General features: G+C 47.3%; 2 protein-coding genes across 6 annotated transcripts; one reads left to right on the top strand and one right to left on the bottom strand.

Moving 5' to 3' along the window:
• Positions 1 to 23,388: 23,388 nt before the first annotated feature.
• On the bottom strand, positions 23,389 to 55,686 carry LOC138252457 (zinc finger protein 420-like). 2 transcript variants are annotated; one of them, XM_069205740.1, is made up of 2 exons: positions 55,280 to 55,686; positions 23,389 to 29,579 (listed from the first exon to the last, which is right to left on the bottom strand). In XM_069205740.1, the coding sequence occupies exon 2, from the start codon at positions 29,521 to 29,523 to the stop codon at positions 27,211 to 27,213; it is 2,313 nt and encodes a 770-aa protein (XP_069061841.1). In that variant the 5' UTR covers positions 29,524 to 29,579; positions 55,280 to 55,686; the 3' UTR covers positions 23,389 to 27,210. The 2 variants fall into 2 exon arrangements, with proteins under 2 accessions (XP_069061841.1, XP_069061840.1); XM_069205739.1 differs by having other exon boundaries at positions 53,940 to 55,686.
• An 85-nt stretch (positions 55,687 to 55,771) lies between these two features.
• Positions 55,772 to 178,158, top strand: LOC138252483 (zinc finger protein 189-like). 4 transcript variants are annotated; one of them, XM_069205741.1, is made up of 6 exons: positions 55,772 to 55,996; positions 77,184 to 77,293; positions 106,196 to 106,327; positions 122,150 to 122,356; positions 155,868 to 155,966; positions 164,669 to 178,158. In XM_069205741.1, the coding sequence occupies exons 2-6, from the start codon at positions 77,272 to 77,274 to the stop codon at positions 166,576 to 166,578; spliced, it is 2,370 nt and encodes a 789-aa protein (XP_069061842.1). In that variant the 5' UTR covers positions 55,772 to 55,996; positions 77,184 to 77,271; the 3' UTR covers positions 166,579 to 178,158. The 4 variants fall into 4 exon arrangements, with proteins under 4 accessions (XP_069061842.1, XP_069061845.1, XP_069061844.1 ...); XM_069205742.1 differs by lacking the exon at positions 55,772 to 55,996 and adding an exon at positions 63,107 to 63,205; XM_069205744.1 differs by lacking the exon at positions 155,868 to 155,966 and having other exon boundaries at positions 55,774 to 55,996.
• The last annotated feature ends 110,200 nt before the right edge of the window (positions 178,159 to 288,358 follow it).

Genomic DNA, 288,358 nt, shown 5'->3' on the forward strand with positions numbered 1-288,358 from the left:
TCGTGGCCAGTGATTCTCCGCCTTTTCAACTTCAAAGACAGGGATGCAATACTTCAGGCGGCGCGCTCGAAAGGAGACTTATACTGTGAGGGAACAAAAGTCATGTTGTTCCCAGACTACACAAAGGACGTACAGGTACAGAGCTGCTTGTTTATAGAGGTAAAACAAAAACTGAGAGCGATGAATGTGTCCTACCGCCTTCTCTTCCCTGCTAAACTAAGGGTGGTCCATAAAAACAAGACTTATTTCTTCGAGACCCCTGGTGCGGCCTGGTCATGGTTAACAGAGGAGGTTCCATTGGGTTCTGCCGGAGGAGAGCAGCGGCAGGCCTTCATTGGGCAGCAGACAGTCAGTCAAATGCAGCAACAGCGGGGGCCCCCCCCCCGGAAGACGCGCTTCAGGAAGCGCAAAGAAAGAAGAGACTCACACTCAGGCTCCCCTGAAGGATCTACAAAGGGGACGCCCCTGGGGCCAACGGCGGCGGATGAGCCGGGGGGCGCAGAAGGTGGCTCACAAGCGGAAGACTCTGGGGAGCTGCACCCTGCAACGATGGACGACACTGATCTATCCTGGAGCCCGGTGCTGTGATTCCCCTCCGGAGAGGGGAGATGAGGCCAATATGGCTCTGAAACAAGATGTGGTTACAGTGTGTTTGTTTATAATGTAACACTTCTTAATCCGCAGAAATGGAGGGGTCCACCACAGCTCAGACAATAGGTGTTTCAGCTCACTATGTTCGGGAGTGAGCTGTTTCAAAAGGGCAACAGATGCTTCTTGGGGGAAGTATGGGGTGGGCGTTGGGGGGTATGGGAGTTATCGCTCAGCAACAGGGCTGTTGTTAATGTTATTTGAAGTTATTGTTGGCTTGTTGCCTCACTTGCCGACAGGGGGTAGCAGAATAAAGACGCCATGGCAGAGAACACATACAGCACAGGAGAAATTGTACCAGTCCCGGGCTACACAAGGGAAGCCGAGGGAGAGAGGAAAGATGAATGTCCATAAACAAACAAAATGAATGGGGTCGACTCATATTATATCTTGGAATGTTAACGGACTCCTGGATAAGATTAAACGGTCAGCAGTGCTCACACATGTCCACTGATACAAACCCAATATGCTCCTGATGCAGGAGACGCACCTCATTGGAAATCACTGCCCCTTTCTAGCCCGTAAAGTATTCGACAGGGTATTTCACGCGGGGTTCGCGAGGGGCTCATGGGGTGTGGCAATAGTGCTTCACCGCTCGCTGCCAATGGTGGTGGTACAGGTGTGGAGAGACTCACAGGGGAGGTATGTGGCGATTTCGGGGACAATAAAGGGTCGAACACTGAACCTCGTTAGTGTATATGCCCCTCCGACCATGGTGCGCGGGACCCTAGGAGATCTGATACGACTACTGATGGAGTTACCCCCCAGGGTCTCAGTACTGGGGGGCGATTTTAATGCAGTTCCGAACCCTGGGCTGGACACGAGCGGGGGGTCATCGGCCCATAGGTAGGCCATGGCCACTAGCCTATCCGGTTGGATGTCGCCGGCGGGGCTCTGCGATGCTTGGAGAACATAGCATCCACGGCGCAGACAATTCACACACATCTCCGCACCTCACAATACACAATCTAGGATAGATCTCATGTTCATGCCGGCCACTGATTGTGGCTTTCACACATTGAGAATCTACTGCGAGGGATCTCCGACCATGCGCCAGTTCGGCTCAGTGTGGGACATGCAAACTCGTTGGTCCGCCCCATGTGGCGGCTGAATGCATGGTACCTGCAGGATGAGGATTATGTCAATAGCCTAAAGTAGTCACTGCGCAAGTACTTCAGTATTAACAAAGGCTCGGTGGGGTCGTCCGGGACCCTGTGGGCGGCAAGCAAGGCGGTGCTGAGGGAGACGGCCAGAAGCCGGGTCCGTGCCCGGAAGCACTCCCTGACTTCTCGAGTTGCCCAGCTTGAGGCCCGTACCATCCACTTGGAGGCGGAGCAGGAGGCACATCCCAACAAAAGGATAACCAGGCAACTCCTGCTAATACAAGAGGAGATTCGTAGTCAGTCTTTAGAAGCGGCTAAACACATGTGGCGTGCTTCCACGGCCCGGGTCTACGGATGGGGAATAAGACTGGGAAATTGCTATATTGGTTGATATCCCAACAGCAGACTTCTCGAATCGTCCCTGAAATCTGTAACGAGCATGGGGAACATGTGTACAGGCTCCAAGAAGTGGCTGAGGCATTCGCTGCATACTACAGGGTCCTGTATCGGGAGACTGGTCCCGGGAGGTCGGACATCTCCGATCAATTTTTGGCGGACATTCCGCTACCGGCGCTGCCCGGAGTGGAGGTCCGGGCACTGGAGGAACCGCTCACTGAAACGGAAATTGGAGAGGCCATTACAGCGATGGGGGTGGAAAAGACTCCTGGGCCGGATGGGTTTCCACCAGAATATTACAAGGTGTTTAGGGATGACCTGGTGCCGCGTCTTGCGAATCTTTATGCAGAGGTGGACCAGCTGGGCTCCTTTCCGGAAGGGTTGGATGTAGCCACCGTTGTCGTTTTGCCCAAGACCCAACCCCCATCCCTTCACTGTGCGGACTACAGACCTATATCCCTGATTAACAGTGAAGTAAAAATGTATGCAGCCATCCTAGCCTCCTGCCTCAGGAGGGTGATGCCTCTGCTGATACACCCAGATCAATGTGGATTCATGGCCGGCCGCAGCACTGTATACGACGTCTCCACATGGCCCTCACGGGACGCCACCGACTGCCCCAGAATCTGGCCCTTCTATTTATAGATTTCAAGAAGGCTTTTGACTCCGTTGACTGGGGGTTCCTCTTCTCGGTGCTCCAGCGGGCTGGCTTTGGACCCAGGTTTTGCCAAATGGTCCGGGCCCTGAATACTAACCCTACGGTGTGTATACAGATGAACGGATACATAATAAGTACACTGTTCCACATATACTCAAAAGCGCCTAGGGCACCAAAGGTGTCAGGAGCGAAACCCTCAAGCATCACAATGGATGACCAGCATCATCATCGGGAGAGGCTCCTCGCCAGGCCGGCGCTGCAACGCCCGGCGGGCTCCCCTAAAAAGGAGAGCACTCAGCCGTACTGTTCTGCTAGTGATCAGTCAGACAGTTATGCCTACATTTAGGCACCAGCAAACGCTCGGAGAGAAAGAGAATGTGAAACTAAAGTTGATTATTCATCCTAGAGTTAGAATCAAACCTTTAATCAATATAGTGGGATGAAGATCAAGATTAAAATCAAAAGAAAGTAAAAACTGAGTGTTGATGCTCACTTACTTTCAAAGAGCAACAAGATAAAGGGGTCTGCAATTTTAACAGCACCCACAAATTAGGGTCGACATGTTTCGCGTCGTATGGTCCAAAAGGATCCAGTGACGCTTCATCAGGACCAAAAGAAAAAATTAATTTATATAATTTCTTCTCCAATTGAAACAAAAACGGAAAAAGTGACGAAAAAATAAGTATATATACCGGTCACTTACACTACAAGTAAACTGGCTACGTCACTGTCAGGTCGCCCATCCCCCAATTGGGAAAAGGCTCCTTAAGAGGCACGTTTCGGGGACTTGGAAACACTACATTTGTTTGCCAGGTCCGTTGCTAAGGACCTACCCTCCGACACGGCGTCTCGCACATGTGCGATTGGGGGATGGGCGACCTGACAGTGACGTAGCCAGTTTACTTGTAGTGTAAGTGACCGGTATATATACTTATTTTTTCGTCACTTTTTCCGTTTATGTTTCAATTGGAGAAGAAATGATATAAATTAATTTTTTCTTTTGGTCCTGATGAAGCGTCACTGGATCCTTTTGGACCATACGACGCGAAACATGTCGACCCTAATTTGTGGGTGCTGTTAAAATTGCAGACCCCTTTATCTTGTTGCTCTTTGAAAGTAAGTGAGCATCAACACTCAGTTTTTACTTTCTTTTGATTTTAATCTTGATCTTCATCCCACTATATTGATTAAAGGTTTGATTCTAACTCTAGGATGAATAATCAACTTTAGTTTCACATTCTCTTTCTCTCCGAGCGTTTGCTGGTGCCTAAATGTAGGCATAACTGTCTGACTGATCACTAGCAGAACAGTACGGCTGAGTGCTCTCCTTTTTAGGGGAGCCCGCCGGGCGTTGCAGCGCCGGCCTGGCGAGGAGCCTCTCCCGATGATGATGCTGGTCATCCATTGTGATGCTTGAGGGTTTCGCTCCTGACACCTTTGGTGCCCTAGGCGCTTTTGAGTATATGTGGAACAGTGTACTTATTATGTATTAATTGATTGGGAGACTGTACACTGGACCAAAAAAATCTCCCGGTCCCTCTTTTCTCTTTTTTTCTCTGATTTACAGATGAATGGAGTCTTATCTTTGGCCTTCCCTATCCACCAGGGAACGCGACAGGGCTGCCCCCTCTCTCCTCTCCTCTTTGCTCTGGCCATTGAGTCCTTGGCACGAATGATAAGGGAGGACCCAATATATCGAGGATGGAAGTGGGGCCACTCGCGTGAAGACTGAGTGGCCCTATACACGGATGATGTCCTGCTATACATGGAGAGCCTGGGAGTGACTGGTCCCCAAAGTTTTGATCTCCTTCGGTGTTTTGGGGAGGCCTCGGGCTGAAGATGAACCCTGCCAAATCGATGTTGGTCCCCCTAGCACGGTCACGGGAATGCTTTGACTGGCAGGAGGTGGTGCCCCTGCACAGGTTGAGTTTTAAGTACCTCAGAATATGGGTCGCACTGCTCCCAGAGCTATCCTGGGCTCTGAACCGGACACCACTTGTGTCTTGCGCACGGGAGGATCTCCAGCAGTGGCAAACATTGCCGTTAAACGTCTTGGGCCGTGTAGCTCTATATAAGATGATGGTCCTGCAGCGTCTTTTATATGTGCTCCAAAAGTTGCTGTTTACGATTCCCCGCTCGTGGTTTAGAAAGCTGGAGGGAATCACTACCTCCTTTCTGTGGGGAGGTGCGCGGCACCGGGTACCATCCCAAAGCTGTCGTAAAGGGGTATATGATGGGGGACTAGGCATGGCCGATCCATACTTGTACTATTTGGCAACGCAGCTCCTAGTCGCTCACGACTGGTTCAATGGGGGATGGTCAGACTCATCCTATCAGGTGGAACTGGATGCACTGGGGTTTTCCCGTATTCTAGATGTCCTCTATGGTGCGCCGATCCCCAGAGAATTAGAGCCAATCACCAAGGCGTTTTTTCTTGCATGGTGCGCGGCACTAAGGCACACCGGGTGGAATAACGTTGTCACCCTGCAAACTCTATTGTGGCACGGCAAATGGCTGAAAGAAACAGCCACACTGGGGGGCTTCATGAAGTGGGACACCCTGGGCATTTCCCTGGTGGGAGACATATGGCAAGGGAACACAATGAAGTCCTTCCAGGAGTTACAACACGAGTTCCAATTGTCCCCAAACCAATTCTTTAGGTACCTTCAACTCCGGCATGCCATAGGTATGCACCTGACCGAAGCGGACCCACTACCGGAATTTAATCCACTCGAGGCTAAGCTACTCATGGGAAGTTTGGGGAGGAAAGGCGTCTCCCAAATCTACAGAATGTTAGTAAACAACGCACCCGGGATCTAAGCCACCTCAGGAGTGGATGGGAGAAGTGGGAGGGACCGCTTGACAATGCTAAGTGGGCGGAGGCATTGATGGCTCCTCGATTGTTGGCGGTGTCTGCAAGGTTGAGGGCGATACAATTCTACTTCTTACACAAAGCATATCTATCTCCCGACAGATTGCACAAGATGGGTATCCGGAACTCTGCCCAATGCCCACGGTACGATAGGGGCTCAGCCGATTTCTTCCACATGGTATGGTCTTGCCCTTTGATCCAAGTGTATTGGGGGGGGGGAATAAATCATGAGCTGAACAAGGTTACAGGGAAAAAGCAACTGCTGACCCCAAAAATTGTGCTATTGGGTGCTATGGAGGACATGGAGGTGCCTAGAGCGGATCAAGCTTTGGTCGGAGCGGCCACACTGGTGGCAAAGAGAGACATTGCAGCTGCATGGAACACTGCCAGGGGCCCCTCCCTTTCAAAATGGAGACAGGGTGTAGACTGGTGTGCAGCCCAAGAAAAAGTGGTGTATGAGTCAAGGGTGTGACCCCTTAAGCATGAGAAAATCTGGGAGAAATGGACGGGCTTACTTGTTTAAAACTACACCTTTGATTGTATGCACCTGCACTTTCCTTCTCTCTGTATTATTCTGATATATAGCTTCAGCGAACTGTAGTGTGTTCAATGTATAGAAGAGACAGAAAAGAGTTGATAACCCTGTTGGCACAAGTACAGGCCGTGACAAGTATGTTCCTTGTGTATTTTACATGTTTTTCATTAAAAGCAATACAAATTTGTTTATAAAAAAAAAACAAATCTGCCCAGAAGGACTTTAGGAGGGCTCCCCTTTTATGAGGTTCTATTTGGGACACCTACGTATGTCCCAGATCTTGATGGACCTGGCATGTTGGAGGCAGACGCACAGTTTGACATTAATGAATGTGTCGCTGTTTTACAGGAGCTACAGCAGTTTTGTGATGAGCTCATCCGCCTATGCTGCCACCTTTGGAATGAGGGATTTGCGAACAACACCTACAGGATGGATTCCTAAATTGGGGGATCTAGTTTGAGAAAAGATTGCTGTGAAAAAGAAGCTAGGCCCATCTTCCAGAGCACCAGTTCTAGCCCTGGGAATTCACGGTATTCCTCCACATTAGCAGCTATCAAAGAACCCCTTGGTCTTCTTTCAGAGGAAGTCAAGTTGAAAGATTTCTTGCTAGGACTGAGAAAGCCTTGCTCCAAACGCGTTGTGTGTGCCATATATAACCAGATCTGGGAGCTTTCCCAAATGGAGACTGCTGCACTTTTAAGGCAAATTGATAAGGAAAACATGGAAAAGGCTTTAGCCATTGTCAATAATGGTATAAACACATTCTTCAACAGAATTTACACCTTAAATAACATAGTCGTCTGCAATAAACATTATTCAGAATAACATGTCTTCCTTATATCATGGACAAAGACAACTGCGATCTATCATAGTTAGGTTGAACATCACAATTTCTTAAAAGCGGCCGCGTGCCTTGGCAGCATGTTAGCTGTAATGAGTTATTTGCTGCATTTAATGTAACCAGACAACAACAGATAACAGCTAAAAAAGAAGTTAGTTACATCATGCTTAACATCAAGAAGCTGGAAAAGTTGCCTTTTACTGTGGCAGAAATTCCCTTAGCCGTACGGCTAATACACAGAGTGATGAATTTGCCCATTTCCACTTTTCAGTTCGGAGAACGTTTAAAACATTCGACAGTAGGCAGATTTGAGCTGTTAGGGGACAGTTCTATCCACGAGCTGTGGGAGTTGCCTCCAGTTACAAGTGTATGAACGGCAAAACTGAGGTCTTTCTTAGCAGAAGCAAATATGAGACTTCTGTTAGACATTCTATGATTTGTAAGCATGTGTCCTTGCACAGCCTTTGCAATGCAGTCGTTGCATGCTATCTGAAGGGTACTCCCCTCTTTTTTTCGTCCAATGCTTCAGATACTTTCTAATGGAACTTATGTCATGCTGAACGATCAAAGCTGCTCTGGAATGAAACCTGGCATTGCCAATGCAATTGTGGTTTTCTCAAATGGTAACTTGTTCCGGCTCTGTGTTATTTACCCCCTCACAGGATAAAAGTAGAAGACTTGTGGCTGCACATTGCTACTTATAATGTAAATTTTGACAAGATGAGCAGACTAAATGCGCTGTTGTTTCAAAATCATGTAGCTCTGACATCAGCCGGTAAGTCCTATGCCCTCCAAATGGCAAGGTCATGAGCAGCGACACAGTCCCTATTAAATGCCAACTTCCTCAATCATTTTAGAGAACTGGTGAGCAGGATCTTAAACGCATCTAATACTGCAGGTATTGCGCATTTCTTTAAGGCTGTAGGCTCTGAATTTGTCAGCACCTTCTAGACAGAGTTTGGAGTCATTCCTTCAGCCATACATTTACTCTTCGAGTGTCTTTGGCAGATTCCCTATAACTTTAATACTGATAGGTGGTATAGTGCTGCTGCTATGTTTTGTACGCAGTGGCTATCCTATCAGCGAAGCAGAGTAATGGAGCTACCACCAGCCCAGCTGTGTTGTGATCCCATAATGCAGTACTCCGGAGCTTCCTTGTTGGAGGAACTGGAGCTGAATTGGTCTTTGTCATTCCGATCAGTTCTAACGTGTGCAACCGATTTGCTATTGCATGTGATGCTTCTTCAAATGTTCACCCAACGTGTGTCTTGCTGTGGACAAGGATCTGTTAATGTTCTCGATGAGGGTTCATTAATGGACATTCCCATTGAGACCGGGGTTGATACGCAAGGCATTGTGTGCCACCAACTGTGGATTTGCTGGCACCGACGATACCCAGCACAATGGAGAGTGCCACCCTCACAGTTCATACTGAGATTGGGGCTTCTGCATACTTTTGCTCCGTGGATCCTCCTGCTAATGGGTTGGTCAACTTATCACTTGCTGAGTCCTTCTCTGTCTCAATCTTCATTGATGAAATAGATTTTCTGCAAGATCATAATTGTTGTTGAATTTGACCATTGACATTTTTTTCAAATTCTAAAATGTGTTATCAAACTGCCTTTTAATTTGGTCTGTCTATTGGCCTGCTTTGCTTGTAGACTTAAACATTTTTTCTCTTCTTTGTAGGCTTTTAGATAGGTTTTAACTTTGAGCATTTTCAGACTTTAGGTTTGGACTTGGCATGTTTAGTTTACCTTAGCTGAGGCCTGTGCCCTTTTATCTAGATACACTGTTCTGTTTTAATTTGTGTGTTTTATGTTGTTTTAGAATGGCCAGATTTTCAGCAGTGATGTTTTGTCATCGTTTGTGAGAAAGTAGCCTCTTTCTAGCCTTGTTACCCCCACTTTTGGCCTGTTTGTGAGTGTATGTCAGGGTGTCACTGTCTCACTGGGATCCTGCCAGCCAGGGCCCAGTGCTCATAGTGAAAACCCTATGTTTTCAGTATGTTTGTTATGTGTCCAGGACCCCAGTGCTCATAAGTTTGTGACCTATATGTATGTGTTCCCTCTGTGATGCCTAACTGTCTCACTGAGGATCTGCTAACCAGAACCTCAGTGGTTATGCTCTCTCTGTACAAATTGTCACTAACAGGCTAGTGACCAATTTCACAAATTCACATTGGCATACTGGAACACCCTTATAATTCCCTAGTATATGGTACTGAGGTACCCAGGGTATTGGGGTTCCAGGAGATCCCTATGGGCTGCAGCATTTCTTTTGACACCCATAGGGAGCTCTGACAATTCTTACACAGGCCTGCCATTGCAGCCTGAGTGAAATAACGTCCACGTTATTTCACAGCCATTTACCACTGCACTTAAGTAACTTATAAGTCACCTATATGTCTAACCTTCACCTGGTGAAGGTTGGGTGCAAAGTTACTTAGTGTGTGGGCACCCTGGCACTAGCCAAGGTGCCCCCACATTGTTCAGGGCAAATTCCCCGGACTTTGTGAGTGCGGGGACACCATTACACGCGTGCACTATACATATGTCACGACATATGTATAGCGTCACAATGGTAACTCCGAACATGGCCATGTAACATGTCTAAGATCATGGAATTGTCACCCCAATGCCATTCTGGCATTGGGGAGACAGTTCCATGATCCCCAGAGTCTCTAGCACAGACCCGGGTACTGCCAAACTACCTTTCCCGGGGTTTCACTGCAGCTGCTGCTGCTGCCAACCCCTCAGACAGGTTTCTGCCCTCCTGGGGTCCAACCAGGCTTGGCCCAGGAAGACAGAACAAAGGACTTCCTCAGAGAGAGGGTGTTACACCCTCTCCCTTTGGAAAAAGGTGTCAGGGCTGGGGAGGAGTAGCCTCCCCCAGCCTCTGGAAATGCTTTGATGGGCACAGATGGTGCCCATCTCTGCATAAGCCATTCTACACCGGTTCAGGGATCCCCAGCCCTGCTCTGGCGCGAAACTGGACAAAGAAAAGGGGAGTGACCACTTCCCTGACCTGAACCTCCCCTGTGAGGTGCCCAGAGCTCCTCCAGTGTGCTCCAGACCTCTGCCATCTGGACACAGAGGTGCTGCTGGCACACTGGACTGCTCTGAGTGGCCAGGGCCAGAAGGTGACGTCAGAGACTCCTTCTGATAGGCTCTTACCTGTGTTGCTAGCCTATCCTCCTTCCTAAGTAGCCAAACCTTTTCTGGCTATTTAGGGTCTCTGCTTTGGGCAATTCTTTAGATAACGAATGCAAGAGCTCATCAGAGTTCCTCTGCATCTCTCTCTTCACCTTCTGCCAAGGAATCGACCGCTGACTGCTCTGGAAGCCTGCAAAACTGCAACAAAGTAGCAAAGACGACTACTGCGACCTTGTAACGCTGATCCGGCCGCCTTCTCTACTGTTTTCCTGGTGGTGCATGCTGTGGGGGTAGTCTGCCTCCTCTCTGCACTAGAAGAAATCTCCAGTGGGTCGACGGAATCTTCCCCCTGCAACCGCAGGCACCAAAAGACTGCATCACCGGTCCTCTGGGTCCCCTCTCAGCACGACGAGCGTGGTCCCTGGAACTCAGCAACTCTGTCCAAGTGACTCCCACAGTCCAGTGACTCTTCAGTCCAAGTTTGGTGGAGGTAAGTTCTTGCCTCCCCACGCTAGACTGCATTGCTGGGTACCGCGTTATTTGAATCTGCTCCGGCTCCTGTGCACTCTTCCAGGATTTCCTTTGTGCACAGCCAAGCCTGGGTCCCCGACACTCTAACCTGCAGTGCACGACCTCCTGAGTTGTCCTCCGGCATCGTGGGACCTTCCTTTGTGACTTCGGGTGAGCTCCGGTTCACTCTTCTTCGTAGTGCCTGTTCCGGCACTTCTGCGGGTGCTGCTTGCTTCTGAGTGGGCTCCTCGTCTTGCTGGGCGCCCCCTCTATCTCCTCACGCAATTGGCGACATCCTGGTCCCTCCTGGACCACAGCAGCATCCAAAAACCCTAACGCGACCCTTGCAGGTAGCAAGGCTTGTTTGCGGTCTTTCTGCACGGAAACACCTCTGCAAGCTTCTTCACGACGTGGGACATCCATCCTCCAAAGGGGAAGTTCATAGTCCTCTTCGTTCTTGCAGAATCCACAACTTCTACCATCCGGTGGCAGCTTCTTTGCACCCACAGCTGGCATTTCCTGGGCATCTGCCCACTCCCGATTTGATCGTGACTTTTGGACTTGGTCCCATTGTTCCACAGGTACTCTCGTCAGGAAATCCATTGTTGTTGCATTGCTGGTGTTGGTCTTCCTTGCAGAATTCCCCTATCAGGACTTCTGTGCTCTTTGGGGAAGTTAGGTGCACTTTGCACCCACTTTTCAGGGTCTTGGGGTGGGCTATTTTTGTAACCCTCACTGTTTTCTTACAGTCCCAGCGACCCTCTACAAGGTCACACAGGTTTGGGTTCCATTCGTGGTTCGCATTCCACTTCTAGAGTATATGGTTTGTGTTGCCCCTATGCCTATGTGCTCCTATTGCAATCTACTGTAACTTTACATTGCTTGCATTACTTCCTTTTGCTATTACTGCATATTTTTGGTATTGTGTACATATATCTTGTGTATATTTCCTATCCTCATACTGAGGGTACACTCTAAGATACTTTGGCATATTGTCATAAAAATAAAGTACCTTTATTTTTAGTATATCTGTGTATTGTGTTTTCTTATGATATTGTGCAAGTGACACTAGTGGTACTGTAGGAGCTTCACTCGTCTCCTAGTTCAGCCTAAGCTGCTCTGCTAAGCTACCTTTTCTATCAACCTAAGCTGCTAGACACCCCTCTACACTAATAAGGGATACCTGGGCCTGGTGCAAAGTGTAAGTACCCCTTGGTACCACTACAAGCCAGGCCAGCCTCCTACAGTCGTTACCACTTGTCATTTAGCAAATGCGTGTTTGTTATGTATGACATTTTCCATTATGTTCCTGACCAGAACAGAATGCGAACAGCACAAGATAATGTTTGGCGTTGTCACCACAAGACTGCATAAACAATCTACTACTAAGGCACATGCTCACATCAAGCCTACTTTTCAGAACAAAAGATCTTTAGCTATATAAACCATGTGGGCCAAGGGTCATCAGAGGGATCCTTCCGGCCAGAAATTTCCATTTATGCTGAATGATATTTTGCAGATGACCTCAGCCTTGTCTCAACCGCCAGATCAGGAGACGGAGGGCAGACCCTTGTGCCAAGGTAACAAGGGTGGGTGTACCCCTCATGAACTCTGAACGGACTGACTGGGCTAATGCTGCCAAGCTCTCGCTATAAGCTAAAGACTAGGTTTTGGGTAGGGATCATTTATCCATGTCTATTGCAATATGTTAGGTGTGTATATTTTCACATCAATGATATTCACAATCCTAATTCAGTTATGTCTCATTATCCTTATTATTGTAGCTCATGTATTTTATTGTAGATTGCAGCCTTTTCAATAAATCTACTGAAAACCACCCTGCATCTCCTTTTCTGCTTGTGTGTGTGCACAATACTTATTACCAGTGAGAGAAAAGGGTATGGTCCGTTCACTGCAACTACCCTGAGAATTCCCAAGTGTCATGAGCTAGACTGCCACAAATCACCCTCCCCCTTTGTGTCTGGATGAGGTACGACTAGCAAGCCAGTAGTAGGGTTGGGCCGACAGTTGCCAAACTGATGTGGAAGAGACTCAGCCACCTGCAGGCGGTGGTGCTGCCGTCCCCAGTCGAGTCACTCAGTACATACACATAAGACTGCCAGAGATGTAGGCAAACAACATGCAGCTCGTACCAGATTGTATCAGTATGCATGCAAATATAATGCAGCTCGTACCAGAGATGTAAGGGAACATAACATTTGTGCAGCTTGGCTTGCAAAAAGAAAACACGGCTGCCAGGAGAGAAAAAGAGAAGATGGAGAAAAAATGTGTTTGCTTCCAATATAAGTGAATATGCGCACAGACACCAAGGATCACGAGTCTTTCCACACGTGCATGGTAGGAGAGTGGCAAGCAGAGAGAGTGGAGAAGGGAGAGGGAATAGCATATGCACTCTGCCTCATAATTCAAGGAACACCTTTGTAGTTACCATATGGAATTGCACCTCCTAACCTGTAGGCAGTGCATTAATGCATTGGCTCCTGGCTCAAGGCATACAGCTGTAAGGCTTTGTTCTTGCCACGGCTATTGTGAAGTGAACGTGCTTTCCCTGCCCCTGCCTTTGCATGTGCTCTGTATCAGGAGGAGTGTGAGACCTAAGGCAGCTGCTGTCCTCTCACTAACACACCGTGGAAATAGGAAATCAGTGTGGATGTTAGTGCATAGCCCAAGATTTCTGAAATAAAAAACAACATTTAGCAAAGAAAGGAAAAAAACACTACGCTCTATGTGTAACTTGTGCTTTACCTCTGCAACAAAAAGGTTCCATAGAATCCCCCTTTCTACCTGGGTCCTAGATTTATCAGCTCCATATAGCACAAAAGGGCTTTTCCTCACCCTGTATTCCATGTGTTTCTCATGCATCTTACTTACTCTCCTTCTCTGAATTTGTGCCCATACTAGGGATCTGTTCGCCCCCTGCCCGCTGCATACATAGTGAGGCCCTTGGTGGGAGGGGAGCAGGAGGCTTCGGTCAGGGAGGAGTGCTGAGCTCCCTCTAAGCTCATAGAAGCGCTGCAGACAGTCCCAGCAGCTTTGCGGACTCACACAGGCATGAGCACTAGCGATGGGCTCACGCACACTCTCTCTGGCTCTCACTCGTTCACTCTATAATCCTATCGAACAAGTGGGCATAGATTACATTGGCATCACACCACAGTTTGATCCAGATTGGCAAGCCTCACCTAGGCATCCTCAGACAAATCTGCAATGCTCCCTTCCTTCCATCACACTTATTGCGTCAAGGCGCTGGAGAGCGGATTGCAGACCCACGCAGTGTACTCTGTGATGATCCACACAGTGCTGCAGCAACGTATAGTGCTCTAGGCCTTGACCCAGCTTTATACCTGTAGGTGCCTACGTTGCACTTGATCAAACAGAACTACTATAAAGCCCTACAGCCAGCACTCTGCTTCAGGGGAGCCCAAGAGGCCCGGGCAATGCTTAAAGGTCTCTTTCCAGCTGCTGCTCTAACAACATAGGTCACATAGCCCAGTCACTTAAGCACGGTGACATCACAACTAGTCATAAGATGGTACGGGTCAGGCTTCGCCGTGGGTCACAGCCAGGTCACATGACTACACAGGGTCACCTGACCCACCACAATCTTGTAACATGGAAGTGACATCACTAAAGGGGAGGGGTCTAGGACGTCCTAGATAAAGAATTTGTGTTACTTCCAGTGAAGGATAACCGTCACTTTTTAGTTCGATGGAAGGTATCACTTTTTACTACTCATGCTACACGGTGAAGAGAGGGCCTTATGGCCTAATGACAGATTTCTTCCCAAGACTCCTGGTCCTTCAGCTATCCTAGCAGACGCTAGGTATACTAAACATACACTTGGAAGTATAACCACGTACACTGTGGGTAAGCTGTGCCAACATTGGTAGCACATTACAGCTGTGAAGCAGCATCTCTCCACAATTAGTGAAAACATTGGACTTCATTGATTTCATTCTGGGTCCACAACCCGTGAAAGGTAAACATTCCAAATTAGGCTTCATGATTTATATTGAAATTCAAATGTACTCCAAAAGAGAATATAAGAAAAAACGATAGAGAAATTATGAACATTTTTTTAAAGTTATTGACAGTGGCATGCAAACTGAATGTAAACTGTAAGCACAATAATGGCATCAGCCCATAACCTTGTTAAAGATGGCCTGGGTAGTTTACAAAATAGATAGGCTCAGTTGTGGGCCATTAGCTGAAATGGGAACCACAAACATTAAACTCTGGTACACTGTCTGACAGCTCAAAAATGAGAGGGCCATATTTATCGACGTGAAACAACGGCTTCAACCACAGAAGATGCACCAAACCTGTTGTAAGGCACTGCAATGTCCAATAATGAAATATGTTCAGTAATGCTGCCTTACCGGTGTTAGATCAATCAACAAAGCCAACAATACAACCAGCTGTTTTGACCATAATCGAGCTTCCATCTCCGGAATCTCTGGACCTACATGACCTGTTTCAATGAAGATGCCCATCTCCTCCATCAGTGGTCACTAAGCCAACAATGACAGGCCACCGCATTGCTCACTCCCATGTCACTTCAAGTGCTCTACCTCTTATGAAAAATAAAAACAGGGAAATCATGGAAAATGTATGCCAGTGCAACGGATTGGGAAAATTATTTTAATTGTTTATTTTAGGCATAGAAAGGGAAAACACTTCCTGCGTTTCAGAAAAAAAAGAAGAGAGTGCAGCCCTGCCACCACATTAGTAAGAAGCAAAATGATTTGCCTGGTTTACATTTTCTAGTTTATTAATGCACTGACAGTATGCAATTCTTTTGTATGTAGTATTTTTTGTATATTATGCTGTTTATATGATATTAAAATGTTTTCAATGGATATTTCTCAATTACCATTCTGTGGATGCTGTGAACGCTGTGACAGTTTCCATTCAAGCTTTTCTATCATATGGATCCATTCTGCGCCTCTCCTCATAATCCTTCATAAAAAAGTATGAAGTTGGGGCGTGGCTTGGCACGGATCGAAGATGGCCGCCTATTTCCGTGCTCCGTGACGGCGGTGGGAGTCGAGGGAGCAGGCTCGTTTTTGAGGGTATTTTTCATTGATGTCGTAGAGAGGAAACGTTAGGGGAATATGCCTGGACTGCATTATTCCCTTTAAAATTATATGAAAGATATTTTTTATGCTCTGAGTTGGATGACGGTCATTTGAGGAATCGATTGCGACCGACATTTTTTTTTCTTTCCACCTCACATTTCCTTTTTATACTTACTACATCGTTGCTGGAGACTATTTTTGCGCTTTCTGCCTGAAAAGGGTTTTTAATTTTCCTATTTTCTTCTTTTTAGATTCTACTTATTTAAAGTACCTGTCTTTTGTGGTAGCAACCTGTGTGGCCTGGTCTCTCTTCCCTCCAGTGTCTGCAGTAGTGGAGTAAAGGAAAGGTTGCGTCGTCTTCCCTTTGTGGTTTCACCACCCTCACGTTGTTTTTTGTCTTATAGGTATGTTTTGAATAACTGTTCTGTTTGGTTTTTTTTTCTCTGTTTTTAATGTTTCTTTCTATATTGTATTCTGTTCATTCTTTCTTTCTCCTTTTCCTCCTCTTTTCCTATTTTTCTCTCTTCTCCTATTTCTAATTATACTTTCTCCTGTTCATAGTAATATTCCTATTTTTCTATACATCAAAATATTTCTTTTGGTTCAATTTTTCCTCAGCAGTAGTTGGTTTACTTGCAATATTTCATGGTTATTTTATATACTCTTTCCATTAAATGACAATTAGATTTATTTCATGGAATGTTAAAGGTTTGGGATCCCCAATTAAGGTGTCAAAGAGTTTTAACACATATATTAAAATTGAGGGCTGACATTGCCCTATTTCAAGACACTCATATATCGGATAATGAGGTAACCAAACTTAACAGGCAATGGGTAGGTCATGTTTTTTCAGCTCCGGGCACTGGTAAGAAAAATGGAGTCATTATACTGTGCCATAAAGCTTTGAATATTTCTGATATTTCAAAAGAATTTGATGTGATGGGTAGATGGGTTATAGTTTCAATGTATATTAATAATAATGTAACTTTAACTATCTTTAATGTTTATGCTCCTACCCAACCTGGTAAATCTTTCTGTAATTAAATATTTGTTAGGTTGATGACTCTTTCAGATGAATATGTAATTTTTGGGGGAGACTGTAATATGGTTATGGACCCGTATATTGATTGTAAATCCAACTCTAGATTTATACCATCCACCAATTTCTCACAGTTTACCTCTATGATTAAACAAAGAGCTTTAACAGATGTTTGGAGATTGTGTAATCCTACACTACTGGAATATTCAACTTTCCCCCCCTGAACTGTCTTCCCAGTCAAGGATTGATTATTTGTCTCACAGTGTCTCGTACAACATGGTTTGGGTTCAGAAATTGGCTCTATATTAATCTTGGATCATGCTCCAGTGAGTATGGATCTTGACCTTACTGCACATAATCAGCCAAGTAATAGAAGGAGATTTAATAATTCCTTACTTCTTGATTCTAATTTTACTCAACTTTTTGAGAAGTTTGTGTAGGAGGCTGGCTTGGCTTGTAGTGGGTACTTACACCTTGTGCCAGGTCCAGTTATCCCTTGTTAGTGTAGAAGAGGTGTTTCTAGCAGCTTAGGCTGATAGAAGGTAGCTATGGCAAAGCAACTTAGGCTGAACTAGGAGACATGTAAAGCTCCTACTATACCACTGGTGTCATATGCACAATATCATAAGAATACACAGATATAGTAAAAATAAAGGTACTTTATTTTTATGACAATATACCAAAAGTATCTCAGTGAGTACCCTCAGTATGAGGATGAGAAATATACACAAGATATATGTACACAAACCAAAAATATGCAGTAATAGCAAAAGGAAGTAATACAAGCAGTGTAAAGTTACAATAGATTGCAATAGGAGCACATAAGTATAGGGGCAACACAATCCATATACTCCAAAAGTGGAATGCGAACCACAAATGGACCCCAAACCTATGTGAGCTTGCAGAGGGTCGCTGGGACTGTAAGAAAACAGTGAGGGTTAGAAAAATAGCCCACCCCAAGACCCTGAAAGGTAGGTGTAAAGTGCACCTACTACCCCCAGAGAGCACAGAAGTCGTGATAGGGGGATTCTGCAGGAAGAACAAACACCAGCAATGCAACAACAGTGGATTTCCGGACCTGAGTACCTGTAAGACAAGGGGTCCAAGTCCAAGAGTCGCGACAGTGTTGAGAGTGGGCAGGAGCCCAGGAAATGCCATCTGAGGGTGCAAGGAAGCTGCCACCGCATGGAAGAAGCTTGGTGTTTTGCAAAAACGAAGAGGACTACGAACTTCCCCTTTGGAGGATGGATGTGCCACGTCGTGAAGAAGCTTGCAGAGGTGTTCCCAAGACCGCAAACAACCTTGCTAGCTGCAAGGGTCGCGGTTAGGGTTTTTGGATGCTGCTGTGGGGAGGGACCAGGATGTCGCCACTTGGATGAGGAGACAGAGGGGGCGCCCACCAAGTCAGGGAGCCCTCACAGAAGCAGGCAGCACCCGCAGAAGTACCGGAACAGGCACTTCGAAGAGGAGTGAACCGGAGTCCACCCGAAGTCACAAAAGGGAGTCCCATGACGCCGGAGGACAACTCAGAAGGTTGTGCACTGCAAGTTAGAGTGTCAGGGACACAGGCTTGGCTGTGCACGAAGGAAATCCTGGAAGAGTGCATAGGAGCCAGAGCAGCTGCAAATCACGCGGTACCCAGCAATGCAGTCTAGCGTGGGGAGGCAAGGACTTACCTCCACCAAACTTGGACTGAAGAGTCACTGGACTGTGGGAGTCACTTGGACAGAGTTGCTGAGTTCCAGGGACCACGCTCGTCGTGCTGAGAGGGGACCCAGAGGACCGGTGATGCAGTCTTTTGTTGCCTGCGGTGGCAGGGAGAAGATTCCGTCGACCCACAAGAGATTTCTTCAGAGATCCTGGTGCAGGAAGGAGGCAGGCTACCCCTAGAGCATGCACCACCAGGAAACAGTCGAGAAAGCCCGCAGGATGAAGCGATACAAGGTTGCAGTAGTCGTCTTTGCTACTTTGTTGCGGTTTTGCAGGCGTCCTGAGCAGTCAGCGGTCAATCTTTTGGCAGAAGGTGAAGAGGGAGATGCGGAGGAACTCTGGTGAGCTCTTTCATTCGGTATCTGAAGAATTCCCTAAAGCAGAGACCCTAAATAGCCAGAAAAGGAGGTTTGGCTACCTAGGAAGGAGGTTTGGCTACTAAGAGCGGTAAGAGACTATCAGAAGGAGTCTCTGACGTCACCTGCTGGCACTGGTCACTCAGAGCAGTCCAGTGTGCCCCCAACACCTCTGTGTCAAAGATGGTAGAGGTCTGTGGCACACTGGAGGAGCTCTGGGCACCTCCCCTGGGAGGTGCAGGTCAGGGGAGTGGTCACTCCCCTTTCCTTTGTCCAGTTTCGCGCCAGAGCAGGGCTGGGGGTCCCTAAACCGGTGTAGACTGGCTTATGCAGAGATGGGCACCATCTGTGCCCATCAAAGCATTTCTAGAGGCTGGGGGAGGCAACACATCCCCAGCCTTCACACCTATTTCCAAAGGGAGAGGGTGTTACACCCTCTCTCAGAGAAAATCCTTTGTTCTGCCTTCCTGGGCCAGGGGTGCCTGGACCCCATGGGGGCAAAAACCTGTCTGAGGGGTTGGCAGCAGCTGCAGTGCAAACCCTGAAAAGGCAGTTTGGCAGTACCCAGGTTCTGTGCTAGAGACCCGGGGGATCATGGAATTGTCTCCCCAATGCCAGAATGGCATTGAGGTGACAATTCCATGATCTTAGACATGTTACACGGCCATGTTCGGAGTTACCATTGTGACGCTATACATAGGTAGTGACCTATGTATAGTGCATGCGTGTAATGGTGTCCCCGCACTCACAAAGTCCGGGGAATGTGCGCTGAGCGATGTGGGGGCACCTTGGCTAGTGCCAGGGTGCCCACACACTAATTAACTTCGCACCCAACCTTCACCAGGTGAAGGTTAGACATATAAGTTACTTAAGTGCAGTGGTAAATGGGTGTGAAATAACGTGGATGTTATTTCACTCAGGCTGCACTGGCAGGCCTGTGTAAGAATTGTCAGATCGCCCTATGGGCGGCAAAAGAAATGCTGCAGCCCATAGGGATCTCCTGGAACCCCAATACCCTGGGTACCTCAGTACCATATACTAGGGAATTATATGGGTGTACCAGTATGCCAATGTGAATTGGTGAAATTGGTCACTAGCCTGTTAGTGACAATTTGGAAAGCAGAGAGAGCATAACCACTGAGGTTCTGGTTAGCAGAGCCTCAGTGAGACAGTTAGGCATCACACAGGGAACACATACAGGGCACACTTATGAGCACTGGGGTCCTGGCTAGCAGGATCCCAGTGAGACAGTGAAAACACCCTGACATATACTCACAAACAGGCCAAAAGTGGGGGTAACAAGGCTAGAAAGAGGCTACTTTCTCACAATTTGCATCACAATTCTTTGTGGAAAATGATACCCCCTCAGTTATCTGTTCAAACCATTTGGGATGCTTTCAAAGCAGCATCTAGGGATTATATTATTGTCTATGTTGCCAATAAGAGGAAAACAGCCACTAAAAAAATCAGTTAATTTGCTGAAATGTATCAAACATGTAGAAAATCTATATTACTCTACCAAGTCTGCAAGTTGTCTTAATGTTTTACTTCAAGCTAAATTTACTTTCAATAAAAACTCGATGGATATTGCTAATTCTTATGTTCTTAAATCTAGTGCTAAGTACTATGGCGGCCAAATGAAATCAGGAAAACGTCTAGCAAATTATCTTAAAATTAAGAAAGATAGAACAGAGATAGATCCTATTTTTAATTCGTCAAATTGTTTATTACATAAAAATGATGAGCTTTTGGATGAATTTGTTCATTTCTTATACTCCTGAATCTTACCCCATGCAGGATCTTATTGGTCAATATTTGTCTTCCATTAATCCACCTGTACTCCCCCCCCCCCAATGCATTTTCTGCTCTTGAGAATTATATTTCCATTAAAGACATCCCAAATGCATTAAATCTTATCAAGAAGAGTAAAGCTCCAGGCCCAGATGGCTTTATTAGTAAATTTTATTTTCATTTTTCTAAACTCTTGGTTCCACAATTATTTAAACTTTGTATCAATTTTGTCAAGGCAAAATCCTCTGGAGGTTCTTTTCAAGAGGCTTTAATAGTTCTTATACCAAAAGATAACAAAGATCCAAAGTTTTGTAAGAATTATAGACCTATTTCTTTAGTTAATTTAGATAATACAATTTTCGCTAAAATTATTGCAATGCGTTTGGAATTGATTCTTTCTAAATTAATTGGTAGGGAGCAGTCTGGTTTTTATTAAAGGTTGTCTATTATCTGACAACACAAGATTATTTTTTAATATCTTAAGTAAGTCTGTGGCGTATAAAGACTATCTGCAATTGCTCTAGATGCTGAAAAAGCTTTTGTGTTAATTGGCTCTTTACTTTTCCAACGCTTTCATGGTTTGGCTTTGACACTAAATACATAAATCTAATCTTATTATATTCCTCTCCTAAAGCTGCTGTTTGTCTATGTGGTCTCATCTCTCCCTCGTTCTCGCTTTATAGAGGAGTTCTTCAGGGATGTCTGTTGTCACCACTTTTATCTGTTCTTGCTTTTGAACCCTTTTTTATTGAAACTTAGAGATAATCCAAGCTTGCATGGTTTCCAATATGGAGAAAGGCAGATAATATTTTCAGCTTATGTTGATATCTTACTTTTTAAATAAAACCCTAAATCTTCACTTCCTACCTTTCTATTTGAAGTAGAAAATGTTGCTTCTACCTCGGGTGTAAGTTAAATAAAGATAAGTGTGAAATACTTCCTTTAAATAAATTCTGTCTTCCTGAAGATTTTAAATCTTCACATTTTCACTGGAACAATGATAAAATTAAATATTTAGGTCTTTGGTTTAAACCTTCTTTTAAAGATACCATTTCCTGTAAAAAAAATGTAATTGTTTTCTACTCTTGATTCTCTTATTTCTAAATGGAATCCTTTATTTTTATCCTGGTGGGGTAGACTAGACTCTTAAAATGATGTTGCTTCCTATAATTCTCTATCAAATATTCCCATGTCTTTATTTTAAGAGGCTAAATTCTATTCTAACCAAATTCTTAAGGAAAAGCAAAAGACCCAGAACGTCCCTCCAAAAATTAATGAAGCCTAAAAGCTGTGGAGGGATTAACTTTCCTAATCTTCGCTCTTGCTATACGGCCCTTTCCCTTAAACAAGCTTCCTATTTATTTAATGAAGACAATTCTATTATTTTACCATTATGGGTTGAAGTTGAAAAGTCATTTGCTTTCCCCTTTACATTTCCAGAGGTATTAACTTTGTCAAATAAACCAACTTCTATTTCCCTTCCTATTTTGAAAAATTCATGCTGAATTCTACAGCCTAGTTTTGCTCCATACAATGGAGACAGAGTACAGCTCCTAAATTCCTCAATTTGGTATAATAAATACATCAAGTTGAATAATAGAACTATCTACTGGAAAGTGTGGCATTTAAAGGGGTTAAGATGGGTGCACCAACTATTTGAAAATTAATTCCCCCTTTCTTTTGTACAGGCACAATTTTTTTCGCTTCCGCCCTCTTTTGATAGAAAATATAAAGCTTTAATACATGTCGTAAATAGTTCATATTAATCCTTTCCAGAACAACAAGAGCCTCTTCTTCGACCTTCTCCAATCAAGAATCTACTTTTACAGTCTCTACCGGCTTCTCTTCATTTATCAAACAATTACAGCCCTTCCTGAGTAAACCCGCAATAGAAATACAGTGGGAAAAAGATTTAGAGATTTCATTTTCACCTTCTTTATGGAATAAGGAGTGGATTAAAATACGGAAATCCTCAAGAGCAGCTAATGCAATTTAACTTTATTTTTTATATATAATAGGTTATTAATTACACCATCATCTTTACATATAATGAATTCTAATCTTCCATCCTCTTGTTGATCTTGTAACAAGCCGGTCTCAGATCTTAAACATATGCTTTTTGATTGTCCATATACATTTCAATTTTCGGTTAAGGTATGGAATCAAATTAATACTATTTTTTAACACTCAAGTTACCTTAAGCTTTCCAAATATATTTTTAGTCAGCCTTGCAAAGGAATGGTCCCATTATCCAAGAAATAATATCTTAAATCTTAGATTTATTATTGGCTGTTGCTTTTCAACAAAATACAAAAAAAGGGAAGGATTCTTCTAAATTATCCTTTCAAGCTTGGTGGTATGGTATATGTTATAATCACAGATTGGATAAAGCTTATGTTTCTCCTTTATCCCTTGCTATTAAAAGAGATATGTTGTGGATCCCTGTTACGAATTACCTTAACTCTTTGGCTTACTCTTCGTGTAATCATTTTCCTAGAAAGGAAGAGGTTTCTAAACCACCATGAACTGTTTTCCTTTATAATTTATTGTATTTAATTATATTGTTCATAACTTCCTACAGCTATATATTTAAATATATGCATCTAACATATATATTTCCAATTCAAAGCATTAATATATCTTTTGGGTTTTGCAAATAAGTGTGTTTCATGAAATTGAAATGTTACTGTATTATTTATTCATGTCATCAAATGTATTTACATATTTTGAATAATTGTATTAATTGTCAAGAAACTTTCTTTAAACTAAAAAAAAAAGTACAAAGTTATTGAGAACTGCAAAAAAAAATGTTCGTGTTATGACCACTTACTGTTGGAGACGACACATTTTTGATATTTATAATGCTGGGTAACTATAATCTATATGATAATCGAGGTAACACATTTGTTGCCATGATTCTTTAGTCTTGTTGATGCCTTAATGTTTGCATGAACTCATTCCGATTTCAAAATATACGTCAATTGTCTATTAGATACCATAAAAACGTAAGTATCAAATCATAGTCAAAGAGGGACTTGGCACCATCACAAAAGAGGTCACACCAGTCTCCAGTGCTTCAGTCACAGATGAAATCAGGGACAGGAATTAGTAGCCTTCAGCAGCAATAGAGAATAGCTGGCTTGCATTTAATAAAAAACAAATGTACGCTGTGTGATCCATCTCAGAAATTCTAACTTGCTATTTACTGCTTAGAAATGGCCTGAGGGTGTTAGGATGATAAAAACTCAGTAACATTGTCAGAAATATTCATGCTGTTTTCTATGACCTTGACATGTTTCACTGCATTCATTTATGCATTCTGTATGGTTACCATTCATATTTTATGTACAAGATTAAGATTTTAAAATGAACATTTAAAATACGTTTCTTAGTGGTATGCTGAGTGTGTTATTCATAAACAAATGAGTTCCATTGTGTGCCTGAATTCATTTTGTTGAACTGACCATTTCAGTAAACACTTCCTGCGTAGTATTGTTCAGTTAGCTGTTTATGGGTTGCATGCCAACTTGATTTCTAATTTATATAAGTGTACTGAGTAATTTCTTGCGCCAGGGAGTTATAAATACAAACTGTGCACTGGAGTGGAGGGGATGGGTGAGATAGGATCAAATGGGCTCGGATTCCTTCAAGACATTAAATGAGCAGACACAGGGAAGGATTACCTCAACTGTGAAAATAACATGAATGAAAGAAGACTAAGATGATTTATTGTTTCAGCATCAACCGCCTGGTGTCTCTTCTCTAAACCTGTATTCTTTGTAATGCTTATGCATTATTCACAATTGTAGTGCCTTTACCAGGTTTTGGAAGTACTGCACTTTAAAGCTATGCCTGAAAACATGAATAGGGTGAGGTGTGGCACTGGGTTGGTCTAAACGTTCCTTAAACTGGGGGCAGGCAGGGTAACTTCACCCATGATTATGTATCCATGCTTGATTGCTATGAATGAAAGACTAAAATTACAAACAAGCACAGACAATACTGTTAATTTCAGGGTCTTATGGGTGCAGTACATATTGATGGCCTTGGTTTTGTTCCTTCGCATCTGTAGGGATGGGCATCTTGTCTGTTCAAAGAGTCATGTTTGCCTCTGCACCATTTTCACAAATGAGTGAAACAGGGACAAGATGTGACTGATTTTGGTAAGCCAGAGTGGAATCAAATGACTAAGTATTCACTTCTGGACTTAGAACCATCAATGAGGGGTCCAATCCTTTAAATAACAAAAAAAGCCTTTTTCAGAAGTGCCCAGGGGTGGGTCCCTTGCTCGCCGCGCCCCTGGATTCAGCCTGACAGATGAAGGGTGATACCCTGAAACCGGTCCAAGGATGCCTGAATCCTGTCCAGGGAGCTCCTGGCTTGGCAGTTCGGGCTGGACTGCTCCCATAGTTTCCAAACTGGTGTGACGTGGCAAGCAAAATAACGATTAATTAAACCCAGATCTGTGACTGGCTGTGAGTTGTAAAAGGTTTCAACACTCTGCCCGTCATTTTATTTTGTGATGTTGCTTTTCAGTTGAATAGGTTTTGCTAATTCAGTTTATAAAAAGAGATTACATGTCATCTTAAAAGCTTCTACATCATTACAAAGCATCACAAGAGTTAAGAAAGATTGTAACATCATATTTAACACATTTTGTATAAGGTAGAGGCTTATGCATCTACAAGATCAGGAATGATTTCTGAATTCATTTAAAATGTTTTACTAAAAGAAAATTACAGCAAAGCATGTTGCATTTAAGAAACCTTAAAGACATTTTAGTGCCTTGACAAGCGTTGGTAATATCCACAAAGTGCATATTAAAGGAGTTCCATAGGTGCAGAAAGAAGCAACACAAATGTTAATCAACAAACATCATTCCGCAAGTCTCCTGGATTGTGTGCATAAAAACACACAGCTAGTGCTGCACCAACAGACAATGAAGTAATAACGGAGTAGATAAAGTGCACTAATTATCGAAAGCTCCAAGGTGGTGTCAGAACAGGGCAGTGATGTACAATACTAATACAAGCTCTACTCTAGATGTTAAATACAGATTGCGGTGGACAGTAACACGTTGCCACAACCATATACAACTTGAAGTGTTTACCCACCATAGCAGATGGACCCTCAGACTTATATTTGCAAAAGCTTTGTTATCCCAATGTTGCCACTAAGTTAAAGAGGTTTTGAATTTCAGGCCAAAAGAGGTTTAGCAAGATAATTGCTCATGGTTTCCTCTACGTAGACAACTGACACATTTAGATGACCCAGGTTCGGGTGTCAATAAATTGTCTTCATCAAGGGCCTTAGGGTGATCAGCAGTGCACATATGAAAGAGGAAAGGCACTCTTTAGTCTAAAGAAAGAACATGCTGTAAAACCACCACCTTTGGCCCCACACTTCCACTCAGCTGTACTGATGTATTTCACAGGAGCATCACTACCCAATGCAGCTATTTGCCCTGGCACACCGCTCTCTCGTCTATGCAACGTAGGCCCCACAGGCGCATTATCGAAGTGTTCATAGCTTCCCAGAATATGCTATCCCAGGCTATCAACTTATCGCTCTGCGCTTTAGTCTCCTAATTTGAAAAACATTGGGAGTGTCATACACTGTACTACAAAAGAATCAATTTGCACCACACGGTTTCATTACCGCTCACAAGCACCATGGCATTACCACAATCGCAGTGTGATCGCTACCTGGCTACATTATAATGGGCTCACATTATACAGTCACTAGAGCTAGACGCACTTTCAAGAGAAGTAGCAAACCAACAGCACGGTACAAACATGCCACAGGAACATTTAAATGGGCATATGCACCAAGTCACGACTAGAAGCCCAGGCAGCTGTTTGCCCCTTAAAGACAATGCCCACTGTGCCCTTGATTTCTTGGATTTATGGATCCATAGCTATTTGCGTAGCACCAACTCAGTAAGAAAGCTACCGAAGTCCTTCCCTACTGAAGCCTGCGCAAAGAAATTTCTAAGACTGAAGTAAACGATAGGTGGTACTGGAAGCAAGCAGCAGCATCCAGAATACGGGAGACACCGTAAAGAAGAAAGCCAAACATTACTCAACCCAAACACAAGCTATAATACAAAGGGCAGCACAAACACCCAAACCAGAAATGACAGCAAATTCGAAGAACCATTTTTTGTTCCCCTGTTTAGTGGATAATTTTATCAGAGGTTACAGCAAATCAAATACACCAGCCACCTCTCCAGATTCACTCTCAGTTGCTGGTGTTTCCTGAATTTCAAACCCTATCGTTAAGGAACAATTCCAAAATAGTGATACTTATGAAGACCTCTGTGGACTCCACCCATCTAACTTCATTAAATAATACACTAATATGCTGGTTCCATCCAAAATGTAATTCCTCACCCACAAATGATGAAATCCCCAACCACTAAGCAATCGCCACCCAACTACTAAACCTTTTGTAGTTAAGATAGATTTTGGTTTATCATTATTTCACTGTTGGATCAATTAGGATTTTGTAACTTTAGAGTGGGTGGGCTGGTGTCTGTTTAGAGATCGTGTGTCAACAAAGCCTTTCCCACATTCACTGCACACGTAGGGCTTCTCTCCTGTGTGTATCCTCTGATGCTTGACTAGGGATCCAGAGTCTGCAAACGCCTTCCCACACTCGCTGCATGCGAATGGCTTCTCCCCAGTGTGTATTCGCTGGTGTTTAATCAGTGATCCACGATCAGCAAATCTCTTCTCACATGTATTGCATACATAGGGTTTCTCTCCAGTATGCGTTCGGCGATGGATAGTCAACTGATGTGAATGTCTGAAGCTCTTGCTACATTTAATACACGAATATGGTTTCTCTCCTGTATGCAATGTTTGATGAGCTCTCAGAGCGCTTGATGTTGTGAACCCCTTGCCACATTCACAACATGGATAAGGTCTCTCGCCAGTGTGAAGCCTGTTGTGAATGACCAGGGTTCCTGAGTCAGTAAAACTCTTCCCACATCTGTTACATGTGTAGGGTTTAATGCCAGCATGGAGTCGCTGGTGTCTCGTTAAGTGCTGTGAATGTGTAAAATTCTGACCACACGTAGGACAAGTATATGGTTTCTCTTGTGTGTGTATTCGCTGGTGCGATTTTAAATCACCGAGACACCGGAAACTATTACCACATTCACTACATGAATGTGGTTTTTCTCCTAAGTGTATCATCTGATGCTTAACTAAATTCCCTGACTGGCTGAATCTTTTTCCACATTCATTACAGGCATATGGTTTTTCACCTGTATGCAATAGCTTATGAGTTCTCAGGGTAAATTTGTTAGCAAAAAGTTTCCCGCATTCAGTACATGCACATGGTTTTACTCCAATGTGAATCTTCTGGTGTGCTTTCAAATTTGAGGGTTGGCTAAATGTTTTGTGACACTCACCACATGGGTAGGGTTTTTCACCTGTGTGTGTAAACTTGTGCAGTTCCAGGTGTGATGCTCTTTTGAAGCTCTTTGGACATTCACTGCAACTATATGGCCTCTGTTTCTCTCCAGTATGTATTCTCTGGTGCTTCCAGAGTCCTGATGAGTTGATGAAGCTCTTTCCACATTCACTGCATTTATAGGACTTTACGCCTGCATGGATCCTCTTGTGATTTGCCAAAACACCAGACAGGCTGAAACTCTTTCCACAATCCGTGCACGTGTATGGTTTTTCCCCTGTATGTGTTCGTTCGTGAACAGTCAAACCGTCAAGCCGTGCAAAACTCTTTCCACACTCGCTACATGTGTAAGGTTTCTCCCCTGTGTGTGTTCTCTTATGGGTGGTCAGATCACTAGGGTGGCTGAAACACTTCTCACAGTCACTGCATTGATAGGGTCTCTCCCCTGTGTGAACTCGCATGTGAAGTTTCAAGCATGATGTATCACGAAAGTCCTTCCCACATTCTTCACATTTGTGGCGCTTCTCTCCTGTGTGAATGACACTATGCATCTTTAAATGTGAGGCACCTATAAACTTCTTCCCACATATATCACAAACATATGGCTTCTCCCCAGTATGTGTTCGTCTGTGTATTGACAGATGTGATGACTGGCTGAACCGTTTTCCACATATATCACACGAAAAAGGTTTCTCTCCTGTGTGAATCCTCTGGTGTATCAGAAGATGTGATAAAGGATAGAAACTCTTCCCACATTCACTACATTTGTACGGTTTCTCTCTTTTCTCTCCTGTATGGGTTTTTTGGTGACTTCTCAGGCCGTCTCTCCTATTGAAGCGTCTCCCACACTCATCACATTCATAAGGTTTCTCTCCCGTGTGTGTCCTCTGGTGTATGAGAAAGTGTGAAGGCGAAGAGAAAGTCTTTTCACATTCACTGCACTCATACACTTTAATTACTTTAGAGTTGCTCTCCTGTTGATTTTCACGTATAGCATCTTTAACTTTGGAAGTTGACGACGTCATGGCTGAATGCAACTTGTTATGCCTCCTGAAGACCGACGTGTTTCGAAATGTTTTCCCACATTCCCTACATTCAAACAATTTCTGATTTACCGTTTTTTGGGAGTTTGGTTTCTGCCGATGAGACAAAAGATCATTGTTCTGCCCTGGAGGTTTTTCACATGACCAACCCTCATCATGCTCTTGTTCTGTGCGGGCTGTCCCTTTATGGCAGGGGTTTAATTTGCTTTTACTTCGCTCATATTCAGAGGACTGATCCTGTATTTCTTTTGTTGCTGTTGTACGCCCTTTTTTTGAATGGTTCGTTGCTTTCCGGGTTTCTTTCTGCAAAGCCAATGCTTTCTTTTCTTTTGATGCTGATGATTCCATGTTGTCGGAAAGTGTTTTCCTACACAGCCTCTCATGTGCATTTAAAGGTCCAGCATCTGCGAAGTAAACAAAAAACAAGAAATGGATTTAAAACACAGCCTTGTGGATCGATTCTGTTTACTAGTTCTTTATTGTTGTTTCCCTACACAAACCTAGAGCACAGAAAACAAAACAACTCCCCACACACCAAGGTCGCACCCCACCCACACACCAAGGTCGCACCCCACTCACTCAGCCATCAATAGCGGGATGCTACTACAAGATATATACTGTTCAGCATATTACAGGGGTGTCAGGCTGTATGCAATAAAGTTGATGAACCGCAGATATTATACAGATATCTAATACAAGTGGCTACTCAGTTCTCCTTCTAAAGCGGTTTGATGTTAGATTGGAGGTTTACAGCCTTGGGATCAGTTTCCAGTAAAGAGAGTTTCTTTAGACTGTGCACATTTTCCATCAGGTGTGAAGTCACATCCAGTTCAGGTAATGAAAATTCATAAAGGACTATTGTCCATCTCCCAAAATCAGGGGAGCCGGCGATCTTCAGTTTATGGCTGTTTGCCATTTTCGAAGAGCCAAGGCCAAATGTATAAATTTGATGGTGGATCTGTTGCCCGTTTCTGGTCATGAATCCCAGCGAGCAGGTTTGGGGGGACACTGAGGGCCCCATTCCTGTCCACTCAGTTAGGCAGCTAGTGGCTTCTTCCAACCATCGACTTAGGGCGCCCACATGACCAAACCATATGGCCAAACACAGCCAACTCGTGGAGGCATATGGGACACACAAGGGGTCTCTCAGCACGCATGACCTGCAGATCAGCTGGCTCAGAGTATAAGCTTGAGGTGGGTTGTACAAATGTGGTGCACCTGTTGCAGGTCTAAGTTCCACTCTGAACCAGTAAGTCCTTCAGCTCATTTAGCCTGCGAGGAAGTCAAGGTTATGGATCTAGTGGTTCTTATAGCTCTGTGAGCCAGTGTAATGAAGTGCTGGACAGCTTATTTCCCACACCATTTGCATTAATGCATCTGTTGAGGCTCTGTCTTGATATCACCCTACATGAGTGACGACCCTGGGTAACACTGCATGAGTCGGGAATCACCATGCAGCCATGCCGCACACTTGGGTCATCTCATCAAAGGGCATGAGTTGAACAGATTCGTACAGATCTCCTAGTGACATTATCCCAGCTCGACAGCAGAGAGACTTGTGCACCCTTCTAGCCGGCTGAGTGGGAAAGTCCATAGGGAGTCTTCGGAAGCATTTCCAGAGCCAATTATATGGTGCTTCTTGCAACAGGGTGGAGGTAACTTGGACTTTGCACTTCTTGTCGAGAATATATTCACAAACATCTATAAGGTCAATTCACCCTACAGGTATGCAAACACAAATAACACCACCAGACTAAACCATCCCACCATACAGATGGTGAGCAGTCCGACACAGGATTCAAAGCCAGAGACCCTCAGCTCCCTCAATCCAAGGGAAGGTAAAAGTTTCCAGAGCTACACTCTCCGGTCACACCGCCCTCCCCCCCAAACCAACTGTCATTATAAAGTAGAGTTCTTGAAAAGAAAAAAAATAACTGTGCAGTTTCAGCTGCAGGGGAATGTTTCCGAAAAAATAAAGTGGCCTAGGCAACTGCACCACATGACCCTCTGTGGTGGTACACACCAGACCCTACTGAGGCTTTCGCCGTCGCCTGTTCAATATTACGCAGAAGTACATTTTGTTGGTCTCTGTACACTCTGACCCCCCCCTAGTTACATGTGGTACGTTCCACAGGAATCCCATTAATCGAAGTGGAGGTCTTCAACCCAGCACTCCTCTGTAGCAATAGAAATACAAAAAAGATTTGCCCGCAATCAAGTGGATACCATGGTGCGCTAATATCTGTGGCGTTCCTCAAGTAACTGCGGAAAACTGTGTGTGATCATACACAAGCGGTTATCCGAATATATTGAGATGACGGTGACCATGGATAGAAACCCAACATCACCCCTCGACACATATGGTAGGCTATTAGATTATGGCTGTAATCTGATAAAAGCAGAGACCATCAACAAAAAAGACCAAAGAGCTAAAACATGCGACCCTTCCATTCATTTTCAAAGAGAGGATTGTGAAGCAATAAATTACCGTGCAGGTCTAGAACATACGAGAGACATTCTGTGACAACCTAGGCCTGAACAAAGAAGTTTATGGCAATATTCCACCACATAAAACACAGTAGATTTTCTTTTTTAGAGTCAGTAACTTGAAACCTGCCAAGCATGTACCCCCGCCTTAACCAAGAGACAGCATGAGGCCAGCCTTAGCTAAATTATGACTTCTAATAGAAATCTAAAAAACGCAATACCATAACAAAAATCCAATTAAACTGAAGGGCTTAGCTGTAGAGGAGGCTGCTAGCCTTTGACGACTGTACAGCTCTAGTAACTGTCAATGATACTGTTGGTTCTTGGGAGGGGAACATGGCAGCTGAGATTGGGGTATGGCAGAGCAAACCAGCTTCCACACTTCCTAGCAGCAGCTGGCACTATGAACTCCTTTTTCATGGACACTAGTTTTCCTGTGTGCAACCCTATGGTGCCCTCCACTTACCTTCAGCCTCATGAAGAGAGGCCCGAGCCGCTGTGGCTCGTATCAGCCTCCGAGGATTTGGTGGCAGAGCATTCCTGCAGCTCCTCCTGCAAAGGAGGAGAGGGACGCCGGGGGTCGAGTCTGGACCTCAGTGTGTGGCTGGGAACCCCAAGAGATCTTTCTTCAGAGATGTCAGCAGCACACACCAGCACTACTGGGCCAAATGTTGATGTGGATATGAGGGGTTATTTGGTCAAAGGGATAAAGCAGTGGCGCCCGGGTACAGAAGGTGATAAGGGTCTTGAGCAAGTGGGAAAGCATCAAGCTTGTCCAACACCTTAATTAACCCCCCAACAGGAACAGACATCAACTGCGTTCATCAGGCGGAGAAGTGACATTGGAGGGGAGATGACACACACCACAACCTAGTGGAGGAGCGACCATTGTAAGCGCAAACCACTAAAAGTATGGATTAATATTTGAGTTATATTACTAATGCAGTGACAGTCATCTGGAACTTGTGAAAGTTCTGGGGATTTGAATAAGGGATCAGCTGTGACCAGTTCGCTGCCTGAGGTTGCTGATCCATGCTTGTAACTCTAAATAAACATTTCAAGACAACATTTGGTGTGGATTGACCCATATGCAACACTGGAGATGAGAGAAAACAGATTAATCATCACCAAATTCCATGAATAATTAGAAACCACGTAAACCCACAGAAAGTAAAACACTTCCCTTACCTGCTATTGCAGCTGACTGACTAAGTGAAGGTTTGCTGCCAAAGCGGGGTGAGACTGACGCCTTTAATATATGATTGTGTGTGACAACGAGCAGGGCAAACTTGACTGGTGTGCGGGACATCATATAGCTGAAAGAGGCAATGAATCGGAGAGAGGCGTGTGGCCACCAGTCCGCAGGCAAATGAGGACGTCAGTAGAACCTGTCCGTGCATCTTAATCTGTTATTGTAGAAGGCTGGCTCTCTATGTAGCGTTCAAAACCAGGCACACTGTGCAGGGGTGCAGGCAACCACACATTGGTTTATAGGAGGGAAAAACCAGACCACCTAATGCTCTAATTTTATCATAGCTTGGCGAGCAGTGAGGCTAATCTTGGAGAAGTGCAAAGCATTTGTTCTACACACAATATCAATAAATGAGACCACATACTCAAAAGAATAACTTGAGACCAATTTATAAACATACTTCAGATTTTTATAAAACTTAAGGCCAGCATTGGGTAAGTACTTTTTTAAGTTATGAATTTTTGAAGTTTTATTGAAAATGGTCTTTATGTGTGTAATTATGCACCACAGAAATCAAGAGAAATACTTTGAAAATTCACAGTAAATCAAGCAATGCATTTAACAGGGTCTCCTTTTGCAGGTACGTTGAGGTCATCAATGAGTACCATGGATCAGCTGGAGAGGTTCAGGCGAGACGCTGTTCCTGCAGAACCAGCTGCAGAAAGTTGATGAGTTGGTGTCAGGCCACTGGCGGGGACCACTCGGAAAAGTACTGCACTGGCAGACTAAGAGGTTAGGTCCCCTTGGAGTGTTGAGGTCGCAAAGGGTCGGGGACCGTTAGGGCACAGCTGTTTCTTCAGTGCAGGGCACCGGGCTGCCAGGTGCAGAGCGAATCAGTGAACCAAACAATCCAGGGTTTGGAGTAGCTATCATGAGGCTGTGAAACATTTACAGACCAGTGCCCACCACATGTACTAAAATGGCTGCTCTGTTCACTTACTATGGCCCAGGTTCGGCAAAGACACAGAAGGGGCACATTGCTCATGCAGGTATGCCCTCACATACCATATAGTGCACCATGCCTTAGGACTGGAAGGCCTGCCAGAGGGGTATCTTATCCATAGGGTATGCAGTGTATAGTGGACAGGGTGTAGAGGCTTTGTGCCATATCGAGTTTGTCTTTTAGGATTGCACCAGAACGCTCAACCTGCAGAGGCAGTGCTGGGTGCTTCTGGATGCATGGCCCTCGAGGGAGACACAATCTGTGCTGCCACCCTCAGCGACCTATCCTTTGTACCCCATGCCCTGGGTACTCAAGTACAGCTTACTAGGGACTTATAGTAGCAGCTAAAGGGGTTGCTAATTATGCTAATGCATCACAGCAGTTTTAGAGAAAGAGATCTGGCCCAGGGAACCTGGTTATCAGAGGCCCTGGGCAGTAACAACTTTGATGCTATGTCACAGACCAGGAAAAAAGTGGGGGGATAACCATTACAAAAGAGGCCTTTTCTCACAGAGTATAGTATAGGCCTGAAAGACGTTCAGATGCAGGGGGAGAACATGTGTGCAACTAGACTCTGAATGAATCCACATCGCGTTACTGTGGGTTTACGGACACCACAGGTTCTTTCGTAACACATAGCAGTGATGTGCTCACCTTCTTAATCAGAGAACCTGGCACTGTGCACATCTCGTGTATATCGGTGATCTGCACATCTACTTTGTCACAAGCAGATTGTGTGTCAGTGTGGACATAAGCATTATTGGGCGGAACCGCAGTATCATCTTAGCCTACACAACAACGTGATGTGCACACCAGTATTTTTCACAGTGCACATTTAATTTATTAAAAACAGCAACGATGATGTGCACATCTTCAAGCTACAATACATATTGTTTTCACTGGATAATATTAGCGATGATGTCCCCACCAATTCTTACAGCACACTTCAGATCCATTGTGTTATTCTAGCAGTTATGTTCACACCTCATACTGTGGTTCGGAAATCCTAAAATTAAAATTACAGTGATCCATAACCCAGGAGACTTGATTTAAGAAATTGAGAAAATAATTCAGATATTATGGCAGGTGCTAAAATGTCTGAACCTCCTCATTTTGTTTCAAATAAAAGTGACCCTATCTTGCCATGGAAAAGATGGAAACAAAAATTTGTTTCATATTTACTTGCTTTAGGGGGTGACATTTTTTCAGCTATTCACAAACAAGCCATATTATTGCATAATTTGTAAATAGTAGGAAGGCGCGTGTCTGCGGGTCTGGATGAGATTACTATTGGGCATGGGGAAGGTGAACCCGATACTGTCTACGACCCGTCTAATGATGTCGGAGAAACAGTTTGGCCCACAAATTACCATGGTACTGGAGAGGCACAAATTTCTCACGAGTGCAGGGAAAACAGGAGAGAATTGGCACATATGTTGCAACTTTGAAAACATTAGCTCGTATATGTGATTCAGACAGGCTGACAGATTCTCTTGTTAGAGATCAGATTGTGAGATGCACAAGTAACAAAAATGCAAGAAAAATTACTTGCAAAAAATCCAAGTTTGAAAGATGCAATAGCAATAGTTGAGAGTACGGAAATCACTAGCATGTGGGTGCATGAAATGCGTGATGAAAAAGAAAAGGCCAGCATGGGTTTCGATGAGACCGTGAATTAAGTAAAATAAGTTAGTAAATATACGGAGAAAGAAGTTGACAAAAATGATAGAACTGAATGCAGGGATGGAGATAAAAAGAAATCTACTCAGAATGATACTTTGATGTCAGCCAAAAATGGTAGATTGAAGTGCTTTAGATGTGGGAGTGAAGGACATCTTTCCAATAGCCCTGGGTGGTTTGCATCCTGCAGGAAATGTAGTTAGAAAGGGCATTATGCCACAGTGTGTAGAGGAAATAAACAAGAGGGGTGAGCTGTGTAGAAAATGAAGAGAATTTTGTTTTCAGTGCAAGAGATGGTGGATTGGTAGATGAAGATCCAGGAGAAATGCCAGGGTGGGAAATCGTGGTTGGAGGGAAAAAAAAGTGTCTGTACCTGCTGATTCTGAATCACCATAAACAATGATTGGTGGCAAGAATTGGGACTCAATATTTGGTAAAAAAGAAACAATTACTGGTGATAACCTTTTAGGTTTGGGGCCTCAAAGGGACATGGGGATAACAATAAGTCCTAATTCCTAACAGAAGGTGTTGTTAATGGCGAATGAGGAATTCTCTGCTGAAATGTTTTCAAGATTTCCTAAAGTATTTGGTACAGGGTTAGGGCTACTAAAATAAAATAATATCGAGAATGGTGCAAAACCATGTGTCTAATGTAAGCAAGTTCCTCGTATGATGTTGGATCCACTGGAACAAGAGTTAAAGAAACTGAAAGAAAGAGTTGTAATAGAAAAAAACAACATTTTGGCCAAGATCAACTAGAACATGATGAAATATTGTGGAGAGTATCGGAGCGGCTGCAGAATGCAGGGTTAGTGATAAAGAAAAGTGCAAATTTAGAGTATCAACTGTAACTTATTTGACACACCATTTTTAGTAAGGAAATGAGTCTAAAGATTGATTTGGCAAACAGTATTGTGAAAGCTCCTAAACTGGAAAATAAAGACCAAGTGTGATCATTTCTTCATCTGGCAGAATTGTGTTCAAAATTCATTCAGAATTTTGACAGCGTTTCTCAACTGTTGAGGGTGCTACTAAAAAAGGGTGCTGTTAGACCAGACAGCCTTAGGGTGGTCACCCCTATCCTTCTGCCTGCCTCCCTCCACTTTTTGGACACTGTTTTTGCTGGTTTTTAGACTCTGCGCACTTTACCACTGCTGAGCAGTGCTAAAGTGCATATGCTCTCTCCCTTTAAACATGGTAACATTGGATCATACCCAATTGGACTATTTAATTTACTTATAAGTCCCCAGTAGAGCGCACTATATGTGCCCAGGGCCTGCAGATTAAATGCTACTAGTGGGCCTGCAGCACTGACTGTGCCACCCACTTAAGTAGCCCCTTAACCTTGTCTCAGGCCTGCCATTGCAAGGCCTGTGTGTGCAGTTTCACTGCCAATTCGACTTGGCATTTAAAAAGTATCTGCCAAGCCTAAAACTCCCCTTTTTCTACATATAAAACACCCCCAAGGTATGCCCTAGGTAACCCATAGGGCAGGGTGCTGTGTAAGCAAAAGGCAGGACATGTACCTATGTAGTTTACATGTCCTGGTAGTGTAAAACCCCTAAATACGTTTTTACACTGCTGTGAGACCTGCTCCCCTTATAGGCTAACATCGGGGCTGCCCTCATAGATTGTTTGAGTGGCAGCTGCTGATCTGAAAGGAGTAGGAAGGTCATATTTAGTATGGCCAGAATGGTGATATAAAATCCTGCTGACTGGTGAAGTTGGATTTAATATTACTATTTTAGAAATGCCACTTTTAGAAAGTGAGCATTTCTCTGCACTTAAATCTTCCTGTGCCTTACAATCCACGTCCGGCTGGGTTTAGTTGACAGCCCCTTGTGCATTCACTAAGGCACATCCCAAACACAGGATACTCAGCCTCACTTGCATACATCAGCATTTTGAATGGGTCTTCCTGGGCTGGGAGGGTGGAGGGCCTGACACTTGCATGTCAAAGGACTGTAGCCTGCCCTCACACAAAGGACTGCCACACCCCTACTTGGACCCTGGCAGGCAGGATTGAACTGAAAGGTGACCTTGTGCACTTCTAAGCCACTTTTTGAAGTCTCCCCCACTTCAAAGGCACATTTGGGTATATAAACAGGGCCTCTGCCCCTACCAACTCAGACACTTCCTGGCGATGAAACTTGAACCAGAACCTGCATCCTGTCAAGAAGAACTGCCTGGCTGCCCAAAGGACTCACCTGTCTGCTTTCTGTGAAGGACTGCTGCCTTGCTGTTGCCCTGCTGCTTTGCTGCTCTCTGGCTGTGGTGAAGCTCTTCAAGGGCTTGGATAGGGCTTGCCTCCTGTTCCCTGAAGTCTCAGGGCCAAAAAGACTTATTCTCCACAAGAAAGACTCCTCGTTCTGTGAAATTCGAAAAACAGCCTGCAGCACGGTGAAAATTTCACTGCATGCCGAACCGGAACGACGCAGCCAGACTTTGCACCGAGAAGATCGACGCAGCACCAGCGTAGCAACCGGACATTTGACGCACTGCCCACCGAATCGACGCACAGCTGAGCCGGAACAACGCAGCCTGACTTCCAGAGAGGAATGGATGCAGCGCCTGCCGTCAGGTAGAAAATTTGACACAACGCCCACCGGATTGACACAGTTCTTGTGACTTCGTCCTACTAGTGCAGGAAATCCACAATTCGTCCCCCGGTGCCTGAAAACCCCGCAGCCCGAAGAGGATCAATGACCGAGCGCCGGAAATCGACGCACAGCCGTCCCTGCGTGAAAACTAAATGACTCATCACTGTTTGCGGCCTGCGAAATCGACGCACACCCCTTTGTTACCACGCTGTCCCGCCTCTGCGGTTCTTTGCAGAGATGTTGCACGCGAACCAGGTACTTTGTGCTTGAAAGAGACTATTTGCTTTTAAAAGACTTAAGACACTTTATATCACTTCACAGTGATCTCGCAACATTTACTTATTACATCTTTAATGGTTTTGACCTGCATTTATCCAGATAAATATTATATATTTTTCTGAACACTGTGTGGTGTATTTTTGTGAGGCTATATGGTGTTATTGTATGACTTATTGCACAAATACTTCACACATTGTCTTGTAAATTAAGCCTGACTGCTCAGTGCCAAGCTACCAGAGGGTGGACCCAGGATAATTTGGATTGTGTTTGACTTACCCTGACTAGAGTGAGGGTCCTTGCTTATACAGGGGGTAACCTGACTGCCAACCAAAGACCCCATTTATAACAGGTGCCTAGTTCATTTGGACTTAAATGTGACCAAGCCTTCAAGATTGTCAAGTGTAGCACTGGGAAATTACATATTCTGCGACATTTCGATGCCATCTGGAATACAATTGTATCGACGGATGTCAGTCTTAAGGGATTGGGTGTAGTTTTGGCCCAAGTTGATGATAGCGAAATGAAAAAAGAAGGTTTTGCTTCTCGCTCATTAAAGGGTGCTGAAGAGCAATATCCAGTTATTGATCAAGAGGCATTAGCTGTATATTGGGCAATTCTTTGCTTAAAATGTTTGTATTATGGGGAATACCCTTTGTGGTTAGATGTGTTTGTGTAGAGAGATGGAGAATGTATCTCTTAGGATTAGGAGGTGGTCAGATGGATGTCTAGTTATAACTTCACAGTTGAGTATGTACCTGGATCAAATGGAAATGGAATGGCAGATAGCCTTTCTAGGTTGCTGATTAACCATGGTGGAGACATACATGCAACAGTAGCTGTGGATTGAGTGTATGAACCAGCTTTGGAGAATAGAGAGTTAGAAAACATCAACTCAAGCGATTGAGAGTTGATGGCATTAAAGGAACTCATTGTAAATGGTTGGCCAAACAAGAATGATGTAGCAACTATCTTGGCAGGATTCCTTTGTGTTAAAGATGAATTGTGCATTGATGATGGGAAACTTATGGGGGAAACATGTGGTACCTCCTAAAGTTTTGAGACAACAATTAATTCATTTGGTTCATGAAGGACATTTAGGGAGAAACATGCCCAAGGCTTGATTGTGTGAATGTTACTGGTGGCCAAAGATAGATCAAGAAGTAGAAATTGTTGTAAAGGGTTGTCAGCATTGTGCAAATAATGATAAAACTAGAAAACTCACACAGTTTCTCTGTCATCTGTTGAAGTCCCAGTGGAACCCTGGACAAAACTAGGTCTGGATATAGCAGGTCCATTCGATCTTTTGGACAATGATGAAAGATTTGTTATGTTACTGGTAGATTATACATCTGAGTGGGTGGCCACAACATGCGCGGCTGCTGTAAATACTAAAATGATGAATTAATCTTTAAAAGAAGAGATCTCAACGGAAGGTGTTCCAAAACCTCTTGTGAATGATAATGGGGTACAATGTGTCTCAAGAAATTAGATAAAGTATAAATAAAATAGTAAACATTGTGCACAGTGTGCACTCTTGAATAAAAAATCTCTGAAAGAAGTATTGAGAAACCTGGTAGGCACACAGTGTCACTCCTAAAAGCGCGACATCTAAATCTCCATTTGTTTCCCACAGAGGAAGGAAACCTCACTGTGAGCTCAAGTGAAACTTCGAATGATGAGCTGGTTTTCCATAGGATGGATCACAACAAGCACGTAACTCACTTTGATACAAAGAACTGTGTACGAGAATCTAAGTTGAAAATGGGTTTTAGTTTAGTTTTAGTGAAAAGACCAGGTTTAAGAAAAAAAGGGTTGTTCAAGATTGATGGGTCCTTTTGTAATAACTTCCCTCAGAAGCAGTGTTACACTTTTAGATCCAGGAGATGTGTGGAGCAAGTCCAAATTAACAAAAGTAAACAATTCTAATTCTAAAACTGAGCTGGATAAAAGTCATGTTCTAGGGGATTTGAACTCTAATAATGAACTTATGATGAAAAGAAATAAATTCATACCTAGCTGGCACAAGGACTATGTGATGGGGGAATTTATAAACAACAAGCATAGATGTAGTCATAAAATTGATGAGAATTTACTCACTCAAACAACTTTTGTAGGAATCAAAAAATATTAACTGTATTGCTAAAAAAAAATGTATAAATTATACAACATTGTTACTTTCTTATTCTGTACATAAAGCAGGTTCAGGGTATTGGCAGACAGGGGAACATGGAGAGGCAGGTCTTGGCCCAGATGTGCACACAACAGGTATTTAGAGTCAAGTAGATGGGGAGGCAGGGGAAGACAAGATCGCTGAACTGGGCATAACAAACATCAGAGGGCAGTATTTTGTGCTTTAAGTCCAAAATAGCAAGGAAATTGGAAACTTCAGAAAAGAATCAAAAACAGATACAAGGGTTGTGCTGTGCACGAGAGTCCAAGCTGGATAATCAGGTTGAGTGCACAAGGGTCTTGGAAGAGTATGGACAGAGTCGTTTTAGACCTACAGCAAACCAGTGTGGAGCTATGGGAGCTAATGCATCAAAACAGATCTTTAAAAGCTGATGCTGAGAGGCTGGAAATTCACGCCAGGTGGAACAGCCTAGGGCTGCTAAATATCCTGGAAGGCATAGCAGGATTACTGACTGGAGACAATGAGAACTGGGCAGCAGGACGGGGGAGCTGCAAACGTTAGGCGCAGGAGTCCAGATGAAATTTCCCACTATCCTGAGAATAATGTGGAACGAGAGAGACAGAGGATGATGATTTAATCAAATAAATTAGAGAAAGTTCTTAAATTTCAGAGTGTGAATTTGGTGTGGGGGTGTAGGAAATGTAATGGGGGATTGATTTTGTTTTTTTCTTTTGTTGAGGTTTTTTTTTTTTTTATTTTTTTTATTTTTTTTAAGGTCATCCTCCACTTGAGGTTCCCAAATTGGCGAGGATAGTGCCAGTTAAATAAGGGTAGGTTCCTCAGGCAGGGCACATAAGGGTGAGGAACACATGGAGAGAAAATAAAAAACAAAAATAAACATCACAATCCTCAGAACACATGCAGGGCTAGCTTGCAAATCTTCATCAGAACAAAGCATTTCCCCTGAGAGCAGGGTGTTACACCCTCTCCCTTTGAAAATAGGTGTTACGGGCTGGGAGGGGTAGCCTTCCCCAGCCTCTGGGAATGCTTTGAAGGGCACAGATGGTGTGTCCCAGACTTCAGCCATCTTGCTTTCCAAGGTGTGGGGGCACTCTGGAGGGCTCTGCGTGGCCAGTGCCAGCAGGTGACATCAGAGACCCCTCCTGATAGGTCCATACCCGATAAGGTAGCCAATCCCCCTCTCAGAGCTATTTAGGATCTCTCCTGTGGGTTCTCTTCAGATTCTGCTCGCAAGTTTCCTTCAGGAATTCTCTGCAATTACTTCAGAATCCTCTGACCTCGGATCAACCACAGCCAACTCCAAGAAACGCTGTAACTGCAACAAAGTGTCTACAAGAGACACTTTTCTTCAGCAACCTCAGCTCCAAGTCAGCAACTGCAACAGTTTCCACGGTGTGCATGCTCTGGGGACTCCCTGTCTTCATCCTGCACCAGAAGGACCGAAGAAATCTCCAGTGGAGTGACAGTCATTCCCCTGCTCCAAGCAGGCACCTTCCAAGGCGATGACCGGTACCCTGGGACTCCTCTCATGTCAATGAGCGTGCTCCTAAGGACACAGAGGGTGGACATCATTGACATAGACTGTCCTGGGGTCCTGCTGATGCAATTTGGAGGAGGTAAAACCTTGCCTTCCACGAGAACAATGGTACCCCTGTGTACTGTGTCTTCTTGCCCTCCTGAGTCCCCTCTGTGCACTCTTTGCAAAATTAATTTGTGCACAGCCTGGCCCAGGTCCCCAGCACCCCACCCTGCGATGCTCAACTCGCTGAGTTGTTCTCCGGCGGTGGGGGACCTTCCTTTGTTATGCTGCATCAACCGTGTTTTGCGCCTCCTTTCAACCCGGATCCCGCGGCTTCTGGGGGAGCTGGCTGGCATTCCGAGGGCTCTCTAAAGTACTGAGAGCTCCCTCTTTCTCCGGTCCCTCCTGGGTCCACTACACTTGTCTAGGGGGGAATTTGTGATTCACATACCACTTTTTTAGTATATGGTTTGTGTTGCCCCTAGACCTATTTTCTCCCATTGCATTCTATAGGGTTTCCTACTATTTGCATTGTTCTAGGACTATTTACTTGTCAAATTTTGGAGTCTAGTGTATATATTGTGTATAATACTTACTTCCAGAAGGAGTATTGTCTCTAAGATATTTTTGGTACTGTGTCACCCAAATAAATACCTTTATTTTTGGTAACACTGAGCATTGTCTTTACTTGTGTATAAGTACTGTGTAACTATAAGTGGTATTGCAAGAGATTTGCATGTCTCCTAGTCCAGCCTAAGCTGCTCTGCTATAGCTACCTCTATCAGCCTAAGACGCTAGAACACTACTACTTCACTAATAAAGGATAACTTGACATTGTGTAAAGTGTAAGTACCCAAGGTACCCACTACAAACCAGGCCAGCCTCCTACAGTCTCCCATGGGCTGCAGCTTGTATTATACTGTAGGAGGCTGGACTGGCTTGTAGTGAGTACCAAGGGGTACTTGCACCTTGCACCAGGCCCAGTTATCCCTTATTAGTGTATAGGGTGTCTAGCAGCTTAGGCTGATAGATAATGGTAGCTTAGCAGCTTAGGCTGAACTAGGAGACGTGTGAAGCTACTACAGTACCACTTAGTGTCATATGCACAATATCATAAGAAAACACAATACACAGTTATACTAAAAATAAAGGTACTTTATTTTTATGACAATATGCCAAAGTATCTTAGAGTGTACCCTCAGTGAGAGGATAGGAAATATACACAAGTTATATGTACACAATACCAAAAATATGCAGTATAGTCTTAGAAAACAGTGCAAACAATGTATAGTTACAATAGGATGCAATGGGGAAACATAGGGATAGGGGCAACACAAACCATATACTCCAAAAGTGGAATGCGAACCACGAATGGACCCCAAACCTATGTGACCTTGTAGAGGGTCGCTGGGACTATTAGAAAATAGTGAGAGTTAGAAAAATAACCCTCCCCAAGACCCTGAAAAGTGAGTGCAAAGTGCACTAAAGTTCCCCAAAAGACAAAGAAGTCGTGATAGAGGAATAATGCAGGAAAGACACCAACCAACAATGCAACAACTGTGGATTTCCAATCTAGGGTACCTGTGGAACAAGGGGACCAAGTCCAAAAGTCACAAGCAAGTCGGAGATGGGCAGATGCCCAGGAAATGCCAGCTGCGGGTGCAAAGAAGCTTCTACTGGACAGAAGAAGCTGCGGTTTCTGCAGGAACGAAAAGGGCTAGAGACTTCCCCTTTGGTGGACGGATCCCTCTCGCCGTGGAGAGTCGTGCAGAAGTGTTTTCCCGCCGAAAGAACGCCAACAAGCCTTGCTAGCTGCAAATCGTGCGGTTAGCGTTTTTGGACGCTGCTGAGGCCCAGGAGGGACCAGGAGGTCGCAAATTGTACCAGGAGAGAGAGGGGACCTCGAGCAAGACAAGGAGCCCTCTCTGAAGCAGGTAGCACCCGGAGAAGTGCCAGAAACAGGCACTACGAGGATGCGTGAAACGGTGCTCGCCGAAGTTGCACAAAGGAGTCCCACGTCGCCGGAGACCAACTTAGAAAGTCGTGCAATGCAGGTTAGAGTGCCGTGGACCCAGGCTTGGCTGTGCACAAAGGATTTCCGCCGGAAGTGCACAGGGGCCGGAGTAGCTGCAAAAGTCACGGTTCCCAGCAATGCAGCCCAGCGAGGTGAGGCAAGGACTTACCTCCACCAAACTTGGACTGAAGAGTCACTGGACTGTGGGGGTCACTTGGACAGAGTCGCTGGATTCGAGGGACCTCGCTCGTCGTGCTGAGAGGAGACCCAAGGGACCGGTAATGCAGCTTTTTGGTGCCTGCGGTTGCAGGGGGAAGATTCCGTCGACCCACGGGAGATTTCTTCAGAGCTTCTGGCGCAGAGAGGAGGCAGACTACCCCCACAGCATGCACAAGCAGGAAAACAGTCGAGAAGGCGGCAGGATCAGCGTTACAGAGTTGCAGTAGTCGTCTTTGCTACTATGTTGCAGGTTTGCAGGCTTCCAGCGCGGTCAGCAGTCGATTCCTTGGCAGAAGGTGAAGAGAGAGATGCAGAGGAACTCGGATGAGCTCTTGCATTCGTTATCTAAAGTTTCCCCAGAGACAGAGACCCTAAATAGCCAGAAAAGAGGGTTTGGCTACCTAGGAGAGAGGATAGGCTAGCAACACCTGAAGGAGCCTATCACAAGGAGTCTCTGACGTCACCTGGTGGCACTGGCCACTCAGAGCAGTCCAGTTTGCCAGCAGCACCTCTGTTTCCAAGATGGCAGAGGTCTGGAGCACACTGGAGGAGCTCTGGACACCTCCCAGGGGAGGTGCAGGTCAGGGGAGTGGTCACTCCCCTTTCCTTTGTCCAGTTTCGCGCCAGAGCAGGGCTAAGGGGTCCCCTGAACCGGTGTAGACTGGCTTATGCAGAATTGGGCACCTCTGTGCCCAACAAAGCATTTCCAAAGGCTGGGGGAGGCTACTCCTCCCCTGCCTTCACACCATTTTCCAAAGGGAGAGGGTGTCACACCCTCTCTCAGAGGAAGTTCTTTGTTCTGCCATCCTGGGCCAGGCCTGGCTGGACCCCAGGAGGGCAGATGCCTGTCTGAGGGGTTGGCAGCAGCAGCAGTTGCAGTGAAACCCCAGGAAGGGCAGTTTGGCAGTACCAGGGTCTGTGCTACAGACCACTGGGATCATGGGATTGTGCCAACTATGCCAGGATGGCATAGAGGGGACAATTCCATGATCATAGACATGTTACATGGCCATATTCGGAGTTACCATTGTGAAGCTACATATAGGTAGTGACCTATATGTAGTGCACGTGTGTAATGGTGTCCCCGCACTCACAAAGTTCAGGGAATTGGCTCTGAACAATGTGGGGGCACCTTGGCTAGTGCCAGGGTGCCCTCACACTAAGTAACTTTGCACCTAACCTTTACCAGGTAAAGGTTAGACATATAGGTGACTTATAAGTTACTTAAGTGCAGTGTAAAATGGCTGTGAAATAACGTGGACGTTATTTCACTCAGGCTGCAGTGGCAGGCCTGTGTAAGAATTGTCAGAGCTCCCTATGGGTGGCAAAAGAAATGCTGCAGCCCATAGGGATCTCCTGGAACCCCAATACCCTGGGTACATCAGTACCATATACTAGGGAATTATAAGGGTGTTCCAGTAAGCCAATGTAAATTGGTAAAAATGGTCACTAGCCTGTTAGTGACAATTTTTAAAGAATTGAGAGAGCATAACCACTGAGGTTCTGATTAGCAGAGCCTCAGTGAGACAGTTAGTCACTACACAGGTAACACATTCAGGCACACTTATGAGCACTGGGGCCCTGGGTTACCAGGGTCCCAGTGACACATACAACTAAAACAACATATATACAGTGAAAAATGGGGGTAACATGCCAGGCAAGATGGTACTTTCCTACATACACCACCCATGGGAGCCCATGCAAACTATGTCTGTAGGCCTGCCACAGCAGCCTGCGTTAAAAGGTGAAACTTAATCTTGTTAACAAAAGGAAAACCACATTTGTCTGCAAACCCCAAATCCCAATGTCACATCTAATAATAATTAAAGGCCAACTTACAGGCTCAAAAACTAATGAATTATAAAAATGAATCCTTACATCCAGTAAATAAACCGTGTAACACCTAAAGTCACTACATGAACTCTATGTAGTAGCATGTAAAACCACATTTGACCGGTAATTAAACGACGCACCAGATCGTCAACATATGAAAGAATAATGTGCGTCTTAGGGAGCAAACTTTATTCTTTCTGCAAACTTGTGCGTTCAAATTATTTGAGAAATCCGAACAAAACAATAAATTTGTGCAAAAAAAAAAATTAAGTGAACCTAGTAGGTTATCCATACACCCCAGTTTAAAGGGTCTTAAAAATAAAATAAAAAAAGTCGTAACACTAGGAACATATAACCATTTCACCTAGTGTTGTACTCCCACCTGTACCTGTGTACACAAACTCCAACATGCATTTAATGAAACCAAGATTAATGTGTCGTTACCACAACTCTGATTTAATTTTTTTTTAAACAGCACGTGTTAAAACGAGTTGACAAAGAACAGGTGTTCTGTTCAGTCAGAAAGTGAAGGAGGCCTTTACATCCTTGTCTTGTCACATTTGCTCTGTGTTCAGAGACAGAGGTCAAAAGTCAGTTAGTCTTACAATTAATTTTCCTTCAGACTGCAGAGTTCCAGGATTTTGCCAGTTTTTTCCTAACACCATTTAAATAGCTAAGTCAACTGTACAAACATTTCAAAATATATTTCAGTAGTTGTTAAAGCCCTTTGTTTGTACTTCTATATGTTGAAAAAAAAAATTTTATTTGGAAAACAAATTAGAACCCTTTGCTTGGTGATGTGCAAACAATAAATGTTTGCCGAAAGCCTATTTTCAAAGATTTAATACATTATATAGTTTTATCAATAAAGCTGCAAGTTAATGGAAGGTTCTTGGACATTTCATGAAATATTTCTCTCTGTAAATGACAGTGTATGACCACATCATGCTTCAGTGATATATTTATTAAAAATTTGTGTTTAAACATAAACCTAGAAACACTCCTGCCCTGGTAGCAATGCTATTAGTAAACTAAGAGGCAAGTATGGATCATGTGTCTCCATATGTGGGCCAGATTCTTTTTATACATGGAGGAAACGTTTAGGCTATTTAATCAAAACAAACAAGTTTTCTTGTACTGTAGAAATGCTGAGCTCACATATTTGAAGGTACACATGAGAGAATACAGAAAAAGGTGACTGTAAATAAAATATTTGCCTAGGATCACACAATTGAGACCCATTTACAGGTCAAGTAATTTACAGTTATGGTTAAGTAGGTTATTCAAGCTACTCGACCTGCAGCTCTTAGGATTGTTCGGGGCCTGAACACACTCCCACAAGAACAGTAGGCGACTTCAACAAAACATCTCAGCAATGTGTCTAAATTAGCTTATGTCAAGAGCACCTTACATCTTATATTAGAAACCTAATATTTAAAAAAAAAAATCAGATAACCAGATCACTGTATAATCCACTATTCATGATCCAAGTGTATTAAAAACAAAAACAAAAATATATATATATATATTTTTTTATAATACAGAGCAGTACATCAAACAACATGATGGGTCCTAAACATCTAAATTGACTTCACCTACAAAGACATAAATCTCAAATAGGAAGCATCATAATCAAGCAGTTAAATAAATATGTCACTGTCTCAAATAACACCCCAATCGGGGACAGCGCGCACATAAGTTCAAAACCGATCACATTAACTCACCAAGATAGGACAAACAAAGTACTCCAACAAAATACGTGCGTGAGAACAGTGTGTAACCAAAGCGCCATATTGAACTAGTCTTATAAACTTACTGCACAGAAATAAAAGATTGGGAATTACACAAATATGAAACAAATAAAGGACTAGGTAGAGACCTCCCACGGGTCACATGTATATATGTGGAGGCCATTATCATACATCATCATACTACGTATCGCACATTCTATGTCTAAATATGAATGGTTATGCATACAAATTAGTGTGTATTCATCCACAGTAAAAATAAACTGACAAAAAATTGTAAATCCCTAGCAGCGTGTACAAATAGCACTATATTAGCCCCAAATTTCATATCTGCTGCAAAATTAAAGAGAGGCCACTGATGATTAAAAAAAAAGTGTGTAAAACAGACAAAGGAAAATTGAACAGACACTTAAGGTTCACACGTGTAAGCCTGGTTGCCAAAATTATCGTACGCCGCAATGCACCATGTGTGCGTGATGTGTATACTATATTTTAAACAAAGACAATCAGTGTGTGATAAATTCTCTGAACAAAAACATAAATAAGAACTATTAGAAACACAGTAAAAGGTAAAAAAAAAAAAAAAAAAAAAAAAAAGTTCATTATAGCAGCGCCCGGAACTACCATCTTAACTAATACATGCTGAAACTTACATATACAACATCAATATTTCCAGACTTATTTCTTCACTGAAGTATAGATTATCTGCACAACTGTCCCCATAAACTTGTTCCGGCCACCAAAATTAAAAGGAAAACTCCTAACAATATCAGTAATTACTGTGTGCTCAACAAAAAGGCGTCAGAAAGAACCAAATTTCATAACTATCAAATAAGGTGGCCATTGCTAACTTCATGATCATTGTATCTAAGAAAACAAGCATCCTATATTAGTAGATCCTAAAAACAGCCAGTAACGTATTCCAAAAAGATTAGTCAATATATTGTCGCAGCACTAGCTAGTTCACACCCTATATTAAGTAAAGTAATTTCTAAGATACAGTACTCACATTTACACAAGTCAAAACCAGCAATAAATACCATCAAACACAAAAAATTTAGCTCTAGTAATCATTGCGCCTACATCTCACAGGACAGTCCTGTATAATACACCACCATAGAAGGTACCCACCAGTTACTGCTACTCGAGATCCAATCATGTGTAGTAAATTGATACACGGTGGATGAAACACATAGTTCGCCTTCGAGCCCCCAGTACACAGTTGTTGTGTATAATTATCTTCATGTAAACGCTATAAGGTGGACAACTAATTTATCCACTGTTTCTCGAATCATAGCCTCAAAACTGGCGATCCCACACCACTCTGCAGAGACCGCATCCATCAACATAGCAGTTTATTCCCACTCCTATCACTACCAGTCAGTGGCATCGAACTCTCCATCCTTTCCTTTGTCCAGTTTCGCGCCAGAGCAGGGCTGGGGGATCCCTGAACCGGTGTAGACTGGCTTATGCAGAGATGGGCACCATCTGTGCCCATCAAAGCATTTCCAGAGGCTGGGGGAGGCTACTCCTCCCCAGCCCTGACACCTTTTTCCAAAGGGAGAGGGTGTAACACCCTCTTTCTGAGGAAGTCCTTTGTTCTGCCTTCCAGGGCCAAGCCTGGCTGGACCCCAGGAGGGCAGAAACCTGTCTGAGGGGTTGGCAGCAGCAGCAGCTGCAGTGAAACCCCAGGAAAGGTAGTTTGGCAGTACCCGGGTCTGAGCTAGAGACTCAGGGGATCATGGAATTGTCTCCCGAATGCCAGAATGGCATTGGGGTGACAATTCCATGATCTTAAGACATGTCACATGGACATGTTCAGAGTTACCATTGTGACACTATACATAGGTAGTGACCTATGTATAGTGCACGTGTGTAATGGTGTCCCCGCATTCACAAAGTCCGGGGAATTTGCCCTGAACGATGTGGGGGCACCTTGGCTAGTGCCAGGGTGCCCACACACTAAGTAACTTTGCACCTAACCTTTACCAGGTGAAGGTCAGACATATAGGTGACTTATAAGTTACTTAAGTGCAGTGGTAAATGGCTGTGGAATAACGTGGACTTTATTTCACTCAGGCTGCAGTGGCAGGCCTGTGTAAGAATTGTCAGAGCTCCCTATGGGTGGCAAAAGAAATCCTCAGCCCATAGGGATCTCCTGGAACCCCAATACCCTGGGTACCTAGGTACCATATACAAGGGAGTGCCAATGAGAATTGGTAAATTTGGTCACTAGCCTGCAGTGACCAATTTGGAAAGCAGAGAGAGCATAAACACTGAGGTTCTGCTTAGCAGAGCCTCAGTGATACAGTTAGGCACCACACAGGGAACACATATAGGCCACAAACTTATGAGCACTGGGGCCCTGACTAGCAGGATCCCAGTGACACATAACAAACATACTGACAACATAGGGTTTTCACTATGAGGACTGGGTCCTGGCTAGCAGGAGCCCAGAGAGACAGTGAAAATACCCTGACATACACTCACAAACAGGCCAAAAGTGGGAGTAACAAGGCTAGAAAGAGGCTACCTTCCTACAGCGTGTGCCCTCTAAAGAAATGTTGTAAGCTCAGACTGCACTACTGAGAGTAGTTCCATCCTAAAAATGAGTACAGATGCTTGCAAACTTTAACAATAAGAAACCATATATAATGCTCCCAGAATGCTCTCTGAGCAGATGCAAATATTTGAAGAAGCCTAAAAGCAAGTTTGATTCTTTACTCTCAAAATAAAATGTTCACAAAAAAATGCAACTAGGAAAAATAAAGTTTAGCTAATTTACTGGGAAAGTTTAGGGACCATTTCTTTGAAGCATCATTAGTAAAATGTGTTGATACATGCTAAAAAAAAAAAATCATACTGTAAAAATCAATGTAATATTTAACAAGATTATGAGAAGCATGAATATAAAGAAGCATTGGCAAAGCCAATAGGTCAGACATTGGTGGTCAGCTTTTTGGCTTTGTGAATGCATGTTTTGTTTTGACATGGTTTTGGTAAAACTTTATTGTTGTGGGAGCTGCCGGGCCCTCATTTTAACACCAAACACAGCAATAAGGAAAATTAGTTTTGGTCTCACATTGCTCAGAAGTCCCTGGTATGGAATTAAACTACTTTGTGTGCAGACATGCTACATGTGAAAGAGCAGAATGCTGCCCCAGCTGGCTCTCTTTGCCTGGGGGGTGTTCTTTTTGAAAGGGGCTATGGTGTTGGCGCAGTCGGTTATCCAGTTGTGGAAGGTGTGTGCTGTGGTTTTTGGGTCATCGTTGCGTGCGATGGTAGGTGCGGCGAGGGTGGCGGTGAGCCGATCATCGTTTATTCTTGTCCAGTTTGTATGCGATGGCTGGAGTTGGGGGTCTGGTGATGGTGGGCGAGTTGAAGGTGAAGTGGATGCATCGGTGATCTGCCCATGGGAGCTCTGTGGTGTGGCTGAAGGTGGCAGAGGTTCCTGTAGTGAAGATAGGATAGAGGGTGTGTCCTTCCGAGTGTGTTGGCTCTGTTAAAGTCCTATGTTGTGCAGGTTGTCTAGGAGGGATGCGGTGTTGGGGCTGTGTGGTTTCTCGAGGTGGAAGTTGAGGTCTCCCAGCAGGGTGTAGTTGGTCGCTGCAATGGCCTGTGCGGAGATAAAGTCCATGATTGAGTCGGAGAAATGTTTGCGGGGTCCGGGAGGGCGGTAGATGATGGTTCCCCTAATGGTGGATGTCAGGCTGGTGGGTAGCTTGAAGTGTAGGCGTTCCATCAGGTTAGTGGTTTCGTTGGAGTCTTCGGAGTGTGTGTTCAGGCGGAGGTTGGACCTGTGGAGGATAGCGATTTCCCCCCTCCAGGGTGGCTGGGACGATCTTTCCGGGCGATCTTGTACACCTGGGGGATGGTGATGGCGATGTCCGGGTCTGGGGTGTTGTTGGTCCAGGTCTCAGTGAGGGACGCGACATCCGGGCTGATGTTGTCGAGGAGGTCCCAGATTTCTGTGGTGTGTTTATGGAGGGAGCGGACATTGAGGAGGATGCACTTCAGGGGTTTCGGGTTCGGTGAGTTGTTGCGAGTGGGTTGTGCTGGGTCTTGGTGGTGGTGCAGGTTTGATGGCAGCGAAGGCAGCTGAAGGGACCGTGTGTGTTGCCTGTAGCTGCTTGCAGTTGTTGCGTCCTGGGTTGAGTGCGATGAGTTTATCTGCTGTGTAGAGGGGGTCCTGGCGCTGGCTGCATTCGGGCTCGCCTTATGCGCACCAGCGGCTGTCATTAAGTAGGGAGAGGGGGAGGAGAGGACAGCTGGGAGGCAGGAGAGGAAAACGGTGCAAAAAAAGGAGGTGGGGCAGCAGGAGTGAGACGCGGAAAGCTAAAGACACAAAAGGAAGAAAAAGCACACAAAGAGTGAACAGAGGAAAAAAAGGCAGTAAAGAAAAAAGAGGCAGAGGGAAGCCCAGGAGAAGAGCAGAGCTCTCCCACTAGGCACCAGGGATGAGGCGCAGACAGAAGCCTGTGGGTGGAGGAGGGCCTCGAACTCTCGACAGAGGTCAGAGTTCAGAGGAACAGAAGGGCTTACTTGCCGGTGGAACTACTAAGTGGCAGAGCAATTCACTGACTAGGTCAGTGTGGTTCCTCGTCCTACCACGCAGCGGCCACCATTAAGTAGGGAGCGGGGGAAGGGGGAGGAGAGGACAGCTGGGAGGCGGAAGCGGAAAACGGCATGTAAAAAGGGGGCGAGGCTGAAGGGGCAGCCGCTAGCAGGGATAGGGCGCGCAAGAGAGGAGGTGGGCAGGGCTGTGAGGAGGGGAGAGTGACAGTGAGGGAGAAAAACAAAGAGAGTGAGACGCAGAAAGCAAAAGACACAAAAGGAACACAACACGGAAGGAAAAGCCTACAGAGTGAACAGAGGCAAAAGAGGGGGAAAAAAAAGAAAAGAACAAAAGAGAAAAGCGTCAGAGGGCAGCCCAGTAGAAGAGAACAGCTCTCCCACTAGACACCATGGATGAGGCGCAGGCAGAAGCCTGCAGGTGGAGGAAGGCCTCGAACTCTTGACAGAGGTCAGAGTTCAGAGGAACAGAAGGGCTTACTTACCAGTGGAGCTAGAAGGTGGCAGAGCAATTCAATTACTAGGTCAGTGTGGTTGCTCTGTTAGCGACTTTCCATTCATGTTTTTTGTAGCAGTTTCAAGATATTTGTTTAGATCTTCTCATTGCTCAAGAGTGTAATTTTTTATATTTATCTCCTTCCATAAACTTAGCTTTGTGATAAAATATCACTCTTTCACACTTCTGACAGTCAAATGTCACTCATAAGTACACGGAAACCATGGAAATGTCAGACATGAAAACCTGACAGCGATGAACTGCAATGTTTGAGCCTTCTCAGCTGCTGTGAGAATAAACTGCACAGTCTGAGTGGGAGAGTGAAAATGTTTAATTTACATAATTATCAATAAGCAAAATATTATTTACCTTATTTAGCAATGTGTGCATATTAATTATATAATTTATAGCGGGTGACTATGTTGTCATCATGAGCAGCATGTTAAAGAGTTAAGTTTAGCTAATGGCTTGAATGACTACTTTTACACTTGAAAGGTCTGCACATTTCATACTGGTTTGATTTGCACATTATGTGTTTTTCCTTTTCAGATGCTGTGCTTTTCCAGATGCCTTACCAATAGCTGGTAAATAGTTATTTTTTTTATGTATGAGACAAATGAGTTCTCATTTGAGAAGATGCCAGTGTGGGAGAGCTGTGGGAAGAGCTGACTGTAGTCGACAGTCAATCTGGCTTCACAATTCAGGGACATAGCCATGTGTGGATCGCTGTTTAGACATGAGACAGTGCGGAGTATACCTTCTCCCAGAGTCTGGAGAGAACCGACTGGTCTCCAAGAGTGGGAAGAAGCTTAAATGTTGAATTAATGTTTTGTTGTATTGCAACAGTGTGTTCTCCTGAGACTAGCTGGGAAAGCCGGTCGATGCAGACACCACACTGAGATACACTTGTCTGATGCCTCATATGTGGTACTTAGCAGGGCTCCCCGGAGCACAGATCTCAGTTTCTCACCTGCTCCAGAGGGGTCCATGGCCTGCACATACAGCTGTGCATGGTCCCGACGCCCCAGTGGTCTCCTGCTCCTCTCAGGGCCTTCATCACGTGGGTGCGGGCTCCCATAGTCAAATGCGCGAGTCTGACGCCTGATGCGTGGTACTAGGCAGGGCTCTGTTCCTGTCAGGCCCTGCAGCCAGATCGCATCAGTTTCTCACCTGCTCCTAGGGCTCCATGGCCTGTGCTGGGTGCCCGTGCTTTGCACAGTTCCGAGGCCCTAGTGTTTTGTAGCTTCCCTCAGAGCTCTCCGCCTGTCGGTGCAGGCCCCCACACTGAGATGCACTGGTCTGACGCCTGATGCGCGGTACTTGCAGGGTGTGTTCCTTTCAGGCCTAGCAGCACAGTCTGCATATTTTATCTCCCCTGCTCCAGAGGCCCTCCATGGCCTGCGCTCAGTATGCTCCTGAGAGCCCCGTGCCGTCCTCCCTCCCTCTTGGGTATTGCAGGGAGTTGGACTTGTGCCGGTGGTCTCACCTCAGGGCACTCTTCATGTCGTTGCGGACACCACACTGAGATGCGCGAGTCTGACGCCTGATGCACAGTACTTGGCAGGGTGCGTTCCTGTCAGCCCTGCAGCACAGACTGCATTTGTTTCTCACCTGCTTCCATGGCCTCCATGGTCTGTGCTCGGTACAGCTTGAGGTCCTGAGAGCCCAGTGCCGCCCTCCCTCCCTCTTGGGCACCGCAGGAAGTTGGACTTGTGCGCCGTTGGTCTACTCCTCCCCTCTGGGCTGTCCACCTGTCGGTGCAGGCCCCCACACTGAGATGCACGCGACACCAGATGCGTGGTACTTGGCAGGGCTCTGATCCTGTCATGCACCGCAGCACAGACTGCATTACTATCTCACCTGCTCCTGATGTCTCTGTGGCCTGCACATGGTGCTGTGCGTGGTTCCCAGGTCCCGGTGGTCTCCTCCTCCCCTCAGTGCCCGCCTCCCGTTGGTGCGGACACCACACAGAGATGCGCGAGTCTGACGCCTGATGCGTGGTACTTGGCAGGGTGTGTTCCTGTCAGCCCCGCAGCACAGACTGCATTAGTTTCTCACCTGCTCCGAGGCCTCCATGGCCTGTGCTCGGTGCTGCTTGGGGTCCTGAGAGCCCAGTGCCATCCTTCCTTTCTCTTGGGTATCGCAGGGCGTTGGACTTGTGGGCCTGTGGTCTCCCCCCCCCCACCTTCTGGCTGTCCGCCTGTCTGTGCGGGCCACCACACTGAGATGCGTGAGTCTAACGCCAGATGCGTGGTACTTGGCAGGGCTCCGATCCTGCCAGCCCCGCAGCAGACTGCATTCGTTTCTCACCTGCTCCCGGGGGCTCCGTGGCCTGTGCTGGGTGTTCGGTACTGTGCGCGGTCCCGAGGCCCCGGGGGTGTCTCCGTCGCCTCAGCCCGGCTGACAGGTCCCGCGCGGACACGCCCACTCCGCAGGCGCCGCCGGGACACCCATGGTACAGGGTTCAATGCGGCGACCGCGGCCCACAGAGCCGCGCTCATGAGCAGATCTCCGACTCTCCCCTGCGTACTAGAGCGCTCCCGCAGCCATGTCTGCGAGGCACCGGAAGTCAGGCACCTAACCGGAACACGGTGGCGGCCATATTAGTGCTGGAAGGCTCGGTCTGAACCGAAGAAGCTAGGAGTAATAGGTGAGCAGCGGCCATCTTGGTGAACGCCGGAAATGAAGTCATAGTGCGTAGCGGCCATAACACAACTATGGTCGCCATCTTTGTGAAGGGCAAGAACCCTGCAACAGAGTTGATGACTTCACATCCGGTGTCAGAGCAGTAGTGCCTGACTTCCGGTGACGCGTCTTCCGCCCTTCACAGACATGGCCGTCCCCTTCCTTCCTGTAACGGTTCCCGCGCCGCCCCGGCTGCTGCTCCCGGAGGCCGCTCGGTTGTAGCCGCCGGTGCGCGGTAGGAGCTGCCCCGGGAGAGCCGCAGGGAGTCCCGCCCGCGCCCCACGGCTTCCGGTGCCGTCATGTAACCGGAAGAGCAGAGGCCACGCCCCGCGCGGAGAGCAGGTAGACACGTGGGGGCTTCGGGGCGCTGGTGGGGGAGGGGGAGAGGGCGGGGTCTCCAACGTGCACCCCGAAGGCACGAGACCCCGGCCCTCGGTGAGGGGGGTGCAAGGAAGGGTTATCCCCAGAGCACGTGTGAAGCGTCTGCACAACACACACCCCCCAGGGACACAATAAATACACCCCAGGGACTGCAGGGGGCGGCATCAGTGCTGCACTGTCCATTGCACCGCAGACACCCGTGGTATACACGGTCTGCAATCACAGGGGGAAGGCACCGCGCCGTGTGCAGCAGGAACACAACGCGCCGTGTGCAGCAGGAACACAACGCACCGTGTGCAGCAGGAGGAACACAACGCACCGTGTGCAGCAGGAGGAACACAACGCGCCGTGTGCAGCAGGAACACAACGCGCCGTGTGCAGCAGGAGGAACACAACGCACCGTGTGCAGCAGCAGGAACACAACGCGCCGTGTGCAGCAGGAGGAACACAACGCGCCGTGTGCAGCAGGAGGAACACAACGCGCCGTGTGCAGCAGGAACACAACGCGCCGTGTGCAGCAGGAGTAACACAACGCGCCGTGTGCAGCAGGAACACAACGCACCGTGTGCAGCAGGAGGAACACAACGCACCGTGTGCAGCAGGAACACAACGCACCGTGTGCAGCAGGAGGAACACAACGCACCGTGTGCAGCAGGAGCACACCGCACCGTGTGCAGCAGGAACACAACGCGCCGTGTGCAGCAGGAACACAACGCGCCGTGTGCAGCAGGAGGAACACAACGCGCCGTGTGCAGCAGGAGGAACACAACGCGCCGTGTGCAGCAGGAGGAACACAACGCGCCGTGTGCAGCAGGAACACAACGCGCCGTGTGCAGCAGGAGGAACACAACGCGCCGTGTGCAGCAGGAGGAACACAACGCGCCGTGTGCAGCAGGAGGAACACAACGCGCCGTGTGCAGCAGGAACACAACGCGCCGTGTGCAGCAGGAGGAACACAACGCGCCGTGTGCAGCAGGAGGAACACAACGCGCCGTGTGCAGCAGGAGGAACACAACGCGCCGTGTGCAGCAGGAGGAACACAACGCGCTGTGTGCAGCAGGAGGAACACAACGCGCCGTGTGCAGCAGGAGGAACACAACGCGCCGTGTGCAGCAGGAGGAACACAACGCGCCGTGTGCAGCAGGAGCACACCGCGCCGTGTGCAGCAGGAACACACCGCACCGTGTGCAGCAGGAACACAACGCACCGTGTGCAGCAGGAGGAACACAACGCACCGTGTGCAGCAGGAACACAACGCACCGTGTGCAGCAGGAGGAACACAACGCACCGTGTGCAGCAGGAGCACAACGCGCCGTGTGCAGCAGGAACACAACGCGCCGTGTGCAGCAGGAGGAAGACAACGCGGCGTGTGCAGCAGGAGGAAGACAACGCGCCGTGTGCAGCAGGAGGAAGACAACGCGCTGTGTGCAGCAGGAGGAACACACCGCGCCGTGTGCAGCAGGAGGAACACACCGCGCCGTGTGCAGCAGGAGGAACACACCGCGCCGTGTGCAGCAGGAGGAACACACCGCGCCGTGTGCAGCAGGAGGAACACACCGCGCCGTGTGCAGCAGGAGGAACACAACGCACCGTGTGCAGCAGGAGGAACACAACGCACCGTGTGCAGCAGGAGGAACACACCGCGCCGTGTGCAGCAGGAGCACACCGCGCCGTGTGCAGCAGGAACACACCGCGCCGTGTGCAGCAGGAACACAACGCGCCGTGTGCAGCAGGAGGAACACAACGCGCCGTGTGCAGCAGGAGGAACACAACGCGCCGTGTGCAGCAGGAGGAACACAACGCACCGTGTGCAGCAGGAGGAACACAACGCGCCGTGTGCAGCAGGAGGAGCACAACGCACCGTGTGCAGCAGGAGGAGCACAACGCACCGTGTGCAGCAGGAACACCGCACCGTGTGCAGCAGGAACACCGCACCGTGTGCAGCAGGAACACCACACCGTGTGCAGCAGGAGCACAACGCACCGCGTGCAGCAGGAGCACAACGCACCGTGTGCAGCAGGAGCACAACGTACCGTGTGCAGCAGGAGCACAACGCACCGCGTGCAGCAGGAGCACAACGCACCGCGTGCAGCAGGAGCACAACGCACCGCGTTCAGCAGGAACACACTGCACCGTGTGCAGCAGGAGCACAACGCACCGTGTGCAGCAGGAACACACCGCACCGTGTGCAGCAGGAGGAACACACCGCACCGTGTGCAGCAGGAGGAACACAACGCGCCGTGTGCAGCAGGAGGAACACAACGCGCCGTGTGCAGCAGGAGGAACACAACGCGCCGTGTGCAGCAGGAGGAACACAACGCGCCGTGTGCAGCAGGAGGAACACAACGCGCCGTGTGCAGCAGGAGGAACACAACGCGCCGTGTGCAGCAGGAGGAACACACCGCGCCGTGTGCAGCAGGAACACACCGCACCGTGTGCAGCAGGAGCACAACGCACTGTGTGCAGGAGGAGCACAACGCACCGTGTACAGCAGGAGGAGCACAACGCACCGTGTGCAGCAGGAGGAGCACAACGCACCGTGTGCAGCAGGAGGAGCACAACGCACCGTGTGCAGCAGGAGGAGCACAACGCACCGTGTGCAGCAGGAGGAGCACAACGCACCGTGTGCTGCAGCAGGAGCACAACGCACCGTGTGCTGCAGCAGGAGCACAACGCACCGTGTGCTGCAGCAGGAGCACAACGCACCGCGTGCAGCAGGAGCACAACGCACCGCGTGCAGCAGGAGCACAACGCACCGCGTGCAGCAGGAGCACAACGCACCGCGTGCAGCAGGAGGAGCACAACGCACCGCGTGCAGCAGGAGGAGCACAACGCACCGCGTGCAGCAGGAGGAGCACAACGCACCGTGTGCAGCAGGAGGAGCACACCGCACCGTGTGCAGCAGGAGGAGCACACCGCACCGCGTGCAGCAGGAACACACCGCACCGCGTGCAGCAGGAACACACCGCACCGCGTGCAGCAGGAACACACCGCACCGCGTGCAGCAGGAACACACCGCACCGCGTGCAGCAGGAACACACCGCACCGCGTGCAGCAGGAACACACCGCACCGCGTGCAGCAGGAACACACCGCACCGCGTGCAGCAGCAGGAACACACCGCACCGCGTGCAGCAGCAGGAACACACCGCACCGCGTGCAGCAGCAGGAACACACCGCACCGCGTGCAGCAGCAGGAACACACCGCACCGCGTGCAGCAGCAGGAACACACCGCACCGCGTGCAGCAGCAGGAACACACCGCACCGCGTGCAGCAGCAGGAACACACCGCACCGCGTGCAGCAGCAGGAACACACCGCACCGCGTGCAGCAGCAGGAACACACCGCACCGCGTGCAGCAGCAGGAACACACCGCACCGCGTGCAGCAGCAGGAACACACCGCACCGCGTGCAGCAGCAGGAACACACCGCACCGCGTGCAGCAGCAGGAACACACCGCACCGCGTGCAGCAGCAGGAACACACCGCACCGTGTGCAGCAGCAGGAACACACCGCACCGTGTGCAGCAGGAACACACCGCACCGTGTGCAGCAGGAGGAACACAACGCGCCGTGTGCAGCAGGAGGAGCACAACGCGCCGTGTGCAGCAGGAGGAGCACAACGCACCGCGTGCAGCAGGAGGAGCACAACGCACCGCGTGCAGCAGGAGGAGCACAACGCACCGCGTGCAGCAGGAGGAGCACAACGCACCGCGTGCAGCAGGAGGAGCACAACGCACCGCGTGCAGCAGCAGGAGCACAACGCACCGCGTGCAGCAGCAGGAGTACAACGCACCGCGTGCAGCAGCAGGAGTACAACGCACCGCGTGCAGCAGCAGGAGTACAACGCACCGCGTGCAGCAGCAGGAGTACAACGCACCGCGTGCAGCAGCAGGAGTACAACGCACCGCGTGCAGCAGCAGGAGTACAACGCACCGCGTGCAGCAGCAGGAGTACAACGCACCGCGTGCAGCAGCAGGAGTACAACGCACCGCGTGCAGCAGCAGGAGTACAACGCACCGTGTGCAGCAGCAGGAGTACAACGCACCGTGTGCAGCAGCGGAAACACAATGCGCCGTGTGCAGCAGGAGGAACACTACGCACTGTGTGCAGCAGTAGGAACGTAACTCAGCAGGAGCACAAGGCACCGTGTGCAGCAGCGGGAGCACCACGCACTGTGTGCAGCAGCGGGAGCACCACGCACTGTGTGCAGCAGCGGGAGCACCACGCACTGTGTGCAGCAGCGGGAGCACCACGCACTGTGTGCAGCAGCGGGAGCACCACGCACTGTGTGCAGCAGCGGGAGCACAACGCACAGTGTGCAACAGCTGGAGCACAACGTACCGTGTGCAGGAGTAGAAACATAACTCAGCGGGAGCACAACGCACCGTGCACAGCAGCGGGAGCACAACGCACCGTGCACAGCAGCTGGAGCACAACGCACTGTGTGCAGCAGGAGCACAACGCACCGTGTGCAGCAGGAGGAGCACACCGCACCGTGTGCAGCAGGAGCACACCGCACCGTGTGCAGCAGGAGCACACCGCACCGCGTGCAGCAGGAGCGCACCGCGTGCAGCAGGAGCACACCGCACCGCGTGCAGCAGGAGCGCACCGCGTGCAGCAGGAGGAGCACAACGCACCGCGTGCAGCAGGAGGAGCACAACGCACCGCGTGCAGCAGGAGGAGCACAACGCACCGCGTGCAGCAGGAGGAGCACAACGCACCGCGTGCAGCAGGAGGAGCACAACGCACCGCGTGCAGCAGGAGGAGCACAACGCACCGCGTGCAGCAGGAGGAGCACAACGCACCGCGTGCAGCAGGAGGAGCACAACGCACCGTGTGCAGCAGGAGGAGCACAACGCACCGTGTGCAGCAGGAGGAGCACACCGCACCGCGTGCAGCAGCAGGAGCACACCGCACCGCGTGCAGCAGCAGGAACACACCGCACCGCGTGCAGCAGCAGGAACACACCGCACCGCGTGCAGCAGCAGGAACACACCGCACCGTGTGCAGCAGCAGGAGCACAACGCACCGTGTGCAGCAGCAGGAGCACAACGCACTGTGTGCAGCAGGAGCACAACGCACCGTGTGCAGCAGCGGAAACACAATGCGCCGTGTGCAGCAGGAGGAACACTACGCACTGTGTGCAGCAGTAGGAACGTAACTCAGCAGGAGCACAAGGCACCGTGTGCAGCAGCGGGAGCACAAGGCACTGTGTGCAGCAGCGGGAGCACAAGGCACTGTGTGCAGCAGCGGGAACACCACGCACTGTGTGCAGCAGCGGGAGCACCACGCACTGTGTGCAGCAGCGGGAGCACCACGCACTGTGTGCAGCAGCGGGAGCACCACGCACTGTGTGCAGCAGCGGGAGCACCACGCACTGTGTGCAGCAGCGGGAGCACCACGCACTGTGTGCAGCAGCGGGAGCACCACGCACTGTGTGCAGCAGCGGGAGCACCACGCACTGTGTGCAGCAGCGGGAGCACAACGTACTGTGTGCAGGAGTAGAAACATAACTCAGCGGGAGCACAACGCACCGTGCGCAGCAGCGGGAGCACAACGCACCGTGCGCAGCAGCGGGAGCACAACGCACCGTGCGCAGCAGCGGGAGCACAACGCACCGTGCGCAGCAGCGGGAGCACAACGCACCGTGCGCAGCAGCGGGAGCACAACGCACCGTGCGCAGCAGCGGGAGCACAACGCACCGTGCGCAGCAGCGGGAGCACAGCGCACCGTGCGCAGCAGCGGGAGCACAACGCACCGTGTGCAACAGCGGGAGTACAACGCATTGTGTGCAGCAGCGGGAGTACAATGCATTGTGTGCAGCAGCGGGAACACAATGTGCCGTGCGCAGCAGCGGGAACACAACGCACCATGTGAAGCAGCGGGAACACAACGCACCTTGTGTAGCAGCGGCAACACAACGCACCGTGTGCAGCAGCGGCAACACAACGCACCGTGTGCAGCAGCGGCAACACAACGCACCGTGTGCAGCAGCGGCAACACAACGCACCGTGTGCAGCAGCGGCAACACAACGCACCGTGTGCAGCAGCGGCAACACAACGCACCGTGTGCAGCAGCGGCAACACAACGCACTGTGTGCAGCAGCGGCAACACAACGCACCGTGTGCAGCAGCGGCAACACAACGCACCATGGGCTGCAGCAGGAGGAACACAACACACCGTGAGCAGCAGCTGGGACACAATGCACCATGTGGGGGAGAAGGAAAGCAACACACAGCGGGCAGCAGGAGGAAAACAACGCTCTGTGTGCAGCAAGAGGTCCACAGCACGCCATGTGCTACAGCAGGAACACAGCACACAGGGTTTGTGCAGTAGCAGGAACACAACACACCCCGTTTGTGCAGTAGCAGGAACACAACACATCCCGTTTGTGCAGTAGCAGGAACACAACACACCCCGTGCAGGAGGAACACAACACACCACGGGCAGCAGGAGGAAAACAATGCTCTGTGTGTAGCAAGAGGACCACAGCACACCGTGTGCAGCAGCAGGAACACAACACACCCCGTTTGTGCAGTAGCAGGAACACCACATCCCATGCAGGAGGAACACAACGCACTGTGTGCAGCAGTGGGAACACAACGCACCATGTGCAGTAGGAGGAACGCAATGCACTGTGTGCAGCAGGAGGAACACAACACACTGTGTGCAGCCGGAGGAACACAATGCGCTGTGTGCAGCAGGAGGAACACAATGCGCTGTGTGCAGCAGGAGGAACACAACGCGCTGTGTGCAGCAGGAGGAACACAACGCGCTGTGTGCAGCAGGAGGAACACAACGCGCTGTGTGCAGCAGGAGGAACACAACGCGCTGTGTGCAGCAGGAGGAACACAACGCGCTGTGTGCAGCAGGAGGAACACAACGCGCTGTGTGCAGCAGGAGGAACACAACGCGCTGTGTGCAGCAGGAGGAACACAACGCGCTGTGTGCAGCAGGAGGAACACAACGCGCTGTGTGCAGCAGTAACACACTCCGTATTGGGAAGCGACTGGAACGGTGCTCTTGATAACCCAGTGGGATTTTCAACTGACCTCGGGTACTGGAAGTGCAATATTTTGCTACATTTTTGTAAACCCCAGACCAATAAATCCGATCCAGGGAATATTTCAGGGTGTGTTTTTTCCATGATATCCTCCCCTCCCCATCTGGTAAGTCCTGGTCCCGAAAAGTTACAGTAACTAATATCAGTTTGATACAGTGTTCCCCAGCTTTTGTCACCCTATACACTAGGCCTTTCTTTATACGAAAGTAGGGCCTACCTGATCTTGGTCTTCCTCTTTGGCTTGTTCCTATGCGTGCATCAACGTGCCGTCCTCCCTCTGTGCCACTCGACAGCTAGGTTAAGGGTTCTATATTATCTCTAAGGACGAAGGGATAGAAGGATTCAGTCACGGACATCTTAAGGATTTTTATGGTCCCGGGCCAAAAGTAATTCAGGGACCCCTGTTCTGAATTTATGATCTAATTTCAGCACTTTCATGACCTCTTGTAAGGAACTTGTTAATCGTCTGTGTTTTTAAGACTGTAAATTGGGTACCATTCTTTTAGGTCGTAATACAGTACCTTTATTGTCAAAACAATTCATTCTGTGTGGTATGTAGGTATCAGTGGTTTGTGTAATCACACACAAGCCTGCATACCTTACCTACCTACAGGGCAGATGCAGAACAATGTACATGCAGTGCATTAGAAATTAAGCACAGTCATGTGTCGGTTCTTATTGAAATTATGCATTGAAATGTCTGGTTTCCATTGAAGGTCTGCCATGGTGTCCAGCTGTACTGTCCTATAGTTCCAGCAGCTGCTGCCTGCAAAACAGAGTGAAGACAGATGAAAGTAATCCGTGTGGAGTGATGTGTTTGGAGGTTGGTGCAGTGGTGATGGCAGGATGTGTGCTGCTTGTATGCTGCTGCTTAGCTTTCTCTGCACATGATGGTTTCCACAGCACTAGTCCGGATGAGTGAAAGGGAAGCGGTAGCCTCCCTGGATGGGTGCACACAGTGAGCCTCTCTGCAGCCTGCACTGTAGAAGATGAGTGGAAGAGAAGCGGTAGCCTCCCTGGAGGGGTGCGCACTCAGCCGCTCTCTGCAGCCTGCACTGTAGAAAATGAGTGGAAGAGAGGCCCTGCTCTCTCCCTAGGGTAGTGAGCTACAAACAGTATGTGGCAGTCAGGTGCTGGCTTTTGTACGCTCCTTCATGCTTGTTCTCGAAATGAAATTATACTCATGGTATTTTTACATTTGTGCGCATTTGTCAAGTTGGGGTGTAGTTAAAGGGTGGCACTCAAAAAAGTGTTTATTTTTGTTGGAAATGGCCCTTCCTGCAGGGTCATCCCCAGGCTTTTTGCCTTCCTCCTAGTTTTTCTGACCTATTTTTGCTAGCCTTCAGGGATCTGCGCGCTTTACCACTGCTGACCCGTGCTAAAGTGCAAATGCTTTGTCCTCTGAAACATGGTAACATTGTCTTCTCCACAATTGACATATTTAATTTACTTGTAAGTCCCTAGTAAAGCTCACTATCTGTGCACAGGGCTTGAAAATTAAATGCTACTAGTGGGCCTGCAGCACTGATTGTGTCACCCACTACAGTAGCCCCTTTATCACGTCTAGGACCTACCAGTGCAGAGCCTGTGTGTGCAGTCTTAACCTGCCACTTCGACCTGGCAAGTGCACCCACTTGCCAGGCCCAAAACTTCCCTTTTATTACTTGTAAGTCCCCCCTAAGGTAGGCCCTTTTTACCACCAAGAGCAGGGTGCTGTGTACATAAATGGTAGTGATCATGCTCAGATAGAGAAAAACTGGTAAACCCATTTCTGACTATCGCAAGGCCTGTCCCTTCCATAGAAAAGCCATGTCTTAGGTAGGTGACAGCTGGGCTCTGTGCATTCCCACTAGACATTCCTACTAGACAGACACACAACGGGAGCTTGGGTGTGGTGTTAGCATATAAATGGCCCATCACCAGGCTGATGTGTCTTCCTGGACTAGGTGAAAGGGAGGAGCTGATGCGTGTGATTAGGGCTCTGCCTCTCCTCACACAAAAGGGTGTTCTACCCCCTGCATATTGTCTGGAGCCAAGGAGGGCAAAGAAGGGAATTCAAATAAGGCCCAGAAGTTTCTCCAGCCTTCTAGATTCTGGGCACTCGGGTATAAATGTTGGAGCCCAAACTCCACAGTTTTAGAACTCCACTGGGAAAAGGACACCCTGTTAGGAACAAGGGACTGACACTTTGCCCTGCATTGCTGTGTTGGCCTACTGCTGCTGTGTGCAGGACTGTAGGAGGAAGTGCCATCTTGCTGCTTCTCTGTGCTAGCCTGCTGCTTCTAAGGGAAGGACTAGAGAAGTCTTGTTCCCCCAAGAGTCTCCAAGGGTTTGTCAGCTTGCCTCCGGTTCAGCCACGGTCTCCTGTACATCAAAGACTGTATCTGGTGTTCACTGCCTCTTGTGACCTGCATCATCTAGTCAGCCGGTGCTTTCGTGGCGTTGAAGTGAGGAACAGGAATCTAGCAAGGGGTCGCCAACTCGCAGCGCTTTGCCCCTGTGAACTCACCTCAGTGCTCTCAACCCTTGGTGCCCTTTGCTGTAGCACTGTAAGGCCAATTGCCCCCCTCGCCTTTCCCGCTTTGCGATGTCCTAGAGAGCCCCATACCTAATAGCATTGACTATCCGCCTCCGAGTGCCAGGATGAAGCACCCTCAAGGACACCACTGTTTAAGGCACCATGCTCCCCGCCGACCACTGTGACTCCGGCATCCGTCTGCAATGACTGTCGACCGCAGATCAGGACGCTTAGAACCGTCTCCCAGGACCAGCCTGTGAACCCCTCTTGTATTCACGCACAGATGCCTCTTGCAGGAGTAGGGCAGGATAAACCAAGGACTCTCTGGGCCCGGGGAAAGCCTCTGCCTCCACAGAAGTGGTCCAGCGCGGCCAGCCTTCCCCCATTCCTTGCCCCCTGCATTTCTGCACCACGGCGGCCACAGCCCAACCCATAGTGATTCTTGGGCCCCACTGTGCATGGCTGACCCGAGGGCACCCTTAATACTAGAAGCTCCTTTTGGATTCTTCAGCAACTTGCCTCACTTAGGGAACACACTCTTCAGTTCCATACAAATCTGTCAGGATAGCAAACACTTTAAGGAGGGCCGTCAAAAATGCAGTGTTTACAGCATTAAATTCCATAGGAATCTTTGCACTTCTGTGTAGAAAAAACACTTAAACAAAATGTGATGTGAAAGTAGAACTTTACTCAGAGCCTTTGGTTGGTTTAGTATAAAGCCATTCAGTAGTTTTCAAAAAATTAATGTACAAAAATGTGTTTGTGGACTTGAAAGGGTTAAAGGTTGCATAAATCTGAATTGTTAGCCCATGAACCCCAGGTTCAGACTGGGGTCAAGGACATCCTCGGATTGAATTGAACAAGGGAGATTTTGGGCCCCTGTTAACCTTTTTGCATCTGTGCGCCCAAAGTTGGGTCTCTGAATTTGAAGGACTGAGATTGGCCAGCTGCAACCAAAAATGTTCTGCTACAGCAGCCATTACAGGACAAAGTTGTTGATCCCCGCATCCTGTAAATTAAAAAAAAAAAAAAAAAAATGGCAACGTCATGCAATGATAACACATACCTCAAGCATGTCATAGCTACCATTGTACTCAAACCAGTGGATTAATACTATGTACATAGTTCTCTCATTGATTCTGTAATAATATGATAATGTGTTATCTAACCTTTCAGATTGTTTATGACATTAGTCATTGCATTTATTACGTCAAACGTTATGCCATGACCATTGCATTTTGAGTGCATGTTATGAATTGCATGGCTAACCATAACTGAATTTCAGTGCTTTGCCCGATTTGTAACCATAACTACTTTATATTATGTAAGTATGTGTGTGTGTGTGTATATTATATTTTCTTACAAAGAGGTGGTTGCCACTGTGTAGTTTGTTAGGACCTAGTAACCACAGGAAGAGTGTTTTTCGGTTTGCTAATAATGTTTGTCCCGTTAGGCGAATTGCCACAAAACATTTTAAAAAACCTCATCCCCCTTCGCTCCTCCTGGAAAGTTTTTGGATGATCTGTCAAGTGGCGTTAGTGAAAAACACAGGGGTGGGTTGAGGGGGGTCCCAAAACACAGTTTCCCCATGCTATGTTTCATAGCAAAAATATTAATTTATAAAAAATATGCCTTTTATGTGGTGACCAATTCTGCTTGTTTTAGGGATCTCCACTTGACTCAGCAGACAAGTATGTATGCATTTATGTAGTATTGATCACGTTTAGCTACTCTTAATATTTTGACTTCCACACAAATCTGTCAAAATGGCAAACACTTTGAGGGCCATCAAACATAAATGCAGTGTTCCCGTAGAAATCTCTGCTCTTCTGTGCAGAAAACACTGAACACAGTTAAACCAAGTTTACTCAGTGCATAAGCAATTCCCAACATGTGTAAATGTCTGCCAGTATGTTGATAACACTTACTTTTCTGTATCATGTTGCTCAATGTTAGACCTCAGATTACACCCTTATACCATCCAAACTGAAGCAGATACCTCATAGTTAGGAATAAACCCATTAAGGGCAATGCACACATAATTCTGGAATGTTATATCCTGCAAATAATGATGATCAAATTGTCCAGCCCTGTGGTGGAACCTCTGAACTAAAACTATTTGCTTTAACAACCAAAGACAAAGGATTATGATCCAATATTGTTGAACACGTGCCCTTTCTGCTGGGCCACACTAGATTTTTATTCTTTCTTTTTAGTGAACCCTGTTTTTGCTGACTAAAGAACTCTGTGCACTTTACCTCGACTAACCAGCAGTAAAGTACTTGTGCTCCTCCTTTCACCATGATGTAAATGGCATACCCCTAATTACTATAGTTAACTTATGTATTAGTCCCTGGGATATGATGTCCAAAGTGTACCCAAGAAGGGCAAGTTAAAAGTGGCCAGTGGGCCGCAGCACTCATTGTACCACCCACTGCAGTGACAATGCAAACATGACTGCAGGTCTGCCACCAGTAAACTTGCTGTGCAGGTTTTAACTCCAAATTTGACCTGTCATAACCCCTTCTGAAAAACCCAACCCCCCTTTTTAATTTTTAATAAGTCCCCCTTAAGTAAGCCTTACTGCCCATTAAGGCAGGGTGCATGATACTAAAAAGTAGGACATGTAAAAGGTTAATGTTAAACTTTTCTTTACACTGAAAAGACCCTAAAAGCAAAATTCACTACAGGCCTCAAATTCTACCTGCCCACTTGCTATGGTGAATCATATGTTATCAGGTCAAGCTATTTTTAGGACCTACTCGACCATTCTGGCGAGTTGACAAAGAACAGGTGTTCTGTTCAGTCAGAAAGTGAAGGATGCCTTTAAAACTTTGTCTTGTCACATTTGCTCTGTGTTCAGAGACAGGTCAAAAGTCAGTTTGTTTTACAATAAATGTTTCTTCTGACAGCAGAGTTCCAGGATTTTGTCAGTTTTTTCTAACACACAACATTTAAATAGCTAAGTCAGCTGTACACACATTTCAAAATATATTTCAGTAGCTGTGAAAGCCCTTTGTACCTCTGTGTGATAAACAAAATATTTTATTAGTAAACCACATCAGAACACTTGGTAATGTGCAGAGAATAAATGTTTTCTGAAACCTGATTTTCACAGATTCAATACATTATATAGTTTTATCAATAAAGCTGCAAGTTAATGGGACGATTTGTGGAAATTTCATGGAAATTTTCTCTCTCTAAATGGCAGTGTACGACCACATCATGCTTTAGTAATATATTTATTTAACATTAGCATTTAAACATAAACCTAGAAACATTCCTGCTATTAGTAAACTAAGAGGCAAGTAATGAATCATGTGCTCCCTACATGTGGGCCAGATTATTTTTATACATCGAGGAAACATTTAGTCTATTTAATCAAACAAAGAAGTTTTTTTGTACAGTAGAAATGCTGAGCTCACATATTTGAAGGTACACTCATGTGAGAATGAAGAAAAAGGTGACTGTACAGTAAAATATTTGCCTAGCATCACACAATTGAGTCCCGTTTACGGGTCGACTACATTACAGCTATGGTCGAATAGATTATTCAAGCTACTCGACCTCGAGGTCTAGTAAAATATTTTTTATTTTTTGAGGCCTGCACCATACCAAAGTTAGCTCTTCCATAGGAAAGCACTGGGATACAATATTATGCTTCATAAATATTTTCTTTGTCATGGAAACAACAACAGGTTACGTTTTTGGACTTTTTAAAATATTTACTGGTGAAGTTGAATTTGTACTTAATCTTTTGGAAAGATGACATTTAGAAAGTCTCCCTTACCTTGTCTGAAGTTTCTAAAAGTTAAATCTGAATTTTGCTATCTCCCTTCTGCAAGCCAGTAATTAGCATTTCAGTGAGTATGAATGGCGGTGAACTTGCTTACAGGACAGGGACAAAAGGCCTTGGTTGGGGAGAGATGGTGATGTGCCCTTGACAGGGTAGTCTGTGGGCTTTACCCAGGTATTTAATTCAACTTCAAATATGCCTACCCTGTCAGAAACAGATGTAGGTAACACCCAGCCTGCACCCGTATACTTTTCCCCCAGGCAGACCAGCCTCCACCACAGTGGGCCTCTTGTTTACATCACAGTAGGGTTTTTCATATCACATTTGGGGTGCGCTCCTGAAAGCTCTGCTTTATCTTACTAGACATCTGTCCCTGTGTGTGTTGGGTACAAGGACTGCTTCTGCTTAAACATGGATTTAGTGTTAGATGTGGGAGGACAGTATTATTATCATACTGTAGTACGTTCCCCCCCCCCAAATCAGATGTGTCCAAAGTGAGTAGAGTTATGCCCGGGAACCATTACCCCATTTGTTAGGGCATCCCAGGGATCATTATAACCCTTTGACTCGTGCTAGGCATAAGTGTGGTATCTCCAGTCACAAGTGTCGGAACACCCCTGGACCAGTGGAAGGTCAGAAGAGGATTGGGCTTATTGTCTGAGACCTGAGAACCTAGAAGACTGGTCCCTTCTATCGAGGACAAGAAGTGAAATCCATGGGCCGTAAGGCTGACCTGTTAAAGCTACAGGGACACAAGAAACTAAGAGAGGCCTTTTCCTGCAACTGCCCAGCTGATCAGTGCCAACTGGACTCTACTGTGGCCTCTCCCTGAAACCGTGTCCCTGAGTGCCTCCCTATGGGTCCTGGGGTGCTTTACTGGGATTCCTGTGGTGGATTGGGACTCAGAGGGCTGAAGTCAGAATGTAAAATCTTTGACCAAGGCGAACATGGTTAATTTATCCAGTCCATGCTTTATCCTAGTCAAAATCAAATTTGTTCTATACTGAACTTTTGCTGTCATTGGCACTTTATGCTTTTTCGCGCCATTTCAAAATGTATAATGGGTTCCCTTATTAGATTTTTGTCATTTTGGTGTCACTTTGTTAAATTTTTTTTACTCGATTCTAATTCATTTTTGGATTTTTAGTGTTTTGTATTTCAACTTTACTACGGTTTTAGTATTGCAAAAATATGTTACCCATTGCCTCTAAGACAAGCCTCTCTACTTTGTGCAATAGCTACCAGGGGGATTGAGCTCAGGTTTAATTAGTGACTTTGAGGGTTTACCCTGACAGAGATTGTGATTCTTATTGGAAGTGGGTACTTGCGCTCCTCATATAACTACTTAACTTCTTACAGCTCTGATTCTTGCATTTAATTTTATGGAAGTGAGTGGTTGTAAACTATATTCTGAAGATGCATATCGATCCATGAAAGAGTATGATGCAGGAAAGTAAAATAGGTAAAGCACGGTCCCCCTGAGCGAAAAAATCTGCAAATGTCAACACCAATGTGCCCATATCCATAAGTTGTTTTAGTGCCGCTCATGATTTCAGCATTCTAGCAGCTAATCATGTTGAATAAAGAGGCTAATTAAAATCCCCGCAGAGTAAAGTGGAGCCCCAATTAAAAAGTAGTTGTGTTGAATCATTTTCATTACCATCATATACAGAGCAAATTCCCAAATGTCTTCCACCTTTCTCAACCCTAGCAAAAAACCACCACCCCAAGTCAGCTCTTGAAACTCTACTGCTTCTCCAACCCTATCTCGAGCCAATAGCGCAACCCCACGCTGTGGTTTTTCTTATTCGGAGGCATCTAATATTCATTAACTGCAAATTATTTAATCAAAATCTTTATTTTTTTTAAGCAAATGCATCTCTTGCAGACAAACCAAATGAGTGCTACGGTTATGCCATTCTTCAGATATGTTTCTCATTTCAGCAGAATCTCTGATTCTTTTATTGTTCCAGGACATGAGACCACTATCCTGGGTGCTGTATTTTATTTTGTTAGGAGTATGCTCCATCATTTTACCTTAGATGTTGCTGATTATCAACCGTTATCTTGCCAGTTTTCCAAAATTTTCCAAGTTTCCCTTTTTAGTCCGTACTATCTTCCCAGTGAACCACCATTCCCACCTGTTGTCTCTCCCTTTCCGACCTGCCATTTGCAGGAACCCAACCTTTGTCCAACAATCCCATAAAGATTCATCGGACTCATCCAAACACTTCCGGTTTGAAACCTTAATGTGTTCACGCTAACAACTTGTGATAGAAGTGCCGGGAAAGAATCCAAAAAGTCATTGGCCAGCAACAAAAGGGGGGATGTAAGAGAAAAAAAAGAAGAGTACAAATCAGAACAGAATGAAGAATAGCAGTAAATAGTTTTCAAAACTGCCTATTAACACATCAGAGACAACCTAGTTATCATATCTATAAATAATAAGAAACAAATTCTGTACCCAAAATCACAAGCCATAAACAGAGCATTAGTGTATAAATGTATCTGAAACAAATGAAAGAGGAAAAAAAACCACTCCTAAATAGCACCAACCATAATCATCCGTCATTTTTGGTACTATCACTCATGCCATTGCTGCATAATATCTTTAACTTTAGTAGCCTCCTGGCATAGAAAATGTGTCCCCTATGAAGAAGCTTCAAATTAATAGGTTCTATGGGGAAAAGATGTGGCCCCCTCCTTTCTGAATGCCTGGTATGAGTTGACAAAGTTGCCATCTACGTTCAGGTGCTGCATGGCAAAAATCAGACCTAACACCACAAGGCTAATAGGTTTCTGTCGTCAGACTTCCTGCTTTAGGAGCTGTTGTAGGATATCATTTCCTGTGTATATTACTATGGCCTGTCGTTGTCTTTTCTGGATCCTGCTATCCATACAGATTGGGAATCAGTGCGCTCTATGAATCTGGCTGTCAACATCCCAATCACTTAACTGAGGGAATGCTGCTTTAAAAAAAAATCACCGTAGGATCATAACCTTCATTGCTCTATGGTGTGCCAAGTAGTTGCATGTTCATGTGTCACGTACGGTTCTCAGTATCTTCAATCTTAAATTGTTAACACATTATTTCAATCTCATGTTGGGTAACTTGCACTAGGGTAGTGTGTACTGTCTCTGACTAGCTAGATATGTCTCTCTGTTTCGCTAAGATGGATGGCCATGTTCTTAGACATTTCTACAAAACCACCTGCATTTTCATATGAAGTCCTGAAGGCAGTGCAGTAGTTTTTATACTCTCCCTGTGAAGCTGGGAAAGACTATATATGGAGGAGAGAGAGGGTTCTGTAGTAGACACACCAGTCCCTCCTGAGCTTATAGTTCTGTCCCCAGCAGCCTGAGAATTGTTAGAAAAAAATTAGAGCATGCTCCTTCTATGACTAGTCTCGACTAGGTCAGAAATTAAGTTAGTTGGTGTGAGGTCAAAGATCCCACAGTAGTTCCTCTCCCTCACCATTCTGAGCCCCCTAATTTCCAGTGTTTTCTTGAGAGAGCCTCTCTCCAACTTTCTTCATCCTTGCCCTTATTTTGTGAATCCGTTGTGGTTCTTTTTAGGTTTCACCTGTACAGAACTTGTGGTGTGCTTGTGAAATCTCTTGTATTGGAATAAAGAAAAATTTTAAACAGGCATTGGAGCCCATCTATTACTTACCTTTGCGTACCATTGGCTGGCTCCCACGTGGCTTCCACATCACTTTACTTACTATTAGCTGGCTCCTACATCACTCTTGTTTCCTTCCTCTTGGTCTGCGAGTCTTCATCCTGCCGTGGAGCCTGGACCAAGTACTGCTTCTGGTTGCCAGTGTCCTCCTTCTCTTCTGCAGGCTCCTGAAGGGACACTTTTTGCTCTTTTCGCACCATTGCTAAACACACTTTGTATGACATAGGTGAATGGATTTGTCCCTGACTGTAAATAAAAAACAAATGTGGATGACAACCCTGCTTCTTGATTGTGGGCGCTTCCTTAGTTTTCAAAATCTTTCACAGCTGTAATGCCAAAGCAAGATGGCTGCTACAGTTTAAACTGGCAGCCCAAACTCCCAAAATAATCCCTTTAACATGTGAAAAAGCTTCCTTTGAAAATTTAACAAGTCCAAAAGCAGGAGTCCCATGCCATCTTGGATTCCTCCTCGAATAGTGCATTCTGGTGGATTTGCAATACAACAAACAAGACATACTGCAAAAGTGTGCAGGGTTGCCACAAGAAACTTTTTCCCCATTGGTTACATCCAGTAGTTAGGGATACCTACAAAGCTGGCACCCCCCACACACACAACTTATCTGAACACTTTCTGGAGTTGTGGAAGAACAGAAAAGGGACTTCAACTGCTGTTTTAGGCCTGTGCAGTGACCTGAAGAGCTGGACCTGCTCCCACTTTTATCCAGGACGAAGAAGTGGACTCCAAGGGTCAGTTGGCTGACCTGTATAGCTGCAAGTACATCAACAGCTGTTAGAGGCAATTTTCCGGGAGTATCCCATTGCAACTGAAAGAGTACTGACCCTGATGGTGGGATCCTGACACGCAAGTGCTGTCCTTGCGGTCTAAGAGCCTTAGTGGTGTTAATAAAGACGCATTCTGACATCTCTGAAAAATGTAGACTCAAAATATGTTGGGCTTCCGAACCTCCGGACCAGGACCAACAAGTCAGTCTGCCAAAAGCTAAACTTCGCTGGGTGAGTTTTGCTGCAGAACAATCCAGTTCAGCAGACCCTTGTGACAAACCTATCCAACTTTGTTGCGACCGTCTCAGGTACAACTGAAAGCCTTGCCCTGCAGGAAGATTCTACATTCCAAAAAAGACATTAAGGGCCTGATTACAACCATGGCGGAGGGGATTACTCTGCCCCAAATGTGACATATATCCCACGCCCATATTACAAGTTCCATCATATCCTATGGAACTTGTAACACGGAGGACGGGATAACTGTCACATTTGGGACGAAGTAATCTCCTCCGCCAAGGTTGTAATCAGGCCCGAAGTCAGAAGGTCAAAATGTTGAATGAGCAAAAGTGCCACAAGAATTTGCTTGACAAGAGGTCTTCTCTGGGTGTGAAATTTGACTTTTCCTGGTCTGAGCTTTTCCCATCAAAACCAGCTTCTTCAGTGGGACCCTGCTCAACACCTACCAGACTTTGAAGGGACTTTACCAGATAGTCTGCGTCCTTGCCCTACATATGTTTACTTTACTAGTGTATTCAATATGTGGGCTTCAGCCCACCCATAGGCTTCCCATTTGCTGGCTCCATAGTTGCTCTTGTATTCTTTCTCCCCTCCCTTGAGAGCAAGGACAAATTACTACTATCCATCCACTGCTCCCATTTTAGGAACTACTTTTTTCTTTGTTAAAGAGCACTTCACATTAGTGCTTGTGTTTTTACTTGCTCCGTTTCTGTAAACAGGCCTGTAAATCTTGTTCTTATCTCGTCACTTTGAGTTGTATTCAAAGACGAGGTCAAATGTCAAACATTGTTTTCTGAGGGCGCCTGTTTGGCTATTTTACACACGTGTGGTGTACCTCAACACTCTGGTCCGGCGTCGGTTTGTGATAGGGCTACAAGCTTTAGCTAGCCCTCGCTTTTAACTACTTTGGAGCACTGTAAGCAAAGAGCCATAGTGCCGCCTTTGTTAAAACTGCTTTGTGGGTAAATTAAGCTGTCTCATCTGTAACACATAACACATTTCTTATTTTATAAAGCTCTCTTCCTTTAACCTTGTGTTCTTTTCAGCTTCTTTAAACCTGTTGCCCACACCTGTCGCCTGTGCCCCTCTCCTTCATACTGCTTTTGTGCGTCTGTGGTCTTCAGAGCTACTGCTGATGTCCTGCTTGTTGCGCTCTCACACACGCGGTCTCGCTCGCTTCATGCTTCTCTTGCTGATCAAATCTCCTCATTTTAAATTTACAATTTACGGTTGCAGTAAATGTATATTGTTACTTTTAATTTTTACTATGTATCCATAAGTAAGATGCACCGGCTGCTTTCAGAGCTGCGGAGCACTATTTAAGAAACTGTAAATATAGAAATAAAATGTGTTTCTCAGGTGCTAGGTAATTCTGCAGGAAAAACACAGCCCAATTTCAGCACCTGGGAGGGGGGGTCAAACACCACAATTCTATATTCACTAATAGTAGCAACATCTACCTCCATATATACATCCCACTCAATACTACATGCCACACAATGCAACTCCACCCCACACCACTGCACTTAACAAACCCAATAAATCTCACATAGACCTTCACATAATTCCACTCCATTGAATACAACTTAATTACTAGCCACATAATTCCAATGCACACCATGCCACATAATTGCACTACACATAACCCCACTCAACAACACACTATTCCACAACAAACAATTCCAGTCCATCTCATATGATTCCACTCCACAACACATTGTTAAAAGACATTAACGTTGAGAACGTCTATAGCTCTCAGATTGCCGAGACCTATTGGCTTTGCCAGTGTTTGTCTCCAAGCTGCTGCTGAGGGATGCTGAAAGGGGGAACTACTTCCATGTATGTAAGCAGGACTTCCTTCGAGCATATGGACAAGCACAGAAGACTTGAAAGCATTCTGAGTGACATTATGTACCCAGTGGGTACTATAGTTAAGGCTACCCTTCTTGGGCCACAGAGCCACAGAAAAAAGGCAGATCACACCAGTGGCAACTCTGCACTAAAAACCGTAGCTTCTTGAAATACGTTTTCAGAATCTGCACAGCATGAGTTTGAGCTTCTACCGCCTAGCACTTTAGAATGATATCATCCGCTTATACTCCCCATTCTGTTATGCTTATCGCGATGTGGCACATTAATCGCTAGTGTGATCACAGGTGGAAATAGAGGAACACTTTGCCTGGGTCATATTGCAAATGTGAGTGGAGAAGCAAAGTAGCTGTACTGAGATGCAGTAATTGTGCATAACATAGATATGTCGCTCAGTCAGTGCACACCCACACTCAGTGAGAGGCACCCAGTAAGCACTCCCCCTCCAGACTGGTGTAGTAATCCACTACACCTGCATGCTGGGATGGGGCTCTGTCCCCTTTAAAACTGAGGCCTGGTCTCCTACTGTAGATGAAAGGCAGACAGGGAACTTCAAAATCAATCCTGTCTGCTCCTCACTATTGTGCTGTTCAGATTCTGAACTGGGGGTGATGCAGGGTTAATGCAAGGCAGTGAACTATCCTGTTGTATGCCTTGCACACCTATCTAGCGGTGCACCACAGTGTAGACTGGGGCAGTGTGTCCTGTGTGTGTAATATGGCACAAGTTATCACTGAAATAAATATTTTGGTAGCGGATGCTACCCATCATGAACTTTTAACTCACAAGTTCCTTGCATTGGATCAGTCTAGGCTCCTCTTAGGCCTCTGGATTGAGGCATTGCATGCAGTTCTTCACCCACGTTGATCGGGGTTCTCTGGTCCTGGGCAGTCACATGGACCTTCTGACCTTCACTGATCACTGTTCTCTGGCTCCTGGATTGTGGAGCCACTGTCCCCTACTGACCTACAGTGGCTTCTGCTCTTGAGTTTTGGATGGGGCATGACAAGCCCTGGCTAACCTGCACTGATTGCTCGTCTCTCAGTTGAGGCTTCATATGCCCCTGCCTAACCTGCGCTGCTCTAGGGTCACCTCCTTTTGTTCCCTTGCCGCTCTACGTACTCTTCATTTACTTCTAAGACCCAATTTTTCATATAATCTTCCATTAATGTAGGTTCATGTTTCTTTTTAATTAGGGATTTGTTCTAACCGGATTGGTGCAGTAGTTTTACTTCACGGAGAGCCCGAATTATCGAAAAGAACGTCCTGACTCCAGCAAGTAAGATGATGGAAAAACCTACCACAGGTGAGGTTGCCAGATCTTATTAAAATAAGATTGCATGCTATATTTTGAATATCCAGTGTCCACAAAAAGCTCATTGCTTTAAAGTAGACGATGCTCCCTATTATGTTATGTGGCTTTGTATAGGCGCTGTTGGTGCTTAGCGTGTGTGTGCCTGGCCCTGAGTGTGTGTGTGCCTGGCCCTGAGTGTGTGTGTGCCTGGCCCTGAGTGTGTGTGTGCCTGGCCCTGAGTGTGTGTGTGCCTGGCCCTGAGTGTGTGTGTGCCTGGCCCTGAGTGTGTGTGTGCCTGGCCCTGAGTGTGTGTGTGCCCGGCCCTGAGTGTGTGTGTGCCAGGCCCTGAGTGTGTGTGTGCCCGGCCCTGAGTGTGTGTGTGCCCGGCCTTGCCTATGGTAGGTTGGTTATATGAATAGCCAGGTCTGCAGCTTCTTGCAGAATTCAAGATGAGAGGAGGAGGCTCTGATGTGGAGTGGAAGGTCATTCCATGCTTTAGGAGCGATGTAAGAGAATGCCCGTCCTCCTGGAAGGGTTCTGTATGTGCGTTGGATGTGCGCCAGTAAGAGCCCCCACAAGGTTTGTGTGGAGGTGTCTTCGTGGAGATGCACCTGTGCAGGAAGGTCTGGCCTGAATTGTGGAGTGCCTTGAATGTGTGTGTGGGGAGTTTGTATTGAGCGTGTTTGTGTATTTGCTGAGGTGTGGGGTGATGCGAGTTCTGTGTGGAAGGTTGGGAATGAGTCTGGCTGCTGAGTTCTGGATGGTCTCTATCTGGCAGAGCACTTACTGCTAACATTGAGGAGGTGCAGCCAGGGCAAAGCTGACTGCTAACAGGTAGGTGGCACTGCTTGCAAACAGTTCACAGCTGATAGCTAGGAGGGATTGACAATATATCCCTCATTGCTAACAGTGAGGTGCGCTGCTAACGCAAAGTAGACTGCTGCTAGCTAGGAGGGATTGTAAGCACGCTGCTCATTGCCAACAGCAAGGTGGTGCTGCTAATGCAGAGCAGACTTCTGCTAGCTAGGAGGGATTGTCAGCAGACCCCTCATTGCTAACAGTAAGGTGGTGTTGCTATGCAGAAACTCACAGCTAGGAGGGATTGACGGTGCACCCCTTATTGCTGGCAGTAGGGTGCCGTTGCTGCTGATAGCTAGGAGGGGTTGGTGGCACAGCCCTGGTTGCTAACAGTAAGATGGCGCTGCTAGCACAGAGTGGTCTGCTGACAATTGGCCGGTGTTGCAAGCACATGGCTCACACGTGCCAGCTAGACAGTGCTGATAATGTGGCCCTCAGTGCTGACAAGTAGGTGGCACTGCTACCTCAGAGCTCAGAACTACGTTTTGTTATGTGAAGGAGTTTGTAAAGCACATTGCTAGCCTTAGGCATCCTGGTGCTAAATAATCAAGTCTAAAGGATCTAATGGCGCAGAGGAAATCAACTTAATGGGTCAGGTGTCGAGTCACCCCTCAAAGATAAGGTGGTTTGCCTGTTCTTCATCTTGTAGGTAGCGTTTTGTAGGCAGCGTGTTGTATGCAGCAATGACGCTGAAAGAGCAGTTGCAGCCCTGCACTTTACAAGATGAGGGACTAAGACCAAGTGCTCATTTGAGTGACGGGGGCTTTGCGATAGGCTGTACTGCCACAAATTACCTTGTAGGTATTGGTCTCTGTCGGATGCTGGCTCAGTTTAAGGTATACAGCTGTGGTGCGGCACCCTAAACTGTGTCTAGGCAACCCTTAGTGATAGCGAGTAGGTTTCCCGACAGCAGATGCTCTCTAGAGGAAGCTGAGGCGAGCAGGTGAAGGTTATCCAGGAGGTGTGTAAAGCACTTGCAATACCACAGTAGTCAGACAGTAACTCACTCACAAGAAAGAACCAAAGTTTTTAGGGGAACGAGGAGTTCAGTTAGCTTTTTGGCTTGCACGCCTGTGCCCCCATCACCCAGTGACTTTTAACCTACTTAGCTTGCTCTGTTTTAGCACATTTATTTAATTATTTCTTCCAAGACGGCTGCTATGTTTATAGTTAGGAAGAAGTTTTGATTTCACGTTAACAGTGCCACTCTTTGAAGGCGTCACTGTCAGCGTCAAAGACAAGTGACACGTAGGTATTCACATCATGTTCCTTTCCCACTTGCGTGTGACAGTAACATAATGTACTTTTGGAGGGAATTGTTTATATAATTGCCGCCCCAAGCATGCCCTCTTATCTAATGTTTGGGAACACACCTGCATCAGGGTTCCTACTAGATCTGTATAGCTACATCTCACACAGACATGATTATTAGATGGATTCCTACCAGATGCCATCAACGCTATCTATGCTGCACTTCGCCTTGATGCGGACCTAACCTTCGTGTCGACACGGAGTCAGATGTAAGGCGTGATTGAACTGTTATAGAGGGGTGCATACGTTTTCTTTTTCTTTATTAGGTTTCTTTATTTCATTATTTCTATATTATTGTCATTTAAAAAAAGGAATATCTATGTATTATGATTATTTTGTTATCAATCAATATATAATAAAGGGAAGTAGTCAAGTTTATGTATAGGCTCTATGTATATTGTATACAAGTATTGCAATGTTACATATGTCATAGTAGGGTGCCCCTATGGTCTACTGACATTCGTACCAAGCAACCAGCCTTCCAGAGCCTTAATGGAACAATCTACCCCGTCTTGGGAAGACTCCTTCTGAGTTTCTCTGAACTTAATCCTATTCTCATCAGTTGTGAGCCCAAACCCATCAATCAGAGCCTCTTTTAAGACCTGGTAGTTATCTGCATCTTCCTCCCTCACATTCAGAAGCCTGTGCTGCCCACTGCCTCTGAGGGACCTTCTGGACTTTACAGGCCCTCTCTAAAGCAGTGTTCCACTTATGGATGTCATCCGCACACTTGTAAGGAGAGACTATACTGCTGAGATTCCTGGACTCAAAGGTGTCTTCCCTGACCCTGGACTCTCTTATGCTGCCACTATGGGGTTCTAACCCCAAATTATTTATTTCCCTCTCCATCTCAAAGGCCTCTCTCTCTAGAGGCAGCTGCTGCTTTTTCAACTTGAGTTTGGCCTTCTTAAGTTTCAGCAAACTGACCCCCTATCTAGGGATCCCTCATCTGAGCTAGAGTGGATGGTGCCAACAGCAGATGCTGAGGAAAGGGAAACTGAGGATGAGGAGGATACACTTATCCTGGATACCCTTTTTATCAACCCAGGAGGAGAACAAGAAGACCTACTACTACGACCCCTGTAGGAAGGTAGCCTCTTTCTAGCCTTGTTAGTGATAGTGAATAGGTGTCCAGATAGCAGAAACTCTCTAGAGCAGAGGTCTTCAAACTGGGGGGCGCCAAACTGGCCAAAAGAAATATTATACAGATAACATCCCTTTGTTTTAAGCAGAATCATGTTATTGCAGTTTTAAAAAGGTAACAGTACTTAACTGCAATGTTTAAATAGGTTTAGACATATTTAAACATTGCCATCTTCCTAAAATAATTGTGAAAAATTCTGAGGGGGGCCCAAAGATTTTTATTTTTCAACTGGGGGGGCTCGGCATTAAAAAGTTTGAAGACCACTGCTCTAGAGGTAGCCGAGGCGAGCAGCTGAAGCTTATCCAGGAGGAATGTAAAGCACTTGCAATACCACAGTATTAAGACAATAACTCTCACACAAGAAAGAACCACACAAGTGTTGCATATAAATGATTCTTTATTACAACACTAACTACTAGACTAGCAACTGTATATCTCCCTTTGGAGATATATATGTAGGAAGCTGGCCTGGTGTGTGACCTATGGTGTTATCACCTTATACCAGGTCCAAGTATCCCCTCTTAGTGAGGTGTAGTCAGTGTCTAGTGGTAGCTGTAGATGAGCAAGACTTATCTAGGAGACATGGAAAGCTCATGCAATATCACTGTAGTCACACAGCACTTACACACATGCAAGAATACACTCAGTGTTACAAAAATAAAGGTGCTTTATTATCGTAACACAAATACTAGAATTCTGTATAGGCAATACTTCACTAGCAGATGAGTAAACACACTATGATATGCACATTAGAAGTCAGGAATTAGCATAAAATGCAATAGAAAACAGTGAAAGCAATAATAAGTAGTGAAAGCCCTAGGGGCAGACCAAACCATATACTAAGAAAGTGGAATGTGAAAGTCTGGCCCCCACCCAAGGAAGTGGAATTGGAACGAGGGGGGCTGGACGAACTAGGAACCCCAAGAGGTAAGTACTAGGGTGACCCCAGCAACCACGAGAAGAGAGGTAAGTACCTGGTTCTCCCCACACCCACCAAAAGGACTACAGAAGAGGATTTTGCAAGACCCAGACAAGACTGCAAGAAACCAAAGGTTAATCTTGGTAGAGGAAGGCCTGTAAAGGATGGGGACCAAGTCCAGTTCACGTTTGAGTGTCCGGTTGTGAGCGGAGCCACAACCTACCAGTCTGTGGATGCTGGACCAGGTCGACGGTGAATGAAGACAGTCAGCAGTGCAGCACTGGAGCAGCTGAAGAGTTCCTGAAGTGATGCAGTCGACATCCCACGCCGGAAGGAAGAATCACAGGAGTCACGGTCAAGCCCATGCAGCACACCTAGAAAGTCCCACGTCATTAGAGAAGCACGCACAGGGCTGTTGGACGCAGGCAAGAGTGCTGGGGGCTGGGGCTACACGGAGCCTGAAGCTCCCTCAGATGAGATGCCAACAAGCCTTGGTAGCCGCAAGAGACGCAACACACAGGGGTACTGTCCTGCGTGGTGAGGCAAGGCTTACCGTCTCCCAAGTTGGACAGCTGTTAGAGAGCACCAAGTGGACCACTCCAAACCACCAACTGTGATGCAGGATCCACGCAACTCTGGAGGAGAGGAGATCCACGCAGCTGGTCGTCGTTGCAGATAGTGTCTGCGGATGCAGGGGAGTGACTCCTTCACTCCAAGAGAGATTCCTTCTTGCTTCTCGTGCAGACTGAAGACTTGTTGCCCTCAGAGGATGCACAGCTGGGGAAATGTTGCAAGCAGGGTCGTTGCTGTAGATGCAGATTGTCAGTTCCTGGAGTGTTCAGTTGTAGTTCCAGTGGCCAGTAGACGAAGTAAACGATGCAGAGGAGTCCTGCTGGAATCTTGCATGTGGACTTTGAGGACCCATGCAAGAGAGAGACCCTAAATAGCCCAGAAAGGGGGATTGGTCACCTAGCAGGGTGACCACCTATCAGCAGGGGGCTATGACGTCACCTGCCTGACCTGGCCACTCAGATGCTCCCAGAGGCCTCTGCCTACCTTGGATTCAAGATGGCAGAATCAAGTGGCCAACCTGGAGGAATTCTGGGCACCACCCCTGTGGTGGTGATGGACAGGGGAGTAGTTACTCCCCTTTTGATTGTCCAGTTTTGTGCCAGAAGAGCCATAGGGGTGACTTACAGTGACCTGGTGCAGTTATCTCTAGTGAAAAGGTGCAAGCACCTTTCTAGGCAGGCTGCAATGGCAGGCCTGCAGACATCTTTTGCATGGGCTCCCATAGGTGGCATAATACATGCTGCAGCCCATGGGGAACCCCTGGCACTCCAATGGCCTGGGTACCTAAGTACCATATACTCCGGGGGTGACCACAAAATGAAGGAAACGGGTAGGTCTCAAGACAGGTAAGTGTCAAGACAAAGGTGGGGACAAAGATAAACACAAAGAGTCTTCTTCAAGCCCACAAAACTCCTCTTTCGGTGGGAACAAAACCTCTTCCTCCTCTTCCAACTACAAAAAGCCTTGGTGCTATGTTTGCAAAAACAAAGGCCATACGGCAAGGGACAGCTCCTGTCCTAAGAAAGGCACCACGCCTTCCACCACTAACAACCCCACTTCTACTCCTAGTGCCCCTAGCAATAGCAGTAGCGGTGGGAATACTAACAGTAGTCAGTTCTAGAGTGTAGCTGGGCTCACCTTAGGGATGGTAGTGGGGTCTGGGCTCATTAGAGAGACCACTGAGGCTGTCTTGGTCTCGGATGGTAGCATTGTCTTTTCCACCCTTGCTGCCTGTCCCCTCAATATGGGTAAGTACAGGCCGCATCCGCTAACTAATGGTGTTTAGGCTGAGGCCTGCAGGGACACAGGTGCCAGTGTTAATACGGTGACTGAGAAACTGGTTTCTCCTGAGCAACACCTACTTGGTCACATGTACCAAGCGACTGATGCTCATAATAACACCTTGTACCACCCAATTGCAGTTATGATTTCAGATGGGGGGGTGAGGGCTCTAAAAAAGTTGTGGTTTCATGAGACCTACCTGTACAATGCTTATTAGGGATTGACTTGGAGACCTCAGCTTGGGCTGAGGTAGAGTTGGAGGCCCATGCAGCAAGGCTGGGCATCCCAGGGCATATATTTGCTCAAACAAGAGCACATGCCAAAAAGTAAAAAGAGCAAGGAATCTTGGAGCCGGGAACAATGTCCTAAAAGCTTCCTTACCCAAGAGCAGGAAGGGTAAAAAAGTACCCCCTGCTTCAGCCTCTAGTGACACACAATGCCACAGCTGAGCTCTTTGATACACGGGTGACAGCAGGGAAGAGCTCAGTAAGGAGCAACAGGTTTTTCCTACACTGGCAAGTCTAAGGCAGCTCGCTGCAGCACACAGGTAGGGGATGTCAGTGGCACCCGTTGGTGATCCCTCTCAAGTTTAGGGAGTTCCTGTTGACCTTGGCACATGACATTCCCCTGGCAGGTCACTTGGGGCAAAGCAAGATATGGGACAGGATTGTCTCTCATTTTCACTGGCTCCACATGTCAATCCATCAATCAAAAACATTATAGAGCGTGCTACTCACCCGTGAGGGTCTCAAGGTGCTGGGGTGGGGTCAAGGAGGGGGGGGCAGGGAGGGTCACTGTTCGAACAACCATGGGACATATGTACGAAAGCTTTTTCCCGTAGACACAGAATGGGTAAAATCCTTTGGTACATCTGGCCCCATGACTTGAGGTTCTTTCTGAAGAGCAGGAGGTCGTCACATAGGGGTTGTGTGTGTGAGGGGTCTGTGCTGCTGGCTTTGGCTAGTTCATTAATGATGGTGAAGAGTTCTTTGCTGTTTTGAGAGTTGTTGTCAAGGCGTGTCTTGTAGTGATCTCTTTTGGCGGTGCGTATGAGTTGGTGATGGGTGCGAATGGTGGCTTTGAGGATGGAGAAGTTGGTTGTAGAGGGTTCTTGTCGCCATTTTTTCTCAGCTTGGCGGCATTTGCGCTTGGAGTCTTGGAGTTCGTGGTGAACCATGGGGCATTCTTGATGTTGCGGGTGGCGATGTGTTTTCTGGGGGGGGCTAGTGAGTCTGCGCAGGTAGAAGACACAAAGGAGTATTGTCGCTCCAGACAGGTGGTGTAGGAGGCTGGACTGGCTTGTAGTGAGTACCAATGGGTACTTACACCTTGCACCAGGCCCAGGTATCCCTTATTAGTGTATAGGGTGTCTAGCAGCTTAGGCTGATAGATAATGGTAGCTTAGCAGAGCAGCTTAGGCTGAACTAGGAGACGAGTGAAGCTCCTACAGTACCACAAGTGTCATATGCACAATATCATAAGAAAACACAATACACAGATATACTAAAAATAAAGGTACTTTATTTTTATGACAATGTGCCAAAAGTATCTCAGTGAGTACCCTCAGTATGAGGATAGCAAATATACACAAGATATATGTACACAATACCAAAAATATGCAGTATAGTCTTAGAAAACAGTGCAAACAATGTATAGTTACAATAGGATGCAATGGGGACACATAGGGATAGGGGGCAACACAAACCATATACTCCAAAAGTGGAATGCGAACCACGAATGGACCCCAAACCTATGTGACCTTGTAGAGGGTCGCTGGGACTGTAAGAAAACAGTGAGGGTTAGAAAAATAGCCCACCCCAAGACCCTGAAAAGTGAGTGCAAAGTGCACTAAAGTTCCCCAAAGGACATAGAAGTCGTGATAGGGGAATTCTGCAGGAAAGACACAAACCAGCAATGCAACAACGATGGATTTCCAGTCGAGGGTACCTGTGGAACAAGGGGACCAAGTCCAGAAGTCACAAGCAAGTCGGAGATGGGCAGATGCCCAGAAAATGCCAGCTGTGGGTGCAAAGAAGCTGCTACTGGACAGTAGAGGCTGAGGATTCTGCAGGAACGACAAGGGCTAGAGACTTCCTGTGAGAAGGTAGCCTCTTTCTAGCCTTGTTACCTCCACTTTTGGCCTGTTTGTGAGTGTATGTCAGGGTGTTTGTCACTGTTTTCACTGTCTCACTGGGATCCTGATAGCCAGGCCTCAGTGCTCATAGTGAAAACACTATGGTTTCAGTATGTTTGTTATGTGTCACTGGGATCCTGCTGGTCAGGACCCCAGTGCTCATAGGTTTGTGGCCTATATGTATGTGTCACTGGGACCCTGTCACACAGGGCCCCAGTGCTCATAGGTGTGCATGTATATGTTCCCTGTGTGGTGCCTAACTGTCTCACTGAGGCTCTGCTAACCAGAGCCTCAGTGGTTATGCTCTCTCATTACTTTCAAATTGTCACTAACAGGCTAGTGACCATTTTTTCCAATTTACATTGGCTTACTGGAACACCCTTATAATTCCCTAGTATATGGTACTGAGGTACCCAGGGTATTGGGGTTCCAGGAGATCCCTATGGGCTGCAGCATTTCTTTTGCCACCCATAGGGAGCTCTGACAATTCTTACACAGGCCTGCCACTGCAGCCTGAGTGAAATAACGTCCACGTTATTTCACAGCCATTTTACACTGCACTTAAGTAACTTCTAAGTCACCTATATGTCTAACCTTTACCTGGTAAAGGTTAGGTGCAAAGTTACTTAGTGTGAGGACACCCTGGCACTAGCCAAGGTGCCCCCACATTGTTCAGAGCCAATTCACTGAACTTTGTGAGTGCGGGGACACCATTACACGCGTGCACTACATATAGGTCACTACCTATATGTAGCTTCACCATGGTAACTCCGAATATGGCCATGTAACATGTCTATGATCATGGAATTGCCCCCTCTATGCCATCCTGGCATTGTTGGTACAATTCCATGATCCCAGTGGTCTGTAGCACAGACCCTGGTACTGCCAGACTGCCCTTCCTGGGGTTTCACTGCAGCTGCTGCTGCTGCCAACCCCTCAGACAGGCAGCTGCCCTCCTGGGGTCCAGCCAGGCCTGGCCCAGGATGGCAGAACAAAGAACTTCCTCTGAGAGAGGGTGTGACACCCTCTCCCTTTGGAAAATGGTGTGAAGGCAGGGGAGGAGTAGCCTCCCCCAGCCTCTGGAAATGCTTTGTTGGGCACAGATGTGCCCAATTCTGCATAAGCCAGTCTACACCAGTTCAGGGACCCCTTAGCCCCTGCTCTGGCGCGAAACTGGACAAAGGAAAGGGGAGTGACCACTCCCCTGACCTGCACCTCCCCTGGGAGGTGTCCAGAGCTCCTCCAGTGTGCTCCAGACCTCTGCCATCTTGGAAACAGAGGTGCTGCTGGCACACTGGACTGCTCTGAGTGGCCAGTGCCACCAGGTGACGTCAGAGACTCCTGCTGATAGGCTCCTTCAGGTGTTAGTAGCCTTTCCTCTCTCCTGGGTAGCCAAACCCTCTTTTCTGGCTATTTAGGGTCTCTGTCTCTGGGGAAACTTTAGATAACGAATGCAAGAGCTCATCCGAGTTCCTCTGCATCTCCCTCTTCACCTTCTGATAAGGAAACGACCGCTGACCGCGCTGGAAGCCTGCAAACCTGCAACATAGTAGCAAAGACGACTACTGCAACTCTGTAACGCTGATCCTGCCGCCTTCTCGACTGTTTTCCTGCTTGTGCATGCTGTGGGGGTAGCCTGCCTCCTCTCTGCACCAGAAGCTCCGAAGAAATCTCCCGTGGGTCGACGGAATCTTCCCCCTGCAACCGCAGGCACCAAAAAGCTGCATTACCGGTCCCTTGGGTCTCCTCTCAGCACGACGAGCGAGGTCCCTCGAATCCAGCGACGCTGTCCAAGTGACCCCCACAGTCCAGTGACTCTTCAGCCCAAGTTTGGTGGAGGTAAGTCCTTGCCTCACCTCGCTGGCTGCATTGCTGGGAACCGCGACTTTGCAGCTACTCCGGCCCCTGTGCACTTCCGGCGGAAATCCTTTGTGCACAGCCAAGCCTGGGTCCACGGCACTCTAACCTGCATTGCACGACTTTCTAAGTTGGTCTCCGGCGACGTGGGACCCCTTTGTGCAACTTCGGCGAGCACCGTTTCACGCATCCTCGTAGTGCCTGTTTCTGGCACTTCTCCGGGTGCTACCTGCTTCAGCGAGGGCTCTTTGTCTTGCTCGACGTCCCCTCTCTCTTCAGGTCCAATTTGCGACCTCCTGGTCCCTCCTGGGCCCCAGCAGCGTCCAAAAACGCCAAACGCACGATTTGCGTGTAGCAAGGCTTGTTGGCGTCCTTCCGGCGGGAAAACACTTCTGCACGACTCTCCACGGCGAGAGGGATCCGTCCACCAAAGGGGAAGTCTCTAGCCCTTTTCGTTCCTGCAGAAACCTCAGCTTCTTCTGTCCAGTCGAAGCTTCTTTGCACCCGCAGCTGGCATTTCCTGGGCATCTGCCCATCTCCGACTTGCTTGTGACTTTTGGACTTGGTCACCTTGTTCCACAGGTACCCTAGATTGGAAATCCACAGTTGTTGCATTGCTGGTTTGTGTCTTTCCTGCATTATTCCTCTAACACGACTCTTTTGTCCTTAGGGGAACTTTAGTGCACTTTGCACTCACTTTTCAGGGTCTTGGGGAGGGTTATTTTTCTAACTCTCACTATTTTCTAATAGTCCCAGCGACCCTCTACAAGGTCACATAGGTTTGGGGTCCATTCGTGGTTCGCATTCTGTAAGGAAATGCCTCCTTGGCATGGTTGCCCCCTGACTTTTTGCCTTTGCTGATGCTATGTTTACAATTGAAAGTGTGCTGAGGCCTGCTAACCAGGCCCCAGCACCAGTGTTCTTTCCCTAACCTGTACTTTTGTATCCACAATTGGCAGACCCTGGCATCCAGATAAGTCCCTTGTAACTGGTACTTCTAGTACCAAGGGCCCTGATGCCAAGGAAGGTCTCTAAGGGCTGCAGCATGTCTTATGCCACCCTGGAGACCTCTCACTCAGCACAGACACACTGCTTGCCAGCTTGTGTGTGCTAGTGAGGACAAAACGAGTAAGTCGACATGGCACTCCCCTCAGGGTGCCATGCCAGCCTCTCACTGCCTATGCAGTATAGGTAAGACACCCCTCTAGCAGGCCTTACAGCCCTAAGGCAGGGTGCACTATACCATAGGTGAGGGTACCAGTGCATGAGCATGGTACCCCTACAGTGTCTAAACAAAACCTTAGACATTGTAAGTGCAGGGTAGCCATAAGAGTATATGGTCTGGGAGTTTGTCAAACACGAACTCCACAGCACCATAATGGCTACACTGAAAACTGGGAAGTTTGGTATCAAACTTCTCAGCACAATAAATGCACACTGATGCCAGTGTACATTTTATTGTAAAATACACCACAGAGGGCACCTTAGAGGTACCCCCTGAAACTTAACCGACTGTCTGTGTAGGCTGACTAGTTCCAGCAGCCTGCCACACCAGAGACATGTTGCTGGCCCCATGGGGAGAGTGCCTTTGTCACTCTGAGGCCAGTAACAAAGCCTGCACTGGGTGGAGATGCTAACACCTCCCCCAGGCAAGAGCTGTGACACCTGGCGGTGAGCCTCAAAGGCTCACCCCTTTGTCACAGCCCAGCAGGGCACTCCAGCTTAGTGGAGTTGCCCGCCCCCTCCGGCCACGGCCCCCACTTTTGGCGGCAAGGCTGGAGGGAACAAAGAAAGCAACAAGGAGGAGTCACTGGCCAGTCAGGACAGCCCCTAAGGTGTCCTGAGCTGAAGTGACTCTAACTTTTAGAAATCCTCCATCTTGCAGATGGAGGATTCCCCCAATAGGGTTAGGATTGTGACCCCCTCCCCTTGGGAGGAGGCACAAAGAGGGTGTACCCACCCTCAGGGCTAGTAGCCATTGGCTACTAACCCCCCAGACCTAAACACGCCCTTAAATTTAGTATTTAAGGGCTACCCTGAACCCTAGAAAATTAGATTCCTGCAACTACAAGAAGAAGGACTGCCTAGCTGAAAACCCCTGCAGAGGAAGACCAGAAGACGACAACTGCCTTGGCTCCAGAAACTCACCGGCCTGTCTCCTGCCTTCCAAAGATCCTGCTCCAGCGACGCCTTCCAAAGGGACCAGCGACCTCGACATCCTCTGAGGACTGCCCCTGCTTCGAAAAGACAAGAAACTCCCGAGGACAGCGGACCTGCTCCAAGAAAAGCTGCAACTTTGTTTCCAGCAGCTTTAAAGAACCCTGCAAGCTCCCCGCAAGAAGCGTGAGACTTGCAACACTGCACCCGGCGACCCCGACTCGGCTGGTGGCGATCCAACACCTCAGGAGGGACCCCAGGACTACTCTAAGACTGTGAGTACAAAAACCTGTCCCCCCTGAGCCCCCACAGCGCCGCCTGCAGAGGGAATCCCGAGGCTTCCCCTGACCGCGACTCTTTGAATCCTAAGTCCCGACACCTGGGAGAGACCCTGCACCCGCAGCCCCCAGGACCTGAAGGACCGGACTTTCACTGGAGGAGTGACCCCCAGGAGTCCCTCTCCCTTGACCAAGTGGAGGTTTCCCCGAGGAACCCCCCCCTTGCCTGCCTGCAGCGCTGAAGAGATCCCTAGATCTCCCATTGACTTCCATTACAGACCCGACGCTGGTTTCTACACTGCACCCGGCCGCCCCCGCGCTGCTGAGGGTGAAATTTCTGTGTGGGCTTGTGTCCCCCCCGGTGCCCTACAAAACCCCCCTGGTCTGCCCTCCGAAGACGCGGGTACTTACCTGCAAGCAGACCGGAACCGGGGCACCCCCTTCTCTCCATTCTAGCCTATGTGTTTTGGGCACCACTTTGAACTCTGCACCTGACCGGCCCTGAGCTGCTGGTGTGGTGACTTTGGGGTTGCTCTGAACCCCCAACGGTGGGCTACCTTGGACCAAGAACTGAACCCTGTAAGTGTCTTACTTACCTGGTAAAACTAACAAAAACTTACCTCCCCCAGGAACTGTGAAAATTGCACTGTGTCCACTTTTAAAGTAGCTATTTGTCAATAACTTGAAAAGTATACATGCAATTGAAATGATTCAAAGTTCCTAATGTACTTACCTGCAATACCTTTCAAACAAGATATTACATGTTAAATTTGAACCTGTGGTTCTTAAAATAAACTAAGAAAATATATTTTTCTATAACAAAACCTATTGGCTGGATTTGACTCTGAGTGTGTGTACCTCATTTATTGTCTATGTGTATGTACAACAAATGCTTAACACTACTCCTTGGATAAGCCTATTGCTCGACCACACTACCACGAAATAGAGCATTAGTATTATCTCTTTTTGCCACTATCTTACCTCTAAGGGGAACCCTTGGACTCTGTGCATGCTATTCCTTACTTTGAAATAGCACATACAGAGCCAACTTCCTACATTGGTGGATCAGCGGTGGGGTACAAGACTTTGCATTTGCTGGACTACTCAGCCAATACCTGATCACACGACAAATTCCAAAATTGTCATTAGAAATTCATTTTTGCAATTTGAAATTTTTCTAAATTCTTAAAAGTCCTGCTAGGGCCTTGTGTGTTAAGTCCCTGTTTAGCATTGTCTTTTAGAGTTTAAAAGTTTGTTAAAAGTTTGAAATTAGATTCTAGAAACAGTTTTAGATTCTTTAAAAAGTCTTCCAACTCTTAGCAAAATAATGTCTGATACAGAGATGCAGGTGGTGGAACTCGACACCACACCTTACCTCCATCTTAAGATGAGGGAGCTAAGGTCTCTCTGTAATATCAAAAAAATAACCATTGGCTCCAGACCTACCAAAATTCAGCTCCAGGAGCTGTTGGCAGAGTTTGAAAAAGCCAACCCCTCTGATGATGACATCACAGAGGAAGAAATTAGTGACTTGGAGGCCAATGTCCCTCCTCCAGTCCTAAATAGGGAGAACAGGACCCCTCAAGTCCTGTCTCCAACTGTGTTAGTCAGAAATAGTGAGTCCCTCACAGGAGGGTCCCACATTTCTGAAATCACTGAGGATGCTCTCAGTGAAGATGACCTCCTGTTAGCCAGGATGGCCAAAAGATTGGCTTTAGAGAGACAGCTCCTAGCCATAGAAAGGGAAAGACAAGAGATGGGCCTAGGACCCATCAATGGTGGCAGCAATATAAATAGGGTCAGAGATTCTCCTGACATGTTAAAAATCCCCAAAGGGATTGTGACAAAATATGAAGATGGTGATGACATCACCAAATGGTTCACAGCTTTTGAGAGGGCTTGTGTAACCAGAAAAGTGAACAGATCTCACTGGGGTGCTCTCCTTTGGGAAATGTTCACTGGAAAGTGTAGGGATAGACTCCTCACACTCTCTGGAAAAGATGCAGAATCTTATGACCTCATGAAGGGAACCCTGATTGAGGGCTTTGGATTCTCCACTGAGGAGTACAGGATTAGGTTCAGGGGGGCTCAAAAATCCTCGAGCCAGACCTGGGTTGACTTTGTAGACTACTCAGTAAAAACACTAGATGGTTGGATTCAAGGCAGTGGTGTAAGTAATTATGATGATGATTATGATTGTAATTATGATTACAATTTATTTGTGAAAGAACACCTGTTAAGTAATTGTTTCAATGATAAACTGCATCAGCATCTGGTAGACCTAGGACCAATTTCTCCCCAAGAAGTGGGAAAGAAGGCGGACCATTGGGTCAAGACAAGGGTGTCCAAGACTTCAACAGGGGGTGACCAAAAGAAAGGGGTCACAAAGACTCCTCAGGGGAAGGGTGATGAGACAACCAAAACTAAAAATAGTAAAGAGTCTTCTACAGGCCCCCAAAAACCTGCACAGGAGGGTGGGCCCAGAGCCTCTTCACAAAACAATGGGTACAAGGGTAAAAACTTTGATCCCAAAAAGGCCTGGTGTCATAGCTGTAAACAGCATGGACACCAAACTGGAGACAAGGCCTGTCCCAAGAAAGGTTCCACTCCAAACTCCCATCCAGGTAACACTGGTATGGCTAGTCTCCAAGTGGGATCAACAGTGTGCCCAGAGCAAATCAGGGTCCACACTGAAGCTACTCTAGTTTCTGAGGGTGGGGTGGATTTAGCCACACTAGCTGTCTGGCCGCCTAACATGCAAAAATACAGACAGCAACTCTTAATTAATGGGACTAGAATAGAAGGCCTGAGGGATACAGGTGCCAGTGTCACCATGGTGACAGAGAAACTGGTTTCCCCTGGCCAATACCTGACTGGAAACACTTACACAGTCACCAACGCTGACAATCAGAAAAAAGTACATCCCATGGCAATGGTTACTTTAGAATGGGGAGGGGTCAATGGCCTGAAACAGGTGGTGGTCTCCTCAAATATCCCAGTGGACTGTCTGCTTGGAAATGACCTGGAGTCCTCAGCATGGGCTGAGGTAGAACTAAAAACCCATGCAGCAATGCTGGGTATCCCTGAACTGGTGTGTGTGAAAACCAGAGCACAATGCAAGGCACAGGGTGAAAAAGTAGAGCTGGAGTCTGGAAAAATGGCCCAGCCTACCAAGAGGAAAGGAAAGTCAGTTGGGAAACCAACTGCAACACAGCAAAAGAAAGGGAACCTCTCTTCTCAGGAAGAAGTTCTGCCCTCTGAGGGAACTGAGCCTTTGGAGCTTGAACCTTATCAGGTTGAGCTCTTAGGCCCAGGGGGACCCTCAAGGGAGGAGCTGTGTAAGGGACAAGAAACCTGTCCCTCTCTTGAAGGCCTTAGGCAGCAAGCTGCTGAAGAGTCCAAAGGCAAGAAAAATGGAACGCATAGGGTCTATTGGGAAGATGGACTCCTGTACACTGAGGCCAGAGACCCCAAACCTGGTGCCACTAGGAGAGTGGTAGTGCCTCAGCTGTTCAGAGAGTTCATCCTAACATTGGCCCATGACATTCCCCTTGCTGGACATTTGGGACAAACCAAGACGTGGGAGAGGTTAGTCAACCACTTCTACTGGCCCAATATGTCCAACATGGTTAAGGAGTTTTGCCTCTCCTGCCCCACCTGTCAAGCCAGTGGTAAGACAGGTGGGCATCCAAAGGCCCCCCTCATTCCACTTCCAGTGGTGGGGGTTCCCTTTGAAAGAGTGGGTGTGGACATAGTTGGTCCACTAGAACCTCCCACAGCCTCAGGAAATATGTATATCCTGGTAGTAGTGGATCATGCTACCAGGTATCCTGAAGCTATTCCCCTTAGGTCGACTACTGCCCCTGCAGTAGCCAAGGCCCTCATTGGTATCTTTACCAGAGTGGGTTTCCCTAAGGAGGTGGTGTCTGACAGAGGTGCCAACTTCATGTCAGCATACCTAAAGCACATGTGGAATGAGTGTGGAGTGACTTATAAATTCACTACACCATACCATCCACAAACTAATGGCTTGGTTGAGAGATTCAACAAGACATTAAAAGGCATGATCATGGGGCTCCCAGAAAAACTCAAAAGGAGATGGGATGTCCTCTTGCCATGTCTGCTTTTCGCTTACAGAGAGGTGCCACAGAAGGGAGTAGGATTCTCACCCTTTGAACTTCTGTTTGGTCATCCTGTAAGGGGACCACTTGCCCTTGTTAAAGAAGGCTGGGAGAGACCTCTCCATGAGCCTAAACAGGACATAGTGGACTATGTACTTGGCCTTCGCTCTAGAATGGCAGAGTACATGGAAAAGGCAACCAAAAACCTTGAGGCCAGCCAACAGCTCCAGAAGTTTTGGTATGACCAAAAGGCTGCACTGGTTGAGTTCCAACCAGGGCAGAAAGTCTGGGTTCTGGAGCCTGTGGCTCCCAGGGCACTCCAGGACAAATGGAGTGGCCCTTACCCAGTACTAGAAAGGAAGAGTCAGGTCACCTACTTGGTGGACCTGGGCACAAGCAGGAGCCCCAAGAGGGTGATCCATGTGAACCGCCTTAAGCTCTTCCATGACAGGGCTGATGTGAATCTGTTAATGGTAACAGATGAGGATCAGGAGGCAGAGAGTGAACCTCTCCCTGATCTTCTGTCATCAGACCCAAAAGATGGCACAGTAGATGGAGTGATCTACTCAGACACCCTCTCTGGCCAACAGCAAGCTGATTGTAGGAGAGTCCTACAACAGTTCCCTGAACTCTTCTCCTTAACCCCTGGTCAGACACACCTGTGTACCCATGATGTGGACACAGGAGACAGCATGCCTGTCAAGAACAAAATCTTTAGACAATCTGACCATGTTAAGGAAAGCATCAAGGTGGAAGTCCACAAGATGCTGGAACTGGGAGTAATTGAGCGCTCTGACAGCCCCTGGGCTAGCCCAGTGGTCTTAGTCCCCAAACCTCACACCAAAGATGGAAAGAAAGAGATGAGGTTTTGTGTGGACTACAGAGGGCTCAATTCTGTCACCAAGACAGATGCTCATCCAATTCCAAGAGCTGATGAGCTCATAGACAAATTAGGTGCTGCCAAATTCTTAAGTACCTTTGACTTGACAGCAGGGTACTGGCAAATAAAAATGGCACCTGGAGCAAAAGAGAAAACAGCATTCTCCACACCTGATGGGCATTATCAGTTTACTGTTATGCCCTTTGGTTTAAAGAATGCCCCTGCCACCTTCCAAAGGTTGGTGAATCAAGTCCTTGCTGGCTTGGAGTCCTTTAGCACAGCTTATCTTGATGATATTGCTGTCTTTAGCTCCACCTGGCAGGATCACCTGGTCCACCTGAAGAAGGTTTTGAAGGCTCTGCAATCTGCAGGCCTCTCTATCAAGGCATCCAAATGCCAGATAGGGCAGGGAACTGTGGTTTACTTGGGCCACCTTGTAGGTGGAGGCCAAGTTCAGCCACTCCAACCCAAGATCCAGACTATTCTGGACTGGGTAGCTCCAAAAACCCAGACTCAAGTCAGGGCATTCCTTGGCTTGACTGGGTATTACAGGAGGTTTGTGAAGGGATATGGATCCATTGTGACAGCCCTCACTGAACTCACCTCCAAGAAAATGCCCAAGAAAGTGAACTGGACTGTGGAATGCCAACAGGCCTTTGACACCCTGAAACAGGCAATGTGCTCAGCACCAGTTCTAAAAGCTCCAGATTATTCTAAGCAGTTCATTGTGCAGACTGATGCCTCTGAACATGGGATAGGGGCAGTTTTGTCCCAAACAAATGATGATGGCCTTGACCAGCCTGTTGCTTTCATTAGCAGGAGGTTACTCCCCAGGGAGCAGCGTTGGAGTGCCATTGAGAGGGAGGCCTTTGCTGTGGTTTGGTCCCTGAAGAAGCTGAGACCATACCTCTTTGGGACTCACTTCCTAGTTCAAACTGACCACAGACCTCTCAAATGGCTGATGCAAATGAAAGGTGAAAATCCTAAACTGTTGAGGTGGTCCATCTCCCTACAGGGAATGGACTTTATAGTGGAACACAGACCTGGGACTGCCCATGCCAATGCAGATGGCCTTTCCAGGTTCTTCCACTTAGAAAATGAAGACTCTCTTGGGAAAGGTTGTGTAAGGAAATGCCTCCTTGGCATGGTTGCCCCCTGACTTTTTGCCTTTGCTGATGCTATGTTTACAATTGAAAGTGTGCTGAGGCCTGCTAACCAGGCCCCAGCACCAGTGTTCTTTCCCTAACCTGTACTTTTGTATCCACAATTGGCAGACCCTGGCATCCAGATAAGTCCCTTGTAACTGGTACTTCTAGTATCAAGGGCCCTGATGCCAAGGAAGGTCTCTAAGGGCTGCAGCATGTCTTATGCCACCCTGGAGACCTCTCACTCAGCACAGACACACTGCTTGCCAGCTTGTGTGTGCTAGTGAGGACAAAACGAGTAAGTCGACATGGCACTCCCCTCAGGGTGCCATGCCAGCCTCTCACTGCCTATGCAGTATAGGTAAGACACCCCTCTAGCAGGCCTTACAGCCCTAAGGCAGGGTGCACTATACCATAGGTGAGGGTACCAGTGCATGAGCATGGTACCCCTACAGTGTCTAAACAAAACCTTAGACATTGTAAGTGCAGGGTAGCCATAAGAGTATATGGTCTGGGAGTTTGTCAAACACGAACTCCACAGCACCATAATGGCTACACTGAAAACTGGGAAGTTTGGTATCAAACTTCTCAGCACAATAAATGCACACTGATGCCAGTGTACATTTTATTGTAAAATACACCACAGAGGGCACCTTAGAGGTACCCCCTGAAACTTAACCGACTGTCTGTGTAGGCTGACTAGTTCCAGCAGCCTGCCACACCAGAGACATGTTGCTGGCCCCATGGGGAGAGTGCCTTTGTCACTCTGAGGCCAGTAACAAAGCCTGCACTGGGTGGAGATGCTAACACCTCCCCCAGGCAAGAGCTGTGACACCTGGCGGTGAGCCTCAAAGGCTCACCCCTTTGTCACAGCCCAGCAGGGCACTCCAGCTTAGTGGAGTTGCCCGCCCCCTCCGGCCACGGCCCCCACTTTTGGCGGCAAGGCTGGAGGGAACAAAGAAAGCAACAAGGAGGAGTCACTGGCCAGTCAGGACAGCCCCTAAGGTGTCCTGAGCTGAAGTGACTCTAACTTTTAGAAATCCTCCATCTTGCAGATGGAGGATTCCCCCAATAGGGTTAGGATTGTGACCCCCTCCCCTTGGGAGGAGGCACAAAGAGGGTGTACCCACCCTCAGGGCTAGTAGCCATTGGCTACTAACCCCCCAGACCTAAACACGCCCTTAAATTTAGTATTTAAGGGCTACCCTGAACCCTAGAAAATTAGATTCCTGCAACTACAAGAAGAAGGACTGCCTAGCTGAAAACCCCTGCAGAGGAAGACCAGAAGACGACAACTGCCTTGGCTCCAGAAACTCACCGGCCTGTCTTCTGCCTTCCAAAGATCCTGCTCCAGCGACGCCTTCCAAAGGGACCAGCGACCTCGACATCCTCTGAGGACTGCCCCTGCTTCGAAAAGACAAGAAACTCCCGAGGACAGCGGACCTGCTCCAAGAAAAGCTGCAACTTTGTTTCCAGCAGCTTTAAAGAACCCTGCAAGCTCCCCGCAAGAAGCGTGAGACTTGCAACACTGCACCCGGCGACCCCGACTCGGCTGGTGGCGATCCAACACCTCAGGAGGGACCCCAGGACTACTCTAAGACTGTGAGTACAAAAACCTGTCCCCCCTGAGCCCCCACAGCGCCGCCTGCAGAGGGAATCCCGAGGCTTCCCCTGACCGCGACTCTTTGAATCCTAAGTCCCGACACCTGGGAGAGACCCTGCACCCGCAGCCCCCAGGACCTGAAGGACCGGACTTTCACTGGAGGAGTGACCCCCAGGAGTCCCTCTCCCTTGACCAAGTGGAGGTTTCCCCGAGGAACCCCCCCCTTGCCTGCCTGCAGCGCTGAAGAGATCCCTAGATCTCCCATTGACTTCCATTACAGACCCGACGCTGGTTTCTACACTGCACCCGGCCGCCCCCGCGCTGCTGAGGGTGAAATTTCTGTGTGGGCTTGTGTCCCCCCCGGTGCCCTACAAAACCCCCCTGGTCTGCCCTCCGAAGACGCGGGTACTTACCTGCAAGCAGACCGGAACCGGGGCACCCCCTTCTCTCCATTCTAGCCTATGTGTTTTGGGCACCACTTTGAACTCTGCACCTGACCGGCCCTGAGCTGCTGGTGTGGTGACTTTGGGGTTGCTCTGAACCCCCAACGGTGGGCTACCTTGGACCAAGAACTGAACCCTGTAAGTGTCTTACTTACCTGGTAAAACTAACAAAAACTTACCTCCCCCAGGAACTGTGAAAATTGCACTAAGTGTCCACTTTTAAAGTAGCTATTTGTCAATAACTTGAAAAGTATACATGCAATTGAAATGATTCAAAGTTCCTAATGTACTTACCTGCAATACCTTTCAAACAAGATATTACATGTTAAATTTGAACCTGTGGTTCTTAAAATAAACTAAGAAAAGATATTTTTCTATAACAAAACCTATTGGCTGGATTTGTCTCTGAGTGTGTGTACCTCATTTATTGTCTATGTGTATGTACAACAAATGCTTAACACTACTCCTTGGATAAGCCTATTGCTCGACCACACTACCACGAAATAGAGCATTAGTATTATCTCTTTTTGCCACTATCTTACCTCTAAGGGGAACCCTTGGACTCTGTGCATGCTATTCCTTACTTTGAAATAGCACATACAGAGCCAACTTCCTACACATTCCACTTGTGGAGTATATGGTTTGTGTTGCCCCTATCCCTATGTTTCCCCATTGCATCCTATTGTAACTATACATTGTTTGCACTGTTTTCTAAGACTATACTGCATATTTTTGCTATTGTGTATATATATCTTGTGTATATTTCCTATCCTCTCACTGAGGGTACACTCTAAGATACTTTGGCATATTGTCATAAAAATAAAGTACCTTTATTTTTAGTATAACTGTGTATTGTGTTTTCTTATGATATTGTGCATATGACACTAAGTGGTACTGTAGTAGCTTCACACGTCTCCTAGTTCAGCCTAAGCTGCTCTGCTAAGCTACCATTATCTATCAGCCTAAGCTGCTAGACACCCTATACACTAATAAGGGATAACTGGGCCTGGTGCAAGGTGCAAGTACCCCTTGGTACTCACTACAAGCCAGTCCAGCCTCCTACACTTCCCTTTTGGAGGATGGATCCCCCACGCCGTGGAGAGTCGTGCAGAAGTGTTTTCCTGAAGAAAGACCGCCAACAAGCCTTGCTAGCTGCAAGTCGTGCGGTTAGCGTTTTTGGATGCTGCTGTGGCCCAGGAGGGACCAGGATGTCACCAATTGCGTCAGGGGACAGAGGGGGCGCCCAGCAAGACAAGGAGCCCTCTCAGAAGCAGGCAGCACCCGCAGAAGTGCCGGAACAGGCACTACGAAGAGGAGTGAAACGGTGCTCACCCGAAGTTGCACAAAGGAGTCCCACGCCGCCGGAGGACAACTTAGAAAGTCGTGCAATGCAGGTTAGAGTGCCGTTGACCCAGGCTTGGTTGTGCACAAAGGATTTCCGCCGGAAGTGCACAGAGGCCGGAGTAGCTGCAAAAGTCGCGGTTCCCAGCAATGCAGTCTAGCGTGGGGAGGCAGGGACTTACCTCCACCAAACTTGGACTGAAGAGTCACTGGACTGTGTGAGTCACTTGGACAGAGTTGCTGGATTCAAGGGACCTCGCTCGTCGTGCTGAGAGGAGACCCAGGGGACTGGTGATGCAGTTCTTTGGTGCCTGCGGTAGCAGGGGGAAGATTCCGTCGACCCACGGGAGATTTCTTCGGAGCTTCTAGTGCAGAGAGGAGGCAGACTACCCCCACAGCATGCACCACCAGGAAAACAGTCGAGAAGGCGGCAGGATCAGCGTTACAGAGTTGCAGTAGTCGTCTTCGCTACTTTGTTGCAGTTTTGCAGGTTTCCAGCGTGGTCAGCAGTCGATTCCTTGGCAGAAGGTGAAGAGAGAGATGCAGAGGAACTCTGACGAGCTCTTGCATTCGTTATCTAAGGAAATCTCCAAAGCAGAGTCCCTAAATAGCCAAAAAGAGGGTTTGGCTACTTAGGAGAGAAGATAGGCTAGCAACACCTGAAGGATCCTATCAGAAGGAGTCTCTGACGTCACCTGCTGGCCCTGGCCACCCAGAGCAGTCCAGTGTGCCAGCAGCACCTCTGTTTCCAAGATAGCAGAGGTCTGGAGCACACTGGAGGAGCTCTGGGCACCTCCCAGGGGAGGTGCAGGTCAGGGGAGTGGTCACTCCCCTTTCCTTTGTCCAGTTTCGCGTCAGAGCAGGGCTGAGGGGTCCCTGAACCAGTGTAGACTGGCTTAGGCAGAAATGGGCACCATCTGTGCCCATGAAAGCATTTCCAGAGGCTGGGGGAGGCTACTCCTCCCCAGCCCTGACACCTTTTTCCAAAGGGAGAGGGTGTAACGCCCTCTCTCTGAGGAAGTCCTTTGTTCTGCCATCCTGGGCCAAGCCTGGCTGGACCCCAGGAGGGCAGAAACCTGTCTGAGGGGTTGGCAGCAGCAGCAGCTGCAGTGAAACCCCGGGAAAGGTAGTTTGGCAGTACCCAGGTCTGAGCTACAGACCTGTGGGATCATGGGATTGTGCCAACAATGCCAGGATGGCATAGAGGGGGCAATTCCATGATCATAGACATGTTACATGGCCATATTCGGAGTTACCATTGTGAAGCTACATATAGGTATTGACCTATGTGTAGTGCACGCGTGTAATGGTGTCCCCGCACTCACAAAGTCCGGGGAATTTGCCCTGAACAATGTGGGGGCACCTTGGCTAGTGCCAGGGTGCCCACACACTAAGTAACTTTGCACCTAACCTTTACCAGGTAAAGGTTAGACATATAGGTGACTTATAAGTTACTTAAGTGCAATGGTAAATGGCTGTGAAATAACGTGGACGTTATTTCACTCAGGCTGCAGTGGCAGGCCTGTGTAAGAATTGTCAGAGCTCCCTATGGGTGGCAAAAGAAATGCTGCAGCCCATAGGGATCTCCTTGAACCCCAATACCCTGGGTACCTCAGTACCATGTACTAGGGAATTATAAGGGTGTTCCAGTATGCCAATGTAAATTGGTGAAATTGGTCACTAGCCTGTTAGTGACAATTTGAAAGAAATGAGAGAGCATAACCACTGAGGTTCTGGATAGCAGAGCCTAAGTGAGACAGTTAGTCATAACACAGGTAACACTTTCAGGCACACTTCTGAGCACTGGGGCCCTGGCTGGCAGGGTCCCAGTGACACATACAACTAAAACAACATATATATAGTGAAAAATGGGGGTAACATGCCAGGCAAGATGGTACTTTCCTACAGGTGGCACCCCCAAAGGCCCCCTTAATTTCACTTCCTGTGGTTGGGGTTCCCTTTGAGAGGGTTGGGGTAGACATTGTTGGCCCCCTGGACCCTCCAACAGCCTCTAGGAACAGGCTTATACTCGTAGTAGTGGACCAAGCCACAAGGTACCCAGAGGCCTTCCTCTAAGGACCACTATAGCTCCTGCAGTGGCAAAATCCATTCTTGGCATCTTTCAAGAGTGGGCTTTCCTAAAGAGGTGGTATCAGTCAAAGGTGCATACTTCGTGTCTGCTTTTCTAAAAGCCATGTGGAAGGAGTGTGGTGGAACTTACAAGTTCACCACTCCTTACCAGCCACATACCAATGGCTTAGTGGAGAGGTTTAATAAAACTCTCAAGGGTATGATAATGGGACGCTCTGAAAAGCTCAGAAGGAGATGGGATGCCCTGCTACCATGCCTCCTCTTCGCCTTTAGGGAGGTCCCTCGGAAGGGTGTGGGCTACAGCCCATTTGAACTTCTGTTTTGGCACCCTGTTAGGGGTCTCCTTGCTCTTTTTAGAAAAGGCTGGGTCAACCTCTCAAGCTTCCCAAACAAGACATAGCGGATTATGTGCTTCGCCTTATTTCAAGGATGGCTGAGTACATGAAAAGGGCTAGTAAAACCCTTCAGGCCAGCCAGGAGTTACAGAAACAATGGCATGACCAGAAGGCTTTTCTGTCTACCAGCCACGGTGGAAAGTGTGGGTCCTGGAGCCTGTGACTCCCAGGGCAAGTGGAGTGGTCCCCACACCATTGTGGAGAAAAAGGGCGAGGTTAACTACGTGATAGGCCTTGGCATTCCCAAAAAGCCCCCAAAGGGTGCTTCATGTGAACCGCCTCAACCCCTATTATGACAGGTAAGAAATCACTCTGCTCGTGGCTACTGATGAGGGACAGGAAGAAGAGAGTGACCCTCTCCCTGACCTCTTCTCCCACAATCCAACTGATGGCTCAGTTGATGGGGTAGTCCAAGCTGACTGCCTCTCTGAGTCCCAAAAGGAGGATTGCAGAAACCTCCAAGGGCAGTTTTCAGAACTGTTCTTCCGAACACCTGGTCAGACCACTTAGTATGAACACACCATTGTCACAGAGAACAGTTTGCCTACTAAAAGCAAGATTTGCAGACAACCTGTCCATGTAAGGTCATGCATCTAATCTGAAGTTCAGAAGATGCTTGACCTAGGAGTCATTGAACCCTCAGATAGCCCTTGGGCTAGCCCTGTAGTGCTTGTCCTAAAACCCCACTCCCAAGGTGGCAAGAGAGAAATGAGGTTTTGTGTAGACTACAGAGGTCTTAACACTGTTACTAAGACAGATGTTCATCCTATCCCTAGGGCATATGAGCTTATAGATACACTGGCATCTACCAGGTATCTTGGCACCTGACTGCTGGCTACTGGCAGATCAGATTATCAAAGGATGCCAAGTCAAAAACAGCATTTTCCACCCTTAGTGGCCACTATCACTTTACTGTGATGCCATTTGGTTTGGAAAATACACCTGCCACATTCCAGAGGCTAGAGAATAAAGTCTTCCAAGGGATGGAAAGCTTCAGTGCAGCTTATCTGGACGACATAGCTGTCTTTAGCTCCACCTGGGGGTATTACCTGGTCCACCTAGGGAATGTTTTAAAGGCTCTGCAAAGGGCGGGTCTTACTATCAAGGCCTCTAAGTGCCAGATAGAGCAGAGGAAGGTGGTATCTGGGGCACCTGGTAGGTGGAGGCCAGATTCAGCTACTACAGGACTGATCCGGATTGAACGTCCCCTATTACCTGGGTACTACAGGAGGTTCATTAAGAACCGTGGCTCCATTGTAGCCCCTCTTAATGACCTCACTTCCAAGAGAATGTCTAAGAAAGTTTTGTGGACAGCTAGCTGCCAGAAATCTTTTGATGACCTTAAACAGGCCATGCACTCTGCTCCTATTTTAATAAGCCCTGACTACTCCAAGCAGTTCATAGTACAGACTGGCGCTTCTGAGGTAGGGATTCGGGCAGTACTCGCACAACTTAATACAGAGGGCCAGGATCAACCTGTAACTTTATAAGCAGAAGGTTGACCCCCAGGGAAAAGCGTTGGTCAGCCATAGAAAGGCAGTCCTTTGCTCTGATGTGGGCTTTGAAGAAGCTGAGGGCATACTTGTTTGGAAATTGCAATTCTAAATTTAAGAAACTCCATTGAGTTTCTTTTGATATACCCGGTGGGTCGCAAATAGACCTACCTCATTAATATTAATGAGGTAGGTCGCAATTTGCGACCCACTGGGAATCACAAAAATGACACGGATGGTGGCCTGCTGGGGTCAGCACACCACCATGCCTGTGATAGTTTTTAAATAAACCAATCTTATTTTTTTTCTTAAATGCAGCCCGTTTTCTTTACCATGTCTGTGATTGGCTTTAAATAAACCAATCTTTTTTTTCTTAAATGCAGCCCCGTAAAGTAAAAAAAGATGCGTTTAAAAAGAAAAATGAAACGTTTATTTCATTTTTGGGTAGAGCTTATACAGAGCACATGTGCTGTCTGCAAGACCTGTTGGATGGAGTATAGGACTTTGCTCCCGCCTGCCGCTTCCCATAGGTTGAAGGCAGTATCACTGTTGTTTTGCTGCTTTCTAACTGGTTTGGCAGCAGATAGGTCACTTCCTGTACTTTGCTGAGGAGCATCGGCCAAGTACAGTTTAATGACGCCTGGAATGTTTTTCTGTTGCTTGGACGCACTATTTTTCTTTGTTTCCTGCCTCTCTCGTTTGTCAGTAAGCTCTTGTGTTCACGCGCGCAGTTAGTTTTCCGCGTTTGCCCTTCACTTGGTCTTTACTTTGCATAATCAGTAATTACAAGTGGTTGTGTCGGGAGTGTGTTTTGTTCATATTTTGTGTGGCTTTATATAGCATGAAATTGACCCAGGAATGAATCCTCATCAGCGGGAAAGCCGATATTACAATATTCACAGCACTCTGGGAAACTCACCCCATAATGCTTTGCAAGCATTACTTTTAGAACACATTTTGCCCATATTTCAGTCTATGGTGTCCTAGGGCAATGGGACCACCACCAAAACATTCAGAAAGATGTGCTCTTTATGTCCAGGGCATCGTATGGGTCACACTAGGTTAGAGTGGGCATAAAAATCAATGCATATTTAAGCTCTCTTATAACTGGAATGTTTGTTTTTACAACTGAGAGGAGTTTGTGTTCTAAGGGCCTTTTTTGTAACAATATTCTGACAGCCTTGCTTGGCCTGCAAATGTGTAATGCACTATGCTCTCCAAGGGCTGAAGGATGATAATTGCCCATAAGACACTACTAACTCCACAGGGACATCTAGCCAAGAACAGTGGTATTACATCTTCTGCTAATGCACAAAGCCAGTTTACTTCTGATAAAGATTTAATGTGGGGCATAGCTATATATTTCAGGCATTTTCAATGAGGACCTGGTAGTTTTCCAGCCGTTTCTGGGTTTGGGGGATTTTCTGAGCTTCTAACGTCGGAAGAAGTTCTGGCAGCGTTCTGTGTCACTGTACTCTGAGTGCTTTTGGCTCCACAGGGACATCTAGCCACAGCCAGTGGTACTGCACCTTCTGCTGTTGACTCTACAGGGACATCTAACCACGTCCACTGTTACTGCACTTTCTGCTGTTGACTCTACAGGGACATCTAGGCCTGAAAATATGTAATACACTATGCCCTTAAGGGGCTGATTATATGGTTACACTACAATGTTCTTTATTATTTTTTATGTGATTATGCCCTCTAGGGGCTGAATATATGGTTACATGACCATGTTTCTTCCAAATGCAATTTTTACTGTGGTGCTCTGTAGGGGCTGTTCAGACCATTACAGTCTAATGTCATGTGTATGAAGAATGCAGAAACAGTTTATTTCTGATAAAGGTTTAATGTGCTGCATGGCTAAATATTTATAAGGCCCCAAATGTGAGGTTGTTATTATCATTTACAACGCCAACAGCTCTAACTCTGGCTAATGCGCGGCCTGTTGTACTGCAAATGCTTGTTTAAGAGTAGGCAGTGGCCCGTGGGTCCACTGCCTGCTCTTAAAAAAATGTTTTCACATGCATTTGCAAAGGGAAGGGTTCCCTTACAGACCTCTTCCCCTTTGCGAATGGGTTAACACCAGTTGGAAAGTGGTGCTAGCTACAGTTGTTTTGCGACCACATTCACAGACACAAAACAATAATAGATACCCTTCAGATTCAGTATTAGGAAGTGGCGTGTTCAGGGCATCTCAAAACCCAAATTGCGATTTGGTAAAAAGTTACTGAATCCCAATTTGAGCTTTGTACTTTCCAAAAAGCATTTTTCTTGTCACAGATGGGCCGATTCGCAGACTAGAAAAATGCTTTGTACGTGTGGCCTTTTGTTCTTTCTAATACAACAGCAAAGTTTACAACTGGTTCTGGGTTGTATTTCTTTAAATCCATAGTTAGAAGAGTTTAAAGGGGGTGCCCTATTCAAGGTAATGGTGCTTGCAGAAGAAATGGTTGCAATAATTGCTGAATTTGCTCCTTGAATTCAGGGTCCAGGGATCCTCCATGGTGTTATCCCAGTGTCTTGGTCATGGTAGAGTCTCAAGCCAGGGGGTTCAGTGCAGGCAGAAGAGAGCCCATAAATGTGCACACAGTTAAAGGAGATGGTACTTCATCAGTGCAGAACAAGACGCGCCACACTTTTGAAGGCCTAAGTGTGTATGGGGAAATATAGTTGCTATTAACAGTGCTGGTTTCTAATCTCAGACAAATCTGGTACTAGGTGGCCCCTGACGTTTTTCTCCTCTGTTTGTTGATCTGTGTGTGAAGCTTTGGAAGATTTAAAAGTCAGGCTGTCACCTGTTATATTTAGTTATAGTACAATAAATGCATTTCTACTCCAGTGTCAAACCATACATTTACTTCAATAATAACCTTCTTGTCCCACACAGATAAGGAAGACTCGGCTGCACAGGACGACAAGATGCCTGACCCCATCCAGTGCATACAGCTAAGACACCCCAGTCGGGTGCTTCCCCGAGTACCTCGGAGCGTGCTCGCTCGACTGGTAATGGTGCGCCCTGGTACGTATAGTGTCCATGACTGCATTAAGTGAAGGTTGTCTTTACTAACTTTCAATTCTTCCGCTTTGAACACTCAGGTTCCTAGTTGCAGAAGTGCAGTGGCCGCTAGTATTAAAGCTTAACATGGTTTAATCTCAACTTCAAGGGCTCCAGCATAATGTACAGCCGTAGCTGACAGGCAACAACCAACCAAGAGTATTCAATGTAATCTAAGCACACTGCTCCTGTCGGAAGGTGTGCGTGCTCAACGACTCCTTTTCGTATGCGTTGAAGTTTCATTGGTAACAGCGAGTAACTTTCTGAAGTAATGCTTTTCATAACATCTTATATAAAAGTTAAAGAACATTTACAGTCCGCTTTAAAGTCTCCCAGAAATAGCAAATACCCTAATGAGTAAATCTTCCCGCCTATATCGATTATGTTGAATGTGTATGCCTTTTCCTTGTGCTGATCTGTCCAAAGAAAGGTGTTTAAAAATGGGTTAATTTTGAGTGCAGCCCTGAGGCGTGGTTGTTACCTGGCTGGGTTTTGATCTGCATTTTTAAGTGCGGCCGATAAGAAAGGCTGCAACCATAACGATTAATAAGTATATATTAACTGAAAAAATCCAAAGGTTAAAGTGACACTCCAGTAAGGTAAAATGTCAGTGAAACGTTACCTTTAAAAAAAAGAAAAAAAGACCGGAATTCACAAGTTATTCCCTGGCATACCCATAACTCGTGTCCCTGTCATGCACAGCGTTGTCATCAGCGATGTCATTTTACGTCACATTGATGTTATCGGTGATGCCGTAGAACATGTGATAAGTCAGGTAATATGTGAGGCAATAAGCAATGTATTGCGAGGGCACGAGTTATAGTTATTCTAGGACACAAGTTGTAGTTACATCAGTTAACTAACAGGTGAATATCATCTTTTTTTTTTTTTTTTTTTTAATACAAAGTCACTTTAACCTTTGATTTATTTCAGTGAATTTCTCAGTTTTATTAATATGAAGTAAGATATAAAAAACATTCCCTATCAATAACATCACTTTAACTTTTGTTTTTGTCAGTGAATTTCTAGGATTTTTTTTCTTCAACCTAAAGTAATATTTTATTACCATTCTTTACCAGGCCTATCCCTCACAATCTCTGGCACCCAAACTTGGCCGAGGAAGTGTGGGTTTGGCTGCAGGGCATGGCCAGACCCTCCATCCACAGGTGGCCAAGACCCCTTTTGTTAGCCCACCCCCATGGTCTTCCAGCACCCCAACGTCATGCCCTTTGGCCCATCACTGATCCCCGTACTAGTACCTGGGTACCATGAAAAAAAAACCTTAACACCGCAAAAGAGTTGTTTTCCATCTTACTTAAGTCTCGCGGATTTGCAGTTTTTCCCTCATATTTAAAGACCTAGCATTAAAGAAGCCATCTCATGATCTTAAGGATTTTTTAGCTGTAGGATATCTGACCTACAAACCAAGCATTTGTGAGGAGCATTTTTTGGTAACTTAGGCCGGCTTTTAGTAAGAGAGCACTGGTGGACACTATCTGGATTACCTCCCGCAAGAGATGATAGAAGCTGCCGCCTTGTCATTTGGTGCCATCTCTCTCAAACTGCTTTTTAGTACAGTGAAATGAGTGGCCGCATTGGCTTTTCTCACCGATATCATGCGGTGGGTGTTTCCATGCCACCCTTTTCGTAGTCTCGTTTGTTTCTCCTGTCGAGTAATCTTCTTCTTAACGTCAGCCTACTTGCATTCGCCTCTTATTGGGTTGAGATTCCATGTTTGTGGTTACCAAACTCTTTTTAACCCTGTGTAGCTACATCCTTCGAGGGCATTGAGTGTTGTAGCAGATCCCTCGATATTTGTAAGCTATGGGCATGCGTAGTGAAATGAGAGTGGCGCTTCCTAAGTCAGTCTTGTGGGACCGCACAGTGTGTCCGTAGGAGCTCGTGGTAAGCACAATTGTTACTGTTTACGTTCTGTACCATGGAGAAGCTGCTTTCATTGCTCTAGTTTTGCCTAAACATGTAACTTGCACAACACTTTGTCTCCAGATATAGGCACCTTCGCCCATCCCCTGTTTCGAGAACCAGTCATTGGGTTTAAAACTAAGTGCCTTTTCCATCCTGCTGTTCTCTAAGAAAGCCCAATGTCTTATTGATTAAGATACAACTACACACTGTCCTTGGCGGTCTCTTCTCAAAAAGGAAGACACAAAACACTTCAGATTAAAGCTCAGTTGGGGCATTCCCTGTAGCCAGTGCTGTGTTTAGGATGCCCTTCGTGACAAAAAACAATCATTAAATTACAGGGCCACTCGTCTTGTCCTGCAGCTGAAAGGAATCGTCCTTTTCTAATTGATGCCTCTTCCTGCAGATTCCTCGCTTAAGAATAATCGTTCCAGGCCTCAGAATGATCAAGAAAAACTTTGCCTTTCCAATGTCAGTCCAGCGCCCCAGGTGGCGCCATGCCACCTGAACCGTCAGGATACACTGATGCCATTTTTCTGCACCCCATTGACTTACATCGAGAGCTTTCTCAATGTCTCGCCTAAAAAATACCTCACCATTTCGACAGCGACTAGGCCAGATGTCTGCCCTGAAGTTTCAGGATTCAAACCTCATTGCAAGTGCGGAAGAGTATTACTTTTTTGGATCCAATTGGCATCTGCATTGATCTCTGAGTTGAGAGCACATTTCTGCAATCTGTGATTCCTGCCTCCACTTACCCAAAGGCCATCAGGGAACGGGAGGTAAGTCACTCTCGAAAGGAACGTTCTACTGCCTACATGCCTTCGTCCTCTCACATCTGGGCATAGTCAAGATCCTGGCCGGTGGTCTCCCGAATAGCATCCTGGCACCTCTGAAAGGTATCCTCCACGCAGAACCACGACTCACTCACAGCTTTAACAAATTTGACCACAGCACCCACCCTAGCTCTTCCTTCAGCCCGAATCATCTTCTAGAGTAGCTGCATCAGTAAGAAAGCCTCCAACAACAAAACCTCATCTTAGTTGGTAAATAAACTAGCCACATCTTGGGGACAGCACCTGGCCAGAAACCTGGATATGGAAGCCGGGGGACCGAACATTGCAAAAAGGCAAAGCCTTTAGGTTTAACCTATGCGAGATCTGTTGGCTTTGTTGCTTTTTTTTTTTTTTTTTTTTTGCTTTTAGACATATTGCATGTGTGATGGTGCTTTTGCCTTTACTTCAAACCATGTTCTATAACTTAAAGTAAATGGAAAAGAGTGGTGCATGATGGCCGCAACATAGCTCTTTTTTTTCTCGACCTTATTTCTGTTATGTTTTAGTGTTGCTTGTATAGTTCAAGTGAACACGCTTTTATTCGTTTAAAAGCTGCAAAACAGTATCTGATAGAGACCTATTGCTGCAGATTCCCGACCATCGAATATTCCTCAGGAGTCAAGACTGGACTTAGACATTTTTGAACAGTACCTCTGCATGATGGTAGGTGGCGCTGATCAGCTCCGGTTTCACATCGTAAGTGTCATCAACACCAGCAGTGACATGCTCAGTGCCTAAATAGGCACCACCCCGACTCGCAGACCTCAGTTCCTTCTTTTCCACGCCATCAGCGTGGATATTGATCGAACTACCTTTGGTCTTTTTTTGACTGACTGACTTTTTTTTTGGCATTTACTTTCCAGTGTGCCTCCTTTTTTTTCTTTCTTAGAGATGTCACCTAAGAAATCTGTGAGTTTCAAACCTTGGGGTGCCTGTCAGGTTGAAATGTCAACCTGACAAGCACCCCAAGGTTTAAAACAGAACCCCTTAATGAAGTGCTCACTGATGTCCTGCTCGTGCCTGGGCCAAGCTCTACACAGACACTCCTGTGCACAAGACCATTGCCCACCACAGTCCACTTCTGCGGACCCAGTATTCCTAGCCAAAAAGCCCACACCTGAGAGCTTGGTGATGCAAGCCTCAACCTCCAAAATAAACCTTGGTGCGTTACCTGCCATACAACCAACTAGGGAATCCAAGAGACTGGATACCCTTGGGAAGAAGATGCTTTCTTCCATCAGCCTTGCACTGTGGTCTGTGCACACCATATCCCTATTGGGCTGGCATTCCCATATTGTATGGTACTCGATTGAACAAGTGTTGCTCATGGTCTCGGAGGAGGCCTGAGCCACCATGACCCAAACTATTGCTGATGTGCTCCCCCTCGGCCTTACCAGCGTACTTAGTTACGTGGCAAGGCACCTGCTGCAGACAGAAAGCTGTACTGGGTCTATGCTCCATCATCAGGCCTGATGAAAGCAGGAAGAAGTTGGAGGCGATGACCAATCAGAAGCAAGTTACACAGAAGCCTACCAAAGGTAAATAATGGGCGAGCTCTAAACCCATTTTTAAAGATTTGTTTATTGTGAGCGTTCGGTTTTGCTGAGAGTGCAAGAATCCTGTAGGGAAAACCTAAAAGAGTAGAAGTGAACCTTTCTCTGTATATACTCCCAAGATTTAGAACACCAACATTATTGACAAAAGATCAGCACTAACTCCCCTACAATTCAGAAACAAATTGGCAAAACCAGTAGGTCTACCCTTGGCAAGTCTGTGATTGATATATATATATTTATTTATTTTTAATATACAAAATGCATTAATAGCTATTAAAGGTTTGACATAGAAAGAAGTAAACATGTCATCTAATGGTGGTTAGCATACCTTCGTCTGGTGGATACATAATGTTCCTGAAGATGCCACCCTGTGCTCCCTGATGATTATTGCACAGTACGCAAGCACAGTATGTTCTGCATTTGTTGCGCTCTTGGCTGATCCCCTCATTCCCACAGGGACATTAAAACATATCTCAAACTGACATCACCGCATTAGATGGTGTCTAGTTTACTCTGGTGTGGTCCATGTCGGAGACTGGCGCGGTACTGAAGTTGCATGCAGCGCTGCAGAGACATTGCTGGGGAAAAGCTTTTGCAATCGAGTCCGAAGTCTGGAAGACTATCTCTCAAAATGAGCAATCTGCCGGAAGGTTATGTATCCACCAGAAGTCTTGTTACCAAAGGTAGCCTTTTATTTGGTAAGTTACCAAGGAGCCAAGTGTTCTCAGTGGCCTTTGGCCTTCCCCCTCTGCTGATTATCTTGTTTCACCTTCCTTATATTATTTACCAATCTTCTCAGCTGGTTATGCTTCAACCCTGTTTCTGTATCGCCCTTGAAGCCCTGTGATGTGACTCCTGCATGTTTAAGTGCTGTACAAAAACAGTGAAACAATACAAGCATTGGACCCTTGATAAAGGTTTACTCTTTACTCGTACAGTCACCAATGCGGAGAGGTTTTTAACTTGAACACATTTTTCAGAACTTGAGTTTCTGCCCTGGTATTACCATCCAAGCAGCAGCAGCAGAAAATGTCTGGTGACCACCATATTGCTGCTTTGCACATGTCTGCTAATGTAGTGTGTAGGAAAGTGCCCTTTTTTGGCATGGTTACCCCCACTTTTTTCCTGCTGTCAATGTGTTTTGACTGTGTTCACTGGGATCCTGCTAACCAGGACCCCAGTGACTGTGCTCTCTCCCCCCTAAATTTGGTTGGTGTACTGGTGCCCCCATGTAAGTCCCTTTTATATAGCCAGGGTATTGGGGCCCCAGGGATTCCCAGTGGGCTGTAGCATGTATTGTGCCACCCATGGGAGCTGATGCAAAATGTGTCTGTAGGCCTGCCATTGCAGCCTGCATGAAAAGGTGCAAGCACGCTTTCACTACAGGTCACTGCACAAGGTCACTGTAAGTCACCCCTATGGCATGCCCTCCTAGCCCAGAGGGCAGGGTGTAAGTACCTGTGTGTGAGGGCACCCCTGCATGAGCAGAGGTGCCCCTACGAACTCCAGCTCCATTTTACCCTGGACTTCGTAAGTGCGGGCAAGCCATTTTGCCTGTGTTCTGGACACAAGTGTAGGAAGGTTCCCTCTTTTTAGCATGTTAATCCTAATTTCTGCCGTATCTCAGTGTGTTTGACTGTTTCACTGGGCTCCTGCTAACCAGGACCCCAGTGCTTATGCTCTCTCTCTCCTCTTAATGTTGTCACTGCATACTGGTAACCCAGTATTTCATCCCGAATTAGCATACTGGTCACCCCTTATAAGTCCCTAGTATATGGTACTTAAATCGCCAGGGTATTGGGGTTCCAGGGGATCCCTATGGGCTGCAGCATTACTTTTGCCACCCATAGGGAGCCCATCCAAAGGCTTCTACAGTACTGCTATTACTGCCAGTGTAACATGGTGAAACACTGTATCTTCAGCTCCTGCCAGCAACTGCAACTGTTTCCAGGTTGTGCATCCTCCGAGGACTGCCTGTCTTCAGCCTGCACCAGAAGAGCGAAGGAATCTCCCTTGAAGTGAAGGAGTCACTTCCCAGCTTCAGCAGGCACCCCTCTGCAGCGACGACCGGTGGCTTGCGTCCCCTCTCCTGAAGAAGTGCATGGATCCAGCAACACGGGTGGTTGACTGAAGTGGTCCCGACTGTCCTGAAGTCCAGCTGTCCAACTTGGGTAGAGGTGCGAGCTCGCCTCCCCATGCAAGACGGTATCCCTGTGCACCGCATGTTTGGCAGTTGCCAAGGCTTGTTGGCATCCGCAGCACCGGCCCCCAGCACTCCCTCCTGCGACGCACAGCCTCCTGCGTGGTTCTCCCGTGGCGTGGGATCCCTTTGTGTAGTGCTGGGTGGGCCTCCTATTTGCACTGTCCCCTTGCTGTGGGACTCCTGTGCGCGCTGCCTGGTCTTCTGTGGGCTCGCTGAGTTGCTGAGAGCCCCCTCTGCCTCCCCCCTTCTGGGTAGAGGCCACCAGGTCCCTCCTGGTCCTGAGCTGCACCATTTTCCGATAACCGCATGCTTTGCGTGTGCTGAGGCTTGTTGGCGGAATCCAGTGACCAAACCAGACTGCAATCATTTATCCGGCGTGGGACATCTTCTGCACCAACCAGGAGCCCGCATTTGTCTTCTTGGGTGCAGTACTGACTGTTGTTCTTCATAGGTGGTTCTTCTTTTGCACCTTCATCCGGGTTAGCAGGGGCTCCTCTTTCCCTGGACTCTTCAGTGCTTCTTGGACTTGGTCTCCTTCTTCCACCGGCCTTCAGGTCCAGGAATCCATCATTGGTGTCTTGCAGTCTCTTCTGATTCTTGCATAATCTATCACATGTTCTTCTGTGTTCTAGGAAACTTACTGTGATTTGCTCCTGCTTTCCTGGGCTCTGGGGTGGGTTCTATTACTTATCTTTGGTGTTTTCTTACTCTCCCAGCGCCCCTCTATACACTGCACTTGCCTTGGTGGGAAACCGACTTTTGCATTCCACTATTTTAGTATATAGTTTGTGTTCCCCCTAAACCCATTTCTAACTATTGTGATTTACACTATTTGCTCTGTTTTCTAACTGGTTTTACAGCTATTACTGCATTCTAGTGTATATACTTTGTATATTACTTACCTCCTAAGGGAGTATAGTCTCTAAGGTATTTTTGGCATTTATGTCACCAAAATAAAGTACCTTTATTTTTAGTAACACTGAGTATTTTGGTTCATGTTTGTAAGTAGTGTGTGTCTACAGTGGTATTGCATGAGATTTGCATGACTCCTAGTTAGGCCTTGGCTACTCGCCCACACTACCCGTAGAGAGCCTGGCTTCTAGACACTAACTACATTTACCTAGTGAGGGATAACTGGACCTGGGATAAGGTGTAAGTACCTTTGCTACCCACTACAAACCAGGCCAGCCTCCTACATTGGTGACAGAGATGGGATAAGTGCTTGCAATCATGTAGCTGTGTTGCAGGACAGGGGCTGATCTTCGAGTTGCAGTGTGTTGTTGGAGGCTGGGGCATCTTGGTACCTGAAGATCTCCTTGAGGAAGAATCAACAAGCCTTGGCAATTGCAACAGTCGCAGTGCACAGGGCTTCCACTCGAGTGGCAGGACCAGGGTCTCACAGTCTCCCAAGTTGGTCAGAAGATGAGCAGGATCCAGAGGAAGCCACAGACTCACCACCTGTGAAGCAGAGCCTTTCGATGTCTGTGGAACAGCAGACCTCACCAGCTGGTCGACGTTGTATTGAGGTGCCTGCATATTTGGGGGAGTGACTCCTGCACTCCAGGGAAGATTGCTTCATGCTTCCAGGTGCAGAGTCCTTGTGGTCTGGAGGATGAGCAGCATAGTATAATGCAGAATTCTTGCAGGGTCCGGGGAAACAATGTTGCATTGGGAGCCTCCCCACCAGAAGCAGGCTTGTTTCGGTTCCAAAGCAGACTAGCAGCGGGTCCAGAGGTCAGGAGCAGATGTCTTGCAGAGAGTTCCTTGTAGAGTCTTGCTCGACGAGTGTGATTACCCACCCACAGATGAGCCGTTAATTAACCCTAAAAGGGGGTTGGTCACTCTCTGAAGTGACCCACCTATCAAAGGGGATCAGGGACATCATCTTCCTTGCCTAACAAGTCAGATGTAGTCAGGGGCCTCTGCCCATCTTGTTTCCAAGATGTCAGAATCAAGTGGCCACCTGACAGAGCTCTGTGCACCTCCCTTTGGAGGGGGGGCTGTACAGGGGAGTGATCACTCCACTATCCTTCGTGTATTTTGTGCCAGAGCAGGAACCGGGAGTTCTTGAACTGGTGCAAACCAGTTTATGCAAGGAAGGCACCAAATGTGCCCTTTAAGGCAGTCTGGTGCACTCAGAGGCCACACCACCCCAGCCCCTAGACACCTAATACACAAGTGGAGGTGGTCACACTTCTCCCTTGCAGGAAATCCTTTGTTCTGCTCCTCCTGCCTGAGCCAGGCTCACCAGCCATGGGGGGGGGGGGGTACCTAAGGAGCATATATACCAGGGACTTTCACATGTGCACCATTATGCCAGTTGTAGGAGGCTGGCCTGGCTTATAGTGGGTAACTTGTGGTACTTACACCTTGTGCCAGGCCCAGTTATCCCTTGTTAGTAGAATAGAGGTGTTTCTAGCAGCTTAGGCTGTTAGAGGTAGCTATGGCAAAGCAGCTTAGGCTGAACTAGGAGACATGCAAAGCTCCTACTATATCATATAGCACAATATCATAAGAAAACACAATAATCAGAGTTACTAAAAAAAAAAAAGGTACTTTATGTTAGTGACAATATGCCAAAAGTATCTCAGAGGATACCCTCACTTAGGAGGTAAGTAATATATACAGATTATATGTACACAAACCAAAATTCAGGTAAGTAACAGTAAGAAAAGTAGTCTTACTGTAGAATCCTAATGTAGAATCACAATAGGATGCAATAGGTAGACATTGGTCTAGGGGCAACACAAGCCATATACTCCAAAAGTGGAATGCAAATCACGAATGGACCCCAGGCCTATGGTAGGTTGTAGAGGGTCGCTGGGACTGTGAGAAAACAGTAAGGGTGTCCAAAATACCCCACCCCAAGATCCTGAAAAGTAGGAGTAAAGTTACCCTACTACCCCAGAAAGACAGTGTAGTCGAGATATGGGATTCTGCAAGAACCACAACTGCTACCAAAGCACTGAAGACGGATTCCTGGACCTTAGGACCTGTAAAAGAAGGGGACCAAGTCCAAGAGTTACGCAAGTGTCCAGGGGGGGCAGGAGCCCACTAAACCCCGGATGAAGGTGCAAAAGGGCTGCCTCCGGGTGGAAGAAGCTGAAGATTCTGCAACAATGGAAGGTAGCTGGAACTTCTCCTTTGGTTAGAAGATGTCCCACGGCGTGCTGGAGGTTGCAGAAGTGTTTCCATGCAGAAACACCGCAAACAAGCCTTGCTAGCTGCAAGAGTCGCGGTTGAGGGTTTTGGGTGCTGCTGGGGCCCAGGAAGGACCAGGATGTCACCCCTTGGAGGAGGAGACACAGGGGGCGCTCAGAAACTCAGCGAGCCGCCACAGAAGCAGGCAGCACCCGCAGAAGTACCGGAATAGGCACTTAGAGTCACAAAGGAGGGTCCCACGACGTTGGAGTCCAACTCAGCGAGTTGGGCAATGCAGGACGGAGTGCTGGGGACCCAGGCTAGGCTGTGCTCAAAGGAAGTCTTGGAAAAGTGCACAGAAGCTGAAGCAGCTGCAGATCACGCAGTACACAGGTTTGCTCCCTGTCGTGGGGAGGCAAGGACTTACCTCCACCAAATTTGGACAGAAGGGCTACTGGACTGTGGGAGACACTTGGACCCAGCTTCTGTGTTCCAGGGACCACGCTTGTCAGGATGAGAGGGGACCCAGAGGACCGGTGATGCAGAAGTTTGGTGCCTGCGTTGGCAGGGGGAAGATTCCGTCGACCCACAGGAGATTTCTTCTTGGCTTCCAGTACAGGGTGAAGGCAGACAGCCCTCAGAACATGCACCACCAGGAAACAGTCGAGAAAGCGGGCAGGATGAAGCGCTACAATGTTGCTGGTAGTCGTCTTGCTACTTTGTTGCGGTTTTGCAGGTGTCCTGGAGCAGTCAGCAGTCGATCCTTGGCAGAAGTCGAAGAGGGAAGTGCAGAGGAACTCTGGTGAGCTCGTGCATTCGTTATCTGAGGAATAGCCCAGAGAAGAGACCCTAAATAGCCCAGAAAGGAGGATTGGCTACTGAGAAAGGTAAGCACCTATCAGGAGGGGTCTCTGACGTCCCCTTCTGGCACTGGCCCCTCAGAGCTGCCCATTGTGCCCCAACATCTCTGAATCCAAGATGGCAGAGGTCTGGGACACACTGGAGGAGCCCTGGGAGTTGCTGGTCAGGGGAGTGGTCACTCCCCTTTCCTTTGTCCAGTTTTGCGCCAGAGCAGGGCTGGGGGATCCCTGAACCAGTGTAGGCTGGCTTATGCAGAGATGGGCACCATCTGTGCCCATCAAAGCATTTCCAGAGGCTGGGGGAGGCTACTCCTCCCTAGCCCTTCACACCTATTTCCAAAGGGAGAGGGTGTAACACCTTCTCTCAGAGGAAATTCTTTGTTCTGCCTTCCTGGGACCAGGCTGCCCAGGCCCCAGGTGGGCAGAACCCTGTCTGAGGGGTTGGCAGCAGCGGAGACCCCGGAAAGCAAGTTTGGCAGTACCTGGGTTCTGTGCTAGAGACCCGGGGATGCATGGAATTATCCCACCAATACCAGACTGGTATTGGGGTGAGAATTCCATGATCCTAGACATGTTACATGGCCATATTCGGAGTTACCATTGTGAAGCTACACATAGGTATTGACCTATGTGTAGTGCACGCGTGTAATGGTGTCCCCGCACTCACAAAGTCTGGGGAATTTGCCCTGAACAATGTGGGGGCACCTTGGCTAGTGCCAGGGCGCCCACACACTAAGTAACTTTGCACCCAACCTTTACCAGGTAAAGGTTAGACATATAGGTGACTTATAAGTTACTTAAGTGCAGTGGTAAATGGCTGTGAAATAACGTGGACGTTATTTCACTCAGGCTGCAGTGGAAGTCCTGTGTAAGAATTGTCTGAGCTTCCTATGGGTGGCAAAAGAAATGCTGCAGCCCATAGGGATCTCCTGTAACCCCAATACCCTGGGTACCTAGGTACCATATACAAGGGAATTATAAGGGTGTTCCAGTGTGCCAATGAGAATTGGTGAAATTAGTCACTAGCCTGCAGTGACAATTTGAAAGCAGAGGGAGCATAAACACTGAGGTTCTGGTTAGCAGAGCCTCAGTGATTGTTAGGCATCACACAGGGAACACATACAGGGCATACATTATGAGCACTAGGCTCCTGCCTGGCAGGGTCCCAGTGACACATAGGCAAAAACAAACATACGTACAGTGAAAATGGCGGTAACTTGCCAGGCAAGATGGTACTTTCCTACAGCAGTTGTGGGTGTAAAACATTTACTGGCAACCAGATTCTGGGCAGAACACTGGGGCCCTGGTTAGTAGGATGCCAGTGCACTACAGTCCAACACGTACTGACACCAGGCAAAAAGATGGGGGTACTACAACCAGGACCCAGCTTACGACAGATTTCACTTTATCAGCCTGTCGAGAGCTTGCAGTGAGACGTCTGATCTTCCCTGCTTTAAGATAGTGTGTGTTCTCGAACCATGGTTCAGCTGTTGTTTCAGGTCGCCCTGTATCGCAGGTTATATCAGCCACCGTTGCAAGTAAATCTGCGTATAGTCTGAAGAGGGATTACGATCAAACCACTGCAGCCCTTGGAACCTTCACAGTTCTCTCCATCTAAAGCTCAGACCCTGCTGCTGGGATGGCAACTTCTTGCAGAAACCTACCTATCGTCTGAGCACTCTTCTCCCCTGTTGTCCTATTCATCCTCTTCAGAAAGGATTCTGTGAGCAAATGTGTCGATGTGTTAAAGAAAGATGATGGTCCCAGAAGACCCAAGTACACCTGACGTAGTCAATCCTACATATCTTCATTAACTGAATGATCTTAAATGGTTTGAAAACCATGATTTATAGCATCATAGCTAGTGAGCAAAAGTGGTTCCTGCTGTGCTTTTCAGATGCTTTGACATCCTTTTTTGAGACCATTTTTTTACCTACTTGGAGTTTGTGATTCGACCTTTTTCAGTTTGTGAGTTTTTATTTTTTGCAAGAACTTCTCAAACTTTGCCCAGCAATCTCTTTTATTAGCTGGTCCAGACTGTATCAGTCCTTTACCTTTTTGGGGTAGCTGTTGCGGCTGTGAGGGTCTCCACACATAGCTGTGTTTGAGGGCTGTGAGGAGCTGCACACGTGACTTCTACATACCACACCACCTCCCCATACTAATTGTGAAGGCCTTCCTCAGACAGCAGTGCCCGAGGGCTGTGCAGTGGTGTGCACACACACACACACACACACACAGCTGCAGTTGAGGACTGTGAGATGTTACCCTCACATACGTAATGCAGTGTCGGAACAGTGAGGAGCTCCACACGTAGAAGTGCCCGAGGAATGCCAGCTGCTTCTCCATTGCACCCCCAGCAATGCTCGAGGGTCATGAGACCCCCAGACACTGCTGTGTGTGCCCCGGTGTAAAGAAATGGCTCCCTGTTGCAGTCACCCCCCACTTTTTGCCTGATACTGATGCTGACTTGACTGAGAAGTGTGCTCGGACCCTGATAACCAGGCCCCAGCACCAGTGTTCTTTCACCTAAAATGTACCATTGTCTCCACAATTGGCACAACCCTGGCACCCAGGTAAGTCCCTTGTAACTGGTACCCCTGGTACCAAGGGCCCTGATGCCAGGGAAGGTCTCTAAGGGCTGCATCATGTCTTATGCCACCTTAGGGACCCCTCACTCAGCACAGACGCACTGCTTGCCAGCTTGTGTGTGCTAGTGAGGAGAAAATGACTAAGTCGACATGGCACTCCCCTCAGGGTGCCATGCCAACCTCACTGCCTATGGCATAGGTAAGTCACCCCTCTAGCAGGCCTTACAGCCCTAAGGCAGGGTGCACTATACCACAGGTGAGGGCATATGTGCTTGAGCCGTATGCCCCTACAGTGTCTAAGCAAAACCTTAGACATTGTAAATGCAGGGTAGCCATAAGAGTATATGGTCTGGGAGTCTGTCAAAAACAAACTCCACAGCTCCATAATGGCTACACTAAATACTGGGAAGTTTGGTATCAAACTTCTCAGAATAATAAACCCACACTGATGCCAGTGTTGGATTTATTACACAAAATGCACACAGAGGGCATCTGAGAGATGCCCCCTGTATTTTACCCAATTGTTCAGTGCAGGACTGACTGGTCTGTGCCAGCCTGCTGCTGAGAGACGAGTTTCTGACCCCATGTGGTGAGGGCCTTTGTGCTCTCTGAGGACAGAAACAAAGCCTGCTCTGGGTGGAGGTGCTTCACACCTCCCCCACTGCAGGAACTGTAACACCTGGCAGTGAGCCTCAAAGGCTCAGGCTTCGTGTTACAAAGCCCCAGGACACTCCAGCTAGTGGAGTTGCCTGCCCCCTGGACACAGCCCCCACTTTTGGCGGCAAGTCCAGGAGGGATAATGAGAAAAACAAGGAGGAGTCAAAGCCAGTCAGGACAGCCCCTAAGGTGTTCTGAGCTGAGGTGACTCTAACTTTTAGAAATCCTCCATCTTGCGAATGGAGGATTCCCCCAATAGGATTAGGGATGTGCCCCCCTCCCCTCAGGGAGGAGGCACAAAGAGGGTGTACCCACCCTCAAGGACAGTAGCCATTGGCTACTAACCTCCCAGACCTAAACACACCCCTAAATTGAGTATTTAGCGGCCCCCAGAACCAATCAAGATAGATTCCTGCAACCTAAGAAGAAGAGGACTGCTGAGCTGAAAAACCCTGCAGAGAAGACGGAGACACCAACTGCTTTGGCCCCAGATCTACCGGCCTGTCTCCCCCACTTCTAAAGACACTGCTCGAGCGACACTTTCCACAGGGACCAGCGACCTCTGAAGCACCAGAGGACTGCCCTGTATCTAGAAGGACCAAGAACTCCAGAGGACAGCGGCTCTGTTCACCAAAGACTGCAACTTTGCAACAAAGGAGCAACTTTGAAACAACACGCGTTTCCCGCCGGAAGCATGAGACTTGGCACTCTGCACCCGACGCCCCCGGCTCGACTTGTGGAGAACAATCACTTCAGGGAGGACTGCCCGGCGACTGCGAGACCGTGAGTAGCCAGAGTTGACCCCCCTGAGCCCACACAGCGACGCCTGCAGAGGGAATCCCGAGGCTCCCCCTGACCGCGACTGCCTGCTTCAAAGACCCGACACTTGGTAAAGGCACGGCATCCGCATCCCCCAGGACCTGAAGGATCCGACCTCCTGTGCAGGAGCGACCCCCAGGTGGCCCTCTCCCTTGCCCAGGTGGTGGCTACCCCGAGGAGCCCCTCCCTTGCCTGCCTGCATCGCGGAAGAGACCCCTTGGTCTCCCATTGATTTCTATTGAGAACCCGACGCTTGTTTGCACACTGCACCCGGCCGCCTCCGTGCCGCTGAGGGTGTACTTTCTGTGCTGACTTGTGTCCCCCCCGGTGCCCTACAAAACCCCCCTGGTCTGCCCTCCGAAGACGCAGGTACTTACCTGCTGGCAGACTGGAACCGGGGCACCCCCTTCTCCATTGAAGCCTATGCGTTTTGGGCACCACTTTGACCTCTGCACCTGACCGGCCCTGTGCTGCTGGTGTGGTAACTTTGGGGTTGCTCTGAACCCCCAATGGTGGGCTACCTTGGACCCAAACTTGAACCCTGTAGGTGGTTTACTTACCTGCAAAAACTAACAAACACTTACCTCCCCCAGGAACTGTTGAAAATTGCACTGTCTACTTTTAAAATAGCTATATGTCATTTGTGTGAAAACTGTATATGCTATTTTGCTAATTCAAAGTTCCCAAGTGAAGTACCTTTCATTTAAAGCATTACTTGTAAATCTTGAACCTGTGGTTCTTAAAATAAACTAAGAAAAGATATTTTTCTATACAAAAACCTATTGGCCTGGAATTGTCTCTGTGTGTGTGTTTTTCATTTATTGCCTGTGTGTGTACAACAAATGCTTAACACTACCCTCTGATAAACCTACTGCTCGACCACACTTCCACAAAATAGAGCATTAGAATTATCTCTTTTTGCCACTATCTTACCTCTAAGGGGAACCCTTGGACTCTGTGCACACTATTCCTTACTTTGAAATAGCACATACAAAGCCAACTTCCTACACCCGGCCACTGGTGTTTGTGGTGTGTGAGGAGGGCGTAAGGTGCACAGTGCCTGTGGTTGTATGCAGCTCCTAGAGTCTGCTCACAACACTTTGTGCAGACCCCCATGCCTATAGATTGACTGATGCGTCCCTCGCTGGAAGGTTACCGGATCCCAGGAATTGTGCCTAACTGCGAAATCTTATTTTACAGACCCATCATTACCTTCACTAGGACGAGACAAAACCGCGTCACTCGTCAGGAAAGCAGGAGATTCCGTGAAGACTGCAGCCTCCTCTCCCCGGCAGAAAGGGAACCGGGTGAAGGCCGCCTCCTCGCCTCCTCAGAGACCGATAACACAGAGGAAGGCTTCCTCGAAACCTATCAAGAAAGCAGGCAAACAAGCTGATAAGAAATCAGGTGGGTTTCATATACTGATTGAATTCTGCACACAGTTTGTTGTGATAGTGTATGCTAGACACAAGCACTTTTTAGCTGTGATAGATCTGACAGAAGATTGTGTGTGTGTGTTTATAAAGTACACACATTGCTGTGCGTGACCATGTGGATGTAAAGCTGTCATTAGGAGTGTCAGATCCCACTTCCAGTTATCCCCACTGTGTGTCCTCCAAAACTAAAAGTAAGTTTACCCAGAGGGAGTTTGTGTTAGGAATGTTACATTACCTGTCAAAGACGCTGATATTTAGCACACCAGGAATCTGATGTAGCGTTTATGGTTTTAATAGAAACGGTTCTAGTTAACTGTGCATGCAAACAAAATCACAACAGTTATTAAAAGACGTTCTGTCATTATAAGAGAGACAGCATATTACATTCCATGAGTTCCCTTTTGTTGAGTCTTGACTACTAATTAGGTGACTGGTCTGACATTGTGACGAGCCCATCATAATTTGACGCATACCTGAGCGCCGAAGGTAGGCTGCTTGAAGAAGTTGTGTTTATGAGAATCCAGTGTTTGTAGGCGGCAACCTCTGTGAAGAGTTCCTTGAAAATCAAAGTGCTCCTGTCTTCTCAAGAGCGCTGAAAATACTGTTTTTATAGCGAGTCTCACAACCATGGTGAAAAACTTGCTCACGCAAAAGAAAGTTAGTGGGAATTCTACTATATTACACATACCAGTCATACACTACAACACTGGGCATCATATGAGTATAGAAATACACAGATCAAGTGCAGAATTTGTGAAGAATCGATATACAACACACGTGGTCATATATCGAGGAACATAAATGCAAGAAGTAATCAAAAGTTGAAGATCAGAAACCGGGGACGCAGGCATGACTGTGAGCAGGTGCATATTCTGACACTCATAGCAGCTTCCTCATCATGTCCTTGTTGACATACGATTGCAAGTAATGATGGGGCTTGGCGCATCTCCCTCGTCACGTAGTGTCCTTGTGGGCATATGGACCTGGGCATCGTGAAGAGGTGGAGTAGTGATGGGGCTTGACGCATCTCCCTCGTCACGTACTGTCATTGTGGACATGGGCCTCCTGAAGAGGTGGAGTACTGATGGAGCTTGACGGATGTAGGAAAGTCCCTCTCTCTGGCAGGATTACCCCGACATTTTGCCTGTTGTTAAAGTGCTTAGAGTGATTTCACTGGAATCCTGCTAACTAGGAACCCAATGATTGTGATCTCTCCTCTAAATGTGGTTATCTTGGTATCCTTTATATCCCACAATTGGCATACTGGTGTACCCCTATAAGTCCCTAATATATGTTACTTAGGTACCCAGGGCACTGGGACACCAGGGGTCCCCCATGGGCTGAAGCATGTATTACGCCACCCATGGGAGCCCAGGCAAACTGTGTCTGCAGGGCTGCCATTTGCAGCCTGTTGGAAAAGTGCATGTACCCTTTCACTACAGGTCAATGCACCAGGACACTGTAAGTCACCCCTATGTTAGGCCCTTCCAGCTCAAAAGGCAGGGTGCAGGTCCCTGTGTGTGAGGGCACCTCTGCATGAGCCGAGGTGCCCTTATGAACTCCAGTTCAAATCCCCTGGACTTAGTAAGTGCGGAGAAGCCATTTTAGCTATGTACTACCTATGGTCCAGCTACATAATGATAATTCCCACCTATGCATGTTTGGTATAAAACTTGTTGGAATCATACCCCAATACTGATGCCAGTCTTGGTGGCATGAGTCCATGCACTCCAGGGCTCCTTAGAAGACCCCCTCAGTATTGCTCTTACCAGTCTGAGTGCTGCTGCAGCCCCTCAGACAGGATTCTGCCCTCCTGCTGCTTGACCAGCTCAAGCAGGGGAAGGCTGAACAAAGGATTCCCTGTGGGAGAGGGGTGCAACCTCCTCTGCCTTGTAAAAGTGTGCTACAAGGCTGGGGAGGGGTAGCCTCCCCACGCCACTTGCTTCCTTTGAAGGGCACATTTGGTGCCCTCCTTGCATAATCCAGTTTACACCAGTCCAGGGACCCTCGGTCGATACTCTGGTGTGGAAGTACGCAAAGGAAAGGGGTGTGGCCACTCCCCTGTCCATCACCACGCCCAGAGCTCTTCCAGGAGGCCACTTGATTCTGTTATCTTGAAACCACAATGGGCAGAGGCCCTTGGGAGCATCTGATTGGTCAGGTTAGGCAGATGACATCAGTGACTCCCTCTGATAGGTGGTCACCTTGCAAAGTGACCAAACCCCTTTTTTGGCTATTTAGGGATTCCCTTGTGGGTGGGTTCCCAGATTTGGTGTGCAAGCCTCCAAGACTCCTCTGAAACTACCTCTTCTACTCCTGACCACTGGAACTGCTGCTGGACTTCACAGGAACCGAACAAGACTGAAACACCAAGACAACCTCTCCTTGCAACACGGTTTCCAGGGCTCCTGTCAGCAACTTTCAACATTTCCACGGCTATGCATCCTCTGGGGTTGGCAAGACTTCAGCTGCACTAAAGAAGCAAGAAAGAATCTCCCTTGTTGTGAAGGAGTCACTGTCCTGCAGGCACCTAAGGCAAGGTCGTCCAGCTGCTGGGATCTGCTGTCCTCTGTACTTGAGAAGATTCTCCAACACAGGTGTGGTCCTCAGGGTCCTCTCTGCCTTTTGTCCAACTGGAGAGACAGTGAGCCCTTGCCTCTTCCTCCAACACAGAACCCCTGTGCATCACGACCGTTGCAGCAACCAAGGCTTGTTGACTCCTGCTCTGATGGATCTTCAGGCTCCAAGTAGCCCCAGCACTCTACCTCTGCAAGGACAGTCTTCTCTCTGCTGCTCCAGCCACGTGGGTGTCCTCTTCAGGTGTGCTGCCTGGGCTTCACTGCGACTTACTGTGCCAGCTGCCAGTGTGTTGCTTGTGGGGGCTCAGGCTGCTTCTGCTGGCTCTCCTGTCAGGGCCAGCCCAGAATCCCCATCAAGGGCCAAGTCCACAGAACCTTGCTGGTCCTCTTCAGCTCTGCAAATCTTCAACAGCTCAATTTGCATTTGCTTGTTGGTTGTCCTCCTGACCACTGACTTGTCTGCAATACGACGGCTGTTGAGGGGCAGCTTCTAGGTGACTTCAGGGACTTCTCTTCAGCTCCTGGACTCCACAGACAGACTTCTTCCACCACCGTCTACCCAGATCTTCATCCACAGAAGGGTGGGCATTGCCTCCTGCCCCACCTGGACACTTCAGCATGGACTGGACTCAGTCCCCTTCTTTTGCAGGTCCTCTTCATTCAGAATCCACCTTTTAGATCCACCAGCTTGGCCCTGTTCTTGCAATATTCTATTTACGAGTCCCCATGTTAGCCTACGGAGGACCTGGTAACTTACCTCTACTCTCCTTATCGTTGGAGGTCTTCTAGATACTTACCTCTTGGGTTTACACTCTCTCCCAGCCCTTGGCTTACAACTCCACATCCTCTGGTGGGGGGACCCATTCTCGCATTCCATCATTTTAGTATATGCCCCCCCCCCCAAAAAAAATAGGGCCCTGATATTTTGTGCCATTTCCTAATACTTACCTGCGAACCTGTTTGGCTTTCCTGTAATAAAGAACACTGTGTGGTTCCTTTCATGTGTGATAAATGTGACTACTGTGGAATTGCAAGTGCTTCACACTCCTCCTAGATAAGTCTTGGCTGCTCATCAACAGCTACCTCTAGAAAGCCCTGGCTTCTTAGACACTGCCTACACTTCACTAATAGTGGATGCCTGCACCTGGTATACGGTGATATCACCATAGGTGTCCCCACACACCAGGCCAGCTTCATACTAACTCACCGAAGTTCAAAGTCAGATTAGTAGAGAGTCTGGCTACTTAGTCACTGTAACACTATCTAATAACAGTTGTCTGGACCCAGTATATGGTGTAACACCATAGGTGTCCACCACACACTGGGCCAGCCTCCTACAACAAATCTCCCTCATCACGTACTGTCCTGGGCCTTGTGAAGAGGTGCGTCCTCATCTCCATCTCATATTAGGTGGAGTAGTGATGAGGCTCGAAGCATCTCCCTAGCCATGTGCTGTCCTTGTAGCATGTGGACCTGGACCTCTTGAGGAGGTGGAGTAGTGATGGGGTTTGGCGCATCTCCTTCATCACGTAATGTCTTTGTGGGCATGTTGACACAGGCCACGTGAAGAGGTGTGTCCTCATCTCTGTCCCAGAGTAGGTGGAGTAGTGATGGGGCTTTACACATCTCTCATGTCATGTGCTGTCTTTGTAGACATGGGCCTTGTGAAGAGGTGGTGTAGTGATGTGGCTTGACACATCTCTCCTGTTGCGTGCTGTCCTTGTGGACATGGGCCCGTGAAGAGGTGTGTCCTCATCTCCACCCCAGAGTCGGTGGAGTAGTGATGGGGGTTGATGCATCTCCCTCATCACATACTGTCCTTGTGGATGTCGGCCTTGTGATGAGGTGTGCCTTCATCTCCACCCCAGAGTAGGTAGAGTAGTGATGGGGTTTGACGCATCTCCCTTGTCACGTGCTGTCTTAATGAACATGAGTTTTGTTCAAGAGGAGAGTAGTGATGGGGCTTGACGCAACTCCCTCGTCACGCACTGTCTTTGTAGACATGGGTCTCGTGAAGAGGTGTGTCCTCTTCTCCACCTCAGAGTAGGTGGAGTAGTGATGGGGCTTGACGCATCTCCCTTGTCATGTGCTGTCCTTGTGGCATGCGGACCTGGGCCGCTTGAGGTAGAGTAGTGATGGGACTTGATGGATCTCCCTTGTCACGTGCTGTCCTAATGAACATGAGCCTTGTCAAGAGGAGAGTAGTGATGGGGCCTGACGCATCTCCCTCGTCATGCACTGTCTTTGTAGACATGGGCCTCATGAAGAGGTGTGTCCTCATCTCCACCCCAGAGTAGGTGGAGTAGTGATGAGGTTTGACATGTCTCCCTCATCACATACTTTCCTTGTGGACATGGACCTCGTGAAGAGGTGTGTCCTCTTCTCCACCTCAGAGTAGGTGGAATAGTGATGGGGCTTGACGCATCCCAATTGTTTAATGCTTCATGCCTCTGACAGAGCCAAAAAGTGTGGCCCGGCCCTGGCAGAGGTGTTAGGTGAGGGTTGGGACTGGAGTATACATGTAAGACGTGGCAGAAGGTTAGAATGGATGTGGTTGCTCATGCTGATACTTAAACTTTTTCCTGCGTTATATAGCCAGCCCTGGCCATGCTCATCTGAAGTGATCTGCTGCGTCGCCTACATAGATATAATGCTAACATTGTGGATTTTGCCAAAGCAAACAGATTACAAAAGAATTAGAGCAAGGTAGCACATTCATATAATAGGATTAATATGGTACTAAAGACGAGCCTTCTCCGAGTTAACACCACAAGCGCAGTTTCAGTTACTATCTGACTCCTCTAAGTGCAGATCAGCTGTGCATCATTGTGCAACAAGCGCCCCCACAGAGTATGCACAGGAGTAGAGACAAGTTCTTTCATTTAAAAACTTGTTATATGCTCCCCTCCCCCTTTTGTCCTAAGTCAACTTAATTAAGTCCCGACTTCCTGTATGTATGAAAGACTTTATTGTGAAAATGTGAAAATTATGCGTGGTTCCCCTGACATTGTGACAAGACTGTATTATTTTGAGGATAAAAGCTTTTCATGGACAACATCAGTCGTTTCAGGACCTCTTCCCAGTCACACTTCAGAAACAAAGCGCTTCCAATGTTGTGACCTTGTTCCTGAGGACTTACGGGTGGGGATACAGATGGTACTGTCCAATTCAGATGTTGTTCCATGGAACAACAAGTGCTGGTCGTCAACATCAGGCATGGAGGTGTGCGAGATACTGGGTATCCACCTGGACAGAGTTCATAGGACAATCCACCAAAGCCATGACAGTGAACAAAGGTCCAGAGTGGCAGTAGGCCAAGCAAAATCTATGCAGCAATAGGGCGAAAGCCGCTGAACACGAGATGGGCTGCAGAGAGGTGATTAAACTCCATCAGAGCCTGCAGGTCAGAGACCCGGAGAAAGCCGACCCGGGAGCCTTATGACAAATGATTCTCAGGGAAGCACAAGAGAGGTTGCCAGAGCCCTGGGCTGGTGGCAGTGTGAGTTGAGGATAGAGGAGCAGAAAGTGTGGAAGAAGGGAGATGGGTGGTGATGCTGGAGATGTACAGCCACCCACAGATTTGGATTCCTGCGACTTCATCGCCCAAGCTTCACTTCCTAAGCTGTCTGAGGCTGGTCCATGAAGGCTGGAGGAGCTGTCACCAACGTGATAATTCATGCTATTAGAAGCTAAAATTATTTAAGGTGCTGCAGCTTCCCAGCATCCTTTTACAAGGTATATCTTGCCAGTACACTCCTGAGTCTATCGTGGAATTACCAAGTAGGGGCCGATAAGTCCTACAGTGTAGGAGGCTACTTTAGTTAGGGAACCAACAGGAGGCTGTGTGTCTTGTAAGTGGATTCCATTATTTAAAATTGATGCCCACAGGGCTCCTAGCCTCTCCTACACAGAATGTGTTGCCCATGCTTCTGCATCCAGATAAGGCATGCGGGAGTCAATATAAAACGCAGATTTGCAAAGCCAGTCTGTCTCATTGTCATATTGACCTTGTCGTTGCTGTGCAGCAGTGGCAAAGGAAAGGAGGAAACAAGATGTACGATGAAGCAGCCATGTTCTTCTGTGTGCACATACAGGCATCCCAGCGCATCCATGCTCCTATGGACTGATGCAGGTGTCATGTACTTTCCTTTTTTGTTTACTAGTCCCAGATAGGAGGCTCCACTTTATCAGTTAATAAAATGTAATAAAATTGGATTTGGACAAAATAATTTTTGCATTGTGGAGCAGCCAGTGGCAAAAAGCAGCTGCTTAGTCCTCCCAAAAACATAAAGAAACTATTTAAAATACTTTAAGAGTGGGAGCGAAAGTGGGAAATAGATGTGAGAAATCAACAGGATGGGGAGGAGGGAATAACAGAAATGAGCAAAAGCACTTCTCGGACCACAGAGCCACCTGGCAACAAATAGCTGCTGGGAAGCAACACATGAGAGAGATAGCAAGAAAACACATGCACTTTCATGGAGCGTCTAATGAAAAACATACAAGTAGTCCCTAAAATGTGAGCAGTAGAAAAATTCAAATCAGGCAATCAAAAGGGTTTCTAAAAAAAGAGAGAGAAAAAGGCTTCACTCCCAGGAGGGGCGAACCTAAGCATATGAGGGCAAGCCGTCGAATAAGAATTAGGCAGTGAGAGTGACAATGAAGCCAGCTATTGATAGTCAGTGGATGGCAGAGGCGACTCCTCATCCCCCCCGTGCCTGCAGTGAGTTAGAGGAGAGCAGAGCGGATAGAGCGGTGCGGGAAAAAGGTACATTTCATAATTTTTTTTTTGGTCCCCCCACCCTTCCCGCCACACGCTGCCCCACCCCTATTCCCACCCACGAGCTACGTCTGATGAATGGGCTCAATGCCCACTGCATCTTTTTGGCAGATATCTTTCGCAAACTGACAGATAACAGCTCTCTGTAGGCAGCACCCAAAACACTTTACATCTGATAGACAATGTATAGGAGGCAAAGGAATAATAAAATCGGTATTTCTCTCAGAGAGAAAGTATTCAACAGAGTTGACGCGCTTTATGAAGGCCATGCTGTCGAACATGGGGTTTGTGAGGAATTTCTCAAGCTAGGCACCCTCAGGGTACCCAGACACCAAAAGGTAGTTTTCCCAGTAGGTACATATTGAACGAGGTCGGAGGCAGGCCTTCCTGTTGTTGCATCAATCCCCACATTCCCTCCCCCCCCCCCCAAACTCCATTGTTTGATCTTGTGGGAAAGTGCCCCTTTTGGCTTGGTCACCCCCCACGTTTTACCTGATATCTGATGCTAACTTGACTGAGTGTGTGCTGGGATCCTGCTAACCAGGCCCCAGCTCCTGTGTTCTTTCCCCCAAACTGTACCATTGCTTCCACAGTTGGCACACTTCTGGCACACAGATAAGTCCCTTGTAAGAGGTTCCAGTGATACTAAAGGCCCTGTGGCCAGGGAGGGTCCCTAAGGGCTGCAGCATGTATTGTTCCACCCTAAGAGACCCCTCACCAAACACATGCACACTGCCATTGCAGATTGTGTATGTTGGTGGCGAGAAAAAGGTAAAGTCGACATGACATCTCTCCCTGGGTGCCATGCCCACCAACCACTGTCTGTGGCATAGGTAAGTCACCCCTCTACCAGGCCTTACAGCTGTGATGCAGGGCTCACTACACCACACGTGAGGGCATAGCTGCATGAGCAATATGCCCCTACAGTTTCTAGGTCCATTTTTAGACATTGTAAGTGCAGTGTTGCCATATTGAGTACATGGGCTGGGAGTTGGTCATTACGAACTCCACAATTCCATGATTGCTTCACTGAATGTCGGGAAGTTTGGTAGCAAACTTCTCGGCTCAATAAACCCACACTGAATGCCAGGGTTGGATGTATTGTAAAATGCACAAGGAGAGCATCTTAGAGATGTCCCCTGAAATTCATCCAACTCTTCGGTGTGTGGCTGGCCAGTCTATGGCTGACCTGTCTGTGCCAGCCTGCCACCACCAGACAAGTTGACGGCCCCATGGGGGAAGGACATATGTGCTCTCAGGGGTCGGGGACAAAGCCTGATCTAGGTGGAGGTGCTTTACTCTGGGTATATATTGTGTGTAGATATCTCCAAGAGGAGATATACCAATGCTAGTCTAGTAATAGTGCATTAATAAAGTATCCTTTATTTTGCAACATGTGCAAGATTCTTTCTTGTGTGAAAATTACTGCCTGGCTTCTGTGGTATTTCAAGTGCTTTACATTCCTCCTGGCTAAGCCTCAGCTGCTCGCCTCCACTAACCCTAGAGAGCTGCTGCTATCTGCACACTAAGGGTTGCCTGGACTCAGTATAGGGTGGTACTCCATAGGTACACACCATAAACTGAGCCAGCTTCCTGCAAGTATTACCAAAACAACGGGTGATGTGGCAACTTTTATCGAAGGGGTAAAGGAAGAATTCCGCTTTAAGAAAACCAGGCACCGAAGGAAGGAAGAATAGCAGACGCTCCGGTGAGGGTGTTACGAAAGAGGGGAGAAGAGGAGCTGAGGAGTGGTTGGAAGAGACACACGAACAACTACTCAAAATTCACAGTATGGTCATTGCACTTGACCTGTATTCTTTTTATCTCAAAATGCTAGTACAATGTATTAAGAATAAAAATAAGTGTGTATTTGGACTCTTGATGGCGTACCCAAACATCTCCCTGATGGTTTCAGAGATGATAGGGGTCATTCCTGAAAAAACAAAAACATATTAGTGTGGATGTTCAAGGAGTTTCTGCGACCTCAGGAGTCCTGTTTTGTGCTAGGTGGCATGTGCCCACCTTTGCCTTAATAGTTCGATCCACCCAATTCTAGTGTAAAATCCAGAAGACTGTATCCTAGGAATGGAAAGTTAAGAAAGGAATGGTTCAGCACTGAGTGCATAGAGTACAGCTTGTGCCAGAATAAATGTGTTTTTTGTCCTTGTGCTTTGAGCCACAGATCGGTCTTAGCGGTCTCATTTGTTATCACTCTCTTTGCGGTCTCATTTGTTACTGCTCTCTTAGCGGTCTCATTTGTTACTGCTCTCTTAGCGGTCTCATTTGTTATTGTTTTCTTATCTGTCTCATTTGTTATCACTTGACTCTAAACTCTTCGAACATGGTTACATAATGTAGGTTCTTACAGTGCAGTCATGTTGCTGATGCAGCTTTTCCTTCTACATATCATCTTGTGCTTTGACTGCCCGATGCTTACAGTTGTGTTCTGCACAAGAATGGTAGGCGTGACCTGGTGCATGTATGCACCTACCGTTGGAAACCTTCAGGCTGGTCTTAGAAGCAGGCCTAAGGGTTTGGGAAGGAACATGTCAGATATGCCTTTGTCAGGAGCATGTGAAGAGCTGTGGGTAGGGATTTCATACAACCCCATAAGAAAGTGCCTCTTTTGACGTGGTCCCCCGTGAGCCGCCCCACCACCACCACCATCCCCCACCCCACACGCACACTTTCTGTCTGGTTTCTGGTGTAATATCGACTGAAAGTGCATTGGGCCCCTCTCAATCAGATCCCCAGTGCTAGATCTCTTTCTCCAAAAACTGCAGAGTCGTTTTTCCCTAACCGGCAAAGCCTTTAGCACCCACTGTAAGTCCCTAATAAATGGTACCCTGGTTCCCTAGGACCTGGGGTTCTAAAGAGGTTCCCTAAGGGCTGCAGCAGGAATTTTGCCACCCTCAGGGACCCCTCAACAAGCACATGACAGACTGCCAATGCAGCCTGAGTGTTTTGGTGCAGACAAAAATAAAAACACGACATGGCACACATCCTGTGGACCATGTCGCCTTAACACTGCATGTAATATGTGTAAGTCACTCCTCTAGCAGGCCTTCCAGCCCTAAAGGCAGGGTGCATTATATTACATGTGGGGACATAGCTGCGTGAACAGATATGCCCCGCTATGTCTTTGTCGATTCTCAGACATAGTAAGTGCACAGGGAAGCCATTTTAATACATGCGCTGGACACTGGTCATTACGAGTTCCCCAGCTACATGATGGCTTCACTGAAGATAGTGATGTCTGGTATCAAACATCTCTTATTGGTGAACCTGCACTGATGTTGGATTTACCAATACATGCACCCAGAGGGCACCTTAGACGTGCCCCCTGAAAACCTACCAACTACTAGGGTGCTGACAGACTGGTCCTGACCAGTCAGCCACCTTAGACATGTTTCTGCCATGACCCCCCCCCATCTGCGCCCCCACACTCCCCAGGGGAGAGCAAGCATTCTTGTAGACCCAGAACTAAGGCCTGCTCTGGGTGAAGGTAATAACACCTGGTCGACTGCCGGATCGACATTCCAGTGCGGGGAGCTTCAAATGTCTAGCCACCTTTGTAATGTAACCCAGGTCTCTCCAGATGGCGGAGATGACCAGCTCCCCCTGTCCTGACCCTATTTTTGGCAGCAGCATAGGTTGGAAAATTAGGAAGATTAGGAGGTGCGCCCCCTTCATGCCAATCCCACCCCCTAAGATGGATGAGCTGAAGTAGATCCTTCTTTTCAAATTCCTCCATCTTGTTTGGACGGAATTAGGCCACTAGAGTTAGGGTAATACCCACTTCCCAGTGTAAGTGGTCATTAGAAGGGTTTAGTCACCCTAAAGGTGGTCAGCCTATTGGCTACCACCTGGCACTCCCTGTAATGCCCCTAAATTGAGTATTTAGGTGGCACCCCTGAACCCTAGAACTCGACGACCTACGAAGAAAAGGACAAAGAAGAATCGCACCCCTGCAGACGAGGAAGAAGAGGGAGCTGACTCCGTACCAGCCCTACATGCTTGCTGACCTCACTGGACTCTGCCCAAGAAGATGACTCGTCTTGCAGCTGAGCCTCCATGACACCCAGGAGGTCTGCCTGCCTTCTAAAAAATACTCTGACTCCTGTGAGCAGTGGAACTGCTCAGCAGCAACCTCAAGGACTCTGCAGCCTCAAGAACAGCAAAGACCATCCACCAGAATTGACCTCCTCCCCTGACGTCCAAGACCAGAGGCAAAGCGAACCAGCACTGGCAGCAGGGTTCCCCAGCTGTCCAGAGCCCAAGTCCACCCGAGTGTCACCTCTACTGGACTCACCCAAGTCGCCTGCAGCCTCTTCATGCAGGCCCCTTCTTCTGCAGACTGGTGGTGAGAGAAAACCTGACCCCTCTAGCAACCACTGCTCCCGACGCAATCTGAGGTGGGTCACTGGTGCCAATGACGTACCCTGCCTCCCTGAGTTCACGTCCACCCTAGGTCTCCCCCTAACCTCCCAATCCCCCTCCTCAACTACCCTGGTCTCCCTAATGATGCCTCCAGCCTCAACACACAGGACCTCCTGACTGTGAGTGCTCCCGGATGAAGAAACCTGACGTCCAAGGACACCCCTGCAACCGTCACCCCTGGGCACAGGAGAGGACCAGAGGTGCACCTACGTCCTTGAGCACCCCAAGTCTACTACCTTACCTGTTATCCCAGTCTGGCTTCCTAGCCAGAGCCTACAGCCTGTCTTCACGAGGTCCAACTCTCACAGAGAACCGTTGGGCACCCAACACCTTACTGCACCCGGCCACCTATTGCTGCCCGGTGTGACCTGCTGGTGTGGCTCTGATCAGTGCCCAGTACTTACCTTTGCTTCCTGAGCTCGACCTCGTAAGCCGTTGTTAACCCATTGTTTGCTGAACATTGTTTTCCTCAGTAGGATAGTATAGAGAGGACTCTGAAAATGGTACTGTGTTGATTTCTGAAACGTCAAAGTATTCATGCTTAAAAGTTTACTTACCTGGTTACTAAGTTTTTGGGTTTAAAACATAAAAAGAATTGTTTTTCTAAATTGGTCTCAGATTTATTCTTTGAGTGTGTGTCTCATTTATTGCCCCTGTGAGTACTACAAATGCTAAACACGACTCCTCATAAGCCTAACTAATCGTCCACTCTAGCACAAATAGAGCATTAGACCTATCTACTGTTGCCTCTGCAAGTCAACTGGGGATTCGCTGGACTCTCTGCACAGTCTACTTCTTTTTAATGCACCATATCGAGAGCCAGCTTCCTACAAACCCCATCAGAGTAGGAGAAGAACCAACCTTATACGCATGATGTGCCTAATGTGTAGACCCTTCTCGTTGGAACGTGCCAGGAGAGTCTTTCATTAGATACTGAGTAATGAGCAACCCAGTGTTTTGCTTTTTTCAGATTTAAGAGATGCTTTTGGCCACTGGCAGCCAGTCGGGTGTGACTCATTGAGGTGACACTGATTCAAATGAATGTAAAACTCAAAGACAGATGAGCTGCCACATTGTGAACAGTTTGCGGTGTATTGCTCAGATATACAGCAAGTACCCGATAGAAGGCATTGCTGTAACCCACTCTAACAGGCTTGGATAACTGGCGTTGTACCCTCATGATTAAAAGCTGGTATTTTTCTTAAGGGGTGAAGAGGGAACGAGTTTATGCCACCTTATTAATGTGAATTGAATTAAATCAATGAGCCAAACGTGATTCCCATGTTGTGTACCAACGCCACGTGAAATAAGGAACTCTGTCTAATGACAATGTAACCCAAGCAAATTTACTGCCATCTATTCTACAACATTATTCATGCTTACAGCATGCTAATCTCCCTTTGAAACTGAGGAGTTCACGCGGGCGGAAAATATACAGCAAAAATATCCTAGAGTCCATTTACACTCCTCAAATGCGTGTATCATTGGCGTAAACTTGAAATATGAAGCCAGATGACAGAGTTAGGGAGGAGCTGTGAAGAAGCCATCAAAGTCAGGTGTCTGAATTAGGATGGTTGGGAGGGGGGTCAGAAAATGATGCTAGACGGCTTAAGTCATCGAAGGTTGTGCCAACCTGCTGATGCCTACAGTTAGAGTTGGATGTTTGACGTCCGCTGGCAAGTGTAAAGGATCAGAGCCGCAGCACCCCCACCAGATAAAAGCATCCTCCTTTAGAGTTCCTGGTGTGAGAAAGTAGCCTCTTTCTAGCCTTGTTACCCCCACTTTAGGCCTGTTTGTAAGTATATGTCAGGGTGTTTTCACTGTCTCACTGGGATCCTGCTAGCCAGGGCCCAGTGCTCATAGTGAAAACCCTATATTTTCAGTATGTTTGTTATGTGCCACTGGGACCCTGCTAGCCAGGACCCCAGTGCTCATAAGTTTGTGACCTATATGTATGTGTTACCTGTGTGATGCCTAACTGTCTCACTGAGGCTCTGCTAACCAGAACCTCAGTGGTTATGCTCTCTCTTTACAAATTGTCACTAACAGGCTAGTGACCAATTCACATTGGCATACTGGGACACCCTTATAATTCCCTAGTATATGGTACTGAGGTACCCAGGGTATGGGGGTTCCAGGAGATCCCTAAGGGCTGCAGCATTTCTTTTGCCACCCATAGGGAGCTCTGACAATTCTTACCCAGGCCTGCCACTGCAGCCTGAGTGAAATAACGTCCACGTTATTTCACAGCCATTTTACACTGCACTTAAGTAACTTATAAGTCATCTATATGTCTAACCTTTACCTGGTAAAGGTTGGGTGCTAAGTTACTTAGTGTGTGGGCACCCTGGCACTAGCCAAGGTGCCCCCACATTGTTCAGGGCAAATTCCCCGGACTTTGTGAGTGCGGGGACACCATTACACATGTGCACTGTACATAGGTCACTACCTATGTACAGCGTCACAATGGGAACTCCGAACATGGCCATGTAACATGTCTAAGATCATGGAATTGTCACCCCAATGCCATTCTGGCATTGGGGAGACAATTCCATGATCCCCCGAGTCTCTAGCACAGACCCGGGTACTGCCAAACTACCTTTCCCGGGGTTTCACTGCAGCTGCTGCCAACCCCTCAGACAGGTTTCTGCCCTCCTGGGGTCCAGCCAGGCTTGGCCCAGGAAGGCAGAACAAAGGACTTCCTCAGAGAGAGGGTGTTACACCCTCTCCCTTTGGAAAAAGGTGGCAGGGCTGGGGAGGAGTAGCCTCCCCCAGCCTCTGGAAATGCTTTGATGGGCACAGATGGTGCCCATCTCTGCATAAGCCAGTCTACACCGGTTCAGGGATCCCCCAGCCCTGCTCTGGCGCGAAACTGGACAAAGGAAAGGGGAGTGACCACTACCCTGACCTGCACCTCCCCTGGGAGGTGCCCAGAGCTCCTCCAGTGTGCTCCAGACCTCTGCCATCTTGGAAACAGAGTGGCACACTGGACTGCTCTGAGTGGCCAGTGCCAGCAGGTGACGTCAGAGACTCCTTCTGATAGGCTCTTACCTTTGTTGCTAGCCTATCCTCCTTCCTAAGTAGCCAAACCTCCTTTTCTGGCTATTTAGGGTCTCTGCTTTGGGGGATTCTTTAGATAACGAATGCAAGAGCTCATCAGAGTTCCTCTGCATCTCTCTCTTCACCTTCTGCCAAGGAATCGACCGCTGACTGCTCTGGACGCCTGCAAAACCACAACAAAGTAGCAAAGACGACTACTGCAACCTTGTATCGCTGATCCAGCCGCCTTCTCGTCTGCTTTCCTGGTGGTGCATGCTGTGGGGGTAGTCTGCCTCCTCTTTGCACTAGAAGCTCCGAAGAAATCTCCCGTAGGTCGACGGAATCTTCCCCCTGCAACCGCAGGCACCAAAAGACTGCATCACCGGTCCTCTGGGTCCCCTCTCAGCACGACGAGCGTGGTCCCTGGAACTCAGCAACTCTGTCCAAGTGACTCCAGCAGTCCAGTGACTCTTCAGTCCAAGTTTGGTGGAGGTAAGTCCTTCCCTCCCCACGCTAGACTGCATTGCTGGGAACCGCGTGATTTGCAGCTGCTCCGGCTCCTGTGCACTCTTCCAGGATTTACTTTGTGCACAGCCAAGCCTGGGTGTAGGAAAGTACCATCTTGCCTGGCATGTTACCCCCATTTTTCACTGTATATATGTTGTTTTAGTTGTATGTGTCACTGGGACCCTGTTCACCAGGGCCCCAGTGCTCATAAGTGTGCCTGAATGTGTTACCTGTGTAGTGACTAACTGTCTCACTGAGGCTCTGCTAATCAGAACCTCAGTGGTTATGCTCTCTCATTTCTTTCTAAATTGTCACTAACAGGCTAGTGACCAATTTCACCAATTTACATTGGCTTACTGGAACACCCTTATAATCCCCTAGTATATGGTACTGAGGTACCCAGGGTATTGGGGTTCCAGGAGATCCCTATGGGCTGCAGCATTTCTTTTGCCACCCATAGGGAGCTCTGACCATTCTTACACAGGCCTGCCACTGCAGCCTGAGTGAAATAACGTCACGTTATTTCACAGCCATTTTACACTGCACTTAAGTAACTTATAAGTCACCTATATGTCTAACCTTTACCTGGTAAAGGTTAGGTGCAAAGTTACTTAGTGTGAGGGCACCCTGTCACTAGCCAAGGTGCCCCCACATTGTTCAGAGCCAATTCCCTGAACTTTGTGAGTGCGAGGACACCATTACACGCGTGCACTACATATAGGTCAATACCTATATGTAGCTTCACAATGGTAACTCCGAATATGGCCATGTAACATGTCTAAGATCATGGAATTGCCCCCTCTATGCCATCCTGGCATTGTTGGCACAATTCGATGATCCCAGTGGTCTGTAGCACAGACCCTTGCACTGCCAAACTGCCTTTCCTGGGGTTTCACTGCAGCTGCTGCTGCTGCTGCTGCTGCTGCCAACCCCTCAGACAGGTTTCTGCCCTCCTGGGGTCAAGCCAGGCTTGTCCCAGGATGGCAGAACAAAGGACTTCCTCTGAGAGAGGGTGTTACACCCTCTCCCTTTGGAAAATGGTGTGAAGGCAGGGGAGGGGTAGCCTCCCCCAGCCTCTGGAAATGCTTTCTTGGGCACAGATGTGCCCAATTCTGCATAAGCCAGTCTACGCCGGTTCAGGGACCCCTTAGCCCCTGCTCTGGCGCTAAACTGGACAAAGGAAAGGGGAGTGACCACTCCCCTGACCTGCACCTCCCATGGGAGGTGTCCAGAGCTCCTCCAGTGTGCTCCAGACCTCTGCCATCTTGGAAACAGAGGTGCTGCTGGCACACTGGACTGCTCTGAGTGGCCAGTGCCACCAGGTGACGTCAGAGACTCCTTGTGATAGGCTCCTTCAGGTGTTGCTAGCCTATCCTCTCTCCTAAGTAGCCAAACCCTCTTTTCTGGCTATTTAGGGTCTCTGTCTCTGGGGAAACTTTAGATAACGAATGCAAGAGCTCAGCCGAGTTCCTCTGCATCTCTCTCTTCACCTTCTGATAAGGAATCGACTGCTGACCGCGCTGGAAGCCTGCAAACCTGCAACAAAGTAGCTAAGACGACTACTGCAACTCTGTAACGCTGATCCTGCCGCCTTCTCGACTGTTTTCCTGTCTGTGCATGCTGTGGGGGTAGTCTGCCTCCTCTCTGCACCAGAAGCTCCGAAGAAATCTCCCGTGGGTCGACGGAATCTTCCCCCTGCAACCGCAGGCACCAAAAAGCTGCATTACCGGTCCCTTGGGTCTCCTCTCAGCACGACGAGCGAGGTCCCTCGAATCCAGCAACTCTGTCCAAGTGGCCCCCACAATCCAGTGACTCTTCAGTCCAAGTTTGGTGGAGGTAAGTCCTTGCCTCACCTCGCTGGGCTGCATTGCTGGGAACCGCGACTTTTGCAGCTACTCCGGCCCCTGTGCACTTCCGGCGGAAATCCTTCGTGCACAGCCAAGCCTGGGTCCACGGCACTCTAACCTGCATTGCACGACTTTCTAAGTTGGTCTCCGGCGACGTGGGACTCCTTTGTGTAACTTCGGGTGAGCACCGTTTCACGCATCCTCGTAGTGCCTGTTTCTGGCACTTCTCCGGGTGCTACCTGCTGCTGAGAGGGCTCCTTGTCTTGCTCGACGTCCCCTCTCTCTCCTGGTCCAATTTGCGACCTCCTGGTCCCTCCAGGGCCACAGCAGCATCCAAAAACGCTAACCGCACGATTTGCAGCTAGCAAGGCTTGTTGGCGTTCTTTCGGCGGGAAAACACTTCTGCACGACTCTCCACGGCGAGAGGGATCCGTCCACCAAAGGGGAAGTCTCTAGCCCTTTTCGTTCCTGCAGAAACCGTAGCTTCTTCTGTCCAGTAGAAGCTTCTTTGCACCCGCAGCTGGAATTTCCTGGGCATCTGCCCATCTCCGACTTGCTTGTGACTTTTGGACTTGGTCCCCTTGTTCCACAGGTACCCTAGATTGGAAATCCACAGTTGTTGCATTGTTGGTTTGTGTCTTTCCTGCATTATTCCTCTAACACGACTTCTTTGTCCTGAGGGGAACTTTAGTGCACTTTGCACTCACTTTTCAGGGTCTTGGGGAGGGTTATTTTTCTAACTCTCACTATTTTCTAATAGTCCCAGCGACCCTCTACAAGGTCACATAGGTTTGGGGTCCATTCGTGGTTCGCATTCCACTTTTGGAGTATATGGTTTGTGTTGCCCCTATCCCTATGTTTCCCCATTGCATCCTATTGTAACTATACATTGTTTGCACTGTTTTCTAAGACTATACTGCATATTTTTGCTATTGTGTATATATATCTTGTGTATATTTCCTATCCTCTCACTGAGGGTACACTCTAAGATACTTTGGCATATTGTCATAAAAATAAAGTACCTTTATTTTTAGTATAACTGTGTATTGTGTTTTCTTATGATATTGTGCAAGTGACACTTGTGGTACTGTAGTAGCTTCACACGTCTCCTAGTTCAGCCTAAGCTGCTCTGCTAAGCTACCATTATCTATCAGCCTAAGCTGCTAGACACCCTATACACTAATAAGGGATAACTGGGCCTGGTGCAAGGTGCAAGTACCCCTTGGTACTCACTACAAGCCAGTCCAGCCTCCTACACAGACACTGCTGAGCTTTTGGGTGAAGGGGGGCCTGCCAGGGAGGAGCTGAGTGTGGCACAGCAAACCTGTCCCACATTAGAGGGTCTAAGACAGCAAGCTGTCAAACAGGCTAATGGGGATGTCAGTGACTCTCACAGAGTTTACTGGGAGGACAATCTCTTGTACACTGAGCACAGGGATCCTAAACCTGGAGCTGCCAGGAGATTAGTGATTCCTCAGGAGTACAGAAAGTTCCTCCTAACTCTTGCCCACGACATTCCCCTAGCTGGGCATCTGGGACAAATGAAAACTTGGGACAGGCTTGTTCCCTTGTTTCATTGGCCTAGGATGTCTGAGGACACTAAAGATTTTTGTAAGTCCTGTGAAACCTGTCAAGCCAGTGGCAAGACAGGTGGCACTCCAAAGGCACCCCTTATTCCACTGCCTGTGGTTGGGGTTCCCTTTGAAAGGGTAGGGGTTGACATAGTTGGCCCCCTTGACCCTCCTACTGCTTCAGGCAATAGGTTTATCTTGGTGGTAGTGGACCATGCCACAAGATATCCTGAAGCAATTCCTTTAAGGACCACTACAGCTCCTGCAGTGGCAAAGGCCCTCTTGGGAATATTTTCCAGGGTGGGCTTCCCAAAGGAAGTAGTATCAGACAGGGGAAGCAATTTCATGTCTGCATACTTAAAGGCCATGTGGAAGGAGTGTGGTGTAACTTATAAATTCACTACACCTTATCATCCACAAACAAATGGACTGGTGGAGAGATTTAACAAAACTCTCAAAGGCATGATTATGGGTCTCCCTGAAAAACTCCGCAGGAGATGGGACATCCTGTTACCATGCCTCCTTTTTGCCTACAGGGAGGTACCCCAGAAAGGAGTGGGCATCAGCCCCTTTGAACCTCTTTTTGGACACCCTGTTTAGGGGTCCACTCACACTTGTAAAGGAGGGTTGGGAACAACCTTTAAAAGCTCCTAAGCAGGATATTGTGGACTATGTACTTGGCCTCAGATCAAGGATGGCTGAGTATATGAAAAGGGCCAGTAAAAACCTTCAGGCCAGCCAAGAGCTCCAGAAGCAATGGCATGATCAGAAGGCTGTTTTGGTTCAGTACCAACCAGGGCAGAAAGTGTGGGTCTTGGAGCCTGTGGCCCCAAGAGCACTCCAAGATAAATGGAGTGGTCCCCACACAATTGTTGAGAAAAAGGGTGAAGTCACCTATTTAGTTGACTTAGGCACTGCAAGGAGTCCCCTTAGGGTACTCCATGTAAACCGCCTGAAACCCTACTATGACAGGGCTGATCTCACCCTGCTCATGGCAACTGATGAGGGACAGGAAGAAGACAGTGATCCTCTACCTGATCTCTTTTTTTCCACAGAACAAGATGCTCTGGTGGAAGGTGTAGTTTTGGCTGATTGTCTTACTGCTGAGCAGAAAGACCATTGCATAAATCTCCTAGATCAATTCTCTGAACTCTTCTCTACTGTGCCAGGTACCACTTCTTGGTGTGAGCACACTATAGATACTGGAGACAGTTTACCTGTCAAGAGTAAGATCTATAGGCAGCCTGACCATGTCAGGGACTGCATAAAGCAAGAAGTTCAGAAAATGTTAGAACTAGGAGTGGTTGAGCACTCTGAAAGTCCATGGGCTTCTCCTGTGGTACTGGTACCAAAACCCCATTCCAAAGATGGAAAGAAGGAAATGCGGTTTTGTGTAGACTATAGAGGTCTCAACTTGGTAACCAAAACTGATGCTCACCCTATACCCAGGGCAGATGAGCTCATAGATACACTGGCATCTGCCAAGTATCTAAGCACTTTTGATTTGACTGCAGGGTATTGGCAGATCATATTGTCAGAAGATGCTAAACCTAAGACTGCATTTTCAACCATTGGAGGACATTGCCAGTTTACTGTAATGCCTTTTGGTTTGAAAAATGCACCTGCCACTTTTCAGAGGTTGGTGAACACAGTCCTGCAAGGGCTGGAAGCTTTCAGTGCAGCATATTTGGACGATATAGCTGTCTTTAGCTCCAGCTGGGATGATCACCTGGTCCACCTATGGAAAGTTTTAGAGGCCCTGCAAAAGGCAGGCCTCACTATCAAGGCTTCAAAGTGCCAGATAGGGCAGGGTAAGGTGGTTTATCTGGGACACCTTGTTGGTGGGGAACAGATTGCACCACTACAGGGGAAAATCCAAACAATTATTGATTGGATTCCCCCTACCACTCAGACTCAGGTGAGAGCCTTCCTAGGCCTCACTGGGTATTACAGGAGGTTCATTAAGAACTATGGCTCCATTGCAGCCCCTCTTAATAACCTCACATCCAAGAAAATGCCTAAAAAGGTATTATGGACAGCAAACTGTCAGAAAGCTTTTGAGGAGCTGAAGCAGGCCATGTGCTCTGCACCTGTCCTGAAAAGCCCTTGTTACTCTAAAAAATTCTATGTCCAAACTGATGCATCTGAATTAGGAGTAGGGGCAGTCCTATCACAACTTAATTCTGAGGGCCAGGATCAACCTGTTGCTTTTATTAGTAGGAGGTTGACCCCTAGAGAAAAGCGTTGGTCTGCCATTGAGAGGGAGGCCTTTGCTGTGGTCTGGGCTCTGAAGAAGTTGAGGCCATACCTGTTTGGCACTCACTTCATTGTTCAGACAGACCACAAACCTCTACTTTGGCTAAAACAAATGAAAGGTGAAAATCCTAAATTGTTGAGGTGGTCCATATCCCTACAGGGAATGGACTATACAGTGGAACATAGACCTGGGAGTAGCCACTCCAATGCAGATGGACTCTCCAGATATTTCCACTTAGACAATGAAGACTCATCAGGTCATGGCTAGTCTTATTGTCCTTCGTTTGGGGGGGGGGGGGGGTTGTGTAGGAAAGTACCATCTTGCCTGGCATGTTACCCCCATTTTTCACTGTATATATGTTGTTTTAGTTGTATGTGTCACTGGGACCCTGTTCACCAGGGCCCCAGTGCTCATAAGTGTGCCTGAATGTGTTACCTGTGTAGTGACTAACTGTCTCACTGAGGCTCTGCTAATCAGAACCTCAGTGGTTATGCTCTCTCATTTCTTTCTAAATTGTCACTAACAGGCTAGTGACCAATTTTACCAATTTACATTGGCTTACTGGAACACCCTTATAATCCCCTAGTATATGGTACTGAGGTACCCAGGGTATTGGGGTTCCAGGAGATCCCTATGGGCTGCAGCATTTCTTTTGCCACCCATAGGGAGCTCTGACCATTCTTACACAGGCCTGCCACTGCAGCCTGAGTGAAATAACGTACACTTTATTTCACAGCCATTTTACACTGCACTTAAGTAACTTATAAGTCACCTATATGTCTAACCTTTACCTGGTAAAGGTTAGGTGCAAAGTTACTTAGTGTGAGGGCACCCTGGCACTAGCCAAGGTGCCCCCACATTGTTCAGAGCCAATTCCCTGAACTTTGTGAGTGCGGGGACACCATTACACGCGTGCACTACATATAGGTCAATACCTATATGTAGCTTCACAATGGTAACTCCGAATATGGCCATGTAACATGTCTAAGATCATGGAATTGCCCCCTCTATGCCATCCTGGCATTGTTGGCACAATTCGATGATCCCAGTGGTCTGTAGCACAGACCCTTGCACTGCCAAACTGCCTTTCCTGGGGTTTCACTGCAGCTGCTGCTGCTGCCAACCCCTCAGACAGGTTTCTGCCCTCCTGGGGTCAAGCCAGGCTTGTCCCAGGATGGCAGAACAAAGGACTTCCTCTGAGAGAGGGTGTTACACCCTCTCCCTTTGGAAAATGGTGTGAAGGCAGGGGAGGGGTAGCCTCCCCCAGCCTCTGGAAATGCTTTCTTGGGCACAGATGTGCCCAATTCTGCATAAGCCAGTCTACGCCGGTTCAGGGACCCCTTAGCCCCTGCTCTGGCGCTAAACTGGACAAAGGAAAGGGGAGTGACCACTCCCCTGACCTGCACCTCCCATGGGAGGTGTCCAGAGCTCCTCCAGTGTGCTCCAGACCTCTGCCATCTTGGAAACAGAGGTGCTGCTGGCACACTGGACTGCTCTGAGTGGCCAGTGCCACCAGGTGACGTCAGAGACTCCTTGTGATAGGCTCCTTCAGGTGTTGCTAGCCTATCCTCTCTCCTAAGTAGCCAAACCCTCTTTTCTGGCTATTTAGGGTCTCTGTCTCTGGGGAAACTTTAGATAACGAATGCAAGAGCTCAGCCGAGTTCCTCTGCATCTCTCTCTTCACCTTCTGATAAGGAATCGACTGCTGACCGCGCTGGAAGCCTGCAAACCTGCAACAAAGTAGCTAAGACGACTACTGCAACTCTGTAACGCTGATCCTGCCGCCTTCTCGACTGTTTTCCTGTCTGTGCATGCTGTGGGGGTAGTCTGCCTCCTCTCTGCACCAGAAGCTCCGAAGAAATCTCCCGTGGGTCGACGGAATCTTCCCCCTGCAACCGCAGGCACCAAAAAGCTGCATTACCGGTCCCTTGGGTCTCCTCTCAGCACGACGAGCGAGGTCCCTCGAATCCAGCAACTCTGTCCAAGTGGCCCCCACAATCCAGTGACTCTTCAGTCCAAGTTTGGTGGAGGTAAGTCCTTGCCTCACCTCGCTGGGCTGCATTGCTGGGAACCGCGACTTTTGCAGCTACTCCGGCCCCTGTGCACTTCCGGCGGAAATCCTTCGTGCACAGCCAAGCCTGGGTCCACGGCACTCTAACCTGCATTGCACGACTTTCTAAGTTGGTCTCCGGCGACGTGGGACTCCTTTGTGTAACTTCGGGTGAGCACCGTTTCACGCATCCTCGTAGTGCCTGTTTCTGGCACTTCTCCGGGTGCTACCTGCTGCTGAGAGGGCTCCTTGTCTTGCTCGACGTCCCCTCTCTCTCCTGGTCCAATTTGCGACCTCCTGGTCCCTCCAGGGCCACAGCAGCATCCAAAAACGCTAACCGCACGATTTGCAGCTAGCAAGGCTTGTTGGCGTTCTTTCGGCGGGAAAACACTTCTGCACGACTCTCCACGGCGAGAGGGATCCGTCCACCAAAGGGAAAGTCTCTAGCCCTTTTCGTTCCTGCAGAAACCGTAGCTTCTTCTGTCCAGTAGAAGCTTCTTTGCACCCGCAGCTGGAATTTCCTGGGCATCTGCCCATCTCCGACTTGCTTGTGACTTTTGGACTTGGTCCCCTTGTTCCACAGGTACCCTAGATTGGAAATCCACAGTTGTTGCATTGTTGGTTTGTGTCTTTCGTGCATTATTCCTCTAACACGACTTCTTTGTCCTTAGGGGAACTTTAGTGCACTTTGCACTCACTTTTCAGGGTCTTGGGGAGGGTTATTTTTCTAACTCTCACTATTTTCTAATAGTCCCAGCGACCCTCTACAAGGTCACATAGGTTTGGGGTCCATTCGTGGTTCGCATTCCACTTTTGGAGTATATGGTTTGTGTTGCCCCTATCCCTATGTTTCCCCATTGCATCCTATTGTAACTATACATTGTTTGCACTGTTTTCTAAGACTATACTGCATATTTTTGCTATTGTGTATATATATCTTGTGTATATTTCCTATCCTCTCACTGAGGGTACACTCTAAGATACTTTGGCATATTGTCATAAAAATAAAGTACCTTTATTTTTAGTATAACTGTGTATTGTGTTTTCTTATGATATTGTGCAAGTGACACTTGTGGTACTGTAGTAGGTTCACACGTCTCCTAGTTCAGCCTAAGCTGCTCTGCTAAGCTACCATTATCTATCAGCCTAAGCTGCTAGACACCCTATACACTAATAAGGGATAACTGGGCCTGGTGCAAGGTGCAAGTACCCCTTGGTACTCACTACAAGCCAGTCCAGCCTCCTACACAGACACTGCTGAGCTTTTGGGTGAAGGGGGGCCTGCCAGGGAGGAGCTGAGTGTGGCACAGCAAACCTGTCCCACATTAGAGGGTCTAAGACAGCAAGCTGTCAAACAGGCTAATGGGGATGTCAGTGACTCTCACAGAGTTTACTGGGAGGACAATCTCTTGTACACTGAGCACAGGGATCCTAAACCTGGAGCTGCCAGGAGATTAGTGATTCCTCAGGAGTACAGAAAGTTCCTCCTAACTCTTGCCCACGACATTCCCCTAGCTGGGCATCTGGGACAAATGAAAACTTGGGACAGGCTTGTTCCCTTGTTTCATTGGCCTAGGATGTCTGAGGACACTAAAGATTTTTGTAAGTCCTGTGAAACCTGTCAAGCCAGTGGCAAGACAGGTGGCACTCCAAAGGCACCCCTTATTCCACTGCCTGTGGTTGGGGTTCCCTTTGAAAGGGTAGGGGTTGACATAGTTGGCCCCCTTGACCCTCCTACTGCTTCAGGCAATAGGTTTATCTTGGTGGTAGTGGACCATGCCACAAGATATCCTGAAGCAATTCCTTTAAGGACCACTACAGCTCCTGCAGTGGCAAAGGCCCTCTTGGGAATATTTTCCAGGGTGGGCTTCCCAAAAGAAGTAGTATCAGACAGGGGAAGCAATTTCATGTCTGCATACTTAAAGGCCATGTGGAAGGAGTGTGGTGTAACTTATAAATTCACTACACCTTATCATCCACAAACAAATGGACTGGTGGAGAGATTTAACAAAACTCTCAAAGGCATGATTATGGGTCTCCCTGAAAAACTCCGCAGGAGATGGGACATCCTGTTACCATGCCTCCTTTTTGCCTACAGGGAGGTACCCCAGAAAGGAGTGGGCATCAGCCCCTTTGAACCTCTTTTTGGACACCCTGTTTAGGGGTCCACTCACACTTGTAAAGGAGGGTTGGGAACAACCTTTAAAAGCTCCTAAGCAGGATATTGTGGACTATGTACTTGGCCTCAGATCAAGGATGGCTGAGTATATGAAAAGGGCCAGTAAAAACCTTCAGGCCAGCCAAGAGCTCCAGAAGCAATGGCATGATCAGAAGGCTGTTTTGGTTCAGTACCAACCAGGGCAGAAAGTGTGGGTCTTGGAGCCTGTGGCCCCAAGAGCACTCCAAGATAAATGGAGTGGTCCCCACACAATTGTTGAGAAAAAGGGTGAAGTCACCTATTTAGTTGACTTAGGCACTGCAAGGAGTCCCCTTAGGGTACTCCATGTAAACCGCCTGAAACCCTACTATAACAGGGCTGCATGGCAACTGATGAGGGACAGGAAGAAGACAGTGATCCTCTACCTGATCTCTTCTCTTCCACAGAACAAGATGCTCTGGTGGAAGGTGTAGTTTTGGCTGATTGTCTTACTGCTGAGCAGAAAGACCATTGCATAAATCTCCTAGATCAATTCTCTGAACTCTTCTCTACTGTGCCAGGTACCACTTCTTGGTGTGAGCACACTATAGATACTGGAGACAGTTTACCTGTCAAAAGTAAGATCTATAGGCAGCCTGACCATGTCAGGGACTGCATAAAGCAAGAAGTTCAGAAAATGTTAGAACTAGGAGTGGTTGAGCACTCTGAAAGTCCATGGGCTTCTCCTGTGGTACTGGTACCAAAACCCCATTCCAAAGATGGAAAGAAGGAAATGCGGTTTTGTGTAGACTATAGAGGTCTCAACTTGGTAACCAAAACTGATGCTCACCCTATACCCAGGGCAGATGAGCTCATAGATACACTGGCATCTGCCAAGTATCTAAGCACTTTTGATTTGACTGCAGGGTATTGGCAGATCATATTGTCAGAAGATGCTAAACCTAAGACTGCATTTTCAACCATTGGAGGACATTACCAGTTTACTGTAATGCCTTTTGGTTTGAAAAATGCACCTGCCACTTTTCAGAGGTTGGTGAACACAGTCCTGCAGGGGCTGGAAGCTTTCAGTGCAGCATATTTGGACGATATAGCTGTCTTTAGCTCCAGCTGGGATGATCACCTGGTCCACCTATGGAAAGTTTTAGAGGCCCTGCAAAAGGCAGGCCTCACTATCAAGGCTTCAAAGTGCCAGATAGGGCAGGGTAAGGTGGTTTATCTGGGACACCTTGTTGGTGGGGAACAGATTGCACCACTACAGGGGAAAATCCAAACAATTATTGATTGTATTCCCCCTACCACTCAGACTCAGGTGAGAGCCTTCCTAGGCCTCACTGGGTATTACAGGAGGTTCATTAAGAACTATGGCTCCATTGCAGCCCCTCTTAATAACCTCACATCCAAGAAAATGCCTAAAAAGGTATTATGGACAGCAAACTGTCAGAAAGCTTTTGAGGAGCTGAAGCAGGCCATGTGCTCTGCACCTGTCCTGAAAAGCCCTTGTTACTCTAAAAAATTCTATGTCCAAACTGATGCATCTGAATTAGGAGTAGGGGCAGTCCTATCACAACTTAATTCTGAGGGCCAGGATCAACCTGTTGCTTTTATTAGTAGGAGGTTGACCCCTAGAGAAAAGCGTTGGTCTGCCATTGAGAGGGAGGCCTTTGCTTTGGTCTGGGCTCTGAAGAAGTTGAGGCCATACCTGTTTGGCACTCACTTCATTGTTCAGACAGACCACAAACCTCTACTTTGGCTAAAACAAATGAAAGGTGAAAATCCTAAATTGTTGAGGTGGTCCATATCCCTACAGGGAATGCACTATACAGTGGAACATAGACCTGGGAGTAGCCACTCCAATGCAGATGGACTCTCCAGATATTTCCACTTAGACAATGAAGACTCATCAGGTCATGGCTAGTCTTATTGTCCTTCGTTTGGGTGGGGGGCGGGGTTGTGTAGGAAAGTACCATCTTGCCTGGCATGTTACCCCCATTTTTCACTGTATATATGTTGTTTTAGTTGTATGTGTCACTGGGACCCTGTTCACCAGGGCCCCAGTGCTCATAAGTGTGCCTGAATGTGTTACCTGTGTAGTGACTAACTGTCTCACTGAGGCTCTGCTAATCAGAACCTCAGTGGTTATGCTCTCTCATTTCTTTCTAAATTGTCACTAACAGGCTAGTGACCAATTTTACCAATTTACATTGGCTTACTGGAATACCCTTATAATCCCCTAGTATATGGTACTGAGGTACCCAGGGTATTGGGGTTCCAGGAGATCCCTATGGGCTGCAGCATTTCTTTTGCCACCCATAGGGAGCTCTGACCATTCTTACACAGGCCTGCCACTGCAGCCTGAGTGAAATAACGTCCACGTTATTTCACAGCCATTTTACACTGCACTTAAGTAACTTATAAGTCACCTATATGTCTAACCTTTACCTGGTAAAGGTTAGGTGCAAAGTTACTTAGTGTGAGGGCACCCTGGCACTAGCCAAGGTGCCCCCACATTGTTCAGAGCCAATTCCCTGAACTTTGTGAGTGCGGGGACACCATTACACGCGTGCACTACATATAGGTCAATACCTATATGTAGCTTCACAATGGTAACTCCGAATATGGCCATGTAACATGTCTAAGATCATGGAATTGCCCCCTCTATGCCATCCTGGCATTGTTGGCACAATTCGATGATCCCAGTGGTCTGTAGCACAGACCCTGGCACTGCCAAACTGCCTTTCCTGGGGTTTCACTGCAGCTGCTGCTGCTGCTGCCAACCCCTCAGACAGGTTTCTGCCCTCCTGGGGTCAAGCCAGGCTTGTCCCAGGATGGCAGAACAAAGGACTTCCTCTGAGAGAGGGTGTTACACCCTCTCCCTTTGGAAAATGGTGTGAAGGCAGGGAAGGGGTAGCCTCTAACCCCCAACACTCTAACCTGCAGTGCACGACCTCCTGAGTTGTCCTCCTTCGTCGTGGGACCTTCTTTTGTGACTTCGGGTGAGCTCCAGTTCACTCCTCTTCGTAGTGCCTGTTCCGGCACTTGTGCTGGTGTGCCTGCTTCTGAGAGGGCTCCTTGTCTTGCTGGCCGCCCCCTCTGTCTCCTCACGCAATTGGCGACATCCTGGTCCCTCCTGGGCCACAGCAGCATCCAAAAACCCTAACCGTGACCCTTGCAGCTAGCAATGCTTGTTTGCGGTCTTTCTGCACGGAAACACCTCTGCAAGCTTCTTCACGACGTGGGACATCCATCCTCCAAAGGGGAAGTTCCTAGTCCTCTTCGTTCTTGCGGAATCCACAGCTTCCACCATCCGTGGCAGCTTCTTTGCACCCTCAGCTGGCATTTCTTGGGCATCTGCCCACTCACGACTTGAGTGTGACTCTTGGACTTGGTCCCCTTGTTCCACAGGTACTCTCGTCTGGAAATCCATCGTTGTTGCATTGCTGGTGTTGGTCTTCCTTGCAGAATTCCCCTATCACGACTTCTGTGCTCTCTGGGGAACTTAGGTGCACTTTACACCTACTTTTCAGGGTCTTGGGGTGGGCTATTTGTCTAACCCTCACTGTTTTCTTACAGTCCCAGCGACCCTCTACAAGCTCACATAGGTTTGGGGTCCATTCGTGGTTCGCATTCCACTTCTAGAGTATATGGTTTGTGTTGCCCCTATACCTATGTGCTCTCATTGCAATCTATTGTGACTGTACATTGCTTGCATTGCTTTCTATTGCTATTACTGCATATATTTGGTATTGTGTACATATATCTTGTGTATATTTGCTATCCTCATACTGAGGGTACTCACTGAGATACTTTTGGCATATTGTCATAAAAATAAAGTACCTTTATTTTTAGTATAGCTGTGTATTGTGTTTTCTTATGATATTGTGCATATGACACCAGTGGTATAGTAGGAGCTTTACACGTCTCGTAGTTCAGCCTAAGCTGCTCTGCTAAGCTACCTTTTCTATCAGCCTAAGCTGCTAGACACCTTCTAGACTAATAAGGGATACCTGGACCTGGTGCAGAGTGCAAGTACCCCTTGGTACCCACTACAAACCAGGCCAACCTCCTACACCTGGTTCATGGCATGGATAGATCTTGATTGAGCTGAGCCTTGTAAATCTGCTCAGGAAATTAGGACAGTTGAGAGTTATTTGAGCTGGCGAGGAAAGATAAGGCAGTGATTCTGGAAAACCTTGGGTGCGACTTGTGTATCCCAAGATTGATATCCCTTAAGACCCCTCAGACATTGTATTATAGAGAGTACTAGCCCACCCCTTCATCTGTCCATTTTGAAAAGGTTATAGCATGAAGAGGAGCCCTAAATTGGTGGTGGGACTGCAGTAACTCTTGGTCAGCGTCCCTGCTGGGTTTGACTGGGCCTGGTTCGTCCTTGAATCCACGTCCAGGTTTTTAAGGGTGCATCTTTGACTTCATAGGGATGAGTTTCATGTCTTGGTGGTGGATTGTTGATGTTTCCAAGGTTGGCCACTACCAGAGTTGGAGCCCAGAGTCACCACATCTTTATTTCTTGCATAATCCCTGCCCAGCTATGTGGGGTGGGGAGAGGGGTCTTCAAAACGTTGAGAGACTCGAGCACTCCTGAAGATCCCAGAGTCAGCACAATTAGCCCTTTAGAGAGAGAAGATGAGATGAGCCACAATGTCAGCAGTACAAGGAATCGGTGAGTAGGAGCTGATATTCAGGGTTATATCTCCGACCCAAAGATGCGATCACTGCTGCTTTCCTTGTTTATCCTGTCTTTAATCCATTTCCCATTAAAATTGCTTTGTCTTTTCAAACCCGAAGCACTTACTGGACATTGATGTCCCTAAGTGTTATTTATTAGTAGTTTCCTATCACAAATTAGACCCGTAGGTGTTAGAGAGCTTTACACTGAGTAAGTTTGGCAATACCAGAGGATGAGACGGGTAAAGGGAAAAGGATGAATCGGGGTGAATCATGAAGATGACAGGAGAAGGACACCGTAGTCATTCATGATCTACTGTAGGGGGGCGTCGGGTCTGTTAATGTCTGCTTTCAAGTCTCCCTGATTCATGTCATCCTAGAGCGGGCGTCCTCAAACGTGGGGCGCCATACTCTGGACAAAAGAAGCATTATGCTAATAACAGGGCATTGTTTTAAGCTGAACCGCTCTGTCACTGCCCATCAGCAGCAGTTGTAGCCAAGCTGGGAGTGTGTGTCCAGAGGGAAGGGACCCCCACACACACTTCTACTAAACACACTGTGGATACTTTTACATGTTAGTAAGACCTGCCTGACCAGAAGAGCATGTTTGGCCTCATATATTTTATTCATTTTTAAAGCAGTAACTGAACTTAACTGCAGTTTTAAATAAGTCTAGACATGTATTTAAACATTGCCATTTTAATAGAATAACTGTGATAAATGTGGAGGGGACCCAGATTTGGGCAGGGGGGAGGAGGATCGAGTTGGCAGCATTACAAAGTTTGAAGCCCACTGTCCGAGATGCAGATGGTGTCTCAAAAGCAGTATTTTCCGTTACTTTGTGACTCCATTGTGGGATTGTAATGTCCTGATACCTTATGGGATGGAGCACCGTAGGCTTGAAGGATTGTTCAGAGCTGGGATCTCGAGGAGGATGTTGTCTGCACTTTTAAGTTAAGTTGTCCTTGACCTCCCAGGTACAAAGTTTGATGGAGAGATAGTCCAATGTCTTTTTATGAATTGCCTTACAGGTGATAGAGGGAAGCCTGAAAGGGATCCTTGCTGCGATAGGGACCCAACCTAATTAGTTGACTGAAGCTATGTGTTCAAAGTCTTGCAAGGAGCCCAGTCTTCTAGAAGCATGAACAGTTCCTTTGAGGGGAGTAAGTGTAGATTTGCAAATCTACTTGTAGGGAGCAGCTGTTACCCATTCTTGATAGGACCTCACAGCGCTGGCATACCAACCATCCAACACTGGCTGGGCTCCTTGTGCACTCTTGTTAATGTGTTTGGTTGAGGTTCGTCACTGTCGAGTGAATCCTGTTGATTTTGCAGAGTCAAAAATGGTAGTGTTGTTGCTAATAAGCAGGTTTTGTTGCGGAGGTGGTAGGCTAGAGGAGCAATGAGGGTGAGTTCCGATTTTGATAGCTTGGGTTTCGATGGTGTGACTACATCCAGGGTTGGATCTCATTAAGGATTTAGGCTGCCGTCTGTATGTCTTCTGGAGAGGTGATTTTTCTGTAGAGTTGTGTGTCGTCTGCATAGAAGTGATGGTTAATATTTGAGTGTTTCAGGGTATATAGAGATACTGAAAAGAGTTTGAGAGTCTGGTGGTCCTTGAGGGACCTATTAATGGAGAGTTGCCATGCTCAGTTGGGAATTATTGATTTTAACGTATTGCATTGGATTACCCAGGAAAGATGAGACCCAGTCAAGGACTTTAATACGCAGCCTGCTTCTTCGAGTCCTCAGGGGTGTGTTATGGCTCAGTGTTGACATCTGCCAAAACGTCTAGTAGTATGAGGAGACAGGATTTTCTTTAATCGGGTCAATGCATGGCATTATCCACTATTCTAGGACAGCTGTCTCTGTGATGCAACATTTTCTGAAGTTGTATTGAAAATTGTCTGAGATTGGAAATGTTTGAATTGATTTTCTGCATAGCTCGTATGTCTTTGTAATCGTAGCAGTGATGGCTGATAATATTTTAGAGTGGTGGGGCATAATTCCTGCCAGAAATGCAGCAAGCAGAACCGACTTTCTCAATGGGAATATGAGAAGGTACTTACATCTGTAACCTTTTGAGAATAAGGGGCTAAATAGTGCATTTTGAGCTGCTGCTTTCAAATAAATACACTAAAAAGTCCACAGTCTAAAACACACCTATAAAACATTCTAGTATTCTGTTGTTCGCTGCATCTCTTTCAAATATTGGAACTTTGCCAGCTTTTCGGACTCCTGGATCAGCCTTCTCTGTTTGTCACATGTATAGTGATAACATTCCGGAATTAGCTGATAAACATGTTTCCTCTAACTCCCCTCATCATGCCCACATGGGTTTTGAACTTGCTTTTTTGTGCTCCTTTTCAGCCCCTTCACAATTGTCAGTCAACCCACCCAAAGAGGAGGGGCAGCTGCACAGACTGGACCCCAGGTGCACCAAAGAGATCTGATCTGAAGTACAGCTCTTTATCGGGTACATAGGGCAAGGGAGCCCTAAATAGATCCTTGTCACACAAGATATTCTTGTATATTGAGAATGGCTGTGCTCTTGCAAAGAAGGAGCCTCCTGAGAGAGTCCAGGCCCTCCAGGCCAAAAACATCAGCCTCAAGCTTGGCCACGGGAGTGACTATGGTTAAGATTTGCAGGGTGGGGGCATAGGCTTCCATTCACACCTTCGCCAAATACTACTGTTTAGATTCAAAGGTGAGAAAATATGGTAATTTAACACTGCCCAACCTCCAGGATTTTCCTCATCTTCCTATTCCTTCAGACCCTCTGCTGAGCAGGTATCTGTTTGCTTTGGAATATACTCAAAACACGAGGAATCTGCAGGTAAAAGTATCCATCAGAAGAAAGTTAAGAGCACCAGTGTCCGCCTGCTTCCCATCACCAGTGTGTCGTTTGAGGAAGAGGAGCGCGCTGGAGGGAGCGGGGTCCAGTGGGGGATCTTGGCGAGTGAATCCCTGCAGCAAGGTGTGAGGAAACGGCTACCACACCGTTCGGGTAATTGCCTGTGTGCAGAGGAGAGTCGGCGAACCCAGTTTGATAGTTGGGCCAAGGTGACGTATACTGCTGTGGCAATTGGGCTGTAGCTCATGTGCAGAGGAAAGTCTGCGACCCCATATGCCACGCTGGCTGACGTGAAGTGTACTGCTGTGCTGATACAACCATAGCCTGTGTGCGGAGGAAAGACTCCTCAACCCGTGCTGCTACTGATAGTCCAGTGCTAAAGGGGTCCATGGTAGGTCGTGCCCCGGGACATGAGGAGTAAAAGGCCTCAGCCACAATGGCTGGGCCCAGTAGCTCCTGCGTGCCCCATGGCCCTCGGTGCGGGGTTCTGGCAAGGTTTCTCTTGCCTATGTGAAACTCATAAAGCTCCAGTTTACTCGGTTGTGCTAGTCTCATCAAAAGACATAACAGCTTCCCTCTCATCGCCTGCTTACTCCAAAGCTCAGAACGTGCGTGTCCGGATCAGCAGACTCCGCTCCCCTCTCATTGCCTACTCGCTCCTGATGTCTGCTGGTGTATGAAGCCCAATTTAGACTTTTTCTCTTCTACATTTCACAGCTGCCAAAGAATCTCTGAGGCCAACGCAGAGAAGAAACCTGGCTGACAAGTCTGTTCCATCTGAGGAGGGCTCCTGGACTGTTAGACTGGTGCGACTTGGTGAGTGAATGTTTCCCAGGAGCTCGGTCGAGCACTAATAATGGCTCCGTTGTGTTAGTGAGGCATTTTACCCTCCCGCTGGCCCACTAGAGAGGGACAAAGTCCTGGAGTCTGATTGTGAACTGACCCTTGGAATATGACAGTTCTTGAAATACCATAAGGAATGTATGTATGATGTTCGGGCTGTAAGTCTGCACGTGGGGGGCTTGTTTACTCCTAGACTGGTACCTGTCTCGACCCAGTCGGCCTAAGTTGAGTCAAACTGTACTTTAGTGCAGATTGTACCTGCAGAATGTTATACAGTTTTAAACCGCTCCAGACTTGCACTGTGTTTGCCCATTCACATAACACCAATCTCTGAAGGGTCCCATTTCGCCACAGTCTACCTTCGTGCAAATACCTGGCTGCGCAAGACGGTAGTCTCACATACACAGTCCACACACACGCTTGTGCTCATGTGGAACCAGCCCAGAGCCTCCTTCCCTTAAAACCTCTTACGTCCATTTACTGTGAGTGTGACTTGTGTGGTGAATTTATCTCACAGCAGAAGGCCAGAAACTGGGTAGACACGAGCAAAAATCCAGGCGGATTAAGTGCATGGAACCCACTTTGCAGCAGTGACTGTAGGGAGAGATTGAGAGGTTGTGAACTGAATACAAGGCAAGATGTTGCAGCAATGCTGCAGTGACCAGGGTAGGTGATGCTGCCCAAACGTATTTCCATTCTCTGGGTATTTATGTTTATTTTTTCCTCTGGTCACATGCCCATCCCCTGGTCCTGTCCCAGCCCTTAGCCCCTTAACTCCTTGTGCCTGGGTGCTATACTCCTGCATTCTGACTGAACCCCCCCCCCCCCCCCCAACTCCCACCACCTCATGCTGTTGTGCGCAGAATCCTCCTTCTTGCACACTGTGCCCCCTTGCTCAGTGCCCCCTACTCTATTTCTCTTCTTCCACACTGACCCCTGAGTCTGATTATTGGCTTGGGCCCCTTCCCATCCCACCTCCCTGGGGTTCAGTGCCTCTCCCATGCCTGCTCCACCCCCACGTGGCCCACCTTCCCCGTCCTGTGTTCAGCCTATTTCCCTCCTCAACCCGCTCCAGGTTTCGGGGCTCCCCTTTGTGTAGCCAGCCTCTGTGCCTCCTTTCTCTCATTCTGTGTGCTACCCCCCTTCTCCTGGGCTCAATCCAACCATTCTGCTCATTGCTCCCAGGTTTGTTACCCCCTTGCTTCTGGGATCAAAGATCCCTGGTTCCTTGGCACAGTAGTCCATCTTGTTACCATACTCCATATACTGAGCTCTGTGCCCCCATCTTCTTCCACTCTTTGTGCCATACTTCTCTCGAGCTCTGCGTGCCTCTTCCTTAGTGCTCTGTACCCCTCTTTGTTGAGCTCTTTGCTCCTGTGGCCCTTGGCTGGTGCCCTTACTCCCTGTTCTTCTGATGGATACATTTGGCTACAGATTCTTCACTTCCTGGATTTCCTACTGGAGCCAGACTGAATCTGGAAATTTGCAATCGCTCTCGTGCACCGACAAGTATTGCCAAGGCTTTCATATGACAGAGAGCTGCCATGCCACCACATGCGGCACTGAAGACAATTACCTTCTTTCTGCTCAATTCAGTAGGAATCTGATGAGGTCTATTCAGATGTTCAGTTGTTCTGCATTGCTGTTACTGATTCCGTTGAAGGACTCTCATGCCTGCTGTGTCCTTGAGAGTACGTGTTCTCAGCTGATCTGGACCCAGTTTGAGTTGGGACTTGATTCTCGCGACATCAGTGAATGGAAGGGATATCCTTGATAGAGCGCATAGGCTGTTGAGACCATCCTCAGTACAAGTCTCGCTCTGGATCCAGGTTCCAAGATAATTATGAGGAATTGACATCCCTCTGTGGGTCTCTTCTGTGGCTGCTTCTTATCTGTCCGATGGAGAGGTGTCCCTCTGGTCAGATGTTATGCCCATCCTAGCAGCAGATAATTATGTTGTCGGGCCGCCCCATGAATCTGATCTTAACAGCATCTTCAGACTCGACTCCTGTCCTTTTGAGCAGAGGCCCAGTGCTAGTGTCTGGTTCTGTTCTAGTTTTATACCCTGTACTGCCACATCCAGCTCTGCCCTTTTCTTCTGCCTGCTGCTTACCCCGCTCAAGCGATGGCGTTTACCTAGACTTTGGTGGCTAATTCAGTCCACCCTCCCTCAAGATCCCTTTTGAGTGCCTTAAGGGGCTTTCAGGCCCATCTTCTGTCCCTCAGCTGGCAGTCTCCACCCCAGAGGTGACCGAAGTTGACCTTGAATAGTCCCTAAGTCTTCCTTCCTTTTAAATTGTTTGCTTTAATGAGGCTCTGTAAGCCTGTTGTTCTTGGATTTACCCATACCTTTGTGTGAAGTTGAGACTAATTTTTTTTTTTTTTTTTACAAAAATCCTTCTGTGTTGTCTTTCGTCATTCGAACTCTTGCTGCCCTTTATGAGACACTTCTTCAACTCACTGAGGCCATTTTGAAGCGAACCTATGTCTATGCTACGTCAGTGGTCAGGTTGCAAGGCGTTATCGCCGTCCCCTGTTGACCCTGATTTTCTTACTCTGTTTGACAGATTTTTGTGGTGAACTTCCTTCCATCGTTGATATAGACCTTCCACTTTTCTTTTCTTCCCCTAACCCTTTCTTGCTTTCCACCTCCTTCCTTCTTCGGATAGGGAAGGAACATTTTTCATTCATGAGTGGTCCTTTATGTCGCGATTTGTAAGAAGTCTGGTAACGTGGTGACAGGCGCTCCATTGATAATCCTTTCATCCTCCTCTAAGGAGACAAATGTGTCGGCTGCTAGAGTAATTCTCAAGACAGTCTCCCCACAAAAACTGGGTGTTCCAGGTAGGAAACCTCAGTACATGCCGCGTCTCCCTGAAGTGTCAGGCATCACACAGGGTTCTTAAAGCAAGTTGCTTACTCTTACTCTTCGGGTCGGGGATAGTCTGAAAGCAGATACATAAACAACAGGAATATGGCAATAAGGTGTATCAAGACTCTATAATATTACCATGGCCATGAAGGGATCTCAAGACCGGGCTCCTCGACTGAGCAGCACTCCCACAAACAGTGTCTTGAGACCCTAGGGGTGATTAGCCGTGCTTCACAAATCTTTAATTGATTGATTGAACCTCCCTCCACATTCTAGCACGGCTCCCCTGATGCTCCAGAGGTCAGAGATAATAATGACACATGGAGCTGCCAGGACAGCACCCCAAGCTTGGGAGCACCAAGACGCCACTATTAGTGGCAACATGTGGCCTAGTCAACTGGCAGCATTCTCATCATCAGTGGCAGTAGGAGCTCAGTCACTTGCACAGTGTATATGGTTTAATGAATTCAGTAACATCCACGTCAATCCCGTTATGTAGCCAATGGCACGGGAAAAACAGCAAAGCATTGCGGTCGTCAGTATCATCTTTATAGTGTGGCACACAGGAAAGAAACCAGCACAGGAGTAGGACGCTGGCTTGGTGTGTTGTGGACACATATGGTGTTATCACCTTGTGCCAGGTCCAGGTATCCCCTCTCAGTGAAGTGTAGTCAGTGTCTAGACGCCAGGCTCTGTAGAGGCAGCTGTGGATGAGCAGCCAGGCCTTATCTAGGAGACATGCAAAGCTCATGCAATACCACAGTAGTCACACAGCTCTTACACACATGAAAGAACCACACAGTGTTCCAAAAATAAAAGGACTTTTGTAAGGAAATGCCTCCTTGACATGGTTACCCCCTGACTTTTTGCCTTTGCTGATGCTATGTTTTGAATTGAAAGTGTGCTGAGGCCTGCTAACCAGGCCCCAGCACCAGTGTTCTTTCCCTAACCTGTACTTTTGTATCCACAATTGGCACACCCTGGCATCCAGGTAAGTCCCTTGTAACTGGTACCTCTGGTACCAAGGGCCCTGATGCCAAGGAAGGTCTCTAAGGGCTGCAGCATGTCTTATGCCACCCTGGAGACCCCTCACTCAGCACAGACACACTGCTTGCCAGCTTGTGTGTGCTGGTGAGAACAAAATGAGTAAATCGACATGGCACTCCCCTCAGGGTGCCATGCCAGCCTCTCACTGCCTATGCAAGTATAGATAAGTCACCCCTCTAGCAGGCCTTACAGCCCTAAGGCAGGGTGCACTATACCATAGGTGAGGGCACCAGTGCATGAGCACTGTGCCCCTACAGTGTCTAAGCCAAACCTTAGACATTGTAAGTGCAGGGTAGCCATAAGAGTATATGGTCTGGGAGTTTGTCAAACACGAACTCCACAGCACCATAATGGCTACACTGAAAACTGGGAAGTTTGGTATCAAACTTCTCAGCACAATAAATGCACACTGATGCCAGTGTACATTTTATTGTGAAATACACCCCAGAGGGCACCTTAGAGGTGCCCCCTGAAACCTTAACCGACTATCTGTGTAGGCTGACTGGTTCCAGCAGCCTGCCACACTAGAGACATGTTGCTGGCCCCATGGGGAGAGTGCCTTTGTCACTCTGAGGCCAGTAACTAAGCCTGCACTGGGTGGAGATGCTAACTCCTCCCCCAGGCAGGAGCTGTAACACCTGGCGGTGAGCCTCAAAGGCTCACCCCTTTGTTCCAGCACCGCAGGACACTCCAGCTAGTGGAGTTGCCCGCCCCCTCCGGCCACGGCCCCCACTTTTGGCGGCAAGGTCGGAGAAAATAATGAGAACAACAAGGAGGAGTCACTGGCCAGTCAGGACAGCCCCTAAGGTGTCCTGAGCTGAAGTGACTCTAACTTTTAGAAATCCTCCATCTTGCAGATGGAGGATTCCCCCAATAGGATTAGGGATGTGCCCCCCTCCCCTTGGGAGGAGGCACAAAGAGGGTGTACCCACCCTCAGGGCTAGTAGCCATTGGCTACTAACCCCCCAGACCTAAACACGCCCTTAAATTTAGTATTTAAGGGCTTCCCTGAACCTAAGAATTTAGATTCCTGAAACTAAAAGAAGAAGAGGACTGCTGAGCTGAAAAACCCCTGCAGAGGAAGAACAGAAGACACCAACTGCTTTGGCCCCAGACTTACCGGCCTGTCTCCTGCCTTCCAAAGAAACCTGCTCCAGCGACGCCTTCCAAGGGACCAGCGACCTCTGAATCCTCTGAGGACTGCCCTGCTTCAAGAAAGACAAGAAACTCCTGAGGACAGCGGCACTGCTCCAAAAGAACTGCAACTTTGTTACAGAGGAGCAGATTTAAAGACCCCTGCAAATCCCCGCAAGAAGCGTGAGACTTGCAACACTGCACCCGGCGACCCCGACTCGACTGGTGGAGAACCAACACCTCAGGGAGGACCCTCCGGCGACTCCAAGACCGTGAGTAACCAAAGTTGTCCCCCCTGAGTCCCCACAGCGACGCCTGCAGAGGGAATCCCGAGGCTCCCCCTGACCGCGACTGCCTGAACCTAAAGTCCCAACGGCTGGAAAAGACCCTGCACCCGCAGCCCCCAGCACCTGAAGGAACGGAACTTCTGTGCAGGAGTGACCCCCAGGAGGCCCTCTCCCTTGCCCAGGTGGTGGCTACCCCGAGGAGCCCCCCCCTTGCCTGCCTGCACCGCTGAAGAGACCCCTTGGTCTCCCATTGAAATCAACAGAGAACCCGACGCTTGTTTACACACTGCACCCGGCCGACCCCGTGCTGCTGAGGGTGTACTTTTTGTGTGGACTTGTGTCCCCCCCGGTGCCCTACAAAACCCCCCTGGTCTGCCCTCCGAAGACGCGGGTACTTACCTGCTGGCAGACTGGAACCGGGGCACCCCCTTCTCTCCATTGAAGCCTATGTGTTTTGGGCACCTCTTTGACCTCTGCACCTGACCGGCCCTGAGCTGCTGGTGTGGTAACTTTGGGGTTGCTCTGAACCCCCAACGGTGGGCTACCTTGGACCCAAAACTGAGACCTGTAAGTGACTTACTTACCTGTTAAAAATAACAATACTTTACCTCCCCCAGGAACTGTGAAAATTGCACTGTGTCCACTTTTAAAACAGCTATTTGTGTTTTATGTAAAAAGTATAAATGCTACTGTAATTATTCAAAGTTCCTAAAGTACTTACCTGCAATACCTTTCAAATGAGATATTACATGTAGAATTTGAACCTGTGGTTCTTAAAATAAACTAAGAAAATATATTTTTCTATAACAAAACCTATTGGCTGGATTTCTCTCTGAGTGTGTGTTCCTCATTTATTGCCTGTGTGTATGTACAACAAATGCTTAACACTACTCCCTGGATAAGCCTACTGCTCGACCACACTACCACAAAATAGAGCATTAGTATTATCTCTTTTTGCCACTATCTTACCTCTAAGGGGAACCCTTGGACTCTGTGCATGCTATTCCTTACTTTGAAATAGCACATACAGAGCCAACTTCCTACAGCTTTATTATAGTAACACAGATAGTAGAATACACACTATTATATACACATTATCAATCAGTAAGGAGCATAAAAAGCTATAAGCACTGGCAAAAGCATAGGCAAATAGTGAGGGCTGTAGGGGAGGGCCATATACTAAGAAAGTGGAATGCGAGATGCAGTCCCACCACCCAAGGAAGTGGAATCAGTAGTGGGCAGCTCGAAGCACTAGAAACCCCAAGAAGTGAGTACCAGAGTGACCCCCAGCGACCAGGAGAGCAGAGGTACGCTCTTGGTTTTCCCCAAAACCAACAGGAGGACTTAGGAAAAGGATTATGCAAGCCCCAACCAAGACTGGAAGTACTTAAAGATGGATCCTGACAGAAGAGGACCTGCAAAGAAAGGGGACCAAGTGCAGTTCGATTTGGAGTGTCCGGTTGTGGCAGGGACCACTGCCCACCCTTCGGTGGATGCAGGACCAGGTCGACGGGGGGACAAAGAAAACCAGCTGTCCAGCACAGGAGCCGATGGGGAGTCCCTGAAGTGATGCAGATGGTGTCCTACGTCGGCTGTCGGGTTGCAGTGAGACAGTGGTGCTGGAAGATCGTCAACAAGCCTTGGCAAATGCAAGAGAGGAAGAAGACGAGTTGCAAGGCTGTAGAGAACATGCAAGGCCCAGGGCACTCAACCCAAGGAGGGGAGTCCGGGGTGACCCTCAGCAGTCGGGAGGGTCACATGAAGAGGAGGCAGCCCCCACAGGCAACCCACTGGCAGCAGGCACAGCAGGTTGCAGTGAGACCCACTCAGCACACCTTAAGAGGAGTTCCACATCGGTGGAGCAGCAGAGAGGGGACTGTGCTTGACAGGAAGAAGTGCTGGGGGCCTGGGCTACACGAAGCCTGAAGATCCCTTGGAGGTGGAGCAAACAAGCCTTGGTGTCTGCAAGAGTTGCGGTGCACTGGAGTACTGTCCTGCAAGGAGAGGCAAGGGCTTGCTGTCTCCTTCGTTGGGTAGCTGGCAGAGAGGACCACCCCAGACCATCACCTGTGATACAGGATCCACGCAGTTCCCGAGGAGAGCTGATCCGCACAGCCGGTCGTCATTGCAGTTGGTGCCTGCAGATGCAGAGGAGTGACTCCTTTACTCCAAGGGAGATTCCTTCTTACTTCTTGGTGCAGGCTGGAGGCTCGTCATCCTCGGAGAATGCGCAGCCAGGGAAATGTTGCAGTTGTTGGAAGGAGCCGGAGTTGCAGATTGTTTCCAAGGGGAGAGGGTGTTACCTCTGTCTCCCACAGGAAATCCTTTGTTTTGCCTTCCCCTGCTTGAGCTGGTGAAGCAGCAGGAGGACAGAAACCTGTCTGGAGGGTGGTAGCAGCGCAGGCTGCTTGCAACAACCCTGAAAGTCTGGTAGGACCAATACTTGGGGGGGTGAGAGAGTCCTCTAAGGAGCCCCTACAGTGCATGGAATCATACAACCAATACCAGCAACAGTATTGGGGTATGGTTCCAACATGTTTCATACCAAACATGCCCAGGTTCGGAGTTATCATTATGTAGGTGGACACAGGTAGTGAGTGACCTGTGTCCAGTACTCGGGTAAAATGGCGTCCCCGCACTTACGAAGTCCAGTGTCATGAAGCTGGAGTTCGTAGGGCACCTCTGCTCATGGAGGGACCTGCACCCTTCCTTCTGAGCTAGGAGGGCCTAACTTAGGGGTGACTTGCAGTGTCCTGGTGCAGTGACCTGCAGTAAAAGGGTACCTTTTCACGCAGGCTGTAATGGCAGGCCGGCAGCCACATTTTGCACGGACTCCCACGGATGGCCCAATACATGCAGCCCATGGGGAACCCCTGGTGCCCCAGTGCCCTGGGTATCTAAGTTTCATGGACTAGGGGCTTTGCCAGTTGTAGGGTGTAAAGGGAACTAAAGCAACCAGATTTGGATGAGAGACCACAATCACTGCGATCCTGGTTAGCAGGAGCCCATTGAAGACAGTCTTAACACAGGCAAAAAGTGGGGGTAACCATGTCAAAAAGAGTGACTTTCCTACACCACCAATGGTGCAGGGAAGCTGTTGGTAAGTTTTTGCATCCTGAATGGCACCTTGGGATATTCAAAAGGCCAGGAATCTGCAGGAGGTGGAGTATCCTCCAGAAAGATCATTGTCTAGGGTGAGTAACTTGTTCAATGTAACTTTCTCTGTGAAGCACTAGTAGGGAGTACAGCTTGATGAATTACAAGTTAGCATGTCTGCTGCTCTTCCATGTTGTGTTTTAGCAACTTAATTTGTGTCTTGATTATGTTTTAATCAGAGATGAATACCTTGAAGAAATACAAGAGAAAACTTGAAGAATGTGTTGACAAACCGCAACCACACAAAGCAAGAGCAGTTAAAAAGGAAGTCTGGTACTTGGAGCAAGATGAGGACGATATCTGGGACTCGGGCGAAGATGAGGATGATGTGTGGAACTCGAATGAAGATGATGACTGGGACTCTGGTGAAGATGAAGAGTTTCAATATAGACCTAAAAAACCAAAAAAGATGCAGAACAGCACTGCAAGAAATCGAAAGAATTATTCAGCTGCTCACAAATTGAAAAAGCCTGTTGGAAAATCAAAGTCGTCCACAGAAATTCCAAGAACACAATCGGGAGTCAAAAAGTACCCATGCCCAGACTGTGGGATTGTCTTCTTTCAGAAATCCAACCTAATCGAGCATCAGGTATTCCACAAAGAGGCAGACCTGCCAGGTGTGAAAGAAAAAGATCTTCTTAACAATTCAAATGCAAGTATAAACAGAAAGGTAAATAAGTCAAAAAACAGTGGAGAGAAGGGGCATTTCAATGAGATGAAAAGTGCAAGTAAACATCCGCAATCAACCCAAGAAAAGAAACCACACCCTTGCGATGAATGTGAAAAGTCTTTCAATGCCTATGAAATGTTGCTTCAACACAAGAGAGTTCACGCAAGCGAGAAAGCCTTCATGCACCCGGAAGGGAAGAAAGGTGTTAGTAAGCATTTTCAGAAACCGCTGGAAAAGAAGCCACACCCGTGTGATGAATGTGAAAAGTCTTTCAATGCGTACGAAATGTTGCTTCAGCATAAGAGAGTTCACGCAAGCGAAAAAGCCTCCAAGTGGATTGGTGAAAAGAAAAATGTTAGCAAACCCAAAAGTGATAACAAACCTAAAGTGGAGAAGAAAACCCCTGAAAAGAAACCTCACCCTTGTAGTGATTGTGATCTGTCTTTTAATTCTGCTTCAGTGTTGTTTCAACACCAAAAAGTTCACACAAGAGAAAAGCCTTCCATGCATATTGATGGGAAGAAAAGTAAACCAAAGGTTGAGACAAAACCCTCCGAAAAGAAACCTTACCCATGTAGTGATTGTGATCTGTCTTTTAATTCTTCTTTGGTACTGCTACAACACCAGAAACTTCACACAACAGAAAAAGGATCCACGCTGATTGATGAGAAGAAAAGTGTAGGTAAACCCAAGGTTGAGGTGAAAGGATCAGTAAAGAAACCTTACCCTTGTAGCGAATGTGAGATGTCTTTTAATACTTCATCAGTGTTGCTTCTACACCAGAAGGTCCATGCAAGCGAAAAAGACACTATGCGTCCCGATGAAAAGAATACTGCGCATAAACTTGGGAACCCAATCACAGGCAAGATGTCGACATGCTGTGAAAGCGAAAAGTGTTCCCATGACTCTTCACCGCCTTCTGAACAACCGAAGATTGACACAAGCCTAAATGCTTCAGTATGTTTAGAGAAGAACAGTTTGAGTACACTTGAGAGCACTGCCACAGAAAAGATGAGCGATGAAAACGAAAAGTGTTTGAACCCTTCTTCAACGCTGCTTCACCAGCAGAAGCTTTCCACAAGTGCAAAAACATGCATGTGTAACATCTGTGGGAAAACTTTTAGCAAATCCTCACGGCTGATCATACACAGACGAGTACACACAGGATACTTTGCATGTAATGAATGTGGGAAGAGTTTCAGCGCATTATCAAGCTTGAAGGTACACCAAATAAAGCATAAAGGTTCTAAATCATATTCCTGTAATGAATGTGGGAAGACCTTCAAGATCCCATCCTATTTAGAGCTCCATCAGCGGATACACACTTTGGAGAAATGGAGAGACAAAAGGGGGTCTCGCTCCAAGAAACGTAGTCTGAAAAAATCCAAGTTTGGTAAAAAAGCCCTAAAGGGTTTCTGATTATGTCCAGTGTCTTCTGTAAACCTGCCCAACCCACAGACATGCTGCCATTATGAAAGGGACATCATATAAGTGAGCTGTGTTTGGGCATCAGAGAGTGACTTCTGTGGGGCATTAAGTGTGGAAATGAAATAAATCATATAGTTGAATTCATTCTGAAGAAAATACATCAAACTGCAAAAGAAACAAATGACATACAATAAGTACAAGAGTTTAGTAGCAGGAGGAAAATGCAGAAAGTTCTCTCCTGTGGAGCAGCTTTTATGCTACGAAAGTAGCAGCAACCAAGAAGGGATATTACCGTTCATGGTCGCCAAGTACACAAACTGCAATGAACTTCGTAGTCTAGCAGTAAAAGTACTAAACGGAACTGAACAATAACACTTCCTACAAGAGACAGAGGAGTATACAAGAATGGAAATCTCTCTGAAATAATCCTTCCCTAATAACATGAAAGGCAGAGGAAATGATTTATGTTTTGAGCAGGAACCTCTGTCAATTTAACAGAAACTCCATGTTGAAGATTTCTTCTAGGGGAGGAGACGTGGTCCATCGCTTTCAGAATTCCTCTGACCGCAGAATCTGAACATTGTCTTCTAGTGACCTCTCAGTGGAAACCCGTAGGGCGTCTGGAGAGAAGGAAGGCTAAAGCTTCGTCATCTTCGCTCCAACTATTGCAGCAATGCCTACCTATAACCTCCCCAAAACTGCCAAGCACCTTGTAAAGCTGGGCCTTAGAAATCTGTCTTTTGCAGAGTCTGTTCAGCTGAGTTCCGTTTATTACTAAAACCGCATCAGAACTGCTGTCACCCGCTTCTAGGTTGGACACACATGTTCTCCGCCATCTTCGGTGAATGGCCACTGACAAATCTCGACAAATTGTTTATGTACTCTGACAGGGTAATATAATGCCTCGCCCCTTGTGAAACAATCACAAAAGGGAGAGTCCTTCAGATTCATACTTTCTGCCCCTTTCTTTCACTTGGTAGAGCATCTTTAAATTGGTTCTCTACAATCATTTTTCGTATATGCCGCTCTCTACTCGACAGTAATTCTGATTTTAGCCTTGTGTCGTGCAATGAGGAAACATCACCGATGTCCCTGCGTCCTTTACCTGCCCGCCTGAGGTGAGCATCCGGACGCCCTGCGAGAAGCACATGCGCACAGTGATGTGAATAAGCGCCATATACCCTTTTCTTGGGTTTTAACTGTGCTCTCAAGTACAGAGCAGCCTTTTCAGTGTGTATACGAAATGTGCGTCATTGTTTCCTAAGCGGATCAGCATAAAGGTACCGTCGCGAGCCTGCTCATTTCCCACGCTCATCCGTATATCCTCATAGAATCTGTTTTTGTATGGATATGCATCCAGTTTTGTATAGTCGAACTATTTATGCAGCAACGTTGCATCCATCAATTGTTTCATAAATGAGCGAAAATGACAGACTCCTTGAACCATTGAGGATGTGCCAATAATTTTTACCAGCTGAAGCCTGTGTTTTGAAAGAGTTGTTTATGCTGTAGTTCCAGTGTCATGTCATTTATACAGTAATAGTTGGCAAACGTTAGTGAATGTATATAGGCCCTGTCTCATTGCTCAGATTTTATATTAAACGTCTCGGTTTATCCACAGTTAATTTTAAACATTATTTGCTTCAGTGCAGACAATGAGAAGAAATGTAAAAATGTAAATACAATTACACAACAAAAAAAACGAAGAATCCATGAAGATCGTCAATCCATGCATGAAGCACACTTGTGTGGCCACAGGGCGACCCTACACTGGAAAGTAGAAGGACGACCGTAAACATGGACAGTAGCATCCAGTTTATTGGAGGAGATCAGATGTCATAGTTCAAACTACAAACAAGAAAATGGTGGTTTAGGTAAAGCGGTTAATCTGTCCTTCAGGACAGCAATGGCATCACCTTAGAGGAAGTAGAAAAAATTGGGGACATCAAGCTCTGCAACTAACTTGTTAGGCCATGTACTCTGTGGTCTCCGTTAATAGAATAAAAGCCTCAGCAAACCTTGAAAGTAAGTGAGGAAAAGAAGAAACACGGATGCAAGAAACAGAAAGCATTCTGTACAAATCTTTTGAAAAGCTTTGAGTAAAGGTCTGTGAGAGCCGAATTCGACAGAAAGACTTTGAAAGTGTTAGGAACAACCCACCCCATCTACTTGTATGAAGAAGGCTCTCTTTCAGGATAGCTACTGCCACTTTTTAATGAACATTAAACATCTATTAAAAGACTGAAAACACTGGGACCAACCATCTTTTGGTTTAAACCCATAATACAGTCAGGGAGACACTGGAAAACTATTAAAATCAGTTATAAAATTACCTTCATTAATGATACCATGTTAAGATGAGAAGCTTTGTTTCTTCTCAAGGTCAGGAAAAACTAGTTCTGCTGTTGTGTCTTTTAGCAGACTTTGCAGTCACTTCACAGTGAAGTCTCTATAAATCATGGAAGGAAATCACATCTGGATAGAAAGGAACATCAGTTTATGTGATATCCAAATTTGTTTTTATCTTTTAACAAGGACCTCCAGAATAAAGTTTTTTGAGAGGTACGTTTCATCTCAGTTCAACCAGTCTATGTATGAAGCTGGCAAATTGCATTTGACCTACATATTGTCTATTCAGCTTACTTACGGCAAACTCAGAGAACAGATCTCTGGCATAGAACCCCTGTATAGGGGCCTGTCGAGCATTGCAACGACGGCCCAATTAGGAGTTAGCCTCATGATGCCACCCTTCTGGGAGGGTGGAGGGCTCTTCCTCTGAAAACTAAAACACTCTCACTGACCTTATCTTAGAGCCGGTTTCCTGGGCGCCAGGGCACTCATGGGTTACTAAGCTCCAATCATCAACTGGAGTCCTGGGTCCTCATTACTGGTGGATGCAACACTGGATTACCGAGTACTCCTCTCCAGCACTTGACTCTTATGGTAGCAGAGACAGAGCAGTCCCAATGCTAACTCAAGGAGGTGAGGTGGGTTTAGACATTCAGAATACAGTGCACTCCGAACTAGCACCTAACAAGAACAATTGTCAACGCTTTCCGTTTTAAAAAGAAAAGTAATACACTTAAGAGAAATATACTATACGTTAACCCAGGATAAACGTTGAAAACCAGACATCTCTACAACCCTCTTCGCCATAGTTCTGACCCCAAATAGTATTATAGTGCCTAGACGCTAACGCAGCATGTAGACACACAGTAAGCACATTGCAGACCATGTTGCACTGGGTTGTTCTTATCTGCTAGAGCCATGATGTGAAGTCAGATGTTCCAGATCAGCCCCAGAACCCACCACCCAAAGAACAGAAGTGCTTAGTAAGAACACCGCTCTAGTGATGTCAGGGATATGATCACAGGTGCCCGATGTCTTGGCTCAGTTTACTGGAGTCCCACTAGACCAGTAGCCCCTGGCTAGCTGTAGGAGAGTATTAGCTGGCCAGGGTGCCAGTACACCCTGATAACCCCCAGGTGTCCCAAAGCAAAAGGTAGGGGGACTGTAGCACAGGACACTCTTCCCCAGCTACAGATAGTAACTGAAAGTATCACACAGGCTCCCACAGCACAGGGGAGGTGTCTGGGCAGGGTGACCTCACCTTCCAGGACCGGAACCAAGCTTCACCATTTCCCTCTGTCTCTGTTGGTGTGCTGCAAGCTTCCTTATCTTGAGCATTTGTTTGCAATGTCCTTGTCTTCCAAGCAGATGCTCGACAAGCCTCACGCCACAGCTGGTCCTCTGCATTCAGGATGGTGACTGATGTCTTTGCTCCTTCACAGCAGAATCAGAATCAATCCATTACAGAGAAAACTCAAGTTCAGACGCGGTGAGCAAGCTTCCTTGCCTTTACACTGCGGGCCCACAGCTGGCTTCTGTAGATGCTTGTTAGAAACGAAGACCAGTCTTGAACAACCACTCAGGCCAGACTAATTGATAGGCTGACCCAATCAGAGGGTCTGCCACTTTTGAATCCTGTGTGTCTCTTGAGTCGTGAGGCACATGCGTGTCCTGCTCACTGCGTGCGCAAGGCATGCAAAGAAGAGTTACTGTCCTTTGGGACAAGCTCTTTGTAATAGCCCGGGCTATTCTCCAGAGAGGAATTTTAATTAACTCCAGACCAGGAGGCATCCCTTCTAGCAGAGTTAGTGCAGCTAAACACAGATAAGACCCAGTGTCTGCCCCCAGACCACCAGGCTTCTCCGAGGAATAGGGAGGGACACGGGGAACTTGAATGTCAAGCAGAACAGTTAACATTAAACACAATGACTCACTTCACCATTCCACCCTAGGAACCCTATTGGCTCTCAAACACACATCCCAGATAGACAAAGGCAACAAGACCTCAGGCAAAGAAGACTGCACAGACTTGATCAGGAGGGTGGCTAGTAGCCCATCCCCTCCTCAGATACAGGGATACAGGTATCCCTGACTATAGTTTATTGCTGCCACCATTGCCTGTCTACCACAGCCTGGGTAGAGAGGGCCGTAGCCGTTCTGTGAAATAGGGGTGCCCTATGCATGCCCCCTTGACCACAGAGCTAAGCTCCAGGGTATCAGTCCATGTAAACAGGGAGATCCTCAGTGGACATGCATGATTGTCGTGTTCACTGAGGTAGGATCTAGAAACCATACAGTAACTTTTAAGTGACTTGCCTGGAGATCACCATAAGGCAGGGGAAGCACGCGCTTCAGAGACGTGCAGAAGACTCCCCACCCCAACACCGTACAACTGCCCAGGTGCATTAGTGACGTCCCTCTAGGCCTGTATAGGAACAGCACAATATAGTTGGTTATAGTTAGGGAGAGTGTATGCTGGACCTCGATCACTCCCAGTCCCTCTATTACTTCCGATTGCTACTTCTCCACCACTGAGCATCTTTTCTGTTCTCGCACCTTAGCACAAGGTTCTTTTCCATTAGGTCTGTCCCCAATCACTCACTCTCGTCTTCTCTTGCTCAGCCTTCTTCCACTCCAGTTCTCGTTCTGCTATACCTGATTTTCTCTCATTCACTCCCAATGCTCAGTCTTTATTTGCTCCTGTTCTCATATTCTTTCTAAGTCTTGCTGTCTCCTATCCCTTCTTCTCATCTGTATTTGTTCATGCTTCTCTTTCCTGTTTTTCTCCTTTATTTTTATTCTTAATAAACCACAGCTTTCTTCTTCACTCAGTGTATGTATGGTAAGAAAACACCCATGGGAAGGATGCTGAGACTGAGGCATGCACTGAATTGCAGGCCTGTAACCACATGGGTTCTACTTCAGTCTTCAACCTAACGCGTACACCAAGCTGTATCTTGGACTGAATTATTACTTCCCTATTCCTTCTCTCACGTTTACTTCGATTGGCTTCAGTCTGACTTGTATATCGCTCTGTGATGATTGCATCTGACAATTCCTAGAATCAAGTCACTATTAAATAATCTGTATCAAAGATCGGGCCGATGAAGTCTGTATAATTTGTTATTAATCATTTACATTTGTGTCAGGATCTTCTTGATTGTGGTCCTAGAATGTAGGTCAGTAATCAGCATTGGTCCTCTTGGGTTCTGTGAGGTTGTCTTTAGATCTTTGGCACCCGGTATTCAGCGGATCCCGTGACCTGAATTGGGTACAGGTGTAAGGCATTCAGAAACTAAAGATTTTTTTTTTTAATTACATGAATGTCTGTGACCTGCCTTCTCAGCAACACCCCTTTATGTTTTAAAATCACCAACAGCGGCGTATGTAGAACCAGATGATATGGTACATCATGGTTAAAGACTGTGCCAAACGGTTCGCCGTTCATCCACAAACTGACATCCTAAAAGGAAACAGTAACATGTATCCCAAGGACGAGACATTTGTGAAGAATCAAGAGATGAACTTTTGACCAAAAACATTTTATAGACCAGGGTCTCAAGTTAATATATGAGCACAGTCGAAATCACATGTGTTTACCTTAATCTCCAATATTGTATTACTGCAAACTGCATGTACCTCATTTTACAGATCACTCCTTTACCTTTAAAAGTAATAACTCTCCACCCTAACAATACCTTATCTCCTCTAAAACATCTATTAATCCCACCAACCATCGGCATCCACTCACACCCTCCTCCCAATCTCCACTAACGATCACACCTACATAATGAAAAGGGAGCAAGTGCATGGAGCGATTTCTTTCTGAGCACAAGACTAATCCCAATAAACTGCTGATAAAACCACAAAACTTAGGTTCCTCAGCTGTGTACTGCCTGGCGTAATGTGCCTCAAAGCCTTGTCAAGGGTAGTAAGCAGTATATAAATTCAAATGCAATACAATATTTGCAGGAAGGAATGTATCGTTTATAGTAATAAACCACCATCTGTAACCTCCCCTGATACTAGTGTCTGCCATGATCACGTAATGAAAAGCAATATTTGTTCTTAGCATGTGTTGCTGTGAATACACATCCTCATGCTCCTGTCCTTTAGTGTTGGGCTTGGACATTTGCAGGTTTTTTTCTTGCAGCAGGGGATGAACTGTGACTCACCCTGGTTGCTAATGCTCATGAGCACTGCCTCCATGTTAGATTTATTTTTCTCCCATAGGGTTCGAACCTTTACCGATGGGGCTTCAAAAGTCAACATGTTCTTCATATTCCTTAAGGCTCACACAGCGATTCTCATATTCCAAAAAGCTTTTATCGTAAGTACTTTCTACATCTTTAGGAGTCCGACCTTAGTCTATCGACACCCAACCACTAGTGCCTCACGCCTCGGCATCACTGGAGCTGCATGCCCCTCGTTTTCTACTTTTTCGTAGACAAGGCACACAAGTGGATGAAATAGACACCTTCCCAGAACTGTCCCGATTGCCACGCAAAGTATCTGTGGTCTGGCTGACAAAAAGTTTGCATCTCCTCCAGCTCATGCAAAAACTGCCTCACCTTCCATTTGGAAAAGACGCCCTTATACTGCTGACAGCCATTTGGCACATCAAAAGATGCAGCAGTCTCTGATGCCTACAGGGTTAGTAACATTTTCCTTTTCAAAAAAGAGCTTTATAACGTGGTAAAATACCTCATATTTACTAGTTACCCTTGTTCGATACGTGGTAGAGCTGTTACATAATTTGTCAGTTCACATTCCAAACTTATCATTCCTGAAATCGATCCCTCTGTATCCTTGTGCTCTGACCAGGCTGATGTTGGCATAAGCAGTGACCTCACATCATTCACTTTTATGCTGTCAGTTAGGTTTTCGTAGGTGGCACTGAAGCAGCTTTTTGTCGAAGTATTAAAATACACCATGCATGGGCTTGTGGGGGTCTTTTACCATTGCTCTTGGTTCCACCGGTGGCATTTAACCACATTCCTCTCCTTTCCGAGCACATCTATGGGAACTAGTGGCCACACCTGTGGCTGTTGTATTTTATTAGTGCATCTTCTGTAGCATTCATCTCGCCGTCAGCCATTTTGCAGCCCGGTTTTCCTCTTTTCTTTATATACTGTTCAGTACATTGGACTTTCTTCCCACATGGCGCGAGGTAACTTAGGTTTCGGTCTGTTCAGTCAGCCTGATATCCGTAAAACTTTTAAAATGTTATCTGCCTGGCGCTGCTGTGCTTTTGACATTGGTTTTGGCATCTCCATACACCAGTACATAGGAGACACAGATCGTGGTGTGGGGCCCTACACCTACTGGCCTTTCTCTGTGCCATTGAGGACTAAAGGTTATCACAACCCATTGAGCCTAACCCCTCCAAAACTAAAATGTTTGGTCACATCCTCACCATTGATACTTGATGCTCTCTTTATGTGATATTTTGCTCTTAGTTTTTCCCATGTGCCCTAAAACATCTGATTAACATTTCCAAGTTGGTCCATGCATGTTTTCCAGCTTTTGCTCGTCCGAAAATTTTAATTTTAATTTCAGACTTAGCTCTGTAGTGTACGCCACTTGTCATCGTCACCTCAGCACTGTGTTTGGTAGAAAACGGTTGTCACTGGTAGCTCTGGTATCAGCCAGTGGAAAAAATTGTGATTGAGGTCAGTGGCACCAAGACATTCCTTGCCGGAAGACCATAAATGCTCAGTTCTTTCCTCTCGGAGTTTCAGTTTTTGCTCTCCTTTTGAATTCCTGACATTTTTAGATGCATTTATTCAATATGAGAATATCAGTTATGTTGTAATTAAATGAGACCTCTTTCAATTGATCATTTAATCGGGATTTGTAAAGCGGACTACTCACCATGAGGCTCTCAAGGCACTAGGCTGCTACTGCTCAACAGCCATGTCTTGAGATGTCTCCTGAAGGTAAGGAGCTCCTTCGTGTGACGCAGGTGGGTGGGAAGAGTGTTCCATGTCTTGGCGGCGAGGTGCGAGAATGATCTGCTGCCGGCGGTTGTTCTGCGGATGCGTGGGACGGTGACGAGGGCAAGGTTGGCGGAGCGAAGCTGTTGGGTCGGAGTGTAGAAGGAGAGCCGTCTGTTGAGGTATTCTGGTCCAGTTTTGCAGTTCCTTGTGAGCGTGGGTGAGGAGTTTGAAGATGATTCTCTTTTTGATGGGGAGCCAAGGCAGGTCTCTCAGGTGGGCTGTGATGTGGCAGTGGAGGCGGATGTCCAGGATGAGGCGTGCGGGCCTTTATGGTTGCGTTGCAGTCTTTTCTGGATTTTGGCCGTGGTTCCTGCGTAGAGGGCATTGCCATCGTCCAGTTTGCTGCGTACGAGGGCTTGGGTGACTGTTCTTCTGGTTTCAATGGGGATCCATTTGTAGATCTTCCGAAGCATGCAGAGGGTGTTGAAGCAGGAGGAGGAGGAGATGGTATTGACTTGCTTGGTCATAGATAGTGAAGAGTCCAGGATGAATCCCAGGTTGCGTGTGTGGTCGGTGGGTGTCGGTGCGGTTCCCAGTGTGGCAGGCCACCAGGAGTCGCCCGATGCGGAGGGGCTGGAGCCGAAGACGAGGACCTCAGTCTTGTCGGATTCAGGCAGCTGTTCTTCATTCATTCGGCGATGGCCTTCATTCCTTCGTGGAGGATGGTCTTGGCAGTGTCCTTGGTGAGGGAGAGGATCAGCTGGGTGTCAGTGTATGAGATGATGTTGAGGTTGTGAGATTGGGCGAAGTTAGCAAGCGGGCCCTTATAGATGTTGAAAGAGGGTCGGGCTGAGGGATGACCCCTGGGGTACGCCGCAGATGATCTTGGTGGCTTCAGAGCAGAATAGAGGGAGACGGACTCTGAGTTCTGTCGGTGAGAAAGGAGGGGATCCAGTCCAGGGCTCTGTCGCGGATTCCTGCAACGCTGAGGCGTGTGCGTAGGGTGTGATGGCAGACAGTGTTGAACACGGCTGAGAAGTCCATGAGGATGAGGGCTGCGGTTTCCCTTATGTCCAGTATGGTTCTGATGTCATCGGTGGCGGCAATGAGGGTAGTTTCGGTGCTGTGGTTGCTGCGGAATCTGGATTGGGATAGGTCCAGAGTGTTGTTCTCCTCGAGGAAACGGGTCAGTTTGTTGACAATTTTCTCTCTGACTTTTGCCTGGACGGGGAGCAGGAGATGGGCCGGAGGTTCTTGAGGTCCTTTGGGTCCGCCTTGGGTTTCTTGAGGAGGGCGTTGATCTCTGCGAGTTTCCAGCTCTCCTGTAACTGTTGGTGATAGGAGCTAGGATGCGATGACGTAGCTTGCTTTGTTGAAGGTGTGGTGACGGCAGGGGTTGGATGATGAGCCGGAGTGGATGGTGTTCATGATTTCAATGGTGTCGTCGTTGACCTAGGAGAGCAGGAAACTGGTGGGTAGCGAGTCTGTGGTGTCGGTGGTTGTCGGGGGGGTCTGAGTACTGAAGCTGCCTTGGATGTCTGCAATCATGCGGTGGAAGAACGTAACTTGGGAGTCACAGAGACCTTGTACTGGTGGGATGTCGTTGACATTGGAGCCAGGGTCGGAGAGCTCCTTCATGATGTTGAAGAGCTCCCTGTGACTGTGTGCGTTGTTGTCGTTGCGTTCTTTGAAGGCGGTTTTCTTGGCGATTCGGATGAGTTGGTGATGTCAGTGGATAGCGTGCTTGAAGGCTGTGTGGTTATCCAGTGTCTGATCTTGGCGCCACTTCTTTTCGAGTCTTCGGCACGTTTGCTTAGATTCTTGGAGGTCGGCGGTGAAACCAGAAGGCCTTTCTCTCAGTGCGTCTGTTGGAAGGATTTCCAGGTACAGCAAAGTTGTGTTAGGACTGGGGCATTTTGTGCATTTACATTTTATTGCTGTCTGTTCCTTCTACTTATGGCTGTTCTACCACAACACTACCCCTGGACCACAAAACTCTTTACAGTGTCACACTTCGCTTCAGGGATAGAACATCATAAATATAACACAATAAATTTGCTCGTGTAATCTGCTGTTGCGTGTTCGGTAGTCATTCACTTCTATTCTCCATCATGTCCTACTTGTTCTTGTTTTTTACTCATCTGTATCCTCCATCTTCAAGTTGTTCTTTCCTGATCTCCATTTTCTCCTTCACAGCAGACATCCTTCGCCTTCCCACGTTCACGTTCTTTTTACTTCTGTTCTGTCTTCTGTTCTGGTTTCATCCTAGTTCAGAACTGCTCTTCTGTGTGTTCGCTTTCTCTGCACACCTCTTCTGAAGAACTGTCCTCCTACACCGGACAACTTGGGCTGGCGTTTAGTAGAAGTGACAGAACTAAAATGGGCACTGTAAGTTGTTTACTTGTGTTGTCTGTGTTCTTACTTATAAAATCCAAAGAATTCTAAAGCAGATATACAGAGAAGAGACCTTGTGTATGAGAGCTCCACGAACACAGCTTATTGTTTTGTTAACAACATAGATGTGATGAGCAGTGCATCCTTCCGAAGAAGGCAGGTCACTGTATCCAACAAGAGCAGTGAGTTCCAGATATCACATCAATGAGAGCATGGACATTGAGTGTCCCTTACTGCCCTGCTTCCACATGCGGGTCATAATACATCGCTCAAAGCAGAGAAATAAGAAAGCTGTGGTTCTTTATGACGTATGAAGATGAGCGTCAAATCATTTTTGTTGGCCTTAACGAAGTAGAAAACCTAAGCATTGCTCTGAATGGGATGCTTATCAGGAGGGACAATTATGTTGACAGTGACTAAATTGTGGCATGTAATCAGTGTTTAAAACTTGTGTATCATAGAGAGGAGTAGTGTCATTTGTTCCAGAAAATTAATCAGATCTGTATATAAATATATGTGTATATATACATCATTATGCATGAAAGTGAACTTTTGTAGTGAAATAATCTTTTTATGACCTAATACAAGAAATCGCTTTGTAGATTTTTTACTCACCAGTTGACCATGAACAGATTGTTTTACGTAAGACCATGTATATGAGAGGTTTTTACCACTGGTGTTCACCTTCTGGGAAGTAATATTTTACAGGTAATTGGCTCAAGGGTGCAGAGTTTTCAGTTCACAAATGTACGTTAGCACATATAAAGCGGCAGACTATGTGAGTCCAATGTGGATAGAGAACAAGCAGACCAAACTTGTCTGGTTGTTTCTTGCCTTTGGTCAAGTTCTGTGTTTCTATGAAAACCAATAAAAATGAATTTGATAAAAATTGTATTGCAAGCTGTATTTTTGTGTCAAGTATGAAATTTGGAGGATAAGCCATTGGCGTTGTGATCATCAAAATGAAAAACCTTTCACTTATCAAACAGCAGCCATGATGACTGTCTCTCGCCATCTCCTGAGAGTCTGGGGACAAACACCACCAAGACATCATCCGACCTGAGACGAAGAAGTGCAAAAAAAAAAAAAAAGAAGTATCATGCCTTCTCTGTCAATGTTCCCAGGTTCCGGAATGTCATTCCTCTATCTAACAGGGCTGCCTCAACCCTGTTTTAATTTTGGAAAGAGCTGAAGACACTCACCTTCAAAGAACACTGCATCATGATGAAGTAACAGTCCACATTTGCTGTTAGGTCTCTACTACTACTCCAATGACTGGGCGACTATAGATTTGCCTTTGACCCTGCAGTGTGACTAGTAATTAGAAACAGAATTGATGTGTCACAAGCATCATTCCCCACAACTGTCACAAAAAGACATGCCCTGAGTTTGAAATGTCTCTATTCATAGTCCAACATTCTCCCTTGTTTTAGACAGATGGGTTCATTCTCCAGGAGGGTCGGGGACATTTGTGAAAAAGAACTTTAGAAGCTCAAAAATATGTTCTGCCCTTAACTCTCTGCCCACATTCGTGCACGCACCCATGCTATGCTTTCTCAGATCTGTTTTTTCACCATTTAGACCAACTTCACATCTGCCAACTAGTGAGTCGAGGTGGTGATCAGGTTTTGTAGAGCCTGGATTTTTGGGCAAGTAGTGCAGAAGTCAGTACAGCTCACCTGTACCTACCTTCTACTTTCATGTCACTCCTGGGTAGACGTGATAGAGTCTGGATACACCGTATGGTACCCACCACCCTTTGGCAAGTGCCCCCCGGGTGAACAACGCTCCTGTTTACAGCTGACCGCTGACACAAAGATATGCAAAAACAGAGATAGTCTATAGAATGTGAAAAGGGCCCTATTGTGCTGCAGGTCCTGCTGTTACCAGAAGCTACACGGAGGTGTCTTTAAGGTTACAAGAGAACTTTCATTAACGAGTACACATGAAGTGTCCAGGGTTTCTTATGGATACATCTAACCACAGACTCTTCACCTTTGGAATATTCCCTAGACATGCCTGGTTGAGATCTAGGGGCTTCTCCGAGGATGCCAAATCTTTCATAATGGACATGCCCTTGAACATGATCAGTAAATTTTCAAGCAGTATCCCAGTGTGCTTGTATGAGGCATTGTGTAGCTCCTCACCCAAAAAGATTCCGATCCATAAGTGACGTCCTGAGCCACATATACATGCCTCCCAAGCATGTTGATGTCAGTTCCTTTCTTTCGGCGCCTCTAGATGCGTACCTGGAGCTACACCTCATCCCTTAAATTTAACTTGAAATACCAGTGGGCAAGAGAAAATGTTGCCCACTAAAAAAAACATGGTTCAAACATTGTAGGGACTGTTGCAAGCAAATATCTGTGATAGATCCCATCTAGATTTGTCTTTAGTGCTTGCAGTCGGGCCATGACTCAAGGGGCTGTAGCTACTGATAAGTCCGAAGACCATCCAGGACTGTGAGGTGAAGTTGTATGCCTCCAAACACCAGAAGGCTTTCTCTTGTTACCTGTGCAAGGGAATGTCCTGTTCTCGTATATGCTTTCCAAGTGAGACTAGGTCCATTCCCTACCATTCCTGAGAAGGTGCGAGGAAGTAAATGTGCCTCTTCTAACTCAATCTCCTCCAGTGCCTATTCCATCTCTCATCCTGAGGCAACCAGTGTTTCCGGGGTCCTTTGGCAACACTGCAGCAAATCCTTGAGTTTTATGAAGCTACACCGCATCTTTTCTGCACAATGCTGAGTTGCACTTCCTCATCTTTGGGCCCCAAGGAACCGGAGAACATCTACATGGGACTCAGTGGGCAAGTCCATCCTTGGCACCAGCTGGGACCTCTGGACCCATTTTGGGCCCCTCACTGGCTTCAGTGCTGACATCACCACAGACAGCGCAAGACCCCGGAGCACCGAAGTCAGACAACAAAGCGTAACCAATAGTACTCTCTGAGCTGACTCCACTTCAGCTTTGTTTGAGGCCATGCCGTGATCCCACTAGTCCATGGCCTTTCCGCAGCCCATCAGACTCATAATCTTAGCTCTTGCCCCCAAGGAAAGGCCTAGACCATTCACCATCCTTTTAGTATTGGTTTTAATAATGGGCACCTTGATGAAGGATCAGATTGCTCATCAATACACGGAAGACAACTGTTATGCACAGCTTCAAGATGCCAGTGGACTGGCTACTTCTCTAGAAACTGGGCTGGTCTCTTTACCTGGACCAGCTACTGACAAAGGTGCCATCTTCATGGTTGTGATGCGAAGGACGGCTGATGTTCATGACCTCTAATTGGCTACTGTGGAGGTAGAAACCAGTGTTCTCACCGAAGTCCTCCAGCCCGGACAGATCACTACTGAGCCTTTTAATGAGGCCCTCACAGACAACCTTTTTCGGACCTGGGCTGGAATACCAGAGGATTTTCTTGGTGACACACCACCTGTTGGAACCTTTGTACGACAGGGCTGAAAAACTCAGTTGCCAATGTCTAGTGGTTCAAGAATGGAACATTACCCCGCTGGAGTGACATAAGGTCTGTTCTGCAAATTGAGCGAACCATGCCTTGATCTCTTTGCCACTACCATGAATGACATATGTCAGCATTTTTGCACATTGAGTTCCCTAGATAGACCCCCCCCTCCCCCGGAGATGCATTCCACCTAGACTAGAGCTTGTGGCTCATGTACACCTTTCTGCCACCACCTCTCCAGCCAAGTTCCCAAGAAGATAGGGAATGACTGGGCCCAAGTCATCCTATTGGCATCGGATTGTACAAGGAGAATGCGGTACCTGGAGCTTTGTGCATGAGCATCTGTCCTCTGATCAGGCCTACCTCTTCTGGACAATCTTCTGTTGCAGCAAAAGGGCAGGGTCCTGCACCCAGGCCTTCATAATGCCCATCTCTATGCTTGAGTATTGAACGTATGGTGGTTGACTTTTTTTTTTACTTTCCTCCCGATGTAGTTGATGTCATTCAGGCAGCCATTTTCCCTCCATTAATTAATTATATGCCTTTTGCTGGGACACGTTTGTGGTTGGTGCAGTACTTGACAGATTGACCCACTCAAAGCCAAGGTGTCTGAAGTGTTAACTCTTTGTATTGTCTCTCGCCCAGCAAGGCCTTGCTTTGGGTACAGTTAAAGTTTGTCAGCTATTTTGGCTTTTTTTCTCTTTTGTTTCAATCACTTTCTCTTATAGAGACTTCTAACCACAGATTCCTCACATATTCAACACTCCGGCTCCAGTAATGACATGTGGGCCTGGTATAGGTGTGTCAGAGTCACCAGATCCTCGGGGTCTGCACACGTTCCCAACACGTCCACCACTGAACAGCTCCAAGACTCTGATAGATAAATCACAGAGGCTAAGAGAGTTCAAGAGGGGATTAGGAAGGGAACAGCTGGGAAGGAGACCTGTAGTAAGAAAAAGGTTAAAACACACAATATGAAAATTACATCTCATGAAATCCATATTAGACTATGACTCTAAGCCTAGTCATTCTGAAAACATGAACAGCCTAAGAATTAGGCTTAAAATGACTAAGTTTCAAGATGGACAGATACCTGTAAGGGAATCAAGATGGATTAAATGAAACTTTCAAATTCAAGTACTTTCCTTTACATGAGAATCAGGAAAACATTCTGAATAAGTTCTAAACCAGTCATATGAATCTTTTTTTGAGAATGCATACTAGGACCATGCAATATTGCATCTAGAAACTCTGGCCTTCTGTGTTCTCTTGAAATGTTTCCACACGAATTGTGCACATTGCAGATTTTCATATATATAGTAAACACCATAAAAGGATTGTGCACCATGAATAACACAATATGGATTCAAGAAACAAATCACTCAACTTGTCAACTCGAATATTACCTAATAAATGTCTTAGAATAGTGGCATACAATGAATAACATTAATTAAGCTCGAGGAGAGAATCGTGCGTCTTGCCGATTCGAGTGCCATCATGTAAAATGTCAAGAAATGGTAGCATGCAATGAATATCAAGGTTAAATCACCATTAAACGAATCGCGCGTCTTGCCGATTCGTAAGCCATGATGTAAATGCCAAGAAATAACAGCGCGCAATGAATAACAAGATTAAAGCACCATGAAACGAATTGCGCGTCTTTTGCCGATTCTTAAGCCACCATGTAAATGTCAAAAAATGGTAGCGCGCAATGAACAACAAAGTTAAATCATCATGAAAGGAATCGCGTGTCTTGCCGATTCGTAGGTCACCATGTAAATGTCAAGAAATGGTAGCGCGCAATGAACAACAAGGTTAAAGCACCATGAAACGAATCATGTGTCTTGCCGATTCTTAAGCCACCATGCAAATGTCAAGAAATGGTAGCGCACAATCAACAACAAGGTTAAAGCACCATGAAACGAATCGCGCATCTTGCCGATTCTTAAGCCACCATGCAAATGTCAAGAAATGGTAGCGCACAATGAACAACAAGGTTAAAGCACCATGAAACAAATCACGTGTCTTGCCGATTCTTAAGCCACCATGCAAATGTCAAGAAATGGTAGCGCGCAATGAATAACAAGATTAAATCAGCATGAAACGAATCGCGCGTCTTGCCGATTCGTAAGCCATCATACAAATGTCAAAAAATGGTAGCGCGCAAAGTAATCTGTTAATCATTAAAGAATTAGGCCAAGAATATGAAAGTTCTCGATAACGGCGTCAGGAGGCCAGCCCAACCACCGTCTTACCGCCCAGAACAAGGATCACCAATGAAGAATGAAGGGCAGAGGCCTGGAAGATCAAGTAGGCCACCGAGACAGGAGCTCAGGAAGTAGCTGCTGCTCTGCACCGGGACCTCTGAATAGTGAGCACTTGGAGCTGGGCTGGCTTCCTTTTATAGAGTCTTGGCCCAGCCCACAACCACACCCAGGCAGGCTGCAGGAAAACTCTCTGGAAGGCCCTGGAAAGGGACCACACCCTAACACACTCTGAAAGCCTGCAGCAATACATTGCAAATGAACAGTATTTGTAAACACATAAAAAATAAGTCTTCAGGATTAAACTCTGCAATGCAAAAGGTTAAACAACAACATATCAGCACAATGCATAAATTATGTTGTTTTGAGAGTGCTGGGTTTTTGCATTCTAGTCGACAATAGAGCGCACACTGCCCTGGTGTTGACAAGGTGCTACTCCCACACACTGACATCTTCTTTCTTTCTGTACTATTAAAAGTGGATCCGGTGCTACCTCTTGTACCTTTGAGACCTTCTTTACCTGAAAGTTTAGCATGTGCTAGAGAAATATCACTTCCCTAGACAACAGGTTTAAACTTTGTAAGGACTGCCCCAAGCAAATGTCTGGGACAGATCCTCATCCGGTTTGCCTGTGGTGCCTGAGATCGAGTCACAATTCTAAGCCCTGCGGTGACTGCGCATCAATTTACCCACAGGCCATGCAGAATTGCTAGCTGATACTCTTATCGTGCATGGAAGCTCCTCATCTTGATCAGTCCAAGTCTGAAGGTCGGTCTGAGTCCTGGTACCAGTCCAGAAGTTCAGCCCAGGAACAATCGTTGCTCCAAATCATTGAGTAATTTGAAGAAAAAACATGGAGTTCCGCAGCCATGGTCTGACTCTTCAGATCCCTTCCAACTTCCTGTGGTGCGCCTGCAGCGGTTCCAAGAAGCCTTCCATCTGGGATACGGAGGGCGGGTTAGACCTTGGTACCGGTTGGACCCTCCAAACCGACAATTGGGCCTCCACTGACTTAGGTTCCATGTTGGTTCCTGAAACATAAATTGAGATGGTGACTCAATTAATACTGGAGGAAGAAGTGTCCATTGTGCTCCTCGACTCTGCTGGTACGACTGAGGCCGTGCTCAATTTCCATTGAACTACAGCCTTCCAAGCTTGATGCTTGACTTCCACAGAAAAAATCCGATATATTGCATTCCTTTTTTGGTACAGATTGAGACAATGATTTTGAAGTTGGTGATGAAAGTGACCAACCCTGCCATGAAGGGAATCGATATGATGACCTCCAGGAGGCCAGTAGGCTTGACATTTTTCCTGATTCTGACCTCACACCCTTAGGCCCTGCCTCTGAAGACAGTACGTCTTTACAGTGGTCATGCGGAGAGCTGCCAAGGTTCTTGACCTCCAACACCCCACCTATAGGCTAAGCTCTAATGAGCCCCTACTATCTTTATAGTCTGGCACTCACTAATACTCTACTAGGGGCCTGGACGAAACCTTGCTCTGACCTCCAAATTGTGAGACACCCCCAACCTGCCTCAAGTGGCCCACATTTTGTTCTCTCCACCCCTCTTCTGGTAGCTTAGTGTTGCAGGCATCCTCCAGTCAGATGAACCTAGATACTGTTCAGACTACTCCCTTCGATAGGGAGTGCAAAAGAGTGGATACTTTTGGGAAAAGGATATTTTCTTCAACCACTTTGGACCTCAGGTCCATCAATGCCAGCTGCCTGCTGGGCTGCTATTCCTTTCCCATGTTCTTTGCTGTTCAGTAGCTCAGGTCCTCCCATGTGTCCCTGAAGACTTTTACCTGTACCAACCCATGCTATACAGACGGTCATGACTTGGACCAATTTCACAAATCATTGCTGCTTAGCTACCACTGATTCCATCAGGCATGCCGTTTGCACAAGTGTTGCCATTTGCTGCTATACTTGGCTGTATTTGGCAGGTTTTTCAGGCAGTGTCCTGTCACCCTTATGGGTATGTCCTTTAACGGGGTTCGCCTTTTTGGGGACAAGACAAATTCTGTGCTGGAGCGGTTCAGAGAGAGCACAGCCACAGCACGTTCACTGGGCTTATCTGCCCTGCCTTGTCAGAAGCATGAGCCCTACCGTTACTTTCACTGGTCGAAAACAGTCTGGGCCCACCAGACTGTTTTCGACCATGGAAAACCTGCTAAAGTCACAAGCAATTACTTCATCTGAGCCGTTCTGGAAGTGGTTCGATTTCATGTCTTTCCCCTCGGAGAGTCCAGGATATTCAAGCTGTGATACTGATCTTTCAGACTCTGTCCTGGATTTCATTGAGGTTGACTCTGAGGTTGCTGGGATTCATGTTCGACTTCACTGTGTAATACACTTACCAACCCCTTTAGGTCCAGTAAGTTTCGTCTGTCAACCCTTCAGCTCAACCTTCGGTAGCTGTGGCTCTGACCAGCAAGGCTTACACAGAGGAACAAGTGTAAACCGTTTAAACAGCACCAAAATAATTGAAGAAATAAATCGAACCAGCCTTGGCAAATTCAACTAATTTGGCACTTAGATACTTCTTCAAGGAAAACTTGGGTGAAGTGTCAATGTAGTTGATTAGAAGTACTTGGGGCTAACCAACTTCGGCAAGGAGCTAGTCAGGGGGACTAGAGTGCAGCTTCTGACTATCCAAGAATGCACGATTCTGCCCACTCCAAGATGGCGAGACCCCTCTCTCGGTGTTCAGACCTCCCTAGCCCACCCCTGGGCTGTCGCTACCTCAGGGCTACATGCCCCTGGGGAAACCGATTAGGCAACTGTTTACCCCTCCCCGCTCCTCATGCCAGCCTGTATGCCTAAACAATAGTGCAGCCCTCCTCTCCATTGTGGCACATCTTCCCTTCAAAGATGGCTTCTCCTTTGAAGCCTGCCTTTTGGTTTCCTGAAGGAGGGAGGTGATACCTCCCTGGCCTGCAATCCCTCATTGCTCTCCTTCCTGAGAACCATTGGCTCATCGCCCCAAGGGGGCAGAAAGCGGTCTTGTGGAAAAGGTTCCATTTGTGCCCTCAAAGACAGTGGGTTTTCAAATGCAATGAAGTGGTAGTTTTGCTAGAGCTGCAATAAGTTACATTAATTACAACTTGAGATACAATTCGGGCTTAAAGTAACAAGTTGTTTGATACCTTGGAGTTTCCACGATACAAAAGTTAGCAAAGTTCAGTGGTCAGCGTGTAATCCTGCACTCGCCAATTGGCCTACCAAGTCTCTACCCAAAAAAGACAGTAGTTTTGCATGTTTACTGTCAAGAGCTGTAAAATACATGTCCTGTCCATGTCACATGTTGCTTTTTGCCATTGGACTTGGTAGGGCTTCCAGAGGGGTGACCTAGACAGATGTACAGAGGATGTAGTGGCTTTGCCATTGCTTTCAATGACAAAGTCGAGCTAGCAGTACAAAACTGTTCTACCAGTCTGCAGTGGTGGATTGGGGGACTTGCTTTGCCTGGGGGACCTGCAGGGTGGCAGAACCAGCGCTGGAAACCCTGGAGGTACTCTATAACCTAAATCCCCTGGGTACCATATACTAGGGATTTACTGGAAGTTAGCCATTTCCAATTGGGTACAGCCAATTCAAGATACACTTCAGGGTCGGGGCATTGGAACTGAGGTCTAATTAGCAGGCCTCAGTTCATTCTGAGTCGTAAAACCAGCAGCATCATTTGAAAAATGTGGGGTGACCACACAAAAAGAGCCAGTTCCTTACACACGCCATGTAATCAATGTCAGTCTCAGATAGTACCACAAAGCTCTTTTACGTCCACTTTTAGATCAAAAAACTTGCATGAACTCTTAAAGAGTGAAATTTAAAGACTGCATTTCCAATTACTTTTGCATATATGTATGTGGTACTTCTATAGCGTCAACCTGGCCAAAATGCAGCAAAGCGCTGTACAGGTTAAGACAGCAGCATTAAGTCACTAAGTGATGGGAGGGGTAGCTGCTTTGTGGACTGTTAATGCTTTCAGATGCGGTGCCCTCTAGAGAGGTCAGGTCTTCACTCCATCCTAAGTGGGAGCATCGTTGGGGTGGACCTGGTGGATACAGGGATGTCCTGATCCTGGATGTAGTGCTAGAAAAGACCTTCTGCCTTGTTTTTTTACTCTTCTTACTCTGTAGGCTGGCTGTGGACTGCCAGAACCACCAGGGATTCTCAGCTTGTCCACAACAGAAGCTGGGGGTTATGATGACTTTGTGAGTTTTCCTGGTAGGATCAGTAGCCCCCTGAAGATTGTTCCAGGGGTGAACCGTCGCTTTAGGCATTTTCTCTCAGAATGAGGGTTTTTGTCCAACTGGGGTTGATTCTTCCATCGTACTGAAGTCCCAGTCTATTAATGTAAGGCAATATATAGCGCCACGTTTGCCTCAAAGATGAAAGTTTGTACATATATCATGTGTTTCTGCCTTGGGACCCTCTGTCTGTCTCTTTCTACACACTTTTCTTTGTTACCCCAGGAAAACATATCTGGATTGTATTATGCTTAATATATAATCCTCATATATTTAGATAAATCAAACCCAGGATGTTAATCAGAATTGTTCATTGTAACTCTTTTAGAACTGATGACTTACATGGAACTCCACCAAAACTTCATGTCTACCTGATTAATGCCCATAGCTCCTCAGCGTCATTTAGACCACGTGTTACTGTCTTCAATTTCTTTTTTTTAGCATTCGTGCTGCCTGTTTATTTAGCAGTGTCGCTGTCTGTGACAATCGCAAGCCCTGCTTGGCCATAAACACCACTGACCATTTTATATTCTCTTCTGTATGGCTTAATGAAGTGAATGCTGTACTTGTGGGGCACCAGGTGTGCAGCATTGTAATGCTATCTGTATTTTATCACTGGCTTCATCTTGACCACTGACTCCATTTTGTGCTTCGCTTTATACACCATCACATTGGTGGCGCAGGTATTTTTCCGCACACAGCTTGTGCAACGTGTTTTCACTCTTTCTCACTGAAGATGGGAGTGGTAACACGTACCAGGCTGAGAATGTGTATGGTAAGGAAGGGAACAGCTCAGTCTTGGAAAAACACCGTTTAAGTTGGCCAGTCTCTAGCGTGTTTCTTTTCAACACTGACCTGGTGCAGCCAGCATTTGAACAACAACTTACTGTGTGGGAGGGGGAGTTTCTAGAATTCTCCTTTCCAGTTTGTTTAAAGGATATGAGGAGAGGAAGCTTGATGGCTGGAACTAGAAGAAACTGATTCTGAGGAAGGAAGCCTTGCCCAGAATCCCATTGTGGGTAAATCTCTTTCTGGTCGTCCGGGTTCCACAACTTGAAGCTGGCAGACAGATGATGTTGAGGTCAAGCCCCATGGTGATGCATTTTTAATTCTTATTTTTAGCTTTGCGTTGTGCATGCGTGAATACGTAGTCTCTCTCTCTCTCTCTCTCTCTCTCTCTATATATATATATATATATATATATATATATAGATGTGTTTGATGGCATGTGTAGCTGCAGATACACATGCTATGCATATCTCTTCCGACATCTAGTGTTGGTCTCGGAGTGTTACAAGTTGTTTTTCTTCGAAGAAGTCTTTTTGGAGTCACGGGATCGAGTGACTCCTCCTCTTGGTTACAGTGCGCATAGGCATCAACTCCATAGTTAGATTGTTTTCTTTCCGCTGTCGGGTTCATACGTGTTTCCTCTCACTCTGAGATTTTGAATCGGAAAACCTTAGAAAACCTAGTTATTCGGTGGTATTGTTTCGATCGCGCTTCCCATCTAGCATCAAACCGGTAGTACTGTTGTAATCTAAATTTCGCCCTTCGGGGCGCGTGCGCCCAACTCGGGCCTATTCAGGCCTACCGTGTGGAAAGCCTGATGGATCGGACTCCATTTCGATTCTGCCCTCGGTGCCATGCAAAGTACCCATATACAGACCAACACCGGTTTGTAATTTGTGCCTTTCTCCAGACCATCGAGAGGAAGACTGCGAAGTCAGTTGATCGTTTCGATCGAAGAAGACTTTAAAAGATCGCATGGCACCGAACATCTCAACGTCATGGAGGAAGAGCAGGCGCAGACAGCAGTCTCCATCCGAGACACCGACTCCGAACAAGAATTGGAAGATGATAGACCCATCATGGCTGGCCAGCATGTGAGTACATCTGCCCCTACGCCCTCATATTAAAAACAACTGAAGGCCTAGGGTACACCACTGCTGGTAGGCCATGGTTTAATCTGAAAAAAGACTGTCGGCGACCGACCTTTCGGATCTGCGCCGAAAAAGGCCACTCCTCCATCCACTTCGGAGTCGAGCAAGTCGGTTAAAACTTTCACCTCTGACTCCAGCAAACGCCCTCACTCTTCGGAGTCTAAAATTTGACACCCCGCTTCAGAGCCGAAACAACTGACTTCTTTTTCAGGACCGAAAAAGATCCAAACTTCGGAGCCGAAAAAATCCCCATACACAGAGGAACAAGGACTGTTGAGAAAACTAAGGCAAATCTCAAAGCCCATGCAAGAATTTCACAAAGCTTCTGAAGAAGAGACTGAAATTGAGCCAATATTGGAGGTTATGGATGAAAGACAATTGAAAATCCATATACATAAGAAGACTGGTCGAATCCTCACTGCACCTCCTTTAAAGACTAAAAAAAAGCTGGCCTTTCAGGAGGAGTTAGATTCTGCTCAACCACCAGCAAAAGTGCAGAAACAAAAAGAAAAACCAACACCTCTCCCTACTTCTCCTCCTCACTCTCCACAACTTTCTTTTTTACCTCACAATAGTCCACCACCACTGGCCTCTCCGACACACTCATTATACTCGCATTACGATACATTGGACCCATGGGATCTCTGTGGCCCTGATCCCATTCCAGATAATGATCCTGACCTCTACCCCTCAAAACCTTCACCACTAGAAGACACTACTACCTTTACTCAGGTAGTCCCTAGGGCAGTGGCTTATCATGGGGAGCTTATGCATTCTGAACACCTGGAAGAAGATTTTCTATTCAACACTCTGTCTTCCACTCACTCCAGATACCAGTGTCTCCCAGTGTTGCTTGGAATGGTTAAACATGCTGAACACATTTTTAGTTAACCTGTCAAAGCTAGGGTCATTACCCCTAGAATTGCCAAAAAATATAAACCTGCCCTTACAGACCCAGACTATATAACGCACCAGGTTCCTCCGGACTCAGTGGTAGTTAGCGCAGCCAGAAAAAGAGCTAAAAGCCAGTCATCAGGAGACGCTCCTCCTCCTGATAAGGAAAGCAGAAAATTTGATGCTGCTCGCAAAAGAGTATCCACACAAGCGGCTATCCAATGGAGAATTGCCAATTCTCAGGCACTGCTGGCTAGATATGATAGAGCCCATTGGGATGAGATGCAAGATGTTATACAGCACCTTATAAAAGAACATCAGAAAAGGGCACAACAGGTGGTGGAAGAGGGACAGGATATAAGTAATAACCAAATAGGGTCCAGCCTCGATGCTGCTGATACAGCTGCAAGAAGCGTCAACACTGCCATTACAATTAGAAGGCATGCATGGCTGTGCTCTTCTGGTTTTAAACCAGAAACACAACAAGCAGTACTTAACATGTCTTTTGATGAGAAACATGTATTTGGGCCTGAAGTGGACACCACTACAGAGAAACTGAGCAAAGACTCAGACACTGCTAAGGCAATGGAGGCATTATATACCACACCATATAGAGGCTCCTTTTGCAGACCACAGTTTAGAGGAGGATTTAAGCCACAATCCTCTGATGCATTTACCTCCCAGACAAAGTAGGGACAACAAACTCAATATCAAAGAGAGGGATTTAGAGGGTCCTACAGAGGGCAATATTTCAGGAACAGAGGCAAATTCCAAGCCTGAAAACAAACCACTACACCATCTATGCCATGACTTCCTTCTCACCCCTCCACTCCACACATCTGTTGGGGGAAGACTACAGCAATTCCACTCTCATTGGCAAAATATCACTACAGACAGTTGGGTGTTATCAATTATCCACAATGGCTATTGCCTAGAACTAATCTCCACCCCTCCAAACATGCCACCACGTCACAACAAATTGTCCCCAGAACACAGCGTTCTGCTGCAAGAAGAGGTGCAATCTCTACCATTGAAACAAGCAATAGAATTGGTTCCACATTCTCAACAGGGAACAGGAGTATATACTCTATACTTCCTAATTCTCAAAAAGATGGCACCCTCAAGCCCATCTTGGACCTCAGGCCTCTCAATCTATACATCCTGTCAGAACATTTTCACATGGTAACTCTGCATTCCACTACTGCAAAAACAAGATTACATGACTGCTTTAGACCTCAAAGATGCGTATTTCCACATACACATCCATCCAGCTCACAGAAAATACCTCTGGTTCGTCATAGCAGGAAAGCATTACCAATTCAAAGTTCTGCCGTTCGGCATAACAACCGCTCCAAGCGTGTTCACAAAGTGTCTAGCAGTAGTAGCAGCCTACTTAAGAAGACAACAGATTCATGTCTTTCCATATCTAGACGATTGGCTAATAAAATCAAGCAATTTTACACAATGCCAAGAGCACACTCAATATGTGATACAAACCCTACATACACTAGGGTTCACTCTCAATTACCTAAAATCACACCTTCAACGAGCACAAGTACAACCTTACCTAGGTGCTATTCTAAATACTCTGAAAGCCCTAGCATATCCAAATACACAAAGGAGACAAGCATTTTAAAATCTCATACCACAAACATAGCCAAATCAACAATATACTGTAAGATTCATCATGAAAGTTCTAGGGATGATGGCATCTTGCATAGCTATAGTTCCACATGCAAGACTAAACATGAGGCCATTACAACTGTGTCTCTCACAACAATGGTCTCAGGCACATGGTCAACTTCAACATCTAGTGTTGATAGACCGGCAAACACATATGCCCCTTCAATGGTGGAATCTCAGCAATCTAATGAAGGGGCGGTCATTTCAAGACTGTAAGGAAATGCCTCCTTGGCATGGTTACCCCCTGACTTTTTGCCTTTGCTGATGCCAAGTTATGATTTGAAAGTGTGCTGAGGCCTGCTAACCAGGCCCCAGCACCAGTGTTCTTTCCCTAAAACTGTACCTCCACAATTGGCACACCCTGGCATCCAGGTAAGTCCCTTGTAACTGGTACCCCTGGTACCAAGGGCCCTGATGCCAGGGAAGGTCTCTAAGGGCTGCAGCATGCCTTATGCCACCCTGGGGAACCCTCACTCAGCACAGACACACTGCTTGCCAGCTTGTGTGTGCTGGTGGGGAGAAAATGACTACGTCGACATGGCACTCCCCTCAGGGTGCCATGCCAACCTCACACTGCCCATGGCATAGATAAGTCACCCCTCTAGCAGGCCTTACAGCCCTAAGGCAGGGTGCACTATACCATAAGTGAGGGCATAGGTGCATGAGCACTATGCCCCTACAGTGTCTAAGCAAAACCTTAGACATTGTAAGTGCAGGGTAGCCATAAGAGTATATGGTCTGGGAGTCTGTCATATACGAACTCCACAGCACCGTTATGGCTACACCGAAAACTGGGAAGTCTGGTATCAAACTTCTCAGCACAATAAATGCACACTGATGCCAATGTACATTTTATTGTGAAATACACCCAGAGGGCATCTTAGAGATGCCCCCTCAAAACATACTCGACTTCCAGTGTGGGCTGACTAGTTTTACCAGCCTGCCACACACCAGGCATGTTGCTGGCCACATGGGGAGAGTGCCTTTGTCACTCTGTGGCTAGTAACAAAGCCTGTACTGGGTGGAGGTGCTTCTCACCTCCCCCGGCAGGAGCTGTAACACCTGGTGGTGAGCCTCAAAGGCTCACCCCCTTTGTTACAGCGCCACAGGGCATCCCAGCTAGTGGAGATGACCGCCCCCTCCGGCCACGGCCCCACTTTTGGCGGCAAGGCCGGAGGAGATAATGAGAAAAACAAGGAGGAGTCACTGGCCAGTCAGGACAACCCCTAAGGTGTCCTGAGCTGAGGTGACTCTGACTTTTAGAAATCCTCCATCTTGCAGATGGAGGATTCCCCCAATAGGATTAGGGATGTGCCCCCCTTCCCTCAGGGAGGAGGCACAAAGAGGGTGTAGCCACCCTCAGGGCTAGTAGCCATTAGCTACTAACCCCCCAGACCTAAACACCCCCCTAAATTGAGTATTTAGGGGCCCCCAGAACCGAAGAAGATAGATTCCTGCAACCTGAAGATGAAGAAGGACTGCTGACCTGAAGCCCTGCAGAGAAGACGGAGACACCAACTGCTTTGGCCCCAGCCCTACCAGCCTGTCTCCCCACTTTGAGAAAAACTGCAACCGCTACGCGTCCCCCAGGGTCCAGCGACCTCTGAAGCCTCAGAGGACTACCCTGCATCTAAAAGGACCAAGAACTCTGAGGACAGCTGCCCTGTTCCACAAAGACTGAAACTTGCAACAAAGAAACAACTTTTAAAGGACTCCACGTTTCCCGCCGGAAGCGTGAGACTTTCCACTCTGCACCCGACGCCCCCGGCTCGACCTGCGGAGAAACAACACTACAGGGAGGACTCCCCAGCGACTGCGAGCCCATGAGTAGCCAGAGTTGACCCCCCTGAGACGCCACAGCGACGCCTGCAGAAGGAATCCAGAGGCTCCCCCTGACCGCGACTGCCTGCTACAAAGAACCCAACGCCTGGTAAAGACACTGCACCCGCAGCCCCCAGGACCTGAGGGATCCAACCTCCAGTGCAGAAGTGACCCCCAGGTGGCCCTCTCCCTTGCCCAGGTGGTGGCTACCCTGAGGAGCCCACCCCTTGCCTGCCTGCTTCGCTGAAGAGACCCCTGGGTCCCCCATTGAAACCAATTGCAAACCTGACGCCTGTTTGCACTCTACACCCGGCCGCCCCTGTGCCACTGAGGGTGTACTTTTTGTGCTGACTTGTTTCCCCCAGGTGCCCTACAAAACCCCCCTGGTCTGCCCTCCGAAGTCGCGGGTACTTACCTGCTGGCAGACTGGAACTGGGGCACCCCCCTTCTCCATTGAAGCCTATGCGTTTTGGGCACCACTTTGACCTCTGCACCTGACCGGCCCTGAGCTGCTGGTGTGGTAACTTTGGGGTTGCCCTGAACCCCCAACGTTGGGCTACCTTGGACCCAACTTTGAATTCTGTAGGTGGTTTACTTACCTGCAAAACTAACCAATACTTACTTCCCCCAGGAACTGTTGAAAATTGCACTTTGTGTAGTTTTAAAATAGCTTATTGACATTTTTGCTAAAACTGTACATGATATTGTGTTGATTCAAAGTTCCTAAGATACCTGAGTGAAATACCTTTCATTTGAAGTATTACTTGTAAATCTTGAACCTGTGGTTCTTAAAATAAACTAAGAAAATATATTTTTCTATATAAAAACCTATTGGCCTGGAATTGTCTTTGAGTGTGTGTGTTCCTCATTTATTGCCTGTATGTGTACAACAAATGCTTAACACTACCCTCTGATAAGGCTTCCAGTACTTTTTTGGACTCTTGCTCTGAGCAAGAGTGCTGGTTTAGGGATGACAGTACTTTTGTTTGTAAGCGACTACGTCTTTCCTACAACAAGTCGCAACTGTTGTCCCAACCTTACCGGCTCACTAGCAGCACCTCACCAGAAACACAATAGTAAAAGGTGATGTATGGCAGCCGTTTACGCATGGACTAAAAAATAAGATATCTCAGGGAGTGTCGTTGTTAAACGGAGATTACCCTTTTCTCACAGATATATTATGTCTCTTACAAACACAGGCAATGACACAGATAAGTTATAATAGCTTTTTATTTAACATAACTGCAATTTGCGTTAAGTTGCATGGACTGCAATGATTAGGTTAATGAATAAAGCAAGTAACAGTATTGTGAAGACGAGAGTCATTGTTACGAAGACCCCCACCATTTTGCAATACATAGAAAAGATATATTAGATGTAAGATGCCCTAATACCCTAATGTTAAAAGGCCTAACCTCCTACCTAAAGGAGAGCTGGGTTTGTTAAACCTAATCTGCCAAAGCCGTGTCCATGAGAGGAGCCCCCAACCCTCGTTACCTTGGAATGAGGTCTGTATCTCAGACTCCGCAGGGACACGAAGACTGGATCAGTGTCAAGATGACTGCAGCATCGGTATCAGCGATGGTGGCGATGCCCTCTGGTCGGAATCCCTCTGATTATCTGTCTAAAGTGTGATGTATTTATACAGATCTACAAGGACCCCTGACGTAGGTGTGTTCCTAAACAATAGATAACAGGCATGCTTGGGACGGCAATTAATATAAACAATCCCTTGAAAGTATAGAGAGGGAAAATCCCTAAGTGTGAACACCTACTGTATGTGTGTCTTTGGTGCTTGATCTTGTCGCCTTGGCGCGGTGACACTGATAATGTAACTCATAACAAGTGGCCTAACTATAAACAAGGCAGCCATATTAGAAGAAATAAATAATTAAATGGGCTAAGACAGAGCAAGCTAAGTAGGTTAAAAGTCACTAGGTAATGGGGGCACGAGTCTACAAGCCAGAGGCAAAGCTAACTCCTGTTATCCCATTAAAACGAACTAGGATTCATTACACCCTCCCCATTGCCGTAACAGGGATGATGAAGGCACAGGAGCGCCAATGCTAAAAAGTTGCTTCTGAACTAAAAGCTAAAAGCAAAAACAAGCTAAAAAAGCATTTGCATGTGTTAAAAATATGTTAAAACAAATCTGTTAAAATACATACAGAGATGTTAATGTCAACTATGACAAGCACAGCGTGCAACAGCAATCTTCAATTTAAATGCATAATTTGGAATCGGGAATGGCAAGTCAATTCATCAAATTATTTGTTATACGCATGATCTTGATGAATGTTATCGAAGTCACCAGTCAAGGATCTTAAAAATGAGTCAACATCGTCCGAAGTTAAGTCGAATGTTGGGTGGACAAACGGATCCACAGAGCAGAAGTGAGCCGTATTTCCTGGTGTGTCGTTATTCGTTGTAGTGTCCTTATCCATGGTAGATCTAACAACGGAAGGCTCATAGGTGGCCTCGCGGAGCAACCTCTGTCTCAAGGGGCATGACCGTGTATGAACCCTCAACGGGGACATCAGCAGTTCGTGGTCCACAGGAGATGTCGGTGCAACAGCAAGACAGACCATAGGCAGATGTTCAAAGAGACACCATATGCAGCGGAAGACTGGTTGTACACACCAGAGAAGTGGCCGAAATGACAACGACCAGTCAAGCTCCAGTTCCACCAGCAAAGGTGCACCGAAGAGTCGAACCATGCGCTCACGGCACGGTGGAGTTGGCGAATCAGAAGAAATAGCAGCAGTAGTCCGCCAATCAAAGCCAAAATAATTGGAAAGCCACCAAACACACTTGAAAAGAGAGAATGGATGGCTGATGGGATGACCCCGAAGACAGTCTGGAAGATGGACACGAAACCAGACCCGACAGCCTTAAAGAAATGAACAATCCCAGTGGTGCTCGAAGCATTGAATATTCTGGATACCAGCTCTCCAAAGTGTTTGGGGAAATTAGTATTTAAAAGGGATTGTATCTCAGCTGATGATCTCGCAATCTGGAGAGCATACGTCTCTTTTGCGGATGTCAAGGTGACCTGTTTCTGAAACAATAGCGCCTTTAGCCTACTCAGCTTGTCATAGTTCACATTAATAGTATCTATGTGAGGCCACATGTCAGATACTTTTATCTCTCGTGTGGGGGGGAAACAAAACATGTCCACAACACGTAACGACCTTTGTGACTGAGATTGCGTAGGCAATTCCAGGTCGCATGGCGCACCAGCTTTGATCGTTCAGTACCACATAACTTCCATTGGAAAGTACATGAAACACTGGATGAATCAAGGGGACGGGAGTACCCTTCAGAAAATAGGCCAAATTTGCGACCCCCGCATTGCAAAGACCGTGAAGAGACACCTGTCATAGAATGACGAACAGCAGTCTCACATTCCCTTCCGCTAAGAAAGACCTCCCTTTCGCCATTCAGACATCTATAATCAAAGGGCAACTCCCACTCTTCCTTAATAAAGCTATCTCCTAGTTGCTCATATCGTCCCACTGCAAGATGTTTCAGGCAGCTCAAGAAACGAAAGGTCGAAATTGGTAAATTAATAATGCCGTGTAAGAGCCAGATAGTTGAAGGACTCTCTACTACCATGAAGGGCAACTTATCTAATTTCTCTACTTGAAGCAGGGTGAAACTAGTCTCCCTTTTGGCCATTGTCTCTTGTTCCCTGGAAAAGTTAAAAGCAGTGAAAAATTCACTCCCATTAATATACTTCCATGGAATGTGGCCACTTTTCAGTGTCTGCAACGTCCAACCTAGCTGCATGATGGAACGTAGCTGTTTTTGTCCATGATATAACCGGGACAAGTCTGTCTGAGTGATATCAATAGCAGACGACACTATATTTGATAGTGACTAAATCCTGTTGGACAGTGTATTCATGCCATTGTCGACAACAGCTAATGTTTTTTCCAAATTTTCCTTATCTAGTTGCCTTAAACGCGCAGCAACCTTAATTTGGGAAAGTTTCCAAATTTCATTGTACATAGCATATAAAAACCTTTTCGAGCGCTGTAGGAGGCTGGACTGGCTTGTAGTGAGTACCAAGGGGTACTTGCACCTTGCACCAGGCCCAGTTATCCCTTATTAGTGTAGAGGGTGTCTAGCAGCTTAGGCTGATAGAAAATGGTAACTTAGCAGAGCAGCTTAGGCTGAACTAGGAGACGTGTGAAGCTACTACAGTACCACTAGTGTCATATGCACAATATCATAAGAAAACAATACACAGATATACTAAAAATAAAGGTACTTTATTTTTATGACAATATGCCAAAGTGTCTCAGTGAGTACCCTCAGTATGAGGATAGCAAATATACACAAGATATATGTACACAATACCAAAACATGCAGTAATAGCAATAGGAAACAGTGCAAACAATGTATAGTCACAATAGAATGCAATGGGGGCACATAGGGATGGGGCAACACAAACCATATACTCTAGAAGTGGAATGCGAACCACGAATGGACCCCAAACCTATGTGACCTTGTAGAGGGTCGCTGGGACTGTAAGAAAACAGTGAGGGTTAGAAAAATAGCCCAACCCAAGACCCTGAAAAGTGGGTGCCAAGTGCACCTAAGTTCCCCAAAGAGCACAGAAGTCGTGATAGGGGAATTCTGCAGGAAAGACCAACACCAGCAATGCAACAACGATGGATTTCCAGACGAGAGTACCTGTGGAACAAGGGGACCAAGTCCAAAAGTCACGATCAAGTCGGGAGTGGGCAGATGCCCAGGAAATGCCAGCTGTGGGTGCAAAGAAGCTGCCACCTGATGGTAGAAGCTGAGGATTCTGCAAGAACGACAAGGGCTAGAAACTTCCCCTTTGGAGGATGGATGTCCCACGTCGTGAGGAGTCGTGCAGAAGTGTTTCCCCGCAGAAAGACTGCAAACAAGCCTTGCTAGCTGCAAAGCTCGCAGTTAGGGTTTTTGGATGCTGCTGTGGCCCAGGAGGGACCAGGATGTCACCAATTGCGTGAGGAGACAGAGGGGGCGTCCAGCAGGACAAGGAGCCCACTCAGAAGCAAGCAGCACCCGGAGAAGTGCCAGAACAGGCACTACGAAGTGGAGTGAAACGGTGCTCACCCGAAGTTGCACAAGAGAGTCCCACGCCTCCGAAGGACAACTCAGGAGGTCGTGCAATGCAGGTTAGAGTGCCGTGGACCCAGGCTTGGCTGTGCACAAAGGAAATCCTCGAAGAGTGCACAGGAGCCGGAGTAGCTGCAAAACATGCGGTTCCCAGCAATGCAGTCTAGCGTGGGGAGGCAAGGACTTACCTCCACCAAACTTGGACTGAAGAGTCACTTGACTGTGGGAGTCACTTGGACAGAGTTGCTGAGTTCAAGGGACCTCGCTTGTCGTGCTGAGAGGAGACCCAGAGGACCGGTGATGCAGGTCTTTGGTGCCTGCGGTTGCAGGGGGAAGATTCCGTCGACCCACGGGAGATTTCTTCGGAGCTTCTAGTGCAGAGAGGAGGCAGACTACCCCCACAGCATGCACCACCAGGAAAACAGTCGAGAAGGCGGCAGGATCAGCGTTACAAGGTCGCAGTAGTCGTCTTTGCTACTTTGTTGCAGTTTTGCAGGCTTCCAGCGCGGTCAGCAGTCGATTCCTTGGCAGAAGGTGAAGAGAGAGATGCAGAGGAACTCTGATGAGCTCTTGCATTCGTTATCTAAGGAATTCCCCAAAGCAGAGACCCCAAATAGCCAGAAAAGAGGGTTTGGCTACTTAGGAGAGAGGATAGGCTAGCAACACCTGAAGGAGCCTATCAGAAGGAGTCTCTGACGTCACCTGCTGGCACTGGCCACTCAGAGCAGTCCAGTGTGCCAGCAGCACCTCTGTTTCCAAGATGGCAGAGGTCTGGAGCACACTGGAGGAGCTCTGGGCACCTCCCAGGGGAGGTGCAGGTCAGGGGAGTGGTCACTCCCCTTTCCTTTGTCCAGTTTCGCGCCAGAGTAGGGCTGAGGGATCCCTGAACCGGTGCAGACTGGCTTATGCAGAGATGGGCACCATCTGTGCTCATCAAAGCATTTCCAGAGGCTGGGGGAGGCTACTCCTCCCCAGCCCTGTCACCTTTTTCCAAAGGGAGAGGGTGTAACACCCTCTCTCTGAGGAAGTCCTTTGTTCTGCCTTCCTGGGCTATGTCTGGCTGGACCCCAGGAGGGCAGAAACCTGTCTGAGGGGTTGGCAGCAGCAGCAGCTGCAGTGAAACCCCTGAAAAGGCAGTTTGGCAGTACCCGGGTCTGTGCTAGAGACCCGGGGAATCATGGGATTGTCTCCCCAATACCAGGATGGCATTGGTGGGGCAATTCCATGATCTTAGACATGTTACATGGCCATATTCGGAGTTACCATTGTGAAGCTACACATAGGTAGTGACCTATGTGTAGTGCACGCGTGTAATGGTGTCCCCGCACTCACAAAGTCTGGGGAATTGGCCCTGAACAATGTGGGGGCACCTTGGCTAGTGCCAGGGTGCCCTCACACTAAGTAACTTAGCACCCAACCTTTACCAGGTAAAGGTTAGACATGTAGGTGACTTATAAGTTACTTAAGTGCAGTGTAAAATGGCTGTGAAATAAAGTGGACGTTATTTCACTCAGGCTGCAGTGCCAGGCCTGTGTAAGAATGGTCAGAGCTCCCTATGGGTGGCAAAAGAAATGCTGCAGCCCATAGGGATCTCCTGGAACCCCAATACCCTGGGTACCTCAGTACCATATACTAGGGAATTATAAGGGTGTTCCAGTATGCCAATATGAATTGGTGAAATTGGTCACTAGCCTGTTAGTGACAATTTGGAAAGATGTGAGAGAGCATAACCACTGAGGTTCTGGATTGCAGAGCCTCAGTGAGACAGTAAGTCATAACACAGGTAACACATACAGGGCACACTTATGAGCACTGGGGCCCTGGCTGGCAGGGTCCCAGTGACACATACAACTAAAACAACATATATACAGTGAAATATGGGGGTAACATGCCAGGCAAGATGGCACTTTTCTACAAGCGCTGTTTTCTAGGACCCAGCAGAAAATCCTGCAAGTCGATATTTTCAGAAAGAGTGTTCAGGTGTTTCTTAACTGCGGCTAACGTGTTCGTTTGCACCCATTGCTGGCACAGCTTACCCACACTGTATGTTGTAACTATACCTGTATGTTGACCCGATATAAAGCGAGGGTCTGGCCTGTTAATTGAAAAACCCCTCGAAGAGTTCAAAAAACGTCTTTGACACTCATTAGTGTCTGTGGGCCATACCAACCGCCCGCCGGGACTGGAAAGTGAAGAGTTATAGGTACCAGCCTTAACCATTGCATCTAGCCTTTCCTCTGTGATATTAAGGAAGTGTTGCCAATCTTTAAACCTTGCCGGAGTAGGGATACTTGGCGTGTTCAGATCTTTAATTTTTGCTAACTCCAGACAGGATGTCTGTTCAATAGTGTCATTTAAGAAAATCATTTGCACAGGAATCAGGCATGCTCGAAACAAAGCCTTCCTATCCTGTATCTGCCACACTTGTGTTCCCCATACACTTTTCAAGTCAATAGTGCTCTTCCAATATTCGTAACCCTCAATCGAGAGCCGAGAAACAAAGGGATCTGAATAAATCAGTTTTGTATCTGTTCACAAAATGTTCCTAATTTGTGCCAGAGGTATTTTAAAATAATACGACTTTGCTTTTTTTGTGTCATGCCCAGAAAAGTATGTAAATTTATTGCTATAATACTTTGGACTCCCCACCTGTGGTGTAGAACAGTGTTCCCACTGTGTGTAGTTCAAGAGAGGCCTATATCTAGAGGCACGGTGTAGGTAGTGATGTCCCCAATTGTTATAGCAGAACATTTCCCCATAATTCATTGTATAATCATATACATCATCACTTTCAAAAGCGGAATAGTCCTTCATTTCAGTTAGCATGGAATCAACTGTTTGGACATCCCAATCATCAGAGACAACATCAGGTGTAATAACATCAGACTTTGAAATTTTGAACACGTATGGTATTTGAATAATCTCTGTAGGCCCCTATATATCGAATGGAACTTTGTCCCACACAATCCCATCAGTAATTGGTATAGCTGTAATATTTACAGGGGACAAATCTCTTCGGACCTTATGTGAAGAATGATGTGGTGTTAAAACTTCATCAACAGGCTCCACTGAGGAGCGATCAGGAATATAGTGACCATTTATAAGCAAAAAGAAAACAGTCACAAAACCAATCCAAAAAAATAATGCAATAAATGTCCAACAGAACCACGAGTAGTTCCATGGGTAGATCAAATAGTTCTCTTTAAGCCATCGATACAGCTTACAACTTTTTTAAATGTTGTCTATCACTGTAGAGGATGAATGAGGAGAAAAAACATCAATGTCAATGAAATAGCCAGAGGTAGTCTCTGCAAACAGGAGCCGGTGTATTCTGATCCACTGCACGTGGAGGCTCTTGGCCGACAACGTCATTAGTCGTAGAAGTGTTCGTGTAAAATACAGCCAAATCTTGAAGCGGGGTAGTCACTGAAGACGTGACTGGAACCAACAAAAGTTAATTTTCCGCCCTCCCCATGGTCGAGGAAGTGGCTGGAACAGCAGTTGACATTGTTGCATAGTCTGTAGTAGTGATGTTCATCCTACTATGTAGATGGATGTCCTGTTGGGTAATGAGAGGGGATCGGGAACCACCCAAGGGACCTCCTGGTCTACTGTGAAGGATTGGCCACATGGTGTAATTTGATGTCATCAATGGAGATGAATCTGTTCGTCTTAGAACCAGACAGTGGTGGTAAGACGACAGTCCTGGTGCCTTTTCCTCCCAAGACCGGTACCGGTGCTCTGTATGATGGACCGAACTCCTTCTTCACAGCAATCTTCTCAGGAACCAGATCCCCAACTTTAGGAATCCAGCCAGTTGAAGTTTTCGCCAATTCCCTTATTCCTAAGGTGGCAGCACTTGTAGATGATTTATCATCACAAAATTGTTGAAGCTCCTGTAAAACAGTGAGACGTTCTTTTATGTCAAATGGTGTTTTTGCTGCCACCATACCAGGGGCATCAAGATCTGGGACATACATAGGTATCCCAAAGAGAACCTCATATGGAGAGCGTCCCCCCAAGGACCGTCTTGGCAGATTATTCAGTGCTTTCTGGACCCCATATAGGTGGTGTAACCAACTGCGGCCTGAACCTAATACTCGAGCTGTTAAGGACTGCTTTAGATCACGATTCCTCCTCTCCACGACCGAATTTCCCTTGGGATGGTATGGTGAGGAGTAATGGAGTTCAACACCCATCGTCTGCATGGTGTCCCTGAATGCCTTAGAGGCAAATGCAGGGCCCTGGTCCAAATGGAATGCTGCAACCGCATATGTACCGATAAAGATCAGCAAATCTTTTATAACAGTCCGGGCATCAGCCGACCGCTGTGGCCATACCCACAGGAATCTAGAAAAGGAATCCACAGCCACTAAAATGTATTTGTATGCACCATCAGACTGTAAGGGACCACAATTCTTCTAGGTACACACACTGAAGTGGCTTGTCAGACACTAAGAGGGATGTCTGCAGAGGGTGTTTGATATTAGAGCCCTTAATCTGCTGACATATGTCACAGCAAAGGGCATACTGCTTAGTTCGTCTACATAGACCAGGCCACCAGTAGCGTTGCTGTAGAATTGTTATTGTGGCCTGTATACCAGCATGTGCAGAAGCAACACCCTCATGTGCTGCTATAATCAGCTCTAATCTCTGGTCTTCATTGGGGATCACTCGATCTCCAACCCCAGGAATCGTTGTATAAGCAGCATTCTGTGCACTGATATGGTAAGTATAGTTTGTAGGGTATCCTTTACGGAAGGGGCTGCAGCCAAAGCTGCAGCCAAAGCTTTAACGGCAATCAGTATTTCATTATCCAATCTCGTCCGAGAAAGAGTCACTGCAGCCACAGAAGCTATAGCTACTGATGCTTTGGCCGCTTCATCAGCCAATGTATTACCGGCAACGTGTACTCCTACACGTTGGTGTCCTAATGTATGAACTACATGGACACACGGTAGCTTATCCTTAAGATCAGCCACCCTTCCCCACAACGTTTTGTGTTTAATGGTGTTCCCCTTTAAATCTCTAAACCCGTTCAGTATCCAATGATTGAGATATTCATTGTATGACTGGACGCAGTAATATGAGTCACAGACTATCAGTGTCTGGCATCCTGGCTCAGTATGTTCGAGTGCTAGAATAAGAGCTTTAAGCTCAGCCAACTGTGCTGTGCAGTCCCCTAAGGTCTGCGTTTAGGTATTGTGAGGGTGGAAAACTCCATCTCCCCTCACTCCTCTCACGGCTGCGCAAGCTGCCGAGTATTGATGTTTAGTACATACAGCCGGTTGTGCTGATCCGTCAGTATATATGATGGTATTGTAACTGTCTAGTGGCAAAATATTTAGAGGAGCGGGGTACTCTTGTTCATACTGGAGAAATTCTTGTGTTTGAAGTCTTGGATCGAATATATAATCAACATCAGTGGCTGTCAAAGACGTTGCCCATTGAATCCAATGTGGATGTAATGCCTTAGCGTTCAGAGCGCTCGCTTTAGTGACAGCCTCTAAGGCCGGCACCGGAGAGACAACAATAATGCGTTTCCCCTGGGCAAGTGGCCTCTCTTTTATGACGGCCATCTGAACTGCCGTCAGAATCTTTTCTGTAGGTGCAAAACATTGTTCAGCATTTGAATATAAATGTGATTTGTATACTATCGGTATCGTGTCATCCTCATTAAAGGTGACATAAGTAAATCCAAGGGCACCAGCAATTATTCTGATGACCAAGTTTGTTTTATTGTCACGTGTGTGTAAGTGTTTAGCTTCTAGCATGTCCTGTTGCATGTCCCTAAGGATGTGTGTGTGTTCAATCGTCCAGCGTCTGCTAGAAAAATTGGGCTGAACTAAGTCATAAAGTGGCTTGATGCCTTCTGCATAATCTGGAATGTATGTTCTGCCAAAATTGAAGAAACCCAGTAATGACTGCAATTTCTTAAGTGTATTTGGAGGCTGTACCTGAGCACACTTCTCTAGAAAGTGTGGGCCAGGCTCTTCCCCTCGTTTGATAGCTCATATCCCAGGAATAATACACTAAGAAAGGCTATCTTGCTTTTCTTAAAATTGAATTTATAACCGAGGCCTGCAAACCCCAAAATGATCCGATCGACCCTCGCAAGATGAATGTCGAGGACGTCGTCTGGGAGATATATGTCATCCACATTGGACAATGCCTCAGAATCAATATCATGTAATATTGATGTTATACGGGCTGAAAACAGGCCAGGGCTATTTTTATAGCCTTGAGGTAAACGACAAAAGCGTTTCTGAAAGCCAAATGAAAATGCACTTAGGTCCCGGCTTTCATGTGCTAAATTCTGGCAGAAAAATCCATTAGATATATCTAATGTAGTTTTATATTTTTTACGCACTATATTGTTTATCAGTGATGTGCTGTGTGAGTTTTATATAGCATATGTGCATGTATGACTATTTAAGTGTCTATAATCAACTACTATCCTATATGAATGATCTGGCTTTGCAACGGGAATGAATGGATTATTCATTGCAGACGTACAGGGCTCAATTACTCCCTGGTACTCAAGTTGTGATAGGATCTCCATTACCGGAGCTTTCGCTTCATGTTTAACAGGGTATTGTGGCTGCGATTGGGGTGTAGACCTAAAGGGAATAATATGACAAGGAGACTCCTTGTCCCAACCTACATGATTGCGGTATAGTGCAGGTGCCTGCGCTAAAGCCCATTCAGCAGCATAGGCTCCTTTTGCTGCTTCCGGAACAAGATCGGAGAAAGAAGGCAAAATGACATCTTCCCCATTCGGGAGCTTGCGGAGGTGTTCAAGTGGCCAGTCTCTTTCGGGCAATAGGATATCACTAGTAAGTTCATCCCAAAATATTACACTAATAGTGCGCTTCACATCTCCCTCTATCTGAATTTTTAAATCATAAACCCTATCGGGGGAAGAACGCGACCATCCGCTGTTTCAACCGCGATGTAATCGCTAGTTGCTGTCGCATCCAGATGATCTTTCAGACTCTGGTGACATATCGTGACCTCTGCCGCGCTGTCTAACAGAGTCACTGCCCACCTCTTGTTCTTCAACAGCGTTCTCAATATTACTGGCATTTTTAACTGTCAGTGCTGCCACCTTCTTCTTTTAAAACTGTGGCTTTTGCTGAGGAGTCTTTTCTTCTTTTTTGATGGTAGACTGTTGTGAGTCTTTCTTTTCTTTCACGTATTCTGCACGTCGATCTTGACGGCCCCTCTCTGGCTACATCTATCCGGTGCGTCCTGAAAGGAACGAGAGGGACGTGAATCAGTATATCTGTCAGGAGTTTTAATGTTCTCCCTATTTCTGATATTATATCTCCTTTCGGAGTTCTCCGGGTGTGGAGAATCAGCTCTCTTATTTCTTCTTTCTTTTAAATCTTTTTGTTTGTCCCAGTGCTTCTTAGAGCCCTCTTGTGCCTGCTTCGTACCCTCCTTATGGGCGGTACCTTGTAACTCCAATTTTTTTTTAGGTTTGGCTCCCAAACTATCCCGTCCTATACTAGTATAGGTATAGGTATAGGAAATAATTTTCGGTAGCTGTCTCTCTTGTGCTTGGTTTGGAGTTTCCCAGAGACACTGGCGAATTGCCAGTGCTACCGCTTGCCCTTTAATATTACTTGGTATGATTGAGGATACGGTGTCAAAGTTACGCATTAATTTCATCCCCAAATCCAGGGCTGGTACAGCCCCATGCTCATTTTGTATTTGTTTTAACACTTCCGGTAAATTGGCAAGTGTCGGGGTACCATGTGTGGTAGTATATATGGCAGCGAAGACTGTACCCCATGTGGCACAGTCATCCACCGAGGCAACCATCCCAAAAGGTAAGCACATAGTAAGCAATCTATGTTTTTCCTGTGGTCCCGTACGGGGAAACACAGCTTCCAGCTGATTCATTTTCTGGTCAATCCAGAACGGTATTTTTTCCCGTTCCGTGGGCACTTTACCCATAATAGTATGCACTGTTTGTGGATTAATCCCAGTAGCCAATTGATAACCACCAGCTACTGGCGGTGCTGGACGCGCTGGTGTTGTGTTCAATGTTCGCATTACGAACTGAACTAATCGTCTATATAATGCCACTAATTCATTATATAAAATTCGTAAATCTGCTATCGGCATATTCTGTATGTCTGGGTGAGGTGTGTATGTGGCGAACATAGGCCAGGTAGGTCCATCATTACTTAAGGGACCTAACCTCACTCTTCGTAGTACATGTGGTAGGGCGCCTTCGAACCATTTCTGATGCTCCTGGTAAGTGAGCGAAATTTCATGACACTGGTATGCTTGGTACCGTAAAGGTATGTTTGCAACTTCATATGTGTGGAATGTTTTTGTTCTTTGGTCAACCTCAGGAAAGGTGACCCAACAGTAAAATGCTTCTGTTTGGTATGCTTCCGTAGCTTCTATTATCAGAGTAACATCCCTGCCCTCATCTGTAAGGCCATGTGTTAATAAATGTTGTGTTAGTGCATGTCTAGCATTTTCAGGAATGTCTATGGTATCAGCCTTTTTTGTTTAGAGAAATGGAACACCAGATAGGGGAAGTATTTTCCTTTTATTAGTTCGAGCTCGAACAACCTACAGCTTAATTAGGTGTTACCTTTTCAGCTGAGGAGGATTCTCCCAAAGACCACGGACGTCTCCGTATAATGGCACTTAGGGTACCTGTTTGTCTGTGAGACAGTGATAGTCAGGGCATCCGTAAGTTAGTGCCTAAACACCATCGTTGGTGGTGCCATGTCGTAGTTTGGACTCTTGCTCTGAGCAAGACTGCTGGTTTAAGGATGACAGTACTTTTGTTTGTAGGCGACTGCGTCTTTCCTACAACAAGTCGCAACTGTTGTCCCAACCTTACCGGCTCACTAGCAGCACCTCACCAGAAACACAATAGTAAAAGGTGATGTATGGCAGCCGTTTGGACTCGAAAATAAGATATCTCAGGGAGTGTCGTTTTTAAACGGAGATTACCCTTTTCTCACAGATATATTATGTGTCATACAAACACAGGCAATGACAAACATTCAGTGAAGTTATAATAGCTTTTTATTTAACATAACTGCAATTTGCGATAAGTGTATGGACTGCAATGATTAGGATAATGAATCAAGCAAGTAACAGTATTGTGAAGATGAGAGTCATTGTTACGAAGACCCCCACCATTTTGCAATACATAGAAAAGATATATGAGATGTAAGATGCTCTAATACCCTAATGTTAAAAGGCCTAACCTCCTACCTAAAGGAGAGCTGGGTTTGTCTGCCAATGCCATGTCCATGAGAGGAGCCCCCAACCCTCGTTACCTTGGAATGAGGTCTCTGTCTCAGACTCCGCAGGGACACGAAGACTGGGTCAGCGTCAAGACGACTGCAGCATCGGTATCAGCGATGGTGGCGATGCCCTCTGGTCGGAATCCCTCTGATTATCTGTCTAAAGTCGGATGTATTTATACAGATCTACAAGGTCCCCTGACGTAGGTGTATTCCTAAGCAATAGATAACAGGCATGCTTGGGACGGCAATTAATATCAACAATCCCTCGAAAGTATAGAGAGGGAAAATCCCTAAGTGTGAACACCTACTGTTTGTTTGTCTTTGGTGCTTGATCTTGACGCCTTGGTGCACTGATAATGTAACTCATAACAAGTGGCCTAACTATAAACAAGGCAGCCATCTTAGAAGAAATAAATAATTAAATGGGCTAAGACAGAGCAAGCTAAGTAGGTTAAAAGTCACTAGGTGACGGGGGCACGAGTCTACAAGCCAGAGGCAAAGCTAACTCCTGTTATCCCATTAAAACGAACTAGGATTCACTACACTGGCAGACTGGAACCGGGGCACCCCCTTTCTCCATTGAAGCCTATGCGTTTTGGGCACCACTTTGACCTCTGCACCTGACCGGCCCTGAACTGCTGGTGTGGTAACTTTGGGGTTGCCCTGAACCCCCAACGGTGGGCTACCTTGGACCCAACTTTGAACTCTGTAGGTGGTTTACTTACCTGCAAAACTAACCAATACTTACTTCCCCCAGGAACTGTTGAAAATTGCACTATGTCTAGTTTTAAAATAGCTTATTGACATTTTTGCTAAAACTGTACATGATATTGTGTTGATTCAAGGTTCCTAAGATACCTGAGTGAAATACCTTTCATTGAAGTATTACTTGTAAATCTTGAACCTGTGGTTCTTAAAATAAACTAAGAAAATATATTTTTCTATATAAAAACCTATTGGCCTGGAGTGTGTGTGTTCCTCATTTATTGCCTGTATGTGTACAACAAATGCTTAACACTACCCTCTGATAAGCCTATTGCTCAACCACACTACCACAAAATAGAGCATTAGAATTATCTCTTTTTGCCACTATCTTACCTCTAAGGGGAACCCTTGGACTCTGTGCATGCTATTTCTTACTTTGAAATAGTGCATACAGAGCCAACTTCCTACATTGGTGGATCAGCAGTGGGGTACAAGACTTTGCATTTGCTGGACTACTCAGCCAATACCTGATCACAAGACTAAATTCCCAAAATTGTCATTAGAAACTGATTTTTGAAATTTGAGCTATCTTTCTAAATTTTTAAAAGTCCTGCTAGGGCCTTGTGTTAGTCCCTGTTAGCATTTCTTTTAGAGTTTAAAAGTTTTGTAAAAGTTTGAATTCAGTTCTAGAGATAGTTTTAGATTCATAAAAAGCGTTCAAACTTTTAGAAACAAAATGTCTACAGAAGTGTTAGTGATGGAACTTAACCTCACCCCTTACCTGCATCTTAGGATGTCAGAGTTAAGGTCTCTCTGTAAAATCAAAAAGATAAAGACTGGTTCAAACCCTACCAAAGTACAGCTCCAGGAGCTCTTGGCAGAGTTTGCTAAAAACAACCCCTCTGATGACGCCCTCACAGAGGGGGACACTAGTGAGTTGGAGGAACTCCCACCTCCAACCCTAGATAGGGAGACCAGGGTTTCTCCAACCCTGACTCCAAATGTGATAGTCAGAGATGCTGCTTCTCTCGCAGGAAAGTCCAGCAACTCTGGAAGCATTGAGGACAGCCTCAATAAAGATGACCTCCTGCTAGCCAGGTTGGCCAAAAGATTGGCTTTGGAAAGACAGATCCTAGCCATAGAAAGGGAAAGACAAGAGACGGGCTTAGCTCCCATCAATGGTGGCATCAATATAAATAGGGTCAGAGATTCTCCTGACATGCTAAAAATCCCTAAAGGGATTGTAACTAAATATGAAGATGGTGATGACATTACCAAAAGGTTCACAGCTTTTGAGAGGGCTTGTGCAACCAGGAAAGTAAACAAATCTCACTGGGGTGCTCTCCTTTGGGAAATGTTCACTGGAAAGTGGAGGGATAGACTCCTCACACTCTCTGGAAAAGATGCAGAATCCTATGACCTCATGAAGGCTACCCTGATTGAGGGCTTTGGATTCTCAACTGAGGAGTACAGGATTAGGTTCAGGGGGGCTCAAAACTCCTCGAGCCAGACCTGGGTTGATTTTGTTGACTTCTCAGTCAAAACACTGGATGGTTGGATTAATGGCAGTGGTGTAAGTGATTATGATGGGCTGTATAATCTGTTTATGAAAGAACACCTGTTAAGTAATTGTTTCAATGATAAACTGCATCAGCATCTGGTAGACCTAGGACCAATTTCTCCCCAAGAATTGGGAAAGAAGGCGAACCATTGGGTCAAGACTAGGGTGACCAAGACTTCCACAGGGGTTGACCAAAAGAAAGGGGTCACAAAGACTCCCCAAGGGAAGAGTGTTGAGACATCCAAGGGTAAAAGTAAAGAGTCTTCTATGGGCCCCAAAAACCTGCTCAGGAGGGAGGGTCCAAAGCCTCTTCACAATCCAATTTTGTGTACAAGGGTAAAAACTTTGATCCCAAAAAGGCCTGGTGTCGTAGCTGTAATCAGCAGGGACACCAAACTGGAGACAAGGCCTGTCCCAAGAAAGGTACCGCGTCAAACTCTACTCCAGTTAGCACTGGAATAGCCAGTCTCCAGGTGGAATCAATGGTGTGCCCAGAGCAAATCAGGGTTCACACTGAAGCTACATTAGTCTCTGAGGGTGGGGTGAACTTAGCCACACTGGCTGCCTGGCCCCCTAATATGCAAAAATACAGGCAGCAACTCTTAATTAATGGGACTAGTGTAGAAGGCCTGAGGGATACAGGTGCCAGTGTCACCATGGTGACAGAGAAACTGGTTTCCCCTGGTCAATACCTAGCTGGGCAAACTTATCCAGTCACCAAAACATGTCCCTCTCTTGTAGGCCTTAGGCAGCAAGCTGCTGAAGAGACCAAAGGAAAAATCACTGGAACACAGAGTCTATTGGGAAGATGGACTCCTCTACACTGAGGCAAGAGATCCCAAACCTGGTGCCACTAGGAGAGTGGTAGTGCCTCAGGAATTTAGGAAGTTCATTCTGACCTTAGCTCATGATATTCCACTTGCCGGGCATTTGGGACAAACCAAGACTTGGGAGAGATTAGTCAACCATTTCTATTGGCCCAACATGTCCCAGAAAGTAAAGGAGTTTTGTGTCTCCTGTGCCACCTGTCAAGCCAGTGGTAAGACAGGTGGACACCCAAAGAGCCCCCTCATTCCACTTCCAGTGGTGGGGGTCCCCTTTGAAAGAGTGGGTGTGGACATAGTGGGTCCACTTGAACCTCCCACTGCCTCAGGGAACCAATACATACTAGTAGTAGTGGATCATGTCTTCTAGATACCCTGAAGCAATTCCCCTTAGGTCCACTACTGCCCCTGCACTCATTGGTATCTTTACCAGAGTGGGATTTCCTAAGGAGCTGGTGTCTGACAGGGGTACCAACTTCATGTCCGCATACCTGAAGCATATGTGGAATGAATGTGGGGTGACGTACAAATTCGCCACACCATACCATCCACAAACCAATGGTCTTGTAGAAAGATTTAACAAGACATTTAAAGGCATGATCATGGGGTTCCCTGAAAAGCTCAAAAGGAGATGGGATGTCCTCTTGCCATGTCTGCTTTTCGCCTACAGAGAGGTGCCTCAGAAGGGAGTAGGGTGTTCCCCCTTTGAACTTCTGTTTGGCCATCCTGTAAGGGGACCACTAGCTCTTGTAAAAGAAGGCTGGGAGAGACCTCTTCATGAGCCTAAACAAGACATAGTGGACTATGTACTAGGCCTACGTTCCAGGATGGCAGAGTACATGGAAAACGCAAGCAAAAACCTTGAGGCCAGCCAACAACTCCAGAAGATGTGGTATGACCAAAAGGCTGCTATGGTTGAGTTTCAGCCACGGCAGTCTGGGTTCTGGAGCCTTTGGCTCCCAGGGCATTTCAGGACATATGGAGTTGCCCTTACCCAGTGCTAGAGAGAAAGAGTCAGGTCACCTACTGTAGGAGGCTGGCCTGGTTTGTAGTGGTACCAAGGGGTACTTACACTCTGCACCAGGTCCAGTTATCCCTTATTAGTATAGAAGAGGTGTCTAGCAGCTTAGGCTGATGGAAAAGGGTAGCTTAGCAGAGCAGCTTAGGCTGAACTAGGAGACGTGTAAAGCTCCTACTATACCACTGGTGTCATATGCACAATATCATAAGAAAACACAATACACAGATATACTAAAAATAAAGGTACTTTTATGACAATATGCCAAAAGTATCTCAGTGAGTACCCTCGGTATGAGGATAGCAAATATACACAAGATATATGTACAAAATACCAAAAATATGCAGTAATAGCAATAGAAAGCAATGCAAGCAATGTACAGTCACAATAGATTGCAATGAGAGCACACAGGTATAGGGGCAACACAAACCATATACTCCAAAAGTGGAATCCGAATCACGAATGGACCCCAAACCTATGTGACCTTGTAGAGGGTCGCTGGGACTGTAAGAAAGCAGTGAGGGTTAGAAAAATAGCCCACCCCAAGACCCTGAACAGTGGGTGCAAAGTGCACCTAAGTTCTCCAGAGAGCACAGAAGTCGTGATAGGGGAATTCTGCAAGGAAGACCAACACCAGCAATGCAACAATGATGGATTTCCAGACGAGAGTACCTGTGGAACAAGGGGACCGAGTCCAAGAGTCACACTCAAGTCGTGAGTGGGCAGATGCCCAAGAAATGCCAGCTGAGGGTGCAAAGAAGCTGCCACCGGATGGTAGAAGCTGTGGATTCTGCAAGAACGAAGAGGACTAGGAACTTCTCCTTTGGAGGATGGATGTCCCACGTTGTGAAAAAGTTTGAAGAGGTGTTTCCGTGCAGAAAGACCGCAAACAAGCCTTGCTAGCTGCAAGGGTCGCAGTTAGAGTTTTTGGATGCTGCTGTGGCCCAGGAAGGACCAGGATGTCGCCAATTGCGTGAGGAGACAGAAGGGTGCCCAGCAGGACAAGAAGCCCACTCAGAAGCAAGCAGCACCCGCAGAAGTGCCGGAACAGGCACTACGAAGAAGAGTGAACCGGAGCTCACCCAAATTCACAAAGGAAGGTCCCACGACGCCGGAGGACAACTCAGGAGGTCGTGCACTGCAGGTTAGAGTGCTGGGGACCCAGGCTTGGATGTGCACAAAGGAAATCCTGGAAGAGTGCACAGGAGCCGGAGCAGCTGCAAATCACGCGGTACCCAGCAATGCAGTCTGGCGTGGGGAGGCAAGGACTTACCTCCACCAAACTTGGACTGAAGAGTCACTGGACTGTGGGAGACACTTGGACAGAGTTGCTGAGTTCCAGGGACCACGCTCGTCGTGCTGAGAGGGCACCCAGAGGACCGGTGTTGCAGTCTTTTGGTGCCTGCGGTTGCAGGGGGAAGATTCCGTTGACCCACAGGAGATTTCTTCGGAGCTTCTAGTGCAGAGAGGAGGCAGACTACCCCCATAGCATGCACCACCAGGAAAGCAGTCGAGAAGGCGCCTGGATCAGCGTTACAAGGTCGCAGTAGTCGTCTTTGCTACTTTGTTGAAGTTTTGCAGGCGTCCAGAGCAGTCAGCGGTCGATTCCTTGGCAGAAGGTGAAGAGAGAGATGCAGAGGAACTCTGATGAGCTCTTGCATTCGTTATCTAAAGAGTTCCCCAAAGCAGAGACCCTAAATAGCCAGTAAAGGAGGTTTATGCTACTTAAGAAGGAGGATAGGCTAGCAACACAGGTAAGAGCCTATCAGAAGGAGTCTCTGACGTCACCTGCTGGCCCTGGCCACTCAGAGCAGTACAGTGTGCCAGCAGGACCTCTGTATCCAAGATGGCAGAGGTCTGGAGGACACTGGAGGAGCTCTGGGCACCTCCCAGGGGGAGGTGCAGGTCAGGGGAGTGGTCACTTCCCTTTCCTTTGTCCAGTTTCACGCCAGAGCAGGGCTGGGGGATCCCTGAACCGGTGTAGACTGGCTTATGCAGAGATGGGCACCATCTGTGCCCATCAAAGCATTTCCTGAGGCTGGGGGAGGCTACTCCTCCCCAGCCCTGACACCTTTTTCCAAAGGGAGAGGGTGTAACACCCTCTCTCTGAGGAAGTCCTTTGTTCTGCCTTCCTGGGCCAAGCCTGGCTGGACCCCAGGAGGGCAGAAACCTGTCTGAGGGGTTGGCAGCAGCTGCAGTGACACCCTGGGAAAGGTAGTTTGGCAGTACCCGGGTCTGTGCTAGAGACTCGGGGGATCATGGAATTGTCTCCCCAAAGCCAGAATGGCATTGGGGTGACAATTCCATAATCTTAGACATGTTACATGGCCATGTTCGGAGTTACCATTGTGATGCTATACATATGTAGTGACATATGTATAGTGCACGCGTGTAATGGTGTCCCTGCACTCACAAAGTCCGGGGAATTTGCCATGAACAATGTGGGGGCACCTTGGCTAGTGCCAGGGTGCCCACACACTAAGTAACTTAGCACCCAACCTTTACCAGGTAAAGGTTAGACATATAGGTGACTTATAAGTCACTTAAGTGCAGTGGTAAATGGCTGTGAAATAACATGGACGTTATTTCACTCAGGCTGCAGTGGCAGGCCTGTGTAAGTATTGCCAGAGCTCCCTATGGGTAGCAAAAGAAATGCTGCAGCCCATAGGGATCTCCTGGAACCCCAATACCCTGGGTACCTCAGTACCATATACTAGGGAATTATAAGGGTGTTCCAGTATGCCAATGTAAATTGGTGAAATTAGTCACTAGCCTGTTAGTGACAATTTGGAAAGAAATGAGAGAGCATAACCACTGAGGTTCTGGTTAGCAGAGCCTCAGTGAGACAGTTAGTCATCACACAGGGAACACATACAGGGCACACTTATGAGCACTGGGGCCCTGGCTGGCAGGGTCCCAGTGGCACATACAACTAAAACAACATATATACAGGGAAATATGGGGGTAACATGCCAGGCAAGATGGTACTTTCCTACACAACCCCCCCCCCAAACGAAGGGACAATAAGACTAGCCATGATCTGATGAGTCTTCATTGTCTAAGTGGAAATATCTGGAGAGTCCATCTGCATTGGAGTGGGTACTCCCAGGTCTATGTTCCACTGTATAGTCCATTCCCTGTAGAGATATGGACCACCTCAACAATTTAGGGTTTTCACCTTTAATTTGTTTTAGCCAAAGTAGAGGTTTGTGGTCTGTCTGAACAATGAAGTGAGTGCCAAACAGGTATGGCCTCAACTTCTTCAGTGCCCAGACCACAGCAAAGGCCTCCCTCTCTATGGCAGAGCAACACTTTTCTCTAGGGGTCAACCTCCTGCTGATAAAAGCAACAGGTTGATCCTGGCCCTCAGAAGTGAGTTGTGATAAGACTGCCCCTACTCCTAATTCAGATGCATCAGTTTGGACCATTAATTTTTTGGAGTAACAGGGGCTTTTCAGGACAGGTGCAGACCACATGGCCTGCTTCAGCTCCTCAAAAGCTTTCTGACAGCTAGCTGTCCACAATACCTTTTTAGGCATTTTCTTAGATGTGATGTCATTAAGAGGGGCTGCTATGGAGCCATAGTTCTTTATGAACCTCCTGTAATACCCAGTGAGGCCTAAGAAGGCTCTCACCTGGGTCTGAGTTGTAGGGGGAACCCAATCTATAATAGTTTGGATTTTCCCCTGAAGTGGTGCAATCTGTTCTCCACCTACCAGGTGTCCCAGATAAACCACTTTCCCCTGCCCTATCTGGCACTTTGAAGCCTTGATAGTGAGGCCTGCCTTTTGCAGGGCCTCCAAAACTTTCTACAGGTGGACCAGGTGATCATCCCAGGTGGAGCTAAAGACATCTATATCATCTAGATATGCTGCACTAAAAGCCTCCAACCCTTGCTGTACTGTATTCACCAACCTCTGAAAAGTTGCAGGTGCATTTTTCAACCCAAAAGGCATTACTGTGAATTGGTAGTGCCCTCCAATGGTTGAAAATGCAGTTTTTGCTTTAGCATCCTCTGATAACTTGATCTGCCACTACCCTGCAGTCAAATAAAAGGTGCTTAGATACTTGGCAGATGCCAGTGTATCTATGAGCTCATCTACCCTGGGTATAGGGTGAGCATCAGTTTTAGTTACCTGGTTGAGACCCCTGTAATCTACACAAAATCTAATTTCCTTCTTTCCATCTTTGGAATGAGGTTTTGGTACAAGTACCACAGGAGAGACCCAAGGACTTTCAGAGTGCTCAACCACTCCCAGTTCAAGCATTTTCTGAACTTCTTGTTTTATGCAGTCCCTGACATGGTCAGGCTGCCTATAGATCTTACTTTTGACAGGCAAGCTGTCTCCACTATCTATAGTGTGCTCACATCAAGAAGTGGTGCCTGGCACAGTAGAAAATAGTTCAGAAAACTGACCCAGGAGATTTATGCAGTTGGCTTTCTGCTCAGCAGTAAGACAATCTGCCAGAACTACACCTTCCACCAGAGCATCTTGTTCTGTGGAAGAGAAAAGATCAGGGAGAGGGTCACTCTCTTCTTCCTGTCCTTCATCTGTTGCCATGAGCAGGGTGAGATCAGCCCTGCCATAGTAGGGTTTTAGGCGATTGACATGGAGCACCCTAAGGGGACTCCTGGCAGTGCCCAAGTCAACTAAGTAGGTGACTTCTCCCTTTTTCTCAACAATTATGTGGGGACCACTCCATTTGTCTTGGAGTGCTCTTGGGGCCACAGGCTCCAAGACCCACACTTTCTGCCCTGGTTGGTACTGAATCAGAACAGCCTTCTGGTCATGCCATTGCTTTTGGAGCTCCTGGCTGGCCTGAAGGTTTTTACGGGCCTTTTTCACGTACTCAGCCATCCTAGATCTTAGGCCAAGTACATAGTCCACTATGTCCTGCTTAGGAGCTTTTAAAGGTTGGTCCCAACCCTCCTTCACAAGTGTTAGAGGACCTCTTACAGGGTGTCAAAATAGGAGTTCAAAGGAGCTGAAGCCCATTCCTTTTTGGGGTACCTCCCTGTAAGCAAAAAGGAGGCAAGGTAACAGGACATCCCATCTCCTGCGGAGTTTTTCAGGGAGTCCCATTATCATTCCTTTGAGAGTTTTATTAAACCTCTCAACCAGTCTATTTGTTTGTGGATGATAGGGTGTGGTGAACTTGTATGTCACACCACATTCCTTCCACATGGCCTTTAAGTAAGCAGACATGAAATTGCTTCCCCTGTCTGATACCACCTCTTTTGGGAAGCCCACCCTGGAAAAGATTCCCAGGAGGGCCTTTGCCACTGCAGGAGCTGTAGTGGTCCTTAGAGGAATTGCTTCAGGATATCTGGTGGCATGGTCCACTACCACTAAGATAAACCTATTGCCTGAAGCAGTAGGAGGGTCAAGGGGGCCAACTATGTCAACCCCTACCCTTTCAAAGGGGACCCCAACCACAGGTAGTGGAATAAGGGGAGCCTTTGGAGTGCCACCTGTTTTGCCTCTGGCTTGACAGGTTTCACAGGACTTACAAAATTCCTTTGTGTCCTCTGACATTCTAGGCCAATGAAACAAGGGGACAAGCCTCTCCCAAGTTTTAATTTGCCCTAAATGTCCAGCCAAGGGAATGTTGTGGGCTAGAGTTAGGAGGAACCCTCTGTATTGCTGAGGAATCACCCATCTCCTGGCTGCTCCAGGTTTTGGATCCCTTGCTTCAGTATACAAGAGGTTGTCCTCCATTAAACTCTGTGAGAGTCACTGACATCCCCATTTTGCTTTTTGACAGCTTGCTGTCTTAGACCCTCTAGTGTGGGACAGGTCTGCTGTGCCACACTCAGCTCCTCCCTGACAGGCCCCCCTCCACCCAAAAGCTCAGCAGTGTCTGCTTCCAGCTCCTCTGGTGTAGGTTCTGCACAGGGGGGAAATTCTTCTTCCTCAGAAGTTGAATCCACTGTAGAGGGAGGGATAGTAGGTAGTGTTTTACCTTTACTAACCCTAGCTTTAGGGAGCACTTGGTCCATTCTTCCAGGCTCCAAGTCACCCTGTCCTTTTTGCTTTTTGGCTTGAGCCCTTGTCAAAGCAAAAATATGCCCAGGAATGCCCAGCATTGCTGCATGAGCTTCCAACTCCACTTCTGACCAAGCTGATGTCTCTAAATCGTTCCCTAGTAGACAGTCTACAGGTAAATCTGAGGCAACCACAACTTTCTTTGGACCAGTAACCCCCCCCCAGTTGAGATTTACAACAGCCATGGGGTGGCTAAGTGTGTTGTTATGAGCATCAGTCACTTGGTACTGGTGACCAAGTAGGTGTTGTTCAGGGTGGACCAGTTTCTCTATTACCATGGTAACACTGGCACATGTGTCCCTGTAGGCCTGAACCTCAACACCATTTATTAGGGGAAGTTGCTTGTACTTATCCATATTAAGGGGACAAGCAACCAAGGTGGCCAAATCAATGGCACCTTCAGAGACTAGCACAGCCTCTGTGGTCTCCCTAACAAGACCAACCCCAACTAAATTACCAAAAGTGAGCCCAGCTACTCCCTTGGATTGGCTATTAGTAGGTTTGCTCCCACTACCACTGCTATTACAGGGGCACTAGGTGTAGCAGTAGAGGTTGTGGTAGTGGGAGGCTTGGTGCTTTTCTTTGGACAACTGGGATCAGTTGTCCAATGGCCTTTTATTTTACATAAATAGCACCATGGTTTCTTTACTTGATTTTGATTTGAAGAGGATTTGGGCCCACCACCCCAACCAGAGTGTTTTTGTGGGCCTGATGAAGACTCATTTTTAGATTTGTCCCCACCCTTGTAAGAAGACTTACCATCCTTCTTCTTGCCATCCTTGTCACCCCCTGTATGAACTTTTCTGTTCACCCTTGTTCTGACCCATTTGTCTGCCTTCTTTCCCAATTCTTGGGGAGAGGTCAGATCTGAGTCCACTAGGTACTGGTGCAACAAATCAGACATACAATTATTAAGAATATGCTCTCTCAGGATTACGTTATACAGGCTTTCATAGTCAGAAACTTTACTGCCATGTAACCACCCCTCCAAGGCCTTCACTGAATGGTCAACAAAGTCTACCCAGTCTTGTGAAGACTCCTTTTTGGTTTCTCTGAACTTGATCCTGTACTATTCAGTGGTTAAGCCATAACCATCTAGGAGTGCATTCTTAAGAACTGTAAAATTATTGGCATCACTTTCCTTAACAGTAAGGAGCCTATCCCTACCCTTTCCACTGAAAGATAGCCATAGGATAGCAGCCCACTGCCTTTGAGGGACCTCCTGTACAACACAGGCCCTCTCAAGTGCAGCAAACCACTTGTTAATGTCATCCCCCTCCTTGTAAGGGGGAACTATCTTGTGCAGATTCCTAGAATCATGCTCTTTCACAGGATTACTATTTGGAATACTGCTGCTGCCACCATGGGGTCCAAACCCCAAACTCTGCCTTTTTTTTTCTAAGTCAAATGCTTCCCTGTCTAGATCCAGCTGTTGCTTTTTAAGCTTCAGTCTGGACTCTTCCACTCTCAATCTATTGAGTTCCCTTTCTAACAGTCTGTCATCAGGGTGGGTGGGTTGGGCATGCCTTGACACAGAAGAATGGTGTGAATGAACAGAGGGAGACCTGTCCCTTACAGATGGCACTCTAACAACCTGGCCTACAGAAGTAACACTCCTACTGTGATGAGAACTCACATTAGTACCAGTCACGCTAGGTGGCCTGCTAAGGGGCAGGTTGGGAAGAATACTATCTAACACTTTTACTGGGGCTACCCCAGAATCAGAGTGTGAACCATCTGCTAATTTCTCACCTGATGTGCCACCTAAGGACTTATCATTTTCAATGAGCATATTAACCAACAATCCTCTAGAAGGATTCTTCCCTACCCCTAAACCTCTATCAATGCAGAGACTCCTTGCTTCTTTCCAGCTAAGGTGGTCATAAGCTGTGCTGGCCAGATCAAGAGTTTGGCCTGTACCAGACATGATAGAAAAGAGTTTAAGGGACAGAAAAAGAAAGAAAACGTTTCAGAACTTTTTAAGGAAACAGAAAAAAAACTTTTTCAACTTTTAAGAACTTTTTGAAAGTTTTAGAGTTACTTTTCAGCACTTAGCAATAGAGTAAGAGGAGAAAAGCAAAACATTTTGGTTAGGTGTGCATGCACTGAACTTGTTTTGTATCTTTTTCTCTTATGAAAAGTACAAAATGACAAAGTGGTAAGTAGTTGCAAGTACTTATCCCACCGCTGCACAACCAATGTAGGAGGCTGGCCTGGTTTGTAGTGGTACTAAGGGGTACTTACACTCTGCACCAGGTCCAGTTATCCCTTATTAGTGTAGAAGAGGTGTCTAGCAGCTTATGCTGATAGAAAAGGGTAGCTTAGCAGAGCAGCTTAGGCTGAACTAGGAGACGCGTAAAGCTCCTACTATACCACTGGTGTCATATGCACAATATCATAAGAAAACACAATACACAGATATACTAAAAATAAAGGTACTTTATTTTTATGACAATATGCCAAAAGTATCTCAGTGAGTACCCTCAGTATGAGGATAGCAAATATACACAAGATATATGTACACAATACCAAAAATATGCAGTAATAGCAATAGAAAGCAATGCAAGCAATGTACAGTCACAATAGATTGCAATGAGAGCACATAGGTATAGGGGCAACACAAACTATATACTCCAAAAGTGGAATGCGAATCACGAATGGACCCCAAACCTATGTGACCTTGTAGAGGGTCGCTGGGACTGTAAGAAAGCAGTGAGGGTTAGAAAAATAGCCCACCCCAAGACCCTGAAAAGTGGGTGCAAAGTGCACCTAAGTTCCCCAGAGAGCACAGAAGTCGTGATAGGGGAATTCTGCAAGGAAGACCAACACCAGCAATGCAACAACGATGGATTTCCAGACGAGAGTACCTGTGGAACAAGGGGACCAAGTCCAAGAGTCACACTCAAGTCGTGAGTGGGCAGATGCCCAAGAAATGCCAGCTGAGGGTGCAAAGAAGCTGCCACCAGACGGTAGAAGCTGTGGATTCTGCAAGAACAAAGAAGACTAGGAACTTCCCCTTTGGAGGATGGATGTCCCACGTCGTGAAGAAGCTTGCAGAGGTGTTTCCGTGCAGAAAGACCACAAACAAGCCTTGCTAGCTGCAAGGGTCGCGGTTAGGGTTTTTGGATGCTGCTGTGGCCCAGGAGGGACCAGGATGTCGCCAATTGCGTGAGGAGACAGAGGGGGCGCCCAGCAGGACAAGGAGCCCACTCAGAAGCAAGCAGCACCCACAGAAGTGCCGGAACAGCCACTACAAAGAAGAGTGAACCGGAGCTCACCCAAAGTCACAAAGGAAGGTCCCACGACGCCGGAGGACAACTCAGGAGGTCGTGCACTGCAGGTTAGAGTGTCGGGGACCCAGGCATGGCTGTGCACAAAGGAAATCCTGGAAGAGTGCACAGGAGCCGGAGCAGCTGCAAATCACGCGGTATCCAGCAATGCAGTCTGGCGTGGGGAGGCAAGGACTTACCTCCACCAAACTTGGACTGAAGAGTCACTGGACTGTGGGAGTCACTTAGACAGAGTTGCTGAGTTACAGGGACCACGCTCGTCGTGCTGAGAGGGGACCCAGAGGACCGGTGTTGCAGTCTTTTGGTGCCTGCGGTTGCAGGGGGAAGATTCCGTTGACCCACGGGAGATTTCTTCAGAGCTTCTAGTGCAGAGAGGAGGCAGACTACCCCCACAGCATGCACCACCAGGAAAGCAGTCGAGAAGGCGGATGGATCAGCGTTACAAGGTCGCAGTAGTCATCTTTGCTACTTTGCTGCAGTTTTGCAGGCGTCCAGAGCAGTCAGCTGTCGATTCCTTGGCAGAAGGTGAAGAGAGAGATGCAGAGGAACTCTGATGAGCTCTTGCATTCGTTATCTAAAGAATTCCCCAAAGCAGAGACCCTAAATAGCCAGAAAAGAAGGTTTGGCTACTTAGGAAGGAGGATAGGCTAGCAACACAGGTAAGAGCCTATCAGAAGGAGTCTCTGACGTCACCTGCTGGCCCTGGCCACTCAGAGCAGTCCAGTGTGCCAGCAGCACCTCTGTTTCCTAGATGGCACAGGTCTGGAGCACACTGGAGGAGCTCTGGGCACCTCCCAAGGGAGGTGCAGGTCAGGGGAGTGATCACTCCCCTTTCCTTTGTCCAGTTTCACACCAGAGCAGGGCTGGGGGATCCCTGAACCGGTGTAGACTGGCTTATGCAGAGATGGGCACCATCTGTGCCCATCAAAGCATTTCCGGAGGCTGGGGGAGGCTACTCCTCCCCAGCCCTGACACCTTTTTCCAAAGGGAGAGGGTGTAACACGCTCTCTCTGAGGAAGTCCTTTGTTCTGCCTTCCTGGGCCAAGCCTGGCTGGACCCCAGGAGGGCTGAAACCTGTCTGAGGGGTTGGCAGCGGCAGCAGCAGCAGCTGCAGTGAAACCCCGGGAAAGGTAGTTTGGCAGTACCCGGGTCTGTGCTAGAGACTCGGGGTATCATGGAATTGTCTCCCCAATGCCAGAATGGCATTGGGGTGACAATTCCATGATCTTAGACATGTTACATGGCCATGTTCGGAGTTACCATTGTGACGCTATACATATGTAGTGACATATGTATAGTGCACGCGTGTAATGGTGTCCCCGCACTCACAAAGTCCGGGGAATTTGCCCTGAACAATGTGAGGGCACCTTGGCTAGTGCCAGGGTGCCCACACACTAAGTAACTTAGCACCCAACCTTTACCAGGTAAAGGTTAGACATATAGGTGACTTATAAGTTACTTAAGTGCAGTGGTAAATGGCTGTGAAATAACGTGGACGTTATTTCACGCAGGCTGCAGTGGCAGGCCTGTGTAAGAGTTGCCAGAGCTCCCTATGGGTGGCAAAAGAAATGCTGCAGCCCATAGGGATCTCCTGGAACCCCAATACCCTGGGTACCTCAGTACCATATACTAGGGAATTATAAGGGTGTTCCAGTATGCCAATGTAAATTGGTGAAATTGGTCACTAGCCTGTTAGTGACAATTTGGAAAGAAGTGAGAGAGCATAACCACTGAGGTTCTGGTTAGCAGAGCCTCAGTGAGACAGTTAGTCATCACACAGGGAACACATACAAGGCACACTTATGAGCATTGGGGCCCTGGCTGGCAGGGTCCCAGTGACACATACAACTAAAACAACATATATACAGTGAAATATGGGGGTAACATGCCAGGCAAGATGGTACTTTCCTACACCTACCTGGTAGACCTAGGCACTAGCAGGACCTCCAAAAGGGTGATCCATGTGAACCGCCTCAAACTCTTTCCTGACAGGGCAGATGTGAATCTGTTGATCGTAATAGATGAGGACCAGGAAGCTGAGAGTGAACCTCTCCCTGATCTCCTCTCCACAGACCCTAAAGATGGCTCAGTAGATGGAGTGATCTATTCAGACACCCTCTCTGGCCAACAGCAATCTGACTGTAGGAAAGTCTTACAACAGTTTGCTGAGCTCTTTTCCCTAACCCCTGGTCCGACACACCTGTGTACCCATGATGTGGACACAGACAACAGCATGCCTGTCAAAAACAACATTTTCAGACAGTCTGACCAAGTTAAAGAAAGCATCAAAGTGGAAGTCCACAAGATGCTGGAATTGGGAGTCATTGAGCACTCTGACAGCCCCTGGGCTAGCCCAGTGGTCTTAGTCCCCAAACCTCACACCAAGGATGGTAAGAGAGAGATGAGGTTTTGTGTGGACTACAGAGGACTTAATTCTGTCACCAAGACAGATGCCCATCCCATTCCAAGGGCAGATGAATTAATTGACGAACTAGGTGCTGCCAGATACTTAAGTACCTTTGACTTGACAGCAGGGTACTGGCAAATCAAAATGGCATCAGGAGCAAAAGAAAAGACATCATTCTCCACACCTGATGGGCATTATCAGTTTACTGTTATGCCCTTTGGCTTAAGGAATGCCCCTACCACCTTCCAAAGGTTGGTGAATCAAGTCTTTGCTGGCTTGGAGTCCTTTAGTGCAGCTTATCTTGACGATATTGCTGTCTTTAGCTCCAGCTGGCAGGATCACCGGTTCCACCTGAAGAAGGTTTTGAAGGCCCTGCAAGAAGCAGACCTCTCTATCAAGGCATCCAAATGTCAGATATGGCAGGGAACTGTGGTTCACTTGGGACACCTTGTAGGTGGAGGCCAAGTTCAGCCACTCCAACCCAAGATCCAGACTATTCTGGACTGGGTAGCTCCAAAAACCCAGACTCAAGTCAGGGCATTCCTTGGCTTGACTGGCTACTACAGGAGGTTTGTGAAGGGATATGGATCAATAGTGACACCCCTTCACAGAACTTACCTCCAAGAAAATGCCTAAGAAGGTAAACTGGACTATAGAATGCCAACAGGCCTTTGACACCCTGAAACAAGCTATGTGCACAGCACCAGTTCTAAAAGCTCCAGATTCCTCCAAGCAGTTCATTGTGCAGACTGATGCCTCTGAACATGGGATAGGGGCAGTTTTGTCCCAAACAAATGATGATGGCCTTGACCAGCCTGTTGCTTTCATTAGCAGGAGGTTACTCCCCAGGGAGCAGCGTTGGAGTGCCATTGAGAGGGAGCCCTTTGCTGTGGTTTGGTCCCTGAAGAAGCTGAGACCATACCTCTTTGGTACTCACTTTGTAGTTCAGACTGACCACAGACCTCTCAGATGGCTGATGCAAATGAAAGGTGAAAATCCAAAACTGTTGAGGTGGTCCATCTCCCTACAGGGAATGGACTTTATAGTGGAACACAGACCTGGGACTGCCCATGCCAATGCAGATGGCCTTTCCAGGTTCTTCCACTTAGAAAATGAAGACTCTCTTGGGAAAGGTTAGTCTCATCCTCTTTCGTTTGGGGGGGGGGGAGGGGGGTTGTGTAAGGAAATGCCTCCTTGGCATGGTTACCCCCTGACGTTTTGCCTTTACTGATGCCAAGTTATGATTTGAAAGTGTGCTGAGGCCTGCTAACCAGGCCCCAGCACCAGTGTTCTTTCCCTAAAACTGTACCTTTGACTCCACAATTGGCACACCCTGGCATCCAGGTAAGTCCCTTGTAACTGGTACCCCTGGTACCAAGGGCCCTGATGCCAGGGAAGGTCTCTAAGGGCTGCAGCATGTCTTATGCCACCCTGGGTACCCCTCACTCAGCACAGACACACTGCTTGCCAGCTTGTGTGTGCTGGTGGGGAGAAAATGACTAAGTCAACATGGCACTCCCCTCAGGGTGCCATGCCAGTCTCACACTGCCCATGGCATAGATAAGTCACCCCTCTAGCAGGCCTTACAGCCATAAGGCAGGGTGCACTATACCATAGGTGAGGGCATACGTGCATGAGCACTATGCCCCTACAGTGTCTAAGCAAAACCTTATACATTGTAAGTGCAGGGTAGCCATAAGAGTATATGGTCTGGGAGTCTGTCATACATGAACTCCACAGCACCATAATGGCTACACTGAAAACTGGGAAGTTTGGTATCAAACTTCTCAGCACAATAAATGCACACTGATGCCAGTGTACATTTTATTGTCAAAATACACCCAGAGGGCATCTTAGAGATGCCTCCTCAAAACATACCCGACTTCCAGTGTGGGCTGACTAGTTTTACCAGCCTGCCACACACCAGACATGTTGCTGGCCACATGGGGAGAGTGCCTTTGTCACTCTGTGGCTAGTAACTTAGCCTGTTCTGGGTGGAGGTGCTTCTCTCCCTGCAGGAGCTGTAACACCTGGCGGTGAGCCTCAAAGGCTCACCCCCTTTGTGACAGTGCCACAGGGCATCCCAGCTAGTGGAGATGCCCGCCCCCTACGGCCACGGCCCCACTTTTGGCGGCAAGGCCGGAGGAGATAATGAGAAAAACAAGGAGGAGTCACTGGCCAGTCAGGACAACCCCTAAGGTGTCCTGAGCTGAGTTGACTCTGACTTTTAGAAATCCTCCATCTTGCAGATGGAGGATTCCCCCAATAGGATTAGGGATGTGCCCCCCTCCTCTCATGGAGGAGGCACAAAGAGGGTGTAGCCACCCTTAGGGCTAGTAGCCATTGGCTACTAACCCCCAGACCTAAACACACCCCTAAATTGAGTATTTAAGGGCCCCCAGAACTGAGGAAGATAGATTCCTGCAACCTGAAGACGAAGAAGGACTGCTGACCTGAAGCCCTGCAGAGAAGACGGAGACACCAACTGCTTTGGCCCCAGCCTTACCGGCCTGTCTCCCCACTTCGAGAGAAACTGCAACAGCGACGCGTCCCCCAGGGTCCAGCGACCTCTGAAGCCTCAGAGGGCTACCCTGCATCTAAAAGGACCAAGAACTCCCGAGGACAGCGACCCTGTTCCACAAAGACTGAAACTTGCAACAAAGAAACAACTTTTAAAGGACTCCACGTTTCCCGCTGAAAGCATGAGACTTTCCACTCTGCACCCGGCGCCCCCGGCTCGACCTGCGGAGAAACAAAACTACAGGGAGGACCCCCCAGCGACTGCGAGCCCATGAGTAGCCAGAGTTGACCCCCCTGAGCCCCCACAGCGACGCCTGCAGAGGGAATCCAGAGGCTACCCCTGATCGCGACTGCCTGCTTCAAAGAACCCGACGCCTGGTAAAGACACTGCACCTGCAGCCCCCAGGACCTGAGGGATCCAACCTCCAGTGCAGAAGTGACCCCCAGGTGGCCCTCTCCCTTGCCCAGGTGGTGGCTACCCCAAGGAGCCCCCCCCCCCTTGCCTGCCTGCTTCGCTGAAGAGACCCCTGGGTCTCCCATTGAAACCAATTGCAAACCTGATGCCTGTTTGCACTCTGCACCCGGCCGCCCCTGTGCCGCTGAGGGTGTACTTTTTGTGATGACTTGTGTCCCCCCCGGTGCCCTACAAAACCCCCCTGGTCTGCCCTCCGAAGTCACGGGTACTTACCTGCTGGCAGACTGGAACCGGGGCAACCCCCTTCTCCATTGAAGCCTATGTGTTTTGGGCACCACTTTGACCTCTGCACCTGACTGGCCCTGAGCTGCTGGTGCGGTAACTTTGGGGTTGCCCTGAACCCCCAACAGTGGGCTACCTTGGACCCAACTTTGAACTCTGTAGGTGGTTTACTTACCTGCAAAACTAACCAATACTTACTTCCCCCAGGAACTGTTGAAAATTGCAGTGTGTCTAGTTTTAAACTAGCTTATTGCCATTTTGTGCTAACACTGTACATGATATTGTGTTGATTCAAAGTTCCTAAGATACCTGAGTGAAATACCTTTCATTTGAAGTATTACTTGTAAATCCTGAACCTGTGGTTCTTAAAATAAACTAAGAAAATATATTTTTCTATATAAAAACCTATTGGCCTGGAATTGTCTTTGAGTGTGTGTGTTCCTCATTTATTGCCTGCATGTGTACAACAAATGCTTAACACTACCCTCTGATAAGCCTATTGCTCAACCACACTACCACAAAATAGAGCATTAGAATTATCTCTTTTTGCCACTATCTTACCTCTAAGGGGAACCCTTGGACTCTGTGCATGCTATTTCTTACTTTGAAATAGTGCATACAGAGCCAACTTCCTACAAAGACCCTTTGCCTCAGACCAGCCGATTTCTATTTTTTTTTCTCTTGAATGCCATCAAACATTTTGGGTTATCACATTCTCTCACGATCTCCCAATTGCGCTCTGTGATATTTTTTACATTGTTGGCTTTTGGATTGTAGGTCAAGACACATGTTAAAGAACTGGAATCATCTTTCTGTTTCAGAGTGAGTAACGACTCACGTGGCATATACCATGCCTGCTTTCTTGCATTTTACACTAGTCTCTTGGGAGAGCCCCTTGCAATCAAGTGAGGTCTCAAAAGCGACACATTTAAAAAGTAGTCATCTTTTATGGTACATTGTAGAACACTCTAATATCCAAAAACATACCAGTGCTTTACCCTGTGTCATAGTGAACCTCAGCTCTGCAACTCAGTTGTTCAGCCAATTATAAAAACTGTTCAAAGACACTTGGGGGGGGGGACCTTCCATATCATAAAAAACGTCATCGATGTATCTTATACCAACATACAATAGATTGCGTATAGTGATTATTGTTGGCATCGTATATCCATGTATCCTCAAAAAAGTCCATAAACAGATTTGTCACCTCTGGGGTGAAGCTACAATCCATGGCAACGTCTTGCACTTGCAAGAATTGCTCTTCCTTGAACATAAAGAAATTGTTTTTGAGACACACTGTTGCAAACTCGACCAGAAGTTCAGTTCAGTAGGTACTGCATGAGGACGTGGTCCAGCATCTAAAGCTGTGTTAAGTACCACCATCTATTGGTATATAGTAAATCAACATCACATGTTGCTAAAATATGTGTATCATTATTAAAGTATTTACTTTCAATTGTATTTACAGAGTTTATTGAATCTCTTACGTAAGAATGTGTAGATCTAACAAAGGGTAACAGAAATGTGTCCACATTTGGGCTAGGGGCTCCAAATGTGAACCGCATGCTGAAATAATAGGGCAGCTGGTTCATATCCCGTAGAGGCGAGCCATCCTTCTTCAAATGCCCACTTAATAATGTGTTCAATCTTCTTATCAAGTGTTTGCTTTGCCAGATGAAAATAAGGACATGCACAGGTACTATTAGGCCAGTTCTTGATCAGATGTCTGGTGATAAAGGATGGATACTCTCTAGTTTAAACGCACATGGCTTTTTCCATGCATGGTCGGTGTTTTGCCATTATATAGTTGGACTCTTCTATTGGCAAGATGCACCCACGCTTACTAATGTGTTTCCAGTATGTATTTTAACTGCATGTTCTTTTGCATTTTAGAGTGGTACTTTATAGCATGCTGATACACACCAATATTTTGTAGCTATACATATTTAATAAGGGTGTTTTGAAGGGGACAGATTTGGTAATTAGTGTAAAACCTAATTGGTTTTGTATTTTAATTGGTATGTTTTTAGGTTAACAGAACCCTTCTAGACCAACGAGACTCGGAAGCCCTCATCCTCCTTGACGTCTCACACACCTTCGACACAGTTTCCAACCACACCCTTTTCAGAAGACTCCACCAGATCGTCATCCAAGGGGATGCCCTTAAATGGATTGCCTCCTTTCTCTACTGACGAACACAGAGAATCCTTCTCCCTCCACACACCTCGCAACCCAATCTCATCGTTTGTGGAGTTCCACAGGGCTCTTTCCTCAGCCCTACTTTCTTCAGGATCTACTTGATCCCACTGGCCAACATCGTAAGAAACCACAGACTAAGCATCATATCCTATGCAGTTGACACACAACTCATCCTACCGCATTCCGAAAGCCAAGCCAAGGCCAACTTTCACTTCTGTGTGAACAGCATCTCTGAGTGGATATAGGTACAACTGCCTAAAACTCAACACCGACAAAACGGAATTCCTGCAACTTGGAAACTCCACATCTTCCTGGTGCCAACGTCCCTAGTTCCACCGACACTCCCTAACAGAACATGCCCACAACCTAGGGGTCATCATCGATAGCAAACTTAACTTCAGAGCCCAGGTCAACCTGCTTCCGCACCCTCCGCCTTCTTAGCAAGATCTTCAAATGGCTCTCCACTGACACAAGGAGAACTATCACTCAGGCCCTCATCACCAGCCAACTGGACAATGGCAACGCCCTCTATGCCAGACTCGCAACACACCTCACGAAAAGACTCCAGGTAATCCAGAACACTGCAGCCAGGCTCATCCTTGACCTCCTCAGAAGTACGCACATATCCCTACACCTCAGGAATCTCCACTAGCTCCCCATACACAAAAAATGCCAATTAACCTACAAAGCCCTACATAACCAAGGACCAGCCTACCTCAACCATCGGCTAAACTTTCACCACCCCACCAGACACCTTTGCTCAGCATCCCTCTACCTCTCCTGCACACCTTGCATCTGCAAGAGCAACTAATGAGGAGGCGCCTTCTCCTACCTGGTAGCAAAATCCTGGAACAATCTGCCTATCCACTTAAGATCCTCCACCTCAATCCTAGACTTCAGAAGACAACGCAAGGTTAGGCTCTTTGACTGAAGTCCCCAGACTAGATTCCACGCAGCTGACACTGCACCTGGATACCTTTATGGGTGTTAAGTGCTCCTTCAAATCCAAATTAAGTTATACCATGTTTAGGGGAGCGAGCACATGCACTTTACCACTGATTAGCAGTGGTGAAGTGCCCAGAGTCCTAAAGCCAACAGAAAGAGGGTCAGAAAATTAGGAGGAGGAAGGCAAAAAGTTTAGTGATAACGCTACAGAAATGGCCATTTCCAACATGACCCCCAGGGAAAAGCCAGGGAAGAACAATCAATTACCTTGATGGGTTTCCCTGCTTAGGGCGGTAGAACATGGACAATCGTTGCCCTGCTTAGGGTGGTAGAACATGGACAATGGCCTGCAACTGCAGGGACACATACCAGTTCTAAGCCACTCTGAACCCAGATGGATCCCTTTGTCTTAACTCTCAGAGTTAAGCTAGGCCAGGGGGGATCCTTCTCCTCAGATGTGGACCCCATCTATGAAGCACCTAACTTTAATCTGCTCACAGATGTATCCAAGCAGGCAGACAGTACCACCATGGCCAACAAAGTGATGTTGCCCACTCCACCTTTTGGGTTTGACTTATGTTCCCAACTCAAGGACAACTCTGTCCATAAGGACAGCATTCACCAGAGGCCACTGATAGCTGTCAGTGTCAAGAACTACACCCCAGACCATCTAGGGGTCTCTGTCCTCTGTGGCTCCTCAGAGTGGGACTGGGGCAATAGCCCCAGATGCATCACACATCCTTTCTCCACTCCTCCTTCCACCAGTATACGGACGGTATCCTGAGACTGGTCCCCTAGCCCAGGAACTGTACCCTCAGGATTTTTCTCCCCCTGCCCCTACGTTTTGGGTTCTGTACTCTCTTTTTGGGAGTGGTACCCCCAGAATCCAGAACTGTCAGCTTGTGTCAGCTGCCCTGCTCAGGTCTCCCACCAGTTTAGGGGGTGCTACCCTGCAACTGGTCTCCCAAACCAGGGTCTGCACCCTCGGGTTGAACTGGGATCAGAGGAGAGTACTTCCGCCCCACCCCCATTCTAGAGCTCTGCACCCTCGCCTCCACAAGGAAGGGTACCCCTAGAATACAAAATGGTAGGGACGCTTGGGACAGTCATCCTTCCCTCCAGGTCAGGGGTGACACCCTGAACTTGACTCTCCTACCCAGGCTCTGTACCCTTAGGCCGGGCAGGGGTAAGGGGCAAGTCCTTCCTACCCCTCCACCTGGACTTGTGCACCCTTTTCTGAAGAGTGGTACTGCCGCACACCAGAACTGGTTGGTCGCTTGTGTCAGCCGCCCCCAGGGTCTCCTGACACTATGGGCCCCCCCCTCAATAGATGGTTGTAGGAGGCTGGACTGGCTTGTAGTGAGTACCAAGGGGTACTTGCACCTTGCACCAGGCCCAGTTATCCCTTATTAGTGTATAGGGTGTCTAGCAGCTTAGGCTGATAGATAATGGTAGCTTAGCAAAGCAGCTCAGGCTGAACTAGGAGACGTGTGAAGCTACTACAGTACCACTTAGTGTCATATGCACAATATCATAAGAAAACACAATACACAGTTATACTAAAAATAAAGGTACTTTATTTTTATGACAATATGCCAAAGTATCTTAGAGTGTACCCTCAGTGAGAGGATAGGAAATATACACAAGATATATATACACAATAGCAAAAATATGCAGTATAGTCTTAGAAAACAGTGCAAACAATGTATAGTTACAATAGGATGCAATGGGGAAACATAGGGATAGGGGCAACACAAACCATATACTCCAGAAGTGGAATGCGAACCACGAATGGACCCCAAACCTATGTGACCTTGTAGAGGGTCGCTGGGACTATTAGAAAATAGTGAGAGTTAGAAAAATAACCCTCCCCAAGACCCTGAAAAGTGAGTGCAAAGTGCACTAAAGTTCCCCTAAGGACAAAATAGTCGTGTTAGAGGGAGAATGCAAGGAAAACACAAATCAGCAATGCAACAACGATGGATTCCTGACTGAGGGTACCTGTGGAACAAGGGGACCAAGTCCAAAAGTCACAAGCAGCTCGGAGATGGGCAGATGCCCAAGAAATGCCAGTGGTTGGTGCAAAGAAGCTCTTACTAGGCTGAAGAACTGTGAATACTGCAGGAACGACAAGGGCTAGAGACTTCCCCTTTGGAGGATGGATCCCCCACGCCTTGGAGAGTCGTGCAGAAGTGTTTTACCGCCGGATGGACGCCAACAAGCCTTGCTACACGCAAATCGTGCGTTTGGCGTTTTTGGACGCTGCTGGGGCCCAGGAGGGACCAGAGGGTCGCAAATTGGACCTGCAGAGAGAGGGGACGTCGAGCAAGACAAAGAGCCCTCACTGAAGCAGGTAGCACCCGGAGAAGTGCCAGAAACAGGCACTACGAGGATGCGTGAAACGGTGCTCGCCGAAGTTGCACAAAGGAGTCCCACGTCGCCGGAGACCAACTTAGAAAGTCGTGCAATGCAGGTTAGAGTGCCGTGGACCCAGGCTTGGCTGTGCACGAAGGATTTCCGCCGGAAGTGCACAGGGGCCGGAGTAGCTTGCAAAGTCGCGGTTCCCAGCAATGCAGCCCAGCGAGGTGAGGCAAGGACTTACCTCCACCAAACTTGGGCTGAAGAGTCACTGGACTGTGGGGGTCACTTGGACGGTGTCGCTGGATTCGAGGGACCTCGCTCGTCGTGCTGAGAGGAGACCCAAGGGACCGGTAATGCAGCTTTTTGGTGCCTGCGGTTGCAGGGGGAAGATTCCGTCGACCCACGGGAGATTTCTTCGGAGCTTCTGGTGCAGAGAGGAGGCAGACTACCCCCACAGCATGCACAAGCAGGAAAACAGTCGAGAAGGCGGCAGGATCAGCGTTACAGAGTTGCAGTAGTCGTCTTTGCTACTATGTTGCAGGTTTGCAGGCTTCCAGCGCGGTCAGCGGTCGATTCCTTATCAGAAGGTGAAGAGGGAGATGCAGAGGAACTCGGCTGAGCTCATGCATTCGTTATCTAAAGTTTCCCCAGAGACAGAGACCCTAAATAGCCAGAAAAGAGGGTTTGGCTACCTAGGAGAGAGGAAAGGCTACTAACACCTGAAGGAGCCTATCACAAGGAGTCTCTGACGTCACCTGGTGGCACTGGCCACTCAGAGCAGTCCAGTGTGCCAGCAGCACCTCTGTTTCCAAGATGGCAGAGGTCTGGAGCACACTGGAGGAGCTCTGGACACCTCCCAGGGGAGGTGCAGGTCAGGGGAGTGGTCACTCCCCTTTCCTTTGTCCAGTTTCGCGCCAGAGCAGGGGCTAAGGGGTCCCTGAACCGGTGTAGACTGGCTTATGCAGAATTGGGCACATCTGTGCCCAACAAAGCATTTCCAGAGGCTGGGGGAGGCTACTCCTCCCCTGCCTTCACACCATTTTCCAAAGGGAGAGGGTGTCACACCCTCTCTCAGAGGAAGTTCTTTGTTCTGCCATCCTGGGCCAGGCCTGGCTGGACCCCAGGAGGGCAGCTGCCTGTCTGAGGGGTTGGCAGCAGCAGCAGCTGCAGAGAAACCCCAGGAAGGGCAGTCTGGCAGTACCAGGGTCTGTGCTACAGACCACTGGGATCATGGAATTGTACCAACAATGCCAGGATGGCATAGAGGGGGCAATTCCATGATCATAGACATGTTACATGGCCATATTCGGAGTTACCATGGTGAAGCTACATATAGGTAGTGACCTATATGTAGTGCACGCGTGTAATGGTGTCCCCGCACTCACAAAGTTCAGTGAATTGGCTCTGAACAATGTGGGGGCACCTTGGCTAGTGCCAGGGTGCCCTCACACTAAGTAACTTTGCACCTAACCTTTACCAGGTAAAGGTTAGACATATAGGTGACTTATAAGTTACTTAAGTGCAGTGTAAAATGGCTGTGAAATAACGTGGACGTTATTTCACTCAGGCTGCAGTGGCAGGCCTGTGTAAGAATTGTCAGAGCTCCCTATGGGTGGCAAAAGAAATGCTGCAGCCCATAGGGATCTCCTGGAACCCCAATACCCTGGGTACCTCGGTACCATATACTAGGGAATTATAAGGGTGTTCCAGTAAGCCAATGTAAATTGGTAAAAATGGTCACTAGCCTGTCAGTGACAATTTGGAAAGAAATGAGAGAGCATAACCACTGAGGTTCTGATTAGCAGAGCCTCAGTGAGACAGTTAGGCACCACACAGGGAACATATACATGCACACCTATGAGCACTGGGGCCCTGTGTGACAGGGTCCCAGTGACACATACATATAGGCCACAAACTTATGAGCACTGGGGTCCTGACCAGCAGGATCCCAGTGACACATAACAAACATACTGAAAACATAGTGTTTTCACTATGAGCACTGAGGCCTGGCTATCAGGATCCCAGTGAGACAGTGAAAACAGTGACAAACACCCTGACATACACTCACAAACAGGCCAAAAGTGGGGGTAACAAGGCTAGAAAGAGGCTACCTTCTCACACAACCCCCCCCCAAACGAAGGACAATAAGGCTAACCTTGGCCAGTTGAGACTTTATTGTCTAAGTGGTGATAAGTAGAGAGTAGCTCTGCAATAGACTGGTCACTCCCTTTATCATCCACTATATGGTTACTTCCCTGTGGGGATGTAAACCACCCTGTTTGAAGTTTTGTAGCTAACCAACAATGTGAAGATGTATTTTCAGAGTTTCTATCAGTAAGTTTTAGTTTAGAGCAGTGGGAATTGTCCACTGAACCTATTTGTAGTGATGGAAATGCCAGACAGGGATGCTGTCTCAGAAAAGCCATAGCTGGGCAAAAACTTTGTCCATCTGGCTGGAAGAGAGAACAGGGATGCTGTTTCTCTTGAGTTGGAGCAGGGCAGGGATGCTGTCCTATGAGCTCCACACTAGGGCAGGGATGCTGTCCTAAGTGTTGTGAGGTAGTGCAGGGTTTCTGCACTAAAGTTTCTCTGGGAGGGTTGGAGGGATGCTCCATGTTAACTAAAATGGTGCTCTTTTTCTCACCAATGTTAGTTATCCCACAGAGAGGTACTTCCACCTCAGGGAGTCCAGCTTTGCCAGCTGATGATTCCCTTGGAACAGGTGCCACCCCAGGAGAGGTTTCTCCCACCACAGGAATAGTATCCTGAATGGTAGGGTGGTTAGGGGATACTGTGATACCCTTTTTACCTGTTGATGGAGAGGGATCCTGAGTTTTCAGGCCTTCTCTCCTTTGCTTTTTCATTTCACTTGAAATGAGAGGGAACAATTCCTCAGGGATGCCCAGCATGGCTGCATGGGCATAAAACTCTACATCAGCCCAACCTGAGGCCTCTAGGTCATTACCTAAGAGACAGTCTACAGGTAAGCTAGGTGATACCACCACCTGCTTAGGGCCAGTAACTCCACCCCAACTAAACTGAATTATAGCTAAGGGAAGGAACTTAGTGGAGTTATGGACATCAATAATCTTATACTGTTGTCCAATGATGTGTTGTTCAGGAGGCACTAGGTTTTCAGTCACCAAAGTGAAACTGGCACCTGTGTCCCTGTAGGCCAAGGCCTCAACACCATTTATTGAAACTGTCTGCCTGTACTTATCCATTGTAAGGGGACAAGCAGCCAGTGTGGCAAGGCCAATGCCACTAGGTGTGACAGAAACTGTCTTGGGACTGATTACATCAGTTTCCACTATGGACCCATAAGTGAACCCCACTACACCCTTTGCTTGACTGTTGCCAGCAGTCCCACCACTAGTACCACTACTGCTAGGGGCACTAGAGCTTGATGTATTAGTGGTGGTAGGCTCAGGGGGTTTACCTGGACAGGACTTATCCCCTGGCCTATGGCCTCTGTTTTTACACACAAAGCACCAAGGCTTTTTAATGTGTGCAGGTTGGGAAGAAGAGGAAGAATTTGTTTTATCCCCACCCTCTGAAGAGTGTTTAAGATTTGAAGTGGGATCTTTGGTTTTACCCTTATCCCCATGCTTATCTTGAGATTTTTCACCATCTTTCTTCTTATTGCCATCTTTGTCACCCCCTGTATGAACTTTTCTGTTCACCCTTGTTCTGACCCATTTGTCTGCCTTCTTTCCCAATTCTTGGGGAGAGGTCAGATCAGAGTCTACCAGGTACTGGTGCAACAAATCAGACACACAATTATTAAGTATATGCTCTCTCAGGATCAAGTTATACAGGCTGTCATAATCAGTAACTTTACTGCCATGTAACCACCCCTCCAAGGCCTTCACTGCCTGGTCAATGAAATCAACCCAGTCTTGTGAAGACTCCTTTTTGGTATCTCTGAACTTTATCCTGTACTGTTCAGTGGTTAAGCCATAACCATCCAGGAGTGCATTCTTAAGAACTTGGAAATTATTAGCATCATTTTCTTTTACAGTAAAGAGCCTATCCCTACCTTTTCCAGTAAATGATAGCCATAGGATAGCAGCCCACTGCTTTTGAGGGACATCCTGTACAGCACAGGCCCTCTCAAGTGCAGCAAACCACTTGTTAATGTCATCCCCCTCCTTGTAAGGGGGAACTATCTTGTGCAGATTCCTGGAATCATGCTCTTTTGCAGGATGACTATGGGGAATACTGCTGCTGCCACCATGGGTATCTAAACCCATTTTCTGTCTTTCCCTCTCTATTTCTAAAGACTGTCTATCCAAATCCAGCTGTTGCTTCTTGAGCTTCAGTCTGGTTTGCTCCACTCTCAATCTATTGAGCTCCCTTTCTAACAATCTGTCATCAGGGTGGGTGGGAGGGACATTTCTAGATACAGAGGTGTGATGGGAATGAACAGAAGGAGACCTGTCCCTTACCAAGGGCACCCTAACAGCTTGGCTACCAGCATAATGTGAGAGCACATCATCAGTATGATGTGATTCAACCTCTGTACCAACTATGCTAGACTGTCTAGTAATGGGCAGGCTGAGAAGTTTCTTTCCTGAACCTTTTCCTGGGGGAGTCCCTGGATCAGATTGAGAACCATTAGCTACTTTTTCTACAGATTGGGCACTTATGGCCTTATCCTGTACTCTAAGCATATTAATTAACAGTTCTAAGGAAGGATTCTTCCCTACACTCAAACCTCTCTCTATGCAGAGACTCCTTGCTCCTTTCCAGCTAAGGTGATCATATGCAAGTTTGGACAGTTCCACTTTTTGGCCTGTGCCAGACATTTTTAGAGAGAGTTAAAGTGATAGACAAAGAGAAAAAAGTTTTCAGAACTTTTTGGAAAGACAGAAAAAACTTTTTAAACTTTTAAGAACTTTTTGAAAGTTTAGAAGTACTTTTCAGCACTTAGAAAAGAGTGAAAAAGAGGAAATGCAAAACTTTTTGGCTATGTGTATATACACTGACCTTGTTTTGTATATTTTTCTCTTATGAAAAGTACAATGACAAGAGTGGTAAGTAGTCTCAAAGCACTTATCCCACCGCTGCACAACCAATGTAGGAGGCTGGACTGGCTTGTAGTGAGTACCAAGGGGTACTTGCACCTTGCACCAGGCCCAGTTATCCCTTATTAGTGTATAGGGTGTCTAGCAGCTTAGGCTGATAGATAATGGTAGCTTAGCAAAGCAGCTCAGGCTGAACTAGGAGACGTGTGAAGCTACTACAGTACCACTTAGTGTCATATGCACAATATCATAAGAAAACACAATACACAGTTATACTAAAAATAAAGGTACTTTATTTTTATGACAATATGCCAAAGTATCTTAGAGTGTACCCTCAGTGAGAGGATAGGAAATATACACAAGATATATATACACAATAGCAAAAATATGCAGTATAGTCTTAGAAAACAGTGCAAACAATGTATAGTTACAATAGGATGCAATGGGGAAACATAGGGATAGGGGCAACACAAACCATATACTCCAGAAGTGGAATGCGAACCACGAATGGACCCCAAACCTATGTGACCTTGTAGAGGGTCGCTGGGACTATTAGAAAATAGTGAGAGTTAGAAAAATAACCCTCCCCAAGACCCTGAAAAGTGAGTGCAAAGTGCACTAAAGTTCCCCTAAGGACAAAATAGTCGTGTTAGAGGGAGAATGCAAGGAAAACACAAATCAGCAATGCAACAACGATGGATTCCTGACTGAGGGTACCTGTGGAACAAGGGGACCAAGTCCAAAAGTCACAAGCAGCTCGGAGATGGGCAGATGCCCAAGAAATGCCAGCGGTTGGTGCAAAGAAGCTCTTACTAGGCTGAAGAACTGTGAATACTGCAGGAACGACAAGGGCTAGAGACTTCCCCTTTGGAGGATGGATCCCCCACGCCTTGGAGAGTCGTGCAGAAGTGTTTTACCGCCGGATGGACGCCAACAAGCCTTGCTACACGCAAATCGTGCGTTTGGCGTTTTTGGACACTGCTGGGGCCCAGGAGGGACCAGAGGGTCGCAAATTGGACCTGCAGAGAGAGGGGACGTCGAGCAAGACAAAGAGCCCTCACTGAAGCAGGTAGCACCCGGAGAAGTGCCAGAAACAGGCACTACGAGGATGCGTGAAACGGTGCTCGCCGAAGTTGCACAAAGGAGTCCCACGTCGCCGGAGACCAACTTAGAAAGTCGTGCAATGCAGGTTAGAGTGCCGTGGACCCAGGCTTGGCTGTGCACGAAGGATTTCCGCCGGAAGTGCACAGGGGCCGGAGTAGCTTGCAAAGTCGCGGTTCCCAGCAATGCAGCCCAGCGAGGTGAGGCAAGGACTTACCTCCACCAAACTTGGGCTGAAGAGTCACTGGACTGTGGGGGTCACTTGGACGGTGTCGCTGGATTCGAGGGACCTCGCTCGTCGTGCTGAGAGGAGACCCAAGGGACCGGTAATGCAGCTTTTTGGTGCCTGCGGTTGCAGGGGGAAGATTCCGTCGACCCACGGGAGATTTCTTCGGAGCTTCTGGTGCAGAGAGGAGGCAGACTACCCCCACAGCATGCACAAGCAGGAAAACAGTCGAGAAGGCGGCAGGATCAGCGTTACAGAGTTGCAGTAGTCGTCTTTGCTACTATGTTGCAGGTTTGCAGGCTTCCAGCGCGGTCAGCGGTCGATTCCTTATCAGAAGGTGAAGAGGGAGATGCAGAGGAACTCGGCTGAGCTCATGCATTCGTTATCTAAAGTTTCCCCAGAGACAGAGACCCTAAATAGCCAGAAAAGAGGGTTTGGCTACCTAGGAGAGAGGAAAGGCTACTAACACCTGAAGGAGCCTATCACAAGGAGTCTCTGACGTCACCTGGTGGCACTGGCCACTCAGAGCAGTCCAGTGTGCCAGCAGCACCTCTGTTTCCAAGATGGCAGAGGTCTGGAGCACACTGGAGGAGCTCTGGACACCTCCCAGGGGAGGTGCAGGTCAGGGGAGTGGTCACTCCCCTTTCCTTTGTCCAGTTTCGCGCCAGAGCAGGGGCTAAGGGGTCCCTGAACCGGTGTAGACTGGCTTATGCAGAATTGGGCACATCTGTGCCCAACAAAGCATTTCCAGAGGCTGGGGGAGGCTACTCCTCCCCTGCCTTCACACCATTTTCCAAAGGGAGAGGGTGTCACACCCTCTCTCAGAGGAAGTTCTTTGTTCTGCCATCCTGGGCCAGGCCTGGCTGGACCCCAGGAGGGCAGCTGCCTGTCTGAGGGGTTGGCAGCAGCAGCAGCTGCAGAGAAACCCCAGGAAGGGCAGTCTGGCAGTACCAGGGTCTGTGCTACAGACCACTGGGATCATGGAATTGTACCAACAATGCCAGGATGGCATAGAGGGGGCAATTCCATGATCATAGACATGTTACATGGCCATATTCGGAGTTACCATGGTGAAGCTACATATAGGTAGTGACCTATATGTAGTGCACGCGTGTAATGGTGTCCCCGCACTCACAAAGTTCAGTGAATTGGCTCTGAACAATGTGGGGGCACCTTGGCTAGTGCCAGGGTGCCCTCACACTAAGTAACTTTGCACCTAACCTTTACCAGGTAAAGGTTAGACATATAGGTGACTTATAAGTTACTTAAGTGCAGTGTAAAATGGCTGTGAAATAACGTGGACGTTATTTCACTCAGGCTGCAGTGGCAGGCCTGTGTAAGAATTGTCAGAGCTCCCTATGGGTGGCAAAAGAAATGCTGCAGCCCATAGGGATCTCCTGGAACCCCAATACCCTGGGTACCTCGGTACCATATACTAGGGAATTATAAGGGTGTTCCAGTAAGCCAATGTAAATTGGTAAAAATGGTCACTAGCCTGTCAGTGACAATTTGGAAAGAAATGAGAGAGCATAACCACTGAGGTTCTGATTAGCAGAGCCTCAGTGAGACAGTTAGGCACCACACAGGGAACATATACATGCACACCTATGAGCACTGGGGCCCTGTGTGACAGGGTCCCAGTGACACATACATATAGGCCACAAACTTATGAGCACTGGGGTCCTGACCAGCAGGATCCCAGTGACACATAACAAACATACTGAAAACATAGTGTTTTCACTATGAGCACTGAGGCCTGGCTATCAGGATCCCAGTGAGACAGTGAAAACAGTGACAAACACCCTGACATACACTCACAAACAGGCCAAAAGTGGGGGTAACAAGGCTAGAAAGAGGCTACCTTCTCACAATGGTCTCCTGGTACAAACTGGATGCCCTTCCTGGGGTCCTCTCAGGGTACTCTCCAGACTCTGGGGTGGACATAGGGCATCCCAGGACGTCTCCAATCCCACCTTTCCTCCTCCTTTGAGAAGGGACCCTGCACCCACCTCACTACAAGGGTTCCTGTCTGGGCTACTCTGAATCTCCCCCACCCTCAGTTGGGGGGAACCTGAGCCACTCCCTTTAGGATCACTCCCAAGTGCCTTTCCAGACTTCCTGATACTCACACAGAGGTCTGCCTCCTCTGCAAGTTCCCTGAGGTCAGAGAACTTACTCTCCAACAGGTGTTGGTGTAGTCCTTGAAAACAACAGAACATGTGCTCTCTGATAACCAGATTGTACACCCCTTCACGATTGTTTACTGTGCTACCCTTCACACATCCATCTAGTGCTTTGCAAGAATCCTCCACAAACACCCCCAAGACTGGTGAGACAGTTTCCTACTGCCCCTGAACATCAACCTATAACCTTTAGGGGTGAGTCCATACTTGGCAATGAGGGCTTCCTCATGGAGATGTACCTCTGCCTCTCTCTCCCTTATAGGGCCAGTAGGGCATCCTTCCCATCATCAGAAATATAACTCGCCAGGCCAGCTTCCCAATCGTCCTCAGTGATCCTGCCCACTGTCAGTGCCCTCTCATACTCCTGCAGCCACTGACGTATGTCATCCCCTTCCTTGAAGCTTGGCACAAAGGCTGTGGTTGGTGTTCCTAGCACTAGGCTCAAGATTGCTGCCACCACTGGGCTCCACCTGCAATGCTGGTGAGTCCAGAACCCCAATACAATGCTCAAGGGTCAGTTTCCTTTCCTCAAAAGCTGTCACAGTGCCCTTTCCTCGGGATCTGCACGCCGTAGAACAAAAGGCCCACCTCCCGGCGTCACCAACTCAGAAAGTTATAGAACACTGAGTATTGATGAAGCCAAGCGGGGGGAAGGGAAATTAGGATAGGGAACTGCATGGAGAGAGATCTGAAAAGGAAAAATTGTTAAGCATATATGTATATACTTGTTCATAACAGCATTACCATGCAATTATACACTTAGACAAAGGCCTCTCCATAAATGCAAGTGTTGAGACCCTTAAGAAATAGAGAAAGTTGTCTCTATGGATGCAAGTGTTGAGACCCTTATGGAATAGACAAAGGCGTCTCCTTGAATGCAAGTGTTAAGACCCTTATGGAATAGACAAAGACGTCTCCGTGAATGCAAGTGTTAAGACCCTTATGGAATAGACTAAGGCATCTCCGTGGATGCAAGTGCTGAGACCCTTATGGAATAGAGAAAGGCGTCTCTGTGAACGCAAGTGTTAAGACCCTTAAGGAATAAACAAAGGCATCTCTGTGGATGCTAGTGTTGAGACCCTTATGGAACAGACAAAGGCATCTCCGTGAATGTAAGTGTTAAGACCCTTATGGAATAGAAAAAGGCGTCTCCGTTGATGCAAGTGTTGAGACCCTTATGGAATATACGAAGGCGTCTCTGTGGATGCAAGTGTTGAGACCCTTATGGAATAGAGAAAGGCGTCTCCGTGGATGCAAGTGTTGAGACCCTTATGGAATATACAAAGCGTCTCCGTTGATGCAAGTGTTGAGACCCTTATGGAATATACGAAGGCGTCTCTGTGGATGCAGGTGTTGAGACCCTTATGGAATAGAGAAAGGTGTCTTCGTGGATGCAAGAGTTGAGACCCTTATGGAATATACAAAGGCGTCTCCGTGGATGCAAGTGTTGAGACCCTTAAGGAATATACAAAGGCGTCTCCGTGGATGTAAGTGTTGAGACCCTTATAGAATAGACAAAGGCATCTCCGTGGATGCAAATGTTGAGACCCTTATGGAATAGACAAAGGCGTCTCCGTGGATGCAAATGTTGAGACCCTTATGGAATAGACAAAGGCGTCTCCGTGGATGCAAGAGTTGATACCCTTATGGAATAGACAAAGGCATCTCTGTGGATAGGGCGTGGCCCTTCTGTAAATCATGGAACAAGGACAATTGGTAGAATCATGATACTTCAGAATGTCATGAACCTTAGACAAAACTGGCCGTGTTCCTTCTCTGAATCATGAAACAAGAACAATTAGTAAAATCCTACCTCAGGATGGCATGAGCTTTAAGCAAAAAACTGGGCGTAGCCCTTCTCTGAATCCTGGAACAAGAACGAACTGAGACCTCTGAACCTTGAGAAGGCAAGAGTCTTGGACTATCGACATATTCCGCGTATCAATCATGCAACTACTATGCATTCAGAAACATAAAACGTTTGATCTCAGTCTAGATATCCACAAAGACCTAAATATGTATCTCAAATATCCTCAACGATTTAAATATGTATCTCACATATCCTCAAAGACTTAAATATGTATCTCACATATTATACTTCCAAAAACAATGAAACTATGATTTGCTTATCTTTGAAACATTTTCACATTTCCCACCTAGGCCTGAAAGTTTTACTCATTTAAACTGAAACGCTTTGATTATTTGTCCTAGGGCGCTTTACTCATGTGAACTGAAGCGCTTTGATTACTGTGCCAAGGGCGCTTTACTTCCTGTGAACTGAAGCACTTTAAATTCTTTGCCAAGGGCGCTTTACTTCCTGTGAACTGAAGCGCTTTGAATGCTGTGCCAAGGGCACTTTACTTCCTGTGAATTAAATCGCTTTGAATGCTGTGCCAAGGGCGCTTTACTTCCTGTGAACTGAAGAGCTTTGAATGCTGTGCCAAGGGCGCCTTACTCATGTGAACTGAAGCAATTTGCTTTCTGTGCCAAATGCGCTTTACTTCCTGTGAACTGAAGCGCTTTGAATGCTGTGCCAAGGGCGCCTTACTCATGTGAACTGAAGCTCTTTGCTTTCCGTGCCAAGGGCGATTTACTTCTGTGAACTGAAGCGATTTAAATGTCGTGCCAAAGGCGCTTTACTCATGTGAACAAAAGCGCTTTTAATACCGAGCCAAGTGCTGTTTACTCCTGTGAACTGAAGCGCTTTGAATATCGAGCCAGGTGCGCTTTACTCCTGTGAACTGAAGCGCTTTGAATATCAAGTCAGGTGCGCTTTACTCGTGTGAACTGAAGCGCTTTGAATGTCATGCCCGGGGCGCTTTATTAATGTGGCCGATAACGCTTTGCTCGTTATGCTAAGAGACGCTTTACCTTTGGAAGTATCAACTCCCTTCTAGATTGGGCTCATCAAGACCTTACCGCTACGGGTACGACCTACTGATATCTGAATCCACCATGGAAACTGGATACTCCAAGTTACTGCCAATCTGCTCTGCAGGAATTCTGCTCTTCTTCAGAGGAGACCCCCATGAGGTCTGACTGCATCGAAGTCTTAAAAATAGTGAGCAACATGCTAGAGTGTGGCTGGGCTTTATAGGCTGCTGCCTCTAAAAACATGGGAATTGTAGTCCCTACATGGGATAGCACTGATAAGTGCATCTTGTCCACCAATGCCCTGAACCTGCAGCTACATGAGCTTTACCACAGGGCAGGCGACGCTGATGGCCACTCTTGGAACAAGCGAGGATGACAAGCGGTGCGCATAAAGCGCCGCAAATCTGCGCAGCTGAGTTTCGGGTGGGACCTGGACAGCACACAGCCTTATTCCTGACAAAAGCAAGCTTTTCCCTGGTAAAGGCCCTTTCAGCCTCTCCCATCCTCTCCTGAGTGAAGACCTGGTCAGCCACTAGCTGTCTTTCCTCCACTGCCCGGGGTGCCAGCTGCAACCTCAGGGGCCTCTCAGCCTGTCTATCCTTGAGTTCCTCAGGGGACAAGCTACCGGAGGTGACAGTGCTCCTGACACTAGACCCAGCAAGGGCATTCTTATATATGGTGTCCTCTCTCTCTCTCTCTCTCTCTCTCTCTCTCTCTTTCTCTCTTTCTCTCTTTCTCTCTTTCTCTCTCTCTCTCTCTCTCTCTCTCGTCATTTTTTTCCATCCTCCTCAACTTCCTCAGGGTCTCTGCTCTCTGGAGGTGTGGATGGGGAAACCTCTCTCTCAGAGTCCCCACCATTTTTGGGTTCCTCCTCAGGGTCTCCCTCAGAACCACCTGTCCTGGTCCTCTTTCTCAGTTGCTTTCCCACCGTCCGTCTCAAAATAATACAAGGCTTCCCCAAGGTTCCATCTATCTGAATCCTCACTCACAGGCAGCCCCTTCTCCCTGCATAAAGCCTTTAACTCCTCCAACTCGTAGTACCACCGGTTGTCTAGGTCTAATGTTAACCTAATTCGGTCAGGAAACAGCACTGTTGTAAGTAACAAGAGCTGCAGTAAGATTTCCAAGTGCAAGAAATGAAGCAGGAGTAATAATAAAATGACCAATGAGAGAACAGGAGAAGATCAACAACACATAACGGACTAAGGGCCAGATGTAGCAAAAATGTGTGAGTCGCAAATGGCCCGAATCGCAATTTGCGACCCTGCAAAATCGGAAATGGGATGCAGAAATCCCATTTCCGAAGTGCAAATTGCGACGTGAGCCATTACCAACTTGCAAAATTTGCGACCCCATTGTGCGACCCGCAAATAGGTAGACGCAATTTGCGAGTCGCAAACCATATGCAATAGCAACTCGCAAATTGCGACTAGTCGCAAAAGCCCATTTTGCACACCCAATTTACCACTAACTCAGAGCAGGTGGTAACCAGAACCAAAGTATAAAAGGAGACCCAGAAGGCACCTGGGTTACTCAAGATGGCGGAGATATATGTGATAGCAAGGAGGAGGAGAGCCCACGCCGCACAGCAGATGAGGAGGAGGAGCCAGAGACAGGAGAAGATATACAGAACCAGACAGACACTTTTCCAACAGAGGAGGAGATATATGATAAATACAGACTCAGCAGTGCAGCAATATTAGAATTAATTGATCTACTCAATCCGCAACTTCAACAACAGACTGTGCGCGGCTGCGCCATCCCCACACATGTGCAAGTGCTATGCTCACTGCACCTCTTGGCCTCGGGTAGCTATCAGGGGGTCATTGCAGTGGCAGGTGGGGTATCCCAAAGTGCACTCTCACGGTTCTTCAGATGTTTCCTAGATGCCATACTCACACACATGTCCAGATACATATACCTACCCAGGAATGAGGCAGAAATCAACAGCACCAAGTTGGAATTCTACAGAATTGCCAACTTCCCACATGTAAGAGGTTGTGTAGACGGGACACATATACAAATATGCCCTCTTGCAAATCTGGAATATCTGTTACGCAATCGGAAGTGTACACACTCACTGAACATCCAGGTGGTATGTGACGCCCATTATGTCATCACTGACATGGTAGCCAAATTTCCAGGGAGTACACATGACTCTTACATTTTCAGGCACAGTGGGATACACCAACGCCTAGAACGTGGGGTGTTTGGAGATGGATATCTATTAGGTATTGCTGCAGACACCCTGAAGCCATACACACAGGTCACTGTAGAAACCATCCATGCCCTGCTAACATTGTTAATTTTTGCCACACAGGTGACAGTGCATATGCGCTACGACCATGGATACTTACCCCGTACCTAACACCCAGCAATGAGAATGAGAGGCGATATAACAGTGCACATAGGCGGACCAGAAATGTCATAGAGAGGACCTTTGGACTGTTAAAGGCAAGATTCTGATGCCTCCACAGAAGTGGAGGTGCGCTCCAGTATGCCCCAATAACAGTATTCAAGATAGTTGGCGCATGCGCTATACTGCACAACATTGCCACCAGACGTGGGCTACATCTCACCCCTGCAGACCCAGATTCGGAGGATGACGAGCAAGAGCTACCACATCGCCAGCCTGGGGATAGAAGCATTGCAAATCAAGGCAGACAGAGACGGGATCACATTGCAAACCAATACTTTGGAAGGTACGTGGTAACTGTCACCACACACACTAATGTCACACACAAAGAGCCCAGTTGTGAAGTGGATCAAACAAAACATTTTAATAAGTGAACCTAGTAACCATATAACTGAACTGTTGGTAAGGGGCTGCACATGTCCACCCTCAATGAGGACACATTAACTCCATGTGCCTCATGAGTCCTGCTGTGTTTGTGCCTAACACCTCCTCCTGGTACCCCCAGCATGGCTTGTGCTAGGTGGGTCAGCAGACCCCTGACGTGCACTGCCACTCCGCAAGACACGTGTGTCTGTGGCAGATGCGCTGCTGATGGTGGACCCCTCCTCACTGTCCTGAGGTGTCTCGGCCGTGCCCCTTGCCTGGCCTACAGCATGTCCACAGCGTGGCTAATGCGGCCCAGTCCCCAAGCCACATCCCGTGCAAAGTGGCCCAGGTCCACCTGCAAGCTCACAGTACGTCGTGACAGACCTGTGGTGTTCACTGCAGGACGGACAATGGATGCAGCCATGAGGTCTAATCTCTGAACCAGTTGGCGCGCACCGTGCCTTGCACTTTGTCTCTCTGACACCAGTTCCGTCACCAGTTGGCATATGGATAGTGCTAGGTCACTGACATTGTCATTCAGTCTTATGAACTGTGTGTTCACTTCTGCCAGGCCATGTGTAAAATTGCGCTCCATCCTCTGCATTGCCCCAGAAATAATCCTCAACTGCCTTGTTTGCAGGCGTTGACCAGATAGGAGGGATGCCTCAACTGCAGACATGGATGCATCACCTATATCCTCCTGGGACACTGCCTGGACCTGGAGTCTGCGTCTGCGACGCAGTGGTGCTTCTGGCTCTTGATGTCTCACACTGTGGCTGAGAACAGGTGTTGTGTCTCTTTCCTCCATGTCCACTTCTTCATCTGGAGGGAACTGTGGTGGTGTGGTGCTGGGCCCTGTAGTGGCTGCTGCAGCCTCCTGCCCTGCCTGTGGCCTGCTTTCTTCACCCTGGATGGTGTGGCTGGTAGGGCTGTCTTGTGGGAGACCTGTGGGACATAGGGAACACACTGTCAGTATCTAGCATCTGTTGTATGCCTCCTAATAAACATTTGCCTATAGGCTGACTACTGTACTACATTGCCCATAATGCACCATTCTGGTGGGTGCTAGTCTGGAATAGAGCTAGTCTGGTTGTGCATGCTGCTGGGTACTGGGTGAGTGCGGGTAAAGCATTGATAGGTGTACATGCATGTTTCATGGTACTCACTTTTTGATGTCCCTTGCGGTGACGTGTCCAGTGCTCCCATTCCTGACACTGCCTCAGGCTCCAAGGTCTCTTTAACCAGTTCCTCCATGGCTGTGGGTGGTGGGATGGTGGATGGGCCTCCTCCTGTGCCCCTCATCGCCCTGAGGCGCTCGGCCACCCTCTCCTTTGTCCTGGAGCGCAGGTCATACCACCGTTTTTTAAATTACTCGATGCTTCTGTGGCTCACCCCTATGGCATTGATCCACTCCTGGATGTCCTGCCAGATCCTCCTCTTTTCAGTGTCTGGGACACTCAGGGCTGCCTTTCCAAACAGCTGGTCATAGTGCTGGCAGCATTCCTTTGTCAGCACCTCAAGTTCCTTTTCAGAGAATAACAATTTCCTCTTCCTTCCTGCACTGCCTGTGTATTCCATTGTTGCAGCTGTTCCTCCACGTAGTTGCTCAGCAGTTAGAAAATGGTGTGGTCCTCCCTCCTCCCAGGTGTATTTGATGTCTTTCTGGCTCTGATGTCATCAGCAAGAGCCAGCAAGTGTTTTTCCAACTGTTTTGCTGCACCTGCATGCAATTTGCGGCACAGTCGCAATTTGCGATACCCGACTCGCAATTTGCGAGTCTGTTTTTAGCGAGGTTGCAAAAAGCGACCTCGCTAACAGCAGACTTGCAATCTGCGGTGCAACATCATTTGCGAGTCGCAAAGTGATGGCGCTTTTTTTTGTTGGATCCCATTTTGCGAGTCGGAAATTGCGAGTCGCAATGACTCGCAATTTCCGACTCGCAAGTTTTTTCCTTCCTACATCTGGCCCTATGTGCAGAGTGTGTAGTGAAAAAAGGAGTCACTGTCATTACGCAAACGCAAGTCCTATCCTCACCGCTCATCACCAATGTTAGAAATCGGGCTTCTGGTTGGGTAGGGTAGGCAGCTCAGCCAGGCAGAACCCACCACTCTAGTCAGGGCGACTAGGTTACACACCAAAGATAACCTGCGCTCACCTCCTGGTAGCTTAGTGCGGAGCAGCCAGGCTTAACCCCAGAGGCAAAGTGCACAGCGTTTGCAGAACACACACCAGTGACACAATAAATACACAACAAATGAGACTCCACACAGGATTATATAAAAAAATTTTTTTTCTATATTATACATATCATAGACCAAAACAACATGAACTCATTAATTTGCCAACTAGGCAATTGTCAACCAACACAATGAGTGCAGTAGAGAAAGGCTTATAAGTTGCACACGTCATACAAACATCATTACCATGCATGCCATGTAATCACACTATAATGTACTTCTTAGTTTAACAATGCAAGGTGTATATGTGAGAAAGTAGCCTCTTTCTAGCCTTGTTACCCCCACTTTTGGCCTGTTTGTGAGTGTATGTCAGGGTGTTTTCACTGTCTCACTGGGATCCTGCTAGCCAGGGCCCAGTGCTCATGGTGAAAACCCTATGTTTTCAGTATGTTTGTTATGTGTCACTGGGACCCTGCTAGTCAGGACCCCAGTGCTCATAAGTTTGTGGCCTATATGTATGTGTTCCCTGTGTGGTGCCTAACTGTCTCACTGAGGCTCTGCTAACCAGAACCTCAGTGGTTATGCTCTCTCATTTCTTTCTAAATTGTCACTAACAGGCTAGTGACCAATTTTACCAATTTACATTGGCTTACTGGAACACCCTTATAATTCCATAGTATATGGTACTAAGGTACCCAGGGTATTGGGGTTCCAGGAGATCCCTATGGGCTGAAGCATTTATTTTGCCACCCATAGGGAGCTCTGACAATTCTTACACAGGCCTGCCACTGCAGCCTGAGTGAAATAACATCCACGTTATTTCACAGCCATTTTACACTGCACTTAAGTAACTTATAAGTCACCTATATGTCTAACCTTTACCTGGTAAAGGTTGGGTGCAAAGTTACTTAGTGTGAGGGCACCCTGGCACTAGCCAAGGTGCCCCCACATTGTTCAGAGCCAATTCCCTGAACTTTGTGAGTGCGGGGACACCATTACACGCGTGCACTACATATAGGTCACTACCTATATGTAGCTTCACAATGGTAACTCCGAATATGGCCATGTAACATGTCTAAGATCATGGAATTGCCCCCTCTATGCCATCCTGGCATTGTTGGCACAATTCGATGATCCCAGTGGTCTGTAGCACAGACCCTGGTACTGCCAAACTGCCTTTCCTGGGGTTTCACTGCAGCTGCTGCTGCTGCCACCCCTCAGACAGGTTTCTGCCCCCCTGGGGTCAAGCCAGGCTTGTCCCAGGATGGCAGAACAAAGGACTTCCTCTGAGAGAGGGTGTTACACCCTCTCCCTTTGGAAAATGGTGTGAAGGCAGGGGAGGAGTAGCCTCCCCCAGCCTCTGGAAATGCTTTCTTGGGCACAGATGTGCCCAATTCTGCATAAGCCAGTCTACACCGGTTCAGGGACCCCTTAGCCCCTGCTCTGGCGCGAAACTGGACAAAGGAAAGGGGAGTGACCACTCCCCTGACCTGCACCTCCCCTGGGAGGTGTCCAGAGCTCCTCCAGTGTGCTCCAGACCTCTGCCATCTTGAAAACAGAGGTGCTGCTGGCACACTGGACCGCTCTGAGTGGCCAGTGCCACCAGGTGACGTCAGAGACTCCTTCTGATAGGCTCCTTCAGATGTTAGTAGCCTATCCTCTCTCCTAAGTAGCCAACCCCTCTTTTCTGGCTATTTAGGGTCTCTGTCTCTGGGGAAACTTTAGATAACGAATGCAAGAGCTCATCCGAGTTCCTCTGCATCTCTCTCTTCACCTTCTGATAAGGAATCGACTGCTGACCGCGCTGGAAGCCTGCAAACTTGCAACATAGTAGCAAAGACGACTACTGCAACTCTGTAACGCTGATCCTGCCGCCTTCTCGACTGTTTTCCTGTTTGTGCATGCTGTGGGGGTAGTCTGCCTCCTCTCTGCACCAGAAGCTCCGAAGAAATCTCCCGTGGGTCGACGGAATCTTCCCCCTGCAACCGCAGGCACCAAAAAGCTGCATTACCGATCCCTTGGGTCTCCTCTCAGCACGACGAGCGAGGTCCCTTGAATCCAGCAACTCTGTCCAAGTGACTGCCACAGTCCAGTGACTCTTCAGTCCAAGTTTGGTGGAGGTAAGTCCTTGCCTCCCCACGCCAGACTGCATTGTTGGTAACCGTGACTTTTGCAACTTCTCCGGCCCCTGTGCACTTCCGGCGGAAATCCTTTGTGCACAGCCAAGCCTGGGTCCACGGCACTCTAACCTGCATTGCACGACTTTCTAAGTTGGTCTCCGGCGATGTGGGACTCCTTTGTGCAACTTCAGCGAGCACTGTTTCACGCACCCTTGTAGTGCCTGTTTCTGGCACTTCTCCGGGTGCTACCTGCTCCAGAGAGGGCTCCTTGTCTTGCTCGACGTCCCCTCTCTCCCTGGTCCAATTTGCGACCTCCTGGTCCCTCCTGGGCCACAGCAGCGTCCAAAAATGCTAACCGCACGATTTGCAGCTAGCAAGGCTTGTTGGCGTTCTTCGGCGGGAAAACACTTCTGCACGACTCTCCACGGCGAGAGGGATCCGTCCACCAAAGGGGAAGTCTCTAGCCCTTTTCGTTCCTGCAGAAACCTCAGCTTCTTCTGTACAGTAGAAGCTTCTTTGCATCCACAGCTGGCATTTCCTGGGCATATGCCCATCTCCGACTTGCTTGTGACTTTTGGACTTGGTCCCCTTGTTCCACAGGTACCCTAGATTGGAAATCCATCGTTGTTGCATTGTTGGTTTGTGTCTTTCCTGCATTATTCCTCTATCACGACTTCTTTGTCTTTTGGGGAACTGTAGTGCACTTTGCACTCACTTTTCAGGGTTTTGGGGAGGGCTAATTTTCTAACTCTCACTATTTTCTAATAGTCTCAGCGACCCTCTACAAGGTCACATAGGTTTGGGGTCCATTCGTGGTTCGCATTCCACTTTTGGAGTATATGGTTTGTGTTGCCCCTATCCCTATGTGTCCCCATTGCATCCTATTGTAACTATACATTGTTTGCACTGTTTTCAAAGACTATACTGCATATTTTTAGTACTGTGTACATATAACTTGTGTATATTTGCTATCCTCACTCTGAGGGTACACTCTGAGATACTGTGGCATATTGTCATAAAAATAAAGTACCTTTATTTTTAGTATATCTGTGTATTGTGTTTTCTTATGATATTGTGCATATGACACTAGGTGGTACTGTAGTAGCTTCACACGTCTCCTAGTTCAGCCTAAGCTGCTCTGCTAAGCTACCATTATCTATCAGCCTAAGCTGCTAGACACCCTATACACTAATAAGGGATAACTGGGCCTGGTGCAAGGTGCAAGTACCCCTTGGTACTCACTACAAGCCAGTCCAGCCTCCTACAGTATATAACGGTATAGCATAATATTTAGAGCATGTAATGCAGCATGTGATGAATGGAGACTCGAGTCACCAAATGTAATTGTATACAGGTAGGGTGCAGTGGAACAATCTAAGCACTGACCGCAGGGCATCGCAGCACCCGCATGCCTAGTACCTTCCATACGGGAATTTTTAGAATGTGGCCAATTCCTTAGAGCAAATGGGGACCTCCGTCAAGGTTTCAGCCCACAATGCTAATCGCCAGCTCAGGTGCCAGGACACGTTTTAGAAAATGCCAAGAGTTCTTAACTGTCACAACGGTAACATCTCTTTTCTTTATCTCCAGCTTTCCCTCTGTAATTTGTTGCCTACTTTGTAAACACAGCACTCTTCCTTGTGAGATTGTTTTAATTATGTCGGACATCTTACGTATTATAGCGACAGCCTCCTCAAGTGGAGCTTCACCATTTATCCATAATCGTACTGACTAGCTGTTAGCATGCATGGCCGATCGATCTCTAATGAGCTGATCGTGTAGCAGTCCAACCTTACAGTCACTGGCCAGTCTCACCATGTCTGCTAGATAGTCATCAACAGTTTCCTCTTTATTTTGTTTGCGCTGAAAAAAATGTAACCTTGTAATGCCAATACACACTTTAGGCACAAAACATTTGTCTAATTTTTGTAGAGCTGCTGAAAAAACATTTCCCTCTCCACCAGGTAAAACGTTTTGCGTTCTATTCCATGTTTTTAAACCTACTGGCCCCAAAGAATGTAGGAGAATTATTTTTTTCTGTTCCGCTGACATTTGTCCTTCTTCATTAATGGCCTCAATGTAGTTTGTGAAATAATCCTTCCACTCTACCCATTTCATTGAAGGTTCCATACCTGAGACACAAAATGTATGTGGAGACCTTGTACTAAAGTTTGTGCCATAAGGACAGTTTAAAAAAAAAAATACAGTACTAATATGTAAGTATGTCAACTTAATATATATATTTGAATATATATTTTATTATTGCTGGTCCTCACCTGTTTCCTGTCTGTAAAGCCTAGTAGTACCAACTTGAATAATAGCTTTCTGTGTGAATTCTAACTTGTAAACAGTGAAAATCGTTGTAGCCTTGTTTAAATTCACTTTGTGATCACTTCCGTTTGACAGCTGTTACAGGTAGCCTTGACAACTGTTGTCTCGGTATCCATGGTGTACGTCGTATTGCCCAGTCTGCCCAATTAAAGGAGAATCTTCAACATAGCCTGTGACATGCTTGATGCATGTAACTGTGTGGAGCGTCTCATGAAGAGGACGCACAGCTTTAACGTCGCACGATGACAGGGTCTAATATCACGCGAAGACTCACACGCTCTTTCACGTTTCCAATGTTGCACGTTGCTTCTCGTGCTTCGAACGCCGAACACAGCTCCACTGGCTCGCGCACTGCCTCTCACGCTTCCTTCACGTGCCTCTGTTTTGCTACTTCAAACTGCGACAAGACAAAATGAAAGAAATGCCAACAATTCAGCACTCTTAGTTTGAGTAATACATTTATTAAGGCACTTTTCAAGGTTTGTATAGGGAAAGCGTGCAGGTAAAATGCAGCAACACAAATACACTTCTGAAAATAATCACAGCAGTAGAATAATAATGATCATAGAAACAAACAATGAAAATACCCTACTTCAATCATGGATAATATACATATAGTGATTATGTATTCATGCACAATGCAAAGCTAAAAGTAAGAATTACAATTTCATCACCATAGGGCTTGACATGGACATCATCTCTTTGCCAACTTCAAGTCGGGAACCTAGACGACTGCTGAAAAAGAGAATCACACTCAATAGGAATGAACCGAGCAAAGGTGTCCTCCTCTCAAAATGAGTTTGATCTAATGCCATTTGTCAAGCCTCCCCCTAAATACCTTATTCAAGCTGGAGAGGAGAAATCTAGAAACTCCCCCCTCCCGTACTGAAAGTAGTTGTTCAAACGCTGGCTGTAACAGTCTGTGTGGAGAGAGCATGTTAGAGATTGGCCACATCCCAAGGTGCGCTCCCGAGATCGAACTGTTCCCTTAAAAAACATTCTCTGGTACATCCTTATCTTTCCCTCACTCCTCCGTGTTATGTCCCTGCCTTGAAGAGAAAGAGAGCGAAAACATGTTGCACAAGCTGTGCACAGAAAAATACCTGATGGTGTATGAAGCTAAGCTAAACACAAAATGGAGTCAGCGGTCAGGATGGAGCTGGTGGTTACATGTGAATAGCATTACACTCCACCCTTTGACCAGTGACTCTCATAACATATTGTTGCGAATGTAATTTTTTTTGGTCTAAACATTGCAAGCAAATTAGGTATACATTGTACCCAGCAACACAACTTTATAACTGTAGAAGTTACCACGAGTATTCCACCCAAAACATTGTGTAATTGTCCAAAATTGGACAGCCATTGGAACAACCAATCCCACCACCCTTTATCCACATCTTGTTTCACTCCTTTCACTAATTCATGTAAAGTGTCAGTATGGGAATGAATAGATTTAGAATGATCTGACAAATTAAAACAGCACTTGCCTTCAAATAAAGAGCCACCATGATCATGCTTTAGCAGTAAATAGTCAATAGCGGCTCTGTTTTGCAATGCAGCTTTTCTAGTACCACATATACCTAGTAAAAATTCAGATAAAACAATGGAAGTATGATTAATATTCCTAACTATTAAGCATGCCAATTTATTGATCATTTGAGTATTATAAACAGCTAATCCGGGCACACCTACAATAGAGAGACTCAAGCTTATATAGTATGAGTTAGGTAATAATTGCAAGTCAGAATCACTTAATTGAATAGCTTCCCTTGGATAATGAGTATGTACAGAATGAAATGGAAACATCATGAGACCTAATCGTGTAAAGGTACACGGTCCACCGGTTATACTGTATTAGCAGAAATGTAAGTGAAAGTAATATTTCCACACAAGAACAATTAGCCCAGAAGTAATTTAACATGCTTCAGTTGAATGCATTTTCAAATTTGACGTGAATTACAGGTGAAATGAAAACATACATCACCAGGGGTGATGTTGTAGAAGTTGCGTGAGATTATACCACTTTTCATCTGTTGTTTCTCGGCAAAACCTACAATACTTGTAGGGTGCAAAATGGGAGAACACGTCACTCAGTTGCAGGTTTCTATCCTCATTGGTGACATTGAAGATATCCAGTAGAATATTTGCAGGTGTTGGGACAGCTACAAGGCATGTGGAAATGACGTCCACCGTGCTCTGCATGGAGGACATGCAGAGATCTGGTCTCTTGGGTAGGACTCGTGCCAGGTGATTCCACACATTTTAAGTGCACTAAAGGTGTTGCTCGGTGTGGTTGATCAATCATTTTGAAGTTGGAGTTTTTTGGTCCCTCTTGACCCCATACACACACTCTCGAAAGGAGACCACACAGCACAGTCAGTGCACAGACATGTCGTACTATGATCTGTAAAAGAGACAAGTATGATCATTCTCGCAAATAACATTTATCAGCTGGTATGTATTCCCACCTCTCTCTACTGGGCTTAATAACCAGAAGGATATTGTCCTTCCCTTTGGCAATGATTCTGCTGGTTCAGGAGGATGATTTGGGGACTCTACCCACACCTTAGCTCCAGGGTTTTTATCAGTTGAACCAAACGTCCCTCTCCATGTACTGTAAGAAGGGCTGGGGCAGTGCCCTTTCTCACTGTTCCTCCATACACTGGGATGATTAACATTTGAGCAATTCTATCTCCTGCTTGTAGCATCAAATCAGTGTCTCCACTGTTCAAGAGGATAATCTTAATTTTTTCTTAGTCTGCATCAATCACCACCCCCCCCCCCCAAGACCTGAATACCTGTGAGTGCTGACTCAGGTCTTGAAGAAATCAATCCAAAATGCTCTGGGGGAATCTGTATTCCAGCACCTGTTTCACAGTGCCATGTCTCTTGGTTTGGTTTCAATGTGTAAGCTTTCAAAGCATGTAGGTCAAGACCTGCGGATTCTGCTGTGGCTCTGTAAGGAGCTACGGCTCCTGGTTTTATTTCCCAATACATGATGGTGTTGCCACAGGAGGTTGGATCTGCAATGCGGGGGTTAATATCCTCATCAAAGGAGTCTCAGCATCTGTTAGTGGTCTGTTTTCCAAAATTTGGAGGGCTTCATTTAAATGCTCTCTCCAGTTTTTCAAAGTTCCATCTGACAATTTTCGTAATTGGGCTTTCAGCAAGCTGTTCATTCTCTCAATGAGCCCTGAGGCTTGTGGATAATATGTAATGTTATAAACCCACTCAATGTTGTGTTGTACACAGTAATCTTGTACCAATTTTCCATTGAAGTGTGACCCATTGTCACTCTGGACCTGCAGTGGGACTCCATAATGTAACATTAACAGGTCCAGAGTTTTAATGGTATTCAACTGAGTGGCACGTTTACAGGGGACAGCAATCAGGGAACCAGAGTGGGTGTCCACTAATGTGCAAGCGTATTGACACGTGCGACTAATCAGTAGTGGCCTAATGTCATCAGTTTGCCATATCTGTCCTGGTAACTTCCCTCTTCCCAACTGACCGTTGACAGTTTGCAGGACCAGTATCTGTTGTGTGTGTTGACAAATAGAACATTGCAAGATCACAGTTTTTATCAAATCTAGGGGAGTGAACTGTAGGAGGCTGGCCTGGCTTGTAGTGGGTACCAGAGGTACTTACACCTTGTGCCAGGTCCAGTTATCCCTTATTAGTGTAGAAGAGGTGTTTCTAGCAGCTTAGGCTGATAGAAGGTAGCTATGGAGAGCAGCTTAGGCTGAACTAGGAGACATGTAAAGCTCCTACTATACCACTGGTGTCATATGCACAATATCATAAGAAAACACAATACATAGAAGTACTAAAAATAAAGGTACTTTATTTTTATGACAATATACCAAAAGTATCTCAGTGAGTACCCTCACTATGAGGATAAGAAATATACACAAGATATATGTATACAAACCATAATTATGCAGATAATAGCAAAAGGAAGTAATGCAAGCAATGTAAAGTTACAGTAGATTACAATAGGAGCACATAGGAATAGGGGCAACACAAACCATATACTCCAAAAGTGGAATTGTAGGAAAGTACCATCTTGCCTGGCATGTTACCCCCATATTTCACTGTATATATGTTGTTTTAGTTGTATGTGTCACTGGGACCCTGTTCTCCAGGGCTCCAGTGCTCATAAGTGTGCCTGAATGTGTTACCTGTGTTATGACTAACTGTCTCACTGAAGCTCTGCTATCCAGAACCTCAGTGGTTATGCTCTCTCATTTCTTTCCAAATTGTCACTAACAGGCTAGTGACCAATTTTACCAATTTACATTGGCATACTGGAACACCCTTATAGTTCCCTAGTATATGGTACTGAGGTACCCAGGGTATTGGGGTTCCAGGAGATCCCTATGGGCTGCAGCATTTCTTTTGCCACCCATAGGGAGCTCTGACAATTCTTACACAGGCTTGCCACTGCAGCCTGAGTGAAATAACATCCACGTTATTTCACAGCAATTTACCACTGCACTTAAGTAACTTATAAGTCACCTATATGTCTAACCTTTACCTGGTAAAGGTTAGGTGCAAAGTTACTTAGTGTGTGGGCACCCTGGCACTAGCCAAGGTGCCCCCACATTGTTCAGGGCAAATTCCCCAGACTTTGTGAGTGCGGGGACACCATTACACGCGTGCACTACACATAGGTCACTACCTATGTGTAGCTTCACAATGGTAACTCCGAATATGGCCATGTAACATGTCTACGATCATGGAATTGCCCCTTCTATGCCATCCTGGCATAGTTGGCACAATCCCATGATCCCACAGGTCTATAGCTCAGACCCTGGTACTGCCAAACTACCTTTCCCGGGATTTCACTGCTGCTGCCACCCCCTCAGACAGGTTTCTGCCCTCCTGGGGTCCAGCCAGGCTTGGCCCAGGATGGCAGAACAAAGGACTTCCTCAGAGAGAGGGTGTTACACCCTCTCCCTTTGGAAAAAGGTGTCACGGCTGGGGAGGAGTAGCCTCCCCCAGCCTCTGGAAATGCTTTCATGGGCACAGATGGTGCCCATTTCTGCATAAGCCAGTCTACACCAGTTCAGGGACCCCTCAGCCCTGCTCTGGCGCGAAACTGGACAAAGGAAAGGGGAGTGACCACTCCCCTGACCTGCACCTCCCCTGGGAGGTGCCCAGAGCTCCTCCAGTGTGCTCCAGACCTCTGCCATCTTGGAAACAGAGGTGCTGCTGGCACACTGGACTGCTCTGAGTGGCCAGGGCCAGCAGGTGACGTCAGAGACTCCTTCTGATAGGCTTCTTCAGGTGTTGCTAGCCTATCTTCTCTCCTAAGTAGCCAAACCCTCTTTTCTGGCTATTTAGGGTCTCTGCTTTGGGGATTTCCTTAGATAACGAATGCAAGAGCTCATCAGAGTTCCTCTGCATCTCTCTCTTCACCTTCTGCCAAGGAATCGACTGCTGACCGCGCTGGAAGCCTGCAAAACTGCAACAAAGTAGCGAAGACGACTACTGCAACTCTGTAACGCTGATCCTGCCGCCTTCTCGACTGTTTTCCTGGTGGTGCATGCTGTGGGGATATTCGGCCTCCTCTCTGCACTAGAAGCTCCGAAGAAATCTTCCGTGGGTCGACGGAATCTTCCCCCTGCTACCGCAGGCACCAAAGAACTGCATCACCGGTCTCCTGGGTCTCCTCTCAGCACGACGAGCGAGGTCCCTTGAATCCAGCAACTCTGTCTAAGTGACTCCCACAGTCCAGTGACTCTTCAGTCCAAGTTTGGTGGAGGTAAGTCCTTGCCTCCCCATGCCAGACTGCATTGCTGGGAACCGCGACTTTTGCAGCTACTCCGGCCTCTGTGCACTTCCGTTGGAAATCCTTTGTGCACAGCCAAGCCTGGGTCCACGGCACTCTAACCTCCATTACACGACTTTCTAAGTTGTCCTCCGGCGGCGTGGGACTCCTTTGTGCAACTTCGGGTGAGCACCTTTTCACTCCTCTTCGTAGTGCCTTTTCCGGCACTTTTGCGGGTGCTGCCTGCTTCTGAGAGGGCTTCTTGTCTTGCTGGGTGCCCCCTCTGTCCCCTGACGCAATTGGCGACATCCTGGTCCCTCCTGGGCTACAGCAGCATCCAAAAACGCTAACCGCACGACTTGCAGCTAGCAAGGCTTGTTGGCGGTCTTTCTTCAGGAAAATACTTCTGCACGACTCTCCACGGCATGGGAGATCCATCCTCCAAAGGGGAAGTCTCTAGCCCTTGTAGTTCCTGCAGAATCCTCAGCTTCTACTGTCCAGTAGCAGCTTCTTTGCACCCACAGCTGGCATATCCTGGGCATCTGCCCATCTCCGACTTGCTTGTGACTTTTGGACTTGGTCCCCTTGTTCCACAGGTACCCTCGACTGGAAATCCATCGTTGTTGCATTGCTGGTTTGTGTTTTTTCTGCAGAATTCCCCTATCACGACTTCTGTGCTCTTTGGGGAACTTTAGTGCACTTTGCACTCACTTTTCAGGGTCTTGGGGTGGGCTATTTTTCTAACCCTAACTGTTTTCTTACAGTCCCAGCGACCCTCTACAAGGTCACATAGGTTTGGGGTCCATTCGTGGTTCGCATTCCACTTTTGGAGTATATGGTTTGTGTTGCCCCTATCCCTATGTGTCCCCATTGCATCCTATTGTAACTATACACTGTTTGCACTGTTTTCTAAGACTATACTGCATATTTTTAGTATTTTGTACATATATCTTGTGTATATTTGCTATCCTCATACTGAGGGTACTCACTGAGATACTTTTGGCATATTGTCATAAAAATAAAGTACCTTTATTTTTAGTATATCTGTGTATTGTGTTTTCTTATGATATTGTGCATATGACACTAGTGGTACTGTAGGAGCTTCACTCGTCTCCTAGCTCAGCCTAAGCTGCTCTGCTAAGCTACCATTATCTATCAGCCTAAGCTGCTAGACACCCTATACATTAATAAGAGATACCTGGGCCTGGTGCAAGGTGTAAGTACCCCTTGGTACTCACTACAAGCCAGTCCAGCCTCCTACATTGGTTGTGCAGTGGTGGGATAAGTGCTTTGTAACTACTTACCACTTTTGTCATTGTACTTTTCATAAGAGAAAAATATACAAAACAAGTTCAGTGTATGTACATCTAACCAAAAGGTTTTGCATTTCCTCTTTTCACTTCTTTTCTAAGTGCTGAAAAGTACCTCTAAACTTTCTAAAAGTTCTTAAAAAGTTTTAAAAGTTTTTTTTCTGTCTTTCTAAAAGGTTCTGAAAACTTTTTTCTCACTTTTTCTGTCACTTAAACACTTTCTAAAATGTCTGGCACAGGCCAAACTGTTGATATGTCCAAACTTGCTTATGATCACCTTAGCTGGAAAGGAGCAAGGACTCTCTGCATAGAAAGAGGTTTAAGTGTAGGGAAGAATCCCCCCAGAGAACTGTTGGTTAACATGCTTGTAGAACAGGATAAGGCCAGGGGTGCCCCTTCTGTTGAAAAAGTAGCTAATGGTTCACAATCTGACCCTGGGACACCCCATGAAAAAGATTCAGGAAAGAAACTTCCTAGCTTGCCCATTTCCAGACAACCTAGCATAGCTGGTACTGATGTAGAGTCACACCATACTGATAGTGTTGTCTCCCATCATAGCAAGAGTATTCCTTCTCATCACAGTAGAAGTGATGTTTCTGTTAACCAAGCTGTTAGGATGCCCTCTGTTAGGGCCAGGTCTCCTTCTGTCCATTCTCATCATACTTCTGTTTCTAGGCATATCCCTCCCACCCACCCTGATGACAGAGTGTTAGAAAGGGAGCTCAATAGATTGAGAGTGGAGGAATCCAGGCTGAAGCTCAAGAAGCAACAGCTGGATTTAGATAGGCAGTCCTTAGAAATTGAAAGAGAAAGACAGAAAATTGGGTTTGAAACCCATGGTGGCACCAGCAGGATTCCCCATAGTCATCCTGCAAAAGAGCATGATTCTAGGAATATGCACAAGATAGTTCCCCCTTATAAGGAGGGGGATGACATTAACAAGTGGTTTGCTGCACTTGAGAGGGCCTGTGTTGTACAGGATGTCCCTCAAAGGCAGTGGGCTGCTATCCTATGGCTATCATTTAGTGGAAAGGGTAGGGATAGGCTCCTTACTGTGAAAGAAAGTGATGCCAATAATTTTACAGTTCTTAAGAATGCACTCCTGGATGGTTATGGCTTAACCACTGAACAGTACAGGATGAAGTTCTGAGAGACCAAAAAGGAGTCTTCACAAGACTGGGTAGACTTTGTTGACCATTCAGTGAAGGCCTTGGAGGGGTGGTTACATGGCAGTAAAGTTACTGATTATGAAAGCCTGTATAACTTGATCCTGAGAGAGCATATTCTTAATAATTGTGTGTCTGATTTGTTGCACCAGTACGTGGTGGACTCTGATCTCACCTCTCCCCAAGAATTGGGAAAGAAGGCAGACAAATGGGTCAGAACAAGGGTGAACAGAAAAGTTCATACAGGGGGTGACAAAGATGGCAATAAGAAGAAGGATGGTAAGTCTTCTGACAAGGGTGGGGACAAATCTAAAAATGAGTCTTCATCAGGCCCACAAAAACACTCTGGTGGGGGTGGTGGACCCAAATCCTCTTCTAATCAAAACAAAGAAAAGAAACCATGGTGCTATTTATGTAAAATAAAAGGCCATTGGACAACAGATCCCAGTTGTCCAAAGAAAAGCACCAAGCCTCCTACCACTACAACCCCTACTGCTACACCTAGTGTCCCTACTAATAGCAGTGGTGGTGGGAGCAAACCTACTAATAGCCAATCCAAGGGAGTAGCTGGGCTCACTATTGGTAACTTAGTTGGGGTTGGTCTGATTAGGTAGACCACAGAGGCTGTGTTAGTCTCTGAGGGGGCTATTGATTTAGCCACCTTGGTTGCTTGTCCCCTTAACATGGATAAGTACAAGCAACTACCCCTAATAAATGGTGTTGAGGTTCAGGCCTACAGGGACACTGGTGCCAGTGTTACAATGGTAATAGAGAAACTGGTCCACCCTGAACAACACCTACTTGGTCACCAGTACCAAGTAACCGATGCTCATAACAACACCCTATGCCACCCCATGGCTGTTGTGAATCTCAACTGGGGGGCGGTTACTGACCCAAAGAAAGTTGTGGTTGCCTCAGATTTACCTGTAGACTGTCTATTAGGGAATGATTTAGAGACATCAGCTTGGGCAGAAGTGGAGTTGGAGGCTCATGCAGCAATGCTGGGCATTCCAGGGCATATTTTTGCTTTGACCAGGGCTAAGGCCAAAAACCAAAAAGGACACGGTGACTTGGATCCTGGAAGAATGGACCAAGTGCTCCCTAAAGCTAGGGTTAGTAAAGGTAAATCACTACCTACTATCCCTCCCTCTACAGTGGATTCTACTTCTGAGGAAGAAGAATTTCCACCCTGTGCAGAACCTACACCAGAGGAGCTGGAAGCAGACACTGCTGAGCTTTTGGGTGAAGGGGGGCCTGCCAGGGAGGAGCTGAGTGTGGCACAGCAGACCTGTCCCACACTAGAGGGTCTAAGACAGCAAGCTGTCAAACAAGCAAATGGGGATGTCAGTGACTCTCACAGAGTTTACTGGGAGGACAACCTCTTGTACACTGAAGCAAGGGATCCAAAACCTGGAGCTGCCAGGAGATTGGTGATTCCTCAGGAGTACAGAGAGTTCCTCCTAACTCTTGCTCACGACATTGCCCTTGCTGGACATTCCTCTAAGGACCACTACAGCTCCTGCACTGGCAAAGGCCCTCCTGGGAATCTTTTCCAGGGTGGGCTTCCCAAAAGAGGTGGTATCAGACAGGGGAAGCAATTTCATGTCTGCTTACTTAAAGGCCATGTGGAAGGAGTGTGGGGTGACATACAAGTTCACCACACCCTATCATCCACAAACAAATGGACTGGTGTAGAGATTTAACAAAACTCTCAAAGGCATGATTATGGGACTCCCAGAAAAACTCCACAGGAGATGGGATATCATTTTACAACCTCCTTTTTGCTTACAGGGAGGTACCCCAGAAAGGAGTGGGCTTCAGCCCCTTTGAACTTCTTTTTGGTCACCCTGTGAGAGGTCCCCTAACACTTGTTACGGAGGGTTGGGAACAACCTTTAAAAGCTCCAAAGCAAGACATAGTGGACTATGTACTTGGCCTCAGATCAAGGATGGCTGAGTACATGAAAAAGGCCAGTAAAAGCCTTCAGGCCAGCCAAGAGCTCCAAAAGCAATGGCATGACCAGAAGGCTGTTTTGGTTCAGTACCAACCAGGGCAGAAAGTGTGGGTCTTGGAGCCTCTGGCCCCAAGAGCACTCCAAGATAAATAGAGTGGACCCCACACAATAGTTGAAAAGAAGGGTGAAGTCACCTACTTAGTTGACTTAGGCACTGCCAGGAGTCCCCTTAGGGTGCTCCATGTCAATCGCCTGAAACCCTACTATGACAGGGCTGATCTCACCCTGCTCATGGCAACTGATGAGGGACAGGAAGAAGAGAGTGACCCTCTCCCTGATCTCTTCTCTTCCACAGAACAAGATGCTCTAGTGGAAGGTGTTGTACTGGCAGATTGTCTTACTGCTGAGCAGAAAGACCACTGCATAAATCTCCTGGGTCAGTTTTCTGAACTCTTCTCTACTGTGCCAGGTACCACGTCTTGGTGTGAGCACACTATAGATACTGGAGACAACTTGCCTGTCAAAAGTAAGATCTATAGGCAGCCTGACCATGTCAGAGACTGCATAAAGCAAGAGGTGCAGAAAATGCTAGAATTAGGAGTGGTTGAGCACTCTGAAAGTCCATGGGCTTCTCCTGTGGTACTTGTACCAAAACCACATTCCAAAGATGGAAAGAAGGAAATGCGGTTTTGTGTAGACTACAGAGGTCTCAACCAGGTAACCAAAACTGATGCTCACCCTATACCCAGGGCAGATGAGCTCATAGATACACTGGCATCTGCCAAATATCTAAGCACTTTTGACTTGACTGCAGGGTATTGGCAGATCAAACTATCAGAAGATGCAAAAGCAAAAACAGCATTTTCAACCATTGGAGGCCATTACCAATTCACAGTAATGCCTTTTGGATTGAAAAATGCACCTGTCACTTTTCAGAGGTTGGTGAACACAGTCCTGCAAGGGCTGGAAGCTTTTAGTGCAGCATATCTGGACGATATAGCTGTCTTTAGCTCCAGCTGGGATGATCACTGGTCCACCTATGGAAAGTTTTAGAGGCCCTGCAAAAGGCAGGCCTCACTATCAAGGCTTCAAAGTGCCAGATAGGGCAGGGGAAGCTGGTTTATCTGGGACACCTAGTTGGTGGGGAACAGATTGCACCACTACAGGGGAAAATCCAAACTATTTTAGATTGGGTTCCCCCTACTACTCAGACTCAGGTGAGAGCCTTTTTAGGCCTCACTGGGTACTATAGGAGGTTCATAAAGAACTATGGCTCCATTGCAGCCCCTCTTAAGGACCTCACTTCAAAGAAAATGCCTAAGAAGGTATTATGGACAGCAAACTGTCAGAAAGCTTTTGAGGAGCTGAAGCAGGCCATGTGCTCTGCACCTCTCCTGAAAAGCCCTTGTTACTCTAAAAAATTCTAAGTCCAAACTGATGCATCTGAATTAGGAGTAGGGGCAGTCCTATCACAACTTAATTCTGAGGGCCGGGATCAACCTGTTGCTTTTATTAGTAGGAGGTTGACCCCTAGAGAAAAGCGTTGGTCTGCCATAGAGAGGGAGGCCTTTGCTGTGGTCTGGGCACTGAAGAAGTTGAGGCCATACCTGTTTGGCACTCACTTCATTGTTCAGACAGACCACAAACCTCTACTTTGACTAAAACAAATGAAAGGTGAAAATCCTAAATTGTTGAGGTGGTCCATATCTCTGCAGGGAATGGACTATACAGTGGAACATAGACCTGGGAGTACCCACTCCAATACAGATGGACTCTCCAGATATTTCCACTTAGACAATGAAGACCCATCAGATAATGACTAGTCTTATTGTCCTTCGTTTGGGGGGGGTTGTGTAGGAAAGTACCATCTTGCCTGGCATGTTACCCCCATTTTTCACTGTATATATGTTGTTTTAGTTGTATGTGTCACTGGGACCCTGCCAGCCAGGGCCCCAGTGCTCATAAGTGTGCCTGAATGTGTTACCTGTGTTATGACTAACTGTCTCACTGAGGCTCTGCTATCCAGAACCTCAGTGGTTATGCTCTCTCATTTCTTTCCAAATTTTCACTAACAGGCTAGTGACCAATTTTACCAATTTACATTGGCATACTGGAACACCCTTACAATTCCCTAGTATATGGTACTGAGGTACCCAGGGTATTGGGGTTCCAGGAGATCCCTATGGGCTGCAGCATTTCTTTTGCCACCCATAGGGAGCTCTGACAATTCTTACACAGCCCTGCCACTGCAGCCTGAGTGAAATAACGTCCACGTTATTTCACCGCCATTTACCACTGCACTTAAGCAACTTATAAGTCACGTATATGTCTAACCTTTACCTGGTAAAGGTTAGGTGCAAAGTTACTTAGTGTGTGGGCACCCTGGCACTAGCCAAGGTGCCCCCACATTGTTCAGGGCAAATTCCCCAGACTTTGTGAGTGCGGGGACACCATTACACGCGTGCACTACACATAGGTCACTACCTATGTGTAGCTTCACAATGGTAACTCCGAATATGGCCATGTAACATGTCTATGATCATGGAATTGCCCCCTCTATGCCATCCTGGCATAGTTGGCACAATCCCATGATCCCACGGGTCTGTAGCTCAGACCCTGGTACTGCCAAACTACCTTTCCCGGGGTTTCACTGCTGCTGCTGCTGCCAACCCCTCAGACAGGTTTCTGCCCTCCTGGGGTCCAGCCAGGCTTGGCCCAGGATGGCAGAACAAAGGACTTCCTCAGAGAGAGGGTGTTACACCCTCTCCCTTTGGAAAAAGGTGTCAGGGCTGGGGAGGAGTAGCCTCCCCCAGCCTCTGGAAATGCTTTCATGGGCACAGATGGTGCCTTAGCAGAGCAGCTTAGGCTGAACTAGGAGACAAGTGAAGCTCCTACAGTACCACAAGTGTCATATGCACAATATCATAAGAAAACACAATACACAGATATACTAAAAATAAAGGTACTTTATTTTTATGACAATATGCCAAAAGTATCTCAGTGAGTACCCTAAGTATGAGGATAGCAAATATACACAAGATATATGTACACAATACCAAAAATATGCAGTATAGTCTTAGAAAACAGTGCAAACAATGTATAGTTACAATAGGATGCAATGGGGACACATAGCGATGGGGCAACACAAACCATATACTCCAAAAGTGGAATGCAAACCACGAATGGACCCCAAACCTATGTGACCTTGTAGAGGGTCGCTGGGACTGTAAGAAAACAGTTAGGGTTAGAAAAATAGCCCACCCCAAGACCCTGAAAAGTGAGTGCAAAGTGCACTAAAGTTCCCCAAAGGACATAGAAGTCGTGATAGGGGAATTCTGCAGGAAAGACACAAACCAGCAATGCAACAAGAATGGATTTCCAGTCGAGGGTACCTGTGGAACAAGGGGACCAAGTCCAAAAGTCACAAGCAAGTCGGAGATGGGCAGATGCCCAGGAAATGCCAGCTGTGGGTGCAAAGAAGCTGCTACTGGACAGTAGAAGCTGAGGTTTCTGCAGGAACGACAAGGGCTAGAAACTTCCCCTTTGGAGGATGGATCCCCCACGCCGTGGAGAGTGTAGCTGCAAATTGTGCGGTTAGGGTTTTTGTATGCTGCTGTGGCCCAGGAGGGACCAAGATGTCGCCAATTGCGTCTGGGGACAGAGGGGGCGTCGAGCAAGACAAGGAGCCCTCTCAGAAGCAGGCAGCACCCGCAGAAGTGCCGGAACAGGCACTACGAAGAGGAGTGAAACGGTGCTCACCCGAAGTCGCACAAAGGAGTCACCGGAGGACAACTTAGAAAGTCGTGCAATGCAGGTTAGAGTGCTGTGGACCCAGGCTTGGCTGTGCACAAAGGATTTCCGCCGGAAGTGCACAGAGGCCGGAGTAGCTGCAAAAGTCGCGGTTCCCAGCAATGCAGTCTGGCGTGGGGAGACAAGGACTTACCTCCACCAAACTTGGACTGAAGAGTCACTGGACTGTGGGAGTCACTTGGACAGAGTTGATGGATTCAAGGGACCTCGCTCGTCGTGCTGAGAGGAGACCCAGTGTACCGGTAATGCAGTTCTTTGGTGCCTGCGGTTGCAGGGGGACGATTCCGTCGGCCCACGGGAGATTTCTTCGGAGCTTCTAGTGCAGAGAGGAGGCAGACTACCCCCACAGCATGCACCACCAGGAAAACCGTCGAGAAGGCGGCAGGATCAGCATTACAGAGTTGCAGTAGTCGTCTTCGCTACTTTGTTGCAGTTTTGCAGGCTTCCAGCGCGGTCAGCAGTCGATTCCCTGGCAGAAGGTGAAGAGAGAGATGCAGAGGAACTCTGATGAGCTCTTGCATTCGTTATCTAAGGAATCCCCAGAGACAGAGACCCTAAATAGCCAGAAAAGAGGGTTTGGCTACCTAGGAGAAAGGATAGGCTAGCAACACCTGAAGGAGCCTATCAGAAGGAGTCTCTGACGTCACCTGGTGGCACTGGCCACTCAGAGCAGTCCAGTGTGCCAGCAGCACCTCTGTTTCCAAGATGGCAGAGGTCTGGAGCACACTGGAGGAGCTCTGGACACCTCCCAGGGGAGGTGCAGGTCAGGGGAGTGGTCACTCCCCTTTCCTTTGTCCAGTTTCGCGCCAGAGCAGGGCTAAGGGGTCCCTGAACCGGTGTAGACTGGCTTATGCAGAAATGGGCACTATCTGTGCCCATGAAAGCATTTCCAGAGGCTGGGGGAGACTACTCCTCCCCTGCCTTCACACCATTTTCCAAAGGGAGAGGGTGTAACACCCTCTCTCAGAGGAAGTCCTTTGTTCTGCCATCCTGGGACAAGCCTGGCTTGACCCCAGGAGGGCAGAAACCTGTCTGAGGGGTTGGCAGCAGCAGCAGCTGCAGTGAAACCCCAGGAAAGGCAGTTTGGCAGTACCAGGGTCTGTGCTACAGACCACTGGGATCATGGGATTGTGCCAACTATGCCAGGATGGCATAGAGGGGGCAATTCCATGATCATAGACATGTTACATGGCCATATTCGGAGTTACCATTGTGAAGCTACATATAGGTAGTGACCTATATGTAGTGCACGCGTGTAATGGGGTCCCCGCACTCACAAAGTCCGGGGAATTGGCCCTGAACAATGTGGGGGCACCTTGGCTAGTGCCAGGGTGCCCTCACACTAAGTAACTTTGCACCTAACCTTTACCAGGTAAAGGTTAGACATATAGGTGACTTATAAGTTACTTAAGTGCAGTGGTAAATGGCTGTGAAATAACGTGGACGTTATTTCACTCAGGCTGCAGTGGCAGGCCTGTGTAAGAATTGTCAGAGCTCCCTATGGGTGGCAAAAGAAATGCTGCGGCCCATAGGGATCTCCTGGAACCCCAATACCCTGGGTACCTCAGTACTATATACTAGGGAATTATAAGGGTGTTCCAGTAAGCCAATGTAAATTGGTAAAATTGGTCACTAGCCTGTTAGTGACAATTTGAAAGAAATGAGAGAGCATAACCACTGAGGTTCTGGTTAGCAGAGCCTCAGTGAAACAGTTAGGCACCACACAGGGAACACATACATATAGGCCACAAACTTATGAGCACTGGGGTCCTGACTAGCAGGGTCCCAGTGACACATAACAAACACACTGAAAACATAGGGTTTTCACTATGAGCACTGGGCCCTGGCTGGCAGGATCCCAGTGAGACAGTGAAAACACCCTGACATACACTCACAAACAGGCCTAAAGTAGGGGTAACAAGGCTAGAAAGAGGCTACTTTCTCACACAACCCCCTCCCCCAAACGAAGGACAATAAGGCTAACCTTGGCCAGTTGAGACTTTATTGTCTAAGTGGTGATAAGTAGAGAGTAGCTCTGCAATAGACTGGTTACTCCCTTTATCATCCACTATATGGTTACTTCCCTGTGGGGATGTAAGCCACCCTGTATGAAGTTTTTTAGCTAAGCAACAATGCGAAGATGTATTATCAGAGTTTCTATCAGTAAGTTTTAGTTTAGAGCAGTGGGAATTGTCCACTGAACCTATTTGTAGTGATGAAAATGCCAGACAGGGATGCTGTCTCAGAAAAGCCATAGCTGGGCAAAAACTTTGTCCATATGGCTGGAAGACAGAACAGGGATGCTGTTTCTCTTGAGTTGGAGCAGGGCAGGGATGCTGTCCTATGAGCTCCACACTAGGGCAGGGATGTTGTCCTAAGTGTTGTGAGGTAGTGCAGGGTTTCTGCACTAAAGTTTCTCTGGGAGGGTTGGAGGGATGCTCCATGTTAACTAAAATGGTGCTCTTTTTGTCACCAATGTTAGTTATCCCACAGAGAGGTACTTCCACCTCAGGGAGTACAGTTTTGCCAACTGATGATTCCCTTGGAACAGGTGCCACCCCAGGAGAGGTTTCTCTCACCACAGGAATGGTATCCTGAATGGTAGGGTGGATAGGGGATACTGTGATACCCTTTTTACCTGTTGATGGAGAGGGATCCTGAGTTTTCAGGCCTTCTCTCCTTTGCTTTTTCATTTCAGTAGAAATGAGAGGGAACAATTCCTCTGGGATGCCCAGCATGGCTGCATGGGCATAAAACTCTACATCAGCCCAACCTGAGGTCTCTAGGTCATTACCTAAGAGACAGTCTACAGGTAAGCTAGGTGATACCACCACCTGCTTAGGGCCAGTAACTCCACCCCAACTAAACTGAATTATAGCTAAGGGAAGAAACTTAGTGGAGTTATGGACATCAATAATCTTATACTGTTGTCCAATGATGTGTTGATCAGGGTGCACTAGGTTTTCAGTCACCAAAGTGATACTGGCACCTGTGTCCCTGTAGGCCAAGGCCTCAACACCATTTATTGAAACTGTCTGCCTGTACTTATCCATTGTAAGGGGACAAGCAGCCAGTGTGGCAAGGCCTATGCCACTAGGTGTGACAGAAACTTTCTTGGGACTGACTACCCCAGTTTCTACTATGGACCCATAAGTGAACCCAACTACACCCTTAACTTGACTGTTGCCAGCAGTCCCACCACTAGTACCACTACTGCTAGGGGCACTAGAGCTTGATGTATTAGTGGTGGTAGGCTCAGGGGGTTTACCTGGACAGGACTTATCCCCTGGCCTATGGCCTCTATTTTTACACACAAAGCACCAAGGCTTTTTAAATTGTGTAGGTTGAGAAGAAGAGGAAGAATTTGTTTTATCTCCACCCCCTGAAGAGTGTTTAAGATTTGAAGTGGGATCTTTGGTTTTACCCTTATACCCATGCTTATCTTGAGACTTTTCACGATCTTTCTTCTTATTGTTCTCTTTGTCACCCCCTGTATGAACTTTTCTGTTCACCCTTGTTCTGACCCATTTGTCTGCCTTCTTTCCCAATTCTTGGGGAGAGGTCAGATCAGAGTCCACCAAGTACTGGTGCAACAAATCAGACACACAATTATTAAGAATATGCTCTCTCAGGATCAAGTTATACAGACTGTCATAATCAGTAACTTTACTGCCATGTAACCACCCCTCCAAGGCCTTCACTGAATGGTCAATGAAATCAACCCAGTCTTGTGAAGACTCCTTTTTGGTCTCTCTGAACTTTATCCTGTATTGTTCAGTGGTTAAGCCATAACCATCCAGGAGTGCATTCTTAAGTACTGTAAAATTATCGGCATCACTTTCTTTCACAGTAAGGAGCCTATCCCTACCTTTTCCACTAAATGATAGCCATAGGATAGCAGCCCACTGCCTTTGAGGGACATCCTGTACAACACAGGCCCTCTCAAGTGCAGCAAACCACTTGTTTATGTCATCCCCCTCCTTATAAGGGGGAACTATCTTATGCAGATTCCTGCAATCATGCTCTTTTGCAGGATGACTATGGGGAATACTGCTGCTGCCACCATGGGTTTCTAAACCCAACTTCTGTCTTTCCTTCTCTAGTTCTAATGACTGTCTATCCAAATCCAGCTGTTGCTTTTTAAGCTTCAGTCTGGTTTGTTCCACCCTCAACTTATTGAGTTCCCTTTCTAACAATCTGTCATCTGCGTTGGTGGGAGGGACATTTCTAGATACAGAGGTATGATGGGAATGAACAGAAGGAGACCTGTCCCATACAGAGGGCACCCTAACAGCTTGGCTGACAGTGTAATGTGAGAGCACATGATCTGTATGATGTGACTCCACCTCAGTAACAACTATGCTAGACTGTCTTGTAATGGGCAGGCTAAGAAGTTTCTTTCCTGAACCTTTTCCTGGGGGAGTCCCTGGATCAGATTGGGAACCATTAGCTACTTTTTCAACAGATGGGGCACTTTTAGCCTTATCTTGTTCTCTAAGCATGTTAAGTAACAATTCCAAGGAAGGATTCTTCCCTACACTCAAACCTCTCTCTACACAGAGACTCCTTGCTCCTTTCCAGCTAAGGTGATCATATGCAATCTTAGACAGGTCAACATTTTGGCCTGTGTCAGACATTTTTAGAGACAGTTAAAGTGATAGAAAAAGAGAAAAACGTTTTCAGAACTTTTTGGAAAGACAGAAAAAAACTTTTTAAACTTTTAAGAACTTTTTGAAAGTTTAGAAGTACTTTTCAGCACTTTAGAAAAGAGTGAAAAGAGGAAATGCAAAACTTTTTAGCTATGTCTACACACACTGAACTTGTTTTGTATATTTTTCTCTTATGAAAAGTACAATGACAAGAGTGGTAAGTAGTCTCAAAGCACTTATCCCACCGCTGCACAACCAATGTAGGAGGCTGGACTGGCTTGTAGTGAGTACCAAGGGGTACTTGCACCTTGCACCAGGCCCAGTTATCCCTTATTAGTGTATAGGGTGTCTAGCAGCATAGGCTAATAGATAATGGTAGCTTAGCAGAGCAGCTTAGGCTGAACTAGGAGACGAGTGAAGCTCCTACAGTACCACAAGTGTCACTTGCACAATATCATAAGAAAACACAATACACAGTTATACTAAAAATAAAGGTACTTTATTTTTATGACAATATGCCAAAGTATCTCAGAGTGTACCCTCAGTGAGAGGATAGGAAATATACACAAGATATATGTACACAATACCAAAAATATGCAGTATAGTCTTAGAAAACAGTGCAAACAATGTATAGTTACAATAGGATGCAATGGGGACACATAGGGATAGGGGCAACACAAACCATATACTCCAAAAGTGGAATGCGAACCACGAATGGACCCCAAACCTATGTGACCTTGTAGAGGGTCGCTGGGACTATTAGAAAATAGTGAGAGTTAGAAAAATAACCCTCCCCAAGACCCTGAAAAGTGAGTGCAAAGTGCACTAAAGTTCCCCCAAGGACATAGAAGTCGTGACAGAGGAATAATGCAGGAAAGACACAAACCAACAATGCAACAAGGATGGATTTCCAATCTAGGGTACCTGTGGAACAAGGGGACCAAGTCCAAAAGTCACAAGCAAGTCGGAGATGGGCAGATGCCCAGGAAATGCCAGCTGTGGGTGCAAAGAAGCTTCTACTGGACAGAAGAAGCTGAGGTTTCTGCAGGAACGAAAAGGGCTAGAGACTTCCCCTTTGGTGGACGGATCCCTCTCGCCGTGGAGAGTCGTGCAGAAGTCTTTTCCCGCCGAAAGACCGCCAACAAGCCTTGCTAGCTGCAAATCATGCGGTAAGCGTTTTTGGATGCTGCTATGGCCCAGGAGGGACCAGGATGTCGCAAATTGCGTCAGGACAGAGAGGGGACATCGAGCAAGACAAGGAGCCCTCTCAGCAGCAGGTAGCACCCAGAGAAGTGCCAGAAACAGGCACTAAAAGGATGCGTGAAATGGTGCTCACCCGAAGTTACACAAAGGAGTCCCACGTCGTCGGAGACCAACTTAGAAAGTCGTGCAATGCAGGTTGGAGTCCCGTGGACCCAGGCTTGGCTGTGCACAAAGGATTTCCGCCGGAAGTGAACAGGGGCCGGAGTAGCTGCAAAAGTCACGGTTCCCAGCAATGCAGTCTGGCGTGGGGAGGCAAGGACTTACCTCCACCAAACTTGGACTGAAGAGTCACTGGACTGTGGGGGTCACTTGGACACAGTTGCTGGATTCGAGGGACCTCGCTCGTCGTGCTGAGAGGAGACCCCAGGGACCGGTAATGCAGCTTTTTGGTGCCTGCGGTTGCAGGGGGAAGATTCCATCGACCCACAGGAGATTTCTTCGGAGCTTCTAGTGCAGAGAGGAGGCAGACTACCCCCACAGCATGCACCACCAGGAAAACAGTCGAGAAGGCGGCAGGATCAGCGTTACAGAGTTACAGTAGTCGTCTTTGCTACTATGTTGCAGTTTTGCAGGCTTCCAGCGCGGTCAGCAGTCGATTCCTTGGCAGAAGGTGAAGAGAGAGATGCAGAGGAACTCTGATGAGCTCTTGCATTCGTTATCTAAAGTTTCCCCAGAGATAGAGACCCTAAATAGCCAGAAAAGAGGGTTTGGCTACCTAGGAGAGAGGATAGCTAGCAACACCTGAAGGAGCCTATCAGAAGGAGTCTCTGACGTCACCTGGTGGCACTGGCCACTCAGAGCAGTCCAGTGTGCCAGCAGCACCTCTGTTTCCAAGATGGCAGAGGTCTGGAGCACACTGGAGGAGCTCTGGACACCTCCCAGGGGAGGTGCAGGTCAGGGGAGTGGTCACTCCCCTTTCCTTTGTCCAGTGTCGCGCCAGAGCAGGGCTAAGGGGTCCCCTGAACCGGTGTAGACTGGCTTATGCAGAATTGGGCACATCTGTGCCCATGAAAGCATTTCCAGAGGCTGGGGGAGGCTACTCCTCCCCTGCCTTCACACCATTTTCCAAAGGGAGAGGGTGTAACACCCTCTCTCAGAGGAAGTCCTTTGTTCTGCCATCCTGGGACAAGCCTGGCATGACCCCAGGGGGGCAGAACCCTGTCTGAGGGGTTGGCAGCAGCAGCAGGTGCAGTGAAACCCCTGAAAAGGCAGTTTGGCAGTACCAGGGTCTGTGCTACAGACCACTGGGATCATGGGATTGTGCCAACTATGCCAGGATGGCATAGAGGGGGCAATTCCATGATCATAGACATGTTACATGGCCATATTCGGAGTTACCATTGTGAAGCTACATATAGGTAGTGACCTATATGTAGTGCACGCGTGTAATGGTGTCCCCGCACTCACAAAGTCCGGGGAATTGGCCCTGAACAATGTGGGGGCACCTTGGCTAGTGCCAGGGTGCCCTCACACTAAGTAACTTTGCACCTAACCTTTACCAGGTAAAGGTTAGACATATAGGTGACTTATAAGTTACTTAAGTGCAGTGTAAAATGGCTGTGAAATAACGTGGACGTTATTTCACTCAGGCTGCAGTGGCAGGCCTGTGTAAGAATTGTCAGAGCTCCCTATGGGTGGCAAAAGAAATGCTGCAGCCCATAGGGATCTCCTGGAACCCCAATACCCTGGGTACCTCAGTACCATATACTAGGGAATTATAAGGGTGTTCCAGTAGCCAATGTAAATTGGTAAAATTGGTCACTAGCCTGTTAGTGACAATTTGAAAGATATGAGAGAGCATAACCACTGAGGTTCTGGTTAGCAGAGCCTCAGTGAGACAGTTAGGCACCACACAGGGAACACATACATATAGGCCACAAACTTATGAGCACTGGGGTCCTGACTAGCAGGGTCCCAGTGACACATAACAAACATACTGAAAACATAGGGTTTTCACTATGAGCACTGGGCCCTGGCTGGCAGGATCCCAGTGAGACAGTGAAAACACCCTGACATACACTCTCAAACAGGCCTAAAGTGGGGGTAACAAGTCTAGAAAGAGGCTACTTTCTCACTCAACCCCCCCCCAAACGAAGGACAATAAGGCTAACCTTGGCCAGTTGAGACTTTATTGTCTAAGTGGTGATAAGTAGAGAGTAGCTCTGCAATAGACTGGTTACTCCCTTTATCATCCACTATATGGTTACTTCCCTGTGGGGATGTAAACCACCCTGTTTGAAGTTTTTTAGCTATGCAACAATGTGAAGATGTATTTTCAGAGTTTCTATCAGTAAGTTTTAGTTTAGAGCAGTGGGAATTGTCCACTGAACCTATTTGTAGTGATGGAAATGCCAGACAGGGATGCTGTCTCAGAAAAGCCATAGCTGGGCAAAAACTTTGTCCATATGGCTGGAAGAGAGAACAGGGATGCTGTTTCTCTTGAGTTGGAGCAGGGCAGGGATGCTGTCCTATGAGCTCCACACTAGGGCAGGGATGTTGTCCTAAGTGTTGTGAGGTAGTGCAGGGTTTCTGCACTAAAGTTTCTCTGGGAGGGTTGGAGGGATGCTCCATGTTAACTAAAATGTTGCTCTTTTTGTCACCAATGTTAGTTATCCCACAGAGAGGTACTTCCACCTCAGGGAGTACAGTTTTGCCAACTGATGATTCCCTTGGAACAGGTGCCACCCCAGGAGAGGTTTCTCCCACCACAGGAATGGTATCCCTAATGGTAGGGTGGATAGGGGATACTGTGATACCCTTTTACCTGTTGATGGAGAGGGATCCTGAGTTTTCAGGCCTTCTCTCCTTTGCTTTTTCATTTCAGTAGAAATGAGAGGGAACAATTCCTCTGGGATACCCAGCATGGCTGCATGGGCATAAAACTCTACATCAGCCCAACCTGAGGCCTCTAGGTCATTACCTAAGAGACAGTCTACAGGTAAGCTAGGTGATACCACCACCTGCTTAGGGCCAGTAACTCCACCCCAACTAAACTGAATTATAGCTAAGGGAAGAAACTTAGTGGAATTATGGACATCAATAATCTTATACTGTTGTCCAATGATGGGTTGATCAGGGTGCACTAGGTTTTCAGTCACCAAAGTGATACTGGCACCTGTGTCCCTGTAGGCCAAGGCCTCAACACCATTTATTGAAACTGTCTGCCTGTACTTATCCATTGTAAGGGGACAAGCAGCCAGTGTGGCAAGGCCAATGCCACTAGGTGTGACAGAAACTGTCTTGGGACTGACTACCCCACTTTCTACTATGGACCCATAAGTGAACCCAACTACACCCTTAACTTGACTGTTGCCAGCAGTCCCACCACTAGTACCACTACTGCTAGGGGCACTAGAGCTTGATGTATTAGTGGTGGTAGGCTCAGGGGGTTTACCTGGACAGGACTTATCCCCTGGCCTATGGCCTCTATTTTTACACACAAAGCACCAAGGCTTTTTAAATTGTGTAGGCTGAGAAGAAGAGGAAGAATTTGTTTTATCTCCACCCCCTGAAGAGTGTTTACGATTTGAAGTGGGATCTTTGGTTTTACCCTTATCCCCATGCTTATCTTGAGACTTTTCACGATCTTTCTTCTTATTGTTCTCTTTGTCACCCCCTGTATGAACTTTTCTGTTCACCCTTGTTCTGACCCATTTGTCTGCCTTCTTTCCCAATTCTTGGGGAGAGGTCAGATCAGAGTCCACCAAGTACTGGTGCAACAAATCAGACACACAATTATTAAGAATATGCTCTCTCAGGATCAAGTTATACAGACTGTCATAATCAGTAACTTTACTGCCATGTAACCACCCCTCCAAGGCCTTCACTGAATGGTCAATGAAATCAACCCAGTCTTGTGAAGACTCCTTTTTGGTCTCTCTGAACTTTATCCTGTATTGTTCAGTGGTTAAGTCATAACCATCCAGGAGTGCATTCTTAAGTTCTGTAAAATTATCGGCATCACTTTCTTTCACAGTAAGGAGCCTATCCCTACCTTTTCCACTAAATGATAGCCATAGGATAGCAGCCCACTGCCTTTGAGGGACATCCTGTACAACACAGGCCCTCTCAAGTGCAGCAAACCACTTGTTTATGTCATCCCCCTCCTTATAAGGGGGAACTATCTTATGCAGATTCCTGCAATCATGCTCTTTTGCAGGATGACTATGGGGAATACTGCTGCTGCCACCATGGGTTTCTAAACCCAACTTCTGTCTTTCCTTCTCTAGTTCTAATGACTGTCTATCCAAATCCAGCTGTTGTTTTTTAAGCTTCAGTCTGGTTTGTTCCACCCTCAACTTATTGAGTTCCCTTTCTAACAATCTGTCATCTGGGTTGGTGGGAGGGACATTTCTAGATACAGAGGTATGATGGGAATGAACAGAAGGACACCTGTCCCTTACAGAGGGCACCCTAACAGCTTGGCTGACAGTGTAATGTGAGAGCACATGATCTGTATGATGTGACTCCACCTCAGTAACAACTATGCTAGACTGTCTTGTAATGGGCAGGCTAAGAAGTTTCTTTCCTGAACCTTTTCCTGGGGGAGTCCCTGGATCAGATTGGGAACCATTAGCTACTTTTTCAACAGATGGGGCACTTTTAGCCTTATCTTGTTCTCTAAGCATGGTAAGTAACAATTCCAAGGAAGGATTCTTCCCTACACTCAAACCTCTCTCTACACAGAGACTCCTTGCTCCTTTCCAGCTAAGGTGATCATATGCAATCTTAGACAGGTCAACATTTTGGCCTGTGTCAGACATTTTTAGAGAGAGTTAAAGTGATAGAAAAAGAGAAAAACGTTTTCAGAACTTTTTGGAAAGACAGAAAAAAACTTTTTAAACTTTTAAGAACTTTTTGAAAGTTTAGAAGTACTTTTCAGCACTTTAGAAAAGAGTGAAAAGAGGAAATGCAAAACTTTTGAGCTATGTGTACACACACTGAACTTGTTTTTTATATTTTTCTCTTATGAAAAGTACAATGACAAGAGTGGTAAGTAGTCTCAAAGCACTTATCCCACCGCTGCACAACCAATGTAGGAGGCTGGACTAGCTTGTAGTGAGTACCAAGGGGTACTTGCACCTTGCACCAGGCCCAGTTATCCCTTATTAGTGTATAGGGTGTCTAGCAGCATAGGCTGATAGATAATGGTAGCTTAGCAGAGCAGCTTAGGCTGAACTAGGAGACGAGTGAAGCTCCTACAGTACCACAAGTGTCACTTGCACAATATCATAAGAAAACACAATACACAGTTATACTAAAAATAAAGGTACTTTATTTTTATGACAATATGCCAAAGTATCTCAGAGTGTACCCTCAGTGAGAGGATAGGAAATATACACAAGATATATGTACACAATACCAAAAATATGCAGTATAGTCTTAGAAAACAGTGCAAACAATGTATAGTTACAATAGGATGCAATGGGGACACATAGGGATAGGGGCAACACAAACCATATACTCCAAAAGTTGAATGCGAACCATGAATGGACCCCAAACCTATGTGACCTTGTAGAGGGTCGCTGGGACTATTAGAAAATAGTGAGAGTTAGAAAAATAACCCTCCCCAAGACCCTGAAAAGTGAGTGCAAAGTGCACTAAAGTTCCCCCAAGGACATAGAAGTCGTGACAGAGGAATAATGCAGGAAAGACACAAACCAACAATGCAACAAGGATGGATTTCCAATCTAGGGTACCTGTGGAACAAGGAGACCAAGTCCAAAAGTCACAAGCAAGTCGGAGATGGGCAGATGCCCAGGAAATGCCAGCTGTGGGTGCAAAGAAGCTTCTACTGGACAGAAGAAGCTGAGGTTTCTGCAGGAACGAAAAGGGCTAGAGACTTCCCCTTTGGTGGACGGATCCCTCTCGCCGTGGAGAGTCGTGCAGAAGTGTTTTCCCGCCGAAAGACCGCCAACAAGCCTTGCTAGCTGCAAATCGTGCGGTAAGCGTTTTTGGATGCTGCTATGGCCCAGGAGGGACCAGGATGTCGCAAATTGCGTCAGGAGAGAGGGGACATCGAGCAAGACAAGGAGCCCTCTCAGCAGCAGGTAGCACCCGGAGAAGTGCCAGAAACAGGCACTACAAGGATGCGTGAAATGGTGCTCACCCGAAGTTACACAAAGGAGTCCCACGTCGTCGGAGATCAACTTAGAAAGTCGTGCAATGCAGGTTGGAGTGCCGTGGACCCAGGCTTGGCTGTGCACAAAGGATTTCCGCCGGAAGTGCACAGGGGCCGGAGTAGCTGCAAAAGTCGCGGTTCCCAGCAATGCAGTCTGGCGTAGGGAGGCAAGGACTTACCTCCACCAAACTTGGACTGAAGAGTCACTGGACTGTGGGGGTCACTTGAACACAGTTGCTGGATTCGAGGGACCTCGCTCGTCGTGCTGAGAGGAGACCCCAGGGACCGGTAATGCAGCTTTTTGGTGCCTGCGGTTGCAGGGGGAAGATTCCGTCAACCCACGGGAGATTTCTTCGGAGCTTCTAGTGCAGAGAGGAGGCAGACTACCCCCACAGCATGCACCACCAGGAAAACAGTCGAGAAGGCGGCAGGATCAGCGTTACAGAGTTGCAGTAGTCGTATTTGCTACTATGTTGCAGTTTTGCAGGCTTCCAGCGCGGTCAGCAGTCGATTCCTTGGCAGAAGGTGAAGAGAGAGATGCAGAGGAACTCTGATGAGCTCTTGCATTCGTTATCTAAAGTTTCCCCAGAGACAGAGACCCTAAATAGCCAGAAAAGAGGGTTTGGCTACCTAGGAGAGAGGATAGGCTAGCAACACCTGAAGGAGCCTATCAGAAGGAGTCTCTGACGTCACCTGGTGGCACTGGCCACTCAGAGCAGTCCAGTGTGCCAGCAGCACCTCTGTTTCCAAGATGGCAGAGGTCTGGAGCACACTGGAGGAGCTCTGGACACCTCCCAGGGGAGGTGCAGGTCAGGGGAGTGGTCACTCCCCTTTCCTTTGTCCAGTTTCGCGCCAGAGCAGGGCTAAGGGGTCCCCTGAACCGGTGTAGACTCGCTTATGCAGAATTGGGCACATCTGTGCCCATGAAAGCATTTCCAGAGGCTGGGGGAGGCTACTCCTCCCCTGCCTTCACACCATTTTCCAAAGGGAGAGGGTGTAACACCCTCTCTCAGAGGAAGTCCTTTGTTCTGCCATCCTGGTACAAGCCTGGCTTGACCCCAGGGGGGCAGAACCCTGTCTGAGGGGTTGGCAGCAGCAGCAGCTGCAGTGAAACCCCTGAAAAGGCAGTTTGGCAGTACCAGGGTCTGTGCTACAGACCACTGGGATCATGGGATTGTGCCAACTATGCCAGGATGGCATAGAGGGGGCAATTCCATGATCATAGACATGTTACATGGCCATATTCGGAGTTACCATTGTGAAGCTACATATAGGTAGTGACCTATATGTAGTGCACGCGTGTAATGGTGTCCCCGCACTCACAAAGTCCGGGGAATTGGCCCTGAACAATGTGGGGGCACCTTGGCTAGTGCCAGGGTGCCCTCACACTAAGTAACTTTGCACCTAACCTTTACCAGGTAAAGGTTAGACATATAGGTGACTTTTAAGTTACTTAAGTGCAGTGTAAAATGGCTGTGAAATAACGTGGACGTTATTTCACTCAGGCTGCAGTGGCAGGCCTGTGTAAGAATTGTCAGAGCTCCCTATGGGTGGCAAAAGAAATGCTGCAGCCCATAGGGATCTCCTGGAACCCCAATACCCTGGGTACCTCAGTACCATATACTAGGGAATTATAAGGGTGTTCCAGTAGCCAATGTAAATTGGTAAAATTGGTCACTAGCCTGTTAGTGACAATTTGAAAGATATGAGAGAGCATAACCACTGAGGTTCTGGTTAGCAGAGCCTCAGTGAGACAGTTAGGCACCACACAGGGAACACATACATATAGGCCACAAACTTATGAGCACTGGGGTCCTGACTAGCAGGGTCCCAGTGACACATAACAAACATACTGAAAATATAGGGTTTTCACTATGAGCACTGGGCCCTGGCTAGCAGGATCCCAGTGAGACAGTGAAAACACCCTGACATACACTCACAAACAGGCCAAAAGTGGGGGTAAAAAGGCTAGAAAGAGGCTACTTTCTCACAGTACCTCAGTACCATATACTAGGGAATTATAAGGGTGTTCCAGTAAGCCAATGTAAATTGGTAAAATTGGTCACTAGCCTGTTAGTGACAATTTGAAAGAAATGAGAGAGCATAACCACTGAGGTTCTGGATAGGAGAGCCTCAGTGAGACAGTTAGTCATAACACAGGTAACACAGTCAGGCACACTTATGAGCACCGGGGCCCTGGCTGGCAGGGTCCCAGTGACACATACAACTAAAACAACATATATACAGTGAAAAATGGGGGTAACATGCCAGGCAAGATGGTACTTTCCTACACAACCCCCCCCCAAACGAAGGACAATAAGACTAGTCATTCCCTGATGGGTCTTCATTGTCTAAGTGGAAATATCTGGAGAGTCCATCTGCATTGGAGTGGCTACTCCCAGGTCTATGTTCCACTGTATAGTCCATTCCCTGTAGGGATATGGACCACCTCAACAATTTAGGATTTTCACCTTTCATTTGTTTTAGCCAAAGTAGAGGTTTGTGGTCTGTCTGAACAATGAAGTGAGTGCCAAACAGGTATGGCCTCAACTTCTTCAGTGCCCAGACCACAGCAAAGGCCTCCCTCTCAATGGCAGACCAACGCTTTTCTCTAGGGGTCAACCTCCTACTAATAAAAGCAACAGGTTGATCCTGGCCCTCAGAATTAAGTTGTGATAGGACTGCCCCTACTCCTAATTCAGATGCATCAGTTTGGACATAGAGGGCCATATTTATACTCCGTTTGCGCCGAAATTGCGTCGTTTTTTTTGACGCAATTTCGACGCAAAACTAACGCCAACTAACGCCATATTTATACTATGGCGTTAGAGGCGAATAGCGCCAAAGTTCCCGGAATGTGCGTCATTTTTTAGCGTGAACCCCTTCCTTGCGTTAATGATATGCAAGGGAGGCGTTCCCGTCTAAAAAATGACTCCCAGGCCTTTACGTGGTATTTATACTCCCGGGCAAAAGAGACGCCCGGGAGTGGGCGTGGCTAAAAACGGCGCATTTGCGCCGCTTTTTAACGCCTGGGTCAGGCATGGCGTTAAGGGACAAGTGGGCTCAAAATGAGCCCAGAGTGCCCTCCCCTGCCCCCAGGGACCCCCCCTGCCACCCTTGCCCACCCCAGGAGGACACCCAAGGCTGGAGGGACCCACCCCAGGGACATTCAGGTAAGTATTTTTTTTATTTTTTTTAAATAATTTTTTGTGGCATAGGGGGGCCTGATTTGTGCCCCCCTACATGCCACTATGCCCAATGACCATGCCCAGGGGACAGAAGTCCCCTGGGCATGGCCATTGGGCAAGGGGGCATGACTCCTATCTTTACAATGATAGGAGTCATGTTGATGGGGGATGGGCGTCGAAAATAAATGGCGCAAGTCGGGTTACGACGATTTTTTCGACGTAACCTGACTTGCCCCATTTTAAGACGCCCATGCGCCATTTTCCCCCTACGCCGGCGCTGCCTGGTGTACGTGGTTTTTCTCGCGCACACCAGGCAGCGCCGGTCTGCTTGCGCCGGCTAACGCCATTCAATAAATACGGCGCCCGCATGGCGCTTCAGAATGGCGTTAGCCGGCGCAAAACTTTTTGACGCTAAACTGCGTTAGCGCAGTTTAGCGTCAAAAAGTATAAATATGGGCCAGAATTTTTTAGAGTAACAAGGGCTTTTCAGGACAGGTACAGAGCACATGGCCTGCTTCAGCTCTTCAAAAGCTTTCTGACAGTTTGCTGTCCATAATACCTTTTTAGGCAATTTCTTGGATGTGAGGTCATTAAGAGGGGCTGCAATGGAGCCATAGTTCTTAATGAACCTCCTATAGTACCCAGTGAGGCCTAAAAAGGCTCTCACCTGAGTCTGAGTAGTAGGGGGAACCCAATCAATAATTGTTTGGATTTTCCCCTGTAGTGGTGCAATCTGTTCCCCACCAACAAGGTGTCCCAGATAAACCAGCTTCCCCTGCCCTATCTGGCACTCTGAAGCCTTGATAGTGAGGCCTGCCTTTTGCAGGGCCTCTAAAACTTTCCATAGGTGGACCAGGTGATCATCCCAGCTGGAGCTAAAGACAGCTATATCGTCCAAATATGCTGCACTGAAAGCTTCCAGCCCTTGCAGGACTGTATTCACAACCTTTGAAAAGTGGCAGGTGCATTTTTCAATCCAAAAGTGTGAGAAAGTAGCCTCTTTCTAGCCTTGTTACCCCCACTTTTGGCCTGTTTGTGAGTGTATGTCAGGGTGTTTTCACTGTCTCACTGGGATCCTGCTAGCCAGGGCCCAGTGCTCATAGTGAAAACCCTATGTTTTCAGTATGTTTGTTATGTGTCACTGGGACCCTGCTAGTCAGGACCCCAGTGCTCATAAGTTTGTGGCCTATATGTATGTGTTCCCTGTGTAGTGCCTAACTGTCTCACTGAGGCTCTGCTAACCAGAACCTCAGTGGTTATGCTCTCTCATTTCTTTCAAATTGTCACTAACAGGCTAGTGACCAATTTTACCAATTTACATTGGCTTACTGGAACACCCTTATAATTCCCTAGTATATGGTACTGAGGTACCCAGGGTATTGGGGTTCCAGGAGATCCCTATGGGCTGCAGCATTTCTTTTGCCACCCATAGGGAGCTCTGACAATTCTTACACAGGCCTGCCACTGCAGCCTGAGTGAAATAACGTCCACGTTATTTCACAGCCATTTTACACTGCACTTAAGTAACTTATAAGTCACCTATATGTCTAACCTTTACCTGGTAAAGGTTAGGTGCAAAGTTACTTAGTGTGAGGGCACCCTGGCACTAGCCAAGGTGACCCCACATTGTTCAGGGCCAATTCCCCGGACTTTGTGAGTGCGGGGACACCATTACACGCGTGCACTACATATAGGTCACTACCTATATGTAGCTTCACAATGGTAACTCCGAATATGGCCATGTAACATGTCTATGATCATGGAATTGCCCCCTCTATGCCATCCTGGCATAGTTGGCACAATCCCATGATCCCAGTGGTCTGTAGCACAGACCCTGGTACTGCCAAACTGCCTTTCCTGGGGTTTCACTGCAGCTGCTGCTGCTGCCAACCCCTCAGACAGGTTTCTACCCTCCTGGGGCTAAGCCAGGCTTGTCCCAGGATGGCAGAACAAAGGACTTCCTCTGAGTGAGGGTGTTACACCCTCTCCCTTTGGAAAATGGTGTGAAGGCAGGGGAGGAGTAGCCTCCCCCAGCCTCTGGAAATGCTTTCATGGGCACAGATGTGCCCAATTCTGCATAAGCCAGTCTACACTGGTTCAGGGGACCCCTTAGCCCTGCTCTGGCGCGAAACTGGACAAAGGAAAGGGGAGTGACCACTCCCCTGACCTGCACCTCCCCTGGGAGGTGTCCAGAGCTCCTCCAGTGTGCTCCAGACCTCTGCCATCTTGGAAACAGAGGTGCTGCTGGCACACTGGACTGCTCTGAGTGGCCAGTGCCACCAGGTGACGTCAGAGACTCCTTCTGATAGGCTCCTTCAGGTGTTGCTAGCCTATCCTCTCTCCTAGGTAGCCAAACCCTCTTTTCTGGCTATTTAGGGTCTCTGTCTCTGGGGAAACTTTAGATAACGAATGCAAGAGCTCATCAGAGTTCCTCTGCATCTCTGTCTTCACCTTCTGCCAAGGAATCGACTGCTGACCGCGCTGGAAGCCTTCAAAACTGCAACATAATAGCAAAGACGACTACTTCAACTCTGTAACGCTGATCCTGAAGCCTTCTCGACTGTTTTCCTGGTGGTGGATGCTGTGGGGGTAGTCTGCCTCCTCTCTGCACTAGAAGCTCCGAAGAAATCTCCTGTGGGTCGACGGAATCTTCCCCCTGCAACCGCAGGCACCAAAAAGCTGCATTACCGGTCCCTTGGGTCTCCTCTCAGCACGACGAGCGAGGTCCCTTGAATCCAGCAACTCTGTCCAAGTGACTCCCACAGTCCAGTGACTCTTCAGTCCAAGTTTGGTGGAGGTAAGTCCTTGCCTTCCCACGCCAGACTGCATTGCTGGTAACCGCGACTTTTGCAGCTACTCCGGCCCCTGTGCACTTCCGGCGGAAATCCTTTGTGCACAGCCAAGCCTGGGTCCACGGCACTCTAACCTGCATTGCATGACTTTCTAAGTTGGTCTCCGGCGATGTGGGACTCCTTTGTGTAACTTCGGGTGAGCACTGTTTCACGCATCCTCGTAGTGCCTGTTTCTGGCACTTCTCCGGGTGCTACCTGCTGCTGAGAGGGCTCCTTGTCTTGCTCGACGTCCCCTCTGTCTCTTGCCGCAATTTGTGATATCCTGGTCCCTCCTGGGCCACAGCAGCATCCAAAAACAGTAACCGCACGATTTGCAGCTAGCAAGGCTTGTTGGCGTTCTGTCGGCGGGAAAACACTTCTGCACGACTCTCCACGGCGTGAGGGATCCGTCCTCCAAAGGGGATGTCTCTAGCCCTTGTCGTTCCTGCAGAAACCTAAGCTTCTTCTGTCTAGTAGAAGCTCCTTTGCACCCACAGCTGGCATTTCCTGGGCATTTGCCCATCTCCGACTTACTTGTGACTTTTGGACTTGGTCCCCTTGTTCCACAGGTACCCTCGACTGGAAATCCATCGTTGTTGCATTGTTGGTTTGTGTCTTTCCTGCATTATTCCCCTATCACGACTTCTTTGTCCTTTGGGGAACTTTAGTGCACTTTGCACTCACTTTTCAGGGTCTTGGGGTGGGCTATTTTTCTAACCCTCACTATTTTCTAATAGTCCCAGCGACCCTCTACAAGGTCACATAGGTTTGGGGTCCATTCGTGGTTCGCATTCCACTTTTGGAGTATATGGTTTGTGTTGCCCCTATCCCTATGTGTCCCCATTGCATCCTATTGTAACTATACATTGTTTGCACTGTTTTCTAAGACTATACTACATATTTTTGGTATTGTGTACATATATCTTGTGTATATTTCCTATTCTCTCACTGAGGGTACACTCTGAGATACTTTGGCATATTGTCATAAAAATAAAGTACCTTTATTTTTAGTATAACTGTGTATTGTGTTTTCTTATGATATTGTGCAAGTGACACTTGTGGTACTGTAGGAGCTTCACTCGTCTCCTAGTTCAGCCTAAGCTGCTCTGCTAAGCTACCATTATCTATCAGCCTATGCTGCTAGACACCCTATACACTAATAAGGGATAACTGGGCCTGGTGCAAGGTGCAAGTACCCCTTGGTACTCACTACAAGCCAGTCCAGCCTCCTACATTGGTTGTGCAGCGGTGGGATAAGTGCTTTGAGACTACTTACCACTCTTGTCATTGTACTTTTCATAAGAGAAAAATATACAAAACAAGTTCAGTGTGTGTACACATAGCTAAAAAGTTTTGCATTTCCTCTTTTCACTCTTTTCTAAAGTGCTGAAAAGTACTTCTAAACTTTCAAAAAGTTCTTAAAAGTTTAAAAAGTTTTTTTCTGTCTTTCCAAAAAGTTCTGAAAACCCCTTGGTACTCACTACAAGCCAGTCCAGCCTCCTACAAAAAGGCATTACTGTGAATTGGTAATGGCCTCCAATGGTTAAAAATGCAGTTTTAGGTTTAGCATCTTCTGATAATTTGATCTGCCAATACCCTGCAGTCAAATCAAAAGTGCTTAGATACTTGCCAGATGCCAGTGTATCTATGAGCTCATCTGCCCTGGGTATAGGGTGAGCATCAGTTTTAGTTTCCTGGTTGAGACCTCTGTAGTCTACACAAAACCGCATTTCTTTTTTCCATCTTTGGAATGAGGTTTTGGTACAAGTACCACAGGAGAAGCCCATGGACTTTCAGAGTGCTCAACCAGTCCCAGTTCTAACATTTTCTGCACCTCTTTCTTTATGCAGTCTCTGACATGGTCAGGCTGCCTATAGATCTTACTTTTGACAGGCAAGCTGTCTCCAGTATCTATAGTGTGCTCACACCAAGAAGTGGTACCTGGCACAGTAGAGAAGAGTTCAGAAAACTGACCCAGGAGATTTATGCAATGGTCTTTCTGCTCAGCAGTAAGACAATGAGCCAAAACTACCCCTTCCACCAGAGCTTCTTGTTCTGTGGAGGAGAAGAGATCAGGAAGAGGATCACTGTCTTCTTCCTGTCCCTCATCAGTTGCCATGAGCAGGGTGAGATCAGCCCTGTCATAGTAGGGTTTCAGGCGATTGACATGGAGCACCCTAAGGGGACTCCTGGCAGTGCCTAAGTCAACTAAGTAGGTGACTTCACCCTTTTTCTCAACAATTGTGTGGGGTCCACTCCATTTATTTTGGAGTGCTCTTGGGGCCACAGGCTCCAAGACCCACACTTTCTGCCCTGGTTGGTACTGAACCAAAACAGCCTTCTGGTCATGCCATTGCTTCTGGAGCTCTTGGCTGGCCTGAAGGTTTTTTCTGGCCTTTTTCATGTACTCAGCCATCCTTGATCTGAGGCCAAGTACATAATCCACAATATCGTGCTTTGGAGCTTTTAAAGGTTGTTCCCAACCCTCCTTGACAAGTGTTAGTGGACCCCTAACAGGGTGTCCAAAGAGGAGTTCAAAGGGGCTGAAGCCCACTCCTTTTTGGGGTACCTCCCTGTAGGCAAAAAGGAGGTATGGTAACAGGATATCCCATCTCCTGCGGAGTTTTTCAGGGAGACCCATAACCTTTTTTTTTAGAGTTTTGTTAAATCTCTCCACCAGTCCATTTGTTTCTGGATGATAGGGTGTGGTGAACTTGCATGTCACCCCACACTCCTTCCACATGGCCTTCAAGTAAGCAGACATGAAATTGCTTCCTCTGTCTGAAACTACCTCTTTTGGGAAGCCCACCCTGGAAAAGATTCCCAGGAGGGCCTTTGCCACTGCAGGAGCTGTAGTGGTCCTTAGAAGAATTGCTTCAGGATATCTGGTGGCATGGTCCACT

The sequence above is a fragment of the Pleurodeles waltl genome, chromosome 1_2 (assembly GCF_031143425.1).
Source record: "Pleurodeles waltl isolate 20211129_DDA chromosome 1_2, aPleWal1.hap1.20221129, whole genome shotgun sequence".
Taxonomy (NCBI): Eukaryota; Metazoa; Chordata; class Amphibia; order Caudata; family Salamandridae; genus Pleurodeles; species Pleurodeles waltl.

Coding starts and splice junctions, on each gene's coding strand:
- LOC138252483 (XM_069205741.1), top strand. CDS start 77,272: ATGATGGAAAAACCTACCACAG. Junction 77,294..106,195: donor GATGGAAAAACCTACCACAG/GTGAGGTTGCCA, acceptor TGTCCCACACAG/ATAAGGAAGACTCGGCTGCA. Junction 122,357..155,867: donor ACAAGCTGATAAGAAATCAG/GTGGGTTTCATA, acceptor TACATTTCACAG/CTGCCAAAGAATCTCTGAGG.